This window comes from Callithrix jacchus, chromosome 10, assembly GCF_049354715.1.
Source record: "Callithrix jacchus isolate 240 chromosome 10, calJac240_pri, whole genome shotgun sequence".
NCBI lineage: Eukaryota > Metazoa > Chordata > Mammalia > Primates > Cebidae > Callithrix > Callithrix jacchus.
The window spans coordinates 17,999,207-18,202,199 of record NC_133511.1 but is presented as its reverse complement, the minus strand read 5'-3'; the positions used below and the strand labels follow the sequence as shown (position 1 = coordinate 18,202,199).

General features: G+C 42.6%; 6 protein-coding genes and 2 pseudogenes across 32 annotated transcripts in view; 2 read left to right on the top strand and 6 right to left on the bottom strand.

Moving 5' to 3' along the window:
* Window positions 1-4,680, top strand: part of IFT46 (intraflagellar transport 46) — a 21,413-nt gene extending 16,733 nt beyond the window's left edge. For all 4 annotated transcript variants that reach the window (XM_009006924.4, XM_002754489.6, XM_035264758.3 and 1 more), the window contains 3 exons: window positions 3,169-3,229; window positions 3,530-3,615; window positions 4,013-4,680. In XM_009006924.4, coding sequence (XP_009005172.3) covers window positions 3,169-3,229; window positions 3,530-3,615; window positions 4,013-4,105 — 240 coding nt within the window. In that variant the 3' untranslated portion in view covers window positions 4,106-4,680. The remainder of the gene's footprint in view (window positions 1-3,168; window positions 3,230-3,529; window positions 3,616-4,012) is intronic.
* Window positions 4,681-11,366: 6,686 nt separating this feature from the next.
* On the bottom strand, window positions 11,367-16,028 carry TMEM25 (transmembrane protein 25). 15 transcript variants are annotated; one of them, XM_078339605.1, is made up of 9 exons: window positions 15,580-16,028; window positions 15,296-15,392; window positions 14,703-15,014; window positions 13,963-14,253; window positions 13,619-13,750; window positions 13,362-13,392; window positions 12,989-13,089; window positions 12,763-12,852; window positions 11,367-12,612 (listed from the first exon to the last, which is right to left on the bottom strand). In XM_078339605.1, the coding sequence occupies exons 2-9, from the start codon at window positions 15,363-15,365 to the stop codon at window positions 12,539-12,541; spliced, it is 1,101 nt and encodes a 366-aa protein (XP_078195731.1). In that variant the 5' UTR covers window positions 15,366-15,392; window positions 15,580-16,028; the 3' UTR covers window positions 11,367-12,538. The 15 variants fall into 15 exon arrangements, with proteins under 15 accessions (XP_078195731.1, XP_078195734.1, XP_078195733.1 ...); XM_078339608.1 differs by having other exon boundaries at window positions 12,763-12,849; XM_078339607.1 differs by having other exon boundaries at window positions 15,296-15,389.
* Window positions 16,029-16,244: 216 nt separating this feature from the next.
* On the bottom strand, window positions 16,245-19,994 carry TTC36 (tetratricopeptide repeat domain 36). The gene is made up of 3 exons (XM_054241327.2): window positions 19,851-19,994; window positions 18,683-18,871; window positions 16,245-16,588 (listed from the first exon to the last, which is right to left on the bottom strand). The coding sequence occupies exons 1-3, from the start codon at window positions 19,966-19,968 to the stop codon at window positions 16,326-16,328; spliced, it is 570 nt and encodes a 189-aa protein (XP_054097302.2). The 5' UTR covers window positions 19,969-19,994; the 3' UTR covers window positions 16,245-16,325.
* Window positions 19,995-23,571: 3,577 nt separating this feature from the next.
* On the bottom strand, window positions 23,572-114,449 carry KMT2A (lysine methyltransferase 2A). Of its 8 annotated transcripts, none has more exons than XM_054241320.2 (37): window positions 113,997-114,449; window positions 111,820-111,918; window positions 79,484-79,553; window positions 74,217-76,873; window positions 72,140-72,317; window positions 70,419-70,653; window positions 68,079-68,143; window positions 65,916-66,293; window positions 65,521-65,594; window positions 64,032-64,163; window positions 63,369-63,482; window positions 59,919-60,065; window positions 58,822-58,917; window positions 58,466-58,586; window positions 57,394-57,516; window positions 56,776-56,960; window positions 55,758-55,931; window positions 54,604-54,714; window positions 54,236-54,309; window positions 53,427-53,620; window positions 52,952-53,058; window positions 51,595-51,732; window positions 51,167-51,325; window positions 50,287-50,404; window positions 49,802-49,880; window positions 48,571-48,731; window positions 47,863-48,045; window positions 43,083-47,328; window positions 42,134-42,214; window positions 40,257-40,321; window positions 39,189-39,359; window positions 37,380-37,454; window positions 28,077-28,255; window positions 27,509-27,612; window positions 26,857-26,940; window positions 26,346-26,475; window positions 23,572-25,585 (listed from the first exon to the last, which is right to left on the bottom strand). In XM_054241320.2, the coding sequence occupies exons 1-37, from the start codon at window positions 114,426-114,428 to the stop codon at window positions 25,310-25,312; spliced, it is 12,015 nt and encodes a 4,004-aa protein (XP_054097295.2). In that variant the 5' UTR covers window positions 114,429-114,449; the 3' UTR covers window positions 23,572-25,309. The 8 variants fall into 8 exon arrangements, with proteins under 8 accessions (XP_054097295.2, XP_054097297.2, XP_054097296.2 ...); XM_054241322.2 differs by having other exon boundaries at window positions 57,403-57,516; XM_054241321.2 differs by having other exon boundaries at window positions 58,822-58,914.
* Window positions 41,524-44,592, top strand: LOC103796047 (ubiquitin-ribosomal protein eL40 fusion protein pseudogene; annotated as a pseudogene). Its single transcript, XR_013523073.1, has one exon. The product of XR_013523073.1 is annotated as a ubiquitin-ribosomal protein eL40 fusion protein pseudogene (transcript).
* A 30,441-nt stretch (window positions 114,450-144,890) lies between the features above and the next one.
* Window positions 144,891-152,782, bottom strand: ATP5MG (ATP synthase membrane subunit g). 2 transcript variants are annotated; one of them, XM_002754486.7, is made up of 3 exons: window positions 152,676-152,782; window positions 147,335-147,495; window positions 144,891-145,093 (listed from the first exon to the last, which is right to left on the bottom strand). In XM_002754486.7, exons 1-3 carry the CDS (start codon window positions 152,725-152,727, stop codon window positions 144,995-144,997), a joined length of 312 nt encoding a protein of 103 aa, XP_002754532.1. In that variant the 5' UTR covers window positions 152,728-152,782; the 3' UTR covers window positions 144,891-144,994. The 2 variants fall into 2 exon arrangements, with proteins under 2 accessions (XP_002754532.1, XP_054097613.1); XM_054241638.2 differs by lacking the exon at window positions 152,676-152,782 and adding an exon at window positions 152,428-152,561.
* A 2,705-nt stretch (window positions 152,783-155,487) lies between these two features.
* UBE4A (ubiquitination factor E4A) lies at window positions 155,488-201,051 on the bottom strand. The gene is made up of 20 exons (XM_002754485.7): window positions 200,977-201,051; window positions 195,542-195,690; window positions 190,358-190,531; window positions 189,384-189,496; window positions 187,608-187,760; window positions 186,270-186,429; window positions 185,653-185,855; window positions 185,258-185,449; window positions 183,713-184,046; window positions 181,904-182,024; window positions 179,085-179,389; window positions 177,374-177,506; window positions 176,183-176,370; window positions 173,973-174,073; window positions 173,763-173,876; window positions 171,456-171,630; window positions 166,989-167,169; window positions 165,605-165,752; window positions 163,281-163,438; window positions 155,488-159,011 (listed from the first exon to the last, which is right to left on the bottom strand). The coding sequence occupies exons 2-20, from the start codon at window positions 195,660-195,662 to the stop codon at window positions 158,885-158,887; spliced, it is 3,201 nt and encodes a 1,066-aa protein (XP_002754531.1). The 5' UTR covers window positions 195,663-195,690; window positions 200,977-201,051; the 3' UTR covers window positions 155,488-158,884.
* On the bottom strand, window positions 191,833-192,892 carry LOC144578047 (all trans-polyprenyl-diphosphate synthase PDSS1 pseudogene; annotated as a pseudogene).
* Window positions 201,052-202,993: the final 1,942 nt, after the last annotated feature.

The following is a 202,993-nucleotide window of genomic DNA, read 5'->3' as shown; positions in this document are numbered from 1 at the left end:
AGGCTGAGGCAGGAGAATTGCTTGAACCCAGGAGGCAGAGATTGCATTGAGCTGAGGTGACACCACTGCACTCCAGTGGGGTAATAGAGAGAGACTCTGTTTAAAAAAAAGAGTCCTGGCTGGGCGCGGTGGCTCATGCCTATAATCCCAGCACTTTGGGAGGCCAAGGCGGGTGGATCATGAGGTCAAGAGATCGAGACCATCCTGGTCAACAAGGTGAAACCCTGTCTCTACTAAAAAATACAAAAATTAGCTGGGCATGGTGGCGCACGCCTGTAGTCCCAGCTACTCGGGAGGCTGAGGTAGGAGAATTGCTTGAACTCAGGAGGGGGAGGTTGTGGTGAGGCGAGATCGTGCTATTGCACTCCAGCCTGGGTAACAATAGTGAAACTCTGTCTCAAAAAAAAAAAAAAAGTCCAAAGTAGTGGGAGCTCAAGATGGGGGGATTGCTTGAGCCTAGGAGTTTGAGACCAGTCTGGGCAACATAGACCCATCTCTATTTTTTTTTTTAATGTCACAATGGAGAAAATGTGACAGTTTAAACTCATAGAAATGAAAGGTTCTACATACCAATAGACACCATAAACAAAGTTAAAAGATGGTGGCAGTCTGAGAAAAATTATATATATATAAATTATATATTACGTATATATGTAAATTATATATTACATATATATATATATATATATATATATATATATGTAGTAGAAAAAATTGCTATCCAAGCAAAGCGCTTTCATATATCAATAAGAAAAAGAAAGTGGGCCAGGCACCGTGGCTCATACCTATAATCCCAGCACTTTGGGAGGCTGAGGTGGGACAATCACTTGAGGCCAGGAGTTCAGGACCAGCCTGGGCAGCAATAGGAGACTCTTCTCTCCAAAAAAAAGAAAAAAGGAGTTGGACGTGGTGGTTCATGCCTGTAATCCTAGCACTTTGGGAGGCTGAGGTGGACAGATCCCCTTAGGTCTGGAGTTTGAGACCAGCCCGGCCAACATGGTGAGACCCTGCCTCTACTGAAAACACAAAAAAATTAGCCAGGCTTGGCAGTGCACATCTGTAATCCCAGCTACTTGGGAGGCTGAGACAGGAGAACTGCTTGAACCCAGGAGGTCGAAGCTGCAGACAGCTGAGGTCACACCACTGCACCCCAGTCTGGGCAGCAGAGTAAGACTGTCTAAAAAACAAATTTTTAAGGTATCAAAAAAGAAAAGGAAACTGAACAAAGATGACCAACCGGTCCTTCCTAGCCATCATGTTTAAATGGCTGCACTAGCTCCTCAGCATTCCCTGACCTCTGTCCCTGCTTTTTCTCAGTAACTTCTAACATACCATATACCTTAGTTACGTACTTTGTTCTTCCCTACTAAAATGTAAGTTCTATGAAGATAGATTTTGTGTGTGTGTATGAGGAATTGATTGTAAATGCAAAGAATTTGGAAAGTCTCTTTCCTCAGAGCATTTTGAAGCTGTAGTTGAGAGAAAATGTCTAAAATGTCTGATTAGGGGAATGAATAGCTAGATTGCATTCAATGAAATACTATGCAATGGAATATTATTTGGCCTTATTTTGCTCTAATATGAAGAAGTAGCAGTGATATGTTGTTAAAATGAAAAAAGCAAATTGCAGCAAGTTGCAGAATATGTGCCCTGTTTTTTTGTAAAAAGAGAAAGTTTTAAAAAACCAGTAGTTTAAAAACTTACACTGTGACTTGTTTAGATCCAGAGCCTGTTACCTGAGTTAGATGTCATGTCCGTTTTCTCTGCTCATATGGTACCCTGGAATCATTAGGTATTATAACACCAAGTAATGCTTATATAACTATTAATACTTAGCCATAACTTGGTATCAGTTTCTTTTTCACAGATTCCCACAGGAAGAGAGTATGGCAGTGGATTTTATAATTCCATACTGATCAGGGGAAAAAAGGAGCATGTCGTATTACTTTGCTAGGCTGCCATAACAAAGGCTGCCACAGACTGGGTGGCTTTGACATTAAGAAATTTATTATTTCACAGTTCTGGAGGTTAGCAGTCCAGTAGTTCAAGATCAGTTTGTTGGCATGGCTGACTTCTTTTCCTCCTTCCTTCCTTCTTGATTTCCTCCCTCTCTTCTTCCTTCCTTCCTCTCTGCTTTCCTTCCTTCTTGATTTCCTCCCTCTCTTCTTCCTTCCTTCCTTCCTTCCTCTCTGCTTTGCTTTGCTTTCCTGCCTGCCTTCTTCCTTTCCTTTCCTTTTTTTTTGAAACAGGGTGTTACTCTATGCCCAGGCTGGAGTGCAGTGGCTTGATCTCGCTTTACTGCAGCCTTGACCTGCTGGGCTCAAGTGATCCTCCCACTCCAGCCTCCCAAATAGCTGGGACTACAGATACCATCACACCCGGCTAATTTTTTTGGTAGAGATGGAATTTCACCATGTTGCCCAGGCTGGTCTGAAACTCCTGGGCTCAGGCGATCTGCCCACCTCAACCTCCCACAGTGCTGGTATTACAGGTATGAAGCCACCGTGCCTAACCAAGGTTGATTTCTTCTGAGGGCTTTCTCTTCACATGGTCTTCCCTGTGTTACGTGTCTCTGTCCTGATTTCCACTTCCTATAAGGACACTAGTCATATTGGATTAAGGCCCACCCTAATGACCTTGTTTTAACTTATCTCTTTAAAGATGTTATCTCCAAGGCCCAGCTCGGTGGCTCAGGCCTGTAATCCCAGCACTTTGGGAGGCCGAAGTGGGTGGATCACGAGGTCAAGAGATCGAGACCATTCTGGTCAACATGGTGAAACCCCGTCTCCACTAAAAATACAAAAAATTAGCTGGGCGTGGTGGCGCGTGCCTATAGTTCCAGCTGCTCAGGAGGCTGAGGCAGGAGAATTGCCTGAACCCAGGAGGCAGAGGTTGCAGTGAGCCGAGATCGCGCCATTGCACTCCAGCCTGGGTAACAAGAGCGAAACTCCATCTTTAAAAAAAAAAAAAAAAAGATGTTATCTCCAAATATAGTCACATTCTGAAGTACAGGGAGTTAGGAACTCAACTCAATATCTGAATTTTAGGGGAACACATTTCAGCCCATAACATGTGTCTTATGCTAGAAGCTCTTTTCCTTTAGAGAGAGAGTGGTGCTGGGACCTGACACCAGCGTTTTGACTTTGGTCCGTCCCATGCCCCTTCCAGGTAAGCCTGCCCACAGCAGAGATTGATTGCAGCCTGGCAGAGTACATTGACATAGTCTGTGGTGAGTTCCTCCTTCCTTTCCTCATCCCCATATCTGGATAGAGATGCTCTAGGCTTTTGGACAGACTTGTTGACTCTGGGAAGATAGCGTCTTGAGTTTCAGCCTTCATTTTAAGCCCATTGTGCTCTTTGGCAGCACTCAAAGGTGGTGTTTGGGCTTATGTGACTACCTGCTGGGTATTTAAGTCGCAAAGTCATAGTAACATCCCATCTGGCAGGGGCTTGTCTAGCTTAAACAGAAGTGCCCCCTAATTCCCAGAGTTTGTTTGGTTCCGTTCCTGGAAATTCTTCTTCATTTCAGCCATTCTAGACATCCCTGTCTACAAGAGTCGGATCCAGTCCCTCCATCTGCTCTTTTCCCTGTACTCAGAATTCAAGAACTCAGAGGTAAGCCAAGCCTCAGGGGTTGACTTAAGCTGTGGAGAGTATCCCTACAGTTCCTACTGCTCTGAACCTGCTGTGATTGTATCCTCTAGGGATGTAGGATGTGTCTGCCCAGTTACCTTTGTTTCCCATAATTAGGACAACAAAGGAGGCAGGGATGGAGTTTTCAAAGGGAAAATGGAGGGAAAAAAAGGGTGTGGGTAAGTAGGAGATGTGGGCCTTAGGTGAAATTAGGTGAGGATCTACAGAAAACCCTTGTTCTTTCAGGAGAACCAAGTGGCCTCATGAATGGAAGCAGGAAGGAAATAAAAGGGGGTTCATTAAAGAAATTAATTCTTGCTAAAATATAGCAACTAGCGTATCCCTAATACTCAGTGTTCCTTCTCCTTTTTCCTTGCAGCATTTTAAAGCTCTCACTGAAGGCAAGAAAGCATTCACTCCTTCATCCAACTCCACCTCCCAAGCTGGAGACATGGAGACATGGAGACATTAACCTTCAGCTGAGGCACCTTCCAAGCTGCTTGTTTCAAGGCTGAGCTGGCCTCTCTGCCCCAGCTGAGACAGACAGATCATTGTCAGCCACCTGATGTCCTTGCCTATGCCACAGCTTGCTCAAGGGCAGTACATGTCCTGCTGTCCTCTCTGCCAGAGGGCACTGCACATATTTGTTTTAATGAACCTGTCTGCCTCAAATTGCTGTCCCCAGGGAGTTCAGGCATCTACACTACTGTGGGGATATGAGTTAGAAGAATTGGAATTTCTGAGATCCCGTGGAACTAAGATTGGGAGGAAAGCTTAAAAGATATCCTTTTTGGGAGAGGGATGAAATTGGTTTTTTTTTTTTTTCATTCTTAAAAGTTACTGGGTAAAGATTTTATAAATCAAATGCTCTATTGTCAGATTACTCTCCTCTTGAATATGAAGGAGAAGAGGCTGACTGAGCATAAGGCAGAGACAAGGAACTTTGCTTAATAATGGGCATTAAATGAAGAGTAGTTTAAGGAAACAAGTTTTGTGAAATAAAATTAAACCCCAGTCCTCCAAGATCGGCAGTCAAGGGGAACAATATTTCTCCTGGAATTTAATTTTTCTAAGGGTCTCTCTCCAGTTGATGCTGCCTTCCTCACAGGCTGTCTGGCTCCAGACTGGTCTGGTTGTGGTCTCAGGGAACATAGCTATTGCAGAAATCTGGGTGAGAGGTGACTGGGGTGGCAGTAGTAGAGATGTACTGATTCAGGAAATATTTTGGAGTTATGTCAGCCAAGCTCCAGTCGGGAAGTCTGAAACCATGCTAGTTATTTCTAACAAAGGGTTGATGTTTAGCCGGGCGTGGTGGTTCACACCTGTAATCTCAGCACTTTGGGAGGCCAAAGTGGTGGATCATGAGGTCAGGAGTTCGAGACCAGCCTGGCCAATATGGTGAAACTCCGTCTCTAATAATAATACAAAGATTAGCCAGGTGTGGTGGCATGCGCCTGTAGTCCCAGCTACTTGTAAGACTGAGGCAGAAGAGACCGGGCATGGTGGCTCACGCCTGTAATCCTAGCACTTTGGGAGGCTGAGGTGGGTGGATCACCTGAGGTCAGGAGTTCAAAACCAGCCTGATCATCATGGTGAAACCCCATCTTTAAAAAAAAATGAGGCAGAAGAATCGTTTGAACTCAGGAGGTAAAGGCTGCAGTGAACTGAGATCCACCTCAAGTGATCCACCCGCCTCAGCCTCCCAAAGTGCTGGGATTATAGGCCCGGCCTAATTTTTGTATTTTTAGTTTAGACAGAGTTTCATCATGTTGGTCAGGTTGGTCTTAAACTCCTGACCTCATCGTGATCCACCTGCTTCGACTTCCCAAAGTGCTGGGATTACAGATGGGAGCCATCACGCCTGGCCAGCAATACACTCAACCAATAGGTCAAAGAAGAAGTTACAAGAGAAATTTAAAAATTAAAAACAAATAAGCCAGGCATGGTGGCTCATTCCTGCAGTTCCAGCACTTTGGGAGGCCAAGGTGGGCGGATCACTTGAGGTCAGGAGTTCCAGAGCAGGCTGGCCAACATGGCAAAACCCCGTCTCTACTAAAAATACAAAAATTAGCCAGATGTAGTGGTGTGTGCCTGTAATCCCAGCTACTCAGGAGGCTGAGGCAGGAGAAGTGCTTGGACTTGGGAGGTGGAGGTTGCAGTGAGCTGAGATCATGCCACTGTACTCCGGCCTGGGAGACAAAGTAAGACTCCATCTCAAAAAGAAAATTCGAAACAAATAAAAATGAAAGCATGATATACCAAAACTGATGGGATACAGCTAAAGCAGTGCTAAGAGGGAAATGTGTGTGTAAATGTTTATGTTAAGAAAGAGCTCAAATAATCTACAACTTAAGGAACTAAGAAGAGCAAAACTGAAACAGACACAAAACAAAACATGAAACCCAAAGCTAGCAGAAGAAAGGACATTAATAAAGATTAGAGCAGAATCTCGTGGTTTCTCAGCAGCAGAACAATAGAACAAGTAGATTTCTAAGGTTTTTTACTCCAGTCCCTGGCATTTGGATGGCATTTCTGGACCCACTGGGGCCATCGGGAACTTGCCACCCTAAAGGGAAGGACATGAGCCCGCCTGGCTTCGCCATCTGCTGACTGTATAGCTCCAGGCCCCAGAGTGAACACAGGCAGTAGCCCATAGTGGATACAAGGGCCTTAGGCGAGACTCAGTGCTGTCCTGGCTTCAGGTCTCACCCAGTGAAGGCCCAGTGGTGGTGGCCACAGAAGTTCTTGTGTCACCCAACCCCCAGCTTCAGGTAGCTCACCACACAGAGAGACTCTCCATTTGTTTTGGAGAAAGTAAGACAACAGGAGTCTCTGCCTGGTAATACAGATAGTTCTGGATTTTATCTAATACTTCCAAGGCAATATCTCTCTGAGTCAGCAAGAACCAGAGTTACTGAGCTTGGGGTGCTCCCTAATGCAGAGACTGCTTAGATCACACCAAAGTCCCTTTGAATACCTGGAAAGCCTTACTAAGAGGGATGAGTATAAATAAGCCCAGACAGCAAAGACTACAATAAATGCCTGTCTCTTCAATTCCCAGACACTGACGAACATCTACAAGCATCAACACCCTTTAGGAAGACATGAGGTCACCAAACAAACTAAAGGCACCAGGGACCTATCTTGGAGAGAGAAGGGAATGTGATCTTTCAGAGAAGTCAAATCGCTGTTTTGAGGAAACTCAAGTCAAGATAACACAAGGAATTCAGAATTCTATCAGATAAATTTAACAAAGAGATTGAAATAATTTAGCCGGGCACAGTGGAGCCACCTGTAATCCCAGCACTTTGGGAGGCCGAGGCGGGTGGATCACAAGGTCAAGAGATTGAGACCATCCTGGTCAACATGGTGAAACCTCGTCTCTACTAAAAATACAAAAAATTAGCTGGGCATGGTGGCGCGTGCCTGTAATCCCAGCTACTCAGGTGGCTGAGGCAGGAGAATTGCCTGAATCCAGGAGGGGGAGGTTGCAGTGAGTCGAGATCGAGCCATTGCACTCCAGCCTGGGTAACAAGAGCAAAACTTCATCTCAAAAAAAAAAAAAAAAAAAAAGAATTTAAAAGAAGCAGAAATTCTAGAGTTGAAGATGCAATTGACATACTGAAGAACACATCAGAGTCTTTAAAAAAATTTTTTTTTGAGACAGGGTCTCTGTTGCCCAAGGTGGAGTGCAGTGGTATGATCCTGAGACTCACTACAACTTCCACCTCCCGGGTTTAGGCAGTTCTCGTGCCTCAGGCTCCTAGGTAGCTGGGGTTACCAGCATGTGCCACTACACCTGGCTAATTTTCTGTAACTTTAGGAGAAACAGGGTTTTGCCATGTTTGGCAAGCTGGCCTGGAACTCCTCGCCTCAAGTGATCCACCTGCCCTGGCCTCCTAAAGTCCTGGAATTACAGGCATGAGCCAACATATCCGGCCCAGGCATGACAGTCTTTTAATAGAATTGATAAAGCAGAAGAATTAGTGAATCCGAAGACAGGCTATTTGAAAATATACAGTCTCGGCTGCGCATGGTAGCTCAACACTTTTTGAGGCTGAGATGGGTGGATCACTTCAGGTTAGGAGTTCAAGACCAGCCTGACAAACATGGAGAAACCCCATCTCTACTAAAAATACAAAAATTAGCTGGGCATGGTGGTGTGCACTTGTAGTCCTATTTACTCGGGAGGCTGAGGCAGGAGAATCACTGAACCCAGATAGTGGAGGTTGCAGTGAGCTGAGTTCACGCCATTGCACTCCAGCCTGGGCGACAGAGTGAGACTCCATCTCAAAAAAAAAAAAAAAATACGGCCGAGTGCGGTGGCTCATGCCTGTAATCCCAGCACTTTGGGAGACCAAGGTGGGCGGATCACAAGGTCAAGAGATCAAGACTTTCCTGGCCAACATGGTGAAACCCCGTCTCTACTAAAAATACAAAAATTAGCTGGGTGTGGTGGCATGCACCTCTGGTCCCAGCTACTCGGGAGGCTGAAGCGGAAGAATCGCTTGAACCCAGGAGGCAGAGGTTGCAGTGAGCTGAGATTGCACCACTGCACTCCAGCCTGGCGACAAAGTAAGACTCTGTCTCAAAAAAAAAAAAAAAAAAAAACAGAGGAGATGAAAGATGAAAGAAAATAATAAAGGATGAGGCACGCCTGTAAGATCTAGAAAATTGCCTCAAAAGGGCAAATCTAGAGTTACTGGTCTTAAAGAGGAGACAGAAAGAGATGGGGTAGAAAGTTTATTCAAAGGGATAACAGAGAACTTCCTAAGCCTAGAGGATACCCATATATCCACGTACAAGATTATAGAACATAAGCAGATTGAACCCAAAGAAGACTACCGCAAGGCATTTAATAATCAAACTCCCAAAGGTCAAGGATAAGGAAAGGATCCTAAAAGCAGTGTTTCCATTGTGTGTTTTTTAATTTGAGGTTACCATGAGGCTTGCAAATATTGTTTTGTTTTGAGATGGTGTCTCGCTCTGTCACCCAGGCTGGAATGCAGTGGCACAATCTCAGCTCGCTGCAACCTCCGCCTCCTGGGTTTAAGTGATTCTCCTGCCTCAGCCTGCTGAGTAGCTGGGACTACAGGCATGCGCCACCACGCCCAGCTAATTTTTGTATTTTTAGCAGAGGGGGGTTTCACCATATTGGCCAGGCTGGTCACGAACTCCTAACCTCGTGATCTACCCACCTCGGCCTCCCAAAGTGCTGGGGATACAGGTGTGACCAACTGCGCCCCGGCCTCAATTTTTTATTTTTAAATCACAGCCCATTGACAGAGCCGATGAAAACTTAGAGTGGGGAAAGAACACCCTCCACAATAAATGGTACTGCGAAAATTGGATAGCCACCTGCAGAAGAACGAAACTGGACCCCTATCTCTCACCACATATAAAAATCAACTCAAAATAGATTGAAGACTGAAACATAAGACCTGAATTTATAAAAATACCAGAAGAAGCCCTAGGGAAAACTCTCCTGGACATTGGTCTAGGCAAAACATTTACAACCAAGACCTCAAAAGCACAGCAACAAAAACAAAAATAGACAAATGGGTCTTAGTAAAGTAAAAAGCTTCTGCACAGCAAAAGAAATAATGAACAGAGTGAAGAGACAATCTGTTGAATGGGAGAAAACATTCACAAACTATTCATCCAACGGGATTAATACCCAGAATATACAAGGAATTCAAACAACTCAACAGGAAAATAAACCAAATAATCCCATTAAAAAGTTGGCAAAAGAGACATTTCCTTTTTTTTTTTTTCTGAGACAGCCTTACTCTGTCACCCAGGCTGGAATGCAGTGTCATGATCTCAGCTCACTGCAACCTCTGCCTCCTGAGTTCAAACGATTCTCCTGCCTCAGCCTCCCAAGTAGCTGGGATTGCAGGTATGTGCTACCATGCTCAACTATTTTTTGTATTTTTAGTAGAGATAGGTTTTGCCATGTTGGCCAAGCTGGTGTCAAACTCCTGACTGCAAGTGATTCACCTGCCTTGACCTCCCAAAGTGCTCGGATTATAGGTGTGAGCCACCACACCCAGCTGACATTTCTCAAAAGAAGACATACAAATGGCCAACAGGTATACAAGAAAATGCTCAGCATCACTAATCATCAGAGAAATGCAAATCAAAACCACAGTGAGATACAAGCTTACCCCAATCAGAATGGCTATTACTAAAAAGACAGAATTACAGGTATCGATGAGGATGGGGAGAAAAGGGAACTCTTACAGTCTTATATTGGTGGGACTGTAAAATAGTACAACCCCTATGGAAAACCGTATGGAGATTCTCTCTTTTCTGTGGAGACAGGGTCTAACTCTGTGGCCAAGGCTGGAGTGCAGTGGTGCAGCTCAGTCACTGAGTCCTCTGCCTCCTGGGCTCAAGTGGTCCTCTTGCCTCAGCCTCCCAAGTAACTGGCACTACAGGTACACCCACCATGCCTGACTAATTTTTGTGTTTTTGTAGAGATGGGGTCTCACTGTGTTGCCCAGGCTGGTCTTGAACTCCCGGGTTCAAGCGATCCACCTGCCTCAGCTTCCCAAAGTGCTATGATACGGGTATGAGTCACCATGCTCACCACAACCTCTGACTCTCTGGTTCAAGCGATTCTCTTGCCTCAGCTGCCCAAGTAGCTAGGATTACAGGCACACACCACCAAGCCCAGCTAATTTTTGTATTTTTAGTAGAGCTGGTTTTCACCTTGTTGACCAGGATGGTCTTGATCTCCTGACCTTGTCATCTACCTGCCTTGGCCTCCCAAAGTGCTGGGATTACAGGCATGAGCCACCGCACCTGGTCCCCCTAAAATCTTTTTAATTTGCTGAGCACAATGGCACACACCTGTAGTTCCAGCTATTCATGAGGCTGAGGTGGGAGGATCTCTTGAGCACAGGAGTTCAAGGCTGCAGTGAGGTATGATTGCACTACTGTATTCCAGCCCGAGAGACAGAGCAAGACACACACACACACACACGTGCTCTCTCTATATACATGTACACATACATACATATGGATTTAACAAAATTTTACATGAACCGCATAACTCTGTGCTAAAAAAAAAAAAAATCACAGCCCAGTCTAAGCTTTCTGTTCCCGTGGGCAGGACGAAGGGGCTCAGCTTATCTAAGCCCAGTTCTGAGGTGGGAAGCAGCAGCTGGACCAAGTGGAATCAGATGCTAGTTATAGTTAAGAACCCCACTCGGCACTTCTAAAATAGAAAATGCTAATCCTGCCATTGGGAACAGTGTAATTAAAAAAATACTTACTTTTCTGAAGAAAGTTTGGTAATATCAGAGTTCGGTGGTGGGTATATAGGTGCTTGCTGTATTTTTTCCACTGTCAGACTGGAAAACTTCATTTAAAAAACCTATTAGAAGAAGGCTGGGCACAGTGGCTCACACCTGTAATCCCAGCATGTTGGAAGGCCGAAGTGGGCAAATCACTTGAGGTCAGGAGTTCGAGACTAGCCTGGCCAACATGGTGAAATCCCATCTCTACTAAAAATATAAAAATTAGCTGGGTGTGGTTGGTGCTTATAGTCCCAGCTATACTCGGGAGGCTGAGGCAGGAGAATTGCTGGAATCTAGGAGGTAGCGGTTGCAGTGAGCTAAGATCGGGCCACTGCACTCCAGCCTGAGCGACAGAGTGAGACTCTGTCTCAAAAAAACAAACAAAAAAAACCACACACAAAACATAGAAATGAAGCAGAGATATGTAAATTCATTCAGTCAAGTTTATTAAACTTGCTGTGTGCTCAGCACTGTCCTAAGCGGTAACATGAAAAACATTACAAAAGAATATCTCAACAAGGGAAAAATATATTCTGTACTATATTCATTTCCAATCATTTACATGTTGTGTTTTAAAGTGTTCTTAGGTCATTTTGGGGTATGTAGTCTCCTCCTTTCTCCATGTCCCCCTAAAGCTTCCAGCACTGTTGAATCATGTGCCTGTGGTGACCATCCTCCAGGAAGGGCAGCTTCCTGCTGATGGGGCAACCAGGGCTTGGTCAGGGCTGGGGTCCCACGGTGGAGGAGACAAGCTGAGAGGGAAACCATCAATCCCGAGAGCTCAGGACACTCACAGTGAATCACAGAAGGCCAAACTTGGGGAAGCCACAAAGAAAGAGGGCTCTGTGCCCCTCACTCATACCCTCCCCTAGGGTATGTGCTTAAAGTGCTAACACCGTATGAAAATGAGGCACAGCTACAAGCCGTCCTGGGTGCTACTGGACTCATCACCTCCCTCTTCCTCCCTGACTTGTGCTAATACTGGGCGAGGCACAGGCCAATAGAAAAGTCTAGTGCCCAGTGAAGAAGTACAGAAGGTCCAACATATAACCTAGAATTCCCAAGAGGGGGTGGGGACAGAAGGGACAGAGAAGGGCAGAGAGGTATGCAGCAAAAAGGACTCGTTTGTGCTTGGCCAGTGCCCCTGGACCAGGGGTTGGTTTCTGTGCAAAGGACAGTTTGGTTCTACACAGCTAGCAGGGTCCTAAATTTTACCTGAGGGTACATAGCATAGGAAGGAGAAAAATCCATGCAGGGCCCTTGTGGGGCATACAGCAGGCCATGCCACACGGGGATGCTGGATGACATCTGAATACCCCTGGCCAAAGAGCTCCCTGTGGAAGGGCCCAGTCATCACATGCAGGCCCCACCCTGAGTCAGCATGAGGGGCTTAGGTCCAACTAGCAGCCTTGCCAAAGATACCTGTCCCTCTGTGGGTTAGAGCCCAGTGAAGTGCATCATGTGCATGACAGAGGGCACCCCAGCTAGGAGGGCATGCAAAAGTGGCAGTGGCATGACCTGTTCCTGTTGGCGAAATAGCTAGGCAGAGGATGCCTTGGAGGAAAGGGAGGGTGTCGGGAGGCCAAGAGAACACCCTTGTCTCAGAGCCAGATCTCATCACTGCTCACACTGGACACTCGATAGATATAGCCCAGCATTGGGAGGCGGATGAAACCTGTGGGATCAAAGAAGCCCAGGGGACTCAGTAACGCTTGTTCTGTGGAAGCTGGGAGAGCCCTCTCTGCTCCTTGGGCACTTAGAGGCCTCTGGCATAAGCACAGGGCTGGGGAGCAGAGGAGGAGGGCGGTAGGCCCTTTCCCAATACCTCGGCTGGTAAGGAGGCCACCAGGCTCCGGGTCCAGAAGCTCTGGCCGGCTGTTGTTCTGAGCCATCTGCCGGTCTGCTGGCTTCACTGCTGGGTGACAAAGAGGGCAGTGTTGAGGACGAGGAGTGTGCCTGATGGGGCCTTGCCCCTCCCAAGCACCAAGCTCTCTTTCTCAGAAGCACTTCTGAAGATTAAGCAGGGGTCAATAGCAGGGTCCTAGATGTACCTCTGGAATCTGGAGTGAGGTCATTGAGCTGAAGGTTGGACGGGAGGGACATGTTCTCCCGTGGCAGGCGCACATTGTTCAGTTTCAGGTTGTTGGAGTCACTACAGGGAGGACAGTCAGAATGGATATGCACCCTGGCACAGGCTGCACGGCTGCTTCTACCAGAAACCCCAGGCTCCCTCCTGTCCCCATCCTGCCAATATGCTCTTACCACAGCCCCTCATACCTCTGGCCCTATCTTCCCAAACCCAGATGGGAGCCAGAGGCCTGGGCCCCTCCTCAGAAGGGATGCTGAGAACAGAATGCCTGGGTCTGCCAGAGAGGCAGCATTTCGTGGTGATTATGAGGCTTGTCCACCCCCAGGAAGAGTTACCTTGATATCAGAGATGGGCGCCGGGAGGGGCCTGCGGAGAAAGAAGCCATATCTCTAATTCTCAAGGTGCCCTCCCACGCTGGGCTTTCCTCCTCCTACTCTTTCAGACCCAGGACCCACAGGGTAATGGCCTACCCATGGCCACACCCTGGAAGTGCTCTGGCACGGTCAGAGATGACTGGTTCTGCCCAGGCTGCTGCTCAGCCTGACCTATCACCACTCCTCCAGCCACCCTCTGTCCCGTGTCCCTGGCCTACCTTTGGTCTTTTTCTCTTTCCTGCAGACCAGGCAGGCCACCAAAGTGCTGAACCCCACGAGGGTGCCCAGGGCAAGCCCAGCAGCCACAACAATGCCCACTAGTGGCACTTCTACCCGGGTAGCCAGGAGCCCTGAAGGATGTCCTCTGGTTAGGTCCCAACTGGGCAGTGTCCCCAACCCCAACATGCCATAGGTACTACTCTGCCCTCTTTGCCCAAGGTGACTAGGGTTACCTCATCCACAAGACCCACCCACAGGGCAACAAGTACTCTCATTTCTGTATGGGGATGGGACCCCTGTGCCCACCTGAGGCTTTGCTAGGCCAGTTGCTGGGCATGCTCACCTGGGGCTGGAAGCGAGGCACTGGTGACACCCACGTCATTGGTGGCCACCACCGAGAGGTTGTGCGCCAGGCTGCGAAGCTGCAGCTGCACGGTGTGGTTGGTGAGCCAGGGGTAGTTCTGTGCATCCAGCACCAGGAAGTCAGAGGTGTTGACAGTCACCGGCCCATCCTGGTCGATCCAGGTGACATTGGCAGGCGGGTTGGCACGCACCAGGGCAAACAGGACAACCAGGAGGCCTGGGCCCTGAGCTTCCTGGTACTTGGCGCCGACTTGGGCAATCTCTGGCTTGACTGGTGCAAAGCAGATGCCAATATGTTCTTACCACAGCCCCTCATATGCCTGGCCCTATCTTCCCAAACCCAGATGGGGGCCAGGGGCCTGGGCCCCTCCTCAGAGGGGATGCTGAGAACAGAATGGCTGGACCTGCCAGAGAGGCAGCATTTCGTGGTGATTATGAGCGTAATTAGAGCCAAAAGCCCAGATGTGAATCCTGGCTCTGCTTCTTACCAGCGGGACCATCACCCTAGATGGACTGCTTAACCTCTTTGTGCCTCAGTTTTCTCCTTTGTAAAATGGTGACAATAGTAATGACCTCATGGGATTACTCAGAGGATAAAATGAGTTCATATTTGCAAAGTGCTTAAGTGTTTGCTAAATGTCCTGCGGACCACCTGCCTGGTGGCTGCTGGGGGTCCTTTGGCAGAGAACTGCTCTCCCTGTCCACCTCAGGGGTACTCACATTGCACATTGAGGATGACAGAGGCGTTGGCTGACCGGCCACTGCTGGGGTCCTGCAGGGAGCAGTTGAGCTCATGCTGGGCCCGCTGGGCAGTGACAGTGAAGGTGCTGGTGCCTCCAGAGAAGGCCTCTCCACCCACACTCAGCAGTCTTGAGGTGCTGGCCTCTTGCAGCTGTCCATCCAGATACCAGGCCAATCTGGGGGTGCCAAGCCCCCCTGCCACTCGGCAGGTGAAGGCGTGGCGTTCATTCTCCCGAAGTGCCCGCTCAGCCCAGGTCTGACCATCTATTTGTGGCGCCAACTCCCCCCAACCTGGAACACAGCAGGGGCCTCTGGGAAGGGCTGGGGCAGGGCTGGTACTGTGCTGTGACCAGGAAGAGGTCCAGTGAGAGGAGCAGCAGGCCAAGGGAAAGGGCGCCTGAGTCCTCTCACCAGGGACTGACTGGTTGGAGCTAGGGTAGGTGGGTGAGGGGAATAGGGGCTTCAGAGCCTGGGGCCTGGAGTGGGTACCCAAACAGAAGTGCAGACAAAGAGAGGAGAGAGGGGGCTCTGGACCCCAGAAGCACTTGGTAAACGACTGAACAGGGGTGTACCTGAGCTCAGAAGGGCTGGCAGGAGTAGCAGTGTGTGCAGGACGGTGGCTGGGCCTGGAGGCAGCGCCATGGTGGCCCGGGCCTGGGCCCCAGGCTGCTGAGAGAAGGGATCAGGTATCCGTGTCAGCCAGGTGAGAGTGGGCAGGCCTAGCAATTTCTCCACAATGTACTCTCCAGAAACAAAAAGAACCATGCACGGAGACACAAATGTAGACCGGCTCCCAGTGGCGAAGGCGCGGACACGAACGGCAAAGCCCAAAGGCACAGACCCGCTCAGCAGATACCTGGATACCCTGCAGGCGCAGAACCGAGCACCGACTCCGGGCTACAAACAGGCACCCGCCCGCAGATCCGTAGAAGCAACGAGCATCTGTGCAACCGCACCTTGCACGCACGGACACTCACACTCACGCACATACACACACACTCGCCCCTCCCCCAAAGGGATTGCTTTTCCCTTTCCCATCCTCTCTCCTGCTCGGTTCTCTCTCCCATCCCTCGCCCTACGTCCAATCCAATCCTATCCTCCCTCCTGCCTTGTTCTCTTTCCCATCCCTCGCCCTACGCCCCCTTTCTTGATGTTGGTGGCTCTGGTGAATGTGAGCGGAAGAGGAAGGGGTGAGGGGAGAGTGGGGTCGCCGAGCATCCCGCCCCCGCTCCCCACCACCCCCAGCCACCAGGGCGGCTCACCTGGCTCCCTCCCCGAGCGCCGCCGGAGCAACTGCTCAGGTCTGACGAGCACCGCAGTCCGCTGCAGGGGCGAGGGCTGCACCAGGCAGGGCCAATCGATGCCCGACCACAAGCCCCCACAGGCCCTCCTCCGGCAGGTGGGCGGTCACAGCTCACCAACCTCCTGGCGGGTCCCTAGTCCGCACAAAGGGCCCCCCGCGCAGAGTCCCCCCGGGTGCCCTTCTCGCCGGGCGCAGGCAGGACGCAGGAGCAGGCAGAGTTGGTGAGGCCCGACGACTTTATTGGTTCAGGCGCCCCCCTTCCCGTTCCCTCGCCCCCAGACGCCGGAGCTCCGCAGCGCTCAGCTGCCGTTGACGGGGCGGCGCAGCTGTCCCATCATGTCGGCCAGCATGCGGTTGCACAGCGCGGCGTAGGGGTTGAGCAGCACCAGCTGGCGCCGCGCGAAGGGGCTGCCCAGCCGCGCTGCCCGCTCGAAGTCCCTGCGGGCGTCGTCGTCCCGGCCCTGCAGCCGCGCCAGGAGTCCGCGCTGCACAAAGCTCTGGCAGGCGGCGCGTCCCCGGCCGCCGCTAAGCTCCACCGCGCGCTCCAGGTCCTCCAGGGCACCTGCGGGACCGACGGGGCGGGAGGGGCGGTGGTCAGCGGCGTCTGGGGCGGCTTAGCCGGAGCCCCCGCCCACCTGCGGCCGCGCCAGCTGCCGTGGTTCTTGCGGCTCCCGGGTGGGGCCGTTTACAACTCGCCTCGCACCTGCTAGAGGTACGGACTGTTACACCCATTACAGATGAAGACTGTAGAAGAGTTGAGAGGACTTGCCCGGGGCTGTACAGCCAGGCCACTTAGTGGCAGAGCTGGGACTGAAGTACAGGTCTCGCCTTGTTCTATTATTTTCCACCGCTAATACACGAAAACATGAACGTTGCAGGATTCTGAATAGTCACCAAGTTTATGAGTCTGACCCACTTCCCCGGGCAAGTAGCAGCCAATTTATTCCACACCTGTTATTAAGCATCCACTGTGTCAGGTGACTGATTCTGAATGTCAGGGCTCAAAAAAATTAACTGCAGTCATTTCTTACAAGTACAATCAAGTCAAATTCTCATTGTTTTCCTTTTGAGGGCCTTTTTTTCTATTGCTTGCTCTAGAACACCTCTCTCCCCTATTTCCTGGACTGATTGCCTTTCATCATTCTTTGGTTATCTCCATGTATCTAATTTCCTTGGTCCTGGAGCCAGAGCTGACCTGCACCATTTTTATTTTTATTATCATAAATTCCTTGGGTTGGGCCTCAGAACTCTGAACTCAGAACCTCAGGCAGTCAGCCACCTTCTGTAAGTCCACCAGGCTGCCTTCATTCCGGGCTCTGCTTCAATTCACTCATGTTCTCTAGTCTCCTAAAGAGCCTGAGCCTCTGGAGAAGCTCTCAGGTTGCAGTACTCCTTGGTTTCCCTCAGAGGAGCTGGTCTGGAGGAATCTCCAGTTGGAATCACCTCTGCGTCTCTCTGGGGTTTTGGTCTGCAGGCTGTCTTCAGCGATCTGGGGTAGATAAACCTGGAAAGGGGCTCTTGGGAGTTTTCCATTGTTCCTGGAGTGTTAGCCGGAGCCCCCGCCCACCTGCGGCCGCGCCAGCTACCGTGGTTCTTGCGACTCAAAATTCCCCAGCCTGGGATTGCTGGTCTTGGGAGCACCTGCATCACCACTGCTCCTAACAGTCAAGTAGTACTAGGTTTCCTCGGTTTATACCTTCCCGTCAGCCTGATCTTTGGTCCCCAGCATGGTCCCATTGTCTCCGCTTAATTAGAATAAACTGAATGCAGCAGGAGTTTGATCCAGTCACTCCCCTGTTAAAACCCTTGAGTGGTTCCCCATGTTTTCAAGACAGCACAGTCTTAGCCTAACACTCCCAGGGTCTTGCCCTTGCCCACAGCTCCAGGTTCAGCTCTCCATCCTTCTTCCACTCCCTGCTCCAGCCAGCCTGAAGACCTGAAGTTCTCTGTGCCTCTATCTGCTTTTTGGACCTCTACAGACTACCTTCTCCATTCACCAGCTAACTCATACTCATACTGGAAAACTCACTCTTCAGGAATGGGTCCCACACTGGCCCCTCTCACACGTGTTACGCTGGTCTCAGAATTACGTGTCTGTCTGCCCCCTGGACTGGGAGCCTTTTGAGGAGCAGTATCATGTGGGGATTAAGAGCACACACTCTGGAGCCCTACCACCTGGTTCACATCCCAGCTCTGCTGCTAACTGTATGATAGTGGGCAAATTACTTAGCCTCTCCATGCTTCAGTTTCTTCATCTATAAACTGGGGTAACAATAGTATATACTTTTTAGGGTTGTTGTGAGGATGGATTTACTATAGTTTGTATGTAAAGTGCTTAATGCCTGGTACAGTGACTGCTATATAAATGTTGGCAATCAACATACCTTTTATCTCAGTGTCTTCAGCACCAGCCTACTATACTACCACGTAGTAGGCTCTCATTAAATGTTCCTTAATCAATGGAATGCAGTCTCTTTTGAATTTCACAATAGCCCCATTAGATTAGCAGGGCCCCTGCTATATCTCCTACCTTATAGGTAAGAAGACAGCCCCCAGAGTAGTTTAGCAAAGCCACCCTAGCCCCACAGCTACTTCACGTCTGGTCTGTGCTCTCCCATGGCCCCTTTTGCAGAGGATACAGGGCATCTCTCCTTACCTGCCACGTCTCCCTGGAGTCGCCTGGCCTGGGCACGGTTGTTGTAGGCTGAAGCCCTCTCAGGCAGCAGGCAGATGGCTTGGCCAAACCTCTCCAGAGCTGTGCTGAGGTCCCCAGCCTCTGCTGCCATCACCCCCTGCAGCTCCAGGGCCTTGGACTGCTCCAGCTGTGCTTGAGGGAAAGCTTCATCTGGGCCAGGGAAGGAGCCATGAAGGGCCAGATGTGCAGTTGGTAGCAAGAAGAAAAAGCCACCTCAGGCTTTGGAATTCTGAGATTTGAGCCAGAGCTGACTGGGTATGGGTTACAGCAGTGGTCAGTTGCAGTGTTTGGGGTATGGGGGAGATTGGGTAGCTAAGGCTGGGGGCTACTGTTGCCTGAGTTCCAAGGGACCTGGAAAGGGGTCTTAGCTGGCTCCCCATTGCCAAGAGAATGAAGCACAAACTCCTCAGCTTGTTAAAGAACTTGTTCAAAGTCACACAGGCCATACATGCAGAGCTTGGATGAGAACCCAGGTCGTTCTGGCTTTTGTCTGCATTTTGCTCTATCACACTGCCTCTTATGCAAAGGCCACCATGATATTCCCGGATCATGAACACCACTTCTGATGTAGCCCTCAGCGTTTCAGCCTGAGTTAGTAAAGTGTAGGCTTTATTCCTCTAGAAACAAAGGATATTGAAAACTCCTTAATTAGGGGCTAACGGAAAAGGCAGTGAATGCACTCACTCTGTGGAAGAGTTAGCTTGGAGCTTGGCTTGTGACAGTGTTTAACAGATACTGGTTGTGGTTGCCATATTGGAACCACTCAACTGAGCCACCATGCCCTGCCTTATTTTGGGTAGGCGTGGTGGTGGTATTCTGTTATGACAAAAAATGTGAGAATTTAACATCACCTGGCAGTTAAGCTTGGATCATACAAGCAATTAAGTGGTAAATTCAGAGGCAAGGGAGCTGATGGATTGAGAGACATACCCTAGCTTACTCCACTTGGCAGGACGTCTCTTACCAAAGCATCAGTGCACTAAGGAGCAGCCAGCCTCTCTGATTCCAATCTCAATCATAATCCAAGGGTCATGGAACAAGGGGCCCTACAAGATCACCTCCCTCTGCTACCGTGGAAGGCCAGCAGGCCAGCCTATGTGCAGAGCTACACTTCAGGTCAAATGCTTACCTTCTTCTAGTTCTTCCTTTTCTGCTTCCTCTCCCATGTCCAATCCAACAATGTCTCCAAATGGGGTGTCAGGGTTGAAGATGGCCTGCAGCACTGCCTGATCATTTGGAGTCCCCATGGTGCTCAACTCCAAAAATCCCAAAAGACGACTCCGGATGAGAGAATAGGGAGGACAGTGGTAGGGGTGGAGCCTCCAGCAGGAAGTTGATCTAAAAGGATGAAGACCACCCCTTCATGAGGAGTGTCTCCCTTTCTGGGCCATAGCATTTGCTCAACCTGTGGCCTGGAGGGTTGACCCTGGCTTGGCAGAATATTTCTCAACTGGCAGTTATTTCTCAACTGCCCCTGCCCCCGGGAGAAACAGTAAACAAATCCAGCTTCAGCCTTAAGGTGGAGTGCAGCTAAGAGAAGGTGCTCTCCAACTTCTCCCTGAAATGCTTTCAGTGTATTGTATTCACAGTTTAGGAGAAAATAGGTAAGTCACTACCTGATCTCCTTGGATAAAACAGGGGAGATATGTAGACGGTAAAGGTACTATTCCTTTGTCCTCTTGACTTTTCCTCATATCCAGAACTAATTAGGTCCTGAACATACATCATTGATGAATAAAGGAAGAAAATATAGTCGAGAGCCAGTGTGGAGCAGACCTGAAGGTGGGCTGCAAGGAATGATTTAGTGATGCCACCTTAAAGCAAAGGACTGTGGAAGGTACTTTGTGACCAGGTCACAGGACACGCCCCTCCCCTTTTCTCCACCCCCTCCAACCAAAGCCAAAAGGAAGCTCAACCATGTGCAGCAATAAACTTGACATGTTTATTAATTAAACTATCACTTAAATAAAAAAAAGTGCATAGAAAATAAACATGTTTAAAAACTCCTTTTTTTTACAACTATGTACACTTTTTACTTTTACATTCAGTCTTTCGTAGAGAGCTTTCAGCATTATTATTTTTTGAACTATTAAAGTATTTTCCTTCATCCCTGTCACAGGGAGTTAACACTGATGGACTTTAGACACATTTTCCTTTTTTTTTTTTTTCTCTTTTTCTCTAACCAGAAGCTTGGAAGAACACAAGGAAAAAAAAAAACAGATCTGTTATACATGATAAAGTTGTCAAAAAATGTCTTATTTCTAGAAAAGAAGCTTGTCATCTGTTGAGCTCTTGAAACAATTATTCAACTACCTGTTTTTACTAAAGAGACTGTTAAAAGTTCAATAAAAGAAACACCACAATTCTATTATCTTGGTTGAAAGACAGAACTAGAGTACCTCGGAACAAGATACCAGGAAAGCACAGAACACAATTTTCCCCTAAATGCAGGTGGTAACCCCAACATTCATAACCAAAAATAGAGAAACAAGGAGGACAGGTACTGACTGGCAACATTCATGGGCAGAAAAAAATCCAGGTGACACCATTTCTGTGTTTCTCTCTGATCCGAGGAATGGACTATTGTACCATTCCTTTATGATTAGAGGTTCCCCCCATTTCAGAATCAGAGAAAAGTGAGCCTGACATCTTCCTGCCGCTACTAGCAACTGTAACACAATCCTTATCTATAGTGTTAAGAGAATTAAAAGCCATGGACTGAACTAGGCTTTGTTACATGGTGCATTACTATATTAGTTCCTATATATATCATATTTATATTTGAAAACCAAAACAAACAAAAAGTTGCAAGTTTTCAGAGTGTGACTTGACTGGTATTCATGATTCGGCACAAAACCATCTGCTCAATAACCTTGTATTGCTTTAAAATGAAGGAAATGAAACATAAAATTACACCCAGCCCTTTGCAATGACCCGCTTTTCCTTAAAAACAAAAACTTGATTTCTAATTAAAAAAAAAAAAAACCCAAACAAAACTTTAAAGTTAACATATGACAAGGTTTTGACCTTTAGTATTTTCAGATATTTGATTGAACGTCAGTCCTTTAGAAAGATACATTCATTAAGATTTTTTTTTTGTTTTTTTCTTTGTGTATGTGTGTTGTATTTTTTTTTCTTTTTCTTTTCTTTTTTCTTTTTTTTTTTTTTTTTTAATCAAGGGAGCTACATGGTGCTCACTGCATTGGCCGGGGGTTTGACGGAGGCGAGCAGGGTGGCGGGCTGGGTCCCGGCAAAGGAGTCTGGTTGAAAACGTATAGCTGCCAGGGCTTCCCCCTTAATTCCTGTTATTGGTCTAAAAACAGAGGGGCTGTGCGTAAGGTGGTGGGTGGCCAAGGAGGGAGCCAAGAGACCAAGTTCCGGCCAAAGGGTCAGCGCCATGCAGCTATTCTGGTTACACAGTTGTCACTGGCCACCAGGAAATGCAGCCATAACAGGTTCTAGCAGCAAAGCTGTAAGTGAGCTGGCTCTGAGAACTGACCAGGTTTGTAGCTGTTACTCCTTAGGGATCTGGGATGCCTCTTGGGGGATTCTTGGGAATGACCCACCACAATTCCTCAATCTGCACTTTTGTGTGGAGATTCCCTTGGTCACTTTTGAAATAAACTCAGATGTGTTTTGGAGATGCTATGCCGTTTTTGCCTTCTTTCCCTCTTGTAGGGAAACCTTTGATTATCCCCCAAGTTGCTGGCAGGTGTGCTGAAAATTTGGCAATGGACTCAAGGCTGAGCTAGAAGGAATTTCTCATTTCTGTGGTTGACAATTAGGGGGTGGAAAGGCAAGGCGAACCATCTGCAGCTGGCAGGAGAAGGAAGCTGTGGGTTCCTCCCCTGTCCTCAGGGTTTGGGGTCGGTAGAAAGAGAGTGAGGAGGGGGCTCACAGTACAGCATGGCCTAGCAGGGCAGTAACTAGGTCTATTTAGCTGAGTTCCCCCCACCCCCTGACTGGCCTTTGGGTCTTTCTCAAGGTGAATTCAGGACCCATCAGTGCATTAATCATTTCAGTAACAAATGCAGCTTAAGTTTTTTTTTCTTTAAAAAAAATAGGAATACAAGGATTTACAAAAAAACCTCACACAGTGCAATAATAAAGGAAAGCAGACACTAGTGGAACCCCGAAGGCCACTGCATCTTGTTCATGGGTGAAAGGAGGAAGGGAGGTGAGGTCTGGGTAGAGTGCCTTTCCCCAGTCCCCTGCTGGCACTTCTCCATGATGACAAGGAAGTCTCTGCCATCCTGGCCACAGTGCTGGGCTCCCTGCATGACAGTGAAAACAGTGACAATGTTCCAGCAAAGCCACCAGACAAAGTTCTTAAGGTCACAGGAGAGAAGGGAGCCCAGGATGGAAGGCACAGCAGAGCCATGAGTCCTGGGGCAGAGAGTGGTGGGCTGAGTCGTATTGCTTTGCTAGACTTCCATAGGAATGAGCTTCTTGCGGCGAGAAAAGGGTGCCCCACCCTCTACTTGGACTACACTGCTCTGAAACCTTGTGGCAGAGGCAGAGAAGAATCTGCTTTATCATGAGTGGTCAGACTGTGCTTCAGTTTCAACGGGCTGCCCCAAAAGAGGGCAAAGGTGATCAATGGGTTCTTTGCAGATATATGAGGATTTGGTGGGCAGAGGGAAAGGAAAAAGTGGCCTATGAGGCAGATGGTGATGAAAAATGTCAAGTTGCCATTCAACTTGTTTGCTAACTCTGAAGTAAGAAAGATGAGGGAAATGTAAAAGATTGCCGTCTCTCACCACTCTGGAAGCTGTGTCGGAAAGGAGAGAGATGGCATGGGAAAGAAGAAAAGAAACTGTTGTATCAAGATATTACTGTAGCCTTTTGAGGAGCTTCAATAGGGGAAGGAGGGGAGTGGCCCAATGGAGTTGGGTGACCTTCCTTCTCCATTTATTGTCAAAGAGCAAACCCAAGAAACATTTATCAACAGGGCACAAACAAGCTACACATTGAACAACAAAAAGTACACCTTCCAGGGGGAAGTTGGGCAGGAAAAACCAGACTTTGTGTGTACAGCTGAATATTTTCTCTAACTTCATCCTATGAAAATAAAAAATTATTAAAAACCGATCTTCTTTTAAATTAGGATAATACCGCAGTTTAAAAAATAGCCTTGTCATAAGTGCTTCTCCCTATGAAGTGCTTCTCATAGAAAAATATACAAAATATATTTACATTTATAAAACCTTAAATAGTAAACTGTAAACAGAACAGAGTAAAATCCAATGACTTAATTTAACAGGTTGAGGACGCTGTCTTGGGGAAAGGAAGAGAAGAAACATTTGATGCTGTTTTGACCACATCCTAAGGAGTAATCAGGGCAGTAGTGTCATTGAATTCACTTTAGCTGTGGGTTGTGCGCAGGTGGCAGAGTTCCCTCAACACAAGGTGGTCTAGTCCCCAAGTTGTGGGCCTTGAAATCTGATTAGTGTTCTGCCTTCAACTGGACACTGACCGTTTAAAAATTAAGTCTTCCTATGTTTTAACAAGGGGAAAATAAAGTAACCATGTCTTAGGAATGGGACCCAGGGGTCATCCTGGCTGTGATGCTCTGGTTGTTGCATGGTTTAAATCCTATTTAAATAATCTTTTCCTCTCCTAAAAAATCATGCTACATGTTTCTTTAAAACTCTCTGTGGAGCTTTATGAAAACGTTTCCAAATTCTGTCTGGTTATGGCCAATGGCTCCTGTCCACTTCCCCACTTGGAGTGCTTACAGGCTCAGGGAACTCTTTGCAGGCACATCCTAGGCCCAACAGGGAGTGTCCTTGAGCAGGGAGTCAGTCTACCCTACAACCCGGAAAGAAGCATGGGAAAGCAGTGGGATGAAGACAGGGGACAGGAAGAAAAGGGAGTGAAGAGAGGGAATGGGAGAGGGAAGCCGCTCCTACTGTCAAGAAAGGTAATTGGCTGAGATAAGGCTCCTGGGGACAACACTCCCACTCAAAGCCCGCAGGTTCAATGTTTGGTAATTAATTGGCACAACCCCATGACAGCCTTTTGACACCAGAGGTGCTAGGGATCCTGTCTCCCAACCAGAAGTGAACCCTTGAGTGGGAGGATAGTAGGGAAAATCACCAGACCTCTGTTTGTTCCATGCCATAGGCGGGGCCTGACTGGCAAACTGTCAGGAATCCAGCCAACCCTCCATCTGGAGCCTTGCCTGACCCCTCACTTATAGTGCTTGGGAAAGGGCCAAGTTGAGGATGGCAACTTATTTCTGTGGAGATATTCAGGCCCAATCTCCCAACATAACCAACCCTCCATAATAGGCTCCTTCCAAGCAAGTCTGCTAGGGACCCCACTCCCACTTTTTAACGGTAAACAATCGGAGGGGCCCCAGGAGAAAGCCGATCATGGATCTTTTCTTCGAGACCTCAACTCTGTCTCCGGGACTATGATCACATGTCTGATGTGAGTATAGGACATAAGAGAGCTCAGCCATCACGGAGGCCCCTCAGCTGTGCCCACTCAATCCGGGAGCTCCCAGCTGCTGGAAAAGGCCTTCAGCATTGCTTTGGATGGCCTTGTGTCTTTGCACTCCAACACTGGGGGAGAAGAGCAGCTTTAGTTTAGGAACTTCCGGCATTTCTTGGCGCCACAGTTGCAGGGCAGCTTGTTGCTGGCATCCTCAATGGGGAACTTATAGTCATAAGTGAGTTCCTCTCCTCGGTAGATCTTACGCATGGCAAAGATGACAATGTGCTTCTGCCCATCAATATTGATGACCCGAGAGTAGCAGTTAGGCTCACATGAGTGATTGATGAAGCGTGCAGCATTTCCATGCATGGTGGCATCCACTACCTCTGAGTCATCAATTCGGAACATATAGCAACCAATGCCCTGTATGTGCAGGAGAAAGGAGAACTTGTCATTTCTTACAAACTCAGGTTTAAGAACATTTCCCTGTTTTCTCCTGATGTTACCTATAGCCGCTGATAAAGTTTCCTCTAGTAAAATTCCCAGATTATTTCCCAGTTCCTATCTTTCAAGATGCTTCCATGAGGAGTTCCTAGATTACAGGCCACTAGCCTAGAGGTTTCTACTGTCTTTGTAGGAAAGAGAAACCTAAAACTTGTATGGCTATGTGCTTCTGATACTAGGAGCCGCTCAGACAAGCCTTCAAAGAGTAACTTTCTGTACTAATCCTCAGAGTGGATTCTCTACTTTTACTGGGCCCCTCACAAATTTCAGATTTTTTTTTTTTTTTTTTGAAACAGAGTCTTGCTCTGTTGCCCAGGCTGGAGTGTGGTGGTATGATTTCGGTTCACTGCAACCTCCTGCCTTAGCCTCCCGAGTAGCTGGGATTACTAGAAATACAAAAATTAGCCAGGTGTGGCTAATTTTTGTATTTCTAGTACAGACGGGGTTTCACGATGTTAGTCAGGCTGGTCTCGAACTCCTGACCTCAGTTGATCTGCCTGCCTTGGCCTCCCAAAGTGCTGGGATTACAGGCATGAGCCACTGTGCCCGGCCTGTTTTTTTCTTTTTTTAAGGTCTTTGAATTGATAACATAGATTATTTCTTTTGGGATCCAGCGATCACACTGGTCCCTTTCTACAGCAAAACAAAAGAACTGGATGAATGCAAGTGGGAGACTTACCTTGCTGTCATAATACTTTTCCCGCTTATCAGTCTGGATGGAACGGATGACGTTGCCAGCATACTCAATCACCATCTCACCTGCATCAATGTTTCTCTTACAGAAAAGACCCCGGCCATGGATGGGAGACCTAGGACAGATGGAAAAGAGGTCAGACACAAATTTTGCAAGTAAGGTTAATTGCACGAATACATGAATAAGTTCTCCTGGTCTTAGTCTCCCAGGAGGGACCTGAGAAAATAAAAATTTGGACCCACTTGATTTGTGTATATTGTTCTAACAAATGGCTAAGATGAAACGTATCTCCATTCTGTAGCCCAATGGAAGAAGCAATGTTTTAATGCTTACTGTGTTAAAGTCCTTGTTCAACACAAGGAGTTGCAGGATCCCAGGATATGAGGGTCAATAATTAGTATCCATAAAATCCTCACTTACTGAGGAAAGTCAGTCCAGCATTTGGTCCACTTTGATTCTGGAAAACTTCATTCATTTTCTATAATTTTAGCCTTACCTGTAGACACCAACTGCCTCCTTAGAAGTCTTTTTTAAGTGCCGGAAACGCATGGGCATTGGCAGATCCATGCTAGTTGCCCTCCTAAGAGACAAGACATATTATTAACAAATTTTCTTCAGGAAATAATGTTTTGAGTCTTGAATCAAAGGTTCCTAGAGAAAAATAGTACACTCTGTTCAATGTCAAACTGAGTAAGTGCCTTATAAAATGAGGCCGATTTTCAGTATATATAGTACTTTCTGACCATGATGACAACCAAGGCTGACAGAATATACTATCATTAAAGAAAACAGGCCTCTTACGGTTCTTTGAATTTCTCTTCTGTACCTTATATTCCTCATTCCTTACCAGGCACGTACTGCTACTTCAACACAAATGGATTTCAGTCTTCTTAAATCTTTATTTTATTTGTTTATTTATTTTTTAAAGACGGGGTTCCACCATGTTGGTCACCCTGGTCTTGAACTCCCAACCTCAGGTGATCCGCCCACCTTGGCCTCCAAAGCGCTTGGTGAGCCACCACGCCCAGCCCAGTCTTCTTAAATCTTATCTGGGAAATACTGATGCAAACAAATTCCTGCATAGTGCCCTAACTAGCTGGAGGGGAGGGAAAGCAGTTTCTAATGACTGCTCTCCACTCAAGACTTACCGAGCTGACTTCAGCTGTACCTCCTCCTCTTCTTCATCATTGGGGTTGTATTCAGGAGGCTGACGATGTTTAGAAGCCAGGAAGTTAAACATGTCAAATGCTGACTTCCTGGAGCCAAAATATTAAAATGTATTTAGAGAAACGCTTTAATAAAGCAGTAAAGGGGCCGGGCGTGGTGGCTCACACCTGTAATCCCAGCACTTTGGGAGGCCGAGGCAGGTGGATCACGAGGTCAAGAGATGGAGACCATCCTGGTCAACAAGGTGAAACCCCGTCTCTACTAAAAATACAAAAATTAGCTGGGCATGGTGGTACGCGCCTGTAATCCCAGCTACTCAGGAGGCTGAGGCAGGAGAATTGCCTGAACCCAGGAGGTAGAGGTTGTGGTGAGCCGAGATTGTGCCATTGCACTCCAGTCTGGGTAACAAGAGCGAAACTCCGTCTCAAAAAAAAGCAATAAAGGACAAAGGCATTAACAACACTAGAAATCTCGGAGTATGTGGGAACATAACGGTGTCAGGAGATAATAAAATTGAGACCCAAATCTGCTAACAGAAAAGAAGGGAACTTGCCTGAGGTGGACTTCAGCCCTGGCTGAGCCATGAGGGTTCAACGGGGGTTCATTGGCCTCCTCTGGCTTGTGGAAACGGAATTTGTAATTTCGACAGTGCTTGGCACCAGACAGCTGCTCAATCAGGAACACAACTGCATCATGGAGAATCCCCAGCATCCTCAAACCGTTAACACCTAAAAGGATCAGAGGCACCCAGGCAGTGAGGAGCATAGTCCACTGGAAACAGCACAGTCCTACAGAAATGCCTATGCTAGAGAGTAACTGTGCCAGAGGCTGCTCAAGGGTGAACTATAGTACATATCAGCTTGAAATTAGCATCAGATAGCCATTAAAATGATGCTGATACAGATCTACCAAAATGAAAAATGTTTGTGATAGACGGCTAAGTGAAAAAGGCACGCCACCAAACTAAGGACTATTTTGTATGTGCTGGATTACACAGAAATGCTATATGCTAATGCTATATACATGTGTTATTTTATGTCATGCTCATAATGACCACATGAGGCAGGAATTACTAGTTTCATTTTCAGGTGAGCAAACAGGCTTAGAAACCTGACATAACACTCCCGAGGCCACGTAATTTGGCAAGATGTGAACTGTGGACGGCATAACTACAAATAAAATCCCATTTTAGTTTATAGGAATGGATTACCTATGTTCTATAAGCTCATATTCCTCCAATACCTCACTAAAGATATTTATTTATTTATTGAGACCGAGTCTCGCTCTGTCATCCCAGCTAGAGTGCAGTGGTCTGATCTCAGCTCACTACAACCTCCATCTCCTGGATTCAAGCAATTCTCCCGCCTCAGCCTCCCAAGTAGCTGGGACTAGAGGAGTGCACCACCATGCCCAGATGCTTTTTTTGTATTTTTAGTAGAGACATGGTTTCACCATATTGGCCAGGTTGGTCTTAAACTCCTGACCTCAGCTGATACACCTGTCTTGGCTTCCCAAAGTGTTGGGATTACCAGCGTGAGCCACAGCACCCAGCCAGTCTCACTCAAGTTTAAAAGCAATGCTAATACACCCCTAAGACAGAACTCTCTTGTGCTGTTACGATGAATGTATGGAGTAGTGTACTGAGTAGCTGCTTTCTTCTACTCACTGTCCCATGCTGTTAATGAGCATTTTAAAATTTCTTTTTATTTTATAAAAACAACAGTTATATAAGTCTGGCATCGATGGTGAAAGGATTTCATTTTAAAATGACTTGGCTTTTTCCATTAAAGGGACAGGGCACAGTTACAACTGCCACACTTCTTTTTGGCACTAGCAAATAGCTAATGTTCTTTATATTTTTATTAAGTAAACAATATGATTTCATTTACAAACATTGCTTTTGGTATTATTAATAGATATGGAGATATGGAAACAATAATGGTATCTGTTGTGGATCAAGTATCCATTTCATAAGTGTAATTGTATTAGGATTGCAACTGCACATATGCAATTCCAGCAGACATACAGTTTGTGTTATGAAGCATATTTAGAGATGTAACCTTGGCGTAATGTCCTGATGCTGAGGAAACAGCAGATGAAAAAGCAGCTGATCATGCCACTGCACTCCAGCCTGGGCAACAGAGTGAGACCCCATCTCAAAAACAAACAAACAAAAGAACGTCTCTAGATAAGCAATATTCTTTTTCTAAGAGACAGGTTTCATTTTGTTACCCAGGCTGGAGTGCAGTGGCATGATCATAGCTTACTGTAACCTTGAACTTCTGGGCTCAAGCTGCTCCCACCTCAGCCTCTTGGGTAGCTGGGGCTACAAGCATATGCCACTGTGTTTGGCTAATTTTTAAATTTCTTGTGGAGACAGGGGCTCACTGTGTTGCTCGGGCTGGTCTCAAATTCCTGGCCTCAAGTGATCCTCCTGCCTTGGCCTCCCAATTTGCTTGGATTACAGGAGTGAGCCATTGCACTGGCCCCAGGTAAGTGACATTCTTATGATCGCAACTGTTGGTCCCATAAGAATTTGCCTTAAGTATATAACACAAGTCTACAACATAAGAGCTTACGCCATATCATGCAATGGCAAACTCTTTTTTCTACAGACCACTAATTTTCCTTAAGAATTTTTTCCTGGGAGTTCTAGATTGCTGTGAATTTTTAGGTAAAAAAAAGACTTTGAAAAACATACTACATAGACAAGTATATTTTCACAGAAAGTTCCTTTTAATATGTAGGCTGAATGTTCAATTCTATATTCACCAGAGGACTAACAATGAGATTACTATTGTGTTGATAATGAGAAAACTGAGATGTATTATGTGTGGACCCCTATCTGTTTTTAAGCAGCTCGCAGCAGAGGAAGGCAGAGATGTACACAAACCATACAACGTCCAAGTGTCCAAATTCTGGTATAGTATAAAGTACTATGGGAACTCTTTTTTTTTGAGATGGAGTTTCACTCTTGTTGCCTGGGCTGGAGTGCAATGGGGCAATCTTAGCTCACTGCAACCTCCGCCTCCTGGGTTCAAGTGATTCTCTTGCCTCAGCCCCCCCAAGTAGCTGCGATTACAGGTGCTTGCCACCATGCTCAACTAGTTTTTTTATTTTTAGTAGAGATGGGGTTTCATCATGTTGGACAGGCTGGTCTTGAACTCCTGACCTCAGGTGATCCGCCCACCTTGGCCTCCCAAAGTGCTGGGATTACAGGTGTCAGCCACCGCGTCTGGCCAATGAGAATTCTTAAGCAGGAACAATCTATTCTGCTTGTGGGAGACTCATTTATTCATTCAATAAATATTTACTGCACACCTAAAATATGCCAGGGACTCATTCCATCTTTCCACTGTGCCAGACAGGACCTGGGGAACACAGAGGTGAGCAAGATAGGCCAGGTACCTCTATTCATAGAGCTTTTACTTCATGGAAGAGACAGACAATAAACATATCAAAGATATTCCCATTTCAGGACTTTTTCATCTGCCATTTTCTCTGTGTCAGGACTTTAGAAAAAAATAATAATTTTTTGAGACGGAGTTTCACTCTCGTTACCCAGGCTGGAGTGCAATGGCGTGATCTCGGCTCACCGCAACCTCTATCTCCTGGGTTCAGGCAATTCTCCTGCCTCAGCCTCCTGAGTAGCTGGGATTACAGGCACGCGCCACCATGCCCAGCTAATTTTTTGTATCTTTAGTAGAGACGGGGTTTCACCATGTTGACCAGGATGGTCTCGATCTCTTGACCTCATGATCCGCCTGCCTCGGCCTCCCAAAGTGCTGGGATTACAGGCTTGAGCCACCGTGCCTGGCCCCTAATTTATTTTTAAGAGATGGGGTTTCACTCTGTTGTCCAGCTGGTGCAGTGGCTATTCACAGGTATGATCTTGGCACACTACAACCTCACACTCCTAGGCTCAAGCGACCCTCCTGCCTTGGCCTCCTAGCTTGTCTGAATGAATTTGCTTTACATATTTGCATGATTGGCTTCTCATGATCACTCAGGTCTAAGCTCAAATGTCACCTCATCAAGAGATTCCAGATTTCCTGCCACCAATTACCCAACTTTGTGTCACTCTATTTCATTTCCCCATGTTATCTTCTTCATGGTCCTTATATACACATACATATACACCACTAGAATATAAGGTCATGAGGGTAAGGACAAGGTGGCAGCACTGGACATGGAGAATAATGGACAGGTTTTGGACTGGGAAACATAAGGGTCACTGTGCTTAACTTCCAGCATCCCTTCCACCCCAGATGACTAGTCTAAAATAATCCTGAGAATCCCAGGCCCTTTGCCAGTGACTGGCTTAGAATAGACATGGGAGGCCAGGCAGGAGGGTCGCTTGAGCCTAGGAGCTCACACCTATAATCCCAGCACTTTGGGAGGCTGAGGCAGGCGGATCACGAGGTCAAGAGATCAAGACCATCCTGGTCAACATGGTGAAACCCTGTCTCTATTAAAAATACAAAAATTAGCTGGGCATGGTGGTGCACACCTGTAGTCCCAGCTACTCGGGAGGCTGAGGCAGGAGAATTGCTTGAACCCAGGAGGCAGAGGTTGCGGTGAGCCGAGATCGTGCCATTGCACTCTAGCCTGGGTAACAACAGCGAAACTCTGTCTCAAAAAAAAAAAAAAAAAAAAAAGAAGCGGACATGGGGCTAGGCGTGGTGGCTCATGCCTGTAATCTCAGCACTTTGGGAGGCTAAAGTGAGTAGATTACCTAAGGTGGGTGGATTACCTTATAACTAAGTCTCCTATCTTGCCTTTTTATAGTGTACCCTCAGAGTCACCAGAGGTCTTACTGGCCAACATGGTGGAATGCCGTCTCTACTAAAATACAAAAATTAGCCAGTCATGGTGCCGTGTACCTATAATCCCAGCTACTCGGGAGGCTCAGGCAGGAGAATCGCTTGAAACCAGGAGGTGGAGGTTGCAGTGAGCCAAGATTGCACCACTGCACTCTAGCCTGTGCAAACAGACTGAGACTCTGTCTCAAAACAACAACAACAAAAAAAGAAACAGACATGGTACCAAATTCTGGTCTGTGAGATGTCCGTTTTTTCCTAAGAAAAACTCCCTCCTGTTCCTCTGAACGCTGCGATGACTGAATGTTATCGTGGGAACTGCTGCAGCCATTTGTTATCAGCTTGAAGATGAAGTTTTACTATAGATCGTAAAGTGGAAAGAAGAAAAGAATCTGGTACTGGATGACACTGCAAGCTCCTGTACCAATCAATCCTGATGTCTGTCCTACCTCTGGACTTTCTTTTATATAAGATGATAAATTATCTCACTCTTTAAATCAGTTAAGAGTTGGGATTTTTTTTTTTTTTTTTTTGAGACAGAGTTTTGCTCTTGTCACCCAGGCTGGAGTGCAATGGCGCAATCTCAGCTCACTGCAACCTCCGCCTCCTGGGTTCAAGCATTCTCTTGCCTCAGCCTCCCAAGTAGCTGGGACTACAGGCTCACGCCATCACGCCCAGCTAATTTTTATATTTTTAGTAGAGATGGGGTTTCACCACGTTGACCAGGACGGTCTCAATCTCTTGAGCTCGTGATCCACCTGCCTCGGCCTCCCGAAGTGCTGGGATTATAGGCATGAGCCTCCACGCCTGGCCAAGAGTTGGGATTTTCATAGGCACAGGAAGAATGATCAAAAAAGGTTAAAGAAAAAAAAGACAGGTGACTTTGAGCAAAGTCTTAAAAGATTAATAGGAGTTTGTTGTGTAAACAAGGGAATTTGGAGAAGAGACAGTAGATGGAGGAAGTAGGTCCTGGTAGAGGGAGCTACATGAACCATGTTATGCTAATATGAAAGCTCATGGAGGATAAGCAGTAAGAATTGCTTGGGGGGGGGGTGCACATGTTAAAAAGTCACCTTTCTCAACTCTGAGCCCAGAGATTCTGATTCACACCTACAGACTACACTTTAAGACACATGGATGGGCCGGGTTCAGTGGCGCACGCCTGTGAGCCCAGCACTTTGGGAGGCCGAGGTGGGGCGGCGGATCACAAGGTCAGGAGTTTGAGAGCAGCCTGGCCAACATGGTGAAACCCTGTCTCTACTAAAAACACAAAAATTAGCCGGGCGTGGTAGCACATGCCTATAATCCCAGCTACTTGGGAGGCTGAGGCAGAAGAATCACTTGAACCCAGGAGGCGGAGGTTACAGTGAGCCAAGACTGGCTGCTGCACTCCAGCTTGGGAGACAGAGTATGACTTCATCTGGGAAAAAAAAAAAAAGAGGCACATGGATGTATCTGGAAGAGTAAATGGTGTAGTGCGGCTACAGAAGAAAGAATCTTGAGCGGTGAGGAAAGTGGGGAAAGCTGAGACTGAACAGATGAATCTGGCTGAAGAGGACTTTGTCATGTAAGGATCCATAGACCGGAAACCTCAACAAGCAGGGCTGGGTCTGCTATTCAGTGACTGTACAATGTGTTTAACATGGTATCAGGCATTTTATGAGTGGTTAGTAAATATTTACTAATAATAAATACGTAAGGGTTGAAGATTGTACTCTGCAACTAGTAGGCAACAGTAAGATTTTCAGAGACCTCTGGTGACTCTGAGGGTACACTATAAAGAGGCAAGACAGGAGACTCAGTTTTAAGGCTTTTTAAATATTGCAGGTGAGAGAACAACAAGGGCTATGAGAGAGAAAAAGAAGGGATGTGACTCATATTTTTGGGGTAGAATTAAGAGGATGAGAATGATGAGGAGAAGGAAAGTGGTCAAGCTGCCTGGAGTTGTTCTGAGCTATAGGGCTGGTTTATAAGGTGAGGCCATGAGACGGCTGAACCAGCCTAGAGGATGGGGAAAGTAAGAGTTAAGAGGAGAAGAGGCTAAAAACCTAGCAGAATCCCAACTTAAAAAACAAAAACAAACAAACAAAAACTTATTTGCCATGTGTTCGTTTAAAAATTGAATGCATCTGAATTAACTAGTTTTTTAAAAAATTACAAATATAATACATACTCATGGCAATAAAGTGAAACTACAGAAAGTAAACTAGTCCTCCCCAGGTCCCATTCCTCAAGGCAACCACACATATATAATTCAAGCATATTTAAAAGGACTCGGGATCATGTGTGTATTGTTATAACTTGACTTTTCAATTAGTTTACTTTGAACTTCTTTCTAAATTCCCCTGTTGGGAAGTACTTGTGTTGCTTCCAGTTTTTTGCTACTACATATTGTAACCTATATCTTGATACATTTTTTTTTGACTTGTTGAGACTAGCTATAGGATAATTTCTTTTTTTTTTTTTTTTTTTTTTTGGTGCCGTGACTGGGATAATTTCTTAAAAGCTTCCTTTGGCTGGGCGTGGTGGCTCAAGCCTGTAATCCCAGCACTTTGGGAGGCCGAGGCGGGTGGATCACGAGGTCAACAGATCAAGACCATCTTGGTCAACATGGTGAAACCCCGTCTCTACTAAAATTACAAAAAATTAGCTGGGCACGGTGGTGTGTGCCTGTAATCCCAGCTGCTTGGGAGGCTGAGGCAGGAGAATTGCCTGAACCCAGGAGGCGGAGATTGCGGTGAGCCGAGATCGCGCCATTGCACTCCAGCCTGGGTAGCAAGAGGGAAACTCCGTCTCAAAAAAAAAAAAAAAAGCGTCCTTTGTTCGATGGAAGGGCAACAAACTTGGTTGGAAGGGCAAGTAATGTGAAATTTTGATAGCTATTGCTTAGTTGTTCTCTCAAGTGGTTATATTAATAATTTATATACCCACCATTAATGTGAAAGAGGGCCCACCTCCTCCATCTTTATCTATATTATCTCTAAATTCTAAATATTTGTTAATCAAGGTGGAAATGATCATGCTTTAATATGCATATTAAAAATTATGAATGGCTGGGCGTGGTGGCTCACACCTCTAATCCCAGCACTTTGGGAGGCTGAGGCAAGCAGATCACCTGACGTTAGGAGTTTGAGACCAGCCTGACCAACATGGAGAAACCCTGTCTCCTTAAAAAAAAAAAATTATGAACAAGATTATCTTTTTTTTTTTTTTGAGACAGGGTCTTGTTCTGTCACTCAGGCTAGAGTGCAATAGCATAATCTTGGCTTACTGTAGGCCTGACCAACCAGGCTCAGTGCTATCCTCCCACATTAGCCTCCCAAGTAGCTGAAACCACAGGCATATGCCATCATGCCTGCCTAATTTAAAACAATTTTTTTGTAGAGATGAGGTCCCACTCTATTGCCCAGTATGGTCTCAAACTCCTAGACTCAAATGATCCTTCCAAAATGCTGGGGTTACAGGTGTGAGTCACTGTGCCCAGCTGAGATTGAGTATCCTTTCATGCTATTGGCCATTTGTATTTTGTGGGAGAGAAACTACCTGTTGAGTCTATTGTTCTTTTTTTTTAATTAAAAAGTTCTGAAAATTTTTGAATATAAAAAATACACAGAGTATTTTAATAGCCACACATGTACCTGTCACATAAAATGAACAAATATTGGCATTTTGTAATGTGCACTTCAAATATTTCCCCTACCTTCCCTCTTAAAAGAAGAACATCATAGATTAAAATTAAATTTCTAAAAAAAAAAAAAGTTAAATTCCTGTAAGTATCCATTCACCCACCTTTTCAGGAACAATCTGAAGGAGATAGGAGAGGTAGATACGGATAAAACAAAATCAGTGGAAGATTTCTACCTTAACTTAATTAAACTTTTTTTTTTTTGAGATGGGGTATTTATCTGTTACCCAGGCTAGAGTACAGTGCCAGGATCATAGCTTAATACAGACTCATACTCCTGCATTCAAGTGATTCTCCTGCCTCAGCCTCCAGAGTAGCTGGGAATACAGGTGCATGCCGCTGTGCCAGCAAATGTTTTTTTATTTTTTGTAGAGATACAGTCTCTCTATGTTGTCTGAGCCACAGCATCCAGCTGGTTAAAATCTTTAGTGTTTGCCCAAAACAAGAATATTAATAAGTGTTTATGCTGCCTAAATTTAATGTGAAGTCTAATACGAATGCTAAATGATTTCAATTTTAAGAAAATATAACATTTCACACTACAATATCTAAAATAAAAAAAACAAACAAACAGAAAAATGTTGGCAAAGGTAGAGAAATTAGAACACTCATGCATTGCAGTTGGTGATGTCAAATGGGATGGCCACTTTGGAAGAAAAAAAAAACAACCTGTCAGTACTTCACAAAGTTAAACAGAGTTACCATATGACCCAGCAGTTCCACTCTGAGGTATATACTGAAGAAAAATAAAACCATGTCTACACAATAACTTCAACATGAATATTTGTGGCAATGTTATTTGTAGCAGAAAGTAGAAAAAAGCCAAATGTCCACAACTAATGAATGGATAAGCAACACATGGTATACTACACAATGGAGTATTTGGCAATAAAAAGGAATGAAGTACTGGTGCAGAAGGGAAGACACAACAGAAGGGAAGAACCTGGAAAGTACTGTGTTGAGTGAGAGAAGACAGTCACAAAAGGCCATGCATTATATGATTTCATTTATATAAAATGTCCAGAATAATCAAATCTATAGAGACAGAAAGTAGATCTGTGGTTGCCAGGGGGCTGAGGAATGACTGCTACTGAGTGTAGAGTTTCTTTTAAGGATGATGAGAATATTCTGAAATTATACAGTAGTGGTGGTTGCACAACGCTGAATACATGAAAAACCACTGAACTGTATGCTTTAGATAGGAGAGCTAGATATGAATCAAATCTCAATAAAGCTGTGAAAAATTATTTTAAAATGGATTTTTTTTCAAAGAATCAACTCTGCATTAGGCAAACAATTTACCAGAATATCCTGAGACAGGAGTGGAATAATACCTCCAGCTATTACCTGCAAATGAGAGCTGCTTTAGGCGGGCATTTGATCGAGCTTCCTGGACTTTATCTGTCAGTGACTTCCAAGCATCTGAAAGAAAAATAAAGAGAACTGTAAGCCAGAAAATATGCGTGTAAACCCTTCTTAATAACAACGATGTGCACAGGGACTGTGCTTAGAATCCCTGCAGTGTGAAAACTTGCCCTACTAGAACAGTGTTTTGTGATTTTTCTTAGAGTTTCAATCAGTTCATTACATATGAAAGGAGCTGGAAAGGGGCACTACCCATGAGGGCTTCTTTCGGTTGGAGGACAAAGTACTAAGGAGAGTCATTTCCAAACGACCTCTGAATCCCCAAGGCATTCACATGCCTCTGGTCTCACACCTGAATGTTCGGTGCTGTTATGTTCCCTGTACCCCTAATCAAAACAGCACTAGCGTTAACGATTTAACCAGGACTATGGGAAGATCATAACCTCTCAGTTCCTTAAAGTTAAGGGGTAGAACTAGCAAATCCTCACAGTCCCTTCCAGTTCTAACCCAAGATTCTGTGATCTCTTCCTGTCTGCTAGGCATTTCCACATGGATTTCAACACCACTCCCTGTCATTGTCTTCTGTGGAACCCCGTACCCCTTACTTACCTGCTTTGCTCTCCATGTTTTGTCTTTTGTTTTAGTTCCCAGACCTGAATCTTTACAGTCATCTTTGACTCTCCCCTCTCCATATTGAACCAAGTGTGTCCATTCCTCTTTCCTTTCCTTTCCCACTGAATGTAGGCTTTATTACTGGGCATCTCTACCCTAGCAGAACTCTCATCTTTTAGTGTCTCCAGTTCAACCTGTCTTATATAGAGCTAGCACCTGAAATTCTGCTTCCGTTTACTCCCCCAAGTTTCCAAAGCCCTCATGGTTTGGCACTGAAGGCCCTATAAAACCTGTGCCCAATCCACCTTCCCCATCTTCTCTTTCACTACTGCCTGACACTACTCTAAACCCACCAAATGCAGTCCTGTCTTTCTAACTTTGTTGACCTCCCTTCTTCTTCCTAGAGAGCGCTGCATTCCTCTTTACCTAACCCAAATTCCATTTTCTCCTTTAACAGAATCTTCTATTAATCTTATGGGTTTTTGATAACCCTAACTCACCCATGGTGACCTTTCTCTCCTTTGAATTCTTCTAGTACTTACAGTCTAGAGAACATTTACTAGTCCTTCAAAGGTGGATGAACACCTACATGCTTGGGATACAAAGATGAATAAGAAAATAAAATTCTAGCCCTTATGGAGAGCTTGCTGTTGAGTGAGTGAGTGATAAAAGTAAACAAACATTTACAAAACAACTTTTAAGCTATGAGAGAGGAACATGTAAGATTCAAAAGGAGGGAGTGAGAGGGCTTAGCTACCTCAGAAGGTCAGGGAAGACCATCTGAGCTGGATCTTTAAGGGTGGGCTGGAGCTCACCAGTTGACTGAGGGAAGGGAGGAGAAAGCATGTGTGAAGGCAGACAAGGGAGAGAAGGGCACAGAAGGCGCACGAGGGAATAGCAAAAGACGAGGCTGGAGCGGGAAGCACGGTCCTCATGGGCTCTGTTAGGTGTGTGCAATCTTGAAAACATAATCTGTATCATTAACTTTTCACATAAAATATGGCTATTTCTCCAACAAGACAAACGTCTCAAGGACAAGGAAAATGTATAATGCCTCCAGGTATCCCCCATAACACCTAGCATAAAACATCCACCTAAATGGTGCTAATACTCTCATATAATGAAGCTCTAGCTGAAACAGTGCTTCTGCTGATGGTCAATCTGATTTAATCCACTCACCTTCAATACTTTCTGCACAGATCTGAAAGCCATCATCACTGGAAATTTCAAAGACAAGTCCTTTCTTCGGTTTTCTCTCAGCAATGCTTTCCTTCCGCTTTTGTTCTTGCTGAAGCCAAAGCATCAGCGGAGAGCTGAAATTACTTTCTTCTTCTTCCACTGTTTTAGGTTCTAAGAGGGAGAAAATAGGGGCCAAAGTGGTTGCAGTTACAAATGCTTACTGAGCACTGACTAGGTGTAGAGTGTTTTACATAAATGATCTCTGAGCCTAACAACATTCCGCAGTTGGTTTATTATTCCCATTGATAGATAACAAACCCAAGGCTCAAAGAACTTGCCTAGGTCATTGACAGAAAGTAGTGACTAAAACCAGATTTTTTTTTTTATATGAAGTTATGCGGTCTCTGTGGTAGAATTTCAGGTATGGCAATCTGATAGTTTTCCCATAAGCAACTGTCCTCTGAGTTATACCCAAAACTCCCTAATCTTGAAGTGACCATTTGTTTCCTAATCAAATTCATTAGAACTGATGGAAAATGCTATGGAGATGTATCCAGTATTACAACCAAAATCTGACTATCTAATAAAAATGGTTCTGAGTTTTCTTTAGTGACAACTAAAAAGTGAAGTGAGGTTATGACTAGCTATTCACACCTCAGTGCTCGTAAAACCAGTACAGTAGAAGAGTATGGGTATTGTCTTGAGTCCTTAGCTGACAGGTGATCACAGATACATACTGGAAGAACACTGCACCAGGAGACAGGTGTACCAGGTTTCAGTCTCCAACTTTGGCCAAATCACTTAACTTCTTTGGAGCTTGGATTTTTTTTTTTTTTAATGTAGTAGACAAGTAGGTAAAGTGGGTGATTTTTTTTTTTTTTTAAGATGGGGTTTCTCTATAATGGCCAGGCTGGTCTTGAACTCCTGACCTCAGATGATCCACCCACCTTGGCCTCTCAAAGTGCTAGGATTACAGGCATAAGCCACTGCGCCCAGGAAAGTGGGTGATTTTCATTGTCCTTTTAGCATTGATATTCTCTGATTCTAACCTGTTACCTGCCCACATACCTGTACTTTCTTGTTCATTTGCTGGATTTTGGGTCACCTGAACTTCCGGAAGAACAGCCACTTGCCTAAATAAAAACCAAATGTAAGATATAATAGCAGCTAGTTCTTCACTTCAAAGGAAAACATTCATAATTTGCTATGCAGCTCTGGTATACAAAGTAACTGCTAGAAAATGAACCACAGGGGACTTTCTGTAGAACTTGCTGAATAAATACAACCACAACATCAAACTCTTTCTTTTTTTTAATTTTTATTTTTTTCACCCCTTCCAAAATAAAACTCTTTCATTAGATTCTTTACTAAATACTGACATTAAGTTTCTGCTTTTAAAGTTATAAATTATGCCTTTGAAATTCTTCTCATACTGTTAGTATTAGAAAAAAATGAATGGACACTTGTTAGAAGCAATTCTAAAATTACTTAAATAAGTTAGCTTATTTTTGTTTAACTAAAAACAAAAAATAAGCTCCATAAGCTTATAAACCACCATCAATTTTCACATTCTTTTTTTGAGATAGGGTCTCACTTTGTTGTCCGGGCTGGAGTACAGTGATGCAATCACAGCTTGCTGCATCCTCCAACTCCCAGGCTCAAGCAATCCTCCAACCTTTGCCTCCTGAGTAGCTCGGACTGTGGATGTGCACCACTGTGCCTGGCTAGTTTTTAATTTTTGTAGAAATAGGGTCTCCCTGTGTTGCCAAGGTTGGTTTCAAACTCTAGGCTCAAGCAATCCTCCTGCCTTGGCCTCCCAAAGTGCTGGGATTACAGGCATGAGCCACTGTGCCCAGCCCCAATTTTTACTTTTTAAAACTAAATAAATTCTGGAAACAATTCAAATGTATATCAATTAAGACTCATTAAATTACTGTAGGTTCATACAACAGAATTGGAGGCAGCTATTTAAAAAGTGAAGCACACCTATATGTATTGACACAGAAAGATGTACATAAGTGAAAAATCAAATACAAAACAGTCTGTACAGTATTCCTCTATGTAAAAAAGTGTAAACATATTCATATATATACCATGTATATCTGTATATGCATAGAAGTGTCTGCATAGATTATTCCCTAGAGGTGGCCATTGCTAATAATTTGTTTTTATCTTTGTTATCTTCTGTTATCTGTTATTGCTAATCACCACCTCTAGGGAATTAAATAATTAATTATTTAAACAATTATTCTGTGGTTTTTTTGTTTGTTTGTTTACAAGCCTGTATTATTCCTAATTAAAAAAACTTTGGCTTTTTTTCTTCAGAGAGGTGGCCGAGTTGCAGACGCAGAGATGCAGATCTTTGTGAAGACCCTCACAGGCAAGACCACCACCCTTGAGGTCGAGCCCAGTGACACCATTGAGAATGTCAAAGCCAAAATTCAAGACAAGAAGGGTATCCCACCTGACTGGCAGCATCTGATATTTGCCAGCAAAGAGCTAGAGGATGGCCGCACGCTCTCAGACTACAACATCCAGAAAGAGTCCACCCTGCACCTGGTACTGTGCCTGCGAGGTGGCATTGAGCCTTCCCTCCACCAGCTTGCCCAGAAATACAACTGCGACAAGATGATCTGCCGCAAATGCTATGCTCGCCTGCACCACTGTGCTGTCAACTGCCGCAAGAGGAAGTGTGGCCACACCAACAACCTGCGCCCAGGAAGAAGGTCAAATAAACCTCTTCCTTCCTGGAAGGGCAGCCTCCTGCCCAGGCCCCATGGCCCTGGAGCCTCAATAAAGTGTCCCTTTGGTTGACTGGAGCAGCAAAAAAAAAAAAAAAAAACTTTGGCAAGAAAACAATTATCAATGTGAATCAGGAAGAATTATTTTTTAAATGAGGTGGACAAAACTGAGTTTCGTCTTAAAGGACAAATTCTTCAGCTTACCCTGCAGGCTGCCCACACTCCTTCTGGGAGGACTGCTCCACACTAGCTGTATCTTGCTGCTCAGCCTCTGCTCCTGGAGTCCTGGAACACAGGCATTTGTATCTTTTAAAAAAATACAACCAGTAAATATATACCAAATGTGGAGGTGGGTCAAAGAGATGGCTCTATCAGGATCTGATAAAGTCTATGAGCCAGAAAACTGACCTAAGGTCATAAAGGTTCGAATAGTTTGAGGGGGCACAAGGGCCTTCTGGGTTGCTATAAATGTTCTGTATCTTGATCTGAGTGGTGGCTACATAGGTGTACTTCACCTAGGCTGCAGTGCAATGGTATGACCATGGCTCATTTGGCCTCTAACTCTTAGGCTCAAGCAATCCTCCCACTTCAGCCTCCTGAATAGCTAGGGCTACAGATGTGCAACACCACACCCAGCTAATGTTTTAAATTTTTTGTTGTTTAGACAGGGTCTCACTATGTTGCACAGGCTGATCTTGATCTCCTGAGCTCAAGCAGTCCTTCTGCCTCAGCCTTCCATAGCGCTGGGATACAGACACGAGCCACTGTCCTTGGCTTTCAATGATAAAGTTTTAAAAAAAGGACCCTATGTGGATCTACAATAGGGAGCTTTGCCCTCAAGATAAGAATAATCATTCCCTAGTATAAGCCCCAGTAAAAAAGAAACAGGAGCAAACAGCAACATTGTTTAAAATCAGGGCAAAAAGTAATGAGAGATGTGGTTCTATCCAAGAGACAAACTGCCCATGGATGGAACTACATTTTGCTATATACATAACCACTCAGAGAGAAAGAAAGTCAAAACCCAGAAAACTCCCAAGTAATGCAGCTTGAACAGAAGAGTGTCTCTCCTAGAAGGCTACCACATTAACAGCCCCTAGTTTCCAGCATGAAATCCCACAGACCCAGCATAGCTAGTATTTGGCTCTCTCACCCTGTGCCTGAGGTCAGGGATGTTGCTTCTTGGTCTGGAATGTGTGCTTCAGAAGAACTGGTCCGCAAATGGGAAACTTTGTGCTTCTTGCCATTCCCTTTGTCTAGAGGCGGCTGAATCCGTTTGATTTTTGGTTTGGATTTAGTGGGACCTGGCACTGAAGGGCTTGCTGACCGCTGTCCAGAGGATGGAGAGGATGGAGAACCCCCAGGAGAGGTGGAGCTTGCTTGCACAGCTGAGGATAAAGCCTTGTTCTGCTCCAGACCCACACTATTATGAGTGTCTACTGTCTGGGTAAAGTTGGATACCTGGGGCCCTGAAGTAGAATCAAGATCACGCTGGGAAGAATGCATCCCAGATTTGCTGGCAAGGAGCTGGTTCACGTGCTGAAGCTGATAGTGTTCGTCTGCCTCCCCAGAAGGTGAAGCAGCTGTTATGCCCGTAGTCTGAGTGGAGGGGAGCACACAGATGCTAGATGCTGCGGTCATTGCAGCAGTAGAGGGAGTCTGTGATGTCCCCAGTTGTGGAAACATTCCTGAACTTGGTGGTAAAGCCACAGGCTGCTCCTGAATCCCCAGGCTCTGCTGGCTTGCTTTGATTAAAAGATTGCTTATTGAGCCAATATCTGGGGTGCCAAGCAACCTTGGGTTGGTTAAGGTGACATGTCCTGGAACTGATGCACTACTTGTAGGGGTTGTGGTAGTTTGCATGGATACAACATTCAAGACAGAGGAACTGGATGCCAAGCCAGACACAGACCCTGATGTGAGGTGGCTAGTATCCTGGCTTATTGTTGATGTGCCTGCCGCTGTGGCAGCAGTTCCTCCCACACTCTGTGGTAACAGGGGTGCCTGTTCAAAATACATGATGCTAGATTTAGATCTTTTTATGATGTTGGGGACAGTTCGGTGAGAGGAAGTATTAAGTGACCCCAAATCTAACAGATTGGGATTAGAAAGCTGGGAGGGTGTGAAGTTAATCAATGTCATATTAGAAACAACATCGGAAGGAGCAATGTTTGAAGGGGTACTAGAGGGAGCAAGTTTCTTATTCTTTCGGGTCTGTAGACGAGATATGGGTCTTTTCTTGAGTCCGGAGGATGGAGTGGCCACTGTGGTACTGAGGTCTGTCCTCTGGCTGGATTCTGAAACTAAAAGTTGGGGATCTGGAGGAGGCTGAACTCCAATAAGCAGGCCTGAAGGAGGATTGCCGATGTTGGGTGGGAAACTACTTTGAGTAGCTGCAGGGAAGGAATGTAAGTGCTGGTGATGAGACATGGGTAGCAATCCTTTGCTAGCAGAAGGGAACAAAGATTGAGAAGTTGGCAAGCTTGGATTCAGTCCCGTGGTTAGGGTGAGACCACTTCCCATGGGCCCCAATACTGAAGTATTTGTCTCCATCACACTGGGTGTAGAACTGACGGAAGAGGTCAATTGGATTTTCTGGGTGACTCCATTTGGAAGAGTTTGGAGAACATAAAGTGGCTGCATGTTCTGGTTAACAACTATGAGTTTCTCGGTGGCTGGCTTCAGGTGGGGTGGAGTGGTCTGAACAGCTGCATTGGAAATCTGAGACGGGCCAGGACTATCAGTAGAATTGGGCACATACTTCTGGTTCTGGATAGGAACAGTTGGGGAAACAGGTACCTGAAGGCCAGGGGTGCTACTGCTTCTAGTTAAATCCTGATTGTTGCCATGACCTTGCTCTACTGAACCACAAGGAGGGCTAGAGATGTGGTCTGCATCCATGTGTCCTTGGATAAAATGATCAGGAGTCATGTGGCCTTCAGGAGCTGGATCTACTCCTGGGCTCAGCAGCGCTGGGTCACCTTCAGAGGAGGCTACAGATTTTTCTGTGATGGTTACTCTCTTCTCCCCCGAGTCTGAGATTACAGCTAGTCTACTGGGATTCTGGCTTGGGACAGTGGGACTCCGGGTGGTCAAGACAGAGAGATCAGATGGTAGCTCTAGAGGCAATTCAAACTGTTCCTCTGCTGAGATAGAGGAAGAGACACTACTGTCCACAGGTTCTGTTGTAGGCAGCTGCTGAGAAAATACTTCAAAAAGACCCATATCTTTTTCACGATTACTGTCAAGACCCAAACCTTCACCAAGATTCAGGAGTTCTGATGATGACGACTCTGGGCTCTCACCCAAAGCTTGCATGGATGGAGTATTCTTTAGTACAAAGTCCATAATGTCCGAAGGCAGGATATTCCCACAGTCATCACTATTGTTATTGTCTGAATCTGATTTCAGGAGCTCAGTATTATAGGTATCTAGCAAATTTTTGTCTGAGGGGGTGCTTGTGTGGACTCTGCGGCTTGACTCCAATGTGCTGAGCTGAGCTTCCAAGGAATCCTGTCCCTGTGTTTTAACTCTGCTTACAGAATGGCAGTTATCCATCTTTGGCTCATTTTTGTGGCCAACAGAACTCTTAATGACATGTTCTTTCTCCCCAGCATCTTCAGGTCGATCAATCTTTAAGTTCTCTGTTCCATTTTCTTTACTGTTTCTTTTTGGAATCTGGCTGCTTTTCCTTGTTGTGGCTGTGACACTAGTATCACTCTCTGTCCCATCATCAACACCATCCAACTGTGAAATTTTTGGAAGATCACACTGTTCCTCCTCCCGAAATAAATTATGGGATGCCAGTCGTTCCTCTCCACTTGAAGAAATCACTGTTCTAGTGAAGTTGTAATAGTATAAGTCATCTTCATCTGAGGTGCTTAAGTCATCAGCCCCATCCACCTGTCCTTCAGCTGATCTCTTGCCTCGTTTCTTCCCAGTTGAGCTGCTGTAGAATGGAATGTCTTCTTCACCATAGGATCTTACTCCATAGAGTGGGGTAAGCCCAAAGAACATGTTAGAACGTGCACGGGCACTGCGACGGGGATACCTCCTTTTAAAAGAGCCATCCTCCTGAGGTTTGGGGCCATCTGGAAGCATTAGGTTTCTGTCCTGTACTGGAAGATTCTGATAGTTGTTGCTTTGAGAATCCTGGCATGAGGTATTATTGGGGCTTGGTTGGGCCACTGGACCATCTCCTGGATTTTCAGAGGCTGAAATTGGTTCTGTGGGAGATGTTGACTCTATTTGCAAAGGGGAAGCAGGACTACTTTCTTTCAGGGCGTTTTTGGATTGACTCTCATTTTCCATTTTTAGAGGTGTCAGGGTCACTTTGACTGTGCGTTTCCGCGGTGCCTGTAATTCCTTGGTAGATCCTTCTACTTGCATGGATGGAACTTTGGGGACTCCTGGCATAGAAATGGCTTTATCACCAATCTTATCAGAAGAAACATTGTTACATGGTCGTTGGCCCATATATTCAGGAGTCAAAACTTCATCAATAAACTCTGGCTTCAGGTTTCCTTCCTCACCAGTTGTCACCTGACCAGGTTCCAAAAAAGATTTACTGGAATGCTTTTCTTTGAAAGTTTCTTTACAAGATTTTTTCCCTTTCTGTCTCCTGTCTCTGGAACTAGATCCCATATGTTCATTGATAATGGATGACCTGTTGCTCATTCCAGATAGCTTCAAGGTTTTGACTTCAGTATCTTCATCTGGAGAGGGGTTTGCTAATTGGGTAGAATCTGCGTGTTGGTCTCGATCATTCCTTTGCCCCCTCAAATGGAGTTGTGGGAAGGAGAGGGACTCTTTAGAAGAAAATGACACCGAAGAAGGCTCAGCAAAGGAGCCAATTTTACTAACATTCAGTTCTCTAGATGCTGTGTTATGAACCTGCGGGGCCAGTTTAGGAATTCCAGAGTAAGCCACATTATGCGCAGATCCTTCTGAGCTCTTGGAACTCAGCGCTTTGGTCTTCTCTCCCTTTAAAGAGGAGCTCTTGGTTGCCAAATCTGAAGCACTGGACTGCTTCATTTCTAAAGATGAAGATCCATCCAAGTGACTGTTTTTATTGCCTATGGTAACCACAGTCCTTTGCAAATTTGAAGAGGTGGAAGTGTTCTGCCCTAAACTAGTACTTGAATTCAGTGGCCCTAAGACATGATCAACTGCTTTGGCACTTGATTCAAGATCAGAAGCGGTCCCAACGGTGGAGACTGAGGAAACACTATTCCTAGAGTAAGTATTCCCAGTTCTCATTGGAGACATTATCCGGAGTTTGGACCGCTGGGGTGATAAGGAAGAGGTACTGTGACGTCTGGAGCCAATGCTTCGAAGTCCAGAGGAGAGTAGAGGATCGCCCACTGTGACTATTTCATGAGTGGTTGGAGTAGGACTTCCTAAAAAAGAGAGAGAGAAAGTAATAAATGCTATTGTAGATAGAACAAATATGTAGAAGTCACTGGTTTCAATGATTTGGCTATATATATTTATAGGTAACTGGAAATCTACATTTTCTATTTATTTACTTATTTTTTGAGACAGTATCTCACTCTGTCACCCAGGCTGGAGTACAGTGGCACAATCTCGGCTCACTACAACCTCTGCCCTCCGGGGTTCCAGCAATTCTCCTGCCTCAGCCTCCCACGTAGCTGGGATTACAGGCATGCGCTGCCACACCCAGCTGATTTTTGTATTTTTAGTAGACACAGGGTTTCACTATGTTGGCCAGGCTGGTCTCAAACTCTTGACCTCAGGTGATCCACCCGCTTCAGCCTTCAAAAGTGCTGGGATTACAGGTGTGAGCCACCACGCCTGGCTGAAATCTACAGTTTCAGTCAGTAAAAGTCACCAAGATAAAGCTGCCTGAAAGAATTATAATTTAATCTTTGGGCTGATCTTCTTAGGTCAAGTAGGTCAATAAAGTCTTTCACCTGCAGAAGGCAATGGTCGACAGCCAGGGGATCTCTGTGCTGGAGAATAACTGGGTGTTCGAATCCTAGGGACCTTTGAGATGACATGATAATAACAGGAGCCAGAGGCTTGCGAATGAGGAGGTCGGTCTGGTGATGGAGGACTTACAATTACAGCTGTGTTTTGACTCTCTTTTGAACATTCTGTGGCAGAAAATAAAAACTCTTAACTAAAAAAGCCCAATTAAAATATCAAACAAATTAACCAATAAAAAGTCAGCTGTCAGGTAAATGTGAAACTAGAAGCAAATGAGACCTCCCAAGTAAATTACTTTTCCCCTACCTTTCAATCACAAGTCCTCCCTGAATCGCATTCAGGTCCCATCCCCTTTTTTTCTTTTTTTGAGACACAGTCTCACTCTGTCACCCAGGCTGGAGTGCAGTGGCATAGTCTCGGCTCACTGCAACCTCTGCCTCCCAGGTTCAAGTGATTCTCGTGCCTCCACCTCCCAAGTAACTGGGATTAATTACTGGGATGACAGGCGCCCTCCACCATGCCTGGCTAAGGCTTTTGTATTTTTAGTAGAGATGGGGTTTCACCATGTTGGCCAGGCTGTTCTCAAACTCCTGGCCTCAAGTGATCCACCCACCTCGGCCTCCCAAAGTGCTGGGATTACAGGCATGAGCCACTGTGTCCGGCCTCAAGTACCATCTTGATTCAAAACTAACCTGTAAAAGATGTTGGACTATGGGCAATGGTTCTATTTTCATCATGTTCAACAGTGCTGTTGATATCTGGCTCTACGACTGGAGGACGGCACTCCACTATCTTGCACGTATATACACAGCGCTTGCGAGCATCTGTGGTGCTCCAATATACCCTGGAACACCTGGGTAAACAGATTTGGGAAAATCATCATAAGGGAGAGGACAGAGGCAGAAACTAGCATTTGTCAAAACCTCTCTTCATCCTAGGTTCCCTGGTCCTCTTAATTATAGAATTTAGCTTTATTTCATGGGTTCTTAGTATAGACTCCCCTAGTTAGGTTGTTCCAAGCTTTTTGAAGTCCTTGGTTTTTCTTAGCCTCTCAGAAAATAGCCTAAGATCTTTTTTTCTTGTACCATAAGCAGGCACCAAATATAGTAAAATATTCTAAAAGCCAGTGAAAGAAAAATATTAAAATACTATAAAAAATAGTTTTGGCCTTCAGGAAGGGACTAGTGCCTTACAATGTATACAAAGTGTGGCTCAAAAATAAAATAAAGGGCAAACCTGAGTTGTTTCCTTTGGGAGAAAAGTCCCATGTGACAAGAGAAATGTAAGTGCTTCAAATTTGCTGAATGCTAGTGGATCTGGTTTGTGTGAAGAGCTGCCAGCTAAATGTGGGGTACAGATTGTGTAATTGGAATACAGAGTAAGTTGGAGCATATATTGCAAAAAGACTCCAATGCGAAAGCGGCAGAAGGGGAATTTTGAACTTATATTGTTAGCTTGTTAGACATTTTAACAACTTGCTTCATATAGGTAAGATTATAAAATCTTATTGAAAAAATTGATCATTATTGTGGGGTTTTACAGTTTTAGAAGGACTTACAAAATGTAAAGTTGGGAACATGGAATTAGCTGTTTTATCCCCAAAAACAATTGCACTTCTGCATGTAGATGAATGGAATTTAGAGGAATCTTAAGAGACTGACCTTGTGTCTTAAGTTTTTAAGTTTCTACTTAGGTTTTATTTTTTAGTAATTCTAAAATTATGTCGATGATACTTTACTTCTATACCTGGATTCAGCTAATATAAACGCTGCTTTAGTCCCAGTCTACAAGCAGATGAATCAGAGAACTAGCAAAGGCAGTTTAAAGTAGCTCACGAGTATGCCTCTACATTTAAAGACCTGCACGTGGCATCAGTGTGTTCAGGTTGGGGGGCTGCTGTCTTCTCTTTATAGTGCTACTTACTGATATCCGATAGGAAAGAGCTTATCTTCACAGTCAGAGAGATCATTTAGAATTCCTAAACAGTCGATTGTCATAGAGCCTGAACAAGGAAAGAATAACTGATTAGAGAAGATAATAAGGGTCATTTTATTTTTCTGAGAGAGTCTCACTCTGTTGCCTAGGCTGGAGTGCAGTGGTGCTATCTCAGCTCACTGTAACCTCTGCCTCCTAGGTTCAAGTGATTCTTGTGCCTCAGCCTCCCAAGTAGCTGGGATTACAGGCATGCACCACCACTCTCAACTACTTTTTTTTTAAAGTAGAGATGGGGTTTTGCCACATTGGCAAGGCTCATCTCCAACTCCTGATCTCCAGTGATCCGCCCGCCTCAGCCTCCCAAAGTGCTAGGATTACAAGCATGAGCCATCACACCTGGCTGAGGGTCATTTTATAACTGAGGACCAGAAAGTACCCTAATGATACATACAGCTTTCCCCAATAGGTCATACCAATCATCATGTGGATATTTTCTGGTTCCAAGCCATTGAGAAACTTCCTTCTCAAGCTGATTCCTTCAAAGTCCACAAACACTCTTCTGAAAACTTCAAATCCATTCTCAGGAACCACCTTAAATAAAACCCATGGGAACTATTAATAGGCTGTCTCTTTGCACATTATACTCCTGATCCTGACTCTCTCAGAGGGGAAGGTACACAGTATATCTCAATAGCAGCCTTCTGTTTCACTTAGCAAGACACTTCTTTATCTCCTAAAAGAGGTGGTGGCTTTAGGAACACCTAGTAGAAAAGCAAAACAGTTTATCATCTTGCTATATTTTTGTATTTTTTTCTTTTGAATTTCTGGAGAATTCAAAAGCACTAAATAAGCCATGAAAAGACTTAAAGGAAGTTTAAATGCTAAGCAGAAGAAGCCATTCTGAAAAGGCTATGTATTATATAATTCCAACTATGTGAAACTCTAGAAGTGGCAAGACTATGAAGATAGTAAAAACATCCATAGTTGCCCAGAGCTGGGAAGAGGCAGGGATGAATAAGCAGAGCAGAGAATGTTTAAAGTGAAAATACTCCATATGATGGATATCTGTCATTATACATTTGTCTAAACCCATAGAATATACAACACCAAGAGTGAACGCTAATGTGAACTATGGACTCAGGGTGATAATCATGTGTCCAGTGTAGGTTTATCCATTTTAACAAATGCACCACTCTGGTGGGGATGCTGATAATGGGGGAGGCTGTGCATATGAGGGTGCAGGGGCTATATGGGAAACCTCTGTACCTTCCAGTCGATTTTGCTGTGAACTTAAAACTGCTCTAAAAAATAGTCTGTTTTTTTTTAAAAAAAAAGAAACTAAAACTCTCTCACTTCGCCTTTGATCAAATCCCGATGTCGTTGGCAATATACTTTTTTATCATCCAGAAAGACACAGTTCTTGGCTCGGGAACACATGAAGTGATAGTTGCTCGTGCAGGATGTGAGACAGCAACCCACGGTGGCTCCTGGCTTTTGGCAGAATTCACATCTCTAAAAATCCAGAAAGAACAGAGCCCTATTCAGACTTTCAGATGTTTTAAGACATTTACCATCTCCTCTATAGACTCATCCCATTCTACGGTTCCTACAATTCGTTTTATCTATTGGAAGTCTGTTGAATTACATATATCAATAATTGTTGGCTAACTACCCTGATGGCACTGTGAAAAATATCAATGAGGCCATATTCACCCACAGGAACTTAGTATCTGGAAACTGAGAGGGAATCTCTTTCATAAAATTTGCCCATAAGGTCTTACCAGCTGCTTGCCCCTGATCACAGCCATATGCACATTCTTTAGCGATCCGTCATCATCTTCAAACACTTCCGCTGACCATAAAGCACAATTTACATGTGTCCACTCATTTTGACCAATATATAGCAAACGACCAGCATCCTATAAAATAAAGAGACTTCTTTTTTCCTAACGAATATAATGCCAAAGGAGGTTTCTCTAGGCATTAGCTTTTCCTCAGTGAAGATAACCTCAAGAAAGCAACTTAATTCTTTAATGCGGGAGACACAGATAAATCAGAATTCATTTTTCAATGTTGCTCTGTTTCCATTTCCTTCTTTTCTAGATTACTTTTTCCACAGACTAGAACTATTTTACAAATCCAGAGAATAAAACAAATGAGCTGGGCGTGGTGGTTCACATCTGTAATCCCAGCACTTCGGGAGGCTGACGTGGTAGGACCACTTGACCTTAAGAGTTCGAGAACAGCCTGGGCAACACAGGGAGACCCCGTCTCAACCAAAACAAACAAAATATTAGCCAGGCATGGTGGTGCACATCTGTGGTCTCAGCTTCTCAGGAGGCTGAGGTGGGAGAATCGCTTGAGCCCAGGAAGCCAAATTTGCAGTGAGCCAAGATCGTGCCACTGTACTCCAGCCTGGCTGACAGGGTGAGGCCTAGTCTCAAAAGAACAAACAAACAAAAAGAGCAATATGTGGTAAATTTATAAACTGTGCACTGATGGCTGTAAACCATATTTCAAAGCCAGTTCCCTCAGATTGTATTTAAAACCTTTTTAAAAAAACTCTAAGCTTACTATGTGCGCCAGACACTAAATAGAGGCTTTACAGGTATGATTTCATTTAACCCTCACAACCACTCTGAGGTAAGCATTACTATCTTCATTTTTAAGATGAAACTGAGGGTCAGAGAGGATAAACTACTTGCCAAAGTCAGTAAGTAGGCAGTTAAGCACAGACACGTATTCAGGCAGGTGGCAGAACTGGGGCTCCTAACCATTCTGCTATCCTACATGAAACACAAGCTTTTTTAATATGCAACTTAGATTTTACTAACTTTCACAAAATATTCTTGAGGAACTTCCAACAGAAACTACTAGACATCAAGGGGTTAATTTAAGGCAAATCAATCACCTTTTAATCAACAAAATCAGTCATTAAAAAACTCCAAGTGCTGTGAACTAAGTGACAAGTAAATAAAAGTTACATGTGAGTTATAAGTTATAGATAAATAAAAATTATAATTTAAAAGTTTGTAAGTTCATTAAATAAATGGTACCCAGTCATCAAGCATGGACACAAAGACAAACAGTTCTTTTGGGATATGAATTAACTAGGGCCCTGTGTCACACAGTACTTACATTAGCACTGTCATCACCATATGTCAAACATAACGCACACTGTCTATTGTCTTCTATGCCCGGGGGTGGGTTCAGCTCTGGACTGTCTTCTCGACTCCTATCAGTACCTTGAAATCCAAAAGACTCCCATCAGTACCTTGAGAGTCAGTTAAAATTGGCAATATTATGTCTGATTTCCAGGAAAAAAGCTAAACAATTCAGCTCACATAGCCTACCCCTATAAAATAACCACTTTTCAAAAAGTGATCCGAGTTATGCTATCTCATCATCTATATTACAATACTCAATTGTATTTATATCAAGTCCTCATTAACACCTCAAGTGAAGCAAAATTAATGATGGTATTACATTTAAGGATGACCTGAAAATTCCTTTCTGATATCCAAGTATATCTAATTTTAGTAACTTGGATTCATGAAGTCAATCATCTGCATCTAGAGGAAAATATGTGACGGCTCTCCCTTTGGTGACTTACTCAAAATTGGTGGCGTAGGAGGATGCAGAGGAGTTGGTGAGTCTGGTTCTCCAGGCCCTTTAGGTTTGGGAGCTGGAATGATTTTCTTCATTAAAGGAGGCTGTTCAGTGTGGCTGTTTTCCTCTCGCTCCTGCCACTGAGCATAATTATGGTCAAGTGAAGGTGGAAGCACTGCGTTTGGTAACATCCCACTGCTGAAAATAATCAATTCAACAAGCATTTATTGAACTCCTACAGTATACCTAGAACCATATAAGATAACCAAATTCTTGATATCATCTGTTGCCCCATGTATGGGCCGTCCACAGAATATAAGAACAAGTCACAGCATTTGAAAATTGCTGAAGTACACAGAACTTAGGATTTTAAAAAAAAATCTCAACATAATGACTCTTGGTCAAACTTGCCGATACAAATGATAACCCTACCAAAATCTAAATAATCTGTTGGAATAAAAATTAAAGGTTACATATGGAAAATCAAGAGCAGTACAGAGCACCACTTGAACTATCAGTAAAACAGAATCCATTTATAACAAGGCCAGCTACATGGCTATATCATGCATGTATTGTACATTTGTCACAATTAAACCAAGCTCCCTACCATAAAAAAAAACCCACAAAAGTAAAGAGCAAAAAGGCAATCGCCAATAATAAACATTAAGTGTAGTCCTCAAAACAGCACTGAAAAGGCATTTCAACCAATTCATTTCTAATATTAAAACCTTTTGGAAAACCACAGTCTAGAAATATGAGAACTCTCAGATTTCTAGTTGATGAGAAAAGAAAAGTTACGCTAAATTTACTCACTTGCTTGATACTTTATTTGGCTCCCAAAACCTGGACTTTTTGACACTGAACCATGGAAAAACACGTTCCATTTGCTAAAAGAAAATGCAAACAAAATGTAAGTATATAAACATTCATTTAGATATCACATGAAAAACAAAACTTCAAACCAGCTTCTCCGTCAATACGAGGATAATTTCAGGCCACCAAGGGAAAGATTCATCCACTCTGGCAACTTTACCAAATTCCTCTCAAAGAATCAGAGGATCAAATTAAACCAAGATGTTTTATACACATGACAAACCAAAAAGTAGAAGAGAACAAGTTCATTGTATTCACGGGGTACTTATAGGTAAGCATCAAAAACATGAATTAGTAATATCATTCACCCGAATGAAGAAGGACTTGACCATGCTGTTGGCTTTTTTAATTTCTGGCTGTCCTCCATCTGAATTAATGGCTGCTTGAATGATCTTCACAATATCATCACTGAACTCCAACTGTATACAAAAACAACATGTTAATTATATTTAAAACAGTGTGCTCTCCAAACCATTTCCTCTTCCCTCCCTAATCATCCAGCACAGAGAACAAACAGAAAACTCACACGCTATTTCAATGTGGCATAATTCTGTTTGGCTGAGACCTTAGAGATTCAATTCACAATTAACCTGTGGCAATTAAGAGATGCCAGGCTAATGAGGTAAGAATGCAAATAAACTGGCTATATCATGATAAATTACCCAAGCAGGTCCATAGTTTTTAATTTGGATTAAAATAAACAGTGGCTCACGCCTGTAACCCCAGCATTTTGAGAGGCTGATGTGGGTGGATCACTTGAGGTCAGGAGTTCAAGCCTGGCCAACATGGTGAAATCCTATCTCTACTAAAAATACAAAATTAGCCGGGCATGGTGGTGCATGCCTATGTAATCCCAGCTACTCAGGAGGCTGAGGCAGGAGAATCACTTGAACATGGGAGGTGGAGGTTGCAGTGAGCCAAGACCTTGTCACTGTATTCCAGCCTGGGCAAGAGAGACTCCCTCTCAGTAATAATAATCATCATCATAATAATAAATAAACAATAGAATAGCAAATACAGACCATGAGATAAGAAATGATCATTTCCTATACATTCTTAAAATCATAAAATTAATAGGCATCTATCTACAAATGAAGACCTTATAGAGAAAGGTACATTATTCAGATCTGATCTCAAAAGGGGAGGGAGAAACAATTAATTTCTCTTAGCATTTTCCCATCAACAGTTCTTAGTGCTTGCTTGCAATATAAAAATAGTTGTCAGAAAACTGAGATGAAAGCCAACTAGAAGAACCATTTTTAGACATTACCTTCCCTATGATAACCCTTCTTCTGAAATGCAAAGCTAAAATAAAACTCATACATTTTTAGGCATCTAAAGCCATGTGACATTTCTAAAGATAATACAAATGATTTTTAAATTTACTTATACGCAGCCTCATCCCCAGAGATCCGAGGAAGCTACAATGGCGCTTGAAATTCTGATGGCTGCAGAAACATACCACAGATGTGTAATTCCCTTGTTCCATTTTCCTCTTGACTCCTTCCAGATCTAAAGGCTGCTGATCATCCTGTTTGCTGACCTCAGTAAGAACTGGTGGATCTGGTCCTTCGGGGGAGCTGCGGGAAGGTATACTCTCCTCTGTCTCGGGATTTAAGTCTGGAGGCTTGGCAGCCTATTGCCAGGAAAGATATGTTGTTTTTATCTAACACTAAAACCAAGGTGTCCATGCAAATTCTATTAAAATTAACAAAGATGGTACGGAATGATTCATATTATAAAACCCAAAGAACATGAAAATAATCAAATTTCTCAAATAGAAAAGGAAAGTTAAAGTGAGACTGTTATGTAATAGCTTAGCTAAGCTAACTTAGGAGCTTTTCTTGATAATTTCCAAACCTAGTATGAAGAAGCTGAAACTGTGTTCAGTTCCTTTTGAGTATAACTTAGAAAGCAGCTAATTTTCCTATTCAAAAATGGAGCTCTATTAAAAGATAAAACAGCAGCCTAGCTCTGAGTTAACGTGATCCATATGGTTCTTCTAATGACTACTTTATAAATGTGTAAAGTTCACAACATCCATAGACAGAAAAGTGTTTTTCAAATCGATTACCATAACTGTCTCCTAATTACTAATCCTGCCTCTAGGCTCAGGCATAGCCAGTCCTTCCTCTCCACTCCAGCCAGAATAATATTTTTTCTAAGAAGCAATTCTGATCAGGTTACTGTCTTGGGTGATGTGCTTCACTGGCTCCCTATCACCTTCAGAGTATAAAGCCCAAATTTCTCATTATAACTGCAAGACCTTTGAAGATACAAGACCCTTCCTATTTCTTAGAAGGTCCTACTCTTGGCCCAAGTATTTTCCTAATGGTTATAGCCAAAACAAGTAACAAAAGTTAAGAAAATGAAATAAATAAAAAGAGGAAAAAAAACCAAAAAAAAGAAAATGAAATAGAAAAATACTAGATTAAAAACGACCTAAGAACAAGCTCTCAGAAAAATGAGACTTGGCTTACCTGCCGGTAGCGTAGCAAATGGCTGGTAGTCCGAGAATTCAACAAAGCTGTCAGAACTTGCTTCAGAGAAATTTGCAGCTCTTTTTCAAGGGCCAGTCGCCACTCTGCAGGGTGCCGCTCAGTACAGTTCACACAAGTGTAGGCCACACTTTCTGGCAGATTAGATAGAATCTCATACATTTCATCTAAGAAAACAAAAACCTACCATGATGAGGTCCTCTGAAGAATGGGAGAGAGGAAGAAGAGGAAACTATTCCACTGAACTTACTATAAAGCTGCATATTGGGAACCACATTAAGATTCTAATATCCTCATGGATATCACACATATTGATCTCAAAAAGTGGCATTATTAGTTAACACTAATCCTGAATTTGGTTATTGAGAATCAACAGGTTATGGAACCCACAAAGGACACCAAATAAATACTTTAAAGGCATATATTCAAGATAAGTCAGCACAAATATATAACACAATGCCTGCTTATTCTAGAGACCAAAAAATAAATTTAGAGACTTCAAATAACAAAATAACCATGATTTTAGGTTTAAAGTGCTCTAGAGGCTTATAAATGGCATAGTATGTAGGAAGAAGAAAACTGAAATAAAAAGACTCCAACCTTCTGTACCTGAAAGATTCTCACATTTGGAATGGACCCAGCGATCACACTTCCCACACTGCATCATCTTACTCTCATAGTCATCATCATCATAACATTTGTCACAGAGAGGGCAGAAGTTTCCTGAAAGCAAAGCAAAGTTTACAGCAGTGCTTTGGCTCACATACCTGTGTTTTTACGGATCTTGACTTGCATATACCAACCCAATCTAAAGTTATATTCTTCTGGAATCGCTTACAAACACCAGCATGGATCTACTATGGAATGTTCACACATCTGCAGTGTCAAGATTATTCTGAACCCTCAAATATTCACAACAAAGCTTCATATGCTACTAGTTTTCCTTAGACTCATGTATAAAGGTCATGAGGTAAGATTTTAAAGATAAAACAATAGAAAAGAATGGAAGAGAGAACTTTCTTACACGTGTAAAAGAAATATTTAAATATTTAAAAGGAAGTGGCAATATGGAAGCTGAAAATAGTACATGTAAGCTTTTTCCTTATTTCTAGGGCATTTATATTCAAATTGAGAGGAGTACTTCCTAAAATGCAGTACTCTGTATAACTTTCATGAATTTTCTTTATACATAGAGATCTCCTCTATTGTTTTTTACTTAATGAACTTCTTCAAGCTGATCTGCTTATCTTACTTAAAATAACTTTAATAGTGAACTTTATATGATTATCCTAAGTCAGTAAAATAATAGGCTTAATGTATTAGTTACATTAATTTTTTTCTAACATAAGTATTAAAAGACAATGTTTAGGTACCAACTAAAATCATTTCTGAAATAATCAAATGTATGACATATATACCACACTTTGGGAAATACTAGCTTAGAGGATTTCTTTGTGGTTAGTTATAATGAAAAGTCCCCTTATCACTTCCCATATACACTAACAAGACATTTCTAGTTGCTAAGTTCTAAATAGGAACTTAGTAAATGTGTGTAAATGGTATCCTTGACATAATGTGTAAGACTTTATTTCATTTCACTAGAGAGTCTGGTTCACCTCCAAAATACCAAGTGCAACCTCCAGAAGTGCGCAAAACTGGCTTTTTTGGGTACCTTTAGCAAAGAGCTTGGCGCAATCATGGCACAGTGAGAAATCGTGAGACCACTGTGCATCCCACCCTTTGCCTGGAGTTGTGGATCCACAGCTCTTACAGCGAACACACTTGGTACAGATCTGGAAAAGAAGAAAAGAAACTCAATAGGAATTTATTGTTTTTAATATCTTAACTAAAAAGATCTCAAGTGCATCAATTTCTAGATTTAATTTCTCTACTGAGATGATTTCCTAGTAATGAGATAAAAAGATTGTCATACTGATATCTTCAGGCAGAGATTTTTGTAATACAAGTTACATAAGCCCAATAGTCTCATTACGGTTCTCTATAAAATAGCATCGTGTGTATACTCACCCAAACTTTCTTTTTCTTTGTGGGTTTGGTGGGGTAGTTTGGTCCCAGGCACTCAGGGTGATAGCTGTTTCGGCACTTATTACACTCCAGCAGCTGCTGTAAGAAAATGTAATGGCCAAAAGAGGGGCATCATATTACCTTCACCCAACACCTATTACTTAGTACCCCACTGGCAAGTAAGTTTAACACACAACCATAACAGTTTAAATTTCCTCATCCATTATTTACCACCAATTAAAGCACTGAGATTTGTTTCCGGCCAAAGGCACTTAGTGATGAGTATTCTTATTAGGTAGATCTGACTTATTTTTGGAATTTTATTCAATATCATGTTTTCTGCTATACTCCCAAAATTAAAACACAAAATAGGAACTGATTACACCCAATTAAATACTAAAGACAGACTAAGTGAAAAGAGAAATAATATAGATACAAAATCCTAATTGGAAGGCAGAAATAGTGATAGAAAAAGAAAGCAATACTCTAAGCACAGTCATCCTTGGTTTCTGTGGGGGATTGGTTCCAGGACCCCCAGAGGACACCAAAGTCCATGGATGCTCAAGTCCCTTAGACAAAATGGTGCAGCATTTGCATATAACCGGTGCACATCCTACTATATAATTTTTTTTTTGAGATGGAGTCTCACTCTGTCACCCAGGCTGGAGTGCAATGGTGCAATCTTGGCTTATCAAAACCTCTGCCTCCCAGGTTCAAGGAATTTTTCTGCCTCAACCTCCCAAGTAGCTGGGACTATAGGTGCCCGCCACCACACTTGGCTAATTTTTTGTATTTTTAGTAGAGACAGGGTTTCACCATGTTGGCTCAGGCTGGTCTCAAACTTCTGGCCTCAAGTGATCTGCCCACCATATACTTTAAATTATCTCTAGATTACTTATCATACCTAATACAGTATAAATAGTTGTTAATACTGTATTGTTTAGGAAATAATGACAAGAAAAACAAAGTCTGTTCACGGAGAGTACAGAGGCAACTACTCATTTTTTCCCAAATATATTCAATCCAAGGTTGGTTGAGTCCACGGATACACAACTCACTGATACAGAGCTCCAACTGTAGTTCTATTATCAAGTTTGTACCTTTGTAGCCTGATGTTGCCTTCCACAAACGTGACAGAATTTGCAGCGACGACAACACCAATTTTCCAGCTGGTCCTCCAGAGGGCGCTCGTTCTCCTCTAAACAAAACTTGTGGAAGGGCTCGCAACAGACTTGGCAATACACAAACTGTATAGTAAGAACATGGGAAGATATATCAAATAATATGTAGAACAAAATAATCAACCATACCCTTCTTAATATACTTTGGGTTTTAGTATTAGTAGTCCACTGATAGATATTTAATTCAATACATATTCATTAAGCAATAACTGTAAAAAAGTACGTATTGGGCACTGCGGGAGATTCAGAGTACTAAAGTGGTAATAACGGGGATTATAAAGTAACAAAATAAATATAATCCAAGATTTAACACAACATGCTAAGTGCCCTAAGAGTGGTATGAACAAAGACTATGGAAATGTAAAGGAGAGGGGTGGGGGAAATACGGAGGGTTTAAAGGTTTTCTATAGTAAGTATACTAAACAATTATAAGCTCGGGTTTGTCCTTCTCACTTCTAATTTTATGTATGTATATTCGTATGTATGTATGTACATGTGTATGTGTTTGTTTATTTATTTATTTGACAGAGTCTCACTCTGTTGCCCAGGCTAGAGTGCAGTGGTGCAATCCTGGCTCACTGCAACCTCTGCCTCCCAGGTTCAAGCGATTCTCCTGCCTTAGTCTCCCGAGTAGCTGGGATTACAGGCATGTGCTACCATGCCTGGCTAATTTTTGGTATTTTTAGTAGAGACGGGTTTCACTGTGTTAGCCAGGATGGTCTCGATCTCCTGTCCTTGTGATCTGCCTGCCTCAACCTCCCAAAGTGCTAGGATTATAGGTGTGAGCCACTGTGCCTGGCCTCCATTTCTAATTTTAGAAATAAGTTATTTTCATATTGATATAAGAGCTTCAAAAATACTAATTAGAATAATCCAGAATTTTCTTTCGCCATAAAGGAATTATTGAAACAAATGGTCAAACCTAAATAAGGTCTATAGATCAGTTAATAGTAATGTACCAATGTTAACTTCCTGATTTGGTGATTACATACCATGGTTATATAAGCAAATGTCCTTGATTTTTAAAAATACACATAGAAATATTTAGAGGTAAAAGGGAATATATCTGCAACTTGTTCTCAAATGTTTAGATAAATGTGTATCTACAAGTAAAATGTATATATGTATTTGTTATTTTATAAAATGTACATACAGAGAAACATATTAACACTTAGGGAATCTTGGTATGGGGTACATATAATTCTTTGTACAACTCCTGTAGTTTTTTTAAGTCTGAAATGGTCAATGTAAGTTTAAAAATTTGAATGGAAGCACTGGTCATGCTTTAGGAGTGCCATGCAGTCAGCAGGCTATTCCTTCTCTAATTCATTTTTCAGGACTCCCGGGAGATTGTTATGCACAATTATAAAGAATTTAAATCAGAACAATTATACCCTGAAAAAAAAAATCCCAGAAGTTGAAGGACTGGTACTATAAAAATAAGTTATTCCTTATGTATCATATGTATGGGTATAAAGCACTATATTAGGAGGGAAAAGACCCCTGGCACTTGTAGACTGAATATTCTCAGTCTCAATGATAGCTGAAGCAACTCCTGCACTTAGAACAGTAAGTTGTTTTTAATAGGGACCAAGAGAGTATTTGCTTAATAAATGAATACCAGGCAACAATTTGTAATTTTGTTAGTAAATAACTTGGAATAGCAAGTGGGAAGGATTGAGTTTCTTAGCTAGTTTGTTACTAGGTTCACTGATTGCTCAACATTCAGATTTCAACATTCAGATTTTCTGATTTTTTTTTTTTTTTTTTGGAAATAGAGTCTTGCTTAGTTGCCCAGGCTGGAGTGTGGTGGTGCAGCAATAGCTCACTGTAGCCTTGATCTCCTGGGCTCAAGCGATCCTCTCACCTCAGGCTCCCAAGCAGCTGGAACTAGAGTAGCTGGGACTACAGGCACATGCTACCATGCCTGCTATTTTATTTTATTTTTAAGTAGAAACAAGGTCTCACTATGTTGCTCAGGCTGGTCTTGAACTCCTGAGCTCAAGCGGTCCTCCTGCCTCTCAGGCTCTCAAAGTGCTAGGACTACAGGTGTAAGCCACTGCATCCAACCTGGATTTTTTTTTACCTCCTTTGAATCCATATCTTATGTGATAAGTAATAAGCCAAGGAGGTATCTGCCAGGAATTTAAGAATTGTAAAGAATTGATCTGTCCCTTATAAATGACAAACTACTGCTTCCTATTCAAAATTGTGCTACTTTTCTCTTTCTCATTGTAAAGATGATACATACTCACTGAGAAAAAACAGAAAGATTAAAAAACAAAACAGAGAAACAAATAAAGGTCACCCATAATCTAACCACACTCTTAGTATTTTGGTGTGAATCCTTCCAGATTGTTTTCTAGATATATATTTTAAAAACACTTTTCCAAACTAAAATGGGATTGTGCTTTATATACTATCTTGTAACTTGCTCTTTTCACTCAGTGATCTGTCATGGACACAATTCCATGTTATTACTGCAATTACTTTTATACCAACCTAATTACACCAATCTATGTTATCGACTTTAGGACTTCATATTTGCCATTTTATGTGCCCTGTATTTATTTTAACCCAGGCTCCTTATAGATAGGCTTTTGGGTTGTTTCCAGTTTTTTATTATCATGAACAATATTGAAATGAACAGTTCTTTTATATATACAGATTTGCCAATTTATATAATTATATCCATAAGTATTAGAAATGCAATTGCATGTTAGAGGATATACCTATTTTAAAGATAAATACATATTTCCAAATAATTCTCTCAGAAAGAAAGATTGCAACTAATCTATGTTTCTACCAACAGGAAGTCCCCATTTATTCAGGATCCTTTTTTATCATGCTTTAATTTCAAGTTTTTGGTCATAGAGGGCTAAAAAACAGACACCCTCCCTTCACCTCCTCCCTGCCACCCAGCATGTATTTATTTCTAGTTTTGTGAATTATCTATGTCTTTTGCCTATTTTTTTTTTTTACTGGATGTCATTCCTTTCTGTAAATTGGTAAGAGCTCTTTATAGACAAAGAGGCTTTCATATACAGTATAAAACAATCATCAATAACACCCCTTTTAATAGCACACTGTATCATTATTTTCTCTTATTTAGACATCTAACAGAAAGATCAGAACTCAAATGAAGACTGAATTTAAGAGAAATGGGATTATTGATCTTTTTACTCTCAATAACGTTGCTATTCTAATAGATTTCTTCCTAAAATCTCTAAAAAACTTCAAAACATTTCTTTAGCTGGTTTAAATAGGGGATAATACCTGCTAAATACCAACAAAACAGACTATAGTAATTTCAGCCACAGAAAAATAATCTATGTGCTTTCTGGTGTACAAAGAAGCAGGATGCCTTACCTCTACGTGCCCACTACTGGCACAGAGAAAGCAAACCACCCTGGGTGTTATAGGAACAGAGGTCAAGATTCCTAAGCCTCCCATCTCCCATACATTTTCTGCTTCACAGTCCTCCTGTGGAGAGAGAAAGGTCACTTAGGAAAGTTTTACAATTACACAACTTTGGATAGAAAATAAGGATGAAAAGCATAAAATTAGTGTGACATCAGAATGTCAACAGTATTTCATTCCAATGAGTCCAAAAATAACTGCTGCTTTAAAAAGTTTTAATCTCAGACTATTAAAAGGCTCACCCCTATTTGTTCAATTCATATTGCATATATTGCAAAGATATACTGGGACTGAATTTCCCTTACAGTTTTGCTAACTCAAGGAATCATCATGGTTTGATACTTTCCATGTGAAGGAATTACTTCCTCCAATACTGCTCAAGATAGGTAGGAATGTTTCATTACCTACGTTCTGCAGTCAGTTTACAAATAGTGACCTCAAAATAGTGACCTCACAACACTGACCAAAGCTCTCAGAGCGCTAAACCCATCTGTTAATGGGAGTTCTTTTTCATTTCCCCAGCCGGTGCTGATTTCCTCTTTCAACACCTTTGGTAGCTTTATTCAAAGTCCATAACACTCAATATACTTGATGATCGCTGAACACGTTTACCTTAAAGTCCACTCTGATCCTGTGGACTCCATCTGTTGGAATTTTTTGCTTAGAACTATTGCCATTGGAGAGAGTGCTGAGGATGTTCAAAGTGCCTGCATTCTCCTGCTTACTGACCGGAGGTGGTTTTTCCTGAGGAGACAAAAGATGAATATAGAACAAAATCACACCCTATTCGCCTTTACATTTGTAACAGGTAATAATGCAAATGACAAATCTTATTAACAGATCTAAAAAACATGTTTCTAACATAAACAGAGAAATAATCTTCAGAAGATTTTTTTTAAGAGATGGGGTCTTGCTCTGTTGTCTAGGCTGCAGTACAGTGGCATGATCATAGCTCACTGCAGCCTAGACCTCCTGGGCTTGAGGGATCCTCCTGCCTCAGCTTCTCAAAAGTAGCTGGGACTACAGGTGCATGCCACCACGCCTAGCTAATTTTTAAATTTTTTATAGCAACTGGGTGTCACTATGTTGCCCAGGTTGGTCTCCAGCTTCTGGCCTCAAGTGATTCTCCCACCTTGGCACCCCAAAGTGCTGGGATTATAGATATGAGCCACTATACTATCTCTTGATCTGTAATAAATAAAAATAGTGAACACAGGGAAGGGTGATTTTTACAGACAAATACTGCTAAAGGATGTTAGGGTCAAAAAATAATTATGCCAAATGGCCTTTAGAATAAGCAGATTCCTAGGCTAGAACATATGGGACCACAAAGAAGGAAAAGCAACAAGGAAGAGACCAAAAAAGAAACAGGCTAAACCCTAAACTTTTTTTTTTTTGAGATGGAGTCTTGTTCTGTCATCCAGGCTGGAGTACAGTGGTACAATCTTATCTCACTGCAGCCTCTGCCTCCCAGGTTCAAGAAATTCCCCTGCCTCAGCCTCCCAAGTAGCTGGGATTACAGGCACCTGCCACCATGCCTGGCTAATTTTTGTATCATTGGTAGAGACAGGGTTTCTCCATGTTGGCCAGGTTGGCCTTGAACTCCTGATCTCAAGTGATCTGCCCACCTTGGCTTCCCAAAGTGCTGGGATCACAAACTTGAGCCATTGCACCTGGTGAACCCTAAACTTTTTTTTTTTGGAGACAGTGTTTTCTTTGTCACCCAGGCTGGACTGCAGTGGTACAATCATAGCTCACTGCAGTCTCAAATTACTGGTCTCAAGACCATCCTTTTACCTCAGGCTCCTGAGTACCTGGGACTACAGACAAGTGCTACCATGCCTGGCTAACTTTTTTTTTTTTTAAATAAAGACAGGGTCTCGCTATGTTCTTGAACTGCTGACCTTAAGCAATCTTCCCACCTCAGCCTAAGTATTGGGATTACAGGAGGGAGCCACCGTGCCTGGCTAAAAGCCTCAACTTGAAGTTTCTTAATTTTAAGAAATTCCACTGCCATCTACATAGAAGTCAAGGATAAGGCTTTTCCCTACAAAATAGAATACATCCCTGAGAAATGGCAGAGAAACGAATCTCTCCTCACCTTTTCTTTTGGTTTTTGTTTTACAGGGATACTTGGGCGGGGAGCCACTTTTTTCTGTTTGCTCTGCTCTGGACCTAAAAAATTCAGAATAAATTGCAGTCAGATGCTGGCAACAACTACTTTAGGACTGACTGACCTGTGAAGAAAGGGGAATTAGAAAAAATAAAAAACTATTTAAACTCTAGGCTTTCAACAGGAAATTAAAACAATACCTCCAATTTAACGGGTTTTTCGTTTCTGTTTCTTTATTATTACATATAATAGTTAGAAAGAGAGTTGATTTTCTTGAACTGAAGAAAATCATACATTTCCTGCTTCCAAATGCTGTTTGAGACATCAGTGCTTCTTTCTTAGTACTTGTGGTTCAGCAGTTCTGTCTTGCCCTCCTCACTCACCTGATTCTGGTGGTGGAGGCTGCTTTTTCTTGGGCTCACTAGGAGTGGTCTTGGGAACTTCTTTTCTTGGCGGTCCTGTACTAGGTGGCTGAGAGGGGATGACTGGTGCTGGCTGGGAGACCTGCTTGCTTGACTTCCTGGAAGCTGGAGTGGTGACCTGTTTGGATTCAGGCCCAGGGGTGGAGACATTCCCTTCTTCACGCTTTTCTTCCACGGGCTTTCGCAGAGCAGGCTCACTACTGCTTTTCTTTGGGGCAGGATCCTCTCTTGCTGATGGGGTAGGTTTCTGACTAGTGTCTACCACGTTCTTCACAACATTGCTCTCTTTGTTCTCTTTCTTTTCACTGGTCTTAGACTTTTTCTCTTTCTTTTTCACAGCTGGGGAAACAACATCAACAACAACATCTATCTATAAGTGAAAATAATTTCATTTAAAATAGAATTATACAGCTACCATATGAACCAGCAATCCCATTGCTAGGTATATACCAAAAGAAAGAAAATCAATATATCAAAGAGATATCTATACTCTCATGTTTATTGCAGCACTATTCATGATAGCCAAGATTTGAAAGCAACCTAAGTGTCCAACAACAGATGAATGGATAAAATGTGGTATAGGCCGGGTGGTGGCTCACACCTGTAATCCCAGCACTTTGGGAGGCCAAGACGGGTGGGTCACAAGGTTAAGAGATCGAGATCATCCTGGCCAAGATGGTGAAGCCCATCTCTACTAAAAATACAAAAATTAGCTGGGTGTGGTGGCGTGTGCCTATAGTCCCAGCTACTCGGGAGGCTGAGGCAGGAGAATTGCTTGAACCCAGGAGACAGAGGTTGCAGTAAGCCAAGATCGCGCCACTGCACTCCAGCCTGGCACCTGGCAACAGAGCAAGACTCTGTCTCAAAAAAAAAAAAGAAAAGAAAAGAAAATGTGGTACATATCCACAATGGAGTACTATTCAGCCATAAAAAAGAACAAGATCTTATCATTTGAAACAACATGGATGGAACTGGGGGACATTAGGTTAAGTGAAATAAGCCAGGCACAGAGAGACAAACATTGCATGTTCTCACTCATTTGTAGGTGCTAAACATTAAAACAATTGAACTTGTGGAGATAGAAGCAGAGAGAATGATGGTTACGAGAGGCTCGGAAGGGTAATGAAGTTGCAGGGGAAAGTGGGGATGGTTAATGGGTACAAAAATTTCAAAAATATAATTAGAAGTGAGCAAGATCTAGTACTTGATAGTACAACAGGGTGATTATAGTCAACAATAATTTACTGTACACTTGAAAATAACTACAAGAGTATAATTAGATTGTTTGTAACACAAAGGATAAATGCTTGAGGTGATGGATAGCCCATGTATCCTGACATGATGATTATCCATTCTATGCTTGTATCAACTTATCTCATGTACCCCTATAAATACATACACCTGCTGGCCAGGTGCGGTGGTGGCTCATGCCTATAATTCCAGCACTTTGGGAGGCTAAGGTGAGAGGACTTCTTGAGTCCAGGAGGTCAAGACCAGCCTGGGCAACACAGCAAAATCCTGTCTCTGAAAAAAAATTTTTTTTAATTAGCCAGGCATGGTGGTATGCATCTGTAGTCCCAGCTACTAGGGAGGCTGAGGTGGGAGGATGGCTTGAGCCTCAGGGGTCGATGCTACAGTCAGTCATAATCATACCACTGTACCCCAGCCTGAAAGACAGAGTTAGACTCTGTCTCAAAAAATAAATAAATACACCTGCTATGTGTCTACAAAAATTAAAAATAAGCTAAACAAAAAACATTTTAAAAGAAGTGTAGAAATGTGACATAATATTTTCAGTTCCCTACAGCTAAAAGTTAGCATTGAAAGGCAAAAGAAAGTTAATCCCAAGTTGATCAGGTGAAATAGGTACACTTTTATTGCTCTAGGAAATAGAATGAACTATAATTTTTATATAAATTTTAAAAATTTATTATGGAAAATTTCAAACATACCTCCCAATATAGGAAATAGTCCAATAACTCCCATGTCCCCATTACCCAGCTTCAACAATCAACTCCCTGGGAAAGCAGTACTAAAAAAAAAAAGTATTCTCTTCTGCTGGATGCATACAACTATACAGCACTTAAGCAGGGAGCATTTGTGGGAAGACCTCGTTAACACTACCTTTAGCTTGCTTCTGCAGGTAGGCTTTGGAAGGCATCCATTGTAGATTCTGACATTTTCTCATCCTAGGAAAACAAGGAATAAACCATGAAATAAATTACATTTAGAAGAGATGCAACTGAAACACGTGTTCATTTTGTTTGCAAGAATCGGTGAATCTTAATTCAGGTTCACATTTTTATAGTTGAAAAAAGGACTGGTCATTACTCAGATTAAATCTGAGCCTTTGAATCCCTGGATCAGCAATTTCACCTACCTTTAAGGTCTAAAAGGAGCAAATATCAAATTATTTTTGAAATGGGTCTCAAATTTCTTGTGATCTAACACTGACTAGCACCACACACAAAATGATCAGTCAGTGTTTCTTGTAGTCGGATCAGTACTACTGTCTTATGAAGTTAATATTCAAAAGTAATCTTAACACAAAATGAACTAAACCTATCAAACAACCCCTTTGTCTACCATCACTGTGCTATAATGAAATCTGACGGCTTTGCCAATCTGAAGTCTACAATTGCACCGAATCCACTTTAACCCTTACATTTACTGGAACTTTATCTTGCTATCAAATACCTTTTTGTGATCTGTGAATTATTTTACTTATTTTCACTAATGGGCCTGAGACAAGATTCTTGCTTAAGGTCAGACCAAACCAAAGCCCAGAACTACTTCTTGTCTCCTAGAAATTATCTCCCCTGAAGTAAATAATGTAGCATTTCTCCAAACTATGCTTTATATTAATCACTTTCATGTCATTCACTCATTCAGCAAATATCTGTTGATATCTATTACTTGTGCTAGGTAGTTTACAAGATGCTTAATCACCAAAATGTCTGTTTATGCAACTATCTTGATCTATTTTAAATAATGTATCCCAGATGGCAGAAAGTACATCCACAAACTAGGTAAAAAAGGGGAGAAAAAGTAGAGTAATAAAAATATCCACATTAAAAAATTCCATAGTATCCACTCCCACTGCTTCACTTGACTAGCCTAAAAAAAAAAAAAAAAAAAAAAAATTCCATAGTAGGGGATGGCTAATGGGTATGAAAAAATAGAAAGAATGAATAAGACTTAGCACTTGGTAGCCCAACAGCATGATTATAGTCAATAATAATTTAATTGTGCATTTAAAAATAACTGAAAGAGTATAATTAGATTGTTCAATACAAAGGATAAATGCTTTAAGAGAATGGATGATTATGATGCATTACATGCCTGTATCAAAACATCTTATATATACCATAAATATATACACCTACTATATACCCACAAAAATTAAAACTTCTTAAAGAAAGAAATTTCATATGAGGCCAAGCTCTGTGGCTCATGTCTGTAATCCCAGCACTTTGGGAGGCCCAGGCAGGAGGATCACTACAGCCCAGGAGTTCAGCGTTGCAGTGAGCTATGATCATGCCACTCCACTCTAGCCTAGGCAATACAGTAAGACTCTGTCTCTTAAAAAAAAAATTCCCTAAGTATGAAAATATTCTAAGAGAGAGTCAGAAAACACAGATACTTATGCAAGATCTCTCCAATGTTTCCTGAATGTCATAAAAGTAATTTCAGTTGAACCAACAAAAAATATATATAAAGTTGTCAGGTTTTTTTTTTTTTTTTTGAGACGGAGTTTCCCTCTTGTTATCCAGGCTGGAGTGCAATGGCGCGATCTCGGCTCACCGCAACCTCTGCCTCCTGGGTTCAGGCAATTCTTCTGCCTCAGCCTCCTGAGTAGCTGAGATTACAGGCATGCGTCACCATGCGCAGCTAATTTTTTGTATTTTTAGTAGAGACGGGGTTTCACCATGTTGACCAGGATGGTCTCAATCTCTTGACCTTGTGATCCACCTGCCTTGGCCTCCCAAAGTGCTGGGATTACAGGCTTGAGCTACTGCGCCCGGCTGAAGTTATCAGTTTTTAAGTAGAAATCCTCCAGAACTATAGTTTGATATGGTATAGCCACTAGTTACACATGGCTATTTGACTTTAATTAAAGTTAGATGAAATAAACAACATAGTTCCTCAGTCACACTAACCACACGTCAAGCGCTCAATAGCCACATGTGGCTAATGGCTGCCATACTGAACTAAACATTTCCATTATTGTTGTCTACTATTCCAGCAGAACATTTCCATTGTTGAGAACATTCTATTAACGACAGCATGGTCCCAGAGTATTCTTATTTAAGCACAGCCCACATCACAAAATGCAACTGCAACAAGTCTTGCAACGGAATTACAACCACATTCAGTTTCCTGATGCATCTCTGCAACAAACCAGGAATAGGGAAGCAGCCGTTATGGCTGAGGTCAGTATCTCAGAGTGAAACACCCACTTACTTGCAGCACTGCTTCTTTATATTGCGGCCACCAAACTTGGGTTTATCTAAGCAATTAGTACAAATACCACAGTCCTCAGGCACCTGGCAGCCGGGACACTGCCCACACCGCCTCGATCGCCGTCCTTTCTTTACTGGAGGTTCCTGGGGCGCCTTGTTTCTAGTGACAGGTTTAATTGGTTTGATGGGTGGAGCAAGAGGTTCAGCATCTTCTGAGCCAGCAATTGATGACTTGTCTGTTAAAGAAATGTGCCATTAGTTCCGAGGGGGTACTGAATCCTTTCTTGGGAGTAGAAGGAGAGATCCTCAAAATCCCTTTCTATCATTAGATACATTCAAACCTTTTAATTGGTACTCCAAAAATGAAAAATATTAAAATAAAATATTTATATACAAAATTCATAATCTATTTTAAATAATTATTTAAATGTTTAAAAATGCCAATAACTTGGCTGGGCACGGTGGCTCACACCTGTAATCCTAGCACTTTGGGAGGCTGAGGCAGGCGGATCACTGAGGTCAGGTGTTTGAGACCAGCCTGGCCAACATGGCACAACCTGGTCTCTACTAAAAATACAAAAATTAGCTGGGTGTGGTGGCACATGCCTGTAATCCCAGCTACTCAGGAGGCTGAGGCAGGACAATTGTTTGAACCCAGGAGGCAGAGGTTGTAGTGAGCCAAGGTCACACCACTGCACTCCAGTTTGGGCAACAGAGTGAGACTCCATCTCAAGAAAAAAAAAGCCACTAACTTGCATCTTGATGAAAGCAAAATTCCAATTACTGTAAACAAAACGGTCTAACCAAAAACAAGAATAGAAACCAAATGCTTCTAAGGAGTCTCCAAACCTTTAAATTCATTATCAGTGGCTACTCTGCACTTAAGAACTATATGGCAGCCATGAGAATGTGCCTCCCAGACCTCCAACTACAGAAAGCATAACTGACCTGGATTCCAGCTTCTGTGCTCTGAAATCCAGTGGTGCAAAGGCCACACTTATCATGGGCTTCCAGGAAGTAACGTGGTGGAGGAGGGATACTAAAGCTGGCCTTCTCCAGTGAGACACAAGACTCCCCTGAAAGTTCACTTTTACTCAAAGACTTGACAGCTTTGCCAAACCTTTCTTTCTTTTTTTTTTTTTGAGACGGAGTTTCGCTCTTGTTACCCAGGCTGGAGTGCAATGGTGCGATCTCAGCTCACTGCAACCTCCGCCTCCTGGGTTCAGGCAATTCTTCTGCCACAGCCTCCTGAGTAGCTGGGATTACAGGCACACACCACCATGCCCAGCTAATTTTTTGTATTTTTAGTAGAGATGGGGTTTCACCATGTTGACCAGGATGGTCTCGATCTCTTGACCTCGTGATCCACCCGCCTCGGCCTCCCAAGGTGCTGGAATTACAGGCGTGAGCCACCGCGCCCAGCCAAACCTTTCTTATCTGCACAGCAGTTTAGGAAGATTCTGCCTAGCCTTCCTTCCCCTTCTCCTTCATGGGGGTCAGATGAGCATCTGACAGTATAACAGCTCTCCCAGCCTTCCCTGGCTACCTCTCCGTTTTCTTTCTCAGGCATTTCTTCTAATAAAATCCTCATGTATTTAATCCCCTCTTGCCATTCGTTTTTCAGAGGACCTAGACTACGAAGAGCCTAGTGGGCATCCCCAGAATAATCGACAAACAAATCAAAAGTCTGTTCAGACTCCAAGGTTAACCTTCCTGACCTACCATCATTCCCCATGGAAGACAAAATCTTTTCTCGTTCTTCCCATGGTAAGGCACTCAGGGTGGGCATGTCATCAGGAAACACAGCTCGTTTTCGGCCAAGGGCAACAGCCGCTCTTCTGCAGACATGTTTAATCCGGGGTCCTCGAACAGAGGTCTCTGATGAGTCACTTTCTTGACCCTGAATATAAGGCAATCCAAAAATAGTAACAACCATACATGTTGAAATTATAACTGAATGAAGCCAAGGTATACTTGATCAATTTCATTATGATTTAGAATCAAAACACACAACTCTAATTATTCTAAGCTGATAAATCATATCAAAATAGAAATCAACTACTAACGTAGTCTAAAATTGGCAGCATAAAAAAAGTCCTCTAATCAAGAAACAGAAAGCAGCTTGAGGTGGGAAGATCATTCAAGGCCAGGAGTTCAAGACAAGTATGGGCAACAGAGAGAGACCCCATCTCTACACAAAATTTAAAAATTAGCTGGGTGTGGTAGTACACACCTGTAGTTCTAGCTACTCAGGAGATGGGACAAGAGGATCACTTGAGCCCAGGAGTTGGAGGTTGCAGTGAGCTATGACTGCGCCACTGCACTCCAGCCTGGGTGACAGAGTGAGACCCTATCTTAAAAACAAACAACTAAGTTTCTATTCCCAATTACACTACTTTAAATTCCCCTCAAAATTCAAGCTGCCAGTCTATATTAACAAAAAGTTCAGTGTGGTATAAATATGGCTTATCTAACAAAAAACTATTTCTTATATTTTTTTCTTGATCAAAGGAGTGAAATAATGTATAAATGGAAATATAAAAGGCTCCAACAGAAATGTCTCAGATTTTACAGAGCTACTGCTCCTGTGACAAAAAACATCCAACATGGCATTAAAAGTAAGTTCCATCATATTCCTGCTAGAATTTTCAACTGGCAGAATTACTAAATGTAATGGCCCTAGGTTGAATAACATTAAAAATCTAAGTTTATGGTCATCTTAATCCAACTTGATACGCTGGCATAAATAGGCATCTACTACCTGACATTTTTTTTAGAAGTACCTGAAGATCAGCAACTTTTCTCTGAAAAGGCCAGTGACTAGCTCCTTTGTTAAACAAGCAAACAAACAATTAAAAAAAAACTGCCGGTCCTTGCAAAAATCTGTTTGGCATCATCTTAACTAACTGAATTCTACAGCTTTCCCATTCCATGGCTCAAGGCTAAGTGCTTCTAATCTGTTTGTTTATTTATTCACTTATTTTGAAGCAGAGTCTTACTGTATTGCCCAGGCTGGAGTGCAGTGGCATGATCTCAGCTCACTGCCACTTCTGCCTCCAGGGTTCAAGTGATTCTCATGCCTCAATCTCCAAGTAGCTGAGATTAGAGGCATGCATCACCATGCCCAGCTAATTTTTTTTAATTTTAGTAAAGATAGGGTTTCCCCATGTTAGCCAGCCTAGGCTAGCCTCAAACTCCTGACCTCAAGGGACCTGCCCACCTCGGCCTCCCAAAGTGCTGGGATTATAGGCATGAGCCATTGCGCCTGGCCAGTACTTCTCATCTGCAATCGGCAAAAATTTATTATCTATTGCTCTAATACCTCACAACTCAGAGAAAGAGAATGCTCCCCTCTGGTTTTCTATTCTATCAGGGATAGTAAAACAATTTGACTATTAAAACGTAGCTTTAAAATTAAGTCACAGGTTTAATTACAGCGAACCCATAAGGTACAAACAACTCAGCATCCTCTGTGGTATAGTCCCAAACCTTAGTTCATTCAGCCTTAGTTCACCAATTTCCCACAGCTGCCAATCCAGCTATCCATTATTCCTCAAATATGTTTCTTACTTTTCCATTTCCACCCACACTGTTCCCTCTACTTAGAATGTTATGTACTGCCATTTTCTACCTATCAAAATCTTCTTGGTCCTTGAAGGACTACTATAAACACCACTGCCTCCACCATACTTTTCTTGATTCTCATAACTGGATGTAACTGAACCAATTAACCTAAAACTTGCCCCAAGAAAGGGCTCAATAAACTGTTGGTTTTAATAGGCAAGGTAGAAAAGAGTACCTGTGCTTTGGGCTGGTCAGTTTGTTTAAGACTCTTACTCTTCTCAATCTTGCAGAGCTGAGCTTTGGCCTTTTTTAGGAGGCTGGCAACCCTCTTGTCAGTCATTGGAAGCTTGTCTGCCTGAGCCAACATGGAGCCTATGGAGGAAGTGGAATGTTTAACAGTGCTAGATGAAGGAGTGGAAAGGCAGAGGGTTTTCTCCTTCTCCAGGGATGGGGCAGTTGGGCCGAGGTCCAAGTTGGTTTTTTCCAGATTTCCTCTCCCTTTCTTTATAAGTATTTTGGTTTTGACAGCTGTTGTATCCCCAAGAGTCACAGAAGTAATATCAGTCCCAGAATCATGTGATGAAGACTTCTTCCGCCCTGATGCTTTTTTGGCAGAAGATGAAGTGGCAACATCTTCACCAACAACCTTCTCTTTGGAAACCCTACCCACAGGATACAAAGCAGAACTACTCTGAATTTCTGATCCCTTTTTCCTTTTCTCTTTCCTTGACTCCCGCTTATTCTCCTTTTCTCTCTCCCGGTCTCTCTCTCTACTCTTGTCCTTCTCCACGCTCTTGTCAGCATCTCGATCTTTGGACAGCTCCTCAGGGACCTTGTCTTTATTTCTCCCTCTTTCAGTCTGAGAGCCTGGGGTAAACCAAGGGAAGAGAGGAGTAGGACTACTTGATGAAAACGGCTCTGCCGGAGGAGCACTAGTCTGCTTCCTTGGTCTCTGATTTTTCTCTGCAGATTCCCCAGACTGAGTCAGGGAATGAGAAGGAAAAGTAAAAGTTGGGTTTAAGGCACTAGTGGCAAGAGGACTAACAGAAATGCTTAATGAGGAAGAGACAGAAGACGGGGGGGTGAGAGGTGACAGCTCAGAAGTACTAAGCCTTCCACTTCTTGTCCTCATGGAGTGAGAAGGAGATCTTGGTTCAGATCGAATAGGACTAAACACTTTTCTTTTCCTTTTTCTATTGGATACTCCTGAAGAAGATGTTCCAGCAGAAGTTCGATTACTAGGCAAGGTTACAGACTCAAATATTCTAGAGTGAGCCTCACTTGGAGTAAATCTTGGAGCTCTCAGAAGAGGGCTCCTTTTGTGCATATCAAACCTTGTTCCAGAATGGAGTGGCGAAAACAATCGGGCTGAAGCAGCAGTACCAGATGCAGAAAAACCAGACGCAAAGCCAACGTCCTCGGGAGTTAGCGGAGGGGGTCGGAAATTATCAAATATTGGTTTGCGAATAAGACCTTCTTTGGCATACTTTGCTGAGGAAAAGTACTGTGGCTCTGACCTAGAATGCTTTAAAGAAGTCCACCTAAATGTCGGTTCTCGCAAAATAGATTTTCGCTTCCCTTGCATAGGAGCAGTGGAAGCAGGCAAAAATGGTGATGCTAAGGGGATTGTTGGAGGCATAAGCCAAGGTGTGTGGTCAGAGATACTGGAGGCTGGCTGCAGTGGTGGGGGTGGAGTCAGCAGAGGTGGAGGTGGAGAAGAGGAGGTCTGCTGCTGGGGGGCACTTTGTAGAGTTGATAGTTTTTTCGTCGTTCTAGATCCAAAACTTCTCTCCGACACTGAATACCTTCTGCTTCTCCTATCATTACTCTCATTTTCTGGGGACTGGGAAATGGGCAGTGGAGTATGAACTTCAGGGGTATCGCTCCGCTCTTCAGGAAGTACCTGAATCTCCTCAGAAGCCTGAGAGTCTGTGGAGGTATCAACACTGGGGCTACTAGATCGGGAGGAGTCTGAAGACATTTGAGAGGAGTGCTGAGAAGCTGCACTTGATTTTTCAGAAGATCCACAGGATGGGGCACTGAATCTACTATTCGGTGTAGACTCTAATCGGGCAATTTTAATTGGAGGGTCATAATCCTCATCCTCTATAAACCGCCGAGGGGTCTTAATGATCCGCGAGGAGATAGCACTGACAACAGGCATGATGAACTGTCGGATATTTTTTACCTGTGTCTTAACCTTTCTTCCCTGCAGCTGAGCTGCTTCTTTTTCAATTTTCTTTTGAGCCCCCTTTTTTGCCCTCTGCAGGAGTTGCTTAGCAATGGTTGCATCTGTCCTTTTCGAAGAAGGAATAATCCTAACTGGCTTAATCCTTCGAGGGCTTTGTCTGACAACTGTCTTATCTTCTTTTGTGAGTGGAGGTGTTCCTTCCTTGTCTTTCCGGACCTTCTGAGGCTTTTCCAGTTCAGAATTAATGAGGAGACCCGAAGGGGTCTTTATCCTTTCTGTTGATGGAGGCCTTCCTCTCCGTCGTACAATTTGTACCCCCTTCCTTCCTATTTGAAGCTTCCCTGTCTTAAACTTAGACTTGAGAGGAGAGAGTTTACCTGCTCTTAATTTTTTAATCTTTGTGGCTTGCTGAAACGTAGCAGAAGGTGTCCTTTTAATTTTTTTCAGGCTATCTTCTTTGTTTCCCTTTGGTAACTCTGAAATGTCCTTTCCATGTGTTATTTTGATTTTTACTCCAGGGAAGGTGGGAGGTCTTCCTCTCTTCTTTTCTATACTTTTAGAATCTTTCTTCTTGATCTTATCTCCAGATTTGGTCTCTGATTTATTTAGAGGGGAAAACACAGATGGATCTGAGAGGATAGCTGAATTTCGGTCAGAGCCACTTCTAGGTCTCCCACGAGGTTTTCGAGGACTAGTTTTAACTGTGTATAAAAATTAAACAATGAAGAGCATACATTTAGCTGTGTAGTTTAGGTCTTAACTAAGCTGAATATAACTTAGCACTGGCCATTTTGTACTGAGTTCAACTTGAGTCTAATGGGTCATCAAACATCTTTAACTGTGCTTAGTTTCTTTTCACCCAAAATTTGCCTCAAGGAAGTCAGCAAATAACATTCCACCTGAAAGAATATTTAATTACTTTTTTGATACAAAAAGGTAATAAAAAGTTTTCAATTGAACAATTAATCTACAAAACTGATTTTCCTACAATTTTAGATGAGCAAGAAGGTTTTTTTTGAATTCAAAGGAATTGTAAAGAAAAAAAAAATCTTAACTTCCTTGACATATCCTAGCCACCAAGATTAACATTTAAGAATATGCTTCTAGTTAGTCATCCCATCTTTTCAATTCAGAATTCTGGTTTTGAACAAATTTGAACAAGCTGCTCTTCAATCATCAGCATACCAACTCCCTGGGCAGCTCAGAGTCCCATATTTCAATCTGTTTTGCCAAAGCAGACTAAGAAAGTTTTACTGAATACAAAAATGCTCATTCATGACACATCAGAATAAGATCACTGAACTCAGTGGCATGTGAACTAATCAGTGAAGTGACATAATGATGTGTCCACTAAATCTACTCCCCTGCCTAGAGGTTCTTGAACTAGTTAGTCTCAAGTCACAAAAAGATTTAACCTTAACTGACGTCAATAGCAAAGTGACAACTTAATAAGCCAAAGTTCTATTCTAAATAAAAGGAATTTGCCAATTTATAAATAAGCTCAATTTGCTACTTTTCAAGCCATTTACGAAAACAAGACTGTTTCTAAAACACCTTGTATATCAGTGATGGGCAGCTATCAAAAAAAAAAAAAAACCCTTATATAAACCTATATTTTAAAAGGTAGTAAGAGCTGGCTATTTTATCAAATCTTCTCTTCCCTTTTGACAACATTCTTCTGAGACTAAAAATTCCCCAATGAGATTTATGCCATTATGATGAACATTTTTACAATGGAACCACTTTCTAACAGAACAGAAGTCAACAAAGGTTTTATTGTTGAGCTTTCTAAATACAAATGCATTCCTCATCAATTAATTTATGAGACTTCCTTTAATAGACTAAGGAGTCACAGTTACTTTCTCAACATATTCTAATTACAACTAGGAGACAGCAGAGAAACCATGTTTCATTTTTCAAATAATGAAGTATATCAAGATGGTTTCTTAGAAAACAAGACAACATTCAAGGTAGACTGGTAGTCAAGAAAAAAAGCTTAAGAGGAAACTATCATGAAAGAGTTGTGAATCAACAAAATAAAACTCCTGCCGGAAATACATCTAAAGATTCCTTACCATTGTGGTGGACTTGAACCTGGCCAATCAGAGGGCTTTATCAATTCTGAAAACCTCTTCTATCCCCCTTTTTAAAAAACACTTTTGGTAGATGAGTAGAAGCAGCAGAACAGAGAAGAGTCCCAGCACTGCTGCTAACTTCCCTGATCCACACACAGCATATCCAAAGAACTCTCAAATTGGTTATAAATCATGACTCATGTATTTTATGGACATGAGTCATCTATACACACACACAAGAAAAACCCCAGATGCTCTCTAAAATTCCTTTCCGATAGGAAGTTTTAAGACTTCATCACATGTTAAAAAGAACACAGCTACTGTCTAAATAGCACAGATACTGGGACACTACTGGCTAAACGCCCCCCATTGCCCCCAACTAGAATGGCAATACCACCCCTATTTAAGAAAAAAAAACCTGTCAACTTGGATGTTTGAATTAGATAATAATAATATGATGACTCTTACGTGAGACCCTAATGCTAGCACACACCACAAGCTAAAGTCAATGTCAAAAACAGAAACAGCTAACAATATCATATTTAGCTTGAGTGTCTATCCACATAAAGCCAAAGAAAACCAGATATGAAGTCAGAGTGGCAGCACAGATGGGGAATGCATTTTCATCAAAAGACGTATAGCCTTCTCTGATATAGAACTGAATTCTGCAAGCCATTAACTGTTATTTCTAGTGAGTGTCTTCTCTTAGAAAACTGCTTGTAAGTCTAGAATTTCAAGACATTCTAGATATTTTATTGGTGTGAATAGTGACAAATATTGCTAATTTTCCATTTTTAAATTTTAATACAGCCTTTCAAGAATCAGGTAAAAATGTTTCACATAATGCCAATAATTTGTTTTTGGTTCTTTGATGACAGTAGACCAAATTTCATCTGTAAAAAATAATAGCCAAATTATTCCTAAAGACTTATACACTACCACATAACACAAAATGTGTAAATCTGAGGATGCTCTTAGTAGGTTAACTTCAGTTTGCCTATCAGGTTTCCCAGGAATTCTGTGGAAACCTACTTCCCATGCCCCAAGTAGTTCTCAGAGAGAAAGAATAAACCCAGTGTGGCCTGATCGAGAAGAGTCCTATAAAGTAGTCTAGCTCATAAGCCATTTCCTACTCCTAGTATGGTAGAGCATCCTTTACATGAAAAGAAGGCAAGGGGAAGCCACAGTCTCCTAACAAACAAAACTTAAAGTCACCATGCACTTAATTGGCCGTACCTGAAGGAGACCTTGTGGGACTTCGCACTCTGACTTCTTCATCTGAGCCAAAACCTAAGAATTGCTCATCCTACAACAAAGGAAAATTATTTTAAAATCAGAATAAAAAATGTGAATACAAACATATCCCAAAAAAATACCCAGAGGAGACACAAATGAATTTGGAAAATTTGCCTTTATATATTAATCATCATTATTCAAATGGGTACTATATAATAACTAATATTGAAATAAATGAACCCAGCCATACAGCTTTATTACAGACAAATAGGAGCTGTGTAGTAACTGAACAATGCATTGAAATGTCATCTTGGGTGTATAATAAATAGAGGATAGTCCTAAATTTCAAACTATAGATACAGCCCAAAACAATTAAAGGACAACTTTAAATCAGGTAAACAAATAAGTATAATGTCAGAAACATATAGCCCCAATACAACAAACAAATATTTAAGTCTACAGACACATAAGGAATAACATAAACAATATAATGATCTCTTGCCTTCTATATATTAATAGAGACTGAAAGTGCCATAATTGTCAGTTCCTTAACTCAGGAATTGACATTTAGATGTGATTTCTGTACATCTGAGATCCAGAGATTCTCAACTTGCATTTTATGGCATCATTTTAAAAATGCCTGTGATAAGAGACTTAATGGTGGGCAGCAGCATTTGTGAAAGGGATCATGAATTGACCACAAATACGATAAAATCCTTTCACTAAAACTTAGGGAAATATCCTATTTTCAGTTATAGTTGAAAAAGACAAAAAGCAAAATCTTCTGCTTACCTCTAATTTTTAACCTGCTCTAAAAAAAAAGGAGGATTTGTTTAACCTATTTTGGACGAGTTCTCAAGAAAGATGGTCTATTTAAACAAACTGATTAACAGAAATTCAATGATTCAGATTGAGTTCTTTCCAGAGAGAGACAAAGAGGGATAGAATTTCATATTCCAGAAACAAAATCCATATAAAACAAGAACAAAATAAGGAATGAAGAACAAACATTCTGGAACCTCCAATTTATAGTGGTAAGTCCCAAACTGAGTTCCAATGAGAAAAGCATTGACATTTTCCTCTCAAGAGGTAAGATCACATGTATGAGGACAATATATCAATGAATTTTCTGAAGGATTACTTTCTCAGTTAATTTAAAACTAGAGTCAGGTGCTAACTGGCTTAGCCACTTTTCAACCATGACTATATTAAAAGACATATATAACTTTTAGGACAAACTAGCAGGTTCACCTCTTAAATTTAAATGCTTCCGAGGAACAAAACATTTAAGGCCTGGCCTTTGCATCCTAGGCAACTGAGAGACAAGTCTTACTGGCATCTAAAAAGGCTTTTGCTCTGAGATTGCTAAGAATTGAAGTACTGGACTATTTAAGAAAAGGCTGAAATTCTCCTCTTCAAAGGGAAAAGTACTATTTTTTTTTTTTTTTTTTTTTGAGACAGAATCTTGGTCTCTCACCCAGGCTGGAGTGCAGTGGTACAATCTTGGCTCACTGCAACCTCTCCCTCCTGGATTCAAGCAATTCTCTTGTCACAGCCTCCTGAGTAGCTAAGACTACAGGCACCTGCCACCATGCCCTGCTAATTTTTGCATTTTCAGTAGAGACAGCATTTCACCATGTTGGCCAGGTTGGTCTCAAACTCCTGACCTCAAGTGATCTGCCTGCCTCTGCCTCTGCCTCTGCCTCTGCCTCTGCCTCCCAAAGTGCTGGGATTACAGGTGTGTGCCACCGCACCCAGCCATGAAAAAGTATTATAATTCAAAGAATGTATGAAACCTAAATTTAAGGAACACATACTACTTTTTTCTTCTTAAAAATTACATATTTTGCTAATGCTGGTCTTTAATTCCTGGGCTCAAGTGACACTCCTGACTCAGTCTCCTGAGTAGCTGGGACTACAGACATGCACCACCATGCCTGGCTTACTGGAATACTTTTTACAGTTTCTTCTTTCATCATTAAATTTTTAAAAGTAAGTTCTTTTTTGTTGTTTTTTGAGATAGAGTATTGCTGTGTCTCCCAGGCTGCACTGCAATGGTGCCACCTCAGCTCACTGCAACCTCTGCCTCCCGGGTTAAAGAGACTCTCCTGCCTCAGCCTCCCAAGTAGCTGAGATTACAGTCACGCGCCACCACATCTGGCTAATTTTGTATTTTTAGTAGAGAGGGGCTTCTGCCATGTTCGCCAGACTGATCTTGAACTACTGGCCTCAAGTGATCCACCCACCTTGGTCTCCCAAAGTGCTGGAATTACAGGTGTGAGCCACTGGGCCTGCTCAGTTCTTTTTACTTAAAAAAAAAAAAAATTAAAGTAAATTCTTACTGTGAACATTATTTGTGAATAAGAAAAATTCTCTCTTGGCCAGCATGATAGCTCACACCTATAATCCCAGAGCCTTGAGAGGCCAAGATGGGATGACTGCTTGAGGCCAGGAGTTCAAGGCCAGCCTGGGAAACATAGTGAGACCCAATACAGTGAATCTTTATTAAAAAATTTAATTAGCCAGTGCTCATTCTCTCACCCACACTGGACTGCAGTGACTGATCACGGTTCACTGCAGTCTCAAACTCCTGGGCTCTACCAATGTTCCTGCCTTAGCCTCCTGGGTAGCTGTGACTACATGTACCAGTACCTGGCTAATTTTAAAATTTTTTACAGAGATGGGGTCTCACAATATTGCCCAGGCTGGTCTCAAACTTCTGGGCTCAAGTGATCCTCCCACCTTGGCCTCCCAACCTAAAAACAATCTAAATATAATTTTAAAATAAAAAAATGATGTCTCTTCATCTTAAAACAAGTTAGGATATAACTAACCTAAGACCTGTGAAACTTAGCCCCAAATAAATTTCTGGAATCATTTTCAGGATTTACACTTGTAGGTTACAATGTTACCAAAAAACCAAACCAAAACAAAACATAGCCAAAACTCCTAACAGCACAATTCACATAAAATCTTATCACGATAATGAAACTCCACACTGTTAACTTTTAAAATGTGCTTTCAGACAGAAAAAAAAAGATATTAAAAATAGTAACTCTAAAATATATTTTTAGAAAAAAAGCAAATAAAATAGGCAATGGCAAATCACCTCAAATGCTATAAAAAACAGAGACAAAAAAAATCATAGAATATTAGAACTGTGGAGGGGGCCAATCCAATCTTCTCATAAGTGACGCCAGTGAGGAGAGTGGTGGATGTGGGCAGAGAAGGCTTGGTTTACGGTCTCAGTCTGGCTCTCTCAGACTATGTAATCTTAGACAAGTCACTTACTATATTTATCCCACAATTTCTTTTTTATTTGGCATTGTAAGGAATAAATAAAATAATTTATGTGAAATCACTTGGAAAGCTACAGGCAACATACATATGAGGGGACTTCATATGAAAAAGTTCATGAAAAAATGGAATTAAAAGATAAAAATTAAAAATATAAATTTTATTTTTATTATAAATTTTATTTCTCAACATAATCTCCAAAGTCAAGACACTTTTGTAAGCCATGATACCAGCCATTTTAGCCTATCCCTAAAGAACTGGGGGTCCTGGGAATTGAAACATTTTAATGCAGTCTTTCTTATATTATTAACTGAAGAAAAATGGGTGCCCTTCATAGATTTTTTTTTTTTTTTGAGATGGAGTCTCACTCTGTCACCCAGCTGTAGTGCAGTGGCATAATCTTGGCTCACTGCAACCTCTGTCTCTTGGGTTCAAGTGATTCTCCTGCCTCAGCATAGATGCTCAGCCTCCTTCATAGATTTTTAAGATTAGGAAACAAACAAAAAAGGCAAAGAAGCCAAATCAGCATACTTAATGATTTCTCATCAAAATTCTCACAAAATTGCCCTTGTTTGATGAGAGGAATGAGAAGGAGCATTGTCATGATAGAGCAGGACTCTCTGGTGAAGCTTTCCTGGGCATTTTTCTGCTAAAGCTTTGGTTAACTTTCTCAAAACACTTAGCCGATGCTATCATTCTTTGGCCCTCCAGAAGTCAACAAGAAAAATGACTTGAGCATCGCCCCCAAAACTGTTGCCATGACCTTTGCTCTTAAACCTGTTGCTTTTGTATTGACCGGACCATTTCTACCTCCTGACAGCCATTGCTTTGATTGTGCTTTGTCTTCAAGATTGTTTGGTAAAGCCATGTTTCATCTCCTGCTACAATTCTTCAAATGCGGGCTTCAGGATCTTGCTCCCACTTTTTCATAATTTCCATTGAATGCCCTACACTTGTCTGCAGCCGATTTGGGTACAATGGTTTTGGCACCTATTTGGTAAAGAGTTGTTCAACTTTTTTTGAGACAGAGCCTTGCTCTGTCGCCCAGGCTGGAGTGCAATGACGCAATCTCAGGTCACTGCAACCTCCACCTCCTGGGTTCAAATGATTCTCCCGCCTCAGCCTCCCGAGTAGCTGGGACTACAGGCGCATGCCACCACACCCTGCTAATTTTTGTATTTTTAGTAGAGATGGAGTTTCACTATGTTGGCCAGGCTGGTCTCAATTTCCAGACCTTGTGATCCACCCGCCTCAGCCTCCCAAAGTGCTGGGATTACAGGAGTGAGCTATCGTGCCCGGCTAACTTTAGTTTTTCAGTCAGAATTGTGTAAGCTGAACCAGTTGAGATGTCTATGGTGTTGGCTATTATTTGTGCTGTTAATCATCATTCTTCTTCAATTAGGGCATGAACAAGATGAAATTTTTCCCTTGCAAACTGATGTGGACAGTCTGTTGCTATAGGCCTCATCTTCAACATCATCTTGTCCCCTGTTAAAATGAGCTATCCAATTATTTATTTGGGGCATTAAGCATTAATGATTTCACCATTCTTCCACCCAGCTCCACCATAAATTTAATGTTTGTTTTTGCTTCAATTTTTAGCCAAACTTATGTTGCTCTGATAGGCGGTCTTTTCAAACTGATGTCTTATCCTTCTTAGTACCTCAAACTACATCCTGTTCAGACATGTTATGACAAGTTAGTGCAAGTTTATTTTGGTGCATAAAAAATTTTGAAATTAAAAAAAAAAAAAAGAACTTTGAAATTCTGCAGTTTTTTCATAAAATGAATTTTCCATGAGTTTTTTGAAGTCCCCTCATGCAGTGGTTCTCACTGGTGTGTTTAAAGAAAATGAAGCTTTAAGAGGCCAAATGACTTGCCCAAGATCACACAGTTAGCTACAAAAAACCTAAGTGTCTCAATTGGCTGTACAATAGTCTTACCGTAATATGTATAATATAAAACAATAAATATTTAAAGAAAGTGATTAAGTTGTCTATAGTACAAAACATTGCTATTCTTTTAGGTACTATAAAAGTCACATGATGGCCATTTTCAGATCCTTCATGTTTCTGATTAATTCATTCTTTTCCTGAATTATACTCATGGAACAATCTGCTTATCTATGCATTTCACAAACATCTGGGGATTTCTCAACATTTACCAGGGGACCACATTGCTAAATACATGCATTTTATGCTACAATGACTGACAGCTCAAGCAACTATATAATAACAGGTAAAGTATTCAACAGGTGATAAAAAGTTATTAACCTTTAAAAAAAAATGGGGTGGGTTGCCCTGGCTCATGCCTGTAATCCCAGCACTTTGGGAGGACAAAGTAGGAGGACTGCTTGACCCCAGGAATTCAAGACCAGTCTGGGCAATATAGCAAGACCCCATCTTTATTAAAACAAACAAATAAATAAATAAATATAAAAATAAAGGTAAGAGATCCACACTGGTACATTCATTATTAACAACCTCAATGGGCCATTTTTATATATTTCAAACTTTTTTTTTTTTTTTTTAAAGACAGGGTTTCACAATGTTGGCCAGGCTGGTCTTGAACTCCTGACGTCAGGTGATCTGCCCACCTCAGCCTCCCAAAGTGCTGAGATTACAGGCATGAGCCACCGCGCCCAGCCCTATTTGAAACCTTTACAAAATGTACTATATAATCCTAATTGCAATGTGTTCCAAAACAACAGAGTACCCCTAAGCTGTCAGGCAGTTTTATAACTGTCAATATTTAAAGTTTCTGAGTACTTTCCAAAATGACAGGAAGCATTAATTTGTTTTCCTTCTGATCTTGTAGTTGGAATAAGGAAAGAAAAAAATAAATAAGTAGTCAAAATGAACTACACTTTTACCCAAAACCTTTCTTTGCCCTTGAAATATTGATTGATTTAATGAAGCATGCTTTAAAAAATAAGTACCCATTGTTTAAAGAATACAGACAGCTTAGCCAAAAACAAAAGCTGTCATTGTTATGTTTAAGAGCTCTGGTCTTCTAACTTTGAACTTCCAAGCCTATGTAAGAGCCCCCTTCCAACAAAAAAAAAGGAAGTAAAGCCAAGTTGACAAAGCACTGAGAAAGAAGGCTACAAGAGGGTGCAGCAGCTGGCACCGTAGTTCACACTTGTAATCCCAGCACTTTGGGAGGCCGAGGCGGGCAGATCACCTGAGGCCAGGAGTTTGAGATCGGCCTGGCCAACCTGTAGAAACCCTGTCTCTACAAAAAATACAAAAATTATCCAGGTGTTGGCACACACTTGTAGTCTCAGCTACTTGGGAGGTGGAGTCACGATAATTACTTGAACCTGGGAAGCGGAGGTTGCAGTGAGCCAAGAGCTTGTACCACTTCACTCCAGCCTGGGTGACAGAGTAAGACTTATCAATCAATCAATAGATTAATTAAAAGCGGGTGCTGCAAAAAAGTCCTCCTTGTTGCACACACTGCACTATCATTAGCAACAGGCCTCTCATCTTCCTCCGTCACCCCCCTTTAAACATATGGGGTCAGCCAGGCATGGTGGCTCACGCCTGTAATCCCAACACTTTGGGAGGATGAGATGGGCAGATCATCTGGGATCAGGAGTTTGGGACCAGCCTGCCAGCCTGGCCAACATGGTGAAACCCTACCTCTCCTAAAAATAGAAAAATTAAGACAGGTACCTGTAATCTCAGCTACTTGGGAGGCTGAGGCAGTGAACCTGGGAATCGGAGGTTGCAGTGAGCTGAGATCACGCCATTGCACTCTAGCCTGAGCTACAGAGCCAGACTCCATCTCAAAAAATAATAAATAAATAATATAAAATAAAGCACATGGGATCCCTGGAGGTTGGAAACAAGGTAAGAGCATTGGCTTCCCAAGGATTTAAACTTACCTAGAAATCAAGACTAAGGTAATATGTATACAAAAGAGACAACGAAAGAAGCTACAATTAAGTCCACATTTGGCATTGTGGCATCATAAACCTGACAGCCCTGAAGACAGGGTACAGGAGACATCATACTATACATGACTAAGGACTCCTGGGAACTGGGCCCAGGCAACCATTCATCACACATACTTTTCCTTTCAACATGGCCTACTCTGATGAGCACAGAACTCCAAGACAGTATAGCCACAAAACCTAAACCTTGCTGACGTTGACGTCCTTGGAGGCTAGATCACCAAGGTTTCATTTTCTTACCAGCAAAGAGAAAAACACCCTTGACAAGGTAAAATACTGTTAAATCATATTTAGCTTCCAGTGATTAAGACAGCAAAATAAGCTATGTAACATCACTTCCTAAGTGAAATCTAATTATAAAAATAATAAATATGTAGAATTTCTTTCTGACTCCTACATCTCCACTCTGGGGTAACCAGTTATTTGAGAACTTCCAAGCATACGTTTACCAGTAAATTCACCTTACTCATAAATATCTTAATATTTAGAAATTTTATTTTAGTGGCAAAATTTTAATTTTTTTTTTTTTTTTTTGACGAAGTCTCACTCTGTTGCCTAAGCTGGAGCGCAGTGGGGTGATCTTGGCTCACTGCAACCTCTACCTCCCAAGTTCAAGCGATTCTCCTGCCTCAGCCTCCTGAGTGGCTGAGTTTACAGGCATGTGCTAATTTTTGTATTTTTAGTAGAGATGGGTTTTCACTATATTGGCCAGGCTGGTCTTGAACTCCTGACCTCGTGAGCTGCCTGCCTTGGCCTCCCAAAGTGCTGGGATTACAGGTGTGAGCCACCGTGCCCGGCCACGAAATTTTAATTCTTTAGTGGCCGGTTATATTTGTGAGTGACGAAGCAATAGGAATATTTCTCCCACAAGAGAACCTAAGTGAACCCCAAATAAGTATTACACATGTTTGCGTATAAAATATAAGGCATATTAGAAAAATACATTAAATTCTGTGTTTCAAGAAATTATGTACTACTAAGACAACCTTTCAAACAAAGCAATATTTAATTCATTTTTCCTTTTTTTTTTTTTTAATTGAGACGGAGTTTCGCTCTTGTTACCCAGGCTGGAGTGCAATGGCGTGATCTCGGCTCACCGCAACCTCCGCCTCCTGGGTTCAGGCAATTCTCCTGCCTCAGCCTCCTGAGTAGCTGGGATTACAGTCACGCGCCATCATGCCCAGCTAATTTTTTGTATTTTTTAGTGACAGGGTTTCACCATGTTGACCAGGATGGTCTCGATCTCTTGACCTCGTGATCCACCTTCCTCAGCCTCCCAAAGTGCTGGGATTACAGGCGTGAGCCACCGCGCCTGGCTTTATTTTTTCATTCAAAAAACATTTATACACTTGCCCCAGGACTGTATGTTCCAGATACAAAGATGAGCAAGACAGGATTCCTGCTCCCAAGAAGTATCTAAGGCAAAGACAGGCAGTGTACAGTTTCAGCCTTTCTTTTAAAATCAGCCTCATTAAAATGTCACTAAAGAATAGCCAGGCACAGTGGCTCACACCTGTAATCCCAGCACTTTGGGAAGCTGAGGTGGGTGGATCACCTGAGGTCAGGAGCTCAGGACCAGCTTGGCCAACATGATAAAACCCCATCTCTACTAAAAAGTACAAAATTAGCTGGAGGTAGTGCTAATTACAGGTGCATGCCTGTAATCCTAGCTACTCTGGAGGCTGAGGCAGGAGAATAACTTGAACCCAGGTGGCAGAGGTTGCAGTGAGCCAAGAGAATGCCATTGCACTTCAGCCTGGACAACAAGAGTGAAACTCTGTCTCAAAAAAAAAAAAAAGAATAACCGTGCATGGTGTTGTGTGCCTATAGTCCCAGTGACTTGGGAGGCTGAAACAGAAGGATCACTGGAGACTAGGAGTTCAAGACTGTGGTGCCCTATTATTGCACCTGTGAATCCACTGCCTGAGCAACACAGCCAGATCCTGTCTCTAAAAAAAATGTTACTGAAGAATAAAATACTACATAATTCATATTCTGGAATTAAAAAATTTGCTTAAATCTTGAAGTGTGGGTGTGGTGTCTCATGCCAGTAAACCTAGCATTTTGGGAGTCTGAGGCAGGTGGATTGCTTGAGCTCAGGGAGTTTAAGACCAGGTTGGGCAAAGTGGTGAGACCCTATCTGCAATAAAAATATGAAAAAATATATGGGTGTCGTGGTGCACTCCTGTGGTCCCAGCAACTCCGGAGCCTGAGGTAGGAGGATCCTTTAGCTTGGTGGGGGTAGGGCGGGGAGGCTGCAGTGAGCCAAGATAGTGCCACTGCACTCCAGCCTGGGTGACAGAGTAAGATCCTGTCTCAAAAAAAAAAAAAAATTAGAATAGTTCATTCTTCCTCCTATATTAGTATGTAGTTCATGGAGAAATAATCAAATTTAAAAATTCTTTCAAAGGATGGCAATGTATATCTCCATCCCTCAGTATTGTAACTAGGCACTCCAGAGTTAGAAATCAGAGAGAGTTTAAGCAATCAAGACCTAAATTATCTACAGTAATTAGATGTGACACAGTTTCTAGTAATACCAGTGATCTGATAAAATTTCAACTGATAAACTGCAATGTTTTCTTCCCTATTCCTAACTAAAATGCATAGCTTTTAGTTCCTCCCTTAATTCTTCCCAACTAGGCCAGTCCCAGTGCCTGTAATCCCAGCACTTTGGGAGGCCAAGACAGGCAGATCACTTGAGGCCAGGAGTTCGAGACCAGGCTGACCAAAATGGTAAAACCCTGTCTCTACTAAAAATACAAAAATTAGCTGGGTGTGTAGTGCATGCCTGTAATCCCAGCTACTCAGGGGGCTGAGGCAATATTGACTGAACTCGGTGGGTGGAGGTTACAGTGAGCCAAGAGCTCACGCCACTCTAGCCTGGGCAACAGAGAGAGACTCCATCTCAAAAAAAAAAAATTCTTTTCAATATACCAGTCAGCAAAAATTACCCACCTAGAGTTCTTTACCTACCAGGCTAAGGTGGAGGCTACAGAGCTACTTTGAGAATTTCTCTATTGAACAAGCTCGGATACTCCTGGCTTCAGATGAACACAACCTAGGATAACTCTGCTCATATCCTCACCTTCCTTTTCTAGCAAGAGAATCCTGGGCACTTCAGATAACTAAGTGGTAGGCATCTCAAACATGCCCTTTAGCAGCTGTATCTTAGCATTCTTCTGTTTCCAACATTTTTAATCTTAAGAGTTTGAAAAATCAGGGCCTGGCCTAGTGGCTCACACCTGTAATCCCAGCACTTTGGGAGGCCAAGGTGGATGGATCACTTGAGGCCAGGAGTTCAAGATCAGCGTGGCCAACATGGTGAAACCCTGTCTCTACTAAAAATACAAAAATTAAGTGGACATAGTGGCGCACACCTGTAATCCCAGCTTCTTGGGTGGCTGATCATGAGAATCACTTAAACCCAGTGGGGCAGAGGTTGTAGTGAGCTGAGACTGTGCATTGCACTTCAACCTGGGTAACAGGGCAAGGCTGTCTCAAAAAAAAAAAAAAAAAAAAAGTTAAATCAAATTCCTTTAATTACAAAATTAATTTCAATGAATCCATTGAAAATAACATCATTACCATAGACGATATCAAAATCACTCCTAGTGTACTTGTTTTTGAAATACTTTGAAAGCTTCTAATTTTGGGTATCATTATGTATCATTCAATCAAATGAGGAGGCCACAGGAGAACTAACAAAATTACTGAGAACAACTAAAGTTGACGAAATATCCAGGAGGCAAACTGTGCATCTTGGCAGCGATAAGTTTAAAAAGAATAACACTTCTCCTTTGGGAATTTATTCCAGGTAGCTATCACTTCAGCTGGCACATTTCCCCTTGTGTCTACTGCTACAAGCTTTAAAATATTAAAGTCTTGATGTTGCTCTTTAAAGACGTGCTTATATGATTACTAATATTAGCAGAAGGAATTTTTAAAAATGTGTTCACACATTTGTTTTCTTTAGAGTGTGTACTTGGAGGATAGAAACAGTTTCCCTATTCATTTTTGTATTCCTAATATCTAACACAAACTTGGCACCCAATAAATGTTTGTAAAATGAAAATAAAAGAAATGCAATAAACCCAGTGTTTAAAAAACATTAAATACCTACTGTGGTAATAGTACTATAGTAGAAAATACTGAGGGACCTCAAAGAATTACACAATATAATTCCGATTTTTAAGAATGTAGGGCAGGCGTAGTGGCTCACACCTGAAATCACAGTGCTTTGGGAGGCTATGGTGGGTGGATCAGGAAGTCAGGAATTTAAGACCAGCCTGGCCAACATGGTGAAACCCCATCTGTACTAAAAATACAAAAAATTAGCCAGGCATGGTGGCAGGCACCTGTAATCTCAGCTACTTGGGAGGCTGAGGCAGCGGAATCACTTGAACCTAGGAGGCGGAGGTTGCAGTAAGCCGAGATCACACCACTGCATTCCATCCTGGGCAACAGAGTGAGATTCTGAGGTTGCAGTGAGCCGAGATCGCACCACTGCATTCCATCCTGGGCAACAGAGCGAGATTCTATCTCAAAAAAAAAAAAAAAAAGAAAGGATAGGGACAAGATGAGGTGGCTCACATCTGAAATCTCAACAACGGGAAGTCAAGGAGGGAGAATGGCTTGAGTCCAGGAGTTCTGGACCAGCCTAGTTCTAGACTAACATAGTGAAACCCTGTCTCTACAAAAAATAGAAAAAATTAACTGGATGTAGTATAGTGGGTGCCTGTAGTCCCAGCTACCTGGGAGGCTGAAGTGGGAGATCACTTAAGCCCAGAAGATACAGGCTGCAGTGAACTGTGATCGAGACACTGAACTCCAGGCTGGGTGAGAGTAAGATCCTGTCTCAAAAATAAAACAAAATAAAATTTAAAGCATCTCAAAAAAAAAAAAAAAATGCATAGGGAGGCCGGGCGCAGTGGCTCACACCTGTAATCCCAGCACTTTGGGAAGCCAAGGCGGGTGGATCACAAGTTCCAAAGTTCAAGACCAGCCTGGCCAACATGGTGAAACCCTGTCTCTACTAAAAATACAAAAATTAGCTGGTCACAGTAGCAGGTGCCTGTAATCCCAGCTACTCGGGAGGCTGAGTTAGGAGAATTGCTTGAACCTAGGTGGCAGAGGTTGCAGTGAGCCAAGGTAGCGCCACTGCACTCCAGCCTGGGCAATAGAGTGAGACTCTGTCTCAAAAAAAAAGAAAAAAAGAAAAAATGCATAGGGAAATGCCTTCTGGTTGGGAGGACGGACTATCAGTTCATTCATTTGCTCAGTCATTAAAATATACATTGGGAATTACTAGGCTATGGTATGAAGAAAGAGATAAAGGACAGCTTCTATCTTTAAGGACCTGCTAGTCTTAAAAATAGATGAGTAAATTAATAAAATATAGTATGTCACCTGCTATGCTAGAGGAAGACACTGCTAGAAGAGCACAGCAGAAAGACAATTAACCCAGTCAAGGAGAAAGAATCAGGAAAGCCACTGCAGAGAGGATGAAAACTTAATCTAACTTTTGAAGGATGATGAAGCTGGTGGGGGATGGGGAGGAGTGTATTAGAAGCAGAAGAGAATAACACATACAAAGGCACAGACACACAAAAGAATGTGGCATGGAGTGAAATTACAAATGGTGCTGTATAACTGAGGCCCTAGCAGATGTGGGAAAGGGGCCAAAAACATTGAAGGGAAAGGCGGCCTAGCATGGTGGCTCACGCCTGTAATCCCAGCATTTTGGGAGGCCAAGGCAGGTAGATCATCTGAGGTCGGGAGTTCAAGACCAGCAAGGCTAACGGGGTAAAACCCCATCTCTACTAAAGAATACAAACAAAAAATTAGCCGGGTGCGGTGGCATGCGCCTATAGTCCCAGCTAATCAAGAAGCTGATGCAACGAATCATTTGAACCCAGGAGGGAGAGGTTGCACTGAGCCAAGATCACACCACTGCACTCCAGCTTGGGTGACACAGCGAGACTCTGTCTTAAAAGAAAAAAAAAAAAAAAAAAAAAACAAAGGGCAGGAGATATGTCATGAAAAGTCTTATATGCCTTCATGAGTTTGAAGTTTATCTTTGAGGAAGTGTAGACCTCATCCTGAAGGCTACAGCGCATGAGTGACTCAGGTAGGAGAGAAGCATGATTAGATTTGGATTTTTGCTGCCAGTAGCTATGACAGCAGTAGAGAAGCAGCGGCAGAAAGAAGAGCTATAAAATGACTGTAGTGGCCATAGGGACTGAGGGGAAAAAGACAGATCCTATAGACATTTAGGAGGCAAAATGGACAAGGTTTAAGGGAGTGCAAAAAATTAATAAAAGACTTGTGGGTCTGGCTTAGGTTGATTACGTTTATGGTGATATTTACCAAGACTGGGATCACAGAAAGGAGGCAGGTTTAAAGGAGTGGGAAGAGATCATTTTAGACATCTGAATTTGAAATGTTTATCCACGTTGTCTAAAGGGTATAATGATCTGAAGAAAACACATCTGACTCAATGAATATATGAATGCGCAAACTGTGTATGAATTCAATCACCCAGGGAAAGAGTATAGTACTCAGAGAAAAGGAGGGTAGATGGCAGAGCGCTGAGGAATATCTATATTTAGTAATGTACAGACAGGCCAGGTGCGGTGGCGCACACCTGTAATCCCAGCACTTTGGGAGGCTGAGGGGGCATATCATCTGAGGTCAGGAATTTGAGACCAGCCTGGTTAACATAGTGAAACCCCTAAATATAAAAATTAGCTGGGCGTGGTGGTACGTGCCTATAATCCTAGCTACCTGGGAGGCTGAGGCAAGAGAATCACTGGAACCTGGGAAGCAGAGGCTGCAGTGAGCCAAGACCATGCCACTGCCACTGCACTCCAGCCTGGGTGACAGAGCAAGACTCTGTCTCAAAAAAAAAAAAAAAAGAAAGAAATAGGCAAAGGGGAAGACAAGGAAGAAGTCGGAGATGAAATGGCCAAGGAGGAAGATTATGCATGGTAAATACAAAACAGTCAAGAGAAGGGTATGTATTAAGGGGTAGTTAAGGTGGGTACAAGACTGAAACTTGTGAAGTGGGATAGCCAAACTGGGAGGCCGCCTGTAACATTCTAATGCAATTTAATAGAAAATACTGATGGACTCCAAAGAATTAGATAATATGATTTTTTTTGCTTTGAGAGAGGGTCTTGCTCTGTCATCCAGGCTGGAGTGCAGTGGTACAATCACAGCTCACTTCAGTCTCAATCTCCCAGGCTCAAATGATCCTCCCACCTCAGCCTCCTTAGCAGCTGGGACTAGAGGGGTGCGCGCCACCATTTCAAAATGGTTAATTTTTAATTGATGAGGTCTTGCTATGTTGTCCAGACTAGTCTCAAACTCCTGAGCTCAAATAATCCTCCTAAAGTGGTGGGAATACAGGCGTTAGCCACCACACATTGCCCTAGAAGTTTTAAAGAAGGCAGCTCTGAAGGAAATAGATCCTGAAAAGGTAATGAGCAATGGCTGATTAACAGTAACAGGGAGAGGCCAGGTGCAGCGGCTCACATCTATAATCCTAGCACTTTGGGAGCCTGAGGTTGTGGGATATTCCAGGAGTTTGAGACCAGCCTGGGGAACATAGGGAGATGACATCTACAAAAAAATTAAAAATTTAGCCAGGGATGGGTGCAGTGGCTCATGCCTGTAATCCTGGAATTTTGGGAGGCTGAGGCAGTCAGAATGCTTGAGTCAGCAGTTCAAGACCAGCCTGGGCAACATGGTAGTACCCCATCTCTTCAAAAAATACTGGGTGTGGTGGCTTGTGCCTGTACCTCAGATGATCTCCTGACCTCAGAAAATAGCTGGGTGTGGTGGCTTGTGCCTGTAGTCTCAACTACTCAGAAGGCTGAGATGGGAGGATCACCAGAGCCCAGGAGGTCAAGGTTGCAGTGAGCCATGATCGCAACACTGAACTCCAGCCTGGATAACAAAGCGAGACCCTATCTCAAAAAAATAATAAGGAGCGGGGAATGGGGGAGAAATAGAAAATCAGATGCAAGGACTGGAGGATTGGTAAAAACTGATTAGGTTGGAAAGGGGTAACCACAGTAGGGCCAAAATAGGAGACAAATGAAATATAAGAATCTAGTTAATTCTAGTATGATATGGTCAAAGCAAATATAATGAACACAGAGTGCTACCATTGGTTCTCAAATGTAGAGAAGGCATTAACTGTGAAGTTTGTTCTGGAAATGGTATAGATAATAAACTAGAGTAAGAAAGATCTAAAAAGGGGAGACCAGCCAGCAGGCTACAGGCATAATTCAAATGTGACTATTATTCAATCATTTAGTAAGTATTTATTGAGTATTATCAGGTACTGTTTTAGACTCTCAAGATTCAGGTAAAGAACTGACAAAATTCCTGCACTATGAAGCTACAATCTAATGAAGAGACAGAAAATAAACATATAACAAATAAATAAAAGACACTGGGGGCTGGGCATGGTGGCTCTCACCTGTAATCCTAGCTACAAGAAGGCTGAGGCAGGAGGTTCATGTGAACCCAAGAGTTCAAGGCTGCAATGAACTGACTGAGCCACTGCACTCCAACCTGGGTGACAGAGCGAGACCCATCTCTAAGAAGAAAAAAGACACTAGGACAATAAGGATTCACAGGAGTCGGGGTAGGAAGGTGTTAGCTGTGGGGTTACATTCACTAGGGTGGTCAGGAAAGGCTTCTCTAAGGCAACAGTTTACCAAAGATTGGAAAACTATGGGCTACAGGCCAAATTCGGCCCACCACCTATTGTTTGTTCCATGATGGTAAATTTTTTTAACCATTTTTTAAAAGTCAAAAGAATATTCTGTGTACATGAAAACTATATGAAATTCAAATTTCAGTGTCCATAAATAAAATTGCATTGGAACATGGCCACATTCAATTGTTGATGGACAGACAGTCTCCGACTTACAATGGTTTGACTTACAATTTTTGACTTTATGATAAGCTTATATTAAATGTATCTTTGACTTGCAACATTTTTGATTTATAGATTTTTCAGGATGTAGCCCCATTATAAGTGGGGAGCATCTGTATTGCCTATGGTTGCTTTTGCACTACAACAACAGGATGGAGTAGTTTCAACAGAGGCCATCTGGCCCTTTGCAAAAAAAAAAAAACCTTTCCAAACCTTGTTAGACCTAAATGAGAAAAAGTCAGACATATAAAGACCTTGGTGGAGTCATGTTCTAGCCTGACAGCAAGTACAAAGTCTCCAAGACGGCAACAGGCACAGCATGCATGACAGATCAGTGTGGCTGTGTAGAATGGATGAGAATGAGAAGAGACAGTACTACAGAGGCAGGCTTGACCAGAGGCCAGGCTTTGTTGGCCATAGTAAGGAATCTGGATTTATCCTGGCAGTGTGGGAAGACACAGATGGGTTTAAAGTGAAGGAATATGATTTGATACTGGAGTTTACTGTTGATATGTGAGCAACAAACTTTAGTGAGGTAATAACACAAGCAAGTCCAGCCAAGAGACTATAATGGGAGAGTCTGAGGTTTTGGTGGTGAAGTTGTTGAGAGGTAGTTGAATTTAGAGCATATATGGATATAATGCAGACAGAATTTGCTGGATAGATGTGAGATGTGAATAAAACAGAGAAGTCAACGATAACTCTTAAATTTTGGGCCTGAGCAACTGGATTTTTGTTGAAACAATTAAGAAACAAAGAGACTGGGAATGGAAAAGGCTTGAGGGAGAAAGTCAAGACTTTTTAGATACGGTAAGTATGAAGTACCTATTAGGAATCCAAGTGCTTCTATATATGTGTGTGTTCTTGCCTATGAAATGAGAATAGTAGTGATCCTTTAGACAATGGCCATGAAGATTAGGTGATATAATTCATGTCAAGTGCTCAGAATATAGCCTGGCCCACAATAAACAGTCTGTAAATATTAGCCAAATGGAAATATCAAACAGGCAACAGGCTACACAAGCATGGAACTCTTGAGAAGTAGTCAGTGTTAGAGAAAAAGATTTCTTACTTCTCAGCATAGAGATGAGGCCTGGATGAAATGAGCTAGGAAGAGTGTATAGACAGAGAAAGCAGCGAAAGGTAGACTCCTGGGAACCTCAGACATCGGGAAAGTTAAACAAGGAGGGGAGCTACACAGAACACTGAAAATTAACATCCAATGAGTTAAGAAGAAAAACAGATGAATACAGTGTTAAAAAAAAATCCAAGAAGGGAGTGGTCAGCTGGTTCAAATGCTGCCAAAGGGTTTAACAAGATGAGGACTGATCTATTCAATCTGGTAAAATAGAGCTCCTTGAGGACCTTGATAAGAGCTATTTCAGAGGCATCATGGGGATAAAAGCCCAACTGGAGCAGTTGAGGAGAGAAAGGTGAGAAAGTAGAAACAGCAATTACACACAGCACTTTCAAGGAGTTTTGTTATGAAAGGGAGAAAATAATCAGGTAGTAGCTAGAGGTGGATGTGGGGTCAAGGGTTGTTTTAAAAGAAGGATTACATTAAGGCAGATAGTTTTATATAGTGATGAGACCAATCTAGTTGTGAGAGAGAAATTGCCTGTGTAACAGGAGAGAGGGGATAACTGCAGGTACAACCCTGACTAGATGAGAGAGGATGGAATCCACAGCTCAAAGTGAGAGGTTGGCTTTAGACAGAAGGGGCACTTCGGCCAGGCACAGTGGCTCACACCTGTAATCCCAGCACTTTGGGAGTCCGAGATGGGCGGATCACGAGGTCAGGAGTTTGAGACCAGCCTGGCCCATATGGTGAAACCCATCTCTACTAAAAATACAAAACTTGGCAGGATGTGGTGGCAGGTGCCTGTATTCTCAGCTACTCGGGAGGCCAAAGCAGAAGAATCGCTTGAACCCAGGAGTCGGAGGTTGCAGTGAGCCGAGATCAGGCCACTGCACTCCAGCCTGGGCAACAGAGTGTGACTCTGTTTTAAAAAAAAAAAAGGAGAAGGGGGCACTTCTTTGATTGTAGAAGGCAACAGAGGATGTAGTCACATCTACATTTCATTTTAACAGGTAGGAAAAAGTTGTTTTGGTTTTTGAGACAGGGTCTTACTCTGTTGCCCAGGCTGGAGTGCAGTGGTATGATCATACTTCACTGCAGTCTCCAATTCCTGGGCTTAACTGATCCTCCCATCTTAGCTTCCCGAGAAGCCAGGACTACAGTGCTCATCACCATGCCTGGTTATTCTTATTCTCTTGTAGACAAGGGGACTCACTATGTTGTTCAGGCTGTCTTGAACTCCTGAGCTCATGCAATCCTTCCTCTTTGGCCTCCCAAATTGCTGGCATTACCGGCGTGACTCACCATGCCTGGCTGAAAAAGCTATTACATACTTTGAGAATATTTACAATCTCCTGATTCAGAGCCAGACATAGTTGTGTGCACCTGTATGTAGTCTCAGCTACTTGGAAGGCTGACGGAGTAGAGTAGCTTAAGCAAGGCTGTAATACATGATGAGCATGCCTGTGAATAGCCACTGCTCTCCAGCGCAGGTAACAGTGATACCTCTTCTCTTAAAAAAAAACAAACAAAAAGCAAACAACAACAAAAACCCTCTTGATTCATGTATTACGTTTGGTATAAAACAACCGACCCAAGAATCACTAAATCGGTAAGTGAAGAATAGCTGAATTGCTCCCAAGGACAATTATGTTAACATTAATTCTAAGAGCTTCAACCTTCAAATTATCAATTTCCAAAGTATCTTGCAAAGTATTAAAATTTTAATACTTATATTCCTGCTATAGTTTAAGCTGAGCTCATTAAAAAGAAAGAGGCTGGGCATGGTGGGTCACACCTATAATCCCGCACGTTGAGAGGTCAAGGCAGGAGGACTACTTGAGCCCAGGAGTTTGAGACCAGCTACACCAAGATGGTGAGACTCCATCTCTACAGAAAAAAAATTTCACTTTGAGAAGCTGAGGTGAGTGGATTACCTGAGGTCAAGAGTTCAAGATCAGCCTGGCCAACATGATGAAAATCTGTCTATACTAAAAACATAAAAAATTAGCGGGGTGTGGTGGCATGCAACTGTAGTCCCAGCTCCTTGGGAGGCTGAGGCAAGAGAATCACTTGAACCCAGGAGGCAGGGGTTGTGGTGAGCCAAAACTGCGCCACTGCACTCCAGCCTGGATGACAGAGTTAGACTTTGTTTAAAAAAAAGAAAGAAAATTAAACGTTAGTCAGGCACGGTGTTGTGAGCCTGTGGTCCTAGCTACTCAGGAGGCTGAGGAAGGAGGATCCCTTGAGCTCAGGAGTTTGAGGCTGCAGTAAGCTATGCTTGCGCCACTGCATTCCAGCCTGAGTGGGAGAGCAAGAATCTGTCTCTTAAAAAAAAAAAAAAGAGAGGCCAGGTGCGGTGGCTCACGCCTATAATCACCGCACTTTGGGAGGCCAAGGCGGGTGGATCACAAGGTTAAGAGATCGAGACCATCCTGGTCAACATGGTGAAACCCCGTCTCTACTAAAAATACAAAAATTAGCTGGGCATGGTGGCGTGTGCCTGTAGTCCCAGCTACTCGGGAAGGCTGAGGCAGGAGAATTGCTTGAACCCAGGAGGTGGAGGTTGCGGTGAGCCGAGATCGCGCCATTGCACTCCAGCCTGGGTAACAAGAGCGAAACTCCGTCTAAAAAAAAAAAAAGAAAAAGAAAAAAAAGAAAAAAGAATTAGACAGCAAGTTCCACGAGGGAAGGGATGTGTTCAATCCTAGAGCCCCAGTAGCTGGTCATCTGCCTAGAACATAAAAGATGTTCTTTGAAAAATGAGTTCGATTTTTCAATTTCTAGTTCTTACTTTTAATGCAATATTTATGATGGTCATTTTTAGGAAGATGAGCCTCTTTGCAGGTACTTTTTCATTATTTGTAATAGAAAAAAAATGTCATGACACCTGTTAATCATTTCCAAAAGCAGAATATAAAAATAATGCTGCTCAGTCAGTAAGAAAAGTGTAATATACCCAAGCATAGTCAAATACAACCAGTCAAGAAACTGTAAATTCAGCCAGTCAAAAAATGTATGCTGTTATTGAACTGACATCATAGTCTCTTGTGAGCAGATTGTCAGGGGCAGCAACAAGGGCAGATTCTCTCTGGTTATTGGTGCATCAAGAGAACAATGCTTATTTGAATGCATAACATATAGGAAGAGATTTAAACTGTTTTAAGTATGATCTCTGCCTGATATTGAGAAATGTTAACACAAAAAGGTCACTTAGGATAAAAGAGTGCAAAGACAATAATTCTCTGTTCTTCAATAACAACAAAAGGTAAAAATTTCACCCACACAAGAGTGAAGTCCCGTTTTCAAATATTTAATTCAATTCTACCTAGCAACTGTCACCTAAGAAATACAAATGCTACTCACTTTGTAACTAGAGAAATAGGCAGTGCCCCCATCCCCATTCCATGTCAACAAGAAGAAGCAGCGAAGATGCTGAAAACAGCAAAGCAACTAAGACAGGTGAACCCCACCCACCCTGCTTCAGAAAGAGAGGTAGTCATCAAGCAGCTTGTCTGAAAACAAATCAGCAGAGTGAATGCACTACTTCAGATGGTAAACTACTCCAATTCCTGGCAATGCCCCAAATTATTCTGCAGAATCTTAACAAAACAAAACAAAAATTAAGAAAGGTGCATTTCTAGACTCCTTAGGTTGTAAGTCTGAACTGGTTTATCTACTTGCTAAAGCAGAAAAAAATAAGCCCACTTAACTGATTGGCTGTAGAAAATTAAGTTAAGCATTTATTTTTCTCTAATAGGAAAGTACCATAGAATGACCAGACTGATTTGAATAGGCTAGAAAAATTAAACAAACACCAACTTTATTTTCAGATATGGTTCTTTTTATTATAAGAAACTTTGGTCCCCCACACGATAAGTTTACGTGGTTAACTTCATTTTGAGCTACATTCCCATTCAACTAAAAACTTCTACTATCAAATTCAGTTTTCTTCTGGTTGTTGTTCTTATCCTGGTGCAAAAGTCAGGTTACATCTTTCCTTCTGAGAAGATGGGCTGTTGAATGACCAATAATAATGGGAGTAACTCTGAGGAATCCACAACTTCCTTCCTTCTAAAGGTAAACAGGGTTATCTCTCCGTAAGGTCAGTTTGCTGAAGGAGCAGTGTAAAATTAGATGACAAAAGTGAACATTCTTCTTGGCAAAATAACACTGAAACCTTTATGTCAGACAATACAATTTTTTTTGTTTTGTTCTGTTTTGTTTTTTAGTCGGAGTCTCACTCTGTTGCCCAGGCTAGAGTGCAGTGCCATGATCACAGCTCACTCAGCCTCAACCCGCAGGCTCAAGCAATCCTCCCATCACAGCTTTACGAGTAGCTGGGACTATAAGGCGCAGGCCACTATGGCTGGTTATTTTTTTTTTTTTTAATTTAAAATTTTTATTTTGTAGAGATCAGGTCTCATCAGGTTGCCCAGGCTAGTCTTGAACTCTTGGCCTTAAGTAATCCTCCCACCTCAGCCTGCCACAGTGCTGGTATTACAGTTGTGAGCCACTGTGCCCAGCCCACCAACACCATTTTGACTTACTATTTTTTTAAGAATATTCAAATATATGAGTTGGGAAATTTTATATTCTTAATATTCTGAAAAACCAATTGGTCTCTTCTGACTACCACATCATATTTGGAAGCTGCCATCACATTCTGAGAAGCCCACATTAAGTGGCATTGACCTATTAAAAAAAGAAAGTCCCTATAGCCTGGGGAGAAATGCCAAATATGGGTGAAGGGGAGAAGAAAAGCAAAGCACACTGCCATGTGTGTACCTACGCAACTGTATTGCATGCTCTGCTCATGTACCCCAAAACCTGTAATCCAATAAAAAATTTAAAAAAAAAAAAAAAAAGAAAGTCCCTGGTATTTTTTATTACTCCAACACTTGAATCTCTCAAGTAGAACAAAGAATGATAAGAAAATTGGTCTTTGCTTTTATAATCCCGTTTTCTGAATTTATACAAGCAATATATCTCTTGTTTTCTGAATGTATGACAAGCAATTAAAAGTTATAGGGAATTTGTTCTACTTCCAATTCCCAGTTTTTCAAGTAACATCCAATTTTATAATTAAGGAGTCAAACTGCCCTTCACTTTGTCAACACTTGCAGAATTCCTGCAACAGTCCAGCTTCACCTATGAACTCCAGGCATTTTAGTTAAAAGTAGAGACCGTTTATTATATGAAACAAAAAATACTCAAGGCTGGGTGCGGTGGCTCACAAAGTCAGGAGATCGAGACCATCCTGGCTAACATGGTGAAACCCCATCTCTACTAAAAATACAAACATTAGCCGGGTATGGTGGCATGCCCCTGTAGTCCCAGCTACTCAGGAGGCTGAGGTAGGAGAATCACTTGAACCTGGGAGGTGGAGGCTGCAGTGAGCCGAGATTGCACCACTGCACCCCAGCCTGGGGAACAGAGCAAGACTTCATCTCAAAAAAAAAAAAAAAAACAAAACCCTGAAGTTATGTAACTAGCCTTAAATAAATCTAGTATCAGTTCTTAAAAGAAGAAATTCATACACAATTCCAGTAGGATATTCAAAAGTCCTAAAGCTTTAATAACCCAATGAAGGTTCTGGAGTTAAGAGTTAGTAGGAAGACTGGCTGGTGGTAATATCAACTCTGCCCAGACTTTTGGTAATCTATGTGAATAATCCCAATTCAAGTTTTCATTCTGACTGTACAGGAAATGCTTTCTGCAACCCAACATATCTAAAAAGGTTTCATTCTGAGTGATGCAAGCCCTCTACACAGCCTCAAAAGCCAAGGGTCAGAGGCTTTTATAGTATCAACTCACATGAAGCAAACTTGTATTAGTTTGGAAATGATTTATAATAAGCATTTGTTATAATGCCTCCACAAGCAGTGACAGCCTTAACAAGAGCTATTCTGCAGCATATCTCTTTAAATGACAACTGAAAATGGACATAAAAGCTACAAATACTTGTTTCCTATATTGAAACCACACCTACTGTTTTCCTAGGTTTCTCTTGATGTTCAAGATTTCTCTCTTAGCTCCACTTACAAAAATTTTATTCTCCTATAAAGCCACTACAAAAACCTTTACTTCATAAAGAAATTTATCTGGAAGCTTCCTACTAAAAAGTAATTATTGCTTCGAGCAGCTGAATAAGAATTTATTTACTGATTCACAGAAGGAAAAGGTAGCTTGAGAGGTCATTTTATACATATATAGGCAGGACTATACTTTTAAAATATACTTCCAGAAATGATAATAAAATTATTCTGATAACCTTTTTACCACCACGACTATAATGACAACTATCATTACCAATAAGGTATTTTACACAACTACTCCTTATTTCAGTTTAAACCTATTTTCTCTTATTCTACTGTCAGTGGAGCTGGGGAACCGCTGGTTACTATTCCTAATAATGGATCCATTCATGTTTTTTGAAGAGTTATCAAGTTGCCTCTTAATCTTTTATTCTCTCAACCTTTCCTCACAGGACTGACTTCCAATCATATAATCATCTTTTGAGTCTCCTCAGAACCGTCTCCAAGGTCTCCTCATCCCTTTTAAGTTGAGGAACCTAGAAATGGAAACAACACTCAAGTAAGGGGATGATCAGTGCTAAGTATTACCTACATAAAAGATATTGCCATCCTATCAAGATACCTTAACATCACTTTCAAAACCCCCAACAGTACCTTTACAAAAACGTCCCATCATGGTCCCTAGGCTTTCCTCTGCCATACTTAAATTAGTATTTCTTAATAATTAGTCCAAATATTCTGTTAGTAGTCTTGTGTAAGTTCTCCTAGTTTATGTAATATGTCCCAGCAAAGTATTCCTAAAAGTTGTATGTACATCAAATTTTCAATTCAACAAATACTCACTATACAAAAAGCCACCATTATAAAAAACATAAAGCATAAATGATGACTTAAAAATGGCCCATGTCTTAAGGGAGTCACTAATGGGACAAAGATGGACAGATTTCAAAAGTATCACAACATAAGGTATACTAGGTTAAGTTCTTTAAGGGTAATGTACAAAGTATAAAAAACAGGAAAGAAGTTGAGTTTCAACTAGCAGTACAATCTGTGAAAACTACATGTAAGAGTCAGGATCTGGGAATCTGAACTGAACCACGGGAGATGAATAAGCCCAAGACAGGTCAAAATAGGAAAGACTTTAAGGCAAAGGAAAGGCTTTACCAAAGGTACAAAGGCAGATAAAAAAAGACTGTGGAGAACACCTCATAGCTCAGTAGTCCAATGTGGTTGAAGCAGTAACAATGTACATTCAGGAGACATGGTTCAAAATGGAGAAATATAGGCTGGCAAGATCATGCAGGGCTGAGAATCTTAAATTTTATTTCATCTTCAGTGAGAAGCCAAAGGACTTTAGGAATAAAGTGACATAATCAGATCTGTATTTAAGAAAACCATTATATTGTGTATCACTGTGTAGGGTGAAAAGATAGGCAGTAAGACCAATGAGAAGATTACCACAATAAACTATGCAAAAGTAATAGAAATTTAAACTAGGACATCAGGAATAGAGCAGCAGAGACAGATGAAAGAAACACTACAATAATATAATAAACAAGACTCAGAAATTGATTGGATGAGAGTGGGAAGAGAAAGGACTTAAAGATAGCACAGTGCAGAGAGCAAGATTCAACTTTCAAAGAATCTGTACGTTCAGATTTAAATTCTAGCTCTGCCACTAACTAGCCATATGACTTACAGAAAATTACTTGTCTGTGCCTCAGTTTCTGAGGTGTACTGATGGTTTCTGATGGTATATTGAGTATGTTAGCAATCTTTTCTTTTCTTTTCTTTGAGACAGAGTCTCACTCTGTCTCCCAGGCTAGAGTACAGCGGTACGATCTCAGCTTACTGCAATCTCTGCCTCCTAGGTTCAATCGATTCTCGTGCCTCAGCCTCCCAAGTAGTTGGAATTGCAGGTGCATGCCACCACACCTAACTAATTTTTGTATTTTAAGTAGAGACTGGATTTCATCACGTTGGCCAGGCTCATCTGAAACTCCTGACCTCAAGTGATCTGCCTGCCTCGACCTTCTAAAGTGTTGGAATTATAGGCATGAGCCAGTCTGCCAAGCCTGCACATCTTTTTTTAAAGAGATGTACAACAAAACCGTACTTTTCTTTTTTCTTTTTGGAGACAGTCTTGTTCTGTCGCCTAGGCTGGAGTGTAGTGGTGTAATCTTGGCGCACTGCAACCTCCACCTCCAGGGTTCAAGTGAGTCTCCTGTCTCAGCCTTTTGAGTAGCTGGGACTATAGATGCCTGCCACCATGCACAGCTAATTTTTGTGTTTTTAGTAGAGACAGGGTTTCACCATGTTAGCCAGGCTGGTCTCAAACTCCTGACCTCAGGCAATCTGCCTGCCCTGGTCTCCCAAAGTGCTGGGATTATAGGTGTGAGCCGCCACACCTGGCCCAAAACTGTACTTTTCCTCCTTAAACACACTACTCTTTACTAGTTATTCTTAAACTTTAATCTGCTTTTGACCATTCTATTCAAGTTCCAACCCCCAGTAATTGTACTCTACAACTCAGCAGTTCTTTAAATTAAACTGTTACTTGCATTGATCTCTGTAGACCAGCACTCATTCTCCTGAAGCTGACATTTAAGAACAAATGTCACCAAGTATAGACTAATGGATGTGAACCTGGAGCCCAAGAACCCTGAGGAGCCTCAGAATTGTTGTAAGGAACCACCAAGTGCTCTACTCATAAAAAGATTAGGAACACTAGTTATAGAGACAATAGGTGGCAACCCCATTATAGCTGTCTTGGCCTGATAATTAGTAACTCAGGGAGGCACCGTGTTCCTTGGTATCTTACCTGTCTATTTACGATCTTGTTCTCTCCTTTCTTTTTTGCCTTATCTCTAACATGTTTTAGTTGGATACCAATGTTGTTACCAAGATGGGTGGCTGGCCTTCAACTTGGTTCCAACTAGTTTTGGAAGAACTTGACACTCAGACCAATTATCAAGAACATTCTAAGATTATAGCACTCAAATAGGTGTATGTATGCATACATACACAGGTGTAACTCATTGTAATAAAAACCAGTTATTTTGATGGAAAAAAAGGGATTAGAACCTTTTTTTCAACCTGCTCTCCTTTCAATCACTTGGTTCTAATAATTAGGGCTTCCTATGGGCCAGGCAAAGTGCTAAGTGCTTACATACATGATCTCACTTAAGCCTCATAATAAGGTTATGAAGACTGACTTACAAATGAAGAAACTGAGGCATGGAGAGGCTCAAAAACTTTTCTGGTTGGGTGCAGTGCCTCACACTTGTAATCTCAACACTTTGAGAGGCTGAGGTAGGGGGATCACTTGAGGCCAGGAGTTCAAGACCAACCCGTGCAACATGGTGAGCCCACATCTCTACAACAAATAAAACAATTAGCCGCATGTGGTGACGCACACCTGTATCCCAGCTACGTAGGCAGCTGAGACAACAGGATTGCTTGAGCGCTAGAGGTTGAGGCTGAAATGAAATGTTTGTGCCATTACACTCTAGCCTAGGCAACACAGCAAGACCCTGTGTCTCAAAACAACAACAACAACACACAAAAAACAATTTTCCCAAAGCCATTCAGGTTATAAATGGCTGAGCTTAGATTTGAATTCAGGCAGTTGAAATCCAGAGCCCATGGTCTTAACAACTCTTAATTACTGTGCTATACTATCTCATACCATTGCAGATTAGATGATAAGATTCTCCCTTTCTTCTGTAAAGGTATTTATATATGCACAAATAAAAAATCCTAGCCAAAGAGATTACAAAAGGATTTCCTCATTAGCTAAGCTTAAAGAGATGTAGTTATCCACAAGGTTTTACTGCTTATAATTAAAGGCAATAATCTAGGGACAATGTTTGTGTTTGATCTAAAAAGTGGTGGCCAATTCTCATAGATGGACAGAAGTTGAATATGGGCATGTGTAAATATGTATGTATTAACTTTTCCCTAGTTTTTAGAACTGAATGGTATAAAGGAGAGCCTAAAGAAAAAACTTTTCTCCAAAAACACTCCTCACAATACCACTCTCCTAATTCAAGACAGAAAGCTACCGTTACATTGATGCTATAAAATGAGAATGAAACAATGATGCTTCAGCAAACCATAGCTAATAAAAGCGGATCTCTCTAAAACAGTATGAATGTTGGAAAGATTCATAGCTTTTGTTATGGAAAGGCATCAAAACATCTATACCCAAACATTCCAACAAAACACAAAACCAGAAATGCAAGAAAATGGATAAAATACTATATATGGTAGAAACTCCAACTCCTGAAATAAATGCCACTGGACAGATGCTACACATTGGCACCTCACAGGGTACTGCTGTAGCAATAATTAAAGGTAAGCTATCTGGGGAAATCCCTTCAGTCTATTTGTCAAATAGAAAAACAACTATTCATTTCAAGGGAAGGGGAATTTTCATACACTGCACAGAAAACTGCCAACTAACTCATCTTTGTTGTTTACTTAAAACTAAAACTCATTAGGGCAATACAGTCAATTCAACATCTAAAAGTTAAACCGAGCTTGGCCTATGGAAGTTTTGGACTAATCCTTCAAGGGGATTTATATGGTCCACAACAATTACAAATCACATAACAAAATTCTTCTTTCAAATGTCTTAAGTCTTTAAAGCAAACGTTTGGCAGCAGCTACAGTCTCATGGTTGGCTTCCCCTGCTGTGTAACCTGACAAGGTAAAAAACTCATTGAAATATTTAACAGTGGTGGTATGGATTTCTTTGGATAGGTCCAGAAAAGCAGCTCATCATTTTAAAAACATAAAGAACCATTTTATGGGAAGTCATTCCCTTAGTCCAAGTGTCTGTGTATTTCCTAAGGGCTTTCTCAGAGACTTTATTGAGGGGGAAAATGAAAAGACTAACAAAAGGACCCCTTTTTTCTCCCTATTCCCAGCACAATCTACCTCAGCCACAGGGCCAGTAGCATCCACACTGTCATAAATGCCAGCAATTAAGAGAATTAGGCCATAAAACCACCCACTCAGGTATAAGAGTGCAGGCCTCCAGCTTTATTTAATGCATGCCATAAAATATCCTGTACTTCCTTCTTTCAGGCCTTCTTCAACAACCAATGAAATGACAATAACAACAACAAAAACAGCCCTTTGTCTGCGTAACCTCATACTGATGTGATCAATGAAGCCATCTGGGTCCAGGTGAAGGAGTTAAGATTCCTTTTTCTTAATAAAAGACAGATTTTCTCTAGCATGCCACATATAGATGCAGTAAAGGACATGCTGTATTTTGAACACTAAGGTCCTGGAAACTAAAGTCAAACTACTTTTTCCAGAAAAGCTATTGGGATGGTCAGGAATTGTCTAGGCTTCTAGAGTATTTTCAGTTAGTCTGAAAATACTCTAGAAGCCTAGACAATTCCTGAACTTCCCAAGAAATACTGGAGCCAACAAGGGTATTCTTAATTAACTCAACAAGTTCCAGAACCTCCTAAAGTCTTTCTAATCAACGGTTAATTCAGATCTCAAAGCTAACTTTAATTCAGTCTGTGTCTCAAAGTTGATACAATTTAGGAGCGATCAATAATTTCATTTGATTGTCTTGTTTTCAACAACCTCCGAGTCCTGAAAATCACTGGTCTGAGATTTACTCCATGACGATATTTTACTCATCAAGTTTCATAAACCAGTCTAAATAACATCCAAGCAAATACTTTGTAACAGTGAACTCTGTGGCATCCTCTTTCCTACTAGTGCCTACAGGGTTAAGAATCTGATGAAAATGTAGGTATGTCATGCCAGACTCATTAGTAATTTAACCTTTCTTAATCCCTGAAAATAACATATGCAAACAAAGAAAGGTCCCATCCCAGCAATCCTCGAACAAATTCCTCCCAAAGTAGTGACAGTCACAAAGCTTCCCCCTTCTCAAAGGTCTATGCCACTGGGCTCTCCACCTTGGCAGAGGAAGAATGGCAAGAGACAAGATATTCACAAAAGGCCCGATTGAAGGCCTTCAGTTAAGTGCTAGAAGGAAGCTGAAGTTCTGTGCCAACACTAGTGGAATGTGGGCAGGCACAAAGAGATCTTAATTAGGAGACCTACAATTAAAACACAGTGAGTTTCCAAAAGAGAGAGGCACTGCAGTCTGTTATGCCTCTGAGCAAGCAAAGCACTGTTGCCACCCCCTCTAGCCACAGGGTAAGGGAGGCAATTGGTATAGAGTTTGCACAGCTACTCTACGGAAGGACAGCTCCAAGGTGAGCAACGAGATGAGAATTAAGTCAAGATGGGAATACTTTCTCTCAACTTCCAGTAAGAAGATAGATCATTATTGTGTGAATGATTTCCTCCAGGAGCATGTGCCTTAAGACAATTAAATGGAAGGGAAAGATGGGGACATGTCATCTAGTTTTCAGTCACAGAGGAAGAACAGTTCTAAAGACTGAATTTCTAATGCTGAGTACAAACCATTTCAGAACATATTAATAATGACATCCTATGAAGTAGGTACTATCACTTCAGATTTATAAATACATTGATGTATTAGATTTTTCTTTTCATTCAAAAGTTCATACATCTAAAGGAATGTACCACCTAGACTGAAAATAACTTTTCTTTTGGATGGTCTGGAATTCACAACAATGAAAACACATTTAGTTAAACAAGAGGGCTTCTAAACACCGGCTAATGCCTGGGATTCTGTAGGTTCTCAGCACTATGTGTAAAAACTTCATCCTCATTTTTCTTATAAATGAAACTGGTCAGCTTCACCAAAGTCCTTGTATTTTTTCCACACAATGAAAACTTTCCAAGTCGAAATTTCTCCTCCTAATAATGCCGGTTATATGGGCAAATGTATAATCTGATATTAAAAATTACCTAACAAAATCCCAGCTACTCAGGAGGCTGAGGCAGAAGGATCGTGTGAGCCCAGGAGTTCAAGACACACCTGGGCAACACAGTGAGACCCTGACACAAAAGAAAACAAAAACTACCAAATTGTCTCACTTGACTCTGACTCTTGAAATAAACCCAGAATAAGAAGTTCTAATCTGACCAAAAATTTAATATAATAGAAAGGAATCATAATACTGACACAGAACAGATCCATGAGCTATTTAGCCCAACCTTGTCATTTTACAGATCAGAAATTTAAGGTTAAAAGTGAATTGCCCAAGGTCTCATAACTGTTTAGTAATGGAGATGAGAGCTCACATTCACTGATTTCTAATCTGAGGCTTCATGCACTCCACTCTACTTGTGTTCCCTCCTTCATTTATCTTCTGCCAACTTTAGGATTAGCTGTGAAGGTAATGAAGGAGCAACTCCCACTCTTGGTACATATATGCCCAGTAAACATTAAAAAAAAAAAAAAAATCACAGACACTCCTACTACCTTTTCAAGTCTGACCCAAAAGCCTGCCTCAGTCCACATGAACTAAGCTGCAATTTCAAGTGAAAACAAATACACACCAATGCTGTAACTCAGTTACAATTTATATCCAAGTTATGATCAGGATGGAAATTTTGTTTTTAATATATTGTGAAGTAGTAGGGAAGGTAACTGGATTATGACATTAATAAAGACTAGTTGCTGATAAATACACTGTTTCTGTATAAAAAAAACTTTGCTTTTGAATATGTAGGTTTATTATTACAACAGTCTAACTTCTAGTCAACAGAAAGGGTGCTGCTATACTATGTCTATTTAGATAGCAAAGTATAGTGGTATGAACATTACCTGAGACAATCCTCAGAAAAATGGAATACTGACACTACAGAGGGAAGGCGAGAAGAAAGGCAAAAAATGGACCTCTACGATTTCTTACAGCGCTCAATAAAAGAAAACCTAAATTCTGCTTCCTAACTCTCATACAGATATTCAATACAAAGGAAGGTAGGAACCAACAGCAGTAAAGGACAAGTCTCCTAGGGCTAAGGGAGGTCAAACAGCAAAGTGATCTGGAAGTTCTGTTACCTAGTTTTAGAAGGATTAACATAGGTTTTGTTATGAGCAAGTTTTAGTCATTATCCACTGAAGGCAAACCAGAGTTTAAAGAGGTAGAATCATTTTGGATCATGAAACCATTTCTTCATGATAAGACTTGATACAGAGCTATGAGTGAGTTCTGAGAAGCAATCTTTAGAATTCTATGTCGGCCCAGGGTGAGTCCTAAACTTCCCCTTTGGAACTTTATCATTGATTAGTAAGACTATGTTTAAAAAAAAAAAAAAAAAAAAAGATGCTTGGTTTCTACACTGAAAGCTACCAGGTCAGAGGTTTACCACTACTCAATGCATACCATCAGCTCATATTAGATTGCCTCAAACACCACATAAAAAGCTTACCCATGGAACACAGCTCATTCAAGTCCAATTTAGAAAAAACATTCAAGTTTAATGTAAGGAGTCAACCACTCTTCTCATAATGAAGCAGCAACTACTGCTCAGGAGAAAGTTTTAAAGACAAAAACCCCTTATAAATATGATCCTATTTGAAATAACTGCAATTCCTTGACAGGCTTTACACTATATACTAGTGTTAAGCAAAATAAAACACTAGTTTACAATTATTTCATAATACCAATAGATAAGAAAACGAGTAGCCCCTGATTAAAACTTTGAAAATGATTTGTCAAAGACCAACAGATAAAATATTCTGGTGCCCAAACATTAGGTCCCTGAATCCAGGTGGCTCTCTTTCTAACCAGTCTCTTGAAAAGCTATGATTGGAGGCTGTCAGCATAAAACTTTGCTTTTGAATATGTAGTAACATTTGGAAAGTGAATGCTTGGCCCTTCAATACAAAATAAATAAGCATACTAAACAAGAAGAAAATGCTTCTTAGGACCCCCTTGAAATGGACTAACTTCTCCTAATGGAGACTTTCTTATTAAACTCAAATATACTAAATGCTACATGTAACCAGGCAAGTCTCAATTTTGAAAATAAGCAGGTAAATGAAATGTCAGTTTTTTTTGTTTTGCTGCTGTATCTTTTAAAAAAGCAAAATCAACTCACATTTAAGCACCAACTCCATGCAAGTAACCTGAACGGTTCAGTCTTTTTGTCATGTATGAGGCCTTTGGTTCTCCAACTACATGGGATCTGTGTTGTTAGCTTAAAAAATACAGAATTGGCCTTTCAAAAAAAAATAATAATCTACAGCAACCAATAAATAGTCTCAAACAACCCTGCTGACTGCAGCTGCCTTCTGAAGGCTGGGAAAAGGAGGTGGAGATAGAGCAGAGAGAGGCAGGGAAAGGGGACGCTGCAGCTAGCTACACAGCAAGGAACACGCCCCCATCATGTCCTCCTTGCTCTGTCAGAAGGCGGGTTGTTGTCAGTCTCCTGATCAGGCTGCCTTAGAAACGATTAAAAAAAAGGAGGCAGGAAGACTAACAACTAAAAAATGCCAGCTCCTTGAAAGGAGGGGCCGGGGTCCTTGGGATCTCCTCCCTCCCCTTCTTCCCAGGATCTTTCCGTAAACCTAAAGGGGTGCGGGGCACAATAGGGGACAAGGGGTTTGCCCAGGATATTTTGTGTGCACCAACGGCAGAGCACGCAGGAAACGGCTGGTTGTTATCTTTCCCTTTCTGTTTCAATCAAGAGCACTCCAGAGCAGCAACCCCCTACCCCCCTTCGCTTCAGCCCCTAGCAGCTGCTCTTCCTCCTCCTAGCATCCCCCATGCCATTCTCCCCCCTCTACAATTCAAACTCCCCCCTTCTGCATCCAATGGAAAACAAATGCGCAACGCCACTGGCTGAATCTGAACTCAACTTCCCTTCCCTGGGCAACTTTCCTCTTTGCTGAAGGGGGGCTGAATAGTGCTTATAGAAGCAACTCCGTTCTTGTCCCAGTACTAATGGGGAAGGGGCAAAGCTCTGACCCTTCCTCTACCTTGGGTCCCCTTTAAAGAAACAGAGAGAAACCCCAAGTCCTCCTTCTAAGGAATAACTTTGCTTCATAATTCTCTCCCATCCCAAAGCAACCACCGCCACCACACTGAAGTATAACTGTCCCTTATCTACTCTCTTCACCCCAACCTGGCTTCCCCCGCCCCTTCCGAGCCCCAGGATTGGCCTAGGAAAAGGTGGATCAATAATGAAATGATGAGAAGAGAAGGGCGGGAGGGAGCTCGGGTTGGAGACTGCGTGCTCTCAGGCGCAGTGGGTGGGGTAGGAGAGCAGCTGCTTCCCCTGGGAGGATGCTGCCCCTGTCCCCCCACAAACACCTCCCCTCACAGGGGCCCCTTCCCCAGAGCTGGAGGGAAAGCCTGCCCCCTCTCTAAGGGGAGTGGTGGAAAGCTGCTCTTCTCTAAGCCTAGGGGACAGTGGACTATTTTCCCCTCCAAGATGCCACTAATCCTTCATTCTAAAGGAGGGAAAGGGTGGAGTGAAGGTAGAGTAATTCCCGGCTACCTATAGGCTAGAAACTGTAGCCCTGTAAGACGAGGGTGAGGGGGAAGAGACTGCTGTATGAGGAGTCACCGTTATCTTCAGAGGGAAAGGAGGCAAGGTGCAGAGGAGAGGAGATTTTCCCCGGTGGGGTAGGGCGGGATGGGGGAGGATCTGACTGCTTGGGGTGGGGGTGGAGGGTGGAGGGTGGAGATGAAGGAAGGGGGAGTGGCTGGCAGCACAGGGACCTGGCCCGGGGATGGGGCGAGGGTTCATCAGGTTTTCGAAAGCAAGGTGCTGGAAGGGACATCGATCCCCAAGGGCTAGGAGAACGTGGCCCTGGATGAGGCCATCACCCGAGAGATGTCCGAGAGGAAAACTGCCCTAGGAGTAACACATCTGCCCAGAGAGGGAGGCGGGGATGTGGCGGGATCAGGTCTCTAGGAGGGAGGGAGGGAGGAATCTTGCTCGGATGAGGTAATCTGTAAAAGGGAGGAGGGGTTCAGTCCCGGAATGGGAAACCCCAGCGAGGGGGTCTGTGCCAAGGGATTTGGGGAAGGGTCAGGGGGAGGAGAGCGGGGGACAAACGCCCTCAGCCAGATGGGTCCAAACCCCGGGGTGGGGATGCCTGGGGGTCTGCAGCCCAGCATGGGGGTCCCAAGATGGGAGAGCCATTCGCCCCGGGTCGGGGACCCCGAGATGGTCCCAGATATTGGGATGCTCCTCAATACCGGATGGGGGAGGGGAGGGGCTCCGCAGAGGGTCGAGACCCCGGACCTGGGGGTTCCTCGCCCCCTTACCTCTCCGCTGCCGCCTCCCCCGCCGCTCTCCCCAAACACGGCCCGGAACCGGCGCAGGTTGGTGCCGATGGCGGCCGAGACCTGCAGCGCCGCGTCGAAGCCCGGGCCCACCCGGAGCAGGGCCGGCCCTGAAGAGGCTGAGGACGATGACGAAGACGAAGACGAGGCGGACGACGAGGAGGCTGCTGAGGCGGCGGCCGCTCCCCCTGGAACCCCAGCCCCGCTGCTTCCCGCCGCCGCCGCCGCGGCCGCCACAGCCGGGGGGGAGGGGGGCGCCCCGGGGCCGCCACCGCCGACCGGGGGCCCGGGGGGAAGCAGCAGGGCCGGGACGCGTTGCCGCGGGGCGCCCCCTAGGCCCCGGCGCCCCCCGCCGCCGCCGCCCCCGGTGGTCCCGGGTCGGGCGGGGAAGCGCCACCGACAGCTGTGCGCCATGTTCGCCCCGTGAAGTGAAGCAGCGAGAGGGAGAGGCGACAACACAGGGGGGCGGGGAGGCGGAGGGGGGGGCACGGGGCCCGGGAACCTGCCTAACCAGCTCGACGCCGCTCGGCCGCCTGCAGCCTGCCTGCCGCTATACAGATTGCTGGGCCGGCGGGCGCTGCCCCGCGCTCTGCATAGCGGCCGCAGGCCTCCGCCTCTGACGCCTGGGCGCTGCAACTCCATCCTGAGGCCCGGGCCGCCGCCTCCTGCCCGCCTGCCCGCCCCGCAACCTGGATAACTGCATGCCCCGCCCTCCGGGAGAGGCATTGCTTGGGAAAAGGAGGGGGGAAGGAAGCCCGGGAGCCCGGAGCAGAGCGCGGGTTCCGGAGAGAGGGGGAGGGGGCGAGGACTCTGCGGAGGATGGAGGCGGAGGGAGCCGGGCCGCCTGCAGCCTTGAGCGCCGAGAGGCCGGTTACACACGTTCCCGGGACGCGCTGGGAATCGAACCGCCCGGGAGAGCAGCTTCCAGTATAACGCGGCGTCTGGGTCGGGGAGGAGTGAGCCTTCTCCTCCGCCCCGGGGCACGGATACAAGATGGGTTAGCCCGAATTGAACGCTTCCAGAATAAAAGAGTCCTTATTGTACTACATGCAAAACAGAAGCGCTGCCCAGTTTACTATATGCAAAACAGAAAGGCCCTCAATGAACGCACTTTAAAAAAATAAAAAAGGAGCCCCTCCCATTTTCATGCTGGAGCTCTCTCCAAAATGCACACGCCGAGTAGCAGGTCTCCTGCCACCTCCTCGCTCTACTGTGCACTGGTCTGGCTTTCGTGCCCTTCTGCAGGGAGTTGGGTTGTGTTTCTCCAGCCCGGGTACTGAGACCACGGCGTGCTCCGCTAACGACACGGTGTTACAACGAAGCTGAAGCTGGGTGGCTAACGGGGCCTGGAGGGAAGAGGCGGGCAAAAGCGCCCCCGCCCCTTCTTCCTCTGGTCTCTGCCTGCCGCTGCATGCAAAGCAGACCCTAATGTATGCACGCAGAGGGAGGGGGGGCTCGCGAGCACGTTTCTGATTAAGAGAGGGGGAGGAGGAGAGCGTTGGGCATTATGATACACTGGGTGGAAGGGGCCCGCCGGCGGCGAGCTCTGTGCGCGGGGTTAGTAAGCTGAAGGGGGAGGGGGAGAGAAGGAGGCGAGTTAGGGAGGGGAATGAATATCCACCGGGTTTACTTTATTGAGGGGAAGAGGGGAGGGCGCCTCGAGCCAAGCGTTAGAAGCCTGCGAGGCTGGGAAAGCCGAGAGGGGAGGGAAGGGTTTGCGCTGGTAGAACTTGCGTTGGTTGAGGCTGGGGGATCGATACACAGCCTGCAGGCCCCGGGGCAGCCTCCATCCCCCAAGCCGAGGTGGAGTTCGCTGGAAGGTCACGCAGCCTTCCTGGACTCTAGCACCGGTACAGCGCACTGCTTGTAATATTACAGCCCGGGGCGGCGAATTTGGGAAGGAGGAGGAGGGTCGTGGTGAGCAGGTTGCACTCAGCTCAGGGCCTCCGGAGGGTGCACTGCACGCCTCCAGAGGTCCACAGCCTCCTGGTGCTGAAAACCTACGTCCCTCCACTGGCGAAACATTTGTGCAGGGCGGACGACGGGATGGGGGCTGGAGAGGAACAGTGAAAGGGAGGAGACACAGGCAAACCCCAACTCCCCCAACTCATCCCGAATCGATCTTCGTTCCAACCGCGCAGGATGGGGCCCAGATGGTTTGCAAAGGGCACACTCGCACAACGCACACAGAACAAGATTCCGTTGTTACAGCGCGTGGTTTACTAGATGCTGAAGGGGTGGGAGTACCGCGGGGGGGGGGTCTTAAACGGAAGCCCCAAGGCTCTGCTAAGGACAGAGACACCCCATTATGGAGGGTTTCTCCATTGCAATATATTCAGCGTTGGGCGCTGGGGTTTTTGCTTCAGTGTAGCTGCTCTGATCAGTTACAGATTGGCGACCACGTGGATTCCCTTAAGCATCCTGATTTGTCCTCTCTCTCTCTCTCTCTCTCTCTCTCTCTCTCTCTCTCGCTCGCTCGCTCTCGCTCTCTCGTCCCTCTTATTTTTCTTTTGTATTTGCCGCCCCCCCTTCTTTAATATGCATAACGGTCTGCAGAGGTAATAGGCAGGGGACTGAGTGACAGGCTTTATATAACTGTGTCAACAGGATTTCTTCCCGCCTTCCACTCTTGAGAAAACATGAACCGGCTAGGTTCTGAGTAACCTCACTTCAAGCACACTTCTTTTAACACAGGTGGGAGGTCTGCAGGTTGGGTGGCAGCAGAAAGAAGGAAGAATGTCTTTGAAGATTGTGTGGAGTCTCCAGACTCAAGCCTTTAAGCTGAAAAACTCCTTGAGAAATCATACAGTTTGTTTCTTTGCCTCTAGACTAGTCCAAAAGGAGCCAGAGCAAATCAGAATTTGGTTTACAGTTGAAGATTTTAGGGCAAAAATATTAATAATAACATTTTGAGTGTTTTCTGTGAGCCAAAGTGCTTTATGTGCATTCAGTTATCTCAGTCCTATAGATAAATCTGATTTTACAAATGGGGAAACTGAGGCTTTAGAACAATGTCTAAAGGCGGCTGAGCGTGGTGGTTCATGCCTGTAATCCCAGCACTTGGGAGGCCGAGGAGGTTGGATCACTTGAGGTCAGGTGTTCGAGACCAGCCTGACTAATGTGGTGAAACCCCGTCTCCACTGAAAATACAAAAATTAGCCAAGCATGGTGGCGCACGCCTGTAGTCCCAGCTACTCAGTAGGCTGAGGCAGGACAATTGCATGAACCCAGGAGGTGGTGATGGCAGTGAGTCGAGATTGTGCCACTGCACTCCAGGAGAGAGTGAGACTCCTTCTAAAAAAAAAAATAAATAAATAAATACATTTTTTTTAAAAAAGAATAATGTCTAAAGTCACAACTAGTAAGTAGAAGTGCTAAAACTCATTGGGGTCTGACACCAAATATCCATTAACCATCCTGCTGATCTTAAAAAGGCATTCTATGCCTTACATATTAGGTACCTTAAACAGCATGTGCTTTACTTATTTTTTATTTTAAATTTTAATTCAACATATTTTTTCTTGAATACCTAATACACTCATAAGGTTAAAAATTTAAGGCCAGCTGGGCGCTGTGGCTCACATCTGTAATCCCAGCTCTTAGGGAAGCAGAGGCGGAAGGATAGCTTGAGCCTAGGAATTTGAGACCTGCCTGGGCAATATAGCGAGACCTGGTTCTCCACAAAAAGGAAAAAAAAAAAAAAAGACAAAAAAAAAAATAAGCGTAACTCCCCTCAAAAATTTAAGGCTGATCATACCTGTAATTTCAGCACTTTGGGATGGCAAGGTAGGTGGATCACCTGAGGTCAGGAGTTCAAGACCAGCCTAGCCAACATGGAGATAACCCTGTCTCGAATAAAAATACAAAAATTAGCTGGGTGTGGTGGCAGATGCCTGTAACCCCAGCTATTTGGGAGGCTGAGGCAGGGGAATCACTTGAACCCAGGAGGCGGAGGTTGCAGTGAGCTGACATCACGCCACTGCATTCCAGTCTGGGTGACAGAGTGAGATTCTTTCTTAAAAAAAAAAAAAAAAAAAAATTTAAAGGGGGCTGGGTACGATGGCTCATGCCTGAAACCCCAGCAGTTTGGGAGACCAAGGCAGGTAAATCACTTGAGGTCAGGAGTTCAAGTCCAGCCTGGCTAACATGGTGAAACCCCATCTCTACTAAAAATACAAAAATTAACTAGGCGCAGTGGTGGGCACCAGTAATCCCAGCTACTCGGGAGGTTGAGGCAGGAGAATTGCTTGAACCTGGGAGGCGGAGATTGCAGGGAGCCGAGATACTGCCATTGCACTCCAGCTCTAAGAGACAGAGCAAGACTCTGTCTCAAAAAAAAGAAAAAGTAAAGGAATTAAAAGTCCTCATTCTATTTTTGTTCTGAAGCATCCTCTCCCCAACCCCAGTAATGTTACTTACCCTTTAGTAGGGGTAACTGTTATCATTCTATTGTATATTCTTCCAGACATAGTCAGTGCCTATACAAGCATACACACATAGAAGTTTTGGCATAAATAAAAGCATATCCAACCCATTTCCTGGATCTTGCTTATTTCACTTATATCTTGGAAATCATTACTATCAGTAGACAGTTTCCTCATTATTGGGGCTGTATGGAATAGATAGAGCTTAATTTAATCAGTTCTCTATTGCCAGGCACTCGTTTCCAATCTATTGTATGTATTTCAAACAATGCTACAGTGCATAACCTTTAATATATGTCATTTTGCAAATGTTCAAATTTGTAGCATAGATTTCTAGGAGAGCAGTTGCTGAGTCAAAAGGTATGTACATTTGTAATTTTAATAGATAGTGCCAAGTTGTCCTCAATAAAAGTTATGCTAATTCATACTCTCACCAGCAATGTTTAAGAGTGCCTCTTGGCCAGGTGCGGTGGCTCACGCTTGTAATTCCAACACTTTGAGAGGCAGAGGCGGGCGAATCACCTGAGGTCAGGAGTTCAAGACCAGCCTGGCTCACATGGTGAAACCCCGTCTCTACCAAAAATAGAAAAATTAGCCTGGCGTGATGGCGCACACCTGTAGTCCCAGCTATTCAAGAGGCTGAGGCACCAGAATTGCTTGAATCGGGGAGGTGGAAGTTGCAATGAGCCAAGATCACCCTACTGAACTCCAGCCTGGAAGACAGAGAGAGTGTCTCTCACACACACACACACACACACACACACACACACAAAATAAAAATAAAAGAAAAAAAGAAAGGAAAGAATAAAAGTTCCCCTTTCATAATTCCAGCACTTTAGGAGGCTGAGATGGGAGGACCTCAAGCTCAGGAGTTCAAGACAAGCCTGGGCAACATGGCAAAACCCAGTCTTTACAAAAAAATACAAAAATTAGCTGGGCGTGGTGGCATGCACCTATAGTCCCAGCTACTCAGAAGGCAGAGATGGATCACCTGAGCCCAGAAGCTCAACAACAGCTTGGAAAACACAGTAAGACCTTGTTTCCATGAAAAATGAAAGAAAAAGTTAGCTGGGCCTGGTGGCATGTGCCTGTAGTCCCAGCTACTTGTGGAGCTGATGTGAAGGATCCCTTGAGCCCAGGAGGTTGAGGCTGCAGTGAGCCAAGATCAGGCCACTACACTCCAGCCTGGGCAACAGAGAGAGATTAGACCTTGTCTCACAGACACACACAAAAAAATTAAAATTAATTAATTAATTAATTAAAATAAGTAAATAATAAATACATTAACCATTGGTGTAGGTACCCCTCTGAAATTAGCAATTTTTTCTCTGAAGGGTCCCCAAGTGGACACATTGCATCCCAAAGACCTTCAACAAAGAGCAGTGGCTTAGTTATTTAAGCTTGCCCAAAGGAGGGCTTGATCATCACTGAGCAGAGAACTGTTCAGAATTCTCAGGTGCTGCTTTTTTTTCCTGGGGAAGGAATGGTCCAGTCCATTACTCTTCCAAAAAAGCGCTCTTCTAGCCGGGCACAGTGGCTCACGCCTGTAATCCTAGCACTTTGGGAGGCTGAGGTGGGTGGATCACCTGAGGTCAGGAGTTCAAGACCAGCCTGGCCATCATAGTGAAACCCCACCTTAAATAAATAAATAAATAAATAAATAAAGCTCTCCTCTAATTAAGGAAGCAATGGCTGCATTTTCCCCTGAATCCGTGTGTTTCCGTTTCTGAGCTTCAAAAAAATATATATTTTTTGGGGGCCGGGCGCGGTGGCTCACGCCTGTAATCCCAGCACTTTGGGAGGCTGAGGCGGGTGGATCACGAGGTCAAGAGATCGAGACCATCCTGGTCAACATGTGAAACCCTGTCTCTACTAAAAATACAAAAAATTAGCTGGGCATGGTGGTGCGTGACTGTAATCTCAGCTACTCAGGAGGCTGAGGCAGGAGAATTGCCTGAACCCAGGAGGCAGAGGTTGCAGTGAGCCTGGATCGCGCCATTGCACTCCAGCCTGGGTAACAAGAGTGAAACTCCGTCTCTCTCTCTCTCTATATATATATGTATGTATGTATATGGCTATCCCTAAGACTAAAAGGACTTTGTTTGAGTCAGAGTCTGGGTCTATCGTCCAGGCTGGGATGCAGTGGTGCAAATTTGGCTCACTGCAACCTCCGCCTCCCAGGTTCAAGCAATTCTCCTGCCTCAGCCTCTGCAGTTGTTGGGATTACAGGCATGTGCCACCACGCCTGGCTAAGTTTTCTATTTTTAGTAGAGACAAGGTTTCACCATGTTGGTCAAGCTAGTCTCAAACTCCTGATGTCAAGTGATCCACCCACCTCAGCCTCCCCAAGTCCTGGGATTACAGACATGAGCCACTGTGCCCAGTCTTAATTTTTGTACTTTTAGTAGAGACAGGGTTTTGCCATCTTGACCAGGCTGATCTCAAACTCCTGACCTTAAGTGCAGGTCAGGAGTTCAGCTTCAGCTCCCAGAGTGCTGGAATTACAGTCATGAGCCACTGCACCTGGCCTAAAAGGACTTTAAATACAACCCTCGCATAGACATCTTGCTTTCTGTAAAGAGGTCAGGAGTTTGAGACCAGCCTGGCCAACATGGAGAGATGCCCATATCTACTAAAAATACAAAAATTAGCCGGGTGTGGTGGCTCACGCCTGTAATCCCAGCTATTCAGGAGGCTGAGGCAGGAGAATCACTTGAATCTGGGAGGCAGACGTTGCAATAAGCCGAGATTGCACCATTGCACCCCAGCCTTCGGAAAGAGAGCAAAACTCAAAAAAAAAAAAAAAAGGATTCAGTAGAGTTTTGCACAAAGGCAAGAGGCAAGGGCTAGATGATTCTTGGACCATGAGCTCTTTGAGGACAAGAAACCGTGCATTACTTATCTTTGTATCCCCTGTGATGAGCAGTGTCTATACCAGCCCAATTAATGTTTGCAGAATAAATGACCCTTTCCAGATGCACTCTTGGACCTTGGGATTTATACTCAAAGAGTCATTTTGTTAGAGGATTTTTATTTTGTTAGAGGATTTGGGCAGTCGCCTGTCATGTGTTGGGCTGTTTGGGGGTTTTTGTTTGTGTTTGTTTGTTTTTAAAAGAAACATTTTATTTAAAATCACTTAAGTAGCCCCCTTTGAAATTGTACCAATGACAAAAGTTCATATTTTTCAGAGAGACAAATTACAGGAGTAATTATTATTTGACTATGATTGTTTCACCTCATCGAAGCTTGAAGGAAATGTTGCACTAAAGCATTTTTTTTCACCTCTCTTCCTGATTACTCCATATCATACTTCCATAGTAGTCTTCTGTTCAGCATCCTTACTTTCAACCTTTGTGCTTTCTGATTTTCTTTTGTCCTTTTATTTATTCAACAAGCATTTGTTGAGCATCTACTCTGTACCACATACTACGTTTAGCTGAAGATACAAAGGTGCTATGTCATAAAACTTTCACGGAAGCAGGAGAAGGCATGGGCTTTTTGAGAAACAAAGAGTACTTCGGTATTATTTAAACATAAGATATGTGGGCCACACGCGGTGGCTCACGCCTGTAATCCCAGCACTTTAAGAGGCTGAAGCAGGCAGATCACTTGAGGCTAGAGTTCAAGACCAGCCTGGCCAACATGGTGAAACTGCATCTCTACTAAAAATATAAAAATTAGCCAGGTGTGGTGGTGCACGTCTATAATTCCAGCTCCACTACAATCGCTTGAACCTGGGAAGTGGAGGTTGCAGCGAACTGAGATTGAGACTCTGTCTCAAGAACAAAAAAAGATGTGTGTGAGTGGCTGGGCAGGTGGCTCACACCTGTAACCCCAGCACTTTGGGAGACTGAGTTAGGCAGATCACTTGAGCCCAGGAGTTCAAGAGCAGCCTGGGAAACATAGTGAGACCTCATTTCTATGAAAAAATTAGCTGGATATGGCGGCATGTGCCTCTAGTCCCAGCTACTTGGGAGGCTGAGGTGGGAGAATCCCTTGAACTTGGAAAGTTGATGCTGCGGTGATTATGCCATTGCACTCCAGCCTGGGAGAATGAGTGAGACCTTATCAAAAAAAAAAAAAAAAAAGATACGTGTGGGAAAGTGTCAGAAGATGACTGGTCAGAGCATATTAAGGAGTTTGAATTTTATTCTATAAAAGTCAGGAAACAATTGAAAAGTCTCAAGCAGGAACTAACATCATAGAATTTGTGCTACATTCGCGGCCAGGTGCCTGCAATCCCAGCACTTTGGGAGGCTGAGGTGGGCAGATCACATAGTCAAGAGATTGAGACCATCCTGGCCAACATGGTGAAACCCTGTCTTTACTAAAGATACAAAAATTAGGGCCAGGCGCGGTGGCTCACGCCTGTAATCCCAGCACTTTGGGAGGCCGAGGCGGGTGGATCACGAGGTCAAGAGATCGAGACCATCCTGGTCAACATGGTGAAACTAAAAATAGGTCAACACGCCTCTACTAAAAATACAAAAAAACAGCTGGGCATGGTGGCACATGCCTGTAATCCCAGCTACTCAGGAGGCTGAGGCAGGAGAATTGCCTGAACCCAGGAGGCAGAGGTTGCGGTGAGCTGAGATCGCACCATTGCACTCCGGCCTGGGTAACAAGAGCGAAACTCCATCTCGAAAAAAAAAAGATACAAAAATTAGCCAGGCATGGTGGTGCACGCCTGTAGTCCTAACTACTAGGGAGGCTGAGGCAGAATTGCTTGAACCCAGGCAGCGAAGATTGCAGTGAGCTGAGATTGCGCCACTGCACTCCAGCCTGGTGACAGAGCAAGGCTCTGTCTCAGAAAAAAAAGAATTTGTGCTACATCCCTTCACAGCCGAGTATAAGTCTGGTAGTGAGAATAGAGGCAGAAAATGCAGTTAGGATATTTCTGATCTCTTCCCTCGTATACCCATATGCAGTAGTCCAGATCATTGGTAATGAATGCAGTGACAGTGAAGATGTAAGAATGAAGACAGATTGCCGAGATATTTAGCTAATAGAATCATTTTTGTTGTCCATTTAGATACAGGAGATAAAGAAAAAGGGCTTTTCTCAGGTTGCTAGGTGGGGTCAATAGGGCAGATGGTGATACCACCAACTAAGTTAAGGAGAACAAGAGGAAGCAGATGTTTTTTAATTAGAGATGATGAGTTTGGTTTTGGAACAGCTGAGTTTGAGATGTATGTGAGTTCTGCAGGTGGAGCTGTCTAACAAGCAGGTGGATACATTGGACAGGGGCTCAGGAAAAAAGGCTAAAAATACAGATCTGGGACTTGGAAGCACGGAGATGGTAGTTGAAACTACAGGCTTGGACCACACAAAAGAGTACGTGTAGCACAGAGGCAAAGGCATCAAGACTGGAACCAGAAGAAACCCAGGTCTGTGGGATGGGCTCTAAAAAGTAGCCAATAAAAGGAGACTAAGAAAGCTCAGGAAGGTAAAAGGGGGCAAGAAGGAAAGCAAAGGAGAAAGTTTCAGAGGAGCTGTAAACAATGTCAAATGTGGCAGAGAGGTCAAGAAGCAAGAGGACTGTAGAGTGTTCTCTGTAGTCAGAGAGAAGTCACAGGTGTTCCCAGGAAGAGTAGGTGTAGGGGAAAGGTGAAGTCTAAATCAGATGGTTAAGGAGAAAATGGAGAAGGCAAGGAGGAACACGTGTAGGAAACTCTTTCAGGAAGCTCAGCTGCAAAAGGAAGGAGAAGGGGCTTTAGCTGGAGCCCCTTAATACATGGTTAAGAGTTGATTTTGGGCCGGGCGCGGTGGCGTGAGCCTATAATCCCAGCACTTTGGGAGGCCAAGGCGGATGGATCACGAGGTCAAGAGATCGAGACCATCCTGGTCAACATGGTGAAACCCCGTCTCTACTAAAAATACAAAAATTAGCTGGGCATGGTGGCGTGCGCCTGTAGTCCCAGCTACTCGGGAGGCCGAGGCAGGAGAATTGCTTGAACCCAGGAGGCGGAGGTTGCCGTGAGCCGAGATCACGCCATTGCACTCCAGCCTGGGTAACAAGAGCGAAACTCCGTCTCGGAAAAAAAAAAAAAAAAAAGAGTTGATTTTGGGCTGAGGTGGGCTGATCACCTAAGGTCAGGAGATTGAGACCAGCCTGGCCAAATGGTGGAATCCCATCTGCACTAAAGATACAAAAATTATCCAGGTGTAGTGGCAGGCACCTGCAATCCCAGCTACTTGGGAGGCTGAGGCAGGGGAATCATTTGAACCCCAGAAGCAGAGGTTGCAGTGAGCTGAGATCATACCACTACACTTCAGCCTGGGTGACAAGAGTCTCCATCTCAATAAAAGCCAAAAAAGTCAATTTTGTAAACTAATTTCTGGTTACTATAAAAGTCGGATATGGAAAGTAAGAAGTTACAAATATTATTGAAGAATATAAGATAGAAAATTTAGGCCAGGTGTGGTGGCTCACGCCTGTAATCCCAGCTGAAGAGGCCAAGATGGGCGGATCTCTTGAGCTCAGGAGTTCGAGACCAGCCTGAGCAACATGGTGAAACCCCGTCTCTATTAAAAATACAATAATTAACCAGGTGTGGTGATGGGTGCCTGTAGTCCCAGCTACTTGGAAGCTGAGGCAGGAAAATTGCTTGTACTTGGGAGGTGGTACTCGCTGGTTGCAGTGAGCTGAGATCGCACCGCTGCACTCCAGCCTGGGTGATAGAGGGAGACTCCTTCTCAAAAAATAAAATAATAAAATAAAAAAATAAAATAAAAAGTCTAAATATCCCTTCCTTCCCTTCAACTATAGTCTAACTCCCAAAAGGTAATCAATGTTATCTCACTGTTAACTTTCTTGTCTGATATTTCAGAACATAAAGAAATATGTATGTATACATGTCTGTATATGTGTATGTATGCATATACATATAAGCGTGCACACACACACACACATACACATCCTTTTAATCAGTGTGATTATACCACACAAGCTACTATGCTGAGTACTTTAATTTTTTCATTTAGCAGCATGTCCTGGAAACCTTTCAGATCTTTCTGACCTTACTTCCTGCCTGTCTCCTTCTAGTTCATCGTATCCTTAGTGCTTTGACCTCCTTGGAGTTCCTGGAACACGTTGGGCACAGTTACACCTTAAGGCCTTTGCACTTGCTGTTCCTTCTGCCTGGAAGGTTCTTCCTCCAGATCTCCTCTTGGCTCACTCTCTCTTTTCCTAGAGGTCACCACTTACCATTCATGATACCTTATACTACTTCATTTTTCTTCACAGCACTTATTACCATGGATTCGTTTACTTCTGTAATGTCCTTCTCCCCCACAAGGATATAGGCTCCATGAAGGGAGGGACTTTGCTTCACTGCTGTACACCCAGAGCCCAGAACAGCATTTGACCCTTAATAGGTACTCAAGAAAATACAAAAAAGCATGGAGAGCAGGCAGAGTATGGTTTTATGGATAACGACGTCATGATTAAGTGCAAATTCAAACTGCTTGAATTCAAACCTTTATTTATTTGTTTTGAGATGAAGTATTGCTCTGTTGTCCAGGCTGGAATGCAGTGGTGCAATCTCAGCTCACTGCAACCTCCACCTCCTGGGTTCAAGAGATTCTCCTGCCTCAGACTCCTGAGTAGCTGGGATTACAGGCATCTACCACCATGCCTGGGTAATTTTTGTGTTTGTATTTGTTTTTTTTTTTTTTTTCTTGAGACAGAGTCTCTCTCTGTCACCCAGGCTGGATTGCAGTGGTGTGATCTTAGCTCCCTGCAATCTCCACCCTGAGTTCAAATGATTCTCCTGCCTCAGTCTCCCAAGTTGCTGGGATTACAGGCAAGCACTGCCATACCAGGCTTTTTTTTTTTTTTTTTTTTTTTTGTATTTTTAGTAGAGACGGGGTTTCACCATGTTGGTGAGGCTGGTCTTGAATTCTTGATCTCAAGTGATCTGCCCACCTCAGCCTCCCAAAGTGCTAGGATTACAGGCGGGAGGCACCCTGTTTGGCCCAAATCTTTATTTCTTAGTAGGTGTGTGCACTTGGGTGAGTGAATCAGTTTTCTCATCTGTATAATGCGGTTATGTTAGTGCCTACCTCCTTGTGTTCTTGTGAGAATTAATGTGTGAAAATATGGAACATGCTTAGAACAGTAACTGACAGGTAGAGAATTGTTAGTAAATGTCCATTACCATGATTATTGGTAGTAATCGATAAAGGCAATCTAGGAGCTCTGCCGTCTGGGGACCTACTGGTCCTGTTTTTTTATTTTTATTTTTTATTTTTTAGAGACAGAGTTTTGCTCTGTCACCCAGGCTAGAGTGTAGTGGGACGATCTCAGCTCACTGCAACCTCTGCCTCCCGGGTTCAAGCGATTCTCCTGCCTCAGCCTCCTGAGTAGCTGGGATTACAGGTGCACACCTCTACACCTGGCTAATTTTTATATTTTTAGTAGAGACAGAGTGTCACCATGTTTGTCAGGCTTGTCTCGAACTCCTGACCCCGTGATCCACCCGCGTCAGCCTCCCAAAGTACTGGGATTATGGGCGTGAGCCATCGTGCCTGACCATGGTCCAGCTCTTTTTTCCCTCTTTGATTATTCCGTCTCAGCCTCCTTTCTTTGTCCTTTGCCCCTTAAACACTGGTGTCTCCTGAATGCTTCTCATTTCTCACATTCTCTTGGAGTGAACTCATAGTTTTAACTATCACCCAGGCTGAAGAGTGCCATAACTGCCACCCAAACCACATGGTTCCCCAGGGCCTCAGCCTGTGGCTTCCAACTGCTTTGAGCATTTCCATTCTAATTACTCCTTAGGTTCTATGACTCACTGAGGTGTGGGTTCCTCAAGGGCAGGAATACTTTCCTAGCAATCTTTATCTCTGCTCCTTTAGGCGAGGTGCTCTTGGTAGGTATGCTTTGTGGGTGCTCACAGTCTAGTGAAGGGAACCAGACAATAAATAAATAACTAGGACTAGCCAGGTGGTGATTAGTGCAGTAAAAGCAGAATAGAGAGCGGAGAGCTGGGAGAGGCTGAGGTGCAATAGTTTATAAAATATGACCGGACTCTGGGTTAAGGAGCTATTGGAACAGAGCATTGAAGGAGATGAGAGCAAACCAAATGATGTCTGAAGGAAAAGCATTCCAAGCATAAAACAGCAAGTGCAGAAGCCCCAAGGTGAAGTGTGTTTGGTGGCCAACAAAGAGGCCAGTGTGGCTGGAGGAAGAGTGGTGGGAAACTAGACAAGGGAAGTCCGCGGTGGTGATGGTTTCAGAGCATAGGAGAATGTAAAATGAGAGAAGGCCGGGTGTGGTGGCTCACGCCTGTAATCCCAACACTTTGGGAGGCCGAGGCTGGTGAATCACGAGGTTAGGAGTTCAAGACTCAGCCTGGCCAACATGGTGAAACCCTGTCTCTACTAAAAATACAGAAATTAGCCGGGCGTGGTGGTGAGTGCCTGTAATCCCAGCTGCTTGGGAGACTGAAGCAGAGAATTGCTTGAACCCGGGACATGGAGGTTGCAGTGAGCCGATATTGTGCCACCGCACTCCAGCCTGGGTGACAGAGCAAGACTGTCACACACACACACACACACACACACACACACACACACACACACACAAAGAGGAGAAACCATTGGAAGGTTCTCAAGAGAAGACTGACAAAATATGACTTAATAATATTTGGAAGGATCACTCTGGCTGCTGTTTTAAGAATAAACAATAGAGCCAGGCGCGGTGGCTCAAGCCTGTAATCCCAGCACTTTGGGAGGCTGAGGTAGGTGGATCACGAGGTCAAGAGATCGAGACCATCCTGGTCAACATGGTGAAACCCCGTCTCTACTAAAAATACAAAAAAAATAGCTGAGCATGATGGCACGTGCCTGTAATCCCAGCTACTCAGGAGGCTGAGGCGGGAGAATTGCTTGAACCCAGGAGGCAGAGGTTGCGGTGAGCCAAGATCGCGCCATTGCACTCCAGCCTGGGTAACAAGAGCGAAACTCTGTCTCAAAAAAAAAAAAACAAAAAAAGAGAATAAGCAATAGAAAGGCAAGAGCAAAAGTAGGGAGACCAGAAAGCTGTCGCAGTGGTCTGGGTGAGGGAAGATGTTGTCTGGGCCTTGGGTAGTAGTGTGGAGGTGATGGAAAATTGTCAGATTCAGGATAAAATTTGAAGATACATGATACAGTAGCTGTAGGCTCTAAGAAAAAGAAAAAAAAATGAAAAAAAAAAGAGTAAGGATTTGCTGATTTGCTGATTAAATGTAGGGTGTGAAAGAGAAGGCAAGGAGAAAGGGAGAAGTAAATGAATAAGTAAATGAATGATACATTGCCAGGCTGCCTAGGTCAGAATAGAAATAGTTGGGAAACATTAGGAGAACCAATTGAAGAGAGAGGATTCAAAATATACTCACATACCCTACCATTTGCTCATAGGGAAGAGTAATGAAAGATAAGTTGCTTGAGAATTAAGTAGAGGGAAGATTTTTTAAAATTTAAATATTGGCCTGAGCATGGCAGCTCATGCCTGTAATCCCTCCCTTTGGGAGGCTGAAGCGGGTGGATCACCTGAAGTCAGGAGTTTGAGACTAGCCTGGCCAACATGACGAAACTCCGTATCTACTAAAAATATAAAAATGAGGCCCGGTGCAGTGGCTCACACCTTTAATCCCAGCACATTGGGAGGCCAAGGCGGGCAGGTCACTTGAGGTCAGGAGTTTGAGACCAGCCTGGCCAACTTGGTGAAACCCTGTCTCTACTAAAAATACAAAAATTAGCCAGACTTGGTGGCAGGTGCCTGTATTCCCAGTTGCTTGGGGGGCTGAGGCAGGAGAATTGCTTTAACGGAGGTGGAGGTTGCAGTGAGCCAAGATTGTGCCACACTGCACTCCAGCCTGGGGGACAGAGTGAGACTCTGTTTTAAAAAAATTAATAATAACCAAAAATTAGCCGGGTGTGGTGGCACATGCCTGTAGTCTCAGCTACTTGGAAGGCTGAGGCAGGAGAATCGCTTGAATCCGGGAGGTGGAGGTTGCAGTGAGCCAAGATTGCACCATTGACTGCACTCCAGCCTGGGCGACAGAGCAAGACTTCACCACAAAAAATCTCTCTCTCTCTCTCTCTCTCGATAAATGAATCTATGGATCTATGTAGATAGATAGATAGATAGATAGAGAGAACCTGGAAGGCAGAGGTTACAATGAGCCAAGATAGCACCACTGCACTCCTGGGCAACAGAGCAAGGCTCCATTAAAAAAAAAAAAAGAGGATGCAGCCACATTTCTGAAGTCACTGTGAAGGAGACACCTTCACAGTCTCCACTTCCTTGTCATGTTCCTTGTACTTTTTTTTTTTTTTTTTTTAGATAGTGTCTTTGTTGCCCAGACTGGAGTATAGTGACTCGATCTCGGCCCCATATACTCTTTAGGCCCATATCATCTGACTGCCATTTCCATTGAAACTACTGTCACAAAAAAATACCAATGGCAGTCTGGGCACGGTGGCTCACGCCTGTAATCCCAGCACTTTGGGAAGCCAAGGCGGGTGGATCATGAAGTCAGGAGTTCAAGACAGCCTGGCCAACATAGTAAAACGCCGTGTCTACTAAAAATAGGCTGGGCATGGTGGCATGTGGCTGGAGTCCCACTCAGGAGGTTGAGGCGGGAGAATCGTTTCAACCAAGGAGGCGGAGGTTGAGGTGAGCCGAGACCACACCATTGTACTCCAGCCTGGGCAACAGAGCGAGACTCTGTTGTAAAACAAAAACAAAAACAAGGCCAGGCACGGTGGCTCACGCCTATAATCCCAGCACTTTGGGAGGCCGAGGTGGGTGGATCACGAGGTCAAGAGATCCGGACCATCCTGGTCAACAAGGTGAAACCCCATCTCTTCTAAAAATTCAAAAATTAGCTGGGCATGGTGGTGCGCGCCTGTAGTCCCAGCTACTCGGGAGGCTGAGGCAGGAGAATTGCTTGAACCCAGAAGGCAGAGGTTGCCGTGAGCTGAGATCGTGCCATTGCACTCCAGTCTGGGTAACAACAGCGAAACTCCGTCTCAAAAAAAAAAAAACAAAAGCAAAAACAAACCAATGGCTTTCTCTTTGCCAAAATTAATGGATACTTTTTTTTTTTTTTTTTTTTAAAGAGGTGGTGTCTCGATATATTACCCAGGCTAGCCTAGAACTCTCCAGCCTCAGAACCCTGAGTAGCACCTACAGGTGCGTGTCATTGTGCCTGGCTAACACACACCTTTTAGGTCTTAGTGTGTTTGGTCTTTCTGCAGCATTGTTACCTTCTAGAAGCTCTCCTCTCTTGGTTTCTGTGACCTCACTCTCCCCTGCTTTCCTCCTACCTCTCTAGCCTTTCCATCTCAAACCCCTTCATGGGCTTCTTTTCTTGTTTTTTGAGACAGAGTTTTGCTCTTGTCACCCAGGCTGGAGTGCAGTGGCATGATCTCAGCTCACCACAACCTCCGCCTCCTGGGTTCAAGTGATTCTCCTGCGTCAGCCTCCCAAATAGCTGGAAGTGCAGGCGCTCGACACCGTGCCCAGGTAATTTTTGTTTTTTTGTTTTTTTTGAGACGGAGTTTCGCTCTTGTTACCCAGGCTGGAGTGCAATGGCGTGATCTCAGCTCACCGCAACCTCCGCCTCCTGGGTTCAGGCAATTCTCCTGCCTCAGCCTCCTGAGTAGCTGGCATTACAGGCATGCGCCACCATGCCCAGCTAATTTTTTTTTTTTTTTTTTTTTTTGTATTTTTAGTAGAGATGGGGTTTTGCCGTGTTGACCAGGATGGTCTTGATCTCTTGACCTCGTGATCCACCCGCCTCGGCCTCCCAAAGTGCTGGGATTATAGGAGTGAGCCACCGCGCCTGGCCTAATTTTTGTATTTTTTAGTAGAGACGGGGTTTCACCATGTTGGCCAGCCTAGTCTTGCACTCCTGAACTCAGGAATTCCACACGCCTCGGCCTCTCAAAGCGCTGATATTACAATTGTGAGCCACTGCGTCCAGCCTTTCTTTTCTTGTCTAACCCTACATGCTGGTGTTTCTCAGAGTCATGTTCTTAGCCCTCCTTTTTATTCATTATTCCATTCATTTATTCAAATACTGAACACTTACTACATGCCAGGCACATTTCTAGGTGATGAGGATATAGCAGTAAGCAAAACCTATAAAAATGCCTGGCTTTCCCTTACAGAGCTTACCTACTGTTCCTAAGCAATCTCACCTAAGCTCAAGATGCTTATGACTTCTACATTTACATCTCCAGAACTAACCACTCTTGAATTTCAAACACATAGAACCAGTACTCTATCAGGTATCTTCATTTGTGTGTCCTTAAATCCAACTCCTCTTTACACTGAAATTTGCCTCTTTCTAGATTCCCTCTTCTAATTATACCACCATACACGTCCAATTGCCCATTTCTCTTCAAGATTACACAATAGTTTCCAGTCTTTTTTTTTCCCTTTTCTTTTTTGAGACAGAGACTCACTCTGTTGCCCAGGCTGGGGTGCAGTAGTGCCATCTCAGCTCACTGCTACCTCCAGCTCCCAGGTTTGAGCGATTCTCCTGCTTTAGCCTCCCGAGTAGTTGGGATTACAGGTGCCCGCCACCACGACCGGCTAATTTTTGTAATTTTAGTAGAGATGGGGTTTTACCATGTTGGCCAGGCTGGTCTTGAACCCCTGACCTCAGGTGATCTGCCCACCTTGGCCTTCCAGTGTGCTGGGATTACAGGTGTGAACCACCACGCCTGGCCAGTTCCCACTCTTATCCTCTGATATGTGATTGAACTTCCTAAAATGCAAATCTGACCATATTACTTCCATCCTTAATATATTTTAATAATTCCTTATCATCTTTGAGATCCTTTATTCTTTGGTGTAATTCTCTTTTACCCCTTGTCTCCAACACACGTCTATTATTTGTGTTCTTGCCTTAGTGAACTAATTTTATTTGAATTCTCTCTCTCTCTCTCTCTCTCTCTCTCTCTCTCTCTCTCTCTCTCTCTCTCTCTCTTTTTAAGAGACAGGGTTTCAGAAACAAACAAACAAACAAAAAAGAGACAGGGTTTCACCATGCTGGCCAGGATGGTCTCGATCTCCTGACCTCGTGATCCTCCTGCCTCTGCTTCCCAAAGTGCTGGGATTACAGGCATGAGCCACTGCACCCAGCCTTATTTGAATTCTCTTGTGTGATCATCATCTTTGGTGCATGTTTTCTTTGTTCAAAATGCCCTTTCCCTAGTGACATATTTGGTTAAGTTCCAGATCCAGCTCTCCTATGTGCACAACCATAGCATAATGTGCAGACTTCTATCATTGATCTTCACATACTGTATCACAGCTGGATTTGTAGTAGTTTCTCTGACTACCTCTTCTACTAGACTATAAGCCCTTGAAGGTAGTAAACATGTCTTTTAAAATTCTGGAATCACTCGCTAGGTGCCTCACGCCTGTAATCCCAGCACTTTGAGAGGCAGAAGCAGGCGGATCACCTGAGGTCAGAAGTTCGAGACCAGTCTGACCAACATGGAGAAACACCGTCTCTACTAAAAAATAGAAAATTAGCCTGATGTGGTGATGCATGTCTGTAATCCAAGCTACTTGGGAGGCTGAGGCAGGAGAATCACTTGAACCTGGGAGGCAGAGGTTGCGGTGAGCCAAGATTGTGCCATTGCACTACAACCTGGGTGACAAGAGTGAAACTTCATCTCCAAAAAAAAAAAAAAAAAAAAATTCAGAATCACAATCTGATGCATAACAGGAATGTAATTAATGTTTGCTGAACAAATAAATAAATGAACAAATGAAAATGAGGAATAAATAGGGAGAGATCACTGAAGAGTGGAAAAGAAGAGAATGAAGAGCAAACAGAAAGATTGTTTTAGAAAGAATGTCCTCTTTTCCTCTGGGATAGGGGAAAGAAGGGAAGGGACAGCAGAAGGAGGGTGTAATCAGAAGTAGATCAGTTCAGACTGGGTGTGTTGGCTCACACCTGTAATTCCAGCCCTTTGGGAGGATGAGGCAGGAGGATCACTTGAGGTCAGGAGTTCGAGACCAGCCTGGCCAACATGATGAAAACCCTATCTCTGCTACAAGTGCAAAAATTAGCCAGGCATGGGCACATGCCTGTAATCCCTACTACTTGGGAGGCTGAGGCAAGAGAATTGCTTGGACTTGAGAGGTTGAGGTGGCAGTGAGCCGAGACTGTGCTACTGCACTCCAGCCTGGGCGACGGAGAGAGACTTTGACTCAAAACAAACAAACAAACAAAACAGTACATGAACTTGAAGTGAAAGGGAGAAGGTTGAAGGAGTTCATGCTGGGTGTTTTCTATTTTCTCTTTAATGTAATAGGTAAGGCATTCCTCTCTTTTGGAAGACACTGCATGTCAGTGAAGTTACATAGCAGCTTCTTCTCAACTTTCCCACCAATAAAATTCTTGATTCTACTCTCTAACCCATATCTCTTGTAAATTTGTGAGAACAAAGGAGGTCATATAGGATAGAGCTTTGAGCGCTTTAGATAAGTAGCGATGGACCTACTGATCATCACTTAAATCTGACTTTAAATCCACGCAGCTGAAAGCGTGGAAATTCCAAAGCCCCTCCCATTTTATCATTCCTTTTATTTCTGTGTATTGTCAATGCTGCAGTTCCCAGAATTGAAAACATTTTGTTTGACTCCAAATTACTTTGAAAAAATTCACTTGGCCTAGTATTACTCTTTTCCTTTTTTGAGACAGAGTCTCACTCTCTTGCCCAGGCTGGAGTGCAGTGGCACAATCTTGGCTCACTGCAGCCTCCACCTCCTGGGTTCAAGTGATTCTCCTGCCCTAGGTAGGATGGCAGGTGTGTACCACCACACCTGGCTAATTTTTGTATTTTTAGTAAAGATTGTATTTTTGCTATGTTGGCTGGTCCCGAACTCCTGACCTCAAGTGATCTGCCTACCTCGGCATCCCAAAGTGCTGGGATTACAGGTGTAAGCCACCGTGCCCCGCCCGGCCCTTCTTTTCTTTCTTTTTTTGACATGGGTCTCACTCTGTCACCAGGTTGGAGTGCAGTGGCACCATTAGCACTTGCTGCAGGCTTGAACTCCTGGGCTCAAGCAATCATTCTGCCTCAGGCTTCTGAGTAGCTGAGACTACAGGTGTGTACCACCACTCTCGGCTAATTTTTTCATTTAGTTTTTATTTATTATTATTTGTTGAGACGAGGTTTTGCTCTGTTGCCCAAGTTGGAATACAGTGGTGCGATCATGGCTCACTGCAGCTTGTACCTCCTGGGCCCAACCAATCCTCTAGCTTCAGCCTCTCACGGAGCTGGGACTATAGGTGCATGCACCCATGTCTAGCTAATTTTTGTATTTTTTTTTTTATAGATAGAGTTTTGCCATATTGTCCAGGCTGGTCTCAAACTCCTGAGCTCAAGGAATCTACTGTCCTCAGCCTCCCAAAATGGAATTACAGGCACGAGGTATGCCTGACTTTATTTTTACTTTTCTCTACAGACAAGGTCTTGCTATGTTGACCAGGCTGGTCTTGAACTTCTGGCCTCAAGCGATCCTCCCACCTCAGCCTTCCAAAGTGTTGGGATTACAGGTGTAAACTACTGTACCTCGCAAGTTTTTGTTTTTGTTTTTTTAATGAGGGAAAATGGAAAAAACTAAGCAATATTATCTCTCCACTGAGATGTATAGCTTTTTTTGAGTCATGCTTAAAGTCTAACTATATACTCTAAAATTGGTTTAGGATTCCTTTCAGCCACCAATGCCAACTTATCTTAGAGTTCAGTTGATCTAATTTAGAACAAATTTGTATCCATAGATGGGATGGAAAATCTAGGTGAGGATTAAGGTCATGGCCAAGGTACAAGAGGAGGAGGAAGTCTGAGTTAATTATAACCTAGGCTATTCAGTCTTAATTCCAGGAAGCTGTGCCTTAGCTAGGTAGACAACTTGTTGATTGAGGAATATTCTCAGAGGAACTAGAAGCTGTCAGTTCCTGAATTCTGAGATGAATTTCTACATCATCTGAGATGAAGGTGAAGGTATCAGTATCCAAAGACTAGAAATTCTAAGAGAAATATGTCTCTTGGGAAAAGCCCGTTAGTAAGCATTTGCTTATTTTCTTTCCAGCAATCATGACTGGCCTGGAAGATTTCCCAAAGGTTATCTTTTTCAAGACCAGTTGGGTAAGGCTGTTTTGATGTTTTTGAATATATATTATAATGCATTCATTGTGTTTATTTCTTTATTCCTAGATTTTTAAAAACTGTATATCTTTTGGTAATAAGTAAAAACAGACAAAACAGAGAGAACATGGCCATCATTGTACAAGGCTTCATACTCTCTGATGCAAAGAGGTAAGCCTGAATTCAAAGCTACATTTCTTCATGTCTCTCCTATGACAAGCTATATAAGTTCCTGGTGTCAAGTTTAAAAACTGAGAACTTGGCGGGTCGTGGTGTCTCATGCCTGTGATCCCAGCACTTTGGGAGACCAAGGCAGGCTGATTACCTGAGGTCAAGAGTTCGAGACCAGCCTGGCCAATATGGTGAGACCCTGTCTCTACTAAAAATACAAAAAATGGATGGGCGTAGTGGCAGGTGGCTGTAGTCCCAACAACTCGAGGAGACTGAGGCAGGAGAACTGCTTGAACCCGAGAGGTGGAGGTTGCAGTGAGTTGAGACTGTGCCACTGCACTCCAACCTGGGCAACAGAGTGAGACTCTGTGTGAAAAAATAAAAAAGTGAGAACTTATTTTGAAACATTCTGAGTAGAGACTAGGCAGTTAAATGATCACTTTTTAAAATGTTTAGGGTTAGGTATTAACACCCTCAGCTACTTGTCTTAGTCTCTTCTTTACCAGGAGCCCTCTCTATCAACATATAGCCAATAGTCTTGCTTAAGGCCCAGGAAAAGACGGCATTCAAGGCTTGATGCAAATTATATGTTATGAATCTACTTACTCGTGCTAAAGCCGGAATGGAGTATCTTACATGTAGGTTAGAGTTCAGATGTAAGTTTCTGAATAAAAACATAAAACGTGAACCATCTCCCTTACCCATTCCTGCTCCTCATAGTATAATAAACAAATATCGCGGAGTAGAGAGAACGTGGCTGGAGTTAGGAAACCAAGGAATCAAGTCCTGCATTCGAGTCCTCTACCCCTGACTCACTCACCTCAAGCAAATGGTTCCACTTCATTTCATTTTGCTCTGAGAAGTGAGGAGAGTAACATTTTGTTTAAAATTTTCTCAGGTGAGTGGCTTCTGCTAACCTGCAAGGCCTTTGCTGTAGTTGAGATGAACAAATAAGGAATATATGCAACTATAGATTGTTTACAGATAGAGGCGGAAAAAACCCAACGGATTTTGATGCTGCTTTGCATCCTCAGGACTTTCCACACATAACTTTGAGAGATGTACTTAGTCCTTAGAGGAAGCTTCCTTCTGGGATGGGTGGATCTGAGGTGTGGGGCAGGGTCAGATGGTGATGGGAAAGCAAAGGAACATGATGGTCCCAAATCAGGGCCCATTTGGCTTCAGTGTTTACCCTCACTGCAGTGGGGGTGAAATTTGGAGCCTAGGGTGAGGTAGAAATTAGTTTCCCTGTTGCAGTAGTAACTTAGGTATCAGATAATAAAGCAAATTCCTGCCAGCTTATTCTGAAGGCAAATGAAACTATACAGGGATTTAAGGTAAAGCTGTGATGAGCAAAAAATATCGCCCCTGCCTTTTAAAAAAAAAGTTTCATTTTAGGTTCCAGGGTACCTGAAGGGTGTGCAGGTTTGTTACACAGGTAAACATGTGCCATGGTGGTTTGCTGCCCCTATCAATCCATCACCTAGGTATTAACCCCAACATGCATTAGTTATATTTCCTGATGCTCTTCTTCCCTCTGCCCTCCCCTTGACAGGCCCCAGTGGGTGTTATTCCCCTCCCTGTGTCCATGTGTTCTTATCGTTCAGTCTCACTTATAACTGAGAACACGTGGTGTTTGATTTTCTGTTCCTGTGTTAGTTTGCTTATGATAATGGCTTCCCTGCGAAGGACAGGATCTCGTTCCTTTTTATGGCTGCCTAGTATTCCATGGTGTATATGTACCACATTTTCCAGTCTATCACTCATGGGCATTTGGGTTGATTCCATGTCTTTGCTACTGTGATGAACGTATGTATGTGTGATTCTTTATAATAGAATTATTTATATTCCTTTGGGTATATACCCAATAATAGGATTGCTGGTTCCAGTGGTATTTCTGTTTCTAGGTCTTTGAGGAATCGCCACACTGTCTTCCACATCACCCGACTTAATGTTTACTTGGTCATGATTACTTTCATTTTTTTTTCACTAATTTGGGGCTTACATGACTTTCTTTCCATTATTCTACCTGAAGGTCACTAAAATTGGTAATCCCTCTTCCACCATCACCTTATAATGCACTGTCTTAGAACTATATTTATTCAGCTGTTCTGTTAAGTTTCCCACTCTCTTGAGACCCAGAGTCAGATGACATTGGGTAAAAATGCAGGCTGTCCTTAGGGGAAAAAATAGCTATTTTAACAAGCAGACTATAATTCAAAACCACACAACAGTATTTAATTGCTTTTGGATTTGACAACACTGGAATGTATTAAAACTTGGAGCCTCTGAAGATAACCTTCCTAATTTCATACAAGAAGTCCAAGGTATAATTCTTATGAAAATCCATTCATAGGTTGCACATGTAAAATCCTTTGGGGAAAATGGTCGTGCCATTGAGCTTTATATGATATGCTTCTTTCAGCTCTAACAAGGATATAAATCAGGAAATGCAGGCTTGGCGAAGAAACAGTTAAGATGATCAATTTTTAAGGAACTTCAGGGATTTTCAGATTTCAGGCTTGGTCTTTTATAAATGATCTTTGGCTGCCTGTCTCCTGGTTCTTCCCTGCTAGACCTTATGCATAGGTAGCTCTGTATTAGCTATGCACGGTAGAGAAGGCTAATCAGAGACCCAAATCTTTGTTTCAGAGTTGGAGGCTGAGATGCAAGAGTGACTCAGCTGCCATCAGCTCTGTAGCAGTCTCAGCCTGCAGGCCTTCAGGAAGTGAGTCCTTTGGGCCTGCATCTCCCTCTGTGGCAAACTGCCACTAAACTCTGCTGTTTATAACCCAGTACCAAACTCAGAAGGGAAAGTCTGCTGTTTCACTGTTTTCAACAAAACCAAAAGCAAAGAAGCCAGATTATGTGATGGGATAGTATTACAAAGGTGTATTAGATACAGTATCTCCCTTAAGAAGCTTACAATTTAGTAAGGAAATAAATGTAAATGTAGCATTAGAGTACAATGATGTGTGCTACAAGAAGCACCAACAAGAGGGTAAAGGGAAGCAGTACAAGAAAATCAGAAAAAGCTTCTCCCAAAAGGCGACTAAGTGGTTTTGAAAGTGGATTTACTAGGTAGAAACTGCCAGGAATGAAGGCAGAGGGGAAAGCATTTATATAGATTCATTAATGGATACATTCACTTTATTCATCACAGTTGCATGGAGTGACTTCTGTGTGCTTGGAGCATGTGATATGAACCATCTAGTACAGGCAAAGTGGTATATATATATATATATATATATATATATATATATGTATAGGTGCAGATAGTGGTAAGATGAGATGATGATGTTGTGGGAGTAACCGGAAGTTCTCCAACCGTTTACATTCTCTTAGTCAAGTAGGAAGTAAGGTCATGTGTTGAAGGACATAATTATGGTCCGAAGCAACACAATATGATTGGCTGGTAGTATTAAGTGTTCTCTTAAGGTTCTGACCATGGATATAAAGTGAGACTAGTTACTTTTTTTTTTTTTTTTTTTGAGACAGAGTCTCACTCTGTTGCCAAGGCAGGAAGGAGTGCAGTCAGTTGTGCGATCTCAGCTCATTGCAACTTCTGCCTCCTGGGTTCAAGTGATTCTCGTGCCTCAGCCTCCCAAGTAGCTGGAACTACAGGTGCGTGCCACCATGCTCAGCTAATTTTTGTAATTTTAGTAGAGAGGGAGTTTTGGCATGTCAGCCAGGATGGTCTCGAACTCCTGGCCTCAAGGGATCCACCCAAAGTACTGGGATTAACCAGGCGTGAACCACTGCACCTGGCCAGATTAGTTACTTTGTTTTCTCCAACTTCATTTGGCTACATAGGTACAGAGCAGGTAAACAGCTGAATTAAGCCAAGGAGGTGGTTTAGGTGAGTACAATGAAGTGAGTGAGAGGCAATGAAGCTGAAGGCGTATTCAAGAGAATGCTTATGACTGATCATAGAACATAAGTTGTATCAGGAGGGAAAAGCTGACATCAAAGTGGTGAGGGAGACGGTGGGATCAATTTGCCGATGGTCATAACTCTGAATTTGTGTAACTGAGATATTTGACAGAATGGGCTGGGAAGATAATAGGCGATCACAGAGAGGGATGCATGAAATTGAAACTAAGGTGGTTGATGTTTTCAGTAAAAAGATGGGAATCACTATCCAAGGATGGCGAAAGGTATAACTGTTAAGTTTTTAGGGAATCGAAAAGCCAGATTGGTTTAAGGATCATTGATGTTAATAGTTCTCAAACTTTAGCATACATTAGACTTATATATGCAAAGCCAATTAAAGTACAGATTGTGCTGGGTGCAATGACGTATGCCTGTAGTCCCAGCTACTTGGGAGGCTGAGGCAAGAAGACTGCTTGAGCTCAGGAGTTTGAGACCAGTCCAGGTACAGTGAGACCATCTCTTAAAAAATGCAAACTACCACCACAACAAAAAACCACAGATTGCAAGACCCCTAATTTCTGGGGCAGAGCCTGGTAACTTTCATTTCTAAATTCCCTGATGATGGTGATGCTGCTGTGGTCCAGGGACCACACTTTGGAAACTGCTGACCCATGTGTATGTTGAAACTGCAATTGCCGAGAATTAAGATATAAGTAGTGTTATAAAGTGACAGTGAGCCAGGACACAAAATTGGCAAGAAATAAAGGAGGCCACGTGAAGTGCCTCACACTTGTAATTCCAGTACTTTGGGAGGCCAAGGTAGGCGGATTGCTTCAGCCTAGGAGTTTGAGACCAGCCTGGGCAATGTGGCTATCTCTACAAAAGCCTGTCTCTATGAAAAAATAGCCGCGTGTGGTGACATGCGCCAATAGTTCCAGCTACTTGGGAGGCTGAGATGGGAGGATCTTGACTGAGCCCAGGAGGTGGAGACTGCAGTAAGCCGTGATCACACTGTACTCCATCCCAGGTGACAGAGTGAGACCCTGTGCCAAAAGACGAAAAGAAATAAAGGGGAATGAACGATTAGTGGAAAACTGCAACGATCAGGGACAGTCGACATAAACTCTAATAACATGAGATTGAAAGCTGGGTGTTAGGGGGATTGGTTTGAAATTGTGGCTGAAACAATGGTTGGTAGCTAAGAGATTAAGGCGAGGCTGAAGGGACCTTGCCAAGGGCTTTGCATGTTAGCATTTTATTGTATCAGGGGCTTTTGTTTGGTAAACAGGTCTAGTGTAAGTTCCCTGCTAAGGTATTACCTCTGGTGAAACTGCTGCTGAATTCATTAGAAGGGTGATCACAATCTTACATCCTGGTAGAAATAAAAACACTAATTAGGAAATAGTAAGTCCTACTAAAGTACTTATCACCTTACCTAAGATTAAGGAGGCTGATATCTAATGAGAATAAATCTTAAATAACTTAATAGTAGGGCAAAACAGGACCAAGAATATATAATAAAGGATGGAACTGTGGAAATGCAAAGCAGAGTCCACTGGTCACAGGTAGAGCCAGGGCGCAGACTACAACACCGGTCATTTATGCTTCTACCACTTATGGCTCCTGGGATCCTAGCCAAATTATTTCATGTTTTCTGCTCAGTCCTCTCTTGTTAATGGTGTATCATTTATGGCACGTGCTTCAGAGGAAAGTTGAGGGCTAAATTAGATAGTTGGTGCAAGTGCTTTGAAAAGGTAAAGTGCTGGCTGGGCGTGGTGTCTCACACCTGTAATCCCACCACTTTGGGAGGCCGAGGCGGGTGGATCACCTGAGGTTGGAAGTTTGAGACCAGCCTGACCGACATGGAGAAGCCCCATCTCTAAACAAAAAAAAAAAACAACAAAAAAAGGAAAAGATAAAGTGCTATAAAAATATGAAATATTTAAAACGTGAAAAATTTAAAAAGAAACAAAGTATTGAGCTATCCTTAGAGATCAGGGTAGAATACTTAGGTATATAAGAGAAGAATGGAAAAGAAAGGAGAAACTGTTAATCTAAGAACAATGCTGAGATGTATAAACAAAGCATGAAATATACAATGTGGACAGTTCACATTAGATTCTTTTTTTTGAAACAAAGTTTCACTATTGTTGCCCAGGCTGGAGTCCAATGGCATGATCTCGGCTCACTGCAACCTCCACCTTTCAAGTTCAAGAGATTCTCCTGCCTCAGCTTCCCAAATAGCTGAGATTACAGACATGCATCATCACATCGAGCTAATTTTGGATTTTTAGTAGAGATGGGGTTTCTTCATGTTTGTCAGGCTGGTCTCTAACTCCTAACCTCAGGTGATCCGCCCACCTCGGCCTCCCAAAGTGCTGGGATAACAGGCATGAGCTACCATGCCCAGCCAAGATGGCGTTTTACCATGTTGGTCAGGTTGGTCTCGAACTCCTGACCTCAGGTATCTGCCTGCCTTGGCCTCCCAAAATACTGGGGTTACAGACGTAAGTCACTGCACCTGGCCTCACATTAGTTTTGAAATGATGAAAGCCTCAAGAAAAAGCCTTGTTTACTTACATTTATGTTAAAGAATTTATTTTTTTCTTTCTCCCTAGACTGCTCAGCAGGAAAGAATTTATTTATTTATTTTTAGATGGAGTCTCACTCTGTCACTTAGGCTGGAGTCCAGTGGTGCAATCTCGGCTCACTGCAACTTCTGCCGCCCGGATTCAAGTGATTCTCCTGCCTCAGCCTCCCGAGTAGCTGGGATTACAGGCACCTGCCACCATGCCTGGCTTATTCTTGTAGTTTTTAGTAGAGATGAGGTTTCACCATGTTGGCCAGGCTGGTCTTGAACACCTGACCTCGTGATCCAACTGCCTCAGCCTTTCAAAGTGCTGGGATTACAGGTGCGAGCCACTGTGCCTGGCCAAATAATTTATTTTTATAGATAGCAGTTTCGTTAAGGATCAACCTTTGGGCCACAATAACAAATATTTTTATAAGACTTGGACTTAACCATTCTCTTCTCTCTCCTCATAATGTCCACTGCTAAACGAGTACTTCTACTGTGACATACTGAGAAAACTGCAGGTCCACATGCACTCTTACAGGAATCCTATGCAAGTTGGCGGGTTTCTACACTGGCTTTCGTTACATGGGATTGAAATTGGCTGCTAATGTTCGCCTATGCAAGTTATTTCAGGGCAGGATTGTGCCTTGTCTTTCAACGGCTTTCCATTCATTGTCCTTAAAGAAGTCCAATCTTTAATATGGCATAAAATATAGTCTGGTCCCCGCCATCTCTGGCTTTACCTCTCAGTGCTCTCCTCTGCCTGGCAATTTGGCCACTTAAACACTCTGAGAACCATCAATGTATTACACTTTCTCTGACCATAGCTTTTGCACAGGTTATTTCACCTGCCCGGCATACCTTGTTCCATTCTTCTTGGCTAACTTACTCTCCTGGTTTAAACAGGTACTATTTTCTCTGCCAACTTCCCTTGAACCTCCCTCTCGTCTGGGTTAGCCTTTCAAGCATGCCTTCCTCTTCCCTCATTATAGTACTTCTCACATCTTATTATAGTAATTGCATTCTTAATTACCTGTCTTACCAGCTCAAACTCTGTGAAACAGGTAACAGTCTTGTTCATGAATGTTTCTGCCATTTTAATCGTGCCTGGAACTCAGGAGATGCACAATAAACACTGAATTTGCTAATGACCAACACTTGGCAGCACACAAATTCAGCAAAAGCTTCAACAGTTCTGTTAGAAGATATTTGGGGTTGATGAGGGGGGAAAAACAACAACAAAAAAAACAACACAAAAAACAAGCCTGGTGAAATTAAGTGGCCACTTCAGGGATCTCACTGCTATTTTAACCTAAGAAAATTCTGTACATGCACTATTAGCCACAGGGGAGGTCAGAGGTGTTCCGTATGGCAACGGAGGAGGAAGTTGCAGTGAAGTGAGTATTAAATGTTTATTTTGAGGACCTTCTGCTGTGACCGTGTAGTTAAAAAAAAACCACATTACATATCATTCATCAACTAGGCGTCTGTAGGTCTTAACTAGTACTAGCTGATCTCCTACCTTGTTTTTTTCCAGTTAATTTGAATAATGATGCAAAAGAAACTCAGATTGCCATTCTCACAGCAGTCTTTTTGAAAAGAGGGGGTCTCAGCTCTGACCACCTGTTTGTTGCAGGAGCCACTTCACCATTACCTCATATTTCAGCAGTGTGGTAGTCTCTAAGGGGCTTTCTTGCCATTCACTTAGATAAGCTGTGCCCTTTATTAGGCTACAGTAGCAGTATTCTAAATGCAGTGGGTAAATCTGAGATGGACTGGATAAAGGTTCAACTATTAAAGGATTAATACTATATTGTGGGCCATAATGCTTTTACAATAAATATGCAACCGCCTGTTGGTTATCATCGGCTGGTATTGCATGTTTTGCTGTGGCTGCAGGAATAACAGTGGATTTAGAAAAGTACCAATGAGTCAATTAAGGATTGTAAGATCCCTGGGAAAAGCCAAGGAACGATAAGTCTTTCCTGTATTCCCAATAAAATTGCTCCAGAAGACAAACACCAATCACTTCATTTACTTCAGGACATAATTTACATTTTGACCCAGGGAAGACCCTAAGTAACAACCTTGTTTAATTTATCTGTAGGAGAGTTTTTTGCAAAGGTAGTAAAACCAGACAAGTGAATAATACACATCAAAGTCGGATTTAAAATGTAGGTCACGGCTCTGTCCTACTGTTAAAGATGCTACAAAGATATATACTTAGACTGGCACCCTGTTCTCTCTTGCGGAGGCTGTATTCAAGATGACAAGAAGTACTCTAACATTGTTATAGACATAGATGTTGTCAATAGGGTCTTTCTGTGATTTTGGCAAAAAAAAACAGTGGAAACGTTATTCTAACTACTGACATGATTCATCTTATCACTTTGGCATATGGTACTACTATTTCTCTTACTATAGCAAGTTCTAGTTTTCCCAAGACCTTACTCTCACTCTTTTGGAAATAAAGTTTAAACATATATATTTGAAACCTTCAAATTAAAATGTTATCCTCTTATATTCATGTACCAGGTTAATATCGCCACATGTATCCTTTCCAACTTCAGGCTAAACGGACGCACATTTAGAGTTGTTTAAAGACAACCCAGCTTAATATCAAGAGAAATCATGACCTTTCATGGAATATTTGATGGAAAAAAACACTGATTTTTAACACATCTTATTTTATTCAGATAGCAGTCTGATCACACGTGGTCCAACAACACTCAAATAATAAATCAAATTTAATCAGATGTTAAAAAGATTGGTCTTCAAACATCATAGCCAATGATGCCACGCTTGCCTATGATCTCTCCGACATAAAACCACATCAACACCTCAGTGGCCACCAAACCATTCAGCACAGCTTCCTGAAAAAAGAAGCATACATTTTATGGTATCTTTTTTTTCTCTTACATATTTAAAACTATTCTTTTCCAGAATTAAGAGACAAAGAACATAAAGAAGCTTTTCAGACTAGAAGGCAGTTTTACTCAAAGTTGAGAACTATGAACATTACTTTTGTTCAATTGCTGAGAACCCTTGAACTTTCAATTTTGTAAGGTAGTCAGAGCTTATAAATTCTTTCAAAGCATTCTTTAAAGACCTGAACTGACTTAACCCTTTCATTATAAGTTATGAGACACCTTATGAGCCCTAAAACAACTCATATCCTGGATATAGCTGGCACATTTAGATAGGGTATTCATATGAAAGGATGGCTCTAGGAAGGTCGAATCTCTGAACAGACATTTTTGTCTGGCAAAAGAAAATCTGCTGAAAGATGAAGTGCTGTCTCCCCCTTTAGACCTCATTTTTATTCATTTAGTATTTGACTGGACTCTTACCAAGAATCTGGTATTCCTATCAACATTTTAGTGCCCCAAAGAGAAATATACACATATGGCTCAGGAAAGCACTGTTATTAATACATGCAAAAATATGGATCTTGAAATTCTAGTTGAAAAAATAACTTTGCATAACAAAACTGGACCTTTTTCTTTTAGCACTTCGGGAAGTGAATTTTCCCCATCAAATTAGGCCAGAAGTTTATGGAAGTCTTCTGAAAAGCAACAAGATTTCCCAGGACAGAGGCTCTAAAACCCACAATTATTTAGGCTTTTTGTACTCTGTGCTTGGATCATGCAAATAAAATCCAAGTTCCAATTCTTTTTTTTTTCTTTTAAGAGATAGGGCCTTACTCTGTCACTCAGGGAGTGGCACAATCATAGCTCACTGCCTCCTCTAACTCCTGAGCTCAAGCAATCCTCTCACCTCAGCCTCCCAAGTAGTTGGGACTACAGGTGCATGCCACTGCACCTGGCAATTTTTTTTTACTTTTTTGGGGCAGAGATAGGGCCTTGCTATATTGTCCAGGCTGGTCCTGAACTCCTGGCCTCAAGCGATCCTCCTACCTTGGCCTCCCAAAGTGCTGGGATTACAGGTAGGAAGTGACTGCGCATGGACACGGGTTTCAATTCTTATAGTTTTTAGATTTTATCTTCACACAGTTCAATAACCCAGGTTTGGTATTTTTATCCTACATATAAGAAGGGTTCGCTTCCTGAAGAGATATTTTGGCTGAATAGGGGACAATTCCAGGAATACAGATGGAAAAAGTACAGACTCAGCAAAGCAAGCCGTCATATTTTAGTATCTTACTGTTTAGTATTTTACTATCTAAACAGGAAAGGGGAAAAAAATTCCCAATATATATCCTCACTTTTTTGCTAGGTTTAAGACTCTTAGGAAACTAAGAAATAAAATGGGCTAATTATTTCTATCCTGGTGACAAAATTAGAAAAACAAATATCTTCCTCAGCAGTCAAAAATAGGATTTAAACCATGCAACAACCAGAGCATCACAGCCAGGGTGACCCCTGGGTCCCATTCCTAAGACGTGGTTACTTTATTTTCCCCTTGTTAAGACATAGGAAGACTTAATTTTTAAACGGTCAGTGTCCAGTTGAAGGCAGAACACTAATCAGATTTCAAGGCCCACAACTTGGGGACTAGACCACCTTGTGTTGAGGAAACTCTGCCACCTGCGCACAACCCACAGCTAAAGTGAATTCAATGACACTACTGCCCTGATTACTCCTTAGGATGTGGTCAAAACAGCATCAAATGTTTCTTCTCTTCCTTTCCCCAAGACAGCGTCCTCAACCTGTTAAATTAAGTCGGCCGGGCACGGTGGCTCAAGGCTATAATCCCAGCAGTTTGGGAAGCCACGGTGGGCGGATCACCTGAGGTCTGGAGTTTGAGACCAGCCTGGCCAACATGGTGAAACCCTGTCTCTACTAAAAATGAAAAAAAAAATTAGCTGGGTGTGGTGGCATGCACCTGTAGTCCCAGCTACTCAGGAGGCAGAGGCAGGAGAATTGCTTGAACCCGGGAGGTGGAGGTTGCAGTGAGCAGAGATTGCACCACTGCACTCCAGCCTGGGCGACAGTGAGACTCCGTCTCAAAACAAATAAACAAAAAACTTTTTTTTTCTCGTTATGTTGGATTCAACCTCATTGGAAACACATATATTAATCAAAACAACCAGAAAAATCCCAGGGGAAGACATTTTCTGTTATGCACTTCATTTTCATTTAGCCCATGGTTACCTTAACTGTGAGTTGTTTGAAGCTACCAGTCTGAGCACTATTGACTATTTCTTTCAGGCTCTGAATAGCTCTAGGGATCTCAGCAGGGGTGGGAGGAATCAGCTCAACCTTGGCGTAGTACCAAAATGTGGCCAACTGAGGCTTCGAATAAGTCACAGCAGCTGGAAAACAAGACAAAACAAAAAAACCAGGATGAACTCACTAGAGACCAAAAGAAGCAGATGTGTGGGCTGGACAGAAATATTTATTCATGCATCACCTTCATTCACTGCTTGTACCAAATGTGCACCCGGTGTGAAAAGTCAAAGCTGCTCCCTGCTAACAAGAGGCTTTTAAAGAAGCAGAACACCTGTGCCACAGGGACGTTCAATCAGGCAGGATGCTACAAGCACGTTCAATTATGCCAGCTCTTCACTAGTGGCCAGCTAGTACTGTATTTCATTTATGAATGGCAAATCTAGCTAACTGTAAAGATGCTAGAAGCTGGATTTAATAACAAGAGAACAGTCAATTTATTCATATTTTCTTGTAGAAAGATCAGCAAATTTGAAGAAAGAGGTGAAGAAAGGGATGAAGGAGTTAGAATGGCACTCTTAAGAACAAGATAAAAACATAATATTATCTACAAATCCAGATGGAATTATAATAACTGGTACCATTTTGGTATCCTTATCAATATGTGCTGGATTAAATCATTCTCTAACAAAAGCACAGCTGCTCCTCTTTCAAAGACACCACAAATAATAAAAGTAAAACCTACATGTATTGTTAAGAACAGCCAAAACTAGAATCTATTACTAAGCTGGAATTCCTCAAGGTATTTACTATTTCAAGAGAAGAGATTATTAGCAACCAGGGTAGTTGTGAGACTGTGGTAGTGATTTCAGAAAGAGAAAGACATTTTTTATTTAAAAAAATTACAAGAGAGGCTAGGTGCAGTGGTCATGCCCATAAACCCAGAATTTTGGGAGGCCAAGGAGGGAAGATCACTTGTGGCCAGGAATTTGAGACCAGCCTGGCCAAGACAGTGAAACCCTGTCTCTACTAAAACTACAAAAATTAGCTGGGCATGGTGGTTTGTGCCTGTAGTCCCAGCTACTTGGGAGGCTGAGGCACAAGATCACTTGAACCCGGGAGCCAGAGGTTGCAGCAAGCCAAGATCTCACCATTACACTCCAGCCTAGGGGACAGAATGAGACTGTTGCAAAAATTACAAGAGAAATGTAATAAAAACAGCACGAACATCCATAAAGTGTCTGTTGTTCAAAGACAGATTACTCAAGCCTCTTGGTGTTGTCCTTGTATTAACTGCCTCTATTTGAGTATTTCTCAAATAGAGAAGTACTATCTCCCTTCTTTCCCTCATCTTCTGTGTTTGGGGGCATGGGCATACCTTGAAGCAGACACAAAGCTCCAAGAGGTAGCTCCAAATAGAACTGCCAATGCCTGTAAGATGGGAAAATCAAAAAAAGTACAGTCTTGTGGAACAGTTAACCAACTGTCTTTAATATCATCTCCAACACTGAGGCAGGAGAACTGCTTGAACCTGGGAGGCAGAGGTTGCAGTGAGCCGAGGTTGCGCCACTGCACTCCAGCCTGGCGCCTGGCGACAAAGTGAGACTGTCTCAAAAAAAAAAAAAAAAAAATTATCTCCAACACATAGATATTTCACCCTATACAAAAATTAATCAGTATACTGTACATAAACACTATTTTAGGTGCCAAATTCGTTTCTTAGGGGATACAGGTTAAAGAGTTTGAAACTGCTTTACACATATACAAGAGATAAAACATAACGAATGGTAGATGGTGGGAGCTAGGTTTCTCCGTGGAGGTGAGTGGTGTTACAGGCAAGCAAGAAAAGAGCAAGAATAAACCCCATGGTACTGGGTTAGAGTTGGACTCATGTTTAGCTTAATACATACACTGATTAATAGACACAGAAACAATTTTACATACATATATTCATGTATCTACATGGGTTAGTACACATGTATACACATACACACATCTATATGGATACACATCTACATCCCTGTCAACTGGGAGGACCTAGAAGTATGATATTCTAGTAGCAAGGAACATACACAGCACCCAGACCTTAGTTTCTCAATTCTATTGTCCAATAAAACAAACTAAGGTTCCTTGGAGAAATGGCTGATTCTAAGGCAGGGACAGGGTGAATGCAATATAAATCTGAAGCATCTTGTAGCACTAGAAAGTGAAAGCGCATGTCAAAGGGACAGAGAGGTGCTAACCCAAAAGAGCTTTCGAATAGCTGAGGCTGAAATAATTTGAGCAATAATACGATATTTGATATAAAAAGTACAAAATAAATGTACAAGTCCATACAATAAGTGATTAGATAAATAAATGGAGAAGAGACAAATCTTTCTCACAGAAGAATTCTATTTAATTTAAGTAGATATTCCCTCCTACAGGAGATGGAATCCCCCACTGTAATCACACCCTGCCTTTATGGGATAGGCTTAGTTATTTGTTTCTAAAGAACAAACACTGAGAGAAAAAACAGTAACTTTACAGAGGAGGAACCTATAACCAAGTGATGAAATCTTTTATCACCAGTGATGTCATATGAGTAACATATACCTCCTGACATGTGATTAGGGCACCTCATCCCTGTGGCATTTCCTCAGAATCCATAGTTCCAGACTAAGCATGAGAAAAACATCAGACAAAACTAGATTGAGGAAATTATTCAAGATACCTAGACAGATACTTAGACACCTTAAGACTGTCAAGGTCAGGAAAGATGAGGGAAGACTGGGAAAATGTCCCAGATCAGAGAAGGCTGGGAAGACAGAGAAGCTAAATGCAATGTGGTACACTGAACTGGATCCTGGAACTGAAAGAGATTAATGGAAAAACTGCTGAAATACAAATAAAGTCTACAGTTTAGTTAAGGGGGGAAAAAATCACACTCTATGATCTTCCTAGGCAAGCCTGATGATAAAATTACTTATTTCCATAAGCCTCTTTGACCCCCTAGAAGAATTAGGGGCTCATATGCAATAATTTTTATTAAATATTTAACATTCACATTTAATACACTAGCCTATGTATGTTATAAAGCAAAATGTAGTTCCACATTAATATTCTGGCCCAGCTGAGTCCTCCTTTCTAAGTACTTTTGGAAGACTAACAAATTATTTTTCAATTGTTCACAATAATGGAGGGAAGTGTTTATATATTTCATAAAATTACCTTGGTGTTACTTTTCCTTTTAGATTTTGTCATAATTAGCCCGCAATTCCTTAATATGTGCCACCTAAAAAATGTGAAAGCCACACCAGAAAAAAAAAAAATCCACTTGAAATATTAAGAATCGTGACTTAAATCAACCACGAAGTCCAGAGTGAAGCCTCCAATCTTTTTTTCCTCTTTAGTTTTTTTTTTTTTTTGAGATGGAGTCTCACTCTGTTGCCCGGTGGACAGGTGGAGTGCAGTGGTGCAATCTCGGCTCATGGCAACCAACCTCTCCCTCCTGGGTTCAAACGATTCTCCTGCCTCAGCCTCCTGACTAGCTGGGATTACAGGCGCCTGCCACCACACCCAGCTAATTTTTGTTTTAGTAGAGACAAAGTTTCACCATCTCGGCCAGGCTGGTCTGGAACTCCTGACCTCAGGTGATCCACCCACCTTGGCCTTCCAAAGTGCTGAGATTACAGGTGTGCACCACCACACCTGGCGAATTTTTGTATTTTTAGTAGAGATGGGGTTTCACCATGTTTGCCAGGCTGGTCTTGTACTCTTGACCTGAAGTGATCTGCTTGCCTTGGCCTCCCAAAGTGCTGAGATTACAGGCGTGAGCCACCACGCAGGGCCATCTCTTTTGATTTATATAAAATCGAAGAGCTCTACGACAGATATCTTGATAATCTCAGTAAAGAAAGATTTTCTTGCAAGTTTAAGAAATGATTTAGGAAAATGTGTAAAATGTTTCACTGGTAGGCTGTGAGGTTCTGCAGGAGAGGCTTCAATAACTCAGAGTTTGGCTGGTGATGGAGGGAAGAGAGGAGAGAATGAATAAAATACCCGGATGGCCCTGTGGCTCACGCCTATAACTCCAGCACTTCGGGAGGCTGAGGCGGGAGGATCTCTTGAGCCCAGGAGTTAGACCTGCCTGGGCAACATCACGAAATCCTGTCTCTACAAAACATACAAAAATTAGCCAGGCATGGTGGTGTGTGCCTGTGATCCCAGCTACTCAGGAGGTTGAGGTGGAAGGATCGCTTGAGCCCGGGAGTCGGAGGCTGCAGTGAGCCACTGGGCGACAGAGTGAGTCCTTGTCTTCTGGGGTGGGGGGCAGGAAGGAAATAAAAGAAAATACCCAAATCAAACTCAAACACAGCAAAACAGGCTCAAAAATATGACTTTTTTTTTTTTTTTTTTTTTTTTGTTGAAATTCTGTTTTCTATGAACATTTTATAAATCTGAACGAAAGTTAAGAGATCTGACCTTCAGTGGCTTACTGGAATATAGCACACCTAGGAGACGTCAATTTAGCCTATCTCACTTCAGGAATAAAATGAATAGCTTACCACTGAGAAGACAACTGAAATATTAACCGACAGAATACACTAGTACTCAGGGGCTGTGATTATTCAGGGTTATTGTGATTATTCAGGATTATTGTGATTATTCAGGGTTATTGTGAAACACAGCGGTCTACCAGCTCTTCAAGCTGAAAAAATTCCACGAATGCTAACGTGTAAAAACAAAGATTACTGTTTATATGGAACCCGTTCTGATTCTCGGGGCACAGATACTCATCCATGAAGTCCATTTCCACCTAAAACTTCCCTCAGATTAAAGCGGAAGTATCTCAGAATCCGTCAAAGTGAATGTTCAAAAAGTCAAAATGTCCTTAAACATTTCTGTAGACTTCCAAATATTTCACTGAGAACCGGACCATGTGATGAGGCCGAACTGATGTACTTTCCCACACGCTTCTGCCCTTCCTTTTCTTTGCTCTCCTAACAGAGCCAACCCCTCCAGATCCCTGCTCTTAGAGATCTAAGGGGGCGTAATGGCTGCAGCTGCCAGGCAACGCCGGGCATCCTTCACTCTACCTCTCTTCTCCGTCATGGTTAGAATTCAGGAACTTCTAGGCTGTGTAGAGAACCCAATCTACAGGCCAAGCGAGCGGAAGGCTGAAGGAGAGTCGCCAACCTGCCTCCTGCGCCCTCCACCTGCAGGCCATCCCGCCCCGGCTTCCGCAAGGCCCCTCGAGTCTTTGCCGCCTGCTTCTACCTCTCAGGCCATCGCAGGCCTCCCCGCCGACCGTGTGCCCCCCTCGGCAGTCTCACATCGGGCTCACCGTTCACCAGCGCCGGGGTCTTCTCCACAAGGTTACGGATAAATTGGGCCATGGTTCTGGGATGGAAAGTCCGTCGCCCCGAACGGCCGGCTGAATGTCACCCCCCCAGAAGGACCCACTGCAGGACCCCGTCCCACTTCCAAGGTCAGGCCGCCTCTTTCCGCGCCGGTCCAAGATATTTAAATGTCAAAAGATCTTTACAGGATCTAGTTTGTCAATTAATTTTTTTCAACATGGAGGAGAAAGTGGATATGAAAAGATGATATTAGAGAACATATGAAGAACAGTGGGATGCTGCAGAGAAGCAGGCATTTTCTGGGGCAGCCACTCGTAGAGGTCCGGAGAACCGGCAAGGAGGGGAAATGCGCATGCGCCCTGAACCTGCAGTGCTTTTCTTGCCGCCGACCTCCGCTATTTCGCTCAGGGTGCTTTCGCGGTGATTCTGCTGCCCTAGTATGAAGTCAGTATTGGAGAAGGATTCGCTGAGATTCTTCTAGTCCAACACGATCGTTGTACAGAGGTAGAGAGGGTCCAAGGCCAAACCTCTAAAGTTAGGAGCCGAGCAAGCACCACACAACCTGTCACCGGCTCAATCCATAGCCCTTTTTATTTTTATTTTTTGAGATAGTCTCGCTCTGTCGCCCAGGTTGAAGTGCAGTGGCACGATTTCGGCTCACTGCTACCTCCGGCCCCCGGGTTCCAGCGATAGTCGTGCATCAGTCTCCCGAGTAGATTGGACTACAGGCGCCCGCCACCACGCCGGGCAAGTTAATTGTATTTTTAGTAGAGACGGGGTTTCACTATGTTGGTCAGGCTGGTCTCGAACTTCTGGCCCCAAATGATCCGCTCGCCTAGGTGCTGGGATTACAGGGTAAGCCACCGCGCCTGGCCCCATAATCCTCAGCCTTTTTTTTTTTTTTGAGATTGAGTCTCGCTCCCATCGCCCAGGCTGGAGTGCAGTGGCGCGATCTCGGCTCACTACAACCTCTACCTCCCGGGTTCAAGTTATTCTGCCTCGGCTTCCCGAGTAGCTGGGATTACAAGGCGCGCGCTACCATGCCCGGCTAATTTTTGTAGTTTTAGTAGAGATGGGGTTTCGCTATGTTGGCCAGGCTGGCCTTGAACTCCTGACCTCAGGTGATCCACCAGCTTTGGCCTCCCAAAGTGTTAGGATTACAGGCATGAGCCACTGCGCCCAGCCGGTAGCCCTTTTTAAAGCTGATTTTTTGTAATCCCACTCCCCAAAATCCTGTATCAGGATTGGAATCCATTTCTCCTAATTCCCTAATTAGCTACAAGGAGCTGTGCAGATGTGAGGAACAAAATCACAGGTACTGAATGCCGACACTATGCCAGGCATTTTGGAATATAAAGAAAGCCTGTCTTAAGGCATTCTTCCCGTTGAGACTGGGCTTGAAAAATGACCACACAATTTGGAAGTGGCAGAGTTGAGATCTGAAGAAGTTGGAATGTAAACTCAGAGACAGGCATTCTATGAGATTAGGCATGGTGCTGATTTGAGCATATTTCCTAGAGAAGATCCTTGAGCCAATGTGTGAGAGAGCAGCTGTATACTACAGAGGGCTGAAATGTCATAATTTAATGAGGAAAAGAGGTTATGTAGGGAAGTGGCATTTGATGAGAGGAACAGAACTATAAGTATCCTGGAGAAGTCTGAGCAGAAGTAAATCTCTGATTTATGGAATGGTTAGAGAGGTGAAAAGACAAATTAGAAGTGATATCAGAAACTAAGAACTCTTCAGTGAAAGAGTGATTCTCCTGCCCGAGTATACTGCAAAGAAGTCAAATTAAGGATGGGAAAGTTGATTTAGCAATATGGAAATCTTTAACATTAATGCAGCTTCAAAAAGAAGCCGGGGTGAATGGTGAAGAAATATGACTGTAAAGGATTAGAAGCCAGAACACCAAAGGGGGATGTGCAACTTAGGGGAGGAATTGAAGACAGAGAGAGGCAGTGCTTTATTTATTTAGAGAGGTGGGTCTTGCCATATTGTCCAGGCTGGTCTTAAACTCCTGGCCTCAAGAGATCATCCCACTTTAGCCTCTCCCTTAGCTCTGGGATTACAGGCACAGGCCACCCTGTCTGATGAGAAGGGATATTGACAAGAGCCTAATGAGGCAGGAAAGGAGAAATAGCCAGGGATCTATGGGGTCTTTTCCACAGATGGGATGATGGGAGAGAAGTTTGAGAGTCTTCAAAGTCTCTGAAGTTTTTATCTTCCCAGCAAAATAGAAGACAAAGTAATCAGAGTGCAAGTGGTAAATGGGAGGGGAGGATGGGAAGGAATTTGAGGAAGGAGGCCAAAGTTTGGAATAGCTGAAGGATACACAGAAGGGTTGTTGGGCAACAGTAGAGACATGTCTGTGGTTGCACCATTCTAAAAACTGTTTATCCTCCATCAGTGGTCTGCAGTTTGGATACTGCTGCAGAGGGGAATGGCTGAGTTAATCTAGGCTGAGATCCTGCATGGCAGGGGTATGGAAACAAGAAAGAAAAGGGAAGATAACAGCAAATGACTCCAGAGACCTGGGGTTCAGGCCAGATAAAGAGAAGCAGTGAAGCCAAAAGAGAGCTGGTTAGAAAAACCATGCGGTGACTTTCATCTCCTGAGGGTAACCCCAGGGTCCCCTCCAGAGGCCCGGTAAGGCAGGCTGGGTCAGCCAGGTCACACATATTTGACATTACCTACCTAAAAAAAAAAAGAGTGAAAAGTCAGAATCCTCTAAGTTTTCAGGGGGACTTCTGAAACTGGCATTAACTTTTAATACTGTAATAAAGTGATAACAAAGGTTTTAAGTCAGGTGTTCATTTATTAAATACAAGTTTTGAACAAACACTGCCAGGCAAGTTTGACAAGTAGTAACCTTCCTGGAATGTTTCAAAATACAGTTGTGTTGATCAAGTTTTATTTCAATCAACCTTTTTGTTCTTCATTTTCTGTTTCTAGGTTCATTTCCTGTAGAGCAATTACAGCATGTGCATTATTTCCTCACATGACATCAACAATGCAGCATCAGCCTCTGGCTTGTAAAGGCACCCAGTAGACTTATGCTGTGTGCAGTGGCTGCTTAGCAACCAGCATCAAATAAAGTAATGAAGCTTTTGTAGAGTGTGATACCAAATAGCAACTGGCACCTTCACCTGCACCATTAAAAAGCCTTTAAAGTTTCCTTCAGTTTTTATATATCCATTAAAAACTATATTAAAAAACAAAACCCACGCTGCTTGATAAAACATACTTAAACAATTTTCCAAGTTTAGTATTAGCCTCTTGGTAAGTTATGAGCAATACCAGAGCTGAGTAAAGAGTCTTCATTTTCTGTCATACTCCAGGAAAGCCAGCACATGAAACTAGGTATGTTAGAAAGTCTGCTCTACCAGATTTAGAGCTGCTTCTAAGTTCCAGACAAAACACCTTTTTAAACTTCCAAGGGTATATACACATGGTGCTGAACCAAGATGATACATTTTTTTTTTTTTGAGACGGAGTTTCGCTCTTGTTACCCAGGCTGGAGTGCAATGGCGCGATCTCGGCTCACCGCAACCTCGGCCTCCTGGGTTCAAGCAATTCTCCTGCCTCAGCCTCCCAAGTAGCTGGGACTACAGGCGTGCGCCATCACGCCCAGCTAATTTTTTTGTATTTTTAGTAGAGACGGGGTTTCATCATGTTGACCAATATGGTCTTGATCTCTTGACCTCGTGATCCACCCGCCTCGGCCTCCCAAAGTGCTGGGATTACAGGCGTGAGCCACCGCGCCCGGCGATGATACATTTTTAAAGTCTAATTTTTTTGGATGTACTTAAATTACTTCACAGAATGAAAAAAGGCACAGAGGACACTTGGTTTCCTTACCAGTAGTGGCCTTAAGCTACACACTTGCCTGTGCAGAGTTTAAAGATACTCAGCAGCATTAATGGTGCCATAGCCATTCATAAAAACTTTCAGGAAAAGAGCTTAAGAAAAGAAGACAAGCTTGCCAGAAAAGGCTTACAATCTGAAGGTTAAATACAGAAGAATACAGAGACTGGAGGCAGCATGGAGGTTGTTAACTAGGAAGCTGCTGGGAATAGCTGCCTTCTGAGTTTTTGTGCCCATTTTCCTCCTGTTTTCTCCTGAAAAACTCTGGTCTTCTCCCCTCGTTTTTAAAATGAAAACACTCTACTTGACTGAACATCCTACTAGATTGGGTTTGGAGGACAAATGCAAACAGGCAGAAGCTTATTTTATACAGAGTTCATTCTCAGAGAGGGAAAGGGGGATAATAAATACTGAATGAAGCTTATTTATTATTTTATTAGAAAACAAATCCTGCCAACCCATGGCTCAAAGGCCCGGGGAGCACACTGAATGAATCTTACATTCTGGCCTGTGCAAAAGTGTCCTCGACTTCTTTTTCATTTATAAGCACAGCAATAGGCAACATTTATTTTATATCTGGGGTGGGAAGCCCTCTTAAATGTGAGGCTTTCCAGCTGATACCATAAAACGCATCAAGGACTGCTTATAGCCACTTATGTTGAAATATTAAACTGTTTTATTTGAAAGAGACCATAGTTAATAACCTGTTCCAAATGAAGCAGTGACACCTGTTTCTTGATCCTATCACTTTTTTTGTCACTTCTATCTCTGGGCTTAGAAAGATAGTGATATAAAGACAATCCATAGGGGAATGTCCCTAGTTAGCATATTAAGCTGCACAATTGAGTAGTGAGCTCAAGCTCAACTACAGTGGTGTCCATCCACCTACTAACTACACAGGGCTAAGTGTATATTTAAAATGGCTTATGGACAAGGTTGTGCTCAAATTCCTACTTTGTTAATTGCTTCTAACACACACTAAGGTTGTGTTAGAAGCAGCTCTTAGAAGTCAGGTCACAAGCCCAAACAAATATTAACTATATACATTTTATAATCTCAGAATTTTGTCAAGAATGAGTATGTTAGTAAACATGGCCACACACTACATACATCTCACTATGGAAGAGAAAATATCAAGTGGTGCTCAGTTTACCCTAAATCAACATAAAAAAGCACATGGTGTGTGTATGTATGTATATATCTCACACTGAGATACACTGTTGATATTAGTGTCTTAAAATGACATTTTTCATGGATATGATACTCGCCTAAATCTACTCAGGCCTAGTCCTTGTAGAAACAGATTTTTATAAGAGAATAACGGCCCAACAGTCTCCTCACCCCAGAAATGTTTTGACTACAGTGTCAAAACTATGTCTGCCTTACCAGTCCTCATTAAAAAGACTGTATAACAAAATTAACAGCTACCAACAGAAGTTGCATAAGATTCCTTTAAATTCTTTTTTTTTGAGATGGAGTTTCGCTTTTGTTACCCAGGCTGGAGTGCAATGGCGCGATCTTGGCTCACTGCAACCTCCACCTCCTGGGTTCAGGCAATTCTTCTGCCACAGCCTCCTGAGTAGCTGGGATTACAGGCACGTGCCACCATGCCCAGCTAATTTTTTGTATCTTTAGTAGAGACGGGGTTTCACCATGTTGACCAGGATGGTCTAGATCTCTTGACCTCGTGATCCACCTGCCTCGGCTTCCCAAAGTGCTGGGATTATAGGCGTGAGCCACTGCGCCCGGCGTGATTCCTTTAAATTCTTTAAAAAAAATTCTCATCTATCATTCAAAAGTCTACACAAACTTCAAGGTATCTGCTTTTATGTGAAGTTACTCTGTAACACAGAAAATGGCTTAAGTATAGATCATGAGGACTAGTAAATACACAGGATAACACAAGATTTTTCTGATAATATCAGCTGTCACTGAAATATGTGACATTATATACTTATAAAGGCAGCACTCACCAAAAATGTTTGAACAGTAATTGGAAGAGAAATAGCAGGGTGGCAAGAAGTTTTAGTAGTTGAAATAATATAATTTCACTTAAGAAAAGGAAGAAGAAAAGAATATGAAGAGACAACAGAGGGTGAAAATTCGTGATGATTTCTAAACTTGGTGATGCTATAATTTCCTGCAAGCCAGGGGAGCACTGTCAAGTTCTTAGGAATCTTAACTATCATAATTTCAGCAAGAGCAGTTCTCTAATTTAGAAAAAAAAAAAAAAAAAAAAAAGAAAAGGAACAGAACGAGAAAGAGAAACCACAAACAATTGTTTATCTGCACTCTGGGGTTGGTTTCGGTTTGGTTGATTCACAGTATCTATTCAAGTTGCTCCTTTTGTTGTTTCCTCTCTGCAAGCCACCGTTGGATTTTTTCTTTCAGTTCTGTGTTTGGCCGGATCTGGTCCATGGTGAGGGGACTACGGTTAAAGGGATCTGTTTGGTCACTGGGATGAAGAGAGAAAGAGAAATCGGGTTATTTCCATAAGTTCTAACATTCTAAGCCGAAAACAGAACACCTGGACATTTCATCTTAAGAATGAAGCCAGAGTTTATTATAACTTTGAGTCAGATGCTGAGTTGGGGTTACAAGGAGTAAGAAAAAGATGATTCAGGAGCCTTCCTTCCTTCCTTCTTTCTTCCTTCCTCCCTCTTTCCTTCCTTCCTTTTTTTTTTTTTTTTTTTTTTTGAGACAGAGTCTTGCTCTGTCACCCGGGCTTGAGTGCAGTGGCATCCAGGATCGAGTGTAGTGGCATGATATCAGCTCACTGCAACCTCTGCCTCCCGGGCTAAAGCCATTCTACCACCTCAGCTTCCACGACACTCAGCTAACATTTGTATTTTCAGTAGAAACAGGGTTTCACCATGTTGGCCAGGCTGCTCTCAAACTCCTGGCCTCAAGTGATCCACCAGCCTTGGCCTCCCAAAGTGCTGGGATTACAGGTGTGAGCCACCCTCATACCTGTAAAATTTAAAAATTTTAACTTTTTTTTAAAGATGGGGTTTCGGGGAGGGATAGCCTGGGGAGAAATGCCAAATGTGGATGAAGGGGAGAAGAAAAGCAAAGCACACTGCCATGTGTGTACCTACGCAACTGTCTTGCATGCTCTGCTCATGTACCCCAAAACCTATAATCCAATAAAAAATTAAAAAAAAAAAAAAAAAAAAAAAAAAAAGACGGGGTTTCACCATGTTGGTCAGGCTGGTCTTGAACTCCTCTCCTCAGGTGATCCACCTGCCTTGGCCTCCAAAGTGCTTGGATTATAAGTGTGAGCCACCATGCCCAGCCGGCCTCTATTTCTTAATAAACCTTATCTCAACACTACTGTTCAGATGATATTTAAATACAAGGGCTTAAAAAATGCTATGCTTCTGTCACCTTTAGAGTTCTCTAAGGCAGAGACACTGTACACTTATGTCAGTGTAAATAACTATTTGTAATTAAAGTGACAGATTCTTACAGCAGTACAAGATGTTAAGGAATAAAGCCTTGTAGACTAACATTTGATTTGGTCAGTTGATTGCTATGCGTGTAAACGCAGATTATGGTTTTCTGACACGTAAGAAGGTTTACGACAGGTGTCAGTTTTTTGGCTTCCCTAGACCACATTAGAAAAATTGCCTTGGCCCATACATAAAATACATCAGGACTAACAATAGCTAATAAGCTAAAAAACAAAAATTGCAAAAAAAAAAAAAAAAACCCCACAAAAAACAAAAAAACCTCATGTTTTAAGAAATTTTATGAATTTGTGTCGGGTCCCATTTTGAGCCATCCTGGCCCACACATGCAGCTAGGACAAGTTTGGTTTATGACATACTTTAAGGGCTAATACATCTTCTCTCTAATATTGAGGCCACTTTAAATATAAATTTTCATTGACACTTTGCAAAAGACATACCACCTAGCACAGCATAATCCATATGGTGAATGCTTAACCAAATAGCATGAGGTAGAATTTTTTTTCTTTTGAGACAGAATCTCGATCTGTTGCCCAGGTTGGAGTGCAGTAGTGCAATCTTGGCTCAGTTATGACTGCAGTAGTGTAGTCATAACTCAGTGCAGCCTTGAATTCCTGTGCCCAAGCGATCTGCCTCAGCCTCCTGAGTAGCCAGGACTACAGGCATGTGCCACTACAGTTGGCTAATTAAGAATAATTATTTATTTTTTTGAGATGGAGTTTTGCTCTTGTTGTCCAGGCTGGAGTACAATGTGTGATCTCGGTTCACTACAACCTCTGCCTCCTGGGTTCAAGCGATTTCCTGCCTCAGCCTCCCAAGGAGCTGGATTATAGGCATGAGCCATCACACCCAGCTAATTCTGTGTTTTTAGCAGAGATGGGGTTTCTCCATATTGGTCAGTCTGGTCTTGAACTCCTGACCTCAGGTGATCTGCCCACCTTGGCCTCTCAAAGTGCTGGGATTACAGGCGTGAGCCACCATGCCTGGCAAAAATAATTTTTTGTGGGCCGGGAGTGGTGGCTCACGCCTATAAACCCAGCACTTTGGGAGGCCGAGGTGGGTGGATCACGAGGTCAAGAGATCGAGACCATCCTGGTCAGCAAGGTGAAACCCCCGTCTCTACTAAAAATACAAAAATTAGCTGGGCATGGTGGTGTGCGCCTGTAGTCCCAGCTACTCTGGAGGCTGAGGCAGGAGAATTGCTTGAACCCAGGAGGCGGAGGTTGCGGTGAGCTGAGATTGTGCCATTGCACTCCAGTCTGGGTAACAACAGTGAAACTCTGTCTCAAAAATAATAATAATAATAATAATTTTTTGTAGAGATGAAACAATTTTGTTTTTTTTTTTTGAGACAAGAGTATAGGTCTATTGCCCAAGCTGGAGTGCAGTGGTATGATATCGGCTCACTGCAACCTCCACCTCTCAGGTTGCAGCAATTCTCCTGCCTCAGCCTCCCGAGTAGCTGGGATTACAGACGTGAGCCACCGTGCCTGGCTTGCTATAACTTAATTTTAAATATGGAGAGGCCAAACAAGGTGGCTCTGCCTGTAATCCTAGCACCTTTGGAAGGCTGAGGTGGGTGGACTGCTTGAGCCCGAGAGTTTGGGACTGGCCTGGGCAGCATAGACAGACTCCTTCTCTACAAACAATACAAAAATAAGCCAGGCACGGTGGTGCATGGCCTGTGGTCCCAGCTATGTGGTGGGGCTGAGGTGGGAGGGGTGCTTGAGCCCAGGAAGGTGAGGCTACAGTTAGCTGAGATCATGCCACTACACTCCAGCCTGGTGACAGAGCAATACCCTGTCTCAAAAAATAAATGAATATATAAATAGTGTCTCTTAGTACCCATTTCTACCTAATGCTGCACTAAAAAAAGTTAAGGGGCCGATTAAGCAGCTAATAAGCTACCATTTATTGCTTCATTCCCGTCTTTTCTTTTCTTTCTTTCTTTTTTTTTTTTTTAAAGACGGGGTTTCACCATGTTGGTCAGGCTGGTCTTGAACTCCCGACCTCGGGTGATCTGCCTGCCTTGACCTCCAAAGTGCTTGGATTACAGGCGTGAGCCACTATGCCCGGCCCATTCCTATCTTTTCTACAGTTACCAAGGGGCAGACTGTCCAAAGAATAGGCAGGCTGGGGAAAATTCATGTATACCATGGCTGATACAACAACAGCAACAGGATGTGAGTTAACCCACATGGTGAATATAATGTAAAACCTGAATTGAAAAAAAATAAAAAACAGGTTGGGTATGGTGGCTCATGCCTGTAATCACTACATTTGAGAGGCTGAGGCGGGTGATCACTTGAGGTCAGGAGTTCAAGACCAACTTGGCCAACATGGTGAAACCCTGTCACTACTAAAAATACAAAAATTAGCTGGATATGATGGTGCATGCCTGTAGTCCCATCTATTTGGGAGGCTGAGGCTGGAGAATTGCTTGATCCTGGGAGGCAGAGGTTGAAGTGAGCTGAGATCACGCCACTGCAGTCTAGTCTGGGTGACAGAGCGAGACTGTCTCAAAAAAACACAAAACCCAAAAAAGGCCAGTTGTGGTGGCTCACACCTGTAATCGCAGCACTTTGGGAGGCTGAGGCGGGTGGATCAATTGAACCTAGGAGTTCAAGACCAGCCTGGGCAACAGGGTGAAACCCTGTCCCTACAAAAAATATAACAATTAGTTGGGTGTGTTAGTGCATGCCTGTAGTCCCAGTTACTCAGGAGGCTGAGGTAGGAGGATCACCTGAGCCCAGGCTGGAGTGCAGTGGTGCGATCTCGGCTCACTGCAACCTCTGCTTCCCAGGTTCAAGCAATTCTCTTGCCTTGGCCTCCTGAGTAGCTGGGACTACAGGTGTGTACAACCATGCCCTGCTAATTTTTTGTATTTTAGTAGAGATGGAGTTTTACCATGTTGGCCAGGCTGGTCTCAAACTCCTGACATCAAGTGATCCACCTGCCTCAGCTTCCCAAAGTGTTGGGATTACAGGCCATGAGCCACTGCACCCAGCCAGAAACTATTTTCTTAAGGCAGGAAGAGGTAAGGTTAGAGTTAGCATTTCTCAACAGAATGTTTTGTTTTGCAATGTTTATATCCCTAGCAATTAATTGATACCCAAATGCCTTCCAACATATCAGTAAATCAATAATGTGTGGTATCTACTGGGTGAAAAGTACTGCATTAGGTGCCTGAGAGAAAAGGATAGCAAACTAATATATATCTGTGCTCTTGAGTCTGCTTTTTGGGACTGGCCTACCTGAGCAAATGTCTTGCAATGGTGGATCTATCCACAGTGACTCTGGAAGATGGCAGCACCACAGGGTCACACATCAGTGTGCTCATAATGGGATCCAGGAACTCATCACAGGCATCTGCATAGGTTTCCTCTTCCTGTTGCTGGAGGTCTGCAAGAGACTGAGTATACAACACACGCTAGTTAGAGTGAATTCACGGTGTAGCTGAATTCAGCATGCTCAATGACTACACCTTAATCCCGGTCATCAATAACCCTTACAGTGATAGTGACAAATGTGAGCTTCGCTTTCTCAAAAACAAGTCAAGACAGATAGTCTAGGAACAAATGTAGGATTGAGCCCCAACGTTGCACCTTCAAGTTGGCTCAGCTGCTGGTAGTCATACGGAAATGGGTTTAAATGTTAGGAGGAAAAGAAATATATCACAAACAACATCCATCTGGCAATAGTTCTCTTGTAAATGCCATAATTCAAAAGGGGATGAGGGGGAGAAGCGGAGGTGGAGGAGGGTATTATTTGCATAATTAGAGTCACTCATGCAGGCTGTGTATGAAAAGCAGTTTCTGGTTTTTGATACGAACAGGTACAGGAATTTTAAAGTGGTTTCAACATTTGATGAAGTCCAACTCAATAAAAAAGAAACTCAATGAAGGGAAGACTGACAGCAACAAGGAAGGTTTTCTTTTCTTTTTTTTTTTTTTTTTTGAGACGGAGTTTTGCTGTTGTTACCCAGACTGGAATGCAATGGCACAATCTCGGCTCACCACAACCTCTGCCTTCTGGGGTCAAGCAATTCTCCTGCCTCAGCCTCCCGAGTAGCTGGGACTACAGGCGTGCACCACCATGCCCAGCTAATTTTTGTATTTTTTTTTTTTTTTTTTTTTGAGACGGAGTTTTGCTCGTTACCCAGACTGGAATGCAATGGCACGATCTCGGCTCACCGCAACCTCCACCTCCTGGGATCAGGCAATTCTCCTGCCTCAGACTCCTGAGCAGCTGGGATTACCGGCACGCGCCACCATGCCCAGCTAATTTTTTGTATTTTTAGTAGAGACAGGGTTTCACCTCGTTGACCAAGATGATCTCGATCTCTTGACCTCATGATCCGCCCGCCTTGGCCTCCCAAAGTGCTGGGATTACAGGCTTGAGCCACTGTGCCCGGCCTTAATTTTTGTATTTTTAATAGAGACAGGGTTTCACCTTGTTGACCAGGATGGTCTTGATCTCTTGACCTCGTGATCCACCTGCCTTGGCCTCCCAAAGTGCTGGGATTATAGGCGTGAACCACCGCGCCCAGCCAGGAAGGTTTATTAGACTTCTGTGCCATAATTTTCCTTCTTCTTAACTGCTAATAGAGCTCAATCATACTCTAACCAAAGGGATTTAGTTGAATACAATAGAGTATTTTAATCTTCAAAATGTATGCATATTCCAACAAAAGCCAACTACCAACTACAGAGACAATCAAATTAAAAATTAGTGAATGAAAACTTGAATTTTTTTCTAAAAAAGTTATTCTGTATTAACACCCTACGTCTTCAAATCTATTGGTAACACTACATAAACGTTTTCATAAAAACATCTTACATAAATGTGTACATTCTTCTCTTCTAGTTTTCCAGCTGAAGTTTCTTAACTTTCTTTCTTTTTTTTTTTTTTTGAAAGTCTCACTTTGTTGCATAGGCTGGAGTACAGTGGCACGATCTTGGCTCACTGCAACCTCTACCTTCCAGGTTCAAGCAATTCTCCTGCCTCAGCCTTCTGAGTAGCAGGGATTATAGGTGCACTTCACCATGCCCAGCTAATTTTTGTATTTTTAGTAGGGATGGGTTTTACCATGTTGGCCAGGCTGGTCTTGAACTCCTGACCTCAAGTGATCTGCCTATCTTGGCTTCCCAAAGTGCTGGGATTACAAGCATGAACCACCACACCCAGCCGATTTCTTAAATTTCTATTCTCTTACGTTGAAAAGAATAAAACTAAGAATATTATAGTTCTAGGTGACTGACCAAAAAGAACCATCTGTTTAAATTTTCTCATGGCAATGCTCTTTTTCTCCCTGAAATAGGGTAAAAATCAGCACAGCTGAGGTGACAATCTGATTCTTTTGTGTGGATTTTTAGGAGATGCTATCTTGCCATGGCTGGAGTGCAGTGGCTATAGACAGGCATGACCATAGCACACTGCAGCCTCAAACTCTTGGGATTAAGTGATCCTTCAGCCTTAGCCTCTTAAGTAGGTGGGACTACAGGCTTGAGCCCCCGTGCCTGGCTGACAATGTGGTTCTTAATGAACTTGTCAGCAAATAAATCCTCCTCTTCCTCACCTTGATTCTCTCTGCCAAGTTGCTGAAAGCCACAATCATATTCCCAGGCTTATTTATTTTTTTCAAGACTCGAACTGTCTGTGCAAAGAGAGTTGGGGAATAGGAACGTCCATCCTTGGGCACAGTGGCACAGAAATTCTCTTCATCCCTGGAAGGTCAGCATCAGAAAAAAACTGATCACCAGAGGGTAGGTCAATGGAAGAGACAATAGACAGGATGCAGAACAAGTATTCTCAGCACTCACAAGCCATGAACATTCTTTTGATATAAAAAGACTTCTTTTAACACACACACACACACACACACTTTTTGATATAGACTTTTTTTTTTTTTTTTTTTGAGGCGGAGTCTTGCCCTGTTGCCAGGCTGGAGTGCAATGGCGGGATCTAGGCTCACTGCTACCTCCACTTTCTGGGTTCAAGTGATTTTCCTGCCTCAGCCTCCCAAGTAGCTGGGACTACAGGCATGTGCCACCACACCCAGCTAATTTTTGTATTTTTTAGCAGAGACGGAGTTTCACCATGTTGGCCAGGATGGTCTCGATCTCTTGACCTTGTGGATCACGATCCATCTGCTTCGGCCTCCCAAAGTGCTGGGATTACAGGCAAGTGCCACCGCGCCTGACCTGATATAGAAACTTTCTAGAAGTCTAGCAAGTATCATGTGACCTTAAAAGAATGCTACTTTTCCAAACAGTGGTACAACCAGCAATTTATCTTTGCACAGATCGAAGCAGAATACTGGAAATCGTAATGTCCCACGGGTCACACAAAATCTTATTATTATTATTATTATTTTTTGAGACGGAGTTTCACTCTTGTTACCCAGGCTGGAGTGCAATGGCGTGATCTCGGCTCACTGCAACCTCCACCTCCTGGGTTCAGGCAATTCTCCTGCCTCAGCCTCCCGAGCAGCTGGGATTACAGGCACACGCCACCATGCCCAGCTAATTTTTTGTATTTTTAGTAGAGATGGGGTTTCACCATGTTGACCAGGATGGTCTTGATCTCCCAACCTCATGATCCACCCGCTTCAGCCTCCCAAAGTGCTGGGTTTACAGGTGTGAGCCACCATGCCCAGCCAAATCTTATTTATTTTTTAGAGATGGAGTCTCCCGGTGTTGCCAGGCTGGTCTCAAACTCCTGGCCTTAAGCAATCCTCCCACTTCAGCCTCCAAAGCAGCTTGGACCACAGGCACACCATACCTTGCCCAGATAAAATCTCCTTATTTAAAACTACAGAAGATTCCTTCATCAACCAACTAGGAATGAACCATTTCTTTTCTATTTCCACATAATTATCAACCTGTCATTCTTCTACTGTCAAAATCCTAAATCAAAACATTAGCATCCCCTCTGGCTTGACAAATTCCAACGTCAGGTACCCAAGATTTAAGTAGATAGTGCAGATATCTGATACAAGCTGCTGGGGTTTGAAGTCAAATTCGCTGAAGTCCTTGACTTTTAAGGCACCCATCTTGGGGCCAACCAGGTGTTGCAGGAAGTAGTTCAACATGGAGATGATGCGCTCGGCCAGGAAGGGATGCACAAAGAGTGACTTGATCTCTGGGAAAGAAAACAAAGCCTCTGAAAACTCAATCCATTAGCACTCTTTTCCTTATTATGTATAGGATACTTGGAGGCCTCTGAGGACTACTATTATTTTATTTTTAAAATTGTGGAAGGGACTACTTTTTAAAAAACTAAGTAATTCATTTTCAATGCAGAAAATATAGACAAGCAAAAACCAGAAAAGACAAAAACTACCACCCAGAGATAAACAGTTATCATCTTGCTAATTTAACATTTTGTTCTAGCTTTTCTGTTCATATTTACACACATGCACAGACATTTTTCAAACAAAAATGATATTTTACATATTCTGAAAGTTACTGTTTTCAGTAACTATACTGCAAATACCTTACCATTTTAGTAAGTGTATGTTCCTGTGCTGTCCAACATAGCAGCCACTGGCCACATGTGGCTACTAAAATTAAATAAAAAATTCACTCCTCAGTCACATTGCCACATGTGGCTAGCTAAGTATGGTACTGAACAGCCCAGATTTATAGGACATTTTCACCATCACAGAAAGTTCTATAGAATAGGGTGATTCACATCATCTTTCTAAAAAAATGAGATGGGGTCTCACTCTATTGCCCAGGCTGGTCTCAAACTCTTGGGCTCAAAGTAATCCACTTGCCTCGGCTCCCAAAGTGTTAGGATTATAGGCATGAGCCACTGTGACCAGCTGTTTTGTAACATTTTTTAAAATTTTTTAATTAAAAAAAATTTTTTTTGAGACAGGGTCTTGATGTTGCCCAGGCTAGAGTGCAGTGGCATGATCATGGCTCAAGGTAGTCTCAACCTCCTGAGCTCAAGGGGATCCTTCTGCCTTGTCCTCCCAAAGTGCTGAGATTTAGGTGTGAGCCACTCTACCCAGTCTATTTTACATTTTTTTTTGAGATGGAGTTTCACTCTTTTGCTCAGGCTGGAGTACAATGGTGTGATCTTGGTTCGCCACAACCTCTGCCTCTCGGGTACAAGCGATTCTCCTGCCTCAGCCTCCTGAGTAGCTGGGATTACAGTTATGTGCCACCATGCTCAGCACATAACTGTAAAAATTTTGCATTTTTAGTAGAGACAGGGTTTCTCCATGTTGGTCAAGCTAATCTCGAACACCCGACCTCAGCTGATCTGCCTGCCTCTGTCTCCCAAAGTGCTGGGATTACAGGTGTAAGCTACCATGCCCGGCTTACATCATTTTTAATGGCTGATTTTTCCACTTGTAACTGTACCATAAGTTATTTATGTAATGTCTTTGGTGGACATTTTAACTATTTTCAATTTTTTCCTACACCTTACTTATCAATGAACTTCATTATGGATACATCTTATAGACTCATCGCTTCTCATTTTTTTTTTTGAGATGGAGTCTTGCTCTGTCACCCAGGTAGGAGTGCAGCTGTGTGATCTTGGCTCACTGCAACCTCCACCTCCCAGGTTCAAGCGATTCTCCTGCCTCAGCCCCCCAAGTAGCTGGGACTACAGGTGCCTACCACCATACTCTGCTAATTTTTGTAATTTTATGGGGTTTCACTATGTTGGCCAGGCTGGTCTCACACTTCTGACCTTGTGATCTGCCTGCCTTGGCCTCCCAAAGTGCTGGGATTATAGGCATGAGCCACCAGGCCAGACTATCACTTTTTCTTAACAATTCTGAAAGGAACTGCTATGTCACAGGGCATGAATTCCAAAAATAAAAAAAAAAAAAAATTTATACATGCCAAATTTAAGAAGCCAGATAGTATCATAATGCTATGCTTAGTTGGTACTGATAGTTCTTAATTTTTCAGTTCTAGTCATGATCACAAATGCCCTCAATATATAGTCAAGTTTTTGGCTAGTTTATTCAAATTATGTAAATATCATTCACAGCAGAGCCATATGCTGTCCTACTGAGTATATAGTTCCTTTTTAGTGTAACTTTTTGCTTGTTTGCTTATTTTCAGAACTTCTTTATCACTAAATCCTTTTGAAACTCTCCACTGGAATTTAAAACTCTCAACATGATCTACTGCTGATTAACATGATCAACATTTCTAGCTGCTGATTAATTTTTGGAAACATTCTTTCTGGATGTTTCCATCCTTTGCTCCAACCTGGACTGCTTGCTCTATATAGGCCTGCTGTGTAGTGGTCACAGAAGCGCCTTTTACCATCGTCTTGGGAATCTCCTTTGCATCTCCCCTTGTGTTGAATTCCCCCTTCCTCCTCCTGGGTTTATATTCCCTCAGAAATGTGTCTCAGCTTCAAATGTTGCTGTTGAAAATTCAAAGCCATTTTGATACTTACACTACGGTAACATTAACTGACTTCTCTGGGATATTTTAGGGTCTTCTTTTTACCATGATTTCCTAAAATTTCACAATGTTATACCTCAGTGAGGGTTTTAAAAAATTCTCTGCATAGGGTACTCGGCAAGCCCTTTCAATGTAGAGGCTGTCTTTGAGTCTAGGGGATATTTGGGTATCTTCGATAACTTCCTCTCCTCCATTTTTCTCTTTTGAGACTTCCTAGCTCCATCCTTTATTTTTTTTATCCTTTCTCTTCTAATTTCCATCTCTTTTTCCTTCTAAGTTCATAGAAGATTTCCTTGAATTTATATCTTCTAACCCTTTTACTGAATATTTAATATTTCTGAGGTAAAAATTTCAATATCTAAGAGCTCTTATTCTTTAATCTCTTTCCTTGTCTCTTTGTTCTTGTTTTGTGCCTACTCTATCTTCTCTTATCCCTCTGAGATTATAAAGTTCTTTTTTTTTTTGAGATGGAGTCTAGCTCTGTCGCCCAGGCTGGAGTGCAGTAGTGTGATCTTGGCTCACTACAACCTCTGCCTCCTGGGTTCAAGTGATTCTCCTGCCTCAGCCTCCTGCATAGCTGGGATTACAGATGCCTGCCACCATGCCTGGCTAATTTTTGTATTTTTAGTAGTGACGGGGTTTTGCCATGTTGGCTAGGCTGATCTTGAACTCCTGACCTCAGGTGATCTGTCAGCCTTGGCCTCCCAAAGTGCTGGGATTATAGCCATGAGCCACTGTGCGTGGCTTATAACGTTTTTTAAAAAAGTTTTTACAGGCTAGGCGTGGTGGCTCATGCCTGTAATTCCAGCACTTGGAGAGGCCGAGGTGGGTGGGTCATGAAGTCAAGAGTTCAAGACCAGCCTGGCCAACTTGGTGAAACCCCATCTTTACTAAAAATAAAATAGTAGCTGGGTGTGGTGGCGCACACCTGTAGTCCCAGCTACTTGGGAGGCTGAGGCAGGAGAATCGCTTGTACTTGGCAGGTGGAGGTTGCAGTGAGAGTCAAGATCATGCCATTGCACTCCAGCCTGGGTGATAGAGTGAGACTCTGTCTCAGAAAAAAAAAAAAAAAAAAAAAAAAAAAAAAAGCCAGGCACAGTAGCTCACTCCTGTAATCCCAGCACTTTGGGAGGCCAAGGCAGGCAGATCATGAGGTCAAGAGATCAAAACCATCCTGGCCAACATGGTGAAACCCTGCCTCTACTAAAAATACAAAAATTATCTGGACATGGTGGTGCATACCTATAGTCCCAGCTACTTGGGAGGCTAAGACAGGAGAATCATTTGAACCCGGGACACGGAAGTTGCAGCGAGCCAAGATCACAACACTGCACTCTAGTATGGTGACAGAGCGAGACTCCGTTTCAAAGAAAAAATTTTTTTACTAAGTTTTCACTTACTTATGTTTCACCTTAGAGGATTTCCTCAAATGTTGGATGATTATTGGTTGAGACATTAAAAATGATAATTTCAGTATGTAATCAGTACAAAAATGCACATATTTTACATTTTAACATTAAGTCTTGCAGTGCATATTTTATACTTACAGCACATCTCAATTCAGACTAGCCACATTTTAAATGTGGCAAGTGGCTACTGAATTGGACAGTGGAGTTATAGAGTAGAGATAAATGTCTGTTAGATCCACCACATTTAACTGGGATTCAAGCATATTTCTCAGATTAACGTGTGTGTGTGTGTGTGTGTGTACAGACACACATATTTATATGGCTAACCTGTCCTCAAGAAAGATATCTCACCACCTTATGCTCTGTGGCAGCCGTGTGAGGGTGACCATTTCCTCATTCCCACGTCAACAATGAGCATCATCATTCTTTTTGAAGCTTCTCAAGTGATTCATTTCCCTCTCAGATGTGGAGGATACTGTCACCAGAGTTTAAATTCTTAGTTTCAGCTGGGCTGATCCCTCAAGGAAAGCAGATCTTGGCCATTACTTTTTCAGGGGAAAGCAGTACTTCGGGTCCTTACCTGATGTGAGAAAGGCAAGGGTACCAATTGTTTCATTGGACATGATGTTATGGAAACGTGCCAGCTGTCCAAACATCTGTAGGCCAGCCTCCTTTTCTCGACGGGCTTCTGGAGTCAGACTATCCCATTCGCCTCGGTCCTTCTCAATCTGCTGAATCTTTATCTTGCTCAAATACTTCAGAAACCAGAGGTGGGATATATCAGAGAAGAAAGCGCAGTTGAAGGGACATGACTTTAAGAGGTCCTATTCAAAATCCAGTCAACTAAGCTGGGAAAATGAGGGACCATGTAAGAGATATGAGCCTTTATTTCTCAGCATAGGGCTGAAGCTTAAAAGAACTTTTGGGGAAAAAAGAAATTGTGGCTTCATACAGATTTGTTTCAGCTTGGGTAGATTCACAGGTAATTCCCCTAGAAATAGTATAGCATTGTAAAATAGAAAGAAGGATAAATAGTTTAATATATGAAACCCAGGCCAAGAAATGAAAAACTAAAAAACCCCACAGTACAGTGAAAAACAGAGGAATCCTTCCTGAGAGATGAAAACAAATCCCCCTTCCATTTCCAAATTGCTTACAAAAAAATCAAAACTCTATCAAATATGCAAATGTGTGAATAAACCGTAATTATTTAAAACTCTCTACCTTACATCATCCTTCCTGTTGTAGCAAACAACTTGTTAAAGTTACTGTCTCGGGCCGGGCGCGGTGGCTCAAGCCTGTAATCCCAGCACTTTGGGAGGCCGAGGCAGGTGGATCACGAGGTCAAGAGATCGAGACCATCCTGGTCAACATGATGAAACCCCGTCTCTACTAAAAATACGAAAAATTAGCTGGGCACGGTGGTGCGTGCCTATAATCCCAGCTACTCAGGAGGCTGAGGCTGGAGAATTGCCTGTACCCAGGAGGCAGAGGTTGTGGTGAGTCAAGATTGCGCCATTGCACTCCAGCCTGGGTAACAAGAGCAAAACTTCGTCTCAAAAAAGTTACAGTCTCATGAAAGTACCATATGCTTCATGCTTTGTGTCACACACCTCCTGCTTAACAGGACCTATTCTCATTTTTGAAGAAAACCTATCTTAAATCCTAAAGTGTAGGATTATGAAGAAAGCAGATCAAATCTTTCTCACAAATTAAACACAAGCTACTCAGGGGACTGCTGATCACTACAAGGACTCGTGACTGTCTAAAGGCTACCCCCAGGATTTACCTGCTTCATCTCCCTTTAGGTCCGTGCCCTGGTCCATCCTATACCTAGTTTTTAACGGGAGAAATAAGCAGTTCCACCAGGGAATCTTAAGGAAATAATACACTGAAGGAGCTGAAAGGTGCCCAGCTGCATTTAATACTTTGTGAAACCTTTGTTTCACAATATAGTTAAGGATTTAGGAAGCAGTGGAAAGGTGAGAAGTATTGACAACTTGGAGCCTTTTTTTTTTTTTTTTTAAATTTAAAGGACACTTTAGTGCTAAACTTGGAGCCTTTATATGAAAAAAATAACCCAAATCAGAGATTTTTTTCAAGTAGTGGTGCAAAAATTGGATTTTTTTTTAGAAAGTGGGTTAAAAATCATTGTTGTAGTGAGATATTTTACTGACATGTTGGGATTAAAAGGGTTCAAAGTCGCTGACTAAAAGCAAGCTCCTCTGATTTCTTTCTGTAGTACTGGCCTGATGAATTACTCCTGCCAGTATACTTTAGTTTGGTTTCATCATATGGTATTTTCTTTTTTTTTTTTTAGATAGAGTCTCACTCTGTCACCAGGCTGGAGTGTGCAGTGGCGCAACCTTGGCTCACTGCAACCTTTGCCTTCCGGGTTCAAGCAATTCTCCTGCCTCCCGAGTGGCTGGGGCTACAGGTGCACGCTACCATGCCCAGCTAATTTTTGTATTTTTAGTAGAGATGGGTTTTACCATGTTGGCCAGGATGGTCTCTATCTCTTGACCTCGTGATCCGCCCGCCTTGGCCTCCCAAAGTGCTGGGATTAGAGGTGTGAGCCACTGCGCTCGGCCCATATGGTATTTTCAACTCTGCCAAAATATCCATCTCATGACGCTTCAATGACCCTTGATCCTGCTCTCTGATGGAATGGTCTAGAAAGCTGTGTAATGGCAAGCTTGGTGGTACACTACTAATCACAAATTTTTGGTGTTCAAGTCTGGTACTAGGGGCATAAGGATTGCTCTATTATGATAAAAAGGTAAACTGTATGTACTAATGATGATTTGATGGTATGGGGGAGTTAAATATATATATATATATATATATATATTTGTTTAAAATATAAAAAAATATATTTATATTTTACCTGTATGGCTTCATCCAAAAGGAAGATGGCATCATTCATTAGCAGGTTAAGAAAGCGGAGGAAAAGTGGGGGATTCATGGCTTCTAAATTCTTAGAGGCATAGTCAGCCAAATCCTGTAAGTCCCAGCCCACAAGAAAACCATGTTAGTACTGAATCACAACTCACTGGGGCTTATGTAAAGCAACTGGTTTCACCAAAAACTCTCTCACCTTAATGCTCTCCCGATAGCTATCTGTCCCCCACATGTATCTTAGGATGGGATACATGGGACGGCGGTAATTAAACTTCTGTTCAAATTGATGGGGATCTCCTGGAGTAGGGCAAGAGCAAAATATCAGCAAAGCTGGTGCCATAAGAGAAAGAGGAAGAGCTTATGCCTATGTAGTCATTTGCTTTTGAGTGTGTAAAGGCTACTAACAAAATCTGCCCTGGAGTTTCTGAAGGCCTAGAGTTATAGGCAAGTGTTTATTCATTTCCTTACTGACAAATTAAGATGGAGACAGAGATAAAGGACACCTTACTCTGCAAGAGACAAGTACCAAGCTGTAAAATAAAAGCCAAGGGGTGGCTGGGTGAGGTAGCTCATGCCTGTAATCCCAGCACTTTGGGAGGCCAAGGTGAGTAGATCACGAGGTCAAGAGATCGAGACCATCCTGGGCAACATGGTGAAACCCCGTCTCTACTAAAAATACAAAACTTAGCTGAGTGTGGTGGCATGCACCTGTAGTCCCAGCTACTCGGGAGGCTAAGGCAGGAGAATCCTTTGAACCCAGGAGGCGGAGGTTGCAGTGAGCCAAGATTGGGCCACTGCACTCCAGTCAGGCAACAGAGTGAGGCTCCATCTCAAAAAAGAAAAAGCCAAGGGAGACAAATACATCTATATCCAAACATGAGTACTTCTCAGACTTTAAATGAGGGCTCAGGACTGGCCATTATGGCAGTGAAAGCCATGTGCAGGGCGGGATACTAAGTAATTCCCACATTCTTCACAGACAACTGTGTAGCCAACAGGTTCTTGATTACTCTGAAACCTCAGGTCAGGAGCTAAAAATCTGAAGCTTATATTGCTTTTGAAATACCAAAGGTATTACTAGAGCTCCACAGGCTGGGTCATAATAAAGGAAGAGTGTAGGATTTGGAGGCAAAAGACCTCGGTTTTCATTCTGGCTCTGCTTAATCTAAGTCTCTTAATCTTTTTCAGCTTCCACTTCCTCAGAAATAAAACAGAAATTGTACTCCATTACAAGACTTTGGTTATATGGTCACACGAGATAACTGCAGTGATTTATTATACAATTTCTTATGTATTATAAAGATTTACATGTATTATTTCACTTAATCATCACTTTGACCCATGTTATAGATGAGAAAACTAAGGCTGCCAGGTGAGCGAGTAAAAAAAAAAAAACCAGAACCCAAATATGGAAAGGTGGCCAGTAAAATATTAAATGCCTCCTTAAACATTAGTTGTATTTATCATTGGATGGTAGACATCCCTTTAAAAAAGGTCTTCAACAATTTCTTAACATATCTTATTTACTGATTGAGATAGGGTACTGTTTAAACAAACACAGGGGCTCAGGGTTAGAAAGGGAATATTGACTGCTGTGTTTTTTTTTTTTTTCCTGAGACAATTTCTTGCTCTGTCATCCAGGCTGAAGTGCAGTGGTGCAATCTCAGTTCACTGCCACCTCTGCCTCCCGAATTCAAGTGATTCTCATGCCTCTGCCTCCTGAGTGGCTGGAATTAACAGGTGCTCGCCACCATGCCTGGCTAATTTTTGTATTTTGCAGAGATGGGGTTTCACCATGTTGGCCAGGCTGGTCTTGGAACTCCTGAGCTCAAGTGATCCGCCTACTTTGGCCTCCCAAAGTGCTGGGATTACAAGCATGAGCCTGTTGGTATTCTTAATCCAACAGTTAACTGTTGGAGAGTTAGACAGTCTGGTTAAGATAAAAGAATCTCTCAACTAGCACTCTGTCTCTTTATCCACTATTCTGTAATTTTAAAGCAGAGAAAAATAAGACGCAAGTTTTAATCAAATAGCCTAATCTGAGTCTGATTTGAAAAAGCAACATAATAAGGGTGTTGAATATGTAGATTTCTTTAGGTGACACAGACCTGGTTCTACCACTTGATAGTTTGTTAAAACATGGACAAATAATTTGATCTTTTGGGCCGTTGTATCTTCATATGTAAAACAGGGATTAAAAAAAAAAAAACAGGGACAGTAGAGTGAAACTTTTCAGATGGTAACAATGGAATATTAAAAAAAAGCACTTATCATCAAGCCTGGCACACAGTAGGTATTCAATAAATAATGGCTTGACATTTCTTTGATACCCAAATACAGATCAAACTATGAAACTCCACTGGTATCAGCTTCTCAGTTCTGGGCTTGGCTTCGTGACTGCTTTACCTGTGAATTCAATGTCCACAAAAACCTTGATTAGAGCCTCTGCAAGTTGGGGTGCGTATTGAAAGTTGCAGAACACACGTTTCCGGTGGAATACACTGGATACCAAGGGATTTGGGGTCTGATCCAGGTGGGGCATCACTGCTTCCAACACCTCTGCTAGTTTGGCCCGCAGGTGGGGATTCTTCATTCTGCAAATGGGCAAAAAGGAAGATGAGCAGATAAGCCTGACTCAAATTTATGACTCTGTTCTCTCCACATAAGAATCAAAATCCACCTTAAACCATCATTATAGGAAAAATAAAGGATCCACTTCTGCAGTTTTAAGTTTGTCAGTTTCTTGGTGGGGGTGATGCAGGGTACATCATTTTACTCTTGAGTTGACAGCTTACCAAGTATGAGAGTGAGCACTTACGTTTCTATTGAATGCTGAGCCATTGTTTACTTCTCTGTAATAATGCATTATTTACTGCTTACTATTCTCTGACAGTTTCATGTGGGATAAACTTGCCTTTTCAAGCTTTCTGAGGGTAAAGACTAGGATATAATTATGCTACATTACCCATGACGTATACAGTGTATGCATAATACTTGTTGACTCATGACTTCTCATTAGGTATGCTCAGCTCTCTGAAGAATTGGCTTCTCTCTACTTATTACTGAGTATACAGCTCAGGGAATTGTGGGTCATTCTCTTCACTCTGCAGGAAATCTTCACTTTTGTACACAGAGTTTCCATTTCCTTTAGCCTATGCATCAAAAAAAATCAGGGAAGCAATTCTACAAGTCACAGAATCTTCCTTTGGAAAAGAAGACTAGAACTATGAGTGAGAAAACTTGAAATGAGAAACAACATTGATTTAAGTTTACTGCTCATCCAACTCAGAATAGCAAGAACAAGCTTTATCATCATGTAATTATTAGAAGATCATTAGCACCTGGCTGCCACTGGTAAGTTTTTGGCATTATGTTAACTACTTTAACCAGGGACTAGCAGTGGAATTCCCATCAGATACCTTATATGCAGGATTAAATTTTCTGGCTACCTACAGGTAGCCAGATGGTCAGGTGCTTCATTAATTTTAACGTAATTTCTGAAGGCAATCCCTTATGATTCAGGCTTGTTTCTTGGTTTAGAAGTCTTCTGAATGTTTTACAGCAAGCAGTGACAGAACCAAGCTTTCAGCACTTCACCTTTCTATGCTTCCAGTGAAAATAGTGATAAAATGAAGGACATGCTCCAGGGAATCTGCTGATGTCTCCAAAATGTCATCGGCAAAGCGGCGGAGAAAAATGAGAAAATCACCCAGGTTATCTGCAAAAAATTCTGAAAAAGAAAATATTCACTGGAATTAGCCAAACATCTGTATATCTGTACTAATAAACAACATTTAAATTCCTCCCTTTCATCCTACTTAATGAAGGTTAAAAAAACCTAAATGTTTTGTTGGTACTAGAGATGGTGGTAAGTCAATAAACGTAAAATCTCCTTTAAGTCAATTTAAATTTTTATTCAAGTAAATATATGGACAGTAATGAAACAAACTGTTAACACATCAGTATACTATATATACACTTTTACACTCAAGGTTAACCATGGTTTAAACCCTTCAGATGTGTGAGGACTCCCTAGTAAAGATTAATATGTTAGATGATGGCAGTAGCCAGCCTCCAGGATGGTCCTCCAGTGAACACTGCCTTTTGGTATTCATGACCTTGGGCAGTCCCTTCCTATATTCACTCTTTCAGAGTAGAAGATAAACTCTGAGGCATACAGCAGATGTGATGATATGTCATTTCCAAGATTAGGGTATAAAAGCTTACAGTCTCCATTTTGGTCACTTGCTCTGGGGGAAGCCAGCTGCCATATTGTGGTAGTATTTAGAAGACATATACATGGCCGAGAAGAGGCTGCTGGCCAATAGCACAAGCAACTGAAGCCTGTTGACAACCACATGACTGGGCTTGTAAGTGGATCCTCCAGCCCTAGTAGAGTCCTCAGATTCCTAAGGCCCTGATTGACAGCTTGGCTATGTAACTTCCTGAGGAACTCTGAGTCAGAACCATGCAGCTGAGTGAGCTGTTCGTAGTTGTTGTTATTTTGTTATTTTTTTATGAGATAAAGTCCTGCTCTGTACCCAGGCTGGAGTGCAGTGGTGCAATTATGGCTCGCTGTGGCCTCAACTTCATAGGCTCAAGTGATTCTCTCACTTCAGCCTCCTGAGTAGCTGGAACTATAGGTATGCACTACCATGCCTAGCTAAATTTTAATTTTTTTTAGAGATAAGGTCTCCCTATGTTGCCCAGGCCTATCTTGAACTCCTAGGCTCAAGTAATCATCCTATCTTGGCCTCCCAAAGTGCTGGGATTACAGGTGTGCACCGCCATACACGGTCTGTAGTTTTAAGCTGCTATGTTTTGCGGTAATCTGTTACACAGCATGATAGGACCAATACAATGGTTAAGAACACATAACCTGATTAGACTGACAACACCTGCCCCACCTCTCACTGACTGAGACACACTCTCTCTATCCCTCTTTCTTTTTCCCTTCTGAGCTAACCAACAGGAGCTAATTTTTTTTCCACAAAAAGGACAGGGAAAGTTAGATGAATGTGTAAATTGAACAAATATTAATGACAGAAACTAACAGCTCTGACAACTCTGACTACATTTAATCCTTTGAAGATGATTTTCCGATATGCACAGCAGTGGGGACACAAGGTTGAGGAACAAACTGTTAGTCCCCCACTACTTTGAACAGTAGATACTAAGTTTGAGTTGTTTCTCCAAAAACAACTGAATGATAATGAAGAAAGGGTATTTTGAAGATTAAGCTTCCAAAGTGACCCAGTTAAACTCAGAAGGCTATAAATAGGACATTCCCAAGGGAGAGCCTGCTTACCTGGCACATAAGCCAAAGAGCTGTAGCCATCTGGCAAAGGAAAGGTTAGCTCTATTGGCTGTGAGCCCTCATTGCCTATGGCCAGTTGAACCAGTAGAACAGCCATGGACACCTGCAAGTTTAGGCAGTTTTGTAGCATTTGTGGCTCTGTCATGGCAGTCTTGGTAGAAAGATAGATGGTCATCAGTCGTTCAAACTGCTCACGAAGATTGTCAGCAGCAGGGCTAGAACTTTGCTGAGCATCCCGCCAGGCAACCTGCAGCCGATGCAGATTTTGGTTGATTTTTACCATCTGATCATGCAACCTGCCCCCAAGAAAGCAGAAGAGACTGGGTCAGGAAAAACGGAAAGTCACAAAAACCAAATCCTCAATTATTTAGTCTAGTCTTCTGTTTAAGGATAGTAGGGAGTTGCAGTTGTAACGACACAGAAGGCATTCACAAAAGTTTCTGACAGGACACAGGCAGGGTGCACAGCAATGGGAAAGCATTGCCAAGTATTCAACATAATTGAAGCTAATTGCAAATAGTTAGCAGCCTCCAGTTGAAATGCACTATCCGAAGAAAGGCAGCTTGGGTGAGTAGGATGTAGAATGGACTGTTTATTAGATAAAATAAATAATTATTAGGCAAAGTACAAGAAGCCCAGCAGAATAGTTTTATACCACACAAGGACAACGATCATACTTCAATGCAGTGATCACACTTTGATGGGGTTATATGGATGGTCTTTCTTTGGTTAGTAGAAAACTAAGCTGGTGTAAAGGGACTCTAGATTAGTAATGACCACATATAAACTAGTAGCCACCTGAGATGCAATCTAAGAGCAGCTTCCAGCTCTCTGTTGTTCAATATTAAATTAAATTATTCTTCAGAAAAGGTCAGCCTAATATTCTCTACTGAAAGGAAGACACATAATTCAAAGTTATGAATAATAGTCTAAAATCATCTCCTCTGGCCCTGTAGATAATGTCTTGGGCTACTGAATACTGGGAAACTAGATGATATTCATTTTTTGTTTGAATCTAGGCAGTTGAGCAGGTTAAGCACATGATGAACTTTTATCTACTGTCTCATTTAAAATGTCTATGATGGGGATTTCTCTCTAAAGATATATTTTCATTCTTCCAGCAATGTGTTGACTGAATAGTTTTGAAAAATGCTCTGCATCTATTCAGGCATCTTGAGAGGGCATTCACATTGCTATTCTTAGCGTTCCTTTCTATGACTGAGCTGCTGTTTTCTTCCTCTAATTATACTTGTCATAATCAGCTATATCAGATGAAAAATAATTACAGAATAATGGATAGCCAGAACAAGAACTGTTTTTGGAAGTCATACGTTCTGGGTGTAAAGTCTTCATATTTCTAGAATCTTCTTTACTATGCACAGCTCTTCCATGGTCCTATTAATCTCATCAGATTTCCTTATAAATATTTCCTTAATTTTTGCCATTTTTGTCTCTCTGTAGAGTAGAACTTGGTCTTTTATCACCAGGAGTAGTAATGAAATAGGTGTTTTTTTTTTTTTGAGACAGGGTTTCACTATGTTGCCCAGGCTAGAGTGCAGTGGTGCAGTCTCGGCTCACTGCAGTCTCAATCTCCCAGGCTCAAGAGATCCTCCCACCTCAGCCTCCTAAGTAGCTGGGACTACAGGTACATGCCACCATGCCCAGCTAATTTTTATATATTTTGTAGAGATGGGGTTTTGCCAGGTTGCCCAGGCTGGTCTCAAACTCCTGGGCTCAAGTGATCTGCCTGCCTTTGGCCTCCCAAAGTGCTAAGGATTACAGGCATGAGCCACCACACCTGGCCAGTAACGAAAATTTAAGAGCAGAAAGTGCAATATAAAATGAAAACAATTCCACTTTCCCAGATCATAATAGAAAAACAGTGATTTAAAAATTTGCAAATGTAGAGAAAAATTCGAGTACATCTTTAAGTCTGTAAGTACACAAGGTTGTAGTTCTGTGGGAACTTCAGCTCCTGCACAGCTGGGATCAAACAGGTCAAAAGTTAAAAACAGGCCAGGCACAGTGGCTTATGCCTGTAATCCCAGCACTTTGAGAGGCCAAGGTAGGGGGATCACTTGAGCCCAAGAGTTTGAGACTAGCCTGGTAACATGGCAAAACTTGTCTCTACTAAAAAAATACAAAATCAGCCAGGCCTGGTGGTATATGCCTTGGATCCCAGCTACTAAGGAGGCTGAGGCAGGAGAACTGCTTAAACCCAGGAGGCAGAGGTTGCAGTGAGCTGAAAATATGCCACTACACTCCAGCCTGGGTGACAAGAGTTCAACACCAACAGTTAAAAACAAATGTAAGGAATCTGTACAAAGCTGATTCATGAAACACAAATTCATACAATGCCCTTTTCCTACCAGATTCTAATGTAGTAAGCCTTTAGAATAAGCTCAGGTTATATCTCTAAGACTCTCTCTCTCTCTCTCTTTTTTTTTTAAGAGACAGATTATCACTATGTCACCCAGGATGGAGTACAGTTGTACAATCATAGCTCACTGCGTCCTCCAAATCCTAGGCTCAAGCAATCTTCCTACCTCAGCTCCAGAGCAGCTAAGACTACAAGCACATGCCACCATGCCTGGCTAATTTTTTTTTTTTTTTTGGTAGAGATGGGGGGATCTCACTTTCTTGCCCAGGTTGGTCTTAAACTTCTGGCCTCTAGCAATCCTCCTGCTTTGGCCTCCCAAAATGCTGGGAGTACAGATGGGAGCTACAGTGCCTGGCCAAAGAATCACTTGCAACCTTCCCGGTATCAACACAACTAAATTGTTTCTTCCTAATGACACTAGGGGAGTTACCTGTGAAATCCCAAGTACAAGGTGTACTCTGTCAGGGCAAGGTTCTCAGTTACAAGGTTGTAGTTCTGTGGGAACTTCGGCTCCTGCACAGCTGGGATCAAACAGGTTTCTTTGTCCAAACCTCAAAGAAGTTTAAAAAAAAAAAAGGTAAATGCCTTGCCACAGACATCTATCTTGGTCTCCAGCCTCCTCTTATACTCGTTCAACTTCCATACTGTAATCAGTGATATCTTCTTAAAAACAAATCTTGTCAAATTACTTCCTTGTCTACACACACTTTTGGCTTTTGTCTACAGAAATACAGTTAAATCTTTTTCACTTGACCACAAAATCACCAAAAATTAAAAGGAGTAATATTATAGATTGTTTCAAGCGACAGGCAATATATCATTTGTATTTTGGGCTTTAAAAAATTTTTATTATTTGCTTTTGAGCAGTTACCATGTTTATAATTAGAATGATAAAACTGGAATGAAATATACCAAAATTAAGAGTGATTCACCTGCAGTGGTAGGATTATGAATCATTTTTCTTTTCATTTCTCTGTATTGTTTTCTCCAATCCAGCCCCAACTCTCTTCCTCCCTTGACTCATTTCCTCCCCTACACCATCTACCTTTGGCCTAGCCACAACGAGCCTCTCACTATTCCTTAGTCAAGATTTTCCATAGCTTTGTACCTTTATACTTGTTTTTCTCTTGGTTTAAAGGGACTCTCTTGCTTCTTTGGCTGGTAAATCCTAACTTGTTTCTTAAGACTCAGCTATGAAGACCTCCAACTTCTGCAGAATTGATTATTTACTCCCTTCTCTGTGTTCTCACAGCGTAGCCCTATACTATAATTATCTGTTAATACATCTGCCTTCTGGAGCCCGAGTTCAAAAAGGTTCAGGACTGTACTTTATTCATTTGTATAAGTATGAATGAATGAATTTGCAAGGCTACCAAATCCAGAGAGATGGTCTCACTAAAGTACAACATTTAAAAGCTACCAGCTGTTTTTTTTCCCCCTCAAAAATTGGTCTTTAAAAAATTCTGGCTGGGTGAGGTGGCTCATGCCTGTAATCCCAGCACTTTGGGAGGCCAAGGTGGGTAGATCATGAGGTCAAGAGAAGGAGACCATCCTGGCCAGCATGGTAAAACCTCATTTCTACTAAAAATACAAAAAATTAGCTGGGATGGCCGGGCGCGGTGGCTCACGTCTATAATCCCAGCACTTTGGGAGGCTGAGGCGAGTGGATCACAAGGTCAAGAGATCAAGACCATCCTGGTCAACATGGTGAAACCCCGTCTCTACTAAAAATACAAAAATTAGCTGGGCATGGTGGTGCGCACCTGTAGTCCCAGCTACTTGTGAGGCTGAAGCAGGAGAATTGCTTGAACCCAGGAGGCAGAGGTTGTGGTGAGCTGAGATCGCGCCATTGCACTCCAGCCTGGGTAACAAGAGTGAAACTCCATCTCAAAAAAAAAAAAAAAAAAAAAAAATTAGCTGGGCATGGTGGGACATGCCTGTAGGTCCCAGCTACTTGGGAAGCTGAGGCAGGAGAATCGCTTGAACCTGGGAGGTGGAGGTTGCAGTGAGCCGAGATTGCACCACTGCACTCCAGTTTGGCAACAGAGTGAGATTCTGTCTCAAAAAAAAAAAAATTCTAAATAGCTCTTTGTTCTGCCTCATCTGTTTTTGAGAAAGGCACTCTGTGAAAAAGGATAAGGGAGTGAATGATAACGGAGTGAATGCTTTACATGTTTTACACACACACACACACACACACACACACACACACGGTTTGAGAAGCCTGGTTCTCCCCTACCTCTCATGTGTACATTTTTAATTTTTCTTTCTTCATCATTCAACTCCTTCAGGGCACAGTATGTGGGATTAAAGGTGAGGAGCCGAGAGGATTTGGGTTTGCAAAATGGCTGGCATAGCTTCAGGAGAGCAGCACCCAGATTCAGAAAGAAGGCATCCGAGGCATACATTTGGAAAAAGATTTCTGGCATTTGATTGGCCCAAATCTTGGTGCGGCCTGCATTTGCATGCAAACAGTTTCCAAGCCAGGACAAGATACAGTGTTTGGTTTCTGGAGAGAGCTGGAGTAAGTTCTTCAGCATCTGGTAGATCTTTTCGTGGAACTGAGCCATGAACTGTTCAACCAGAAAACACAACCACAGAACATTCCAGTTTCACAATCCTAGTATTTTCTGTTCCCAAATCTTAACAACTGGCAGTTTCTAAAAATATGCTAATCCTAATCTTTCCCCTCACTATCTGTGCCTTATGCCCTAATTTGATTTTAAAATATATTTCTGGGCACTTATAAGAGAATCTCATCAGTTGCCCAAATGCAGATGGCATTACATGGTATTAGAGCACAGGTCTGTAAGTTTTTTCTGCAAAGGGCTAGATGATATTTCTGGCATTACTTGCCATACAGTGTCTGTAGCAGTTATTCAAATCTATCACTGTAGCATGAATTCAAACCACAAACAATACATATACTAATGGGCATGGCTAGTTTAATAGAATTTGATTTACAAAAACAGGTGGCAGGCCAGATTTGGCCAATGCTAGTTTGCCACACCCTGCTTTAGAAAGTAATGATTAATGAATAGGAGACTTAAACTATACCCAATTCAATCATTTAAATGCCTCATGTTGGCTAGATCTCTACTATAATTTATGTGAAGAAGCCCAAATAGAGAGAGCATAGGAGGAGAGAGGAAAAGGAATAAAAATTGGGTTTATAAACTAGAGTTCAGTCAAAAGGTTTTCAGAGCTAAAATTATAGCTCAGTGAGAAAAATGAGGGTTGGGGAGAGGTAGCAGTGCTACAGCAAAAGGCAAAGAGTAGCAGCAGCTCATTCTTACCCCACACAGGTTTATCCTCTGCTCTTAGCATATGCTAAAAAGAGGGCAATTTTTTTTTTTTTAAGACAGTCTCGTTTTGTCATCCAGGCTGCAGTGTGATGATGCAATCATGGCTTACGGATGTCTTGACCTCCCAGGCTCAAGTGATCCTCCCACCTCAGCCTCCCAAATAGCTGAGACTACAGATGCTTGCCACCATGCCCAGCTAAGTTTTGTATTTTTTGTAGAGATGGGGGGGTCTCACTGTGTTGCCCAGGTGGGTTTCAAATTGAACTGCTGGGTTCAAGTGATCCTCCCACCTTGGCTTCCCAAAGTGCTGGGATTACAGGCTTGAGCTACCACACCCAGCTGTAATTTCTTTTTGTGATGTAAAAGCCAACTAGATCAATTTGCTTTCCCAGAGAGGCTTGAGCAGCCTTATCTGTATCTGCTTTCTGAGAAAACTCATTTAAGATCAGGGGCTGGGATACCCCAGTAAACAGTTCCACCTGATGGATGTTGGCCTCCTGTACTTTGATCTCCTGGGGGCTGGAACGAGATGGATTCAAAAAGTAGCCATGATTTTCTACAACACCCGCAGTCTTTAATAAGCAGGAGATATTCAGAATTACTCCCAGCAAGGTCTTCTGGTACATTTGCCCATTGGTAGGGTCCTTGGGCTGAATATATTCCACAAAAACCTGTAAAAGAAGACAAGTCCTGCTTATTCATCTGCATGGTGAGATAAGGTGATGGGATGAGAGGGCCTCAAAACAGGTAAGTTGATACAACCACCAATCTACCTTTTTCTTATAATAGGTAATATTATAGTGTCCTCAGGATAGGGAAGCATAACGTATCATACATCCAGCTCAACTGAATATATATCATCTTTCAGGCCTACCTTTGCCATATCTTTTTGCCTAGTGAAATAGAGAAGAATATCCAGATATGCATACAAAAGGATTTGACAGAGCTCTAGATCCTTTATTCGGCCCAATAAAATATCAAACACTGGAATCATGACTTCTGGAAATGTTCGAACTTCCTCATCCAGTATCAAGGCTTCAATCACCTCTTCTAGAAACTCAGTTACATCTTCAAAATCTAAAACAAGACAAATGAGAGAGAAAGGAGGGCACACGAATTTTTATATGCCTTTACACACTAGCTCTTTACTTTTAATAATTCTTTTTTGTTTTTTAGAGATGGGGTCTTGCTTTTTTGCCAGCCTGGAGTGTAGTGGCTATTCACAGGTGTGATAATAGCATACTACAGCCTCAAACTCCTGGGCTCAAGGGATCCTTCTGCCTCAGCCTCCAGAGTAGATGGGACTACAGGGGTGTGTTAACATGTCCGGCATTATTCTATTGGTACTCAACCTCAAAGATCAAAATGTGAGCCCTCTTCCTTAATTTATACCAGAACCACAATGGCTCTGAGACTTTCTAATGCAATTAGTGAAATTTTAAATCTGAAAATCAAAATGTAGAGGCTTACAGATCTTGCTCATGTACTCACGGGCTCCCTGGATGGCTTCTAACATCAAATCTACCAGTTGCTCATGGATGTTTTGGTCGACATAGATCTCTGGGGTGAGGAGAACTGTTCGAGTATTGGACACAGTGAGGTTTCTGCACTGTACTGCAAAGGGTAGCAGGTTCTCTGGAACTTTGGTAATCTGCAAATAGCATGAAGAAAAGAGGGAATAATCTAACTCTGTAATCTGGAACAAAAGCAGACATAGTAAACAGAATGGAAGAGACATGTGTTCCATAAAGTACTGGTCTCCTGTGGACGCTTGAAAATTAGAGATTCATTCCTTGGCTTAAGGAATCATCTACCTACCTATTTAAAATTCCAATCCTGGAAGTGTCAGGCTTAGCCTATCCTAATATTTACACCTCAGTGGAAATGAATTCATGAACCTTTTTTTTCTTTTGAGACAGTCTTGCCCTGCCACCTGGGCTGGAGTGCAGTGGTGTGATCTCGGCTCACTGTAATCTCCACCTCCTGGGTTCAAGTGATTCTCCTGTCTCAGCCTCCTGGGTAGCTGGGATGATAAATGTGTGCCACTACACTTGGCGAATTTTTTATTTTTAGTAGAGACAAGGTTTTGCCACATTGTCCAGGCTAGTTTTGAACTCCTGGCCTCATGCGATCCAACTGCCTCAGCCTCCCAAAGTGTTAGGATTATAGGAGTGAGCCACCGTGCCCAGCCTCATAAGACTTTTTTAAGGATGTGATTTCTTTTTCTTTCTTTTTTTTTTTTTTGAGACTGAGTTTCGCTCTTATTGCCTAGGCTGGAGTACAATGGCTCAATCTCTGCTCACCGCAACCTCCGCCTTCTGGATTCAAGTGATTCTCCTGCCTCAGCCTCCCGAGTAGCTGGGATTACAGGTAGGTACCACCATGCCCAGCTAATTTTTTGTATTTTTAGTAGAGATGGAGTTTCTCCATGTCGGTCAGGCTGGTCTCAAACTCCTGATCTCAAGTGATCCACCCACCTTGGCCTCCCAAAGTGCTTGGATTATAGGTATGAACCACCATACCCAGCCAAGAGTGTGATTTCTAAAGAGGTTTTTAGAGAGAATAGGAGGCATTGGTCAATTGGAGAGAAGGGTGGACTCCCCCGAAGACACAGAAAGGAGACACTAAACCTTTAGTGCCTTTGATATCCAGTTCTAGACATACTATGACATATATAAATTGATATAAAAGCTTTAGTGCTCCTGACATCCAGTTCTAAACATACTATGACATATATAAATTGATATAAAGACTGATCCAACTCTGGCCTACATGCTAAAGTCATACCCAAGAGGACAATATGGTATTCAACGGGGATTATTCCTTTACCTCTTCCTTGGCTCTCTGGAAGCAGGAGTAAAGGTAACAAAAAATGTGCCGCTCCCCTGCATCTCGATCAGCAGAGAGATTTAGCGTTGTAGAAGAAGTCATGTTAATTAAGTGGTTGCCCGGATCCTGAAGTAATAAGCGAGCGAAGAGGGCCTATAAAGAAAAAAACAAACAAAAATATGAAACTATTGCAAAATTAATCTTAGAGCATTAAGATGTAAAAGTAATTCTGATGCAGGTTATTGCAAGTGAAGGAGAAAAAAAGGGCCCTGTATCTTTCTACTTTAGAAAATATTAGAAAATTATGGTATAAAGTTATCCAAAATCAAGCCTCAAGTGTTTAGTATAGCCCCAGCACAGAGTAGGCATTAAAAGACAATTTGTTGAATGGTGCTGAGATCAGTGATTAAACTTAAAAGTGAAATCTACCGTTCTGTGTGATTGCTGATCTTACTCAGACTTATACAGAGATACTCTAAATGTGAAGTTAAACTGCAAGTTGTCAACTGTCTTTTCTACCAAAATTTTATTCTTTTAATGTTACTCAGGCACCTGTAAGGTACAACATACTGTTGTGATTTTTAAAGTGCTGTGGTTTACACGTTTGTCCCCAACAAAATTCATGTTGAAATTTGATCTCCTTGTGGCAGTGCTGGAGGTGGGGCTAGTGGGAAGTGTCTGGGTATGGGAGTGGATCCCTCATGAATTGTTTGGTGCTACTCTTGAGGTGGTGAATGAATTCTTGCTCTCACAAGACTGAATTAGTTCTCATGGGAATGGATGAATTCCCTCCAGAGCGGGTTGTTATTAAGCCAGGACAAGCCTCAGGTTTTCTTCTCTTTGCATGTGTCCTCATTGTATGCATCCTTTGATGACCTCCTCCACCATATTGTGAGGCAGCACGAAAGCCCTCACCAGAAGCCAGGGACATGGCCTGAAACTTCTCAGCCTGCAGAACTGTGAGCTAAATAAACTTTTCTTTACAAATTACTGCTTGGGTATTCTTTTTTTTGAGACAGGGTCCTTCTTGCTCTGTCGCCCAGGCTGGAGTGCAGTGGTGTGACTATGGCTTACTGTAGTAAGTGTCTCCTAGGCTCAAGCAGTCTTTCCACCTCAGCCTCCTGAGTAGCTGGGACTACAGGTACATGCCATCACACCCAGTTAATTATTTGTATTTTTTTGTAGAAACATGATCTTGTTATGTTGCCAGGGCTGGTAACTCTTGGCCTCAAGAGATCCTCCTGACTTGGCCTCCCAAAGTGCTGGGATTACAGGTATGAGCCACTGTGCCTAGTCACAGGTATTTTTTTTTATAGCAACAAAAAACAGACTAACATAGAAAGAATATGAACAAGAAAACGTGATGGATCTTGACCTCAATAGCTTAAGTCTCATAGGGGAGATAAGACAGGTACATAAGAAAGCATGAGACAGAAAGTAACAATTCCCATAAGAGATGCATAGGCTGATTATTCTAGGTACCCAGAGGAGGTAGTAACAACTTTTATCTGGCAAGGCTTTGTAATTAAGAAGGCATTTTAACCAATGCTTAGAGGATGGATAAATTTGGACATGTTGCCATGGTAGATGAAAAAATTCCAAAAGAGGAACACCACAATATTAGAGATGGACATCCAGGTTAATTAGCCTTCTACTGGTTAAAAAAAAAAAGAGACAGACATATGGACATAAGCATAAGTTGCAAAAGAGTGAGCAGAGTTCAGCTGCATAGCTAATTTTTGCTAAGGGCACACATTAGGAACATAAGAATGTTACCTGCTCAACGTTGCTCATATCAAGCCAGTCTTGATCTTCTAGTTCTACTGCCATTTCCTCCAAATACACACAACGGCTGGGGATGCCATTCCCGCTTTTCAAGCTGGGATCACCTGGGAAATGGTTTTAATACAATAGGTTAAGGATAATGCTTCTGTCCTATACAGACAACTGATCTTGACAGCATTTCTCTTGAACTGCAAACTTGACTGAGGTAATACCAGAATGATCCTGATATACAAAGCAACATATAAAGATTCAAATCTTTTTTTCCCTCTAGTCACAGAGAATGGGATTTGTTATTAACTAAGACATTAGTACCAACTTTGGGGTTTAACCATAGAGAGGGCACAGAAGGAAAACACTGACACCTCTCAGGGTTTCCATCTGAATATTTAGGTTACCTCTGAGAAGAAAATGGGTTTGGCTACCATTCCCATTTCCCTTTTAAGGTAGTAAAGGCAAATGGCTATATAGCATAGTCAGTATTGAAATGGGAAGAAAAGTTAGATCTGTGTGTAAATACTTTTTTTTTTTTTTTGACAGAGTTCTACTCTTGTTGCCCCGGCTGGAGTGCAATAATAGCACGATTTCGGCACACCACAACCTCCACCTGCCTCTAGAGTAGCTGGGATTACAGGCATGAGCCATCACACCTGGCTAATTTTGTATTATTCAGTAGAGACAGTGTTTCTCCATGTTGGTCAGGCTGATCTCAAACTCTCAACCTCAGGTGATCCACCCACCTCGACCTCCCAAAGTGCTGGGATTATAAGGTATGAGCCACCTTGCCTGGCCTAATGCTGTTTTTAAGTCATACCAAAAGGTTCACTGAAATATAAACCCTGAGTTCCAAGGAGGGCAGTGAGTAGGTTTGTAACCATCAGCTGTAATTGCTTTCTAAGAGCAAGCCCCTAGCCCAAGTTCAAATAGGAAGGGTAGAATAATGAAGAGACTGTAAGTTTGTAACTCACTGTTGTCCAGAGTGATAAGGAAGATCCTTTGGATCATGTGATTGATGTTGAGTTGCTCACATATTTCCTGCTGTGATCGGAATGAGCGGCTAATCTCAGCCACAGAGTAATCAAATTCATCCAGGCTCTCTGACACACTATTATCCGAGTCATCTGGGCTAGCTGGGAGTTCATCTGCCAAAAAATGTATACTGTTAAATGTTACACCCCTTTTGTTAAGAGAGAATCAAGCATACTACCAAAAATAATAAATGTAACCAAGCGGACGATAATTTCGGATGTAAAACAAGCTAATCATCTAATTAGTGAGCATCTCAAGTCAGGGAAGATAAGTATAGGTTTTAAAATTCCTGGCTATAAGTCCTACCACATTTTACAAAGCAAAAGTTTTATTTCTACCCATAATTATACTTCACACTGCCAGAAATAGTAATGTTATCTTCCCTACAGAATCCTAGTGAACAAGAATGACCTAATAGATCAAAATGCCTTTAATTATTATAAATGTATGGTTTTTCTCCCTGATTTTAAGAGATCACATTTGTTTTAATAGTTCTTAACTGTACAAAAAAATATAGTATAGAAAGTCTCTTGAACCAATTCCCTAAGACGCTTAACTTAGCAGTGTTCCAGAATTTTTTTCTATTCTATTGCTAATATTCATTACTATGCTTTTTAATTAAAAAAATACTATGCACAGCTCTTTTCAGCTTGCCTGTTATTCAGCACCAACACCTTTCCCCATTAGGCCATTTAGAGGCCTACCTCACTCTTTTCAACAGCTGTATTGTATCGCATCTTTTGCATGCACTGTGATTTTATGGAGCCACTTTTCAACCGATGAACAATAGAGTTGTTTCTAATATTTTATGATTTTAAATACTGCACTCAGTACAACTTAACTCTTTTTGTTCACTTGTATGAGTATTTCTATAGGAGAAATTCAGAGCCGTAGAACTGCTGGATCAAAGAGCTCGAACATTTAAAAAGTTAACATTTACTACCAATTTACCCTCAAAGAGACTGTTCCGATTTACATGCCAACCCAACAGTATATGAGAGAGTGCCCGTTTGACTCTTCACAAATTTTATAGGTAAAAACTATTTAATTATAAATGTTGTTTTAGTTGGCATTTCTCTAATGATTCATGAGAACAAATTTTTTAATCATTTGGTTATCATACATAAGTTGCCTGTCACATCTCTTATACCTTTTTTCTTCTTTCTTGTTACATTTTTCTTATTGATGAAATTCCTTCGGTTTAATTTTAATTGTATTTTTTTTTTGAATTTTAACATAAATTATTTGTGTAATGGCCTTACATGTGGATATGAACAGTGTAAACAATACCACATATAACCATCAAAATAGCTCGATTAGAATTTATAGGACTAAATGACAGATTCAGATGGTTTAATTACATTTAAAAAGTTTTCTGAAAAAACTTTTGCAATTAAAAAAAATAAATTGCCCATCAATAAGTTTGATATCTTTTAAAATGATTTTTGTTTATCTGCACATGAAGCAAATAAAGTGTATTCCATAAAATTCTTTAGGCACAGTCTGGTAAGACGGCTGCCAGAAAGAACAGTCATTTATCTCTTGTGAGTACAATTTCTGAAAGTTGAATGAGGGTATCTCTTTCTGGGGATGGTCGAAGTTTACTGATCTCTCTTATCACTTCGTGGTAGTACTGCTGGGTGAGGTAGGTTGTTTGTTGCACACCATCACTCTGTAACACATACTGTCGAGCTCTGTCTACATCTCCAGGCAAACTGAACTGTCTCATGATCAGAGCATTCATTTCTAGGAACTGCTGACAGGCAACAGGACAGGACCAGTGGCTAACCCAAGCTTCAGATCAGCTGATGTTGGTTTGCCCATCTGGTCAGAACATGAGGTGAGGTCCAATACATCATCTATTAGCTAAAAAGTTGTTCCTACTTTTCCATACTGATAGGTGATCTTATGCACCACTGGGCCGGGGCATCCTAGAACAGAGACTGCTTTACAACTGTTGGCTATCAAGCTGGCAGTCTTCTTAAAGGTCTTTTCAAGGTAGTGTGCAAATCTTTCATTCTCATTTTCTTTTGACCCAAGCTGAAGAAATTCACCATGCACCAAATCTTCAATAACTTGGGTTAAAATAGATACAACAGTTTTATTTCCAGTTTGTGCCAGAGCTATAGATGCTGCAGAAAGAGTTAGGTCTCCAGCAAGAACAGCCTTCTTTTCACCCCAGATCTTATTAACTGTGTGTTTTGCTCTTCAAGAACTTGCATCGCCAGTAACATAATCATGAACCAGACTAGCAATGTGAATCATTTCTGGAATTAAGGCTATGGTGCGCTGGCTGGCTTGTACATGTCGGGAGTTGTCATGATGAATACCGAATGCTTGGTCCATTAGTGCCACAATAATCAGTCGGAAGGCTTTCCCTCTTCCATCAAAGTACTACTCAGACATTTCCTTAAGTTCTAATGTTGACAGGAGCAGTTCCTTTCTAATGTCCTCATTTAGACCTTTCAAGTCTCTCCAACTGAGTTTGAAAAGATCAGTGTACTTCTCACCACTGTGTGTTTTATTGTCCGGGGTTGCATGATGAAACTGTGATATACTATATACATTTGGACAGGCAGATGTCAGATGCTTCACAAAATTAAAATTATCTGAGACAAGTCAAGTCCCTTCCTCCTATGAGCCTGCAATCAGGTGTCGGCAGCGGTGCGCAGGCCTGGCAGCCCCGCAAGGCTGGGGAAGCCGGGCATGGGGCTCCATGCCACTGGCCTCCAGGAACAGCCCCCTTTTATTTTTATTTTTAAATTTTTTTTAGAAGGAGTTTTGCTCTTGTTGCCCAGGCTGGACTGCAATGGCATGATCTCGACTCACTGCAGCCTCCGCCTCCCTGGTTCAAGCAATTATCCTGCCTCAGCCTCCTGAGTAGCTGAGGTCAGACACTGGTCACCATGTCTGGCTAATTTTTTGTATTTTTAGGAGAGACAGGGCTTCACCATGTTGGCCAGGCTGGTCTTGATCTCCTGACCTCAGGCTGTCTGCCTGCCTTGGCCTCCCAAAGTGCTGGGATTACAGGCATGAGCCACCATGCCCAGCCTTATTTTTATTTTTAAAAAACTTCTGTCCTCAAAATCTGCTCATATCCTTTTTTTTGATTTTTTTTTTTAGATGGAGTCTTGCTCTATTGCCCAAGCTGGAGTACAGTGGCACAATCTTGGTTCACTCCAACCTCCACCTCCCGGGTTCAAAGGTTCAAGCAATTCTCCTGCCTCAGCTTCCTGAGGAGCTGGAACTACAGGTGCCCACCTCCACACCTGGCTAATTTTTGTATTTTTAGTAGAGATGGGGTTTTACCATGTTAGCCAGGCTGGTCTTGAACTTCTGTCCCCAGGTAACTTACCTACCTTGGTCTCCCAAAGTGCTGAAATTACAGGCACCTACCATCACGCCTGGCTAATTTTTGTGTTTTTAGTAGAGATGGGGTTTTGTTATGTCGGCCAGGCTGGTCTCGAACTCCTGACCTCAGGTGATGTGCCCACCTAGGCCTCCCAAAGTGCTGGGGTTACAGGCATGAGCCTCCGCAACTGGTCACATCATTCATGCTGAACGACTTCATAAAAGTAGTGTTATTCACTATATGCCACATATGAGTCTATATCTACTTTTCTCTGTTGACAGAATGGTTACTCTGAAAGTCCAGGTAAAACTCTCAAAGTCGGAGTTGCTTTAGTGTAGTGAGTAAAAGCTCAATATAGGAAGCCAAAGGTTTTGGCAAAGTACTAATTGCTAATGGAAACAGGTTGGACCTGGTGGCATGATAAACTCAGTGTAAACAAAGTAGGATGATGAGGTGCCAAAATAGTAACAGAAGGGCATGTGCCTGACTTGTCCCCACTGCTTGGTGCCTGCAATGCTCTCAACTCTAGCCAGCTTTATGTCTGTTTACAGCCAGAAGGACAAGTGTTCTGTTGCTCAGCTGCTATACTATTGAATTCTCCTCTGACCTCCAATGGCGACAGAAGCTAATAATCTGTTCAGCAAATGTTCCCTCAATCACATACTTATAAATCATACTTTCTCATTTCTTTATTTTTCCTATTTTTCACTCTGCTTTCTCCCTGAAACCAGAGTTTCCCATTCTGGGCCTGTATCAAAGCAATCTGGGAGAGATTTCAGAGACTGGAAATACAATGTTAAAAAAAATCAACACTGAATTTGTTTTTCCCTTGCTTCAGTCACCACCCTGTCTATCAATCATTCATCTGTCTTGCCTTTACCTCTTTTTTCTTCAACTTTTTCTGATTGAAAGTAAGGCCACAAGTCAGCTATGCACCTGAATATTTTTAAAAAAAATAAATAAAGGGAAAATGCAAATACTTCTTCTCTCAAAAGAAAAACATCATTATTCTTTTTGGAGAGAGGAGAAGGGGAGCAATTTCTCTTCTGAAAGACTGTGAGTATCTTCAGAAGATTAAAATATTTGAGAACACCTAATTCTTTTAGTGTCTATGTTTCCTCATAGGAAGAAGCTGGACTTGATCTTAAACTTGGTCCTGGGAAGAAAAGCATTTTTTCCGATTACTGAGATGTTATTCTGATTCTTTTCATCACAGTAAAGCTAAGGATCAGATTTTTTAAAGTCTCTCCGAATGGGGCTAAGCTACAAACAATGCCACTCGTTGGAACAGATGAAGCACTTTGCTTGGGAGGACCTCTGAAGTGCTGAGCTTTAGAACAAATCTCATTTGCCTACAGGTCCAAAAGCTTTTACAATTCTTCCTTTCACAGCTGCTTTCTATGGCTGCACATGACTTGCTTTCCACACTGTCCTATGTTAACGAGATTTATTTATATAGCTTTTACTAGGTGATTTGTTTCCTTTTACAGAAAACAGCCTGACAGCTTGGGGATCACGACTGGCATCTGTTACTATGGAACCACCTGTTATCTGGTCTCTTTTTGTAAGTGGAGAGGATGGGGAGGGGAGGGTCTCAAAACAAAACCAACAACAAAAACAACAAAAAAACCAATTTCTGTTCTAAACAAACAAAAGCCAACTTTTGTCCCAAACTTAAATTCCAATTGCAATTAAGGACTCAAAGAATACCTAATTTGGGAAGACCCCATTCTAGGTCATCTTATCTGCTGCTATTGGCTCCTCCACTTACCAGATTGTTGCTTCAGCTGCTCTTTTTGGATTGCCGCAAACTGTTTGGCATCAGCCAGGGAGCCAAAAAGAGCAGCAAAGGGGTTACTTGAGATGTTGTTGTTATTCTCCTGGTCTGTCATTTCACTTTAAGGTATCCTCCATCCAGACCTGGGGGAGGGGATGTTCAAAGGACAGGTATTAGACACAAGAGGGCAGATAACACAATACCTGTGGTTGTTTCTTCTTCCATTTCTCAAATACAATACATTTAAAAAGACTTTGGGTTAAGATTTTTCCAATTCCCGTCCCCAAACTCAAGACATTTTTGGCAAAATGGTTACAAACCTACCAGCTGGACTTGGTGGCTTGATTTGGGGATAGCTAAAATGAAAAAGCCTAAAACATGTTCAGCTGGAATGCATATATCTGTTGATATGTTTTTATTTGCTATACCTTTAAGAAAATAGGTTAAGTAGAAAGAATTACTGAAGTAAAAGAGAGAACTCACCTATCAATGGTAACAACAATGTGACACTGAGAAATAATAAGACAAGAATTATGGATTTCCCAAGTCTTTAAGCTGGCAGTCTAGTTCTCATTCACTGTGGGGAGGACAAGGCACTTCTATGACTTAGGGCTGGTCTGGAGCTGAAAATTCCTCAGCTACATATAAATTCAGTGAAAGCCCATATCTTAAATGTGGACTGGCAAATCAGGATTGGAAGCAGTTTAGCTGTATGTTATGGGTTTTCAACATAGATTAAGCAATCTATTTATTTTTATTCTAGGAGTAATACTACTGATATTTCTTCCACTAAAAATTAACTGGTCTTTGCTTCATGCTGTATCTAACCTTCACTGTTTACCTGATTTTTAAAAATAATACTGAAGCAAATGCAAATTCCAACTGTCAGGTCTACCATGTAATATGAAATGTGTATACCTCAAAAGTGTTTCATAGAGCTGATGAGCCTGCATTCATACTCTTCTGATTACGTCTCCTCATTAGAGACCAAGTGAACTCAGAGGCACAACAGAATAAGCAGAGCTCCCTGAAAGACTTTCTCCCCTTTCTGAAATTTTAAGGCTGTGACATAGAAATATTAAATACAAGCCTGAAAAGAGTGGGAAGAGACAAAGAGTATGAATGTTTTGCTCACAAGAATCCTGAACTGTTACAAGGACAGAGACCTTAGAAATAGCGGGGGTAGAGGTATAAAGGAAGAAGAAGAAAAGAACACTTGGTCCACCTTTAGTTTACTGAGGCAAGACTCTCCTCACAGGATCATATTAACAAAAGTTAACGTGGGCTAGGTGCAGTGGCTCACGCCTGCAATCCCAGCACCTTGGGAGGCTGAGGCAGGTGGATCACCTGAGGTCAGGAGTTCAAGACAAGCTTGGCCAACATGGTGAAACCCCATCTCTACTAAAACACAAAAATTAGCTGGTTGTGGTGGTGGGCACCTGTAATCCCAGATACTCGGGAGGCTAAGGCAGAAGAATCGCGTGAACCTGGGAGGTGGAGGTTGCAGAAAGCTGAGACTGACACACTGCACTCCATCCTAGGTGACAGAGTGAGACTCTGTCTCAAAAAAACAAAAGCTAATATGGTGGAAAAAGTTACCCTTATTTACTGCAGAAAGAGAGATTATTTATAACACTTCTTGACAATTCTGAGGCATCTTCAGCACTTGCTCCATGCTCCTCGTCATTGTTTTCTACACAAGAGTTAATGGCCACTTAGCTGTAATGATTTAGGCAGAGTCTAGTCTCTTCTTGGCACAGCTCAGAGCTTTACTGTTTCAAGGAACTGAACTGTTATTTGTATTTTTAGTAGAGGTGGGGTTTCACCATGTTGGCCAGGCTGGTCTCAAACTCCTGACCACAAGTGATTCTCCCACCTTGGCCTCCCAAAGTGCTGGGATTATAGGCATGAGTCACTGCGCCTGGCCTTGTATATTTTATTTTTTGCTATGTATATTTAGTCAAGCTTAATAATGCAAAAAAGGGAAAGATACCCTATTTAGTATTTAGGAATTAAAGAGAGGGATTTTCCCCATGTAATTACTGCATAAGTTTAATTATTACCTCTAATTAATGTAAATCCAATAAGAACTGTCCTATTGTTAGCTGACACCATTTTACTTCCATCCTAAAATACCCTGAATTCCAAAGGAATGCAAAAAGTATAGTGAACTCTTGCTATTTCTGTCTCTAAAACATCACATCCATTTTTTCCTTTGGGTATCCACTCCACTCAATCCATATGTTCAGGAGAGGTTGACCTCACCCCAGGAATGAACATACGGGTGTGGCCAGGCTAAAAAGAGTACAGCATTTTCTGGCCAAAGCATTGATCTAGGAGTGGACGCAAGACACTACAGAGGCCTAACAGAGTCAATGAATACCAGCTTCAGGACTTCAGTTGAATCTACAGAAAAGGGAGTTTTTTCCTGCTTGAGTTGCTAGGCTGGTAAGATATAAGCCTAGAGTTGCCATCTTTACACCATTTAGAAAAGGCCTAGCCTAAAACTAAGCCAACATACAGAAGAAAATAGAACTGAGAGATGGAAAGAGAAGTCTGGATTTTTCAGTTATAAAAACAAATAAAATTTCCCTAAATGCCTAAACCAGTTTGATTTTTTAAAAAACACAACTGAAAAGTGTCTAGATTATTACAAAGGACATGCATCACCTGCAACACATAAGCAGAAAGGAAGCTGAAAGCCAGGAATATAGGACATACGACAGAGAGGCTCTTAAGACTATCGATAAGGCCAGGCGCAGTGGCTCATGCCTGTAATCCCAGCATTTTGGGAGGCCAAGGTGGGCAGATCACAGGTCAGAAGTTTGAGACCAGCCTGACCAACATGGTGAAACCCCGTCTCTACCAAAAATACAAAAAAAATTAGCCAGGTGTGGTGACATGCGTGTGTAATCCCAGCTACCCAGGAGGCTGAGGCAGGAGTATCACTTGAACCTGGGAAGCAGAGTTTGTAGTAAGCCAAGATCGCGCCACTGCACTCCAGCTGGGCAACAGAGCGAGACTCCGTCTCAAAAAAAAAAAAAAAAAAAACTATCAGGAGAACTAAAAAAGAATTTATCACCATAAATGGCATTACTTCCTTCTTTCCCAATCCTATATTGTTGTACTGTATAAAGAAGCTAGCTTCCTACTACATTTTACCTATATTTTTGCTAGGATTTTAAACTTTCTGCATTGTATTCCTAAACAGATCTTCTACATTGCCAGACTGTAAGCTTTTTTGAGTACATGTTCATATCTGATTATTCTGTCTTCTGTGTCTGGCATTATACATCACAATCACAAAATCCTAAATAGTTAATGAATGGCTTCAATCTTACAGGTAGTTCTTTCTGAACTCCTTGTAGTCAACAGCATCACCCATGATCCTACTTCAAGGTAAGGACTTTAGTACTTGTCTTAGGTTGCAGTGGAAGGTCAAGCTACCAGGCTAGACACTGGTTCTTTGGTATCTTGGATGTGTAGAATGGTGGATGGAAATAAGACTCTGTTGTCATCTCTACTATCTCTGAAAAACAAAAAGATTCTCACCTACTTTTCACTAAGCTAATCTTTTTCACATGTATGTCAAATCGGTACATAAACTTTTTTTCATAAATAAGGGCTAAAACTGTGTAGTCATTTATAGAAAATTTCTACAGGAAAAAGGAGGACTGATCACTTGATGAGAACCTTTGTGGAGATGTCAGTTTAGATCTGTTCAATGGACTTACCAATGTAAATAAGAGTACCTAGATATTCACCCACTCTAAAGGTCTGATAAAACGGAAACTTCGTATTTTGTTTTCATATTCAACAATGTCACTCGGGATTTATAATCTCCTCTTTTCAGGGCTGGGTACAGTGGGTCACGCCTGTAATCCCAGCACTTTGGGAGGCCAAGGTGGACAGATCACTTGAGGTCAGGAGTTTGAGACCAGCCTGGCCAATGTGGTGAAACCCCGTTTCTACAAAAAATAGCCAGGCATGGTGGTGTTCACCTGTAATCCCAGCTACTTGGGGGGCTGAGGCAGGACAATCACTTTAAACCAGGAGGTGGAGGCTGCAGTGAGCTGAGATCATGCTATTGCACTCCACAGCAGAGCCTGGGTGAAAAAGCCAGACTCTGTCTCAAAAAAAAAAAAAATAAATAAATAAATAAAAAATAAAACAAAACCAAACCATATATATATACATATAGTTTCCTATTTTCAACTGTCATACAGAGATACGACACTATCCTGTTGTCAGACTTAGGGATGGTACAACTACCAATCCTTAGAAGCTTCTGGATTTGATTCTTTTAAAATATATCCTCCTTGAAAACAAATTTCACTTTGATATACTTGCTGCAAAGATCTATAATAGCTGTCCCACAAAATTGTCACCTCCTCCTGATTCAAGCTTTTGTTTATAAACAGTATCACTAATCCTTTAAGACCACTGTCAGCTCTCATGAACACACAACGTATTAACATAAGACTTGGTATTGTTTTTAAACAGGAATATCTGAAACACTTTGTAAAACTGGGATTGTCAAAAATCAAGCTTTATCAAATCATACTCTCACAAGGTCTCTGTCCTGACAAATAAATTAAAATAGAAATTAAAAAACCATTTTCGTTGTCATATGTTTCACCCAACACTATTGGGCCATGCTAATATGGCAACAAATTCCATCAGCACATCTGTCTGCAGCCTAGAAGGATCTCAAGTCAAAAAGCAAACAGCAGTCCTTCTTGGATCCCGACTTATTGCAGGTTTCCACGTGAGGCCAAAACAGTAAATGACAGCAAGACTAAACATATGCTTGCTCTCAGACCATAAAACTGATTCTAAAGGGAAGATTCATCAAATATAAGCTCATGAGGTGTGGTCACTCAACTTTAGATGTGTCTTCTAAATCCAAGGAAACATGAAGCAAAGTGCCCCAAGAGTTATCTGTGGTGAACTCATCACCTGCCTTAAGAAACGTCAACATCCTGATGTATGCATTCAACTGGTTTGCTTATGACTCGCGATTAATCTTATCTTTTTTGCATTTTCCTATTTGCTATCTACTATATTTTATCCTTCCACGTTCCATAAAGGATTCGCGGGAAGGAGGGAGATCCACCCGCCCGGGGCACGTTCTAGAGATAGTAAGTCATAAGATAATATGATGACAGCGCTCCGGCCTCTTCCGGGAGGGGCTTGGCAAAGTTGGGGAAAGAAATGTACAGAGAGACATCAGAAGCTGGGGCACTGTAAGGGGTTCCAAATCAGACAGGGTCGAAGTTCAAGAAGGAGAAGGTCCCTGGTTAGGAAAGCACAGAAGAAAGAATTTGGAGAAGGTAAGAGTGAACAGGCCTGAAATGGCATTGGACTAGCAGAAAATATCACAATGCAAAGTCAACGACGTCCTCCCCTGAGGCTGTCTCCAGTCTTACCAGAGCCTGAAGGGCCAGCAGCGACGACACAACAGAATCAAAGCGGCCGAAGGGTTCCCACTTCCGACTCAGCACAGTAACCGGAAGTTACATCATCACTAAGTGCCGGGGCTTGTGGAAGTTCATCTCCGCGCCGGAAGCACGATATGCAGGCTCACCCCGGCGACCGGCGCTCAAATACTCTTACGCCGCATGCGCTAGCGTATTAACGGCTGACTGGAGGCAGGGCGGAAGTGGCAGGAAGTGGCTTTGGGATCGGACTGTGGGACGAGTTGGTTTACCTGGCAGTTCTCTTTGAAGACTAGAATATGAGGCTGGGTTTTGGAAACCAGAGTATCGAGGGCAGATAAAACTCTGTGATCCTCGGCTCTGCTCGCAACCTCTGTTGGGAATTTGCTCTATTTTCCCTCCAGTCCGAGACCTTTTTAAAGAAGCTTCTGTTACTCTCGAAGGGATAACACTATCTTTGGAGGAATCTTTGGAGTGTGTTATCTTTGACTGGATTTCAGTTTTCTTGTCTGTAAAGTGGAGACAGTATACATCCTACAAGATTGTTTCGAGATACACATAATAGAAACAGCATACTTTTCAAGAGTTAAAAGCGCTGTGCAAGTAAAAAAACAATTCACAGAATAAGAGAAAATAGTTGCAACTCGTATATCGGTTAAATGATTACTATCTGGAATATATAAAAAACTACAAGAACGAAAAACTCCCAAACAGTTTAGTTCAAAAAGGAGCAAAGGACTTGAATAGACATTTCTCCAAAGAATATATATTCCAAGGGAATGACTATGCACTTGGTATCTGTGGGAGATTTGTTTCAGTACCACCTCGGGTGCCAAAATCCATGGAAGCTCAAGTTCCTTATATAAAATAATGCAATATTTGCGTATTACCTATGCACCTCCCTCTGTGTACTTTAAGTCATCTCTAGATCACTTATAATACCTAATACAATGTAAATCTAAATAGTATTGTATTGTTTAGGGAATAATATCAAAAAGTCTGTACATGTTCAGTACAGATGAAATTTGTTTTAAAATATTTCCAATTCATGGTTGGTTGAATCCACAGATGCAGAGCCCGCAGATATGGAGTGCCAACTGTACAAATGGTGGATAAGCATGTGAAAGAATGCTCAACATCACTAGTCTTTAGGGAAATGAAAATAAAAATCCTGAGATACTGCTTCATACCTACTAAGATGGCTATTATAAAAAAAAAAAAAAAGGGCAGCCAGGTCCAGCACTTTGGGGCGCTGAGGCAGGTGGATCACGAAGTCAGGAGATTGAGACCATCCTGGTCAACATGGTAAAACCTCATCTGTGCTAAAAATAGAAAACTTAGCTGGGCGCGGTGGCACGCCTCTGAAGTCCCAGCTATTCAGGAGGCTGAGGCAGGAGAATTACTTGAACCCAGGAGGTGGAGGCTACAAGACTGCACTTCTGCATTCCAGCCTGGGTGACAGAGCAAGACTCTTCTCAAATAAATAAATAAATAGGCAAGTAATTATTGGCAGATGTGGAGAAATTGGAACCCTTATGCATTGCTGATGGCAATGTTAAACAGTCCAGACTTTTTGGAAAAACAGTTTGATAATTCCTCAAAAAGTTAAATATAGTATAACCATATGATTCAGCAGTTCTGCTTTGATGTAGATGTTCAAAATAACTGAAAGCAGGAACTCAGAAACCTGTATACCTATATTTGCAGCAGCAGTATTTGTAATAAGCCAAAAGGTAGAAACAACTCAGAATATCCATCAGCAGATGAATGCATAAACACAATGAAGTTCTGATACATGCTACAACATTGAAGAACCTTGAAAAAGTTATGCTAAGTGAAATGAGACAGACAGAAAGGACTAAATACTGTATGATTCAATTTTTCTGTGGTACCCAGAATAGGCATATTCCTTGAGAGAGAAAGTATAATAGACGTCACCACGGATTGGAGAGAGAGGGGGATGGTAGTTATTATCTAGTGGGTACTGAGTTTCTGTTTAGGATGATGA

Bases quoted from the DNA above. Each gene is read 5' to 3' on its own strand.
- TMEM25 (XM_078339605.1), bottom strand. From the start codon at position 15,365: ATGGCGCTGCCTCCAGGCCCAGCCACCGTCCTGCACACACTGCTACTC. The intron at 13,393-13,618 runs GTAGGCCAGGGA...CTTTCTCCGCAG, and splicing joins GAAAGAGAAAAAGACCAAAG to GCCCCTCCCGGCGCCCATCT. The intron at 13,090-13,361 runs GTAACTCTTCCT...TCCTCCCTGTAG, and splicing joins CGCCCATCTCTGATATCAAG to TGACTCCAACAACCTGAAAC.
- TTC36 (XM_054241327.2), bottom strand. From the start codon at position 19,968: ATGGGGACTCCAAATGATCAGGCAGTGCTGCAGGCCATCTTCAACCCT. The intron at 18,872-19,850 runs GTAAGCATTTGA...TCCCTGGCCCAG, and splicing joins AAAGGAAGAACTAGAAGAAG to ATGAAGCTTTCCCTCAAGCA. The intron at 16,589-18,682 runs GTAAGGAGAGAT...TCGGTCCCGCAG, and splicing joins ACTCCAGGGAGACGTGGCAG to GTGCCCTGGAGGACCTGGAG.
- KMT2A (XM_054241320.2), bottom strand. From the start codon at position 114,428: ATGGCGCACAGCTGTCGGTGGCGCTTCCCCGCCCGACCCGGGACCACC. The intron at 51,326-51,594 runs GTAAGACCTTAT...CTGGATTTTTAG, and splicing joins TGATCAGGGGCAAGCAGCTG to AGATGTGAATTCTGCCAAAA. The intron at 48,046-48,570 runs GTTAGTTTTGAA...TTTCTGCCACAG, and splicing joins TAGTCCAACATCTTTTACAG to AATGTTCAAAAGAGAGTCAA.
- ATP5MG (XM_002754486.7), bottom strand. From the start codon at position 152,727: ATGGCCCAATTTATCCGTAACCTTGTGGAGAAGACCCCGGCGCTGGTG. The intron at 147,496-152,675 runs GTGAGCCCGATG...CTTGTTTTCCAG, and splicing joins GACCCCGGCGCTGGTGAACG to CTGCTGTGACTTATTCGAAG. The intron at 145,094-147,334 runs GTAACCATGGGC...TTCTTTTTTCAG, and splicing joins TCAAACAACTCACAGTTAAG to GAAGCTGTGCTGAATGGTTT.
- UBE4A (XM_002754485.7), bottom strand. From the start codon at position 195,662: ATGACAGACCAGGAGAATAACAACAACATCTCAAGTAACCCCTTTGCT. The intron at 185,450-185,652 runs GTAGGCCTGAAA...CTTCTTTTACAG, and splicing joins GGCAAAAAGATATGGCAAAG to GTTTTTGTGGAATATATTCA. The intron at 167,170-171,455 runs GTAAGGACCCGA...TTTCTTTCCCAG, and splicing joins CCTTGCCTTTCTCACATCAG to AGATCAAGTCACTCTTTGTG.